This window comes from Ciconia boyciana, chromosome 8 (assembly GCF_034638445.1).
Source record: "Ciconia boyciana chromosome 8, ASM3463844v1, whole genome shotgun sequence".
Lineage (NCBI taxonomy): Eukaryota > Metazoa > Chordata > Aves > Ciconiiformes > Ciconiidae > Ciconia > Ciconia boyciana.
The window spans coordinates 57,172,056-57,459,271 of NC_132941.1; the positions used below are offsets into that span (position 1 = coordinate 57,172,056).

A 287,216-nucleotide genomic window follows, 5' to 3' on the forward strand; every position below is an offset into this window, starting at 1 on the left:
CCTAAAGTAATAAAATTTAAAATTGCTCTCTGCAAATTCTTCCAGCTTTGTCCCCCGTCTCTGCGGACCTGCTACGAACAGGATCCAGTGATTTTATTCCCTCTTGAGAGAGCACACAAAGTATCAGTGTCGAGCTGCAGCAAGGAGACTGTTTGGTGAAACCAGCCCCACAGTCTAATTTCTTCTCTCCCCTCCCTTTTGTTTGAATCCTGCTCCTGGTTGGGCTCAGTATTGCACCTCGTCGGAAGGACAAGATCCTCCTCTGCTGGCCATGAGCAAATACAGCACGGCAGGCGGGAGGCCCTGCCTTCACTGCCCCTGCCTGCACCCCCTCCTGCACCCCCTCCTGGACCCCCCACCCTGCAGCCCCCAACCTGTGCCCCCCTCCTGACAGCCTCCTTCTGCATCCCACATCCCGCATCCCACATCCCACATCCTGCATCCCACATCCCGCATCCCGCATCCTGCATCCCGCATCCTGCATCCCACATCCCGCATCCCGCATCCCGCATCCCGCATCCTGCATCCCGCATCCTGCATCCCACATCCCGCATCCCGCATCCCCTCATGGCATGGAGGAAAGGGCGAGCTCAAGCAGGCAGGAGGGAAGGAGGCGAGCGCTTCTCCCTCCTCTGCTGCACACCACCATGGAAAGCTTCATGCAGGGAGCCAAAAGGCTAAAATTTGGCCCTGTGCTGGCTAGCGGGAGGGAAAATGCTTCAAAAGCAGTGTGGTCTGGTGAGTGCTCCAGCGGACCTCAGAAGGGAGGAGAAAAGTCTCCACGCCGAGAGGTCAGCTCTGCCTGGGGTTTTGTCCCCTGTGGCTCTGCTGCTGCAGCCTGGGACAGGCGCACGATGTGGGGCAGCTCCAGGACAAAACAGGACACCGGAGCCTTACAGTAAAGATTGGGTTTAACTCTTGGACTCCGTGCCGGGTGCTCCAGGAGCTTTTGTTCCCAGTGACATTGGTACTGTGGCAGCAGATAGAGGCTTTCATCCAAAAGCAGGAATCAAAATCTGGGACTCAGCCACCCTAGAGTACAAGCCACTGCCTGCTCTGAAGGGTGTTACTGGAAACCTGCACATTTTCTAGGGCACCAGTTTATTGCAAGAGGGACCTTAGGGTATCTGCCCTTTTGCAGTCAGCTCTGCCCATGGAGAAGTGCTTGGACAGGAGGGGCAGGTGGGTAACCTGGAAAAGAAAGTAGTGTAGCAAAGTGCTAGGTCTCTCCTCTTTCTTCTTTTCCTGGTGTGCGAGCCACCCCCTTGGGCGCTGTGAGACTATCATCGCTGCTGTACAGCTGGGGGAAACTGAAGCACAGAAGAGCATGATGCAGTCACGTCCTGCACCTCGTTCAGGCCAGGCTGAACCCCTCTGGCATTCCTGTGTGGTGCCAAGGGCTGCCCCAAGTGCAGGGGCAACCTCACTGAAGTCAAACCCTTCTGCCCCTAAACCCTTTCCCACCCCATCAGGCAAACAGCACAACAGGGCACCGCAGAGAGCTGGGGAGGGAGTTGAAATGTTTCTTGCTTGCTTCATCCTGCTCCCATTGCTGCTTCCTTGTTTTTTGTTTCCTCTATTCCTCCAAAAGAAAGGAGTACGCTTGCAGGGTTTGTTTTGGTCTGGGTTTATGGATGAACACTACCACTAATTGTAAATGGAGCAATTAGACCTTTCCCTTCTACAGTCTCCATTGCATCCAGGGTCTGGCAAAGGATCTGACAGACCCAGTACCTGCACTTAGGAAACATATACACCAAGGGCAGAGCTTTTACAACCTTCTCATTTACCATCATCTCTGCTCTCATTCAGGAGGGGCAATTGTGTGAGTGTGTGTGTCCTTCCAGCTGCAAAGGATTTAGTTATGTATGTGTGTGGCTCACTTAAGTGCACCTGGAAAGGGGCTCCGCTGAGCGGTTCAGGGGACATCGCTCTCATTAAAGTCAGTGGGAAAGGGAGCGCTGGAGTGTCTGTTCTCCCTGGCTCAAACACAAGAGGGACGCAAATGTGCCTGAAGCAAAAACTCATTTATATATTCCAGATAATATTCGCAAATGTGAATTCTGAGGGTCTTTTTGTCCTGTTTCTTATTCATTGCTTCTGATTCATTCGTTCTTAGTCACAACCAGTGTTAGCTGAGAATGTCTTTCTTCTATATACCGTCTCTATATATAATGCACAACTAAACAGGGCATATATTTAGAGTTAATTGTATCTGTAGCAATGCGTAGGTGCACATAATAATCGTATGTGAGAGTGTGTGTGTATGTATACAGTCTTGATTATGAGTGTTAAATTGTTTGGAAATACGTTTTCTTCTGACAAATCATGTGCGGGATGAAGAACAGCAGCTCCAAATCTCCTTCTTTACACCCGCTGTTAGCACACGTATTCTCCTCACAGGCAGGTAATCCTGTCCGCAGCTGGGATTTAGAGCAAGAGGGAAAGCGAGCTGAAATCTTCATACAGGGGATGCGTCCCGGTGTGGAGTCGGTGCATGTCCTTTCAGACAAGCCTCACTCACACTCTTCAAAGGCTGAGAGCTGTTTTCCTTCTTCTATTCCCTTTTGTCACTTGCCCTTGATCATGAGCCAAACAGGAAAGGCTGGAGCCCCACATCAGAGGTCGGACACATGGCATTTCCTCACGGGAAGTGCCAGAAATGTTCTCCTCCATCCAAAGGTTGTTGACAGCCTTCCAGCTCAGAGGTCCAGATCCCACCGGCCGCACCAGGCGCAGGCTCCCGGGCCGTGCCGCGCTGCCTGACCTCTGCTCTGCCCTGCCCAAGCACGTCCCAGCCTCCGGCTTTGGCAGCCGGCTGGAGAGTGGCCTCTGTCCGTATCTCAGAGGAGTTAGACAAATAGTCAGTGTGCAGTCACTTAATAAGCAAAAAGGCAATTTAACTCAGGACAAGTTTTTCCCAAAGCACACCAGCCCTGCGGCTTGGGCTGGATGCTCAGAAAAGACAGAGCTCCCACACAGGTTCTTGGGAGCGATGGGCTTTTTAAGACATTTTGATAATCTTTTGAAAGAGCTCTTAAAATCCAGCACAGTTAGCTCCAAAGTGGGTAACGAGCTTATCTGGATGTTCAGCACTGGGGCAAACAGAAACTTTGTGCCATAAACCAAGCTCTGTGCTGGCTTTTTTTCCCCCCAGAAACTGACTCTCTGCCCTTTTTTATCTCATGCAGGCTTCCCATTTCTTCTTCCTGGCCAACCTGATGAATGGTAAGTGGTTTCCATTTCATTTTACCTTCTGCATGCAAAACTGAGAGGCTGGTGACCTGGTCCCTCAAGAGCCTTCACTAGTGCCCAGCACTGAGTTTTATTAACTTCATGCACAGCTTTGCTGAGCTTAAAGTAAGGCCTGTGACCAAGTAGAAAGTCTGTTTGACTTTGGGCAAGTAATATGGCGAGCACTTTCAGACCTCCACCCGTGCTCTGTGTCGGTGCAGGAGACAACGCTGCTTCGGGTCCCAGCCAGGAACGTGTCTGGCACACTGGAGCCCAAAACAGGCATAGCAGCAGTACCAATGTGCAGCTGATCATGGGGTACTCCTAGACTGCACCTGCAACTCACAGCTCTGTTCCAAGCCAGGACTTTTCTGCTACTCTGTGGCCTCATGTGCTCAACACAGTTTTGGGGACCCATGGGTGACACAGTGTGGGTCATGGGCTGGAGGAGACGTCATGGTGCTGGGCTACAAACATCACAGAAGGATAAGCAAAGAGTCTATCTGTGCATGCAAATTGAAGGTCAAATAAATGAAGGCTAACTTTCCCTTGCAGCTTACAAGGAACTTAGGCACAACTGTGGAACTTATTTCTGCAAGGTTTTGTCCAAAGTACAAGAAAGTTCAAAAAGCATTTACAAGCTCATGCAAGTAAAAATCATTGGAAGTTATGTAGCATTAAGATTTTGATAAGAAAAAGCTGTGATGAATGTTGTGTGAGGAGCTGTAGATATTGTGTGATGATTTTTACATCCTTTTGCAGCCTGCTTGGTCCACATAGAGGATTATGGTTTTATTGCTAAGTCTAGTATTTTTGCAGGTAAGCCCTGCTCTGCCTTTTCTTGATTTCAGTGGCTCTTAGATCTGAGTTTATAATTTATAGCTAATAAAGTATTAAATTAATTTTGCTCCTCTTCCTGCAGAAAAAGAGTGTGGCTTTTACTATGCATTCATTATTCAGCCACATTCCTGTTCATTCCAGTGGCATTTTGGCTTGCAGGTCAAACGTGCGAGTCCAACAGCCTCGTAGCTCGTACAGCACTGCTTCTTTCCCCAAATCAATGTTGCTCTTCTAACACGATGTGTGTGGAAAACAAATTTCCAAATCATTCATGTGTCTGAGCTCAGTATTTAGCTTCTGCAAGTATTTGACCACAGAGCTGTGCACCTGGCTTCAGGCTTTACACACAAGCCTTGTGCAAACCATCTGATTTGCTTTTCAGTGGTGGATCTGTCACAATTTCTTAATTCATTCCCTCTCCCTGTGCTTTATGGTCCTTACCTCTGTCCCTCAACTGTACCCTGCAATCTCCCCATCCTCCTGCGAATCCCCACTCCAGCCATCACTGGCCGCCTTCGCCCAGCACCCGTCCCTCTAAGGAAAAGGCACTGCAAAGCTGCTTTTAAGTAACAGCCACAAAGCTATTTGAAAGGCTTGCTGCTCTCACTTCTTTTGCAATTTATTTCTAAAGCCGTGGATACTCCCAGCCACAGCCCTTGTGGAAAGGAGGAAATACCATGAGGTCTCGTCTCTGCAGAATTAAATGGGGGACATCTCGTTGTTTAAAATACAGTCAGGATTTCAGCCTCATAAAAATAACACTACATTATTCTCAGAGCTGGAGACAAAAAGTGTTTAGAAAGGTGGCAGGAAAACTCATCCTGCTTAAATTAGGCCACATTTCAGTCAATCCCCAGAGGTTCAGAGAGCTTGAATAAATGCTGGGTACTTTCTGGCGCTCTTGATGTGTGTTGGCAATAGACTTTAACTTTGCACATCACTCATCTTGACAACTGCAGTCCAACAAAGTTACCTCGCAATTCAGGTCACTCAATGGCATCCTAATGCATCACTTTCCACTCGGAACATTAGTCATGACTCGATCCAGCGAAGGTTTTGAAAACAGTGTGACTGCCGGCGTTGGGATATCTGTTCTCTCCTTAACAGAGAGTCTGTGTAAGCTAATGAACAAGGGGATATTGATCAGAAATCCATCGCTTGATTGACAGCTCTTGGCAATGTGAAAAACTGCAGATGAAAGCTTGAGCAGTTTAAAAGATCACCCAGACCTCAAAGCTGATTTGAAGCTTTAAAAGTCAATCTCTGCCTATCAATTATGGGGGGATTTTTTTGTACTACACAGACGAAAGTTATTCTTTGAAAATTTGCATGCAGGATGTCTAATTTAATTTCATGTAATAGTCACATTTCAGTGACAAATGTCAGATCACTGCTTTTTTTAAGCATGTTAAGGTTTTCCAGCACTTACAAAGAATGAACACTCTGATTTAGTAATACGTTTAAATCAACCAGTGTATCAGACTTTGTGCGTTAATTATGTGCTCAGATAAAAAAAAGTGTTGTTTTTGCTTTACTAAACCTATGGCTTGTTATGAATAATTAAAAAAATGGAATGGGAGCACTTCTTAAATAAGAGATGTGGAAGCCAAATAGTTATTTAGTGTTGAAGCAATGATAAATAAGAAGACTTCTTTTAGTTTGATGTCATGTACCCAAGTCAGGGTTTTCTGTTCTTTGTTTTTTGCTGCTTCGTGCAGCTGAGGAGGACACGGAGTAGCTGGGAGATGGGAATCATCACTCACATGACCTGTAGAATTTATTTCTGTTTCACAGTTTCATAAAGAGGGATGACGATGGAGAAAGCAGGGACGCTGGTGATTTCTGAGATCGGCTGTACTCTCACATCACCTTGGCTGGTCTTCCGGACAGGCAGCTCGGCTCCCCGACTCCCACTGTTCACACGGGGGGCCAGGGTACCCAAAAGGGTTTGCTGATGTTTTCCGAGCCCTTTCCGCATGCGTCCTTAACTCCACAGCTTGGTCATAAAGATTCACTTAATGGTAATTGCCAGCCCATAAGGGATTGCTTGGTGCCGCCCGCTCGACCTCAGCCCTGGCCACCTGAAAGTGCTGACGGGTGCTGCCTCGGGTGTCCCAAAACTGCCCGGGGGTCATCTGCCCCGTCAGTGCAAACAGGGGTTTGTGCTCCTCCACCTCGCAGAGCCACCAGAAGCAGACGTCCTGCAAAACATGAATTGCATCTTGGCCAACTTGGGTTTTATCACAGAGATGCACTTAAAATAGTCCATAATGGGTCAACAAGTAATCTCATAAATGTTGTTAATAAACAATTAATCCATTGCTAAGAAATGATGCCAATGTAACAAAATGAAGTGACAGTATTGTCATTTCTTAACACCATACTTACACTGAGCAGTTGGTTTAAAAATCGTAGATGCTTCTACAATGGCTTAGCTATTTGTGCTCATTCGGAGCACTTGTTTTTCCTCTGTCAACTCAAGAGAGTCCTCACCAGCCTCTGTAAAGCATGCTGGGCGTGTTTGCAGTCTGCCTTTGGCAGCCGTAACTCCCCTGTTCATCCGTCATAAATTTTAACAGGTATATCTTTTCTATACAAAGAGCTACCCCATCCCTCAGAATACTTCTTTAAAGCATCTGTGGAATAAAAGCCGACGTTCCCCACTAAGATTTTGAAAATAAACAGGGGAAACAAAATCAGACTGCTTCAGACAATTCCCTCAAATTCAAGTCCGCTTGCAAAATCTCCCATCCGACAAAGTGAGCTTGCAGGCTGCATTTCAGGCAAAGCCCTCTTTTTGTTTTCCTTTCTTAACTACATCACATTACATTTAATCTTGTTCACTGTAGACAACGTCCTTATCTTCCAGCGAGATCCTTCTCTTCCTCAGCAAGGCACACACTTCTGCAACACTTGCACACTGTCGAGACTCAGCTCCTGTGGAAATAATGAGCTGAGGAAAAGGAGTCTTGACTTGACATAGCAATAAATGAGGTGAAACTTTCCTCTTTTTTTTTTTTTTTTTTGGTGAGAAACGAGAGTTGGCATGTAGGAAAAAAAAAGAAGAAAAAAAAGACGGTTCTATTTTAATATGAAATATAAAACACCCATTGTACAAAAGTAGAATTTATTTTTTTTTTCCAGAAGCAAAGAAAGAATAAAGATAAAGGCTGCAAACGAATGAATGAGGAGAGAAAACTAAGATAATGCAGTCGATAATCAGTTCAAGGCAGAGCATTATCCATGGGGCCATCAGTCCGGCCCTAGGGGAGAGCTTTTTAAAATGTCTCTGTACGTAGCTTAGCTTTGCTCATTACCATAGCTTGTCTTTGAAACACTGGAGTAGCTTCCACCGGCAGCAGCCATACCTGTGCAAGGAGCTGCCGGCCCACTTTAATCAACCGGCCCCCCCAAAGGCAGGCTGGCAAAGCTGCGGGTCCCGCCGGCGCTGGGCTCCCGGGGAGGAGGCTGGCTGCTGGCAGGCTGCAGGCTCCGCTGAGGCAAGGACGGGCTTTTCGGCACGTGTCTGCTGCGCCGGGTGCTCGCTCCTCCAAAGGGGTTTTCTGGATGGGGAGCCACATAGGTGTGCAGGTGCCTTGGGCCCTCGCTCCCCTCTGATTTCCCTCAAAATGGGTTTCTGTGTCGCGACGCGCAGCAGGCACCCGCGCACCAGTGAAGGTCTCGCCTCGCGCTGCAGGGGCGGTGATGCTGGTGATCGAAGCAGCTGGACAAAGAAAACCCCTTCTTGTAGGAATCAAAATCTCCTTTTCTCACCGTGCTGGCAACAGCCATCGGCATCTCCCCTGGCTGTGGTGCCGCAGCGGGGGCTCGTGTCCATGCCTGCAGAGCCCCCCGCCTGTGTCCCCTCCGGGGCATCCTGGCTGAGCAGCCGGGGCACCAGCACCCTCCAGGAGCAGCAGCGAGGGCAGAGCTGGGGCCAATGGTGCTCGGGGATGGCCATGCTGGGTGCTGGGTGAGCTCTGCCCACGCCAAGGAAGAGCTGAATGGCACCTTTGGTCCTCAAGATGGTGCAAGCTCTAGACCCACTGACATCCCAAACGAGCTGAAGGAAAAAAGGACTGTCCACCCCAGGGAATAACTTCTTCCATACCTTCTCTCCTTCTAGCACTTTTAATTCCTCTGTTCTTCCACCCTCTTCTCACCCCTCCCTGCAGACGAGGCTAACGGCTACAGGTACTACGATGAGTACATGCAACCGGAGCAGGACCTCCAGGAGCAGACCTCGGAGGACCCTGACTGGTTTGAGGCATTTTTTGGCTACAGTGATACCCAAAGAGGTACCTCTGAGGAGTGGGCAGGGAGGCGAGGAAGGGGTAAAAATTCCAACCCTGCGCTTGCAGCGTGAGCGTGGCAGGCCTCGGCTGCCAGCCTGCTCTCGAAACGCCTGCATCAAAGGGATGAGTTAGGAGGATTGTTTGCAGTGTTCTCCTTTGTATTTCTCTTGTAAGGAGCCTGTGTTTTATCTCCGGGTTTCACAGGATGGATTCTGATCATGCAGAACATTTCTGATTGCTACTACAAAAAAGCACAGGCTTATTTGTCTATAGACACTGTAAGATGTAATTGCTGTTTTCCTGGTATATATATGTTCTGTATTTATGCTGGGAACCAAATGTAGAGCAGGTTTCCTTTTTTTCTTTTCTTTTTTCTCAGTTGCAGGGTTTTTTCTTCTCTTTTCTTTTTCTGTTTTGCCAAACTTCTGGAGAGCAGGAAAGGATCGTTGAGATTGCTCAGGAAACACAAAAGAAGAGACAGGGAAGTTGGCTGTAACATCCCCTGGGTTATCCCCTGGTACAAAGAAAGCAGAGCTGGTATGTGGCTGTCCCCAGCACAAATTGCTCCCGGCAGCCTGTAGTGGAGAGGTTGAGCGCGGTGTAAGGAGCAGCACCCAGGTGACTCTCGGCAGGTGCCTGCTCCCGTGCAGTAATAGCCTCCCAGGGTATTATACAGTATAATGGTGGTGGATGGCTTTTCCAGGGGAGATTTAGTGCCACATTGCACCGAGGGCAATGCCAAATCCAGACCCCTCCACACCAAGTGCATGAAGGCAGGGGCCCAGGGCCAGCTCTGGCTCTTAAGGCACCTGCTTCTGCCGCTGCCATAGAGGCAAATCTGGCCCTGAGCAAAGAAAGGGACTTGCCCCATTACAGCTCCATCGTAGACATGGCAAAAGGAGCTGAGGAGCTCCAGACCCAAAGCTGCGAGCTGTTACAGCTTGCAATAGGCTCTGCAGCAATTCATAGCTGCTGCTGTGGCTGATATGCTGATGTGTAAATGCGGTACTGTTACACGGGATGCTGTGGCCAGGAAGGCAGCCTTCTGCAATCAGAAAATGCGAGAAGAAAAAGCAGGTGATGGAGGTGGAGAAGCTGAAAGTTAAACTAAAAGATCTCCATCCTTACCCTAGCAGACCCATGCTCTGCCGACCCCTGCAAGAACAACGGTAGGTGTGAAAGCAGAGGAAACAGCTTCATCTGTATATGCCCTGAGCCGTATGCTGGGACTACATGTGAGAAAGGTAATTGCTCTTTTGTTAACTTACACTCCTTATTTCGGCAACTAAAGTTACTGTAACAGCTCTGTCAATGGAAGCAATCACAGGACTTTATAAAACCACTGTTTGCCGGGGTGAGGGTTTTGACAGCCCACTGCAGTTGTGTTCATAGGTCTCACCCTTAGCTCCTTGTCCAGACCAAAGTCTGCCTAAAGTGGTATCCAGTAAAATAGACTTTAGGTGTGCAGAAAGCACTCCTATATCCCCTGCCATGTGGGTAGTGGTGAGCTGTTTGTCGGTCCTGCAGATTTTTTCCATAGATAATGTGAACAAAAAGGGAAATCGCATGTCCACACCGGACAGATGAAAGCCTCCTCAGAGCGTCAGGAGAAGGCATGTTTTCCCATGATCCCTGCGAGGGCACAGCTCTTGTGCACACACAAACACTGATGAAGTACCTCGTGTCTCTGTTTTCCACAGTGAAGGACACGTGTTTGGAAAAGAGGTGCAGCGGGGGAGACTGCCTGATTACATTAACCCCACCTTATTTTCAGTGCAGCTGCAATCACCCCTACAAGATACCTGACTGCCACCAAGGTGAGCACAGCCCCATCAGAAAAGGCTCACGCTTACAGGCACTGAGTGAATTGCGGTGGGGATGGCACAGCGAGGTTGCCTCACCAGGTCAGCGGTGGGACATCTCATGCAGCCCACCGCAGAGGGTGGTCCTGCCCTGGTCATCCAGCCTGAGCCTGCTACGGCTCCCATCTGTGGGGCTGGTCCAGTGATGAGTCATGCTTAATTTACAGGGTGGTGCTTCACTCACTGGTGAGACCCCCAGTGATAAGTGTTTTTCAAGAGTTCATAAGATCTTGAAGCCAACAGGCTAAGTGGGAGCTCTCCCCAGTTTCCATCGGGCATGAGTGGCTGTATAAGGTTCAGCAGTGAGAAGGCTGTTCTGTGTTTTCCACGTTGACAGCATCTTCACCATGCAGACCAAACCCGTGCAAAAATGGAGGTATCTGCATACGGCACAGAATCAGATCGAAATTCACCTGCAAGTGTCCCGAACCTTTCAGAGGGAGATTCTGTGAGATCGGTACGTCACAGCTCCAGGGGAGAGGGTAAGGGCAAAGCCTCCAGACAGCCAAGGGCTGGCTTCACCCTGCAGTCAGACTGATTGATGCCATCATCGCACCAAGCACCTGACTGCACTTGGGGCACCAGCATCCTCGGGAGAGTGTCGGAGGAAAAGGCTGACACCGACAGCAGCCACCATCTGCAGCCACCATCAGCAAAAGGACTCAAAACAGTTCCCATACTGATGTTTTCTAAGTGTGCTTCATCACAGTCTCATTGGCATATAATGAGCAAGCACATGTTTCCCAGAGGTTGCATGTGTCCCGTGGAGAAGGAATGTCGGGGTTTCCTTAAACACCCAAAAGCTGATGTAGTGAAGATTCATGTCCAGTTGTCTGTGACTCCCCAGGCTGGGGGGACAGCCACTGACACATGGATGGTTGGCCAAGGGCATGGGATTATTGCAGCCTGCATGAAGAGCCTTCTGCCTCTGCAGCACCACCATGGGCACCACACCACACACATGTTTCCAAGGAGAAGGATTTGTTTCCTTCTCTTTTAAAAGTTGATTGCACTTCAAACTCCAGGTACCACTACCTGCTTCACATTGCAGGTGACTTTTCCTCCACCTTGCCTGCAGGTTAGGTTCACAACCCCACAGCCTTCCTTTTGGCACATTCATTGCCCTAGCATGATAGCAGCTCTGTGCCCACTTCTGCCTCATCCTGCCAATACCATTTCTTGCCCAGGTTACTGACGGAGAGATTCTGCTTTGACATTAAAACACCTCTTAGCTGCTAGGTCTGTACCATGCGAAGATATTTCAGGCATTTGATGTCAATCAAGCTTCAAGCTGGACACATTTTGGGACATTACTCTTATTTCTGACCTATGTAGGATAAGGGATATCATTACATGACCTGGTAGGTCCTTCTGATCCTCCATAAAATGAACATAGGGCAAGGAAGGGAAGGAAAAGGAACCACTTTGGGCAAGGAAAAACACAAAAGTCATTTTCATATCAGCATTGTCTTTCTGCAGGACTGGATGATTGTTATGAAGAGGCCTCCTCTGAGTACAGAGGAAAAGTGAACCAAGCAGCTGGTGGCAAGACCTGCCTGCACTGGAATTCCCACATTCTCTTGGGCTACCCTATTAATGCCTTTATGGAGGATGCTAACTCTTATGGCATTGGTGAACATAACTTCTGCAGGTAATATTTTAAAGCAGCAACTGTAGAGGTCTATATCAAAGAGAGCACTGAGGACAAACTGTTCATGAATTTGGTGAACTGATGGTGTTAAGATCTCACATCTTTCTAGACACTGCCTGTTGACAAAATACCAGGATGTTAGAGGTGAATTCCCTAAGTCACTGTATTGATGTGAGGCTTTCAGAAGCAGCCCTTATTTCCCTGAATCAGTCTCTCATTTTTCTTAGGGTTAAGATAGGTATGGGGGTAGTAAAATGGCAGAAGCCCCACTCGCTTATCTCAGGCATCTTCTTTGTCAAATCTTATGAAAGAGTATCTTTGGAAGTTTGGCTCTCATATGGGAGCATGAGGCTGCTCCCCTAAGCATCCTCAGCTCCTTCACTGGTTTCACGGAGATTTCCCCATTCCTGTTGGCTTGTGCTTTCAACTGTTTCCTTCAGGAATCCCGATGAGGATGAAAAACCCTGGTGCTACTTTAGAAAAAATCACAAAGTGGAATGGGACTTCTGTGACATTTCGCCCTGCTCAGGAACAGGTAAAGAATTAGAAGTGAGCTGTTTGGCAGCGTGTAGGTGGTCCAGAGCAGCAGGTGATCCCCTGTTACTTAACTCCTTTAGTCCTCTAGAGTTAAGAGTTGAGAGTCCTCTCAAGAGTTAAGAGACCTTAACTCCTCTAGATATTATCTCTTCATGATACATTTTCTGTCTCTTCCAACACAGCTGAAGAGAGTCTACAGCCGAGAGGCAGCCCAGCACAGTCACCTGGCTCAAATGAAATGTTCAAAACGTGTGGACAACCAGAAATTCAAAGGCCACTCAAGAGGATCTATGGTGGAGCAAAGACTACAGCTGGCAAACATCCCTGGATGGCATCTCTGCAGATAAAGACTTCAAAAAGGAGCAGACATTTCTGTGGTGGAGTGCTAATTAAAACATGCTGGGTTCTTACTGCTGCCCACTGCATTGGGTAGGTGCATGTCCTATGCCTAGGGTAGATAAACGTATAAAAATCAGGATGGTTATTAAAGACAGTTTGGAATCCAAATTATTTGCAATCCAAACAATTTCTGGGTATCAAATTGAAAGGAAAACATATGTGAAAAAATGAATACATACATGAAAAGATACATGTACTTAAAATTGGTGCTTGCTGCAATAACAAATTAAACTTACCCCCCACTCACCTAAAATGAGCTAAAATAGTTGTGTGAGAGGAAAAGAAGAGGAATGTAACAAAGTTTTGCAATGTATGAAAGAAGGACTCCATGAAAACCTCAGGGGATATTGGGATACCATGAGCAACATCACATACTGCATCATAATTAAGATCTCCAGAACAGCCAAAATATGTTTTTCGCTTTCAATTGTTTATGTGCCAGCTAGCTTAGAATATGAAATTTCCTTCAACATTTTTGTTGGACGGGTTGGAAACCATTATCCTTGGAAATTAGTAAATTACGCACTGGAGATCATTCCAGCACAGATTATTTTAAGTATGCCCAGACAATGGCAAGCAATTGTACTCCCATGTTGTACTCTAATTGTACTGCAATTGTATTCATCATTACAGCCACAGTAACAGACTGTGTGCACACTGGTACTCTACCCCAAAATGCAAAGAAGAGTATTCATGCAGCTTTAAATCATTTTATTTCATGACTGCAACAAGTTAAGAGCACATGTATTGTCCAACACCACCGATTCCCTGACTAAGCCCTCCTATAACGATCTTAGGAAATCTGTTGGCCATGCTCTACAAGAGGAAGCAATATCTTGACTTCCAGATACTAAAGATTCAGGTTTTCACCACCACTGATAGACAATGTCTGCATGTAATTTACTTTTTTTCTTGCAGACAACCAGCAGAAACTATCCAAGTAGCCCTTGGAAAGCAAGACCTCATGAAGAGAGAGCAGCAAGAGCAAATATTTGATGTGGAGAAGATCATCGTACATTACAAATACAGAGAGAGGAACGGTGTCCCACACAATGATATTGGTAAATCCCTTTTATTGAATATTCATGTGGCTCACCTCCAACCTCAGTTGTTCGAAGCACCTCTCTCCAACTAAAGTCAATGTAAAATTCCCATTGAGATTATATTCTGGAAATAATTAGGCCAAGTTGTGGCCTAATTATATTAAAACAGGTTAGACCCATTTGAATCTTTGGGATGTGAATTGTGAGGGGCAGGCAGAAGTGACTGGTGGGGGGAGGTAGAAAAATAGGGGCAGGTCCAGCATGTAGTGCAAATAGCATGTCAGATATATGCAGCTTTGCAGAGGGTTGGGTCACAGACTTATAATGATGGCTAGGGATTAAAATTAGCTACAAATACTTTTTGTTGTTGTTTATTATCTTCTCTCCAGCACTACTTAAATTGAAGCCAGTTGATGGTCACTGTGCAGTGGAAACGAAGTATGTGAAAACAGCATGTCTGCCTACCTTCTCCTTTCCTGTTGGGACTGACTGCTTCATTTCTGGATGGGGCATGACAGAGACAGGTATTTATGGGCTAGCTGGATTTTGGTGGATACTTCCATGGCAAGGTGGGCTGGTACTTTCAGTAGCAATTGCCAGACACAAATGTGAAGCTAGGAACTTCGTGAAACCAAGACACGGAATTCAAAACTAAGGACAGCTAAACCCTGCCATGGAAATTACTCGTTAGCAGAAATCTCCAACGGCTAGACCAACCAAACCTTTCAGAGTTCTGAAAAAATCCCTGACGCATTTTTTTTGCTTGCCATCTGACACACCATGTCATGGTTTCATCTGAAGCCAGCAATAGAAGCAAGAAGGTATCAAGAGAGAGGCTATTGTACAGTTTGTGTGTTTCAAGACAGGACCAAGAAAGACAGGAACTTTCACATGGTTTTCCAGCCCATTGGGTCAGATAAAGCTTTTCAGAAGCAGCATCTGGATCTTCAGATGCACTGAAAAATAAAAAAAAAATCCAAAGCTTTTCAAGTTCAGCCAGCTCTATCCAAAACCTTTCTTGCCCGCGGTAAATCCTAAGGGGAGAAATTACTATGCTTAAAAAAGATAATGGCAATTTTCTGAAAAATGCATTTTCTCATGTTCTGATTGATGTGTTGCTGTAAAGCAGCAGAAGGAAAATGTGTCACTGAGGCTGCAGTAGGTGTCCTAGCGCTTTGTGACTGATACAGCCTGATACGATACATAGGACCAAATTCTCCCTTCTGATGTAACTGCCATTGAAGTCCACAAGAGACAAGTGTGTTCATTTGATCAGAATGCACCAACAGAATTTAATGGACATTTTTTAAAAGTTCCAAATAAAAAGTCTCTCTTAAAAAGGGTATAGGGAATTTTTTTTCCCCCAACAAAGAATATCAAGTACCCTGTATGTGTTCAAACTAGATTGGCTCCTTCTTTGAGCAGAGCTATTATTAGCATTTCAGGAAATCACTGCAGAAATGGAATATTTCCTGAAACTCAAGCAGAACCAAACTTATAAACCACCTTTAATTATCTACAGATGCAGTGCTTTGAAACTCTGGCTACTGCCTTTAGATGTTAAGTTATGTCTTTAGATTCACTATAATTAATCATTGCCCTTAAATATTGTATGATTTTCAGTTTTCATCTGTTTCATTAGCCTGCCTGTTAAAACATCTAATGGCACCAGTCTGAGAAGTGCTGAGCAGCTGGAAATCCCGTTGGAACCTGTGGGAGCTGCAGACAACCAGCACCTTTGAAAAGCAGGATTACATGGGTAGAGCTGACCAGAACCAAATTCTGAATACCTGACTTTGCTTTTGTTCAGGCAACAACTCAGTGTCCCGAGTGAAGCTTCCAGGCTCCAACTCTAACCCTTATCATTTCAGACAGATACTTCTTTTCTGCCCAGGCTAGCCCATGTCTCCCCCCTGCTTTTCCCCCTTCCCATCCAAATGGCAAGCAAGCTCCTATTTTGAACAAAGACAACATGTAACAGGATTGGGAGGAAGGTGACTCCATTTTTTTGGTGCACATTCCATAGAGGAAGTATCCCGCCAGCTGTTAGATGCCAACGTTAAGCTGATTTCGCAGAGGACATGCAATGAACCCAGAGCATACGATCACATACTGGATGAAAGCATGTTTTGTGCAGGAAATCTTCAGAGACCCCGAGCTGATTCTTGTCAGGTCTGTTGCTTTTTCTGTATTTGAACACTAATTTTTTGTGTAAATGGTCAGGCTGTGCAGCGTAATAGCTTTGGCAGTGTGCTGCATATGTGTCTGTTTCTCCCATCAGTGTATTTCAACAGCCATCGTCTTTCTTCAGCACAGTTTGAGATGTATATCCCTAGAGCTAATGTTGTCACTGTCAGCCACAGGCAGATCTATGGAAGCTAGAGACTAGCCTGGAAAGTCTGGCTTCTGAGGCAGTTTGTCATAATAACCTGAAAACTTGCCTTTTTTCTCTCAGTTTTATTATGGCCTCTGCCGTGAGCACCAATTCTAATTTGATTTTCACTATCAGAGCTAAGACTTGCAGGAAAAGACAGGAGTGATATTTCTTTTCATTACAGCTAGTGCAAACGTGAAGCACGTTCATATTTATACTGTTGTAAGATAGGGAAGAGTTTGAACAATGTTTCCTGAGGTGCAAACTACCACTGCAAGCATACTTTGCAATAGAAATCACCAATGAAACAAAAAATGAGACGAATCAGCTCAGAATAAAGTTATTTTGCTGGGTGTGGGAGAGATCCAGTGTTTTCATTTATGCCAAGGATCACATATTTATCTTTCTGAGCTCAGGTTCTGAATGCCTGGTACTTTCATGCCTGGGAAATTTCATGTGACCTTGTCAGATATACATCACAGACTTGAACAAACAAAAACTTACATCCAAAAAGTATAGTATCATTTGACCTGATTCCAGAACTGCAAGCCTACCCAGGAACTGAGCAGCATCTGATGGTAGATCCAATAGGAAAAAACATCATTACAGCTTCAAAGTCTTATGATGGGAGAGGAGTATTCTTATTTTGGTTAACATTTTGCTTCATGTTTTGAACATGTGTGCTTTTTCTCATCAGGGAGACTCCGGAGGCCCTCTAACTTGTGTAGAAAACGGCTCCTACTATGTATATGGCCTTGTGAGCTGGGGTTATGAGTGCGGGTTAAAAAACAAGCCAGGAGTTTATACCCAGTTGACAACATTTCTCAGTTGGATTAAATCCAAAATTCAGTCTGAGTCAAGGTCACTTCCTCAGGAGACAGCTTTGGAATGACAAATGGTAAGCTTCAGATATTTAATTATTTTTATAATTTCCCCAAATGCGTTTTTTGACCAAAAACGTTATTGATATTTCCTCATGGCCTACATGGGGCATCCTTCATCACCATCTTGAAAATAGCCTTAGAGCATTTTCTAGAATGTCAGTGACAGTTTTCCTGTTGGGGGCTTTGAAATAAGCCCACATTTTGTAGGCAAAACAGATCAGAAAGTAAAGCAACTCCAGTTCTTCCTCAAATCAATCATCACAGTCGCAGTTGCCAATGTTTCCAGCTTTGCTTTTCAAGCCCTGAAAATTCTGCAGGCTCAGCTGCTGCCACCCTTTCCCTCTTCCCCTCATGCCCCTGGCTAAGGTGGGTTTTTTCTGCACTCATCAGACCCTGACACCTCAAAGCTATTGGTGTGTGCTCCTAAAGCCAGTGCCATTTTTCACATACATTAAAAGCATCATGTGCCTATGTTTGCAAAACTGTGGCCATTGGAATTATCTGAGGAGGGAGGATCAGGCAGGGAAATTATTTTTAAAAGAACTTCTGTAGGGCAAATAACCACAAATTCCATCAGTGATGTGATGCTTTCCAGATTGAAAAAGCAAAAAAAAAAAATCACTGTTAGAATTATGCACTTTATTCCTGATTAGAGCATAATTACTTATTATGCTCCAGATCTACAGTGGTATATATGGGCTTAACTTCAGTTCATACCAGTGAGATGTAGGGGATACTAAATACCATTAAAAAATGGGTCTAAAGCTATTGGATAATTCTTGGGTTTTCACAAGTTTTGCAAGTCGAATTGTATATTATTTTATCAAATGATTCTGCAACCCTATACAGAAATTTGAAAAACAGGGGATTGGTATTAAATCAGGATATAAAGAATAGACATGTTTGTAAAGAGTCAATTCATCAAAACAGTAATGTCGCCTTCATCTGAATTCCAGGGTCTACAACCTTCTCTAAGCAGCTATCTGATCTATCAATAGCTACCCCTATTGCCATAATTCCTAACAAACTAATTCTGATTTTTTGCTGGAAGATTTGAAAAAGACTGAAGAACTAATTGTGATCTGAATAGATCCTGTTAATCAAGAACAAATTCTCTGATGTCCGCTAAAAGGCATGCCCTTGGATAGTGAATGATAACTTTGCTTCCACTGGCCTTTGTCTTGTTCATCTGTTAAGCCACCTGAATCATGCTTTTGTATTCTCTTGGGTCAATGGTGCCGATAATCCAGGAACATAAAAATCTCCAAAGATTACAAGTATGGAATAAGATTCATCTGATTTATTCATTACAAATTATTATATATTCTACCAATCAGGTTAATTCATCTGTAGTACAAAGCCGAGCCTGCCAGTCATCTAGTACTAATTTCATTTACAGCTTTAAATAAATATCAGATTCTGTAATACATACAATGATAAAATATCCACACAAAAATAGAAAGATGTTATAAATTGTAATGTTTAGGTTGCCTTTTAAAACAAAAAGTTCTTAGACGCCATCTATTGTGCTTCCCAGAAAACTGGAAAAGCTACAGGATTTGCAGGACAAGATGAAAATCTGTTTGTGTTATGTCATGTTTCTGTTTACTTCTGATACAGCTGCATTCTCCTTCTCTTGACTTGCAGAATTTCTGAAGCATCAGGGTTCACTGGGACCTGCTGAGATCCTTCTTTCTCCAACTGGTCCTGTTAAATCAAACACAACTAAATTGTGAGGACAGCCAGTGGACAGGACAAGGTTTTAACAATTATTCTATAAAAATATTTGTGTATTAAAACTTAGCTCAACCGGCAAACAAATGAGCAAAATCTGAATCACTACTCTGCACTGAGCAAATCTCTACAATGGAAAAGTGCAAAAAACGGAGCGATTCATGTGAGTTAGATACTACACATAGCAAAGGACTGAATGTGCTCAAGTCCTAATTTCTAATTGGAGCCCTAAGTAAAGAGCAAACCAGCAAACACCTGAGTCCCAGGTCGATTGCACACCTGTGGATTTCCCTGGGACCATCAGATCATTATCATATGTAGGACTTAAGAAGATATTGCCTGCAGGCCCCACTGCCTGCATTCCTCAACTGCAGTTATAATTTATTTCCTGAGTAACTTTTCAGATGGGAATGTAAATCATGGCTATGCCCTGTTTCTCTTGGGCTGGCTTATTGTTTGACTTGTTGCCAAAATTAAAACTTAAATGAAAAAAGTATTTAAAGTGCAGAACTTCTCTTTTATTGTAACTTAATGCTTCCTAACTGTAGGGTCTACAAAGTCCCTGTATGGACTTCTGCTCTCTTGCGCTGGGACACTGCAGATTGGGAGTCATCCCTGTGGAGGTAGGGAGAAGGAAAACCTGGAAGATCCCAGCTTGTAATTTCTTGCATCTTGGGCTGGACAGAGATGGAGGATGCTGGAGCATTCCCCCTTTGCAAAAAGCCTCCCACAGTATTGGGGAGCCTCCTACAGCACACATTATGCTGTTAGGAGTCTACACTGAGTCTGTCAAACTGCCAGTTGCCAGTGGAGATTACACGGCAACACAGATGTGTCTTGCTGAAATTAGGAAAAGAGAAGGGGAGTTGTACAGAGAGTCCCTTCCACCTCTACTTCTGCTTTTGATGGAGGTACCAGGACACTTGGAGATCTGATAACATCCACAGGTTAAGGAAACATATCCCATAGTATAAGTAAATCCTATCCCGTGGCACCACTTAGTCCCTACAGGAATTCCTCAGCCATGACAGTGCTGAATTCTCTTGAGAGGTTCCTTCAAATTAAGGTGTACACAAAGCCACAAAGCTTCGTGAGGGCAGTATATTTATTCTGTTCAAATAATGGGGAGAACTGTAGACTCCAGGGAGCATTCAAAAGCATTAAACAGGATGTGTCCCTGTCTGCCTTCTAGAGAGCAGACCTGTTGGGATTTGTGAGAACGGTTTACTCTACTTACAACTCCAGGTCCATACTGAGCAGAAGCACCCTGCAATCCCATTTCCCGAATGTACGCCAACTCAGCAGCTCTTCTTGCCATTTCGACTTTGTGAGAACCTGGGGGAGTCCAGCCAATGCCTCTGAGCCAGTTCAAGTCAGACTTGTATTTTACCTGAGAGAATGAAACATTCACCAGTGTGTATTATTTTGTTTGGCTCTAATCAAACCACGTGCCCTTTCTTGCTTATTCAAGAAAGAGCATATAAAGAGCAACAGAGTTGATAATAAACAAATTATTCATTTTCAGCAAACAGATTGTAGTTCTTTCAATAAGGTGATTTTGTTGATAGGTAAGGTCTGCGAAGCACATTGCCAGAGACAGCTCCTAGCACTTGGAATGACAGTGTCACTCAGCTATACTTACATCACTCTGCAGTTTGTAGGCCTGCTTTGCATGCTTCACATTTAGCTGCTCAGGATCACAAGTGTATTGGTGCAAAGGCTGCCTGTAGTTAACATTGCTCGCAAGCTGCTGGCTTCTCTTAGCATGGAGGAATCCTGGTTGGTTGAGGTGACTCTGGAACTGTGCTCTGTTTTGGGCATATCCACTCCTGTATTGGTTGTCACTCTGGAGTTTCCCCACTCTGAGGACATGCCTGATTTTGGGATCATCATTTGCACTGAGGAATCCAATCTGCTGGCCTCTGTCTCTCAGGAAGGCTTCTCTGTATTTGTACTGCAGGAAGTGCAGAGGAAAATCTCATTTTCACATTCAGATTACCTTCAAATTCTGTTATGAAATAACTTACCCTCCCCAGCTATCAATAATGCTTCCTGTAGTGCACAAAGACCAAGGGTTGGTTTGATATCAAACTACATCTCCTAATCTAACAAGACACTTTAGAAGTATGCCCCTTGTGCTAATTTTTAAAATGGTAGAAAGACTTAGGGAGCCCAAAATATTAATCTCTCAAAAGCAACCAGAAGTCCTCTTATTGTTGCACTCTTAGGCACACCCAATACACAGCTCAAGCAATGAAGCTCCTCCATCTTCAACTTTCTTGCCAACTGTGGTCTTCTGTGTTCAAAGGTGACCCACTTTATTCTAGACCATGCTTTAACTATTCATAGCCTAGTAGCTATTTTATTTAACTACATCATAATATGCTTCCTTCCCAAGAATAACTCTTTGAAGTGAAACAGAGCAGCCTGGTATTGGACATTATTAATGGGAGCCTTTAGTTGGAAATCTTTGCACTTAACCGGCATTTGGTTTCACTGGGTCACCAATTTTCCAAACCAGAACAACGTTCACTTATGTCAGAATTCACCTGTTTTTACAGGGTGGGTGTGGCATGGGAAGAGGGTTGAGAAGCGTTTGAAACAGAACAATTCTTACATCACTAGCAATCTCTCTTGAAGCCTTTGCTGTCTGGAATGGGATGGCGTCAATCCTAAAATCATAGCCAGATGCCCTTGTCTGTTCCCAAGATGTTTTATACAATTTCTGTGTTGAAAAGAAAAGAACAAAACAGTCATTTCCCCCTGCAGTTTCTTAAACGTAGTCCCATAACTGCAATAATAAATGTTTTATCCTACTGGGTTTATTTGTATCAAGAGTCATCAGCACCATCTCCCAGGTTTTGATCCAGTTCTATAGCACTTCAACTTCTTTTCTATTCACCATAATGATAAAATGCCTCAACTGAAAAGTGCCACCAGGGTTTCCTTTTGTACTTGAATGTGGTTGGTTTTGATGTGATTTAATTTCTATTAGAAACTGTGATGCATCAGTCACATCAATATTGCATTGATATTGCCCTTATTCTCTCTTTTGATGCATCCTCTTGCAGTGTCTTGGGTTTCGTGGCATCATAATTTCAATACCAGTTATTTCAAGCTTTTCAACTGATCCCTGTCTCTATCCCCAGCCACATGTGGCTTCATTAACTCATATGGAATAACAGCTAACATATTTAATGTGACTTTGAGGATGTGAAATACATTTACATCCTGAAGAGAAATTGCTCTAGATTTGGTTCTTCTTCCATTAGTAGCTTTCTCAAAATAGCTTCCAGTCTGCAGGTCCTGCTACAGAGCCATGGTACCTTAGCTGACACTTTTGGTTGTCCCTTTCTGATTTTATTCATTGGATTTCTGTAAGACTTTGATTCATCCTTTCTGGGGTTTGTGACCATATGAAAACAAGCACAAAATCCACTTCACATTTCAAAAGATATTCTTCTGTTTCACTGGTGAATTTAGTGCTAGGTGGTGCTTAATTTGACGGTAAACTGAGAGGCCAGAAATCCTGAAAGACAGCCTGGATAGAAGCAATGCAAGCACTACTGTTCGCCCTGCTAACAGGTCTAGGTCTGATCTTTCATTTGTGTGCAATACCCCTTTGCCTTTTTACCTTTTCCTCTATCGCTTCAAAGAATACAAATCCTATTTGTTTCTTTCACCTACAGAGCACCTATCACCAAACAAGGAACTCAAAGCTTCTTATAAACTAAGGTCACTCTGACCCTACAGTTAAGGACAACAGCTATTTAATCAGGGAACTGTAGATTAGGAACAGACTGAGTGCCTCTGTCTGGGATAATGTGGAAACAAAATCCTTTTAAACCAATTCCACTCACTGATTCAGTTGCATCCGGGTTGATGACAACTGTGCCTAAGGCATCAGTTCAACAGAGTGTTGCAGCTTCATGAAGACAGATTATATAGCCAAGGAAAGAGGATTCTCCCTCCTCCCTCATCCAAATGTAGATTTAAATTTGTAACTAACCATACCTATACTGAAGGACTGAAATCCTTAATAGCTTCCTGCCCTAGAAAGCAGAACCAATTCTCAAAAGAATAATCAACAGACTTTTCCTGATCCCTCCAGCCCAAACCTAGCAACATGTTGGCTGTCCACAGCCTCTGGCTTTTTCAGTTTTGGTCAGGCTCAGAGAACCTGGCTTCTACATATACATGAAAGTTTTTCATTCCCAAGCAAGTTTGTTTTCCTTGATGACAGTTACCAAGTCAACTCCCCAAAGTAAAAGGCTTACTTACATCACTGATGTGAAGTGCATTCTGGCGGGCTCGGATAAAATCTGGATGATCAGGAGGCAGGGTATACCTGTGCCTGGCTTCGGAGTCTCCAGCCTTGTACAGTCTCTGTGGAGTCAAAAGTCATTGAATGCAACTGATACCGGAAGCAATGTTGAGATCAATTCTTTTATGCATTATAGTACAACAAAAGTTAAGATCACTTATAGTAAAATGAAACCTACATCACTGCACTGGAGGTAGCTGTTTTTAGCATGGATCAAATCTGGAGAGTCAACCACAGCAGTGAACTTCAAACTTTCTGGCTTCTGACGGTACTTTATCTGAGAGGGGGAGGAGGCAACAAGAACAAACAAAGGAAAAAAAACACAGGATGTTTCTGTTAATGATATATCACAATTCTAAGTGTATGATAACTGGAGTAAAACAAAAAAGCCATGTTCCTGAAGCCACAGTATTAAAAACATACTGTTCTGCTTTAGTCTCAGTTGCTCTTTCAGCTAGGGAATGGGGATGCTGCTGCATCGTTGCTGTGGTGCCCAGGCACCAAAGTTCTTTTTTTGTGTGTGTGCAAGAAGGACTTCCCACTGAAAATTCACATGCAAAAAGCTTTCAAACACTATGCTTTTGACAGCTCATAATTTTTCTCCATTAATGCATGACACTGAGCAGGAAAATGCCCCTTCAGTGTGGTTGTCAATGCTGTATCTTTCTACATCACTTCCATAACCACCTGCTTAGAATTTCATAATGGAGTTTACTGCATTTGTTTATTGCTACTTGTTTTGTTTATACTCTTGTGTTTCATTCGGAATGGAAAATATTCAGCAGGTGTCACACAGTGGACTTGCATCTCCCGTACTGCTTCTTGGTAACTTACACCTTGTATAAACAGGCTTCCACATCAAAAGGAAATGATAAGCTACATTCGTAAGTGTCATGTAACAAGGAGCCTTGATGGTAAACAATTCCTACAGACGTGCTATCCCATGAAAGATTTATCAGTTACCTCGCTGATGAGCTCTCCAGCCTTCTTTACACTTTCTATCTGCGGAGATCTCAGAGCCATCCAACCAACTCCTTTCATGAAGTTCAGGTCTGATTTATAGCGGTGCTGTTAAAAATGAAAATCGTTAGCTATCAGTTTTGTATCCACAGCTATTAAGGTTTTTTAAAAAGACTCCCTGATTCATATTAACATTTTGAGGTTTTTCATTTGCCATGCACATATCACATCGTAAAGCCAAACTGTTTGCATTTGTTAATTCCACCAGGAATTAAATAATGTATCATATGCAAGTTACAAGAGAAGGCCCCACAAGTGAATTAGTATGACTCAAAGCAGTAAGTAATAACCTGCTTGTACTGGGCGTAAAAGAACCCCTTTTGAAATAATTTTCTGAGGTGAGTTCAAGTCAGGAATACTAATTATTTTATCTGGTGCATGCTTCCTCATTAACCCCATTTCTAGGAGGACACACTACTCTTTCTTTACTCACATTAAAGGCTTGCTCTACCTCCTAATCCAGCAAAGAAAACAAGGAGGACCCAATAAAAAGGGAAAGCCAGTAAAGCACCCACAATCCCAACAATTCTGACTTCTCCTTCAGAGTGACGGTGGCTCACTGTGTGGCTTTAATACAGTCATCCATTTTTTCAGGTTGTGTTTTTTTCCCTATGTGCAAAAGGACATAACAGCCAGCTAGCTCAAGCGTGTTGTACATTACTCTACTAGATAGTGAGGATACCAGGCAAAACCACCTTACATTTGTCTGGATTCCTAACCTGTGGGTCTAAAGGCAAAGAGCCAAGCGCTGAGGTTCTTACTCATCTCCTCTCCTGTCCTTGCTTTGTAGGCAAGCTCTACATGCTGTTAGGGCCTAAGGACTAAGTCCCTGGAATGCCACTTTCCTGTCACATGAGCCATCATCAAACATCAGTAAATAGTAAAAAATCCTGCCTTCCTGAATCTAACTACCTGTATGCCATCTGTTAGCCATTACAGGAGAAGGCGGGAATGGGAGTTGTAAAGGCAAAGAACTGCATCTAGCAACAGCTTCTATACCTTCCCAAGAATATCCCAAAAAAGTTCTGGCAATGAAGAGTACATTTGGGATACCAGATAGAAAGTACACTGAGTAAGAAAGAAGGATACAAGCTCTCTGGTGATTGGATTACCACTCTGACTTTCATAGCTGGAATATCTGTTAATATCTGCTCATCAGATCTGACTAAATCCAACAAATATCCCATCACTTTGTATTGCAATAAAATCCTGAGCTCAGTAAATAACCAGCTCTCTAAACACCTGTAACAGCATAACTTTCTGAACAACCTTTTTCACTTCCCTGCTGAATGATTCAGTCTCTTCTCCTACAAAACAAAAACCACCCAAGCAGAGCTTGCTGCTACAGAGCAGCTAACGACACTGGACCCTAAACTGCCAAAATACAGCTACCTGCATCCATGCAGCTTTATGCATGGACTCAACATCTACATCTGTTTGAAAGCACATACAGACAATGGCTTGTCCCTGAACAAAGGTACATGCTAAGGCAAAGTGAGCATGGATGTAGCCCATGCTGAGATTCCATCATTTCTGTCATCAAAGTTTGTCTGAACTTAGATTTGCATGAGCAATTTCTGCGAACACATCTGGGGAACTGGTTATTTGATATGACCATTTCTGCTTGCAAAATGACCTTCTAACATACCCCAAATCAACCTCTGAGCATTTAACCTTCTGCTCAAAGAATTCTGCATGTAGAGCAGTGGCTGTCAAACCACTGATTGGCTGTGATCCAAAGATCTGATGATTGTGTATACCTCTCAGCTCTAGAATAAGTGACACGGACCACAGTGATTTTCTGTCAGGTTCATAACATGAGAACCTCTGATTCATATATATTCCATATGTGAGGAGCAATTGGATATCTTGCTGCTACACATACATAAGTTTCCAAATGATCTTTCTAAAAACACTGCCCAATATCAACATACAATTTCTGCCAGTCACTCAAAGCTTTCTTACTGCTGAAGGAAAGTCTTTACCTCACTCTGTAGCATGTGGGCTCTTTTGGCCCATTTCATCTTCATGTCTTCTGGGAGTGCTGTAAATTCACGGAGCCTCTTTCTGTAATCTTGATCACTCGCTAAGGCTTGGGCTTTCCTGGCATGGACAAGATTCACCATGTCCATGGGCAGATGGTACTGAGACCACACTTCTTGGGATCCCTTCTTATACTCCTGTTCACTCTGTAATTTGGCAGCGTGCAAGCAATGCAGCAACCTGGTGTCATCCAGAACACTTTTGGCACCAATGTGCTTTCCTCTCTCCATCACAAAGTTGTGTTTATATTGGTACTAAAAATAAAAAAGGGTAAAAGTGAAAAAGTGCCAAACTTAGACTGGCTACTCTAGCTAATTAACTTGGGATAAGTCACTGAAACATCTACACTGTCTGTAAAAACAGCCAACATATGCAGCACTAGAAAGTAATTGTCTGAATCTCTCATTGCTCTCAAATTTAAATACCATAGTAGTTGCAACATTTAAGTTAAGCGCATCTCGATATATTCTCTCAATATGTCCAAAGCATTGATCATGTTTAACCTCAGATCATGTACTTTTATTATCTCTTATAGAATTTTATTCCCATTGCTAGGAATGAGAACATAAGAGAAACAAACAAAAGATAGAAGAAAAAAATCTATACAAAAGAGAAACATCATGCACTCTGTAGCCTTCAGATTTGCAAATGCCACCCAGCTATTTTAAAGAGTAAATTCAGTTTTCCTGGATCAATAACTATGTTGAGAAGCCTAAGATGGTGGTCTGAGCACAAGAATAAGCACCAGCAACCCCTCATTCTCATCTTAGCTCGGACTATGACTCTCCCTATGATCTTGCATTTATCCTCTCTGTGAAATAGTGATGATGATGATAATGATTATTTATACAGCATCAACAGGGTGCTTGGAACTTTAAAGGGAAGGCCTGGGCCCTGAAGAGTTCATAATGTAGTTGAAATGGGATAATAACACTTATCTACCACACAAGAGAGTTGTGGGGATTAAATTACACTAGCTAATGTTTATAAAGTGCTTCCAAGATGAAGGGCCAAATTCATATCTGTTGTAAGTGGATGTAATTCTATCATGGACTTGTACCCTTTAGAACAGATCTGAAGCTGTAACCAAAAGCACTCTGCAAAATATGGTTAAGTATACATTATAAATTACAGATAGAAATAGTTGCTTCATAAAACAAATACACATGAAATATATTCATATTTTATCACATTAGAGATACAATATGCAATACTAGACAAAATGAATACTTTTTTTACTAAATTTAGTTTAATTGTCAGTTTTTCTTATAATTTATTAAATTTCCTGGGTGGAAGAGATGAACGTAGGCTTTCTGACAAATGGATACCAACATGTTTGAGCGTTTTGCAAACGACTATCCAAATGAGAGGATATTTTTAAGGGCAAGAGGATTTGTTTCCTCTATTTCAGAAATTAAAGGGACAGATATTTACAGGAGGATCCACTAATTTTCACTTTCTAACCAGACAGGAAGCTCCTGATTTTCAGAGATTCAAAGAACACTCGGCTTCTTCTGACTTCATTTCAATTCAGGAGCACTAAGCACTTCCAAAAGTCATCTCAAAGCAGGGTGGACAGAATTAGTGGGCACTTTATTATATGAGGAGCTGAAAGCCTGGAAAGAAGCAGAATCCCTTGCATTTATCTGTCTGCAAATACTTTAATTCACTAGCTATTTCCCACTGGAACATGTTTAACCAAGCTTGGTTCCCGATTAACAGTGATTCTTCCTCTTCTTTTTTTTTGTTTAATTCACACAAAGAATCTCATTCATAAGTAATATATTCTGTCTCACACTTGTCTCACATGGTTATGGAGTTGCTTTAATTCAGTAAAATCTGCTTTAGACATTGTTTTACATGAAGTTAACAGAAATTAAGCAAGAAGGAAGGTTGAATCATTCAACTCACATCACTGGCAATTTCTCTGGAGGCCCTGGCAGTCTGGAACGGGAGTGCTTCCGTTGTCAGCTTGTAGCCTTGAGCACGTAGATTATGCCAAGATTCCCTGTATTTTGCCTAAAGTAGGAAAGGCACATGTAGATTGCTGTTTCACATTTAAATGCACAAAGGAACAAACAAAGGAACACTCTTTCATTTGTTATTCTGCGTTACAGTCTCATTCTTCATAATCAAAGGATTTTTTTAAATTATCTTTGGGAAATCCTACTAACTCAGACAAAACATGTCTCGTTCTTTATGTAGATTTAATTTACTCACAACCGTATACATGCTAATGGACACAAATATCATTATAATCAAATCAAGGAAAGCATAAATAGAATAGATCTAAAAAGTTCTCTACTTATCCATCTTCCTTGACACTGCACAGTTCATACTCCATCCCAAATAAGTATAATACAGAACAAATTCTTACATCGCTGAGGTTGGCTGCATTTATTTTTGCCCGTGTAAACTCAGGCAGACCCAGCGTTGGTGTATAGTGATGCTGACTGTCCTCTCCTGCTGCTTTATACATGCGCTAGGAAAGAGATCAAAAAAGACAATTGCAATTAATTTTCTCTATTGTTTCAATAACATAACAACAGTACTTAAGTTGTTTATGATTATGACAACTATAGTCAGCCAGCACAAAAACCAGCTAAGAATATACCATAGCAATTGCAATTGCATGGGGGTCTTTTTCTGGGCATAAAAAACTTTTACATTATTTTTTATAGATGTAACACGATGCCAACGCACTACATTCTTAGCCTTGCATTGATATGTTCCCAGCAGGCCAAAAGTGGACCTAAGAACATTAAGGGTGCCATGAATGTGTGTTAAATAAAAGGGCAGGCATTTCTAGTAAACTGGACATATTTTCTAGCTTGGATTTTTCCTCATGTTATTACAGATGATTTTGATAATTTGCCTGTGGGTTTTGTCTTGTTTTTCAAAAATTAGAAAAGTGATTCTTTTTTTAGGAGCCCTCTAAAGTGGACCATACTATGCAAATCAGCTCCCTCAAGAACACCCCACAGAACTGATCTTTTGAGGCTTTGTTTCATGTAAAAAAACCCTGATAATGGGACTCTTTTGTATGGGTACGATTTAAGCTTTTTAAAAGAGATTGAATTGAAAATAGTATTAAATGTTTGGAAATAATAAAATGTGATCTAACTGTGAAAAAGCACAAATCAGTGATGCTTGCTTTCTTTTTGATTCATTTTGCTTTCAGAACAGGGTTTTCTCTTTCCCACTCCTCCATCCGTAGCTTGCTGCATTTTGAAAAGCATATTTTCTGATTCACGTTAGGAGAGCTTACCTCATTAGCAATCATATTGCTGAATTTTGCATGAAGGAGGCCAGGAGAGTCTGTCACCGATGTGTACTTGAAGGAATGTGGCTGCTGACGATATTTACTCTGAGTTCACACACAAAGAAAAATGAACAGAATAACTAAATTGTCTTGTCACATAAGGGACTTTTTCCAATACCAGTGGTCTAGTATTGCTTCCTGTGCTTAAAACTCTACTTTGCAAAGGGTATGTGTCTATTAACCGTTAGACTAATTTACCTTTTGCTACTCTGAATTTGATGCATTCAAGTCTCACAGAGGAAATGAAAAGTAAATAAGGAATAAGGTGTAAAAAAAAAAGTGAAAAAAGTGCTGCTATGCTGAATACAGTAATGAGGCTATTTCACTCCTTGGTGTCATTAACCCTGGCTACTGGAATTACAGTAAAGGCAATCCAATCAAGAGAAAAGGTCTGCACAAGCCTGCTGAACTTTTTTGTGAGAAAAATGAGGTTGCACCTGGCCTGTGGTCCTGTGTCAGAATTGTGAACAAAATAACTGCAAGATCACTGCAAGCAGGGATCCATTCACTAGAACACAACTGGGAAGAGCACTCTTATTTTTCTTAATTTCACATCTATGTGAATACGGACAATAGATCCAAGATTTGAAACTAGGAGACACTGTAAGAAGGGAACACAACAGGGGACATAAAAATCCAGTTACAGAGGGGGAAAAACAATAGCACAGAAAAGCAGCAAGTGTAAAACAGACTAAGACTGTAAAGCAGGAGCAGAGCTGAGGACAGTGTAATGTATTGGGTGCTCCACAGGTCAGTCTAATTTTGGAGAAACAGTACAAGGTACTTATTGGAGATAGGCACAGCCTTACTTTTAGTTGAAAAAGCCCATTTTAAATCTGAAATAAATAACATAAAATAACAACCTCCTAGGTCTGAAATGCAGGAGAAAAGATTGGCGAAAACAGTTAGCAAAGTGTGCAAAACCTTCAACTCCATCAGGTTCATCCATCTGCAGTTAGGACACGAATGGAATGATCAAACACAAAGGGAGGGAGCCTAGCATTATCCAGTGAGTCACTTTGCCAGCCCAGTTTAATAGAAAGACATCTGGCAAACTCTTGTTTGTAGTGGAGAAATCAAACCCCTCTTTTGTTACCTCGCTGATGAGTTCAGAAGCTTTCTTCTTTCCTTCAATCTCTAGGGCCCCTGGAGTAATACATCCAACTCCTCGCATAAAGTTCATGTCAGACCGGTATAAATTCTAAGGAAAACCAAGTAGAAGTAATTACAAGTTTGCATTTGAGATGCCCTATATTTATTCATCCAAAAATACACAATAACCATATTCAAATAAATCCATTAAAATTAGTATCTACCACAGAGTTCATATACATTACCTTACATTCTTGTGTTTATGAATGTGTCTGTGTGCATACAGCACTGACAGATCTACAATACAGATGCAAGATTCTGAGGAGTACTAAGTCTCACAAACACCGAATGATACTTGGGCTCCTAACTTCCATTTGTAACCTTGAAAAAACTTTTCCTAGATACATGAATTTTCTTCGTATATAATACATAAATCACAGCTACATATTATTTATTTATAAATATATATAAAATAAGACCAGTTTAGAAAAATGTATGAAAATATTTTTAAATAAAAGCTGGTAACTTTTTATTAAGTGTTATTGCAGACAAAATAGCCTTGCTTTTAAACAGTTCTGAATGGTCATAATATAAGTAGGGAACACTAAAGAAAAATAGCACTAAGCCGCTGTACAGACTTCGTTAAAATATTTTCCAGACCACCAAACCCAGGGGTGACTCATTGTAAATATTACTTTTCCAAAAGCTACCAATACATTACTGGTAGATACATTACAACAAATATTTCATTTGATGATGAGAAGAGGGAGGAGGAGGAGGAGGAAGATCATCTTATTTTCTGCTTCAAAAGAGCTATAAAGACCAAACAACTAGTAAAGCACAGATTTGCCTACTTGATGGATATGTGGAAACTGCTCCTGCTTACTGAGGGAAGACCTAGATTTAGTTAATGAGGCATTTTGGTTCAGCCAACCACTTATAATGGAAATGGAATAGAACCGGCTCCTCTTCCATCCATGTCTGTCCAGTGCTAATCTCTAGACTCAAAGGCATCACAGTGTTGTGTACAGGGAATATCCTTCGTGAGTTGGAAGGTAAGAGAGGACAATGCTCGAGCTTGGTCCTTACCCCTTGCCAGCTATTAGCACCAGCTGGTAAGAAAGTTAAATTCTGCACTCTGAGACATGTTGCTGGCAGCCAGCATTTCACTCCCAATTCAGAAGAGAGGCATGGATGGAAATCTGCCTCAGAATCTCTGATTACATGTGTTTTCACCCGAGTTAGGGCAGCACAACTGGCACCTGATGTTTACACTCGTTTGAACACAGTCTGCCACCATTAAGACTGTTGGCTGAAAGTGTTAAACTGATACACAGTAGCCTTTTCCGGCCAGACCTGTTTTTAAGATACAGCCCCTCCTGAGGTCTCCAGAGGCAACATAATCTATAAAAAGCCTTTTGCTCAGGGCTGTGCCTGCAGACACAGCCTAACCTTGAATTTGTAAGGCATTACCCAGTTAATTTTGCTCAAGATTACGTAGGGAGCTAAACTCATCCTTCTCAGAATTTCAATGTTTTTGTCTTGGGCCAGAGTTTACAAGTCTCTTACAAATCAGATTTTTAACAATAGGCATCTTTCTTGTGGAACTACACATGAATTTCACCCAGATGCAAACCAACTCAAATACCAGCTGGTGAACAGTTTGCATGGTTAGCAAGACCTTAAAAAGAGTATTTCACCAACATTGCAATCATCCCCACTTGCGAACACTTCTCTGCCCGATCATCAAAGACTACTATACTTTATCTCTCAGTATGGTGTGATCACACATGTTGTACAACTGTCCAATAAGATAAATGTCTCATTTCTGAATGTAATCAAGGGGGAATAGCCATTGTTTATCCCTCAGCTGCTGCTCAAATATATACCGTCAGCTGTCATGATTTGGAACAGAACTATCTTGCATCTGGCCCAACAGGGAAATATCGCTGGGACGTTTTGCAATTACCTCACTCTGTAGTTTGTATGCATTCTTGGCACACCGCAATCTCACATCATCAGTCAAAGAAGTGTACTGGTGTAGCAGCTGTCTGTATTCTTGTTCACTGACCAAAGACTGGGCTTTCCTGGCATGTACCAAGTTTACCATATCCAGTGGCAGGTGGAAGTGAGTCTTTGTATCCTCAAAACCTTGCTTATATTTCACCTATGAAATTAAAAACAGATCACATAGATATCACAACATGGTACTAAGAATTCAGGTTTTGATCAGAAGAGACATTCTCCATATTTTTTCCAATTTCCAGTATAAATTATTCTTTTTAAAAGTAAGTTCCCTACCTTATTTAACTATACTGTGAATGATCAATACTTATAATTAGAATATGTGGCAGCCTATTCTTCATCAAAATAGTAGCCATCTACATTATATTCAATTAAGCTGAGATATTATTTATACTTTTTATTTTTGTTAAAACTGGATTTGTTGAATCTATAAATTTACCAAAATGACAAATTAATTCTTAATTCCCTGCATTTCTAGAAAGCATAGCAAAAAGATGAAGCTACTGCCTGAGGATAAAATGCAAACAGTTATATTTATATTAGAATTAGTACAAATCCTCACTCAAAATATTTGGTGGTCTCTATTGATTCAGCCAGTTTCATTTCATAGTTTTAAATGTTATTTTTAGTGTTGGATTTTTTTTTCACTTCTTATCTCTGTCCAGGAAAAGAAAGCCATAGAAATCTTCAAAGAATTTTTTTCACATGACACTTCCCTATCAGATTATGCAAATTTGAGACGTTCAGGCTGTTCATCCAGATAATGAACATCCAGAGTTATTGATGATCACCAAACTGACTTAGAGTAACCTGACAGATGGATGAATTCTTCAGACACTTATTGTTACCTGTACGTCTAAGGGTACCATCACACAAGAAAATCCCTGTACAAGCCCAGCACTCACTGAAATCCATGATCACTCTCTGATCTATATCCACAATCAGGTTCACTATGGACAGTTTTGGTAAGATAAATAGTTCTTAGATTATTTATGTGCTTAAAGTTAGACAAATATTTCACTGCTTTCTGGATCAAGCCACAGTGTTCAAAATGCACTGAACAGTTACAATTCTTACAGACAATGAACAAATGATGTGATTCTTAGCATATCCCAAGACCAAGTGTGAACCATTCCCCAACCAAAAAAGTCCACCTTGAAATTCCATAAACTCCTTCATCCTTTAGTCTTTCAGGAAAACAGTAAATTGAAAATAATCACTGAATAACTTTTTATCTCTACCAAATTTAATTTACTTCTGTATGAAGACCACTACTAATTCTCAATTAGACCTGCCTCTGAGTGATACTTTTACAGAGTACAATATTCTATGCTAGGCAACAGTGGTATGCAGCAGGGGATTGTGCAAGAATGCACAGTCCTCTTTTATTGTCAAATTAATGTTACTGTAAATAATGTAAAAGAATGGTAAGAATATCATGATTACATCAAAATACCTGGAAAGTGGGAGAGAAAATCCTAAGTTTTAAATAGTAAGCTATTCCACAGCTAGTCCACAGCTAAGTGCATCTTCCATGAGGAACTACTCACTGTTAGGAAACCAATTCCAAAATTCCCACATCTTCTTTCTTGTACTTACATCACTCTGTAGTGATGCTGCATGGACTGAATGAGCAATATGAATATCACCATCCAAGCCACGTGAGCCAATCATCTGTCCTTTCATTTTCTGAAATGCCTCCTTATACTTGTGCTAAAAAGGAAATAAGAATAGAAATGTGAATAGAATTGAAGTATTCATCAGATTGTTAAAACCTGAATAAAAGGGTTTTCATATTACACAAAGAGAGCTACGGACAACAAATTCTGGCTATACTCAATATGATAATAAATCTGAGTGAACCTTTAGTGGATGCTAGGAAGACTTCACCTGTGCAAACATTTTAATATTTTATCCTATTTAGAGAAAAAAAAATACACCAATGAACACTTACAAATAGCTTGCATTAGTTATCTGCTATTACACAGGTGGTGGAAGACAAGAACTTGGTGCAGGTGCTCAGAATCAACCTCTAAGGAGGCTCTCTCCATCAGCTCTCTAGCAAAGTCAGAACAACTAGTCTCTTACACTTGAAATTAATCTGTATATCTCTACAACCTGTAAAGGACACCCAAGATGAACCCTGAAGGGTAGAACTTTAATAAGCTCTCTCTTCCAAAGCTTGCCTAGCTAACAGTGGCTGACAGCTCCTGAACAATCCCTATGATTGCCCAGTCACTACAGCAGGTAAATTGGTCAACTTTGTCAATGGGTGTTTGCTTTCACAAACCTTCCTTTGCTTAGTTACCAATAACACTTCATTGTGTCTGCACCTCCAAAAGGAGAACTAACTAGACTGACACCAGATGTCTCCCAGATGTAGAGTTGGCTGGACATGCTGTTTCCATCAAAAGTCACTCAGCAGAGCAGAAACAGTCCGGAGTGACTGACATATCCTACTGGACAATATCAGCAGTAAGTCCACATACATCACTTATGATTTCACTCGAAGCCTTTGCTGCCTGGAAGGGAATGGCATCTAGTTTCAGTTGATAGCCACCGTCTTTCATCCTTCCCCAGGACTCCTTATAGCGAATCTAGGAAATACGGAACAGGAATAAAGCAGAGTTGCTGTTCAGAGGGTTGACACTGCAGCATTATTGCTATCCTAGCAATGCTACCACATTAGTTTCATTCTATTCTAACACAAAGGGCTAACATAAATGAAACTATCAATATACAACAGGAATAATCACATGACAAATGTCCATTATAAAAATGTATTTGTTTGGTCATTCATAATCTTTCTAACCTAGGAGAAGTTTGATAAGTTTGATTTCTCATATTACTTCAGAAACATTTAGACCATAGAATGATCATATACTGGGGAAAGGAAAGAAATTTAGTATGATTTCCTGTGTAGGACAAACAGCAAAGCACTATCAGCTTTTAAACTTTCCTTTAAAATATTAAAGGTCAGATTTATACCTCACTGATATTCATAGCATTTAATTTGGCCTGAAGGATTTCAGGAAGATCTGTCGTTGGTGTATACTGATGCTTTACACTCTCTCCATGCTCCTTGTACAGCCTCTGCAATTAGAGATGAATTTCAGTAGAAAGTACTCACTACACATTCAATCACTAGTTCAGACAAAAACATTAACAAATAGGTTTATGGAAAGCAAAGGCTACAGAAAAGTGCCAGCAGCATTAATAAATACAGGCAATTGTATCAGTCAAAAAGTATTCAAAAAGCTTTGGGAGTCTTATACACTCTATTGTGTATTCTTCCTTGGAGGAAGAATATAGCGTTGGCCCATAGGTAATTTTCAGATGTCTGCAGGCAGGTAAGAGGAGTTCTATGCAGTTAACTGGAACTTCCCCCACAATGGCTATGCAGAGTTCACCTCTTTCACATTATTTTTTTTCCTAGTTTAGTTTCTTCTTACATTGACACCATAAATTTCGGATGAGTACAGATAGCCACCATTTTTTTTGGCCTTAGGTATGACCCATGTCTTGACCACCTGACTTGCCTTTCCCAGACTATTATTTCTGTGTGAGGGTTTGAGACCCTCTAGATTAGAATGAACCTCTCCATTTCACCCTGCTGCCCCTTTCTTTAGCAAGTAGGCCCACTTGTATTGCAGCTCCGTAAGAGGAAAATTAATGAGAACTCCATGTGTGAAGAAATAGAGCAGCAGACTGATTTTGACTGTGGCTCAGTGGAACAAAATGACTTATATTTATCCTGCCTGAGATGTAAGCCTTTTGGATCTTATTAATTAAACCAAAGGCATAGACACTATAAGTATTACAATAGCATGTGTTTTACACAAAGTCTTTCATCTTCTTCTTCACTTTAAAAATATCTATTTTCACAATAAAACATCCTCTCATGTTTGAAACTTGTCTTTTTTGAGTGACTTTTGCTTATTATTCACTTCTGTATTATCCCAGTTAAGTCTACAATATTTTTAAATTGCTCTTCTATTAAAAATAAACATGTTTAAACACCAAACAGCCTCAATTTTTTCCTTTAAGGTTTCCCCTCCTGGATTTCTCTCTCAGCAGGATGACAGCTTGAAATAATTTATTTTTTCTTCCTTGTCATGCTGCCTTACATTTTGTTTCCAAAGAACATGCAGAAACTGAAATTTGAAAGATCTATTTGAAAAGGGGAAAGACCCCAAATGCATTCATCCTCAATGAGTCTCAAAAGGCCAAAAGTGTCTAAAGGTCAAAGGTCAGTCTTACTCCTAAATTTTACTTCTGAAAAAAAAATTGGACAGAAAGCCCTTTTTCCATGAAACTCCCATTCACTTCAGTGGGATCTCTATGACTTCTCATTCCAAGTTAGAAACAGGCTCTTTGTGAGATGCACCACACCAGAACACAGAAGTTTCATGGTTCCCAAGGATAATCTCAGAGAAAGAAAGAGAGAGAAAGCCAGTGCTTCAATCAGGTCGTTCAAAGAGGATACCACTCTTATAATCATAATGTATATACATTATAACTTACATCCACAGCCTGGTTATAACTAATTCTAGCCTGGATCATCTCAGGAGTGTCTTTAATACTGGTAAACTTCAAAGCATATGGATGCTGACGGTACTTCTTCTGTTGAGCAGAAAAAGATCAAAGCTGTGAATTTTGTGCTGCTCTTTCATGCTATTTGAAAGAGAAAAATCATAGGTTGCTGGAGATTAGAGTGAATTTGTGAACATAATTATTATTCCTCTTTCCTCATCTTTATGTCCTAGGTACTTTCAGATTAATATTTGTTTCAATTTAACAATAACCTTTTGCCGATTAATATTAAAGTATTTCTCCCTAAATATAAAGAAAACATTTCAAAATCAGATTCTGCCTACCTAAATACTCCAGAAGTCAGAATTTTAAAATCTTTTTCAGATTACTTCAAATACAGTATGACTGGTTATATCTTTTATTTATAGTTTCTTTAAGCAAGAATTTATATACAATTGTAGTATGTATGGCCAATAATGGCTACCATTTAACTTATTTTTTTAAAGGTTTAGGTTTCCTCCTAACACCTATAGCAAATCTGTGCAGCCATTAACACTGTGCCTAATAGTTATAGTATATCTTCTAGATAATGATAGTAAATCTGCTTGCTTGAAAGGACCCATAGTAGCTTCTGAGAGATCTTGTTATATATACATAATAAAGATGAAGGCTGTTTGGTGGCAAAATTTTCCTGATGCCTGTGATGAACTCCCAAGTAAACAAGCATGTTCATGGTTCTTCTGGAAATTGTTTTTATCTCTGTGTTTGAGTCTAAAGGCATGTCATTCTCCTTTAAATTGAGCTATGATCCACAGCAGTTTATATGAGGCACCATCTTGATTCTTTGGGGACTCAAAACACCAATGTAAAACACATTAACTCTTTTAAGGTATTACAAGCTTATGAGCAATGTTTTGGTTTCGGAAAGAAATCCCTTAAAAATGAGCAATCTTACTAACTTTAACTGGGGACAAAAGTGGTTTACGCTTTGTCCTGATCAGCTGTAGAGACAAATAAGAGTTGACCAGAACATCTCTACATAAAATTCCTAGAAATTATATTCTGGCAATTGCTTTTTAGCAGTATTACGAGGGCTAGTCACTGTGTGTATGTAAGAAGGGGCTCGCTCATAGCCACCTAAAATTACTTAGTATTCACAAAAAGGTTGAGATGAACAACCTAGCAGGTCAAACTTCTACTCGGCAGTTTTCACTACTATAACATCAAAATGGTATACCTGTACAGATTCACAGTTACTATTCCAGCCAGCATTGCTGTACTAGCTTTTATGAAGCTACCTTGCTTTATACTAGCTGAGGATCTAGTTTATTGTGTCTAAAAAAATCATCCTTCTTCATTGTAGATGATTACATGGGAAAAAATAGTGTTAGGAATCAGGCAGACGTGAAAGGATGACTATATTTTTCTGAGACACTACACAAGTAGTTATGCTGTTATTCTCATTGAGTGAATGGACAGATGATTCCTGCATCACCAGTGGTCATATAAAAAATCGCAGGATTCAGTCTCCTACTGCAGCAGATTTGGCCAGTAGGACTCCCTCTGGAATAACAGAAACAGAATACTATGAACCCTTTAACCATTTCCACCACAACCTCCTTTGAAGGCCTCATGGGATTGGCACAAAGGATTCTAGAGTTCGCCTTTTCCTGTAAGTGATATTGGTTATAGGAAGAAATAAGGATGAAAACTACCTGGGCCGATAGATCGCTACAGACAGAGATATCTATGTGAATTTCAATAGCTAATGTGACTATATATGAAAAAGGAGCAAGAAGGAACATGTATCTGTTACAAAAGAAAGTTCTGGGTCCAATGACTGCATCTTTTCATCATCTCTCCTGTTTTGCTTCATTAAAAAGGTAGGCTAGTGGGTAGCAATTGAGCACTGTTTGATTGCCATTATTATTCATAATATCATTTGTCACCTACTTTGTTTTTGCAAAGGCTATATGGACTCCTACTGGTGTGTGTTTGGTATCTGGTTTCCCTCTAATTACCAGTCCTATCCCTGGTTTTGAGGCCTTTCATGTGGTATGCCTTTTTCTTTCCCCTTTGAGTGGAAATTATTTTAATTTTATACAGACATTTTGCACGCATTATGCAGCAAATTCTGTTACATGCTGTCATGAAATCTCACCTCACTAATGAGTTCTCCTGCCTTCTTAGCCTGCTCCACATTTAATGACCCAGTGGCTATCCATCCAGCTCCTTTCATCCAGTTCAAATCTGCTCTGTATCGGTTCTGACAAAGGAAAAAAAAGTCCTATTGTTGGTGTTCATACACTTAAAATGCCATTAAAGGATTCAGACATCTCAGGAACAACAACCAAGTCAAATTAGTGCCTGCTTTTGTTTTAGTCACTATTGCACAGTTGCAAGGAAAGCAAAAAAATTACAGAATGAAATAAAAGTATCAGGACTCACCAGTACTTGTGCAATATGTTTTGCAAGGTAATTTTTAGAAGTGGTCTACACCTTACTGTCATTTGTAATTTTTACTCTAACGTAGCAAAAACTTCAGTTTTATTGTACATAGTGCACTGTTTAAAAGATCATTAGTGATTTGCAATGATAAGAAAATGATACTTAGCATATCCCAACCCCTATCCTTTTGTTATACTGGAGGGAAAGCATTTTGTTTTGTTTTTTCCATGTGTCTTTAAGGAGGAAGAGTACAGGAGTACTTCTCACTTTCCTCACAAAATCTCTCCTACCAACAGTCTACTGAATTCCAAAAGCTTATACAAGCACTACAGCTGGGTTTCTCAAAGAAGCCAGAAGTGTTTCAGCACCTATACCCCAACAAGACCTGTACACATATCTATCTTAGTCTCCTTGAAAAGTTGTGACTTAAAACCTCAGAATGGAAAGTCTTACTTATAGTAACCATTTACAGTATCAGACTTCATCTGATGGTTACAGCTGAGCATGTGGTCTCCACAGAGAATTTTATCACCAATTTTATCACCATAGATTATGTAATCTCCCTGCAAATTAGGTAAAAAGAATAAATGCACATCACATATGAATCCTAGTGTTTTACTAACATTTGAAGTAGGCTTTGAAGAAGCCATACTCATAAACAGGATTATAACACTCCTCAAAAATACTGCACACCTTAAATATCTCTTGAGCAAATAAGTGGTTAATATTTACTGGTTTAATATTTACTGCTTAATAGTTGAAAAATTAGGTGCATAAATATGCATTAAAAGCATAAACATCTGAAGAAACTCAGCCTTAAGTGTCTGAAGGGGTTGAACGAAAGGGTATTGAAATACATCAAGCTCTGGACTTACATCACTTTGCAATCCATAGGCCCACTTGGCCCATGCCACTTTCATGTCAGTAGGCAGGGCTGTGTAGTGATGGAGAGTTGTCTTGTATCCTCTATCTGTAGCCAAATTCTGAGCCTTTTTGGCATGGACAAGGTTAACCATATCCATGGAGACCTGGAATTGATTCTTTGTGCCCTCAAATGCCTTCTTGTACTCCAGATCACTCTGCAACTTTGACATTTGAAGGGAATGAGCCATCTGTGAATCCTCTTCCACAGCTTTTACTCCAATCAGCTTACCCTTCATCTTCTCATAACCTTCCTTATATTTAATCTGTGAAGTAAAAATACACCATGAGTAAATGATCTAAGCTGCCAAACTGACAGCTCTGCTAATAGTAAAGCAATGGTCTATCAGTATTGTGACATGCTTGGTCCTCGATACAAGCAAGCAAGAAGCCCGTTTGCAAAAGAGAACTGGAATGCCTTAGAAATTAGTAAGTGTTTATAAACAATAAACCCTTTCTCAATAATAATATGTTCACAAAAAGCTGTAAGAAATCTTTTCTTTTTTATTCTCTCTAGAAAAACAACATTCTTTAAGCACTGAGGTCAGAAGGTTCTTTCAGGAATTTTCTGGCCAGGCATAGATGTATTAAGTTACGATGTTTCACAGGAGATTTCCACTTCATTTTGAGTTCTAAAATTCACCCTCAGGTCAAAATGAGAATAGGAAAACACAGTCAGCATGTGGGGAAAAACTCTGAATTGCTCAGAGCAAACCTTCTGACTAATTACGGAATGCCAATCACCCAGACAACTCCACCATTGCTCCTTAGCACGAATCGAGTGAGGGTGGCTCAGGGCACTGAGACATATGTGACACATCCTCAACACTCTGGTAGCAATCTGGACTGTCAGCTGTCCTAAGAATAAAGAAGGCTGATGGAGTCCATACTCACATCACTTGCCAGATCCCTCTTTGCCTTAGCTGTCAAGAATGACAAAGCATCCAGACGAAGTACAAATCCTTTTTCCTTCTGCTTCTCCCAGCTGCTCTTGTACAGTTTCTAAAAAGATGACAATAACACAGTCTCTTTATTATTATCAATATATTCTATTTGTTTTATAGTCACAGTGAAAGCTCTCAAGTAACATCAGACCAGCGTACATTCCATGCCCAGCAACCACATGTCTAAGGATCAGATCCTGGTGTCTTCGCTTACATACTGTAACTGTGGATACTGTAACCCCATTATCTCACTGGTTCCAGTGAAACTGTCAATGTGCCACTCATCTGGAAGCATGTGGAAAATACACGGCTTCAAACGCTAAAAGTGACCAGTCTTCAGAACAGCAGATGTGACTAGTATTTAATTAAGAGCAAGTAATTAAATTTAGATATAAAGTTTTACATCTAAAACATTTGGACCTTCTCAGAGAAAGAACCTAACTTTTACCTACAGAACATTTCAACAGGAGCTGTAACTATTCACAGGAGTGAGGGAATCCAAACCTCTGTCTCACACAGTACCTCACTGATATTGGCAGCATTTGTTTTGGCCAGTGTGAAGACAGGATCATCTTTGCTGATGGTGTACTGATGGAGAAACTGCTCTTTTCCTGACCTGTAGGCAACCTGTCCACAGAAAGCAAAGCATGGTTAACAAGCAGTAGTCCATGTTTAATGTTGATGGAATACTGATTAAAACACCCCAAATATTCACAGATTTGTTAGGGCTAATTTATTTGGTGAGTTAGTCTTTAGCATCATGACTGTTTTTGCAAAATTTGAATTTAAAAGCTGACCCACAGAGTCAGGTCAATCAAATTACTCATGGTTAAATTTCAGGGAAGCAGTGAAACAACATACATATCAGGATACTTTAATTCTCTTTCCTGAAGTTAGCTACTTAACCAGCTATAAAGCTGACATTAATTCATATTCAGTACAAAATGTATGCAAGAATGTATTTCATCCAATATAGAACTGCAGCTACTTTTTAGGTGGAATTAGAGTCACAGTCAATAGGACACAGAAATAGTGATTTTTAGGCATGAAATGAAGAAAACTAAGCAATTGAATCTGCAGAGAAAATTTGTGACCTAAATGTAATTGCTGACATAATACACCAGTGAGGACTAACATGCCAACTTTAAATGAAAATATCAAGGACCTTTTATGATCCAAGTAGCAAACATCTCCATTTTTATATCCCAGGGCAACATCAACAGAGAAGTGAACTATTCTGTTTCAGAAGCCCATAGAGCTGTTGGAGGAGCTGTTGAAAAGCTATGAAAAGATGTCCCATTTCACAAAGTGTTACATTTCTTACATCTCACAGAAAAAGAAAAAAAAAGTCCCTACTATAAAGCTCTAAATCCATGGTTGATATTCTGACTTCAACACACATATAGAAAGGCAGCATTGTCCAGTACATAGGGGATAAGTAACAGGAGTCAGGAGACCAGCGTTCTCCTCTGTTTCAATCTGGTGTCATTTCTGAGACACACAACACTCATCCAAGTAAGTGCCAGGTGTTTGTTGATGCAGAGCAGCAAAAAAAGGAAACATGGTAGCTGCCTGAAAAAGACCAATCAAGAAGCAATAATGCTTCATTCACATAAGAACTGAGAAGCTAACAATATCTTCAGTTCAAGGCACGACATATTAAAAGTAATTAAAAAAAAAGCTTGGCAAGGCACTACTGTTCCAAAATGAGTTGGTCAGCAATTTTAACAATCGGTTCGCCTTCTTTTGGAAACTGAAAAGTGAGTTGCTGTCAGCTAAGTCCTGCCAAGGAGTTCTGAAATACCATCTGCCAGGGTTGCCCAGCCCCAGCTCCCCCACAGGGAGCATTCTGAAGGCACCCAGTTTGGGAAAATATGCCTATTTTATCATTTTGCTAAAAGTACCCTAACAGCAACAGCTGAAGAACATGTGGTCTAACAAGGCTAATATAGCTTTAAGTAATCTGACAGGGCCCTCAGTGGGGAGAAACACAGAACCTGAGGTTTATGTGTATCAGTCTCTGTGCGAATGTCTTCCTTGCTTTGAAGCACTGCCTGAGAATCAGCTGGGAATACTGTGTTTTCCCTCCAGCTTGCTTCCTCACTTTTACTACCTCATGGATAACCACTTTTCATGCAGATGACATTAATGTCTCAGGTATACTCAGGTATTCTCTCAAGACTGCATTTCAGCCATACTTGAATCCAGCCTGCACCACCCACAAGATTGTTGCCAAGACTGTCTTGCAGAGGCATCACCCTCTCTCTCTCTCTCTCTCTCTGGCCTTTGACATCATTTATGAGAAGCCTCACTTGCCTATTTCCATTTCCATTGGGGTTTGCTTTTTTGTTGTTGTTCTAGTTCAGAGAATTCAATGAGAGAATTCATCAAATAAACAAATAAAAACCCTTAGAAATAAATCTCAGAAAATTTCATATATTGAAACATTTCATGACTGGGTCCTCTTTCACCACCACCACGCCCTCCCACTGTAGATATCTCAGGAATGATCACATTATGAGTAAACTACTTGCAAAGAGACAAATTCAAACAAGGACTCACATCACTTTGCAGTTCCTGGCTTTTCTTGGCATGTTTGATCTGAGAACTGTCAGCCACACTGGTGAACTTCAGAGCATCAGCCTTCTGTCTGTACTTTTTCTAGATCAAATTACACAATTATTACACAAAAGTTGATTACACAGAAGTTGCTACAATAATAAAAGCAGATTACACAAAAGTTGCTACAATCTTTACCTTCACCAAAAATATAGTCCTTTCAAAAAGTACATAACTGGTAGAGCCAGAAGTCCCCTGTAAACTCCCAAGATGACTTTAGCACAAGTATCAGGAAAATAAGCTTCTAAATACTACCCAGTCTGAGTATTTTCTGCTGAAAGGACCCCAGTGGCGAGGAGGGTAGTGCAAGAGTATGCCAAATGCAGTGCTGCTGACACGGCAAGCAGAGATACTCTTTGATGCCAAATGTATTAGCTACATATCTCACAAGATCACACCAAGTGATGTGTGTCCTTCACAATCTGGGTATGACTTAAGTCAGGGCCCAAGATAGCTCAGGAGCTACACAGTCAATATTACTATCTCATTTTCTTACATGAGAGTTCACAAGCATATGCATGTGTTGTTCAAATCACTGAAAGTGTGTTACTGAGATATTTTTAAATTATTAAGATATTTCTAAGTTATCAATTAAATTAGATCGGGCAATTTCAGTGTCCTAAAAGCAACTTTAATTCAAAATCTTCCCCACCATCTCCCAGTTCTTTTCAAAGCAGAGCTCAGCATAGACACTGCAGTCAAGCCTTCCTGAGAGCAACAGCTGTAAGAGCCCTCCACAAGGCTCAAGTCTTGGATGTGGGAAGAAATATTGTGCTCCATTCATCCTCTGGTACCAGTACTTATATAAAATCTACTTGAATGGACAAATTTGCGTAGAGACTAACATTTCTAGGTTGGTAAATAAGTCTTCCCTTACTTTTATTCCATCTTTTTACTTTACATCTGAAACACACCAAAGTGAAGGGGAAACTTCCACTGACTTCATCAGTTTTTGAATCAGGCCTGTTTTGAATCAATGTCAATGCCTGAGCCTTTTGCATCACTCATTGGAGAGCAAGCTAAGCATCTCTTTCTATCTTTGAGACAGTACAAGGAAATGCAGCACCCTATTTCAAGACCACAGTATGATAGAGGAGACCAGGCAAACACTTCTTATATTCTTTAGAGTAATTCTTATTCTAACAGTTCAGCCATGAAGTGGGGCATTCCACCTAGAAAAGGTGTAAATGCATTTTCTCATTATCTGGCATTTCAGAAGAGAAATACTTCTGTTTGAACTGATGGGTGAACAGATCAGTTTATGCTGTGTCTCTGCTAGGGGAACACAAAACAGAAGTTAAAAAAGCATGCAGCACTTCAAAGAGGTGCTCATTGCTTTATTTTAGGAATCTGGAAGGGAGGGAGGCAGATTAAAACCAGCATGTTTTGTCACATTGCATGGAACACAATGTAGTGACATTCTGCAAAGAAATGACAAAATGCCAGGCTCTGTATGGCAATAGAGATCTCTAAAATAGTATCCACCAGTCTCCAGTTTAAGTGACTGTCAGCCATCTCTTGGCCTTACACAGCACTGGAATGAAAAGGCAGATCATTATGGATTAAATATTTGTGGAAGTGATTATTACTACAGCACACCACGGCAGCAGATGTCAGTCTATCTCTAGCAAGACAACGGATCTGAGAGTAGCTGCTCTTCTTTTGTTTCTAAGATGTATTTTTTCCCCTTGAAGGAGAGTGAGAGGATGTCAGAGACCCAAGGTATCAGAGAGTGTGATCTCCAGTAACTAACTGGCTTCTGTTCCTTCCTCCAGCACTAAGTGGGATTTTATCCTTCTTGTCAAACTTCCTCTAATTTATTCTTCTATCTGTCCTCTAGTTTTCCTAGCACTAGTGAGACAACTCAACCATAGCTAAGCAGCTGAGGAAGTGTACTTCCATAAGGTTAATGGCAGTGCAAAACCATGAATTAATCAAGTGAAAGCAATGAAAAGCAATGAAACACAACCTGAAGCTGCCAGTAAAGTCACGGCCTTTATTTGCCAAAGAGCAAGGAAATTTCCAAACATGGCTAACAAATATCTAATTTTTCAACACTGTTCCTTAAAACTCTATGTACTTCATGTAGCGTGTACCATGGGAAATTCTAATTCCCTTCAATGCTGCTCTACAAAATGGGGAGGTGAATGAAAAGACGTGGAAGCACAATTAAGGGGACTTCTGCCTCACAAACTTGACACAATAATCATATAATGGGAAAACATATTTTTAACCTCTAACACAGGATCTCCTAAACTGTAGAATAACTAAACAATGTTCATCAGTTTTTCCATTGCTCAGATTTTCTGTATTAGGAATTCCTTACCTATTCCACATAATGTAGTGGAATAAGTGTGCATAAACCTTTCAATAAACAACAGACAGAAGCCTGAGCACTTTGCTTACCTCACTGACCAAATCTCCTGCCTTTTTGGCTTGTTGTATATTAAGACTTCCTTCTGTGATACACCCAGCTCCTTTCATCCACATCAGATCTGCCCTATATCGAAGCTGTAGAGGAAAATGACATTTATTGGCATGGGGAACACAGGTACGATGTTTGCATGTGAACATGTGCACCCTTTCCAGTTTCAAAGACATTGCAAAGACATTTTAAAAAGTCATAGTGCAAATCAAACAGCATCTATGTGAAATGAGAATTAATCTCAAACTGAAAAAGTCTATAAACACTCATACTGCTTGTAACAGTTAAGCTGAGTGTACATCATCTTACATCACTCTGGAGACCATAGGCCTTCTTTGCCCATTTGGTCTTCATATCTTCTGGAACCACTGTGTATTTATGGAGTCTCTTTCTATAATCTAAGTCACTAGCAAGTGCTTGGGCCTTCTTAGCATGTCTCAGGTTTATCATATCCATAGGCAGATGGAAATGGGTCTTACTTTCCTCAAAATCTTTCTTGTAAGCAATCTAGAAAGAGAAGGAATGAAAATAAGTTGTCTGTATCAGTGTATTGCAAAGCCAAAGCTATCTTAAATGTCCACTCTTGTCTGGGTCCTTATGCAGATTAGGCAAAAAGCACAAATCAGGTCCTATGAGGGACCCACAAAACAGATGGCAGGATGAATTTTGCAGACTCTAGAGACATCTCCTCTATTACGGTACATCTTACTCTTAAACATACTTTTATGTGCTTGAAAGTTTTATGTAGAAGTGTTTATACTGGGGGTTTAGTAGGATGTTATTTTTCTGCCCCAAAATAAGGACACCGTCAACCCAAAATTCCCTATGAGAACAAAAATACTGTGTAATCATTGCAGACTAACAGACGGAGGAAGGAAACCAATTTTTGTTAAATGCTTCCAAGAATTTCTTATAGTGAAAGCAGTAACAGTGGTAGATCGCATATTGTTGCTGAAAGATTCATAATTATGAAAAACACCTTTTGAGTAAGAGAAATAAATAATTTACCTCACTACTCATCTTGGCCACCTGCAGAGAGTGCAAAAGTCTTGAATCTTTGGTTCCAATTGCTTTTCCTTTTGTTTTTTCATATTCTTCTTTATATTTAATCTGTGAAAAAAATAGTTTAAGTCAAAGAACATTTCCAATTACCCAAGAGATAAACAATATGTTTTTCACAGGCGATTTGGATGGTCAGAATTTACAAAGGCTTAGTCTGATTCTCACTTTGTCACTTCAGATTTCCCAGATTTTCTCAGAAATTCCCAAAGGTGCAAGGTTGGTCTCATTTATGTTGTCTTTAACCTCATTCTTTAGAATCATGGAATCATAGAAACATTTAGGTTGGAAAAGACCTTTAAGATCATCAAGTTCAACCATTAACCTAGCACTGCCGAAGTCACCGCTAAACCATGTCCCTAAGCACCACATCTACACGTCTTTTAAATACCTCCAGGGATGGTGACTCAACCCTGGGCAGCCTGTTCCAATGCTTGACAGCCCTTTCGGTGAAGAAATTTTTCCTAATATCCAGTCTAAACCTCCCCTGACGCAACTTGAGGACATTTCCTCTCGTCCTATCGCTTGTTACTTGGGAGAAGAGACAGACACCCACCTCACTACAACCTCCTTTCAGGTAGTTGTAGAGAGCAATAAGGTCTCCCCTCAGCCTCCTTTTCTCCAGGCTAAACAACCCCAGTTCCCTCAGCCGCTCCTCATAAGACTTGTGCTCCAGACCCTTCACCAGCTTTGTTGCCCTTCTCTGGACACACTCCAGCACCTCAATGTCTCTCTTGTAGTGAGGGGCCCAAAACTGAACACAGTATTCGAGGTGCAGCCTCACCAGTGCTGAATACAGGGGGACAATCACTTTCCTAGTCCTGCTGGCCACGCTATTTCTGACACAAGCCAGGATGCTCTTGGCCTTCTTGGCCACCTGGGCACACTGCCAGCTCATATTCAGCCGGCTGTCAACCAACACCCCCAGGTCCTTTTCCACCAGGCAGCTTTCCAGCCACTCTTCCCCAATTCTGTAGCATTACATGGGGTTGTTGTGACCCAAGTGCAGGACCTGGCATTTAGCCTTGTTGAATCTCATACAATTGGCTTTGGCCTCAGCCCATTGATCCAGCAAGGCTTACTCCTCTGAGGTAAATATGCTTATAAACTTAAAGTCTTCTGATTAGCTAAATTATCTGGTTCTTAAAGCAAAAGATAAGAAATCAATCATGTAAAAAACAAGCAAGGAATTCAAGATTTGATTTTCTTAATGAGGTGGTATTTCGGAATCACCATCATTGCTGAACACTTTCCAGCTGCAGGAAAAGTTTCTCCCTTTTCTGCCTCTCCACAGGTTAAGAATCATGAGATAAGTTGTTTAAAAAGAGTTTGTTTCGAAATTTTTTTATATACACGTGTTTACGTTAAAGAAGTAGAATAAATAAATATGCATTCCCTTTGCAGTGGATGATAACAGTATTTTTGAGGCTGTTAACAATTCAAAACACTGAATTTTACTATGGGAGGATTGAGCCATTGTTATTTTGCAAATTTTTCTTCCTTCTGTACACTTGTATTTAAAAAAAAATTTTCAGAGAGTGAAATTTCATAGCAGAGTCTGAGAAAGTTTCCAAGTGTTCATCAGCCATTGAGAAAGATGAACAGCAAAATGCAGGACTTAAAAATCCAGATGAAGTGAGCTAAGCTTTATTTCCCTGTGCTATAGCAACTTATATAAAGAATAATTCCTAGGTAATTAAATATAACGTACATCACTGGCAAGATCCCTTGAAGCTTTGGCAGCAAGTAAAGGCAGAGAATCAAGTTTCATTTCAAAGCCCTGGCCCTTACTCTTCTCCCAGCCTTCTTTGTACTTAATCTGAGAAAGGAAAGACAGCAACATGTCACTAACACATAAACACACAAGATCTTCAAACGAACATGAAAATTACTAAGAGCTAAAAAGAAGTATACATACACTCAGTCCACAAACTGGAACCTTCTTAAGTCGCAGTTCATTATCATTTTGAGCTAATTAATTAGCCAAGATTGAGTCAAGGATTTTATTCTTGGATTTACAGGCACTTTAAATCCCAGAACATGCACCAACAGCTCCCAATTTTAAACAGGCATGGGGAAGGGAATGTTTTTCAAAAGAGCCTGTGGTTATGTCTACATAGGCAAATAGTGTAGATCAATAGGAGCTGATCTACAGGGCAGAAAAACTGGTGCTCAGAATCAGACGTCACACTACTCATTTCAGGATCTTTCTTCCCCCCCGCACCAAACTAGAGCTAGTCAGGTCCCATGCACTCAATATGTATTTGTAGCTGCAGTTCTTTATGTGAGCTGCTGGAGAGCACCTTTCAGTGTGGCTTCATTCAAAAGGAATCCAGCTCATGTGCTCTGAGACCACTCCACAATGTGAAGCAAAGCTCAATGAAGCAATCCTTATGGTCAGGAGATTTGCTTCAAAAGCACACTCATGAGGCACGCTATATCACAAACGTAGATGAAATGCATGAGAATCACATGCTTAACTTCTGAAAGTTAATGGAAGTTAAAGTACTAGTTGTTTAAGCTCTTTTTCAAGGTTCCACTTGAAATTCTGTTAGAGCAGGATCAAGTATGCCTTCATGCATACTATGCATGCACCTAATGATGTATTCAGGAAGCCCTGATTTCTGGATTTGGCTTTTTGTATGGTTATATTTTACTAATATCAAACAATAGGCATGCATCCCAACACATTATAGCCACAAAGTGTTGTTCCACAACACTTCACCAATGCAACTCAAATAAAACTTAGGGGAAGCACACAAGGTATGAATATGCCAGGAAAAACTTGCAGTAATGCCAACTCAAAACCATGAAAAATTATGAAACTGGCTCAAAAATAACAGTCACACCGGTAATAAGTCTGGAGGTTTTTTCTGGTTTTGTATTTATTTATCCTGTTGTGCTTTTTTCCCTCCCAAACTATCTACAACAATGGAGGCCTGAAAAGCACTTTAAAAATTAAATAGAAGTTAAACTTTCCTGCAAGTGCTTGATTTTAACACCCAGGTCTCTAAGTAAATCACTACATTTTGTCATGAATTATGAATGGCAGCAACAGTGGGCTTGATCCAAGTTCACTGAAGCCACTGTGTTTTTTTCCATTTACTTCAGTGGGCTTTGAGTTATTAGAACTGTGCAAATGCTGGTACTTCATACAAATACCACCTCAGAATCAGTTATTTTTGTGAAGTGAACACTGATTTACTAAACAAATTCAAATCATCTGAAAAGGTCTTGAAAAAACGCCTAGCAGTTTCACTGTACTTGAGATTGTATCCCTATCTATTCTGGTTACCATACCTCATGCTGTTTAGTAAAGACCAATGATAAACGCTAAATGCTTCCAGAAACAGTGTAATCATCTCTGCATTCATTTCTGTCTATTAACAGCATCATGAATACCAGTATTTCCGCATCGCTTGGCTTACCTCACTGTATAACTCAGCATTGGCTTTTGCCTTGACTAACTGAGGTATGTCCTGAGGTAGAGTGTAATTTGTTTTTGTCTTCTCGTACTGGGCTCGGTAGTTCAACTGCCGTATATTGAAAAAGTCAACAACAAACTCAGTTATTTTTTGCTCACTAAAAATATGACTGTTACACTGATTGACTGCTGTCGAATTTCAGGCTATTAGTGCCATACGTTACAGGTACACTTATAGGTATCACTGACATAAATATGAGGGCAATAAGGCAATTATAACTTTTACCTAGGTACTAGGAAGTAGAATAATTATTCTATAAATAGAATAGTTACTGATTATCTGTAAGTAGAAATTATATTACTAAAAAACATGCATTAATAAATACATAGAAGATAAATCCCTAACAAAGCACACTAATACAAATCTTAAAAACGGAGGAAAATATTAGATCTACTGGTATGCTTGCCACATTTTTGGAAGTGATTTCATTCAATTTGTATTCTTGTTTTGGTAGTAAATCTGCTGATGAACTATCAAGAATAAAAACATTTAAGTGCTACAAATGCTATGAAATAAAATTATCTCATAAGTCTAATAAACAATGGTGGCTAATGATGACAGAACTTACATCACTGAGCTGCTGTGCATTTATTTTGGCTTGAGCAATTTGTGGAGTGCTGGCAACAGAGCTGTACTTCAGCTTGTCTATGCTTTGTCTGTAGTTTACCTAATTTAAGATAAAATAAAAAAAAGATTTAATAAAGGAAGAAATGTTCAGACTGGAAAATGAGAGATTGAGTAGACAAAGTTTTGTTAGCTAATATTCTGGATGAATCATTACTTAAAGCATAATAAATTGAGGTGAGGAAAAAATCACGATCTCTTGGATGAGATCTGGGTTAATGCTCTGAAAATTTCCTGGTCTGAGGTCACAGTTTTTACTCTACTTTGAAAATGAACTTCACTTATAACCCCTCCCCCTCAAAACCACAAATTCTTAAAAAGGTGCAGTTTCAGCTGGTACCCCAAAGCATTCCTATAAAACTGATATACTTAACCATCACTTAGACTATTTTTATCTTTATCAGACTATCTTTATAAAGGAACATTGTAACTGTCTATTAAGAGGTCTGTCCAGTGTAATGCTGCACAGAGCAGATGAACTCTCTTACACTTTGTCTTTACTGAGTTTTAATGTAATAATTAATCTCAGAATTTCCCTGTGTGGTAGGAGTTTTGTGTGGATGATGAGAGAAGAAAAATACATATTTATGGTACAAAAAAAGTCATTTTAATGTCAGCCATTGATAGGATTGGAGCCCACTAAATTCCTAACACATTAATATGGTAGCAGCAATAATAAGATATAAAATAAATATATTAAAACCCAAAATTATGCAAAATAAAAAAAAACACGGAGAAGCTTTCTTTCAAACCTGTTGCTGCCAAAGGACTCAGTGCTACACTTCAGGACACAATTATTATTCTCTGTAGGCCTTAATTAACATTCACTGTAGTTAATCACCACTTTGCAAACATTGCAAATTGCATTGCTTAAAACTAGTTTCTTAAGAACACTTTTTTCCAGTAAAGTGCAGTATATTTCTAGAGACTTTGAGTTACTGGATCTATGTTATTGCGAACCTTCTTATCTCAGGTATCCTCACGTAAACTTGTTCTTTCTGCCATAATGACAAAAACTAGGAAAAAAGGCCTGAATTATCTTACAGGTCCAAAGTGATCAAGATACTTAAAACAGTTCATTTGCTTCTTTACAGAGACAGAGAGAATTTTAATTCCACAGAAAGGGATAATTTCTGTTTAACTGAAATGGTGTATTTATTGCTACTTGTGATCACTTAGTGTGTGAGAGAGTTGTATTCTTAAAAGATTTCAAAGTAAGCATGTTGGTTATTACTGAGCAGATGAGTCCTGGGACTGTTTCAAACTGCTAGATGGTGATCATGACTAGTGCAACTGAGTCTCTGTGGCCAATTGATTTATGTGCTCCAAACCCAGATGCTGGCTATTAATTGTAGAGCCACAGGTAGTGCTGAAATGTTTAGAGTGGATAAAACTAATTTGTACATTTTGGACATTAATTCATGCTTACTTTGAACTCTTTAAGAGTACAACTCTCCCACACACTAAGCAATCAAACGCTGAACTTTACTTTTTTAAGCTTTTTCAAAGACAAAGATGAAATTACTGCTGAAGAGGCAGTAGCACATCTTACAGTTGAAGTATATCAAGTACTTCCTCAAAAATGTCAGGGTTCTCAATTCTACCTCTTCATGCTACCATCTTTTTCTTGGAAGAGGGATTTAGGCTCAGATAAATCTCATATAATGTTAATGGCCTCTGTAAGGCATCTTGCCCCTGGTTTCTTGCAATTTCAATGGAAAGACAGGTATATAAATATATATCTTAGGTAGTCAGAAATGCCCTGCAGAGGTGCTGCTCTCTTCCTGTTGATTTTGTAAGTAATACCTGGTGACTGTGCTCCTAACTAAGGCACAGGTTAAGTTCCCAATGGTAGATGAGATCAATCAAGCCTTTAATGCTTGTGAGAGGTGAAAGTATGGTATGCTCTACAGTCTGACATCTTCCATTTATCTGTAGAGCACATATAACCACAGCAGTACACAAATTTCTTCACATTGTTCCATCAGTAACTCAATCCCAAGCACAGAGGGCACCTGTCTCACACAGACCACAAGCATAAGGAAGGTTACGTGACCAATTAGTTCCCCTTCAAAGGTGAACACCTATCTTCACGGAATTCACAAAGGATGAGAAGCCTATTTAAGTCTCTCTGTCCTTTCAGTGCTTGATGCTGCTGTTGAAGCTGCCCAGGATGGTGAGACTTTTTGCAACACAGACTAGGGATAGGGCAGAACTCACTCATTTCACATGACTGTACAATCTGTGCTGAACTGAAGCCAATGACAGGAGGCTGCAGCATTTTCTATTCTTCTGAGCCCTCTTGACTCCTTACACTTTTTTGCTTTAACTTTGTTATCACTAGCTATTTGCTTCCATGATTAAATCATCATTTGACACATGCAATCTATCACAATCTCTCCTACAGAGAGATGATGAGCCATGCAAGTCATAGAAAAAAAAACCCATGAAATTATTTACATCTTTCAAAGGGACCAACTTCCTTGTTGTCTGATATGAAGGAGTGAGAGTAGCTGGGTAATTGTAGTCAACACCGTCATGTTTGTAATCAGATTTATAGGCTATCTGAAACACAGGGAGAACAACAACAACAAATCATTCTTTTTTTTACGCTGTCATTTGTTTGAATAATTATCAGTCAAGAGGAAAGGAGAAACAATAATATTAATATTAAATGCAGGAAACAAAGTAAGTTCAATGTCATGAGTGACAAAGAAAATGAAATTATTTGCATAGTTTAGCCACTAATTGATTCTTTTTCAGCTCCTCAATTAATCCAATGCCAACAGTGGGAGCATTAACTTAACTTCCACCTATGACACATCTCTTTTATCTTTCTGCTTAGTTCTCAAGCTTCTTACAGATTTGTAAATAATGTACTTGAAGGAATGGTATGTAACGAAATAGCTTCTTGACTAACCCAGTAAATTAAATTGGAATCCAGAAATCTTCATTAAAGACTGTTTTTTCAGCAAAGGTCTGACCCTGGGGGTGGTGGCAAGCAACCTTCAGCATCCTACTGATGTCAAAGAAAACTGAAGGAGCTCAGTGTGTTGCCAGATCACTGAATTTGCTTATTTTAACTTCTTCCACACAGTGAGCTATAAATCAGTACAAAAGGTTTTCCAGAATTTCCTCTCTTCTCAACATATCTATTCTTCAGATCCCCAGTACAATATGATCTAAAGTTTTCTATCAACTTAATTCTGGAAAAACTTAAAGACAAGAAAGCAACAACCATACAAGTGTGAATAAAAAAGACTTACATTGCTTGCCAAGCTGCCAACTTTCATGGCATGTAGCATTCGCTTGTCCATGCCGATACCTACATAATGGCCTTTCATCTGGTTCTGGTAGGTTTCTTTGTATTTAAGCTGTACAAAAAAAGCAAAAATACTCTGAAAAAATATTTGTAGTTTTTCTACAAGTTTCCATATGTTACAGCAGTGAGACAAATTATTACAGCAGTCTAATAGTGTTGCACCACTACAGAAACTCACAACAACCTTGGTACTTTAAAACATAAAAACTAAAACCCTCTGTGAGTTTCCTATTTTACAAGATGTCATTTACATATTCTGCAGATCACCTGGATGCCACATAAAGGAGATACTTCTGCATTCTATTGCTGCATATTATTTCATCAGAAATAAATATTAGAACGAAGTTGCAGGGAAGCATTATTTGTACATTAACAAATGAACAGATAATGATCTACCAAAACTGGACTGTTTTGGTGCAGCTTTCACCAAGCACAGAGTAGGGAATTCGACAACAAGATAAATTAACCACTCTACCATCTCATCGGTATGGCAAAAGATTTACTCCTCCTGGATTTCAGGGAATGGTAGCAAGCAGTATAAAGCAAAATTATACTTCAGTATCATGAGATACAAGCAATATAATTATTAATATTGATTACTTTCACACAGTAAACATGTTCGTCTCTGACATTAACTCTGGTAAAGTATCTTCTGCCTACCTTTCCAGTCAGGAAATGGACATACACAATGAAATAAGTAATAATTATGATAGATAACAGTAACAACCAACAGCTACTTGTCTAGATTAGCAGTCCATTGTAAGTAACCTCTCTTCCACATATCATAATAGTTCTTTTCATAACCCTGTATAAATGAGCCCCAGTTATCCATCAGGACACACTAGGATAGGTGCTGTACAGACATGGGTTAAAATAAGTTATAATCAAATTCCCAGCGCACGCTTATCTGAAACGCACACACAGATGACTTGCGATTCCAGAAGCTACCAGGTTAAGCAAGCCACACACGAGGTACTGAAAACTTACATCGCTGGTGAATTTTGAGATCTTGCTCACATTCTTGAACTGTGGAGTATCACAGTAGTTCATGCTGTAGCCTCTGTTGTTTCCAAGATCCTTCTTATATTCCACCTTAGTGACAAAAATGCACAAGGGAAAGATATTGTAAAACCTTAATCTGCTCTGTCAAATTCCTCCGCACACTTTTTATTAGCCAGACCCACTGTTCAGAGATTTTGATACAGTTTGATACATTTTGATACAGTTTGATATATTTTGATTTGGCTTTCATCAGATGGCATATGATAAAAATTAATATGAAGATGATTTTCATACACTCAGTTCTTGTTTTATAGGCAAAAGAAATGCAATCAATTTCATCCATTTGGACCTCAGCGAAGTGTATAAGACAGTGCCATGAAGAAAATTATTAACAAAAACAAGGATCTACAAAGGAATTTTAAGTTGAGTGGAGCAAATGAAAGCAGAAAAAGCAATGGGTGTTTTTCAACAGGAAGGATTTAACAGGGGGAAGTTTACTAGCAGAATTCTTCAAAGTTTAAATACAGAAGTGGTTTAATATTTTAATTGAGTACCTTTGCTCTGAAGTAGGAATGTTGGGGGTGATATTAAAAGGGGTAATAGAAATGGGACTAAATGCAGCAATGTAGAGATTAATATACATAGGGAGTAGTCATACAAATTTCAGTTATAAGAGCTCATCACCTGGAAAGGCTAAGAAAGAGAAAACTATTTGTATGTAGGCTGACCACAGAAAGATGGCGAAATGCCAAAGTAACACAGCCATGAAAAAGGCAAATGCAGTCCAAGGCAGGAGCAAGAGGAGACTTTTGAGCAGGCGTTGGGAAGTGCGCGTGCTATGTACCAGGTTCCAGCAAGACCTCATCAAGAACTTATGTACTCTTACAGTCATTCCTGTTTAAGGAACATGCACTCAGCCTGTAACAGCTGCAGTGAAAGACTGTAAGAGATGAGAAGAATTTGGCTTGCTTAGTCTAGGAAAACAAAGGCAGAGAGAAGAAAATGATATCCATTTGTAACCATCTCAGAAAGGTAATCATACAGGGAGAAGAAATTTTTAAACTAAAGGGCAATGTTGGCACAAAACACAATAGTAATAAAGTGGACATGAATAAATGTAGGTTAGAAATTAGAAGAAGAGGATTATATGATACTCTGCCGAAACAGCAGGAAGCAGGAATCATTGGCCCAGGAGGCCCCTTCCAGTCATACTTCCAGGGGTTTTTCATTATTGAAGGTTTTATACTTTGACATCTCAAGAGTATAAGCTTTTAAACTGCCATGGGGAAGCTCTAGAAACTCACATTTATTAATAGCTTTATAGCTGATATGACACTATAAATAAATTAATAATTCAGAATCTACTGAGAATTCCCTAGCAATCTTCCCTTGCCAAGCAGAAGAAGAATGCATTATCAGTAACTCACAGTTTTTCACATGATGGAAGAAAACAGAAACCTGCATTAACAGAATGGTACAAATTTTGGCTCTGTTGGTGTAATTTTTAAATTATCAGTAGAACCTTCTTTGAAACACTCTAAGGTACACACCCAAGTCATCCTAAAGCATTTATGACTATAACTTCACAGCACATTAACGGCACAATTCAGGGGTTATTTTTAGATTTCTTCATGTGGCCAGAATTAGAATTACTTTTCTGGGGTTAATTTCCCATACTTTCATACAGATCATTGGAAGCACCAGATAACAGCACCTGAAGATCTGTTCTTCCACCTTTCTCTCCAGTTACTGTGCTACACACAGATCATTTCTGTTACATATGGGGCAATAAGAACAACAGGTTTTTCTGTTTGTAGTCCTTATCCATCAGACACAAATGTTTGTATGAGCTGCTCTCAAACTTGCTAACAGATCGATTCAACCCCTTACCTCACTGACAAGCTTGTTAACACTTCGGGCTTGTTTAAGGACTAAGTTGTCTTCAGCCGTTAGGGAGTGAAAGTGAGCTGCACCTTTCATCTTGGAAAGATCTTTCTTGTATTTTATCTGAAAAGAAGTAGGAAAAATTATAAAATAGATGTCTACCTTTTCACCATTGCTATTTAGACTGGCTTCATGAGTCAGTATAAGATTTTTCCTATTCTTGCTTTGATAAGCAAATAGAACTTCCTAAGTTGAAACACTGAAAGTTGTTACTTCCTGAAATAAACCACATATGAAATCACAGCCCTAACAATCCTTGCCAAGCCACTCACTAGACAGCATTTTTTTTAATCCATTTTTTACATAGATTGAACAGCACTGGTTGTTGTTCATAGCTTGAACAGATAACTAGCAGATTCTTGGCTAGTGACTGTCTGGAGCTTGTGTGCTCTTCTGTTACTGAAGTTAATTCTCAGTACTTTAATTTTAGACTTCTAGTCAGAGAATTAAAGATAATCATCAAGTGCTCTGCAAACTCTTCCTTTTGTAGAAACCAGCTTTTTGAGAAAGCTATATCTTTTTGCACTTATAATGTTTCAAGACAATTATATTTTTCTACCAAATCAATATTGAAATAAGGGATCTGTTAATTTAATTTAGACATCAGGTTATTGACTTAAATTGAGTTAGGATGGGTGAGAAGAGAGATAATACTTATATTGGCCTTTTGCCAAACTTGGCCAGCAAAAACCCTATTGGGAATATATTTCAATATTTCTTGCATGCAAGGAGATGCTTATATTCTTCATCTTGTGTTACTGCTTTAAAAATCTGATTCATAATATTAAAAAAAATCAAATTATTTGAAATGTGCTGAAGCGCAAAGTGTTTTTCATTTTATTTTCCAAGTCTGCACACAGTTTCTCAGGCTGTAAAGATATAAAGCAGCTTGGTAAGTACTCTAGTGTGTTAAGGTTACTGCCATGACCCTACGTTTCTCCTTGCTCCAGGTATTACAAATTAATAATGAAACTGCTGACCATTAGCATTTTGAAAACCTTTGAAACTCACATCTTTATCTGTAAAGGTTAAATATTTCATGTTTAACCAGGGGATCACTGAGTTTGTCATCAAAATAGGGATTGGTCACAGAAGGTTTCCAGTTTTTTATATTCTCTCAGTCATAAGATCAGGTAACAGAATATGACTGATCCTTTCACTCTAGTTTACTGCTAGTGTCTAGTTCAGGATAGTATAAGCTGAAAGACTCAACTATCTGTTAGCTCCTCAGAAAACAGACTGAGCCCATCAGCTCAGATAGCCCCATGGGGGACAGGTGTCCACACTACAAAGGTTGTCATTCGCACGAACCCTTCGCAGCAGCCACAGGGTAGTGACTACAGATTGACCCATTTTTTGTCACTACTAGAAACGGTCTGCTCAAATAGGACTGAGGCTCTTTAATCAATGGGCTGCATGCAAGAATCACACATCACCACCCTTTTTTGCCAGTTCTTTAGCTTACCACCCAAAACTAAAAATCTCCAGCCCAGAAATAAGCTCAGTCTTGTGAAGTGACAGTGTTGTACTCTATGGTTTCTTTTCCTTCACATGACTTGCTTTGCGCTAGAGGCATGATACATCAAAATAGCAAAACCAGTTCAGCTCATTCATCCTCCATTTATTCACTACTGGGAATACCACAATAGTCCACAGGATGATTAAGGCAGTTGAAGGTTTCATTAATAATACAGGTGCAGATTTGCCAGGAGGGTTAACCTAACAGTAGGGATCCCCATTAGTTGCTACATCCATCTCCTCCCTCATGCAAGTTGAAGCTGTGTCCCCTTTTATTAATGGATATTATTAATCCCCTGAGCCATCCAGTTGCCAGCAATGCAGTGAAATGTCATTGCTGTTTACTTCTCAAGTGTAATTTTAGCATTCTCCTTCTAGGCACTGGTCTGACAAACTGCTGTTTTTAATTGTTTAATTGTATTGATTCAGGTTTCATACTTACATCACTTGCTAATTCATTTGCTTTCTTGGCATTTTGATAAGCTGGAGTGATCATAGCAGGAAAGCTGCCTTTCCCTCTGTGTTCTTCATACTCATCCATATAATCCTGAAGAAAATTCAGAGTATTTACTCATCGTACATAAGCAGGTGAGGCCTTGGGCAATTTCACAAAGCCCCATAGTCCTTGTTAGTAGGAAAGTTCATTGCTTCATTGTATTTTTTTTTTATGAAAAAGAGAATAAAATGACCAACTGTAAGAATAAAATCACTCATTAAATTAACTGTGCTTGCAAAATTACTTGTGTTTCATTGCAAGAGAAATTTAGGCAGCAATTAGCTACAGTCAAGATAGCATTCAATAATACAATGATATACATCCTTCTAATCTCACCTCAGTTCTTAACAGACGACATCTGCTAGCCCCTCTCTTTGTCAATATATGCTGCCCTGGAAAACTATAAAAATATCTAATGGTTTGGGCTATCAGGAGATTTGCTTAAACTTTCCAAGTTTAGCTTAGGGTCAACCTTCCTCTGTGATGTGATGGAAGTCTCTTATCTCTCCATGGCCATTTCTCACATCATAACTGACCAAAAATAATATTTCTCTAGTGCAGTGATATATTTTGAAGAGGGATTCATTAATGAAGCAGAAATATCTAGATATTAAGGTGGTAAACTTCTTAGGGAACAAAATCACAAAATTCCATTTGCTTGATTTAAAAAAACAATCATTGCGGAATTAATACGCTTAAATCTATCTATAGATAAGTTTATGTGTAAATGTTTGACAATTTGAAAATCTTTTTGATAATTTAATAACAAAATCCTGGAGCTGTTTTTTAAATGGTAATACACCATGACCATCCCAAAACTGTCTATGGCAAGATCTTACAAACAAGTAAGATACAGTGTAATGTGTCTTCTCTGTAATATGTTGTAAATCCTTTGTAGTAAAGAGCCAGTTTAAGTGAAAAAATAATGTGTGGCATGTCAAGAATGTCATGGAGAGTACAGATAGAAAGGACTATAAATATTTGGGGTATCTCTCTTGTGACTTCTCAATGCAAAACAATTCATTGTAGGTCATTTTGTGCACCATAAATGTCACATGATAAGGTAGGTCATATCATAAGTTTGTGAACAGTATAATTTAGTTATAGTTATTGCATCTAAATTATTCTATAAACAGGCACAGAAAATAAAAAATATCCTTGACTAATCAGCTGAGTTAGTTTTTTAAAATGCCATTCATGAGTCTGAATTCTTCCAACTTGCCATTTTCTTTCTTCTAACTTTCTCAAATACATTTTTATTTCATTTCTAATATTTCTCATATTACAAAACAGTATTTTCAAAGTTCCAGATAATTAGTTTTAGCCACTTCTAAGATTTTTAAACATGAACAAAACAGGTGTTCAGCATACAGGCATTTTACAGTAAGATTCCTTAAATTGTCTTATGTTACATATCTCTCTCTCTATATATGATGTACCCTCACGATCTTGACAGTTAGAAATCTAATCCCTTTACCCATGTTAAGTCATGCTTCACTCAGAAAGATCCATTAATTTCAGTGGCTCTATTTTATTTGAATAAAAATATCAGAATCCAATCTATGAAGATTAAAACTCAAATTAAATTTTAAGTCTGTGACTGAAGTTTCAAAGATACTTTCAAACAAAAAAACCCCTTAAATTAATTCTAAAGATAGCAGCATTCCAATGCCTGAAAATGCAATTGGCGCTTTTTCAAATTCATTTTATTTGTTTATTCTTACTAAAAAATGTGGCAGTTCAAAAGACAGAAACTAATTGAAGGCTTCATTGCTACATATTCTAAACTCATATTCTTCAAGGATGGTTTACTTTTCACACATTACAAGATGTAGGTTTGGACAGAGGTGAAGAAATGTAAAACTCCCAAATATCTTAGGATAATATATTCCCTGTTCCTTCATTTCTCCAAAGTATATGGGTCTCATGAGGAGCTAGGACGAAAAACCTAGGACTAAACCTACAGTTTTGTTTATACAAAAACACTATTCAATTCCTTTCAAATTCCCTTTAGCTGTATTCAATTCTATTTAGCTGTACTACTTCCTTAACTTAATTGGAATAGAACTTTGGATGCATTTTGGGAGACCACAAAAATAATTGCATTCCCTTAAAAATGAAATAAAAGCAAAATGAATGCCACAGACCAAAACAGAACTAAAGCCTATTAGGTTCTACAAATGCAGAACTACAACTTGTCAAGCTTACAATACCACTTTTGTGGAAGAGCTGAAATCTAAGAGATTGTGTATGATCTTCAGTGCCACTTGCACATATTTAGAGCTGCAAAGCTCCTAACTCAATTTACATTTTCTTTCTCATGGAATGGGAAAATTTCCACAAGTAAACACATTTCAGTGTGATACGTTAACAACACCACAATAGAAACGTATAGTGCATACATATACACAGATAAAATTTGCCAAGGTAATGCTTACCTTTTGGGAATGACGCTACCATAAGCATCATGCAGTGACAGTGCATGCACCTTGTAGTCTCATCTTGTAAGTGCCAATGCCAAATATATTACACATTCAGAGCATGGTGCTGTTGCACACCATCTTTTCCTTCGAGACCTTGCTTTCTCATACAGGAAAGCAAAGTGAAAATAGGTCTCACTGCAGTTTCTAAAGTCTTGATCAATCAGCCATATTAACAAACAACATCAGCATGGGTATCTCTCGGATGTTGCATACCTGGCCATATTGATCTACATGTTCTCTTGCAAAAGTAACATCTGCTCCAGCTGTATGACTGGCTTTTCCCTTGATCTCTTTTTCATATCTTTGATGATACTTTACCTAGCAGGAAAAAAAGAAAAGGAAAAGAATCATCTCGATGTGTTTAGTCTGGTACACAGATACTGCAAAACAAATAATAATCAACAACATGCACATGGTGACAATAAAAGGTTGTCAAAATTCCCATTGCCACCAATCTACAGAAGTCAAATATGCCACTTGAAGATATAAAAACAAAAATAGTGGTGTACTTTTTAATAATGCATTAGGAACATGGGACTTGCCAGTTCAACCCAGACTAGTAGTTCAGCGTGTTCAGTACCCTCTGCTTGTCAGTGGCTAATCTCTGATGCTCCAGCAGGTTGAAAAAATAGAACTGATTGTAAAGTAAATTCATGGTTACCACAGAGCACTTTTTTTACCACAGGGTCATCTGAACGCCATTAGTAAATGGGCTTGTTTCTGAAAGATGCTGATATCCCCAATGATCAAGAGAATTTAGGCAATCAGCCTTCAAGTTTAGATCAAGTTTTACACTACCTTTGCTGAAGTCTAAATAATGCCTATAACCTGATGCTGCCCTTTAATCACCATGTGTGTTTGCTGACACAAATGAAGGGTTTTCCACAGATCAAAGGCAAACAAAAACATTTAAATGTTTTAGAGTCAGTTGCTTTTGCCTTCAGAATTACAGATCTCTTCTTATTTTCCTCAATGACTCTTAATAATGTTTTAAATTCACTTCCATTGAGTTAGCACAATATGTTATCTTCTCCAACAAAAAGAGTTTTCCTTTCAGTCTCTGATGACAAAACACAATTAACTGTACATTTTGAAGAAATACTGATGTCCTGTTACTATGCTTTTTAAAGAATACAGGGGTGTTATGGTTTTGTTATGTTTGGAGAGGAAAAGAAAGCCAGTAAAGATCAGTACACCAAGGAGTTTAAAAAAAACCCAAAACATTAAGGAGAGTAAAATGAATGGAATAGAAAGTTATATTTTATAAATTTGTATCTATGTCAAATATATGCATGTGTTTGTGTGTGTGTTTATACTTCGTATATATAATTGCTATTCAGGAAGCTACTTTCATAAAAGCCTCATCCTGGAACAGCACAAAAGAAGGAATAGGAGAATGAACTGTAAGGACCCACTGGGAGCATGGAAAGTCACAGCAAAGCAGAGCTCTGCAAACACAGCCCTCCCCTGGTACAAGGTCACCCAGAATATCGTGGTTGTGTAAATTAGAGCTGCACTTCAGCCCCTCTAACTCATACTGGGTTGGGCAGAATGAAATCAAAGACCTCCAGCTTGTCCAGCTTGTCCTCCAGATGTCCTTATTGTCTTCCTTCTCAGTTATATGCAACAGGAGGTTAGATAAAGGGGACACTTTTGCCCACAAAAATCCACAGTGTTGATTCACAAATAAAACACCTAATTTTCTCTTTGTGCATAAAACTCAACTTTGTCCCTGCAAAAGACAATCACTTGAAAATCTGTGTATGAAGTGCACTGCTAGCATAACTCCACAATGCTCATGGAATTTCTGCCTGTAAACATTTTAATCCAAAATTTGTGTGAGAATTAATTCTTTTCTTCCCAAAAAGAGACTTTGCTTTGGACACTTACATCACTGGCTAATTCATTTGCTCTCTTGGCTATTTGATAAGCTGGAGTGATCATAGCAGGAAAGCTGCCTTTCCCTTTCCGTTCTTCAAAGTCTTCTGTGTATTTCAACTGTAAAAATCCAAGACAATTCAGGAGTAATTAGATCAAATGTATCTTAAGTACACACATAATCAATTCTTAAAGTTGCAAAGTCAGGCATTCAATGGCTGTCATCTGCCAAAAGGAAGACAAACCATGAAGTCTGTTTTTACCTCCTTTGTGTGTATGCTTTACAATGTAGTCTTTAACCACATGACCACCTATCTTCTGCAGGACCTCTGTGTCTCATTCAGGGTATAGGATAGATCACAGTTGTTTAAAGAAAATACTAAAGTTTTCTGCACAATGCTTGCTCTATTAATATTAGACTCAGGCAGCTTCCTTCTTTACTTTGCATGGAGGCCAGTTGGTGGGTATAGAACAGACAAGTTCTCTGCCTTCAGTTCTGACAGCCAGCTAGTCCCTAAAATGGCCTAGAACTGAATATGGTCTTTATAATTGGAAGTTTTAAATACTTAATGGTAAAATGTATCAAGAATATTTTAAGGTCATACACATTTCAAGAGTCTGCCTTTCAAATATTAATTTTTTACTTTTCTTTATGTTCATATTTTTAAGTGATTTATAAATGTCCTAAGAGCCACTTGCAGATTCAAAAACAGGTCAACCTATTTTGTTTCACTTACATCACTTGAAAGCTGTCCTCCAACCTTTGCATGAAGTATATCTGGAGTGTCCACAACAGAGGTGAACTTCGAAACTCTCTCTTCATGTCCCCGCTTATATTCTACCTGAGGAAGAAAACATATAAAATACATATTACAAACAATAAGCAGAAAATATGCATTTTCTATCAGAAGGCTTCAAAAGAAAATGAGCAACAGCAGTCATGATGCTCCCGACTCTATAGTCAAGCTATCAGTATATTTATATATTTCCTTAAAGTGAATGCCAGAAGCAGACAGAAATGGACCGTGATAATCAAATTTTCAAATTATACTACATTTACGTGAGTCATACATTTGATTAAAATATTATGAGAATAGTCAGTAATGGCCCAAAACACTAAGATCATACTGCAATGACAATGTAGGCAGTGTTTACAGAAAACAATGCAATACTTTAAAATCATTTCTACAGGATTTATTTTTACTTGATCTTTTTCAGTTTAATTGTTATTTTTATAAATAAGCAATCTTCTGTGTATATATTTAAAGTATCTTGTATATGAATTAAATTCAATATTACAGTATTTTTATTCAATATTATAATTTTTAACTTCAAATTATAAAGAAAGCAAAAATCATCAGATGTAAATAAATAGATTAATAAAGCCATAAAGTGAAAATAAAGGTAATGAATTAAATAAACATTTTAGAGTGGTTCACAATCTCTTTCAGGTTGTGATAAATTACAGCAAAAGTTGCTACATCTTTCAGGAAATATCTATATTGCCATTTATACTATATGATTGTCTTTCCAAGCCAAGTAATTTTTTAACCCTGTTTCCTGGATCATGTTAAAGTTTTCTCACTTTGTAGAATTAACACTCCAACAAATATTCATCATAGAACCTAAGGTCTAAAGTGAATGGCCTAAACCCAGAATTCTCCAAATTCAGAAGTTTAACATACAATTAAAAAAACTGCAACTTACATTACTGCTTAGTTGGGTGGCTCTCTTAGCAACCTGATAACCTGGAGTGATCATAGCGGGAAAGCTGCCTTTGCCTCTCCGTGGCTCATATTCTTCTGTATATTGAAACTAGAAAATGAACATTTTTTGTTTTGTTTTTACAGAAGAACCCACTGTAGTTTAAGGTGATTCCTCTTTTAATGCCTGCTTCCTAAAGGTATGTATCATTTTATTTAAAAGCAAATTAATTAAAGAACTTATACCTTATAAGTTTGTTAGGTAGAAACATTTCCTACATACAACAGAAAACATTCCCCATTCATATTCATTATCTAATTAATTGCCTATGTTGATTGAGTCACTAACCCATTGTATAGGCATAGACAACCGGTCAAAATTCAGAAGTTATTTTCTTCAGTCATGGAAATACAATGAAAGGTCTACTCTATGGAAAATAAGACACATTTTCCTTCATGAGTTCTGCTCTACTGAGGGAAACACCACTGCCTGCTAGATCAGAATATAATCAAGGTCACCTCAGATATCATTGGTCAGTAGTTGAAGTGCTTCTCAATTACATAAATATATAAATGTATGATTTCCAGGATGGGTAACAGCATTGTTATGTGACTCTAATCACTTATATGGTTAAATATTGTTATTGACAGAAGTAAACATGTCAGTCTCTCCTTTGGTAACATCTTACCAAAGGTTGGCTTTGATGCACTGGTAAGTCTTCAGAATACGATAGCCCATGAAAATAAAGCTGTTCCAAACATCAGCCCACTTACATCACTCAGAGTCTTCTGTGCCTGTGTTATCCTGACCATGTCAGGATCTGGAATGGTTCCTGAATACCACGATTTTCCCTCCTCATAAGCAGCATAGTAAGCATTCTACAAAATAAAAATTAAATAACTACCAATCTTCACCCGTGTTTTAATACACAAACAGTTGATCTGACAGAAAAAAAAGAAAACACACAATGCTGTGGAAGTGAAATTTACTCTCTGCAGATGTACAGCACAAGGCCTGCCTCCACATACCTTCAGAATACCAGGGCAGAGCTTGTATAACAAGAACAGGTAGCAAGGTGTCAGGATCTAAGATCCTGGAGTGAGGCTCAAATAATTCCCCTTGGGAATGAGACCACTTGTTGTGAAGCTTCAGTGTCAGCAGAAAGAAGACATGGTGAGTATGGCCGCACATGCAGCAGTCCAAACAGCTAACTGTATAGATACACTCTTCTATCCTCATCTTCTGATTCTTGCACCCTAAGATATAATCAAGCTATGCTGCCTTGAAAAGTTTAGCTAAATGAGAAGCAATGGCTTTTTTAGCATTGAAATGCTGTGAAGAAAACCCTAACAATCAGAACTGCCAATGCTGATCCTTGGTCTTCTGCAGGCTAGTGGCTTGGAGACTTGAGGGATATTGCTTACCTGGGTGGCCAGTTGTTGGGCTTTATAGGCAGCTTCAATTTCTCTGGACCTTACATCCCATTGAAAGACTGATTTGAATTGTTCACCCTCTCCTCGATATTTTATCTAAAAAAAATTGACTTGGTATTAATAGTTTGTTAGTACACACCCCCCTCTTAGGAGAAGAACAAGTAGGGAGACAAACAAGGTGAACACAGTCTCTTAGTCCACAGTGATATGGAGTCTGCATGAACTGCAGCAACAAAAGGAGATGAATGCAAGACAAAACAACAAAAACAGTACAATTCCCACCATAACAAATCTACTTCAGTGCCTGCTAGTTTTGGCTGCATCTTAAACCAGTCTAAAGGAAGGCTACTTCCAAAAACACCTCCAGCCCTACTAGGTGACCCTTCTTATCTCTCACACACTGACACCATCAGACAGGCTGCTGTTGGGGAAATTGTATCAGGGAATTGGTGTATAGGCTTTTGCTGTGGTTAGCTTTCAGCTACGTCAGCTCCTTCATCTGCCTCACTGCAAAAATCATCAATACCAACACAAGAGAAGCAGAGGAACAATGTAACTGCACAGAACTAATTCTCTGGGTGGCAGCATCAACACGACCCAGTTTAAGATGATTTACTCTAGTCATAATGTTTACCTGTGTTTGTGCATTAGATCTCCAATTGCAACAGACCAGCCTATTTTTCAGTGCCAACTAGTAATTTCACACTGAAGACAAATTTATATATGATATGAATGCAGAAACCAAGGGACTGACAAGCACACCTGATCCACCAAATCTCCACAGCCCACAAGAAAATACCAACCTCCTTCTGAGAACCTGCAAAACTCTCCATCTTTTCCTCCTCCCTCTTTAGACCAACACCACTTACAACCTGCTTATGTACAAAAAGGCCACATAGCCTGCAGCTCTATGTCATGCAAAGACTACATAAGTACTTTCTCCATGCCACCCATTCTTGGAAAAGGAGTCTCCATGAAAGAGAAGATTGGGTTAGACCTAAGGTCAAAACTCTACTCTCTAATCCACACCCAGATTCTACCTAAGATTTTTTTGCTGTTATTGTAGCTGCACATCTGTAAAGGAGCAGCATATTAGACCTGAAATCTGGCATGAAGTTGTGAAAGAATAATTTGGTCTTTAGGTAATTATTTTTGGGGAAGTAGTCTATGAGGATTGAAATCCCCAAGAATTTTTAAGCAGAACACATAAATGCAGCCTTAGATGAAAGAACTGTTACCTGGTGGGTAATATTTTACTCTTCTATTTCCCTGCACAGTGGCCATGAAGTATCATGACTGCGTAAACATAAATGACTACTATACTTAGCCTTGAGTCATCATTTTCCTACTGTTAATTTTATCATGACAGCACACAGAAATACAACTGAAATCACAGCTCTGTTATACAGCTCACTCTACAGATGCAAAAAATAACAGTCCCTGTCCTGAAAAGTGCAAAATCTAAACTGGCTGGACAGAAAATCACTGAGCATGTGTACCATTATCCCCATTTTATAAATTAAGTACAGAGATACAGAGAGAGGAATTATTTGTCTGTTCACATAGAAATTCTGTGTAATGGGAGATGAATTTTTATCTCTGCATTTGAGTCGGTGTCTCAACATAAGACTTATGTTGAGAACATTATATTAGGATTGAAGAAACATGTTACATTTTTTGCATAAGAAATAATCTTGCCTAAAAAACCCCAACAAACTACAGTAGCAATCGAAACCTTTTCTCAAGTTAGCATTATTTTATACATTTATCAATGAAAAAGTTTTCCTACACTCAAATTTTCTACAGAAGTACTCCCTTTAAGTAAGTACTGCAGAATCAGCTTCTTTACTACCCTTAGCAATTTTCTCTCTGGAGCAGAACCTCATTATGTGATTGAAAAGGACAGAAGGTGCTTTAGGTGTAAAAAAACAAGGGAAAGTGATCTTTGAGCTATAATTTGTCTGGTGTGTATATTCACATGCACTGGAAGTATCAGAGTCTCATATCACTGCCTAAAAACAGAAATAGAACCTGCAGTAATCCCAAACTCATTCCTGACCACATCTGTCATACACAGTTTAAAGTAAGTGTGATAGTCACTGCTGAAATAGTTAGTGCCTATGATATTGCAAATCCTGATGCATAAGAATACTGTACAAGAATGATAAAGAAAAGATACGGCATCTGACAAAGGCTATTAAATGTACATCAACTTTGTACAGCTAATATAGAACATCAGAATGAAAGTAGTACGCTATAATATAAGAAATGCAACTTCCTTCTTTTATTTTAGTGATGGTTAATCACATTGAAACACATTGGTCTTCTTACTAAATACAGTCATGCAATGAATAGTAGTATTTTAGAGTATCAAAAGACATGCCATTCAATAAAATAGTATTACACATAGAAGTGAGATAGCTATCAATTATTGGCTGTTTCTGTGTTTCTCATTTCATGAAACTCTTAGAAATGCAAGTTTGAAACAAATGTATCTGGAGAAAAACAATGCAAGGCAGGTAAGAATGGCATTTGAAAAGAAAGAAGACTTTGAGCACCCCTAGAGGTTTGCGGGGGCACAGCAGCCTTTTAGAAGATAGATGCAGTTAAAAGGGCATGGAAAGCTAGTCCATCCTTAAGGTCTTAGCAAAACATTTTCAGCAAAACCATGCAAAGCTCCCTGGACTTCGTGTTTTCTCACAAAAGGGAAATATCATCTCAGGTTTGCCAGAAATACTTGACAAAGCATCTATGAGAACTTTTGCCTACGTCCTACCGAGATAGAATTTATTTTTTATTTCGTGCCCTTTAGTATCAGTTTCAGAAGATATCATAAAGCAAGTAGGTCATTCTTGTTTCAAATGGCTGTGTAAACCCTCCTGATTTAGTTACTAAGTTTACATAGCTCTGGGCAGTATCTCCTGCAGTTTATGCGAACAATGCTTCCATGTAGATTATCAGATATGGCAGGTGAGAAACTGCTATTCATTTTTCTTTCTGAAAGTAGAAGCAAATTCAGATTTAACCTTTCTTTCTTATGAGTGAATGCATTTTAAAAATTATGATTCAAACCAGGGCTGAGATCTTACTGCTCTAAAAGAACACAGGAGGCTAAGTAAAGAATACGTATCGACATTATGTAAAGAATACATTTCTAAAACAAGACACGAATATGATATCAAAATGTAAAACAAAGCTAAATACATTTGGCCCTCAAGCTTCTTACCTCACTTACCACTTCCGACAGTTTTTTTGCATTTATATTTATTGGTGTCTCAAATACGCTTGTGAACGCATTGTTTTTTGGATTATGTCTAAAAAAGGAAAGTGTAAAAGGATATTAGGAATGCACCGGACAGCCCACCAGAAAGGTTCTTTCTGAGCACTCGAAAACACAATACCAGCCTCCACACCTCTATACATAACTTTTCCCCCACTCATACACAGATCTCAGATTACATTCAAGTTATTATTGTATGGAGTAGGTGCCTAGAGCAAAATTAATTTTAATGATCGTCATATCAATGCTGTGTTTCTAATAACAAAAGAGAATAATAGAATAAAAAACAACTGTCATCTCTCCTTTTTCTGCTGACAAATTTGACAGGAATTGATCATTATAAAATAAAAACTTCCTAGAACAAACCAACTCCAAAATCTGCATTTTATACATTTTCCTGATGATTAGCTCAACCTTGTTAACTCTTAACCGCTGATTTGGAAAGCACTGAATTTTATGGTTGGGTTTATTTTCTTCCCACAATACTGAAATGGAACCCAGTTCAGTATCTTTTAACACGCTGGACAAATGAGAAGCTTTATATACAGTAACAAGATTTTTCCCATCATTTCTGATTCACGTAAATCCAAAGATATGCACGAAGGCACTAACAATACATAATTTCACATCACACATGGGACCAGGCTGAGTCCAAATGGTGATCTTCTATTACATTAAAATGACTTGTCATTTTAAACCTTTGCTTTAAAAAAAAGAAAAGGAAACACACTTACGCTTGACAGTAAGGCTTCTTCTCATGGCTAACAAAGTTGTTTACTGTTAACATCATCTTGCATACTTCGCAGTGAAAACAGGCTTTATGCCATGTCTGGAAATACCACAAAAAAGAAACCAAACACACATGATTTGTATTTCATTATTATTGTCTTGAGTTTTAAATCTCAGTATAGATCCTTAACATTAATTTCATGAATTTGAAGAATTCTTCTTCAAATATATGCCTATTATTAACTCATTTCAGTTCTGAACCCAGTTATGAGTAATTTTTGGAACCGAGAGATTTGCACTGTGTTAAAAGTGCCAATCTATACATTTATTATAGTACAAAATAATAAAGAAAGACAACTGACCTGATCTATACAGTTAATCTTCTCAGCAGGGTAAACCCCATAGCCACATCTAGCACACGGCTGCACATTCATCTTGAAATCCACAGAGTGAAAAATATATAGGTTTATACAAAAGGTTCAAAGAGTATGAAAGTGACTTTTTGGCCTGTGCAAAGCACACTCTAGACACTCCAGTCAAGGCCTTTTGCTGTGGTCTATGGCTCCCATTAAAGCTCCGAATTGAAGTCTGTTGCTCCGTTTGCTGACCTTCTGTTTCAAAGTCAGCTGCAGGCTGGCTTTTAAAGCTGCCAGTTAGTAAGAGTGGTTATTTTGGCAACTGTGTCAGTGCGTAAGGGAGGGTAGCAATACCTTTCTCTAAATAGAAGAATGAACTCACAGTAAACGAATCATGTCCATGTGAACGTTAGAGTCTGATCATTTAGTATTTCAGTTTTGCTGTAAAGCCAGTTGTCATAAGCCCAGGATGAAAAGTATATACAGCAGCAGCAGCAATTTATCATAGTCTCTCCTCACCCTGATATACAGCAAGTGACCTCATGGAGGACTACTCTGTGTTTAGGAACAGCCTCACATTAGAAGGAGGTACCACCGGAGACACAGGCCAGAGGTGGGTTTGAAGCTTCCTGGCCCTCTGTTGGACCTAGAAGAGGTACACCGCCATTTTCCCAGCCAAGTCATTATTTTTTTCCCTTGGTGCCAGCTCAGTTTCACCTTGTATGTTATGGGCAGCAAAGCAGAACACACTCATTTCTCATGTCTTTTCTGTTTCATCAACCTATCACTCCATCTCCAGGTGTAGGAGGGCACATAGTGAAATGGGCAGAGCCTTTTATCTCAAAGAGTTCTAAACATGATGGGTACAAATCCAAACATCTATCCTCTACAGAAGAAACTTCAGAAAGGAACCATTTACTTTTGAATAGAATCAACAAAGCAGCTATTTAACACTGTTCACAAAGCATAGGCTGGCATAGATCAGAATATAAAAATTCCTTAGCCAAATAACGATAAGAAATTATTATGCCTGATATTAGGTTTCAAGCAAGTTATTAGGGTTGTGAAGTCTGCCCTGAACAAAAGAAGCTATTAAATTCTACCAGCTACAAATGGTCAGGATTTGAGATTTACATCTCATCTAATCATAATACCTCCAGCTGCAGGGCTCCATAACCCTGGGACACAGCTAAGGGTTATCTCAATTCAAGTAAAAGTCTACTTAGTCATCCATGCATCTGCACCACTTTGCATGCCTGCAGCAGTCTGGGATATTGCTAAGCTCTTTCTTTTTCTGTAAATTACAAACAATTCAATCAAAATCATTTCTGGCTAAACCTTCTGGGTATGCGTAGAGAGCCTCCTATTCATCTCTCTATGGAGATACGCAGTTCTGCTTAACTTATTATTACTACTTTTACTGAATGCTGACAATGTACTGGCACAAGGTACTTTCAGCAACTGGTGTGCTGAAAATAGAGTCTCTAATCTGAAGAAATATGGGTATGCCACAAAGTCCTGAAAACACTTGAGGCCTTTCAAAGTAAGTCATTAAGATCAGTATATAAACAGATGTATTTTCATTTAAAAAAAAAATGTTCACAGAACATAACTTCTTGTATGAAAATAACTGCTGAGTTATCTCATGTTATTCCTTTTGGGTTCAGAAGCGATTTTACGTTGACCAAGTTACATCACAATACTTACCATGCTCACACCTGTGAACCAAAATAATTTGGAATTCTTCCAGTTCCCTTCTCACACAGCTTTTCATCTTGTCCCAGATTGCCATTCTGTTTATGCAAGTGACCTCTATTAGGGTCACCGTCGCCAGGCTGTCCCCTCCTTATTTAGCACTGGGCACACTACCAGCTGCTGCCTCTTTGTGTCCATCTACTCCAAGAGTCACCATATTGTATATTTTCTAGATAGTCCTAGTTGTCTTCATACTATCTGAATCCATGCTAGAGCCTTTGTCTCACACTTTGCCAAGAAAAAAGATTCATGAACTGCTCCTGTCCCAGCACAGACAAAATATTGCTTAAGGCCCTCCTGAAATGAGTTCTGAGAAGTGCTGAAAGCAGGACATCCCTGAATCACACAAAAACATAAAGACTTGGCAACTACAGAACAAATCATTCATCCAGGAGTCACCTGAATACGATGATCTGGACAGGACTCCAGCCTGGAGCATCAGTGTATACAGCCCATATGCACTGTGCACCCAGAGAGCATACTAGAGGTCCCTGAGAAGAATGAGACCATGTGTTCCTTCCAAGAGGCCTGTCAGACAGCTAGAAGCCCTTTATTTCACAGATAAAACTTCCTTCATTTCAAGATATACAAAGCCTGTTTTTACCTTTTCACAGCAACACATCTTGGTTGGAAGTCAGCAAACCCATTTTTCAAGTTCTCCTGCTTCTCCCAAGTTACAGCATGTTCAAGAAGAGAAGCGTGGTAAGCCACAATGCCCTGTACAGCTACTGTCTTTCCCAGCCACGTTACTTCCCTCACATCCATTGCGCGCCAGTACTGCTGGAGTCTATTGAAGATTTCCCCATTTCTGAGCACCTCAAAACTGTCCTGTTGCATGGTTTGTTCTTCACCTCTCTGGATTAAAACTGAGTGGCTAACAGACAAGAGAGTTTATTGAAAAACAAGCATTGTATGGTCTCATTACAAAGTATGCACTGCATTGTGATCATGCAAGGAATTAAATCACAAAACCAGTGCAAGTTTGTTATCTTGACAAATCTTAGCAAGACATTTTCTCTTCAGTTAAAAGCTCATTGTGCCTTTTTTCCTCCTTTAGTAAGACCTCATAAAGGCTCTTTGATATCAATGAAAATCTTAAAAGGCTTTACTTAACAGTAGAACCTTAATCAATGTGGTTTAAAAGTACTGTAGTTACGTGTAAAGTACAAGGAGTCAGTACCTTGAAAGTGCAAATTAGTAGGAAGAAACATTGTTACCTGTCCAACCTCCTTAAATTCATTGAATTAACTGCATAGAAAACTTGGAGCATGTCTGCATCCTGAATCTGAATCTAAAAAGCACACATTAGTTATACAAAGTAACCTCCTAACAGACATTCAAGTCAGGGCCGCCTTCTCTGTCGCTCCACAATAGTGGCTATGCCCTTCCAGACACATGAATAGCGGGAAGGCAGACACCACAAATTATGGCAACGCTATCTTCCCTCTGTTTGCAAAAAAAAAGGTGCTGTTTCACCACTCAGACTGGGGGTGTTATCCACTGTTAAAAGCTGCCTGCAAAATTTCAAACACTAGCCCAGCCTCATCACAACCTTCTCTGAACCACATGGTTAACTAGTTAACCAGCTTAGGGCCTTTTTTCTCACATAGCCTCTCCATGCTAATCAAATTTAGCATAGTAGCAAATCTAGCTTGCAAAAACATCGAAAGAAAGCTGGAAAAGATTTATCAGCTCCAGGATCTCCCAAGACTTACATAAAAACCTCTAAGGGAATGCCTTCCAAACTTGTACAGTAGCTTTTTACGTTTTTGCTGTTTTGGAAACCACCCAACAACTGTTTACATTTCATGACTAAAAAGATCTGTGCTTACACTTTCTCTTTGTTGCCAGTGTTGGGAAAACTTGAGAGTGTGGGGATTTTGCAAATGCTTCTAATAGAGTAAGAGAAAGCAAGAGAGGGAGTAGAGAGAAATGGAAAAAAGAACCAACAGGCCAAGAAGGCATCATTGTGACACAGCAGAGAAAGAACTGGTGAGGATGTGCTACAATTTAAGCTGAAAGCTTGAAGAAATGTGTGCAAAGCATGCACAGCCCAGCCCATGTGCATACAATGAGACCTCCTGTGTCCAAATATTCCCATCTATCATGTATCGTAACCTAAAAATGACCCAAGTTTAAAACTCGTAAAACATGGCATGTGCAACAGATCATCCCTGCCTGATTACAGAGAAATCCCACCTAAACACATACACCAAGCTGACTGAGATGCATTGTTCTACCGAAGTTCATAAAGCTGTGGTGTGCCAAATCACACCACACAGACTCCATATTCCCTGCAGTGTATCAAAACCTTCCATCCTTTCTTGCAAAATATATAAAATCCTAACAACTGTCATTTAGGGTGGAACACCTTGCAAGTTGCTCAAATCCTCCATCCTGAAAGTATCCCCACACCTGCCTCCCAGGTCTCAGCAAAGCCCCATCCTTGTTTTCACATATGTTGTGCAGAACACAGCACACAGTTATTATTCCAGACAGGTACTATTTAGTTGCCTCAAGCCTTCTAGTTTGTACCTGCCATCTACCTTTCAATTTCCCAAAGGCATGCTCCATTGTCATCCTGCAGCTGCTTAGGTGGTAGTTAAACACTTATTTTCTACAATGCAAATATCCAGTCAAAGGCTTCATTGTTAATGTTTTTAGGGAGTAGAGTGAGTCTCCAGGGATAAGAAAAGGAATGCTGATGCTATAGGTATCACACTGCTGGCTCTTCCTCCTGCCCAGTAATGCACACGGCCAGCTGTGCAATATTATATATGAGAAATTTTTTCCTTCTGGACCCTTCCCCAGGTAGAAATCACTCCATGCCCTGAAGCAAGATACTTCCTTCTAATTCCATCTTTTTAATTTCTCCCTTATTCATTACTGAAAACAAGCGAGACTTTCTGAAAAATCTAGCACCTTATATTGCATTAAAACTGGTTAATCTAACATGTAGTTAAGAAAGGTATTGCAGCACACTGAGGAATCAACCTTTCTCTTTGTGAATGCCAGCAACTGACATGAAAAGAAAATAGAAATAGGGGTTTCATCAACAGTTTGAGTCAGAAATTCCCCATACACAAATATAGTAGTTATCTCTTGAAAACTGGGAAGCATGATCAGATACAATACCACTTTTTCAATAGCAATACAATTGCTATTGTATTGCTACAATACAACTTTTAGAAAAAAGCCATTTCTAGGTCTGCTAATTCGGCTGTGGGGACCCGATGGCAATGGATAAACTCTTTCATCAAGATATAGAAAATCACAGCTGGCAAATAGCTTCTGGATTTGCTAGGTAACCCCCATACACACCATCAGGAAAGCCCATTTGCATGTCCTGAAGTTCAGGTGCCACTGCCAGTCATTGCTGGTGATGGCACAGTCTCCCTCACCTCCTCTCCACGCATTTACTTGAAGATCTATACATTTCCAGTATCTCTGTTGTCCATAATGATCCATTATGGATTTGGAAGTGGTACTGGCTTTTTGAAAAGAAGCAGCTAACATATGGCATGAGAGGAACCATAGGATTCTGTTAGTTTGATTTTCAGGAGAAAACTTTGGCTGCGTATCCAACCAGGAGCTACAGGCGTAATCCCACAAAGCAGGGACCGGCCCCAGCAGCAGCATGCAGACACACGGCAAGAGCCACCGTGCCGTTCAGATGCTCTTCCATCACATGGAAGCAGTGACCTGTCGTGAAGCAAAAGGTTGTTTGCTACCATGCCTGTGTTTTGTGCCAATTATGAGGCAGTTACACTGAAAAAAGTCGCTTTGATGTAAATCTCTTCAGGTAGTGAATGTTAAACACCACACACTGCTGGGTAGGTGTATGATTTTGCAGGATTGGAGCCTGCATCCAGGAGTAATTAGCAAGACTGTGCCAATCTTCAGTCCATGTACTGGACTGCTGGGCCTGATGCAACGGCGACACAGTAGGATATCGTAATTAGCAGAGATGCAACACACTGAATAATTGGAAAGATAAGGAAATGCCACTGAAGCTTATATAAGGGAAAAAATTTCCTTAGATCTAGACAACCTCGTGTCACCATGAAACTTAAGGCTCTTCTTTCGCAGGGGTGTGACAGAGCACAGCTATTAAAGAGTGGTAATTTCCTTTTTGCTGTGATGAAGCCGTCATTACCAGGGCGGGCGGGCCCCTAGCTGCCCCCAACCCCAGACAACCCCGCACCCGCCCCACCGCCGCCGCGCCGGGCGAAGGCAGCGGCCAAGGCCCCACGGCCCCGGGGGACGGGCTCGCAGTCCCGCCGCAGCGGGCGGAAGGCGCGACCCCGCCGGGACGGGCCAGGGCCGGCGCCGCCCGCCCCGCCCCACTGCCGGCCGGTGCGGCACTACCCCGCCGCTTTCGCTTTCGCTTTCGCTTCTGCCTCGCCGGAGCCCAGCGCCAAGGCAAGCCCCGGCCCCGGCCCCTTCCCAGCCCCCTGCCCCTCCGCGGCGCCCCGGCCGCCCTCCCCCCTCGCCTCAGGGAGCCCACTCTGCTCTCCTGCGCCCCTGTCCCGGCCCGCCGCTTTCCCGCCTTCCCCTCAGCCGACCGCCGCCTTCCCGCTCCCCCGCGCCTTCTCCTCCTCCTGTCCCCGCTGTCCCCAGCGTGTCCCCTCCGGCCGGCAGCCCCGGGGCCCGGCCCGCTGCTCGCTACTCTTGTCTGACGCCCAGGGGCGGAGGGGTGGAAGAAAGCGGCTCTCCCTCAGCACTGGACACTTGGGCCCTTCAGGTGGCTGCACTGGCTACACAGCCATTTCCTGAGGGAGGGCAGGAGTACTTGCGGCGGGATTTGTGATGTGTGTAGTTGGTAGCTTTGGCAGTGCGGGTTTCCTCCACTCGGGGCTGTGCCTTCGTTGGTGTGGGGCTGCTTCCCTGGGGAGGCCCCCCCACGCTCCTCCTTGGTCGCCTCACTGCCCACCTGCGGCCTGCGCGCTCTTCAATTCTTATTTTTTTTAAAGATGATTTAAAAATGTATTTGTTTGTCAAAGCCCAATCTAGACCCCAGCTTTCGGGAACTGCTGTTACTCTCGGGGAGCTCAAAAACCTCAGCCAGTGTCCCAGAGCCCGGCTGGGGTGGTGCTGGCGGCCCTGTAGCCACAGGGCCCAGCCGGCTGCCTCTGAGCTGCTGCAAGGTCACCAGGTGGTTTTCAAGCTAGACGTAAACATGTACTTGTCTGAGTAAACCTAGTATAAGAGCAAGTTTAACTGCCTAAATAGGAAGAAGGTGCAGGAATCGCTGCTGCTTTTCCTCATTAAAACCTGGATCCGGAGTTGGACAAGGTGGCTCAGCACATCCCACCGCGAGTGAAGGTGGGGATCCCGCGCTGCCTTCTCCACTGCTGTTCTCGCCCCACACTGAGCTGGTGCAGATCACTGTGCTATCAGAAAAATGACTCTTTTCTTGTAATTTTCTGCCAGCTTAATGATTTAAATAAACTTCGTGAGTGGGCAACTCAGGACATGGAAGAAGAGGAGAGAGAGACTATTTTTTTGGTCAGGAAAGTCATTAGGTCAGCTCAGCCTTGTTGTCTAGTGGTGCTTTGTGTCGCATTTGAGATGAGTGAAGATGTTCCAAGCTTACACAGGAGTAACAAAAAAAAATATTGGCTGAAATACTGCAATTTGTGTAAGAATCTGCTTTATGTAATGAAAATACCTTTTAATTTCCAAGAAATACCCAAGAAGCACAACTGGTTTTTTCCCTAACAACTGTACACATCTATTAATTAATCATGAGAAGAATATAAAATTCATATTAAGTGTTGATATAGACAAAACAGAGAAATGAAAACCTAAGATCCCATCCATGGAAGATAATACAGGGTTTTTTCTCTTATGCACATTGGACTGTGTATATGCAAATGAAAACACAGGAGCTCTTTGTTTGTCTTAATACTGGATAGGATTGCAGTTACAATATTTTGATGTTAGTTGTCCTTGCTTTCTTCCCAACATACTTCTTTCCAGACCATGACAAATTTTCTGGGAATTAGTCAAAAGCTCTTTCACCATAAAAAGATTTTTACTTTTCTTATCTGCATTTTTGAGAGTGGTAGTAGACAAGTCACTTTTGGTAACTGCCACAAGATAATGCAGATGGCTGAGCATGTGCAATGTCATGTTAATTCAGGGACAGAAATCTATAGCCACTCTTACTTGATGAAGTGTTATACAGTATAACTGACTAACAACCTCACATGTATCTGGTTTAACGGTTTGGTTTATAGAAGTATTTCTAAAATGATAGTGTTCATTGAGGGACACTTACATTCTTGTACTTTTATTTGTAGAGATGTCAGGAGATCAGCAAGTTGATCTCTCTACTCAAGAGAGAGGTGCTGAAGATCGCAATGATGTATTTGATGCAAAGCCAGACAGAAGTAGCAGATTCTCACTTTTTGGAAAGTACGTTACTACTTTTCTTCCTGTTATTGTTGTATCAGCTGTCATACTACCCTTCTAATGGGATTTTGGTGTTCAGTTTGCCACGTCCACAATGTCATAGATGGTCTGGATAGGGAAATGGTTTATGTTGTATAGGTTTAATGTATCTGGTCTGTACCTTAAAGCATCTCTCTATAGTAACTCCCTATAGGGAGACCTATAGTATCTCCCATAAGCTTTATTTGGTAGTCAAGAGACCACTAAGTTCATTTAGCATCAATTATAGTCCCTCATCTTAAACATTGCCCTTTGGTGGAGCGGGGATTTAAATATGCCATTAATTATCTATTTTACTGCATTCAGCTCAGCTAATCTCCTGCATCATTGGAATCCCCTGCTGACTATTTAAGTTAGTTTAAAGCCTGGATGTGCCATGTAGGTTGTAGCACAAAGAAGCCTCAATGAGTCTAGAGATGTAACACGTTACAGAATAAATTAAAAGCCTTTCATTTTAAAACACAGTAGTCTCACTGAAGCGTAAGCTTACTTTTCTTAAATGTATAGGAAGCAAGAACTATGTACTGCTTGTCTGTACTCCTGAAAACAATAGATAAATGTGATTGAAAATGCAAAATATGAAAAATGAATATGCAAAATTTACAAATACTGTTGAGTGTCAGCAAATGGCTACTTCACATTGTGAACTTCATGGATTTAGAGAGATTTTGTTAGAGGTGTTTATTACACGGACTATTGTATTTACAGAGAGGTTTTGATTTTTTTTTACTATTGGACATTCACATTCAAGTGAACAGTATAATGCAGAGAAAGTACACGGAGATATAATGGGGTTTTTTGCTGCTTGTTATAGGAGTCTAATGGGGTGTCGTGGTTTAGCCCCAGCCGGCAACTAAGCACCACGCAGCCTCTCGCTCACTCCCCCCTGGTGGGATGGGGAAGAGAATCGGAAGAGCAAAAGTAAGAAAACTCGTGGGTTGAGATAAAGACAGTTTAATAGGTAAAGCAAAAGCCGCGCACGCAAGCAAAGCAAAGCAAGGAATTCATTCACTACTTCCCGTGGGCAGGCAGGTGTTCAGCCATCTCCAGGAAAGCAGGGCTCCATCACGCGTAATGGTTACTTGGGAAGACAAACGCCATCACTCCAAATGTCCCCCCCTTCCTTCTTCTTCCCCAGCTTTATATACTGAGCATGACGTCATGTGGTATGGAATAGCCCTTTGGATCAACTATCCTGGCTGTGTCCCCTCCCAGCTTCTTCCGCACCTGGCAGAGCATGGGAAGCTGAAAAGTCCTTGACTAGTGCAGCAACAACTAAAACATCTCTGTATTATCAACACTGTTTTCAGCACAAATCCAAAACATAGCCCCACACCAGCCACTATAAAGAAAATTAACTCTATCTCAGCTGAAACCAGGACATGGGGGTAACAAATCTGTGAGAGAAGTGAAGATGCTTTAGTCTTAGAAGACTTTTGATGTGCTGTTAAGCAAATCACTTTACTTTCTCTGTCTCATTTTATCATTCCTCAAATAAGTTTTATGATGTGTATGTATATTATTAATTTTAACAGAATCACATCATGCAAAATAGACAATGTAACATTTGTTTCTAAATCTTGCCAAACACTTTTCAAAGGTTTCTTTTAAACTTTACAAAATCTGTGTTTTAATATCTGAATTGGTCTTCTTTATAAGAGGTGATATGCTAATACTATTATTAAATTATGGAACTCAAAGTTAATCATTCCTGAAGGAAAGGCAATAATCAGCACTTCTATCACTTTTTTTCTATAAGAAATTTTTCAAATAATTTGGCTATGCATCAGTTTGAGGCATTCATCTTTTGGGAACTCCTTGAAGATACAATTTGAAACATTTTTCTTTAGAAGTAAAAAATTGCTCAGATTAAATATAGGTAATTGAGCAGATTTAACTTAGATTTTGTAGAAAAAAAATAAGTCTGAGAAATCTATCAGAGTTTCTTGAAGAATGTGATGATTGCCTAAGGAAGAATGAGCTGGTTGACCGCAAAGGTCTTAAAAATCCAAGCACAGTGACAAGGTCTTTGTCTTACAGAAGCTAAAACTCTTTGACCTGAAGGAAGATAGGAGAGGAATGTGAGAGGATAAAGGAAGATGGGATATGATCTAAAATCATGACTGTAATGGAGGAGAAAGTGAATAGAGAATGATCATTCCTTGTGCCTCACAGAAAATCTAGGGGACATCCAATGAAAAGTTCATGCAGTAGGTTTAAAACCGTTAAGATGTAATTTTCATATAGTGCAGAATGCAATTGTAGAACTTAAAGTCACAAGATATGCAGATGTCAAGATTTTAGATGAGTTCAGAAGAGATTAGATGTATTTGTGGAAGAAAAGTCCAGTGGGAATATTCATGTTAAAATCTTTGGTGCAAGATGTTCCTAAATCAGGTTTCTGTGAGAATGTATTCTGTATCCAATTACTTTTGTTTGTTTTCTTAAAACTCATTACTAGTCAGTACCAGTTACTAGGCTAGATGTACTTTTAGTTGGAACCAGCATGGCTCTGTGTCTTGATTGCCAAGGCTTCATTATGGCAACATGAAATTAATACCTGTAAAATAAGATGTCTAGAAAGCTTTAGATTGACTACAGTTTTATGGTCCCTTGTTTTGTTTTAGCAACCCAGTTTTTACCAGCTGTGCAGTGCTTTCAATGAAATTCTACATTGTATTTCATTTATTATTGCTTAAAACGTAGAAGCTCAATAGGAAAACAAGTAACTTGTATTGTTAAATAAGCACATTAATTTTAATTTAAGAGAACAGAGCAGTGAGAAACTGAATTCAAAGCTGTGCAGAAAGACCAGCTGTTTCCAGTACCTTCAGAGCTCCAATTCACCATTCTCTGGCTGTGACTGGAGATTCATCTAGCAAAATCAGTAAGTAGAAATAAGTGAAAAATCTTATTCACTACAGCATATTTCTCTTCAAGAAGTCTGTGAGCCTCCTTTACCATGGAGGCCACAAGGCTCAGAACAAGCCACGGAGTGGGCAGGTTTTTCTGGCTGCACCACGGTTTAGGGGTATTTCCTTTTCTTTGAAAAAGTGCTAGTACTTAGTTAAAGTTGGTCGGGAAAAACTGTTTGGTGGGGAAAAGGGTTGAAAGGAGTAGGTTTTGAATTGACACCTGCTGGTGGTGTTTGGTTTAGGGGTGTTTGGTTTTTTTTTTTTAGCCACTAGATGGCAGGAGGGTATCAATTTTGTTTACTGCAAAAATGTGGACAAAAATTAGGGAGAGTTGTAGTTGAGCAAAGAGTTATGTTTCAGAAAGCAAAAATAGCAGGATACACTCTGGCAAGCCTGCGCACAACAAAATTTTAAAACATGGTTAAAGAAAGATTGAGCTGAGGATTTAAAACGTGTATTTTAATTCTTTATGTGATAGTTAGAAACTAATGGAATTTTTCCCATAGAAATTTTTCTTTTCTATGCTGTATGTGCTCCTGTTACACTTTCGAGGCTTTAAAAATAGTCTCACTTCTCCACAGGATGATTTAATATCTTCATTTAGTACGTTTTGTCTTTTATTGGGGAACTCTGTTAGGGACATTGATAGCAGCAAACCCATTTTAGCACCCAGGAAACATAAAAACATCCAGGTAACATGAAACGGAATAAAATTATGGTTCCCCTGTATTAAGTGGAGCTAAGATTTTTCTTACTCTTAATGAAAGTTGGTTTTTTTTAAAAAAAAAAAGCTGCATCTGAAAATTCCCAAGGCTTGGTAGACTTGCACTTGTGCTGTCAATAGTCATGACTGTTTGTGGGCTTCAGTGAAGAAGCATAATGCAGAACAGGGTGATTGTTAGTAATATCTAGGTACCAGTTGTATTCTAATTTAATTGTATAGAACCATTTGTCCTCTGGTTACTATCTACTCCAGTCCTGCTGTCTTGTTTCACAGTGAATATTCCCCTTCTCATCTGGACACAGAAAACATAATTTAAATATATATTTAAGAATTCTTACAAGTACCTAGTTACAATTGAAACTGCGTGATTCTGTAGTACCCTTAATGCAGAAACAGGAAATATATTGTAAGAAAATCCCACCATGGAATTTGAGGGGCTTGTAGGGTACACTGACATATATAGTCACCAAGAGTACTTGTTGTGGTTTAACCCCAGCTGGCAACTAAGGACCACACAGCTGCTCGCTCACTCCCACCCCACAGGATGGAGGAGAGAATCAGAAGGGTAAAAGTGAGAAAACTCGTGGGTTCAGATAAAGACAGTTTAATAGGTAAAGCAAAAGCCGCACACGCAAGCAAAGCAAAAGAAGGAATTCATTCACCACTTCCCGTGGGTGGGCAGGTGTTCAGCCATCTCCAGGAAAGCAGGGCTCCATCATGCATAACGGTTACTTGGGAAGACAAACACCGTAACTCTGAACATCCCCCCTTCCTTCTTCTTCCCCAGCTTTATATGCTGAGCATGACATCATATGGTATAGAATATCCCGTTGGTCAGTTGGGGTCAGCTGTCCCAGCCGTGTCCCCTCCCAACTTCTTGTGCACCCCCAGCCTACTCACTGATGGGGTGGTGTGAGAAGCAGAAAAGGCCTTGACTCTGCGTAAGCACTGCTCAGCAGTAATGAAAACATTCCTGTATTACCAACACTGTTTTCAGCACAAATCCAAAACATAGCCCCCTACTAGCTACTCTGAAGAAAATTAACTCTATCCTAGCCAAAACCAGCACAGTACTTCAGCTGTGTAACATTGCAAACCCAAAATATCTGTAAGGTATTTATTTCCATGAAGTCAGGCCACTGTAAAGTTTGAGACTTTTCACTTTAATTAATTTGAAAGTTTGCTGGAAACATCAGTGTGTATCTTGCCTTCTGTAGTTCAATAGTTATGATAGTTATATAGTTCCGATATCTACCAGGTTTGTAAACTAGTATTTAGGTCAAAAAGATTCACAGATATATAGGTTTTATTTTCATTTGTACCGTGTTTATTTGGGTTACAGGGCATCAAAGTGAGGAAGCACAGATGTTACCAAAGCTGTCTGTTTTAACTTCATGACCCTTGTCTCAGTATAGCTGTATTTCTCAAAATAAATAGACTTGTCCTTCAAAGAATAAATGCTCATTTTTGAGATTCAGCCTCAGCCGAACCTCAGCTTTGGAGCTGTAACAGGTGTGGAAAGTTGTCTTTGTTTCAGCTTTGCTCTTCTGTTGTTCTTCTGTCTTTTGGGGAGCTGTTTTCCATCCACTTTTGATTACCAACAGCTTATTTTGATTTGGTTTGTAAGAAGCTGCTTTGCAGGTAGAACTTTATGAAGAACAGTTTCACAGTGATGCAGATGCATGTGTTTTCCAGAGTTGCCCATTTTGTATTTTTTGGGCCATTTGAAAACACTGGGCCTGATCTTATAAATTAATTGCTTGCTTTGTAGAAAAAGTACTACTGCTAGCACCGTATGTTTATGAAGAAACTGTATTGGCCTCCACTGCATGAATGTGAGCTGTTCCTGCCTTGAAATTAATGTGTTCAAATCCAGATGATGCCTTGAATCATACCTCATCTTTTTTCTCATAACTTTTACAGTTTTAAAATTAAACATGCAGTTCTGTTACAGGTTTTTCAGTGACAGAATATTACAGACCTTTCAAAAATAAATATTGCTAAGAAATGTATCTCTTTTATGCTTAGACAGAATAAAAATAGCAAGCTACTTTAAAACAAATAACAGCTGATGAATCATTATCTGAAGTTATGTTCTGGGCTGCAACTCAGAGATCTGAACTAAACTCTTGGTTCAGTCTCATGTTTGCTTTATGTCTCTAAGCAAATCACTGTGCACCTTAGTCTATCCTGTAAATAGGTGATGATCTTTCCTTTTACTATCCTAACTCCAAAATCTAGCAGAATATAATTTTAATTTTCTTTGGAGTTTGTGGGTTCTGCTTTGCACAAGCTAAATATCAATGTATTTTCCCCAAAGCACTGAACATAAAATTTCAGAAGCAATAGGTTCTGGCATCTATAGTCTGTTAAAGTTAGTTCCTACAAAGACAATAAAGAGGCTTTAACATAGAGCAACAGGGATGTTTCATTTTCATTACTCTCTTTTAAGCCAGAGGCTGTTTTTTTATTTTATGTTATTACAGTTTTTGTTAGATCTGGAACTCAACTTCTGGAGAACACTGCAGGAGTATTTAACAATTAGTGAAAATTGTGGTCAGTGCTTGTACTTTCCCTTGGACACTTACTGGATGTACTATATAGGAAGTGCCCAAGTATCTTGAAATAATATCTGCTCTAAAGTATAAGAACTCATTAATTCACAGTCAATATTTGCTTCCAGTATCCTTAGAGACTTTATCTTGTGAAGCACAGCAAATACTGGGTTATCCATGAACTGTATCTGTAGCAAGCATAACAGTGAGTCAAGTATCCTAATTCCTTTTTAGTGTAGTAATTTATTTCCTTCATTACAACAAACTCTGGGCTGTCATCATGCAAAATTTGGAGGAAAGCTATTATGTAGTGTCATTTTTAAGCTTTCAAAGGAATCAAAACCAAATTAAGCCAAATTTATAATAAACCATAACTGTTTAAGGATAAATATATAGGAAATAGTTCTATGAATTAGAATACAGAGGTTTTGTAAACTGTGCGTGTTGATTCACATTATTTTCTTAGAAATATTCATTGTGTAAATATTGTAGTAATGATGGATCGGGTTTTGAGAGAAGGAAGAAAGACGTATTACAAAGTGAATTCTGCTGTCCCACCTCCGTCTCAAGATCTGCTGTATTTTCCTACACTCTTACATAGGAACAGTGATAGAATCAGGGCGATGGGAGCGTGTTTTCCGCTTGTCAGCAAAGGTAGATCAGGCCTGCATGACCTCAGCTTGCAGGGTGATAGCTATGAGGGTTTGAATAGCCCCATAGAAAAGTCCAGCGTGACCCACTGCTGACACATGCGAATCTTTGGGCCTGAACACAGAGAAAATCCTGTTTCACTCTCCAATGTAACCCTGAGCATGGTGGGCTCCTAGCATTAGCAAAGAAGATTAGACTTGCTCTTGAGGACAAGCTGAAGCTGTTTTCAGATGCAGTGTGGAGTACCATTTGATGATGAGCCCAGGTACTGTAGAATGTTATTTATCTCCTTCCTTTTCTGCCACCTGTTTGGAAATCTCATGGATGAATACCCTAAAAGAGTTTAGTTTCAGTGCTCGTATCAAGCTAATTATAACTCTACTGGCATTTTGCAATTGCTAATCCTAGCCAGAATGTTCTCTGAGAAATAGTGTTGGGGGGGATTGCTTTATTTTGAGTCATTTTCCAAGCAGTCCATATAGCAATATATATACCTGTTAATTGCTCCTAGCACCTATGATAGATAAGAGAGGCTTCATCTTTTTTTTTTTCATATAATTGGCAGTTGCTTATGTACATTATACTACCTAGGATATGATCATGCAAGATTTCAATTTCCAGAACACCCATGGAAGGTATGTATGTGCAGGTTTTCTAGAAATGAGCAGAAAGCCTTTCAGAAAGCTTTATTTGTAAAATTTTACCTTTTGAATGTTATTTGAATGTTATGTTGCATACAATATTGTGAGGCCTGCACAGCAGATACCATACAGCTAATTAGGAAGCTGAAGATGAATTACAAATTGATGGTTGAGAGTTTAGAACTTACTGTTTTGGTCCTCTCTGCTGCAGGCGTTACACCACAAAATTGTCATGTAGGCTGTAGATGATACTTAAAATATTAAGTGCACACAGACTAGGATACTGCTACGTGTTCTTTTTTTTCCTCCTGTCTTTTCTTAACTGTTGCAAAATGTGGACAATATTAGACATAATAGGCTGTGTTGAAACTTTTTTTACAAAGTGTAGCTGGCTTAGCCCTAGTGCTCTTCGTCTGCTTCATTTGTATGTAATAAATAAAATTGCAGCCATGATTTTGATTTGAATTATGTTAAGGCCATCACTAACACACAGTTAAAAGGAGAGGAAGACATATTTAGATGTAACTATCAGAACTCCAAAGATATAAATAATATACAAAGTATGCCAGAAGCTGTAGTCTGAGGCTTGCTCTTCAAACAGCTCAACTTCTTTCATTACACAGTGAGTTTCCAGTTGTCCTGGACTGGGTTTCTCTGTTTTCCAAGTTCTTAGAGAAGATTCTCCCTGGAAAAGGGTCTGAAACTAAAATGGGACAAAAAAGCTACGAGAGTAGCTCCAGGTCTGAAAAATGTCTTATAATGAGGGGTTTAAAATGTATTTAGTTTTTGTAACTAAAGTTGAAAGATAATTTGCTTGTACTATACAAATATGTAGTGTACTATACAAATATATAGGTGAAGGAAGATCAGAAGATAGGAGGCACTTTTTGTAAGCAAAGAATTCATAAAGGGATCAAATGGATCCATAAATGGATCTTTTAAAAAAAAGGTTGGGTATAAATCTAAAAGATGTTCTGCAAATTAAACAGAAGCTGCAGGTTTGTAGGAACTACTGAATAAGGGTTTGGGCTTGCTTTGCAAGAGATCAAATGAAAAGTGTGCTCACACTCAGGTGAGTCAGTCCCTGCCATTAGCATGTTACAGCTCACTAGTTGATTTTGTTCATCTCTGAGACTGTTGCCGTTGTGAAGCTTTGTGGTGGGTGAGGCCTTATTGTGATTCAAGCTAATACACTTTAGATTGTGGTTTCAAAGGAACATACAAATAGCCATTGCCGTGGTTCAGCTGAGTAGCTGCAATGTGATAAGCTGTGATATCTTGACTGTTAAGCCGAGGTTCCAGAGGCCTTTAGGGCTATAATATACTTTGGGGAAATGCCATATTCCGTGAACTGCAACCCTGTCATTTTTGCAGTTGACATTAAATAACCGTGTGCAGCCACTAGCAGTTTTATCTCTTCAGGGAAGCTAACGTGCAGTAACCAAAGATAGGAATTTGTTTCTGGACTGAGATCCACTGTAAACCTCCACAGTGGGCAGTAAGAATGCCTTTGTTTCAAGCATTTTTTTCCAGGAGGCATGTGGCAGTAAGCTACCTTACACGCTCTGGACCTAAACATTGTACAGATGTACAAAATTGTGGATTTTAAATTCATTCTCTAGTTTACTGTACACTACTATACCCCTGGAAAGAAGCCATGAGATCTGCAGTTCTTTTATGAAATAAATAAGTTTGTTTAGGTTCCATTTTGTAATGGAAAAACTAAGACCAAGAGATATGGAGTTACTTTTCCAAAGTTATGCAATAGCAGAAGCAGGATTCACACTCAGTTCTCCATCCAGAGCACAATTAAGTGGCTCTTAGTGAGAGAACATATCCCCCCAATTGAGCACTTTGGTTTGTTTAATACTTTTCATCAAGTTAACTGAGCAAAGCATAGCTAGCATGTAATCTTAATAAGTATCTTTATGACTTGTGTTCTACTGTTGGAGGTGATATAGCATGCTACAGGAAACTTCAGGAAATGCCAGGATTTCTTAAAAAAAATTAAAGCATTTTATTTTGCGAATTTTCTGCAAAATCTGTAACAGTACTGCTACCTATGTCATAGTAAGAACAAAAGTAGGGTTTTAATATTATACTATTGTCTTGGATGAATGAACTCAGTCCTGTCTTGGGCAAAGAATTTGTTAATGATAGCTTAGGTCCCACACAGCCCTATTATTATCTTTATAAGTTCAAGGAAATAATCCCATTGTTTATGCAACTCCTTTCTTTCAAGACTGCTACAGCAACATTTTCCTTTCAAAATTAGTATGTTTACAGTTATAAGGAAGGCTTGGGACATGGGTTTCCAGAGAAACAAGAGGTACTGTGTCCATTAGCTTCCTAGTTTCAGGTTCATTCAAGCAAAAGGCTTTGCTTCTGGTGACTTTTAAACTGTCTTTGTTTAGTCAGCTGACAATCTAATTCCAAAGATGTCCTTTAGAAGTAATGAACTAATTGGCAGTTCAGAAAGCAGCCAGAGGCTAAGTAATTGCTATGGCCCTGATCTTGAGAACAGTGACAAACAGGCATTATTTTACTGCCTGTCTAGTCCTGTTGCTTTTAGTAAGCCTGCTCCCAGGAGGAAAGCGGGGTGCGATTATTAGGGGCTATGGTGTTCGAGTAAGCACGCTTGCCATTTCCCTTTATTGCACCCCTTCCCAAAAATGACTTTCAAGATTTACGCAGTTCAGCAGAGTAGCATATGAAGGTGCAAGGGTTGCACAGACTTTATATGTCATTGATAAATATTAACTTTACACTCCAGTATTATCAGTTTGTCATGTTTCACCATAATTTAAAGTTTCTTTAACAGACAAAACAACACCATTAGAGGGAACAGAAATCTAGGACCATTTGACTGGTTTTTGTGTTTTAATGTTCTGGGGGGGTTTTGTATTGTGTTGTTTATGTTTGCTATTCTAAATTGCAGCTGTCAGTTTTCATGCCTTTTGTGTAAGACATGTCCTTGCCGTAGTAAGCAATATAGGTGAAATAATGTTTAGATGCTTTTTGGGGAACTTTTATGTTCAGTTTTGTAGGACCACTTTTCTTCTGTCTTCTAAATGAAGACTTTCTATTATGTTGAAAAGAGTCTGACTTTAATATTAGATTTTTTTATTATTATTTTCTTTTGACATTTATCTGGAGCATATTTAAAAATAGGCATCTAAGGACTGGTTATTTTGTTGGTGCTAGTCTATCAAAGTCAGCAGTCATTGGCTTATAACTTTCAGTAGGGAAATTGAAAGTATCCAATATTTACTTGAACTTCCTCCTACATAATTAGTATTGCCCCTTTTTCCTGAGGAGATTTTTGCTTCAACTATTAAGCTGTTTTTCAGTTTATCTACTGGCACATAATTTGGAAGCCTGAGTAACCTTTGTTTAAAAAAAGATTGTGAGGGATAGTATTTATTTTCTTGGTTTACAATTATATTTAACCTCTTTCAAAAGAGTCCTTGGTAAGGTGCTATCAGTCTGAAAAGAGAGAGATGGAAATTGCACCTGCCATTGGAGTATATTCAGGAGAAAAGTTTTGTGAGACCATAGCGTGTGACAGGTTGGAAACAGAATTGAGATCTCCCAAATGCCAATGTCTTCTGCAGTGGCTCCTGTTAGTGTTTATCATAGGCTTCACTTAGTATTCTAGCATGCTGCTTTCTTAGTGTGTGACCCAGGATCACACCATCAAATGCAGTATAATACGGTTTTAGTGTTTGGTCTAACTCTTACGGTTAATGCTTAGTCCTTATCCCATATAATTTATGCTTTCTGATTTTTAACAGTAAAGGAATATTCATTTTTATAAAAGACGAGTCAAGTAGTGACACATTCTTCTTGTCCAGAAATGTTGCTGCTCTGCCAACCTGATGCAATATTAATGGGAAAAGGCAACAGGATAATCTATTATTTGCATGCAGCTCCAAATCTGCATGACACTTTAGCAAAACGGATCTGACAAAGAACAAAGAGTCTGCCTTAAAGAACTTAAGATCTAAAAAGCTCTAGTCAGGTTTAACAAGTGTCTTTTGCTTGTTATTACCAATAGGTTTCAAGAGAAAAAAAATTCAAAGAGGGGAGACTATACAGTAATTAGAGGTGTACTAAATATTGTGAAATTAGACTGGATAAAAGTATTAAAGCTGGCAGTTTGGAGAGAAGGTTATGTAGGACTAAGACATACTAATGCACGATCATTGGAAAGCATCAGACATATGAATAGACCACTAATTATTGAGACTAAGGTAGGAACATAGAACAAAATATTGAACCTTGATTTGTCTAATTTATGAATTCTGTTTCCTGTTCATTTCTTTTGGAAGAATAACTCTGAATTGGTCTCCAGCACACTCAGTTTTACTACACATAGCTTGGTGATGCTTTGTGAATTCAAACACAATCCTCTTTCCATTTTCATTGTTACCTGTCTATCCTTTAACTACCTATTTCAAAAAAATAAATCCAATCCAGGATTTTTCCCCAGGAGAGCAAACACAGGACTTGTGATGAGCAGTAGTCGGAAACATCATTTATACTGTGCATGCAATAGTGGAAGGAGTGGGGTTTTTTAGACAGAAAGAGCAGCATAGAGCCACACAAACTGCATAAAAATAAATCAGTAATATAGGCTACATAACTTTCGTCAGAGGTCTTAAAACTAATGTATTGTCCCATATACTTACTCCACAGTCTTGTAACTCAATGGGGAATTTATTCAAATGAACCCTTTAAAGAGGTCCCCAAATGTAAAAGTCATGAGGGAAACTCAGTTGTTTGTAATAGAATAAAGAGCATTGCAGTTTTAAGATACCTTGCATCCCACAACATTAAGTGTATGAAAGTTCTGGTCGATGTTGATGGATTACCTGAGAAGATTTGTATTACGGATTTTGTCACTGTACCACTTCTATAATCTTCTTGCCTGGACTCAACAGAAAGGCTGACAATGTGATGGAAACTAGAATAAAACTATTCTCTAATGCCAAAAAGCATGGGGACTCCAGAAGAGATACTGAGATGATGTGTTCTGTAAAGATAGCATGTTTTTAAAGGCAAATTTTCTTTTTAACAGAAACCTGTTATCAGTCATTCAAAAATGATAATATGATTGCACATTGTATTAAAGAAGCATGACAGAGTAAAAACTATCACAACGTTCTGTGATATTCCTTATCAAGTAAAGCCCAAATTTACTGAACTTCATAGAGCAAGGGTAAGACAAAGTTCTGTTTTGTGTGTGCACTTTGAATAGAAATGGATGTAATCAGTTTAGCCTTTTCCACCCACCTCTGAATGCCAACTTCCTTAAATTGAATAGTATCATAATTGTAGAATTTTTCTATCTGCTTACATTTTTCAGTACAGCAACAAAAGTCCCTAACTTTCCTGGGAGAGAAAGGGATTATAGCTGTTTTCAGAGCCCAGCTATCCCTCCATAATATCATTTTTAGAGTTCATTTTGATTAACATATTAATTTCCTCTTAGAAAAGCAAACAAGCAGGAAAAAAACAAACAGGAAAATCCTCCCATCCTGTGACTGGGGAATTATGATTGTGAAATTTGTCTTTATTCATTTAATTGTCTGCCTGTAAGGCTATTTAAGTGGCTGTTCTTTCTCAGGGAGATCTGTTTCTTCTGTGTGCTAAGTGACACATTGCTTTTAAGGCCAAGCAGCTCATGTTTTCAGAAGAGCTCTACTGTCTGTCAGTTACTATCATCCTCTTTTTAATCATTGTTAATGTTGAGGTTTAGTAAATGGATTGGTGTAACAGTTTCTACCCTAGAGATTGCACTTTCTTCTTAATGTTTCCCTTTCATCCACTCTTCTCTTGAGAACTTTCCCTGCATTATGCTGGTACTGTTCCAAGGGGAGTCCATATAGTTACAGCAGACCAGCTTGCTTAGAGCAGAAGGTTTTTTTACAGTCACTGGCCTTTACACCTTGCACAAAGGTAGGCAATACCAGACTATTGACATTAATTATGTAGTGTGATGGAAGGTGAAGACCCTCCCCATGGAAATATATTACACTACACTTGAAGTTAAGCAGCTGGTTCTCACTGAAATGCATGTTACTCTGGAGGGCTGGCAGACCTGAGCCCAAGAGTTTGGCTGTAGCAGGTGGGAGAGATGATGAGAGACTGCAACACTCAAGGAAGCCATTCTCCTGCACATGGATTCTTAGTATGTTGGTATGTCATACTAATATACGGTAGCAAAGAAAGTGCAGGAAGATGCCAGTAGAAAGGAAGCCAAAGGAGAGGAAATTTCAGCTGCTACGAGACACTGCTTTCAGTAAAATTGTTATTTAAAATAATCTTTAGGTATAGTTAAATGTTAACAGTGATATTTGTATCCTTAAATCTTGATATCCGTACATACTGAAATCATAATTTACCCAAAGTGTAACAGAAAAGAAAGTTTGCTGTGATAAGTAGCAGTCCTTTAGACAATCAAGTTCACTACTGGTGCAAGTGATGTATCTCCATTGACTTTGACAGAATTTTAGCCATGGTGATAAGAAATTTGGCCTTTACTATTTAAATGTTCAACAACAAAATTATAAATGGTATGGGTAACTTTAATTTTATATTTGAAGAGTGAGAAGTTAGTAATAATGGTTTTCCCAGTTCCCTTGACACTGATTGAGTCTAGACTTGATGAAATCACATTCCCAGACATACTGTTGTCAAGCCTAAGGCCTGGATTTAGAGGCACAGTAAGGGTGAAAATGTGCAAGCTATATGAAGGTGCCAGAGTGGAGTTTCAGTTTTGCTGAACTCTTGACTGAAGGGAGAGAACATGAAATATGTGAGAGCACTGATAGGAAGAATATTTCTGTATAAGGGAAAGATCAGTAACCACTGGTGGAGTGAGGAGTTATGGCACAGTTGTAATTAAAAGCCGAAGAAAGAGTAAACAGTCATAAAATTCAAGTTTCATTTTAGTCTGGGCAAGTTTGAATCCCAAAAGGTGAAAATTAAAGACACTGGATGTCAGAGAAGCAGAATGAAATAAAACTGAAGGCAAATAGTTTAAAAGGTTTTATAACAGCACATAACTAACCTGTGGAAACTCTTTCAGAAAATACGGTGATTAGAAAGCTTAGTAAGAACAACAGCAGTAAACATTTATGTTAACATGTGTCCAGTTCAAAGCTTAGAAAATAAAAATTTAGCTGGAAGGCTTTAGGCTTTCAGTTATAAGCCAGCCTGTCACTGATGGCGCACTTCCCTTAAGGACTGATTATTACACATTTATTACTTTATTAGTCATTATTACAAGGTCTGATTTAGCTTGTTGAAACTGAAGAGTTGGACCTTATACTGTCAGTTTAGTCCAGTCAGGCAATTTCCATATTGCACTATGTTGGTACAGAAAACAGAATCTTCAAAAAACAGTTTCTCTCTGGGCTGCAGGCCCAGGATATGTATACTCCACAATCTTTGCTTCCTTATTCATTCAATTTGGACAGATACCAAAAGATTTCTGGAACTTTTTGTTGTCTGCCAGTAAAGAAATGATAGGTGTAACCCTACAAAGCATGTGCTTGCTTAGTATCTCATTAGCCTGTTCAGCTTGGAAGGACTCATTAGAACAAAACCATACTATCCTCTGTAAAGGAATGGGGAAATGATAGTTATGTGTGCTACCGTGCTGACAAGGCTTGTCTGTGACATTTGACATTGACCAGCATAGAGCTTCTGGCATACTTTTGGGAATACCAGCAGTAGTAGCTACAAGTAGCAGTAGCCATATTTCTGCATGAATGAGTGCAAACTATTGAACTCGGAAGTGAAGTGGTTTCAGAGAAGTTGTGCGGCTATGTTATTACACCACTTAACCCCAGCTGCTATTTTCAGTGAGACTTTTTGTGGGGTAACGTGGCTGCATGACTTCTGGACTAGAATTAGATCACTTCCAGCATTTTAGGAGAGCAGGCAGTGCAAACATGATAGCGTACTGCTCATGTGGATCTGTCTCGAGTGTTCACAACTGTTCATGGGTTGGACATAAGCAGAAATTTGTGTACAATCCCCTTGAAAATATCCTATTGTGTGTAACAGCCACTGTTAGTCATACAGGTTTTTCAGGAAGTCAATGAAGCCAGATAAATCTGTAGAAGAAACTTGATTCCAGTGTGGAGTGAGGAAATTAGCCTCTTCATCAACCTGAGTGGTTATTTGTTGTTCTGAAATTTCTTTTTCTCTCTTTGCCAGAGAGCTGTCTAGTGATGTAGGACCAGGGGGAATTTTAGGCTAAAATAAGAATCCAAGATCTCTTTGAAATTCAAATGCAATATTAACATCGTACAGCTGTGGATAATTCTTTAAAATGGTTAAAATCTTTTCTTGAGGCAAAGCATATTTAATTATTGCTCCCAGAGCCCTCAAGAAGAATACCAATATGCAAGGAGAATACCAATACCTGCAATTTGCCAGAAAAGACTGTACTTCCAGAGTATCAGACACAATCCTCAAGTAGATAAGATTCAATATCTTGTTTTGTAGTCTCTAAGATAAGTCGAAGAGAGGAGATGATATTAGGATGGTCACATGTAAAAAGAGTGCAGAGAAAGCCTGCCAGGTGCAGCTATTTAATTTGGCGCTTTATAACAGAACATGAGGACATTCAAAGCTAAGAAGCTGTTTTAAAATTGAATTGCAGTAGCATTTAAACACGATGAATCATCTAGAGAAGGTTTAAGTTTCCAATTAGTCTTGTCCTTTAGTAATAAAAAAGAGGATGCTTAAAGTTAAAAGACAACAATTGTTAAATCAGGAGGGTAAGAAAGTAGATTACAACATTTAATCAATTCACAGCAATCTCATGTCTACAGGCTATTATTGAAGCAAACAGCTTAGTCATTCTTTAGAAAGATGTCAGAGTGAGAATAGTGAAAGTACTTAAATTAATTGAGATTATGGGAAAAATCTAATTTTGTTAAAAACAAACTGTATTATACAGTTATTTGTGCTGCAAAAATAGGTTATGTTTTCCTCTCCGACATCAGGAATAAATACTATTGAAAGCAGGATGCTGGACCAAATATGTAAGAGAGGTGCCAATAACTTCTTCAGCCCTTTTCTGAGGATTGTTTCTAACTGTGCTTGCTCCAAAACTTGTTTATAGTTCTGAGGTTGAATCAGACCCTTTATAGGCTCTCACTGGCTTCAGTTCTGCTTGAGGAGATCTTACTAACATCTGAAGCCACCTGCTTGGACCAAAAAGTCCACCTCTGAAAGCAAGTACTGCTGAGTGCCTCATGCTTATACTTCAGGTGTGCATGCTGGCTGTAACTGATTTGTTCTTAATGCTTCATTTAGAGTTAATTGGTGAGTAATTTCTGTGCTATCCCTTTGCATGTCTTTCTAATCCAGTCTAGGACTCCTGCACGTAGCAGAAAGGTCAGTACACAGTCACATTAACAGAGAACATTTATAGCTCATTTTGGTTTGGGTTGTTTTTTTTTTAAGTGAGGTTAAGGTATTGATGATTATACTAAAATGTGCTTAGCTTTTTGCATAGGTTCAGACTGCTGTTTGGCAGACCAAATTAACACATGACCTGTTCACATCTATAACCTTTATCAGTAGAAACTACCTACTGCTTGGTCTTAATCTTCAAAGAATTGAGGCATGATGGTGATTCAAGAAACAAATCCTATCACACCATTGGGTAAACTGCGTATCTTCTTGTGCTTGGAATAGTTATTAAGGGAGATCTGTCTGTCCTTCCGTGAATTATTTATAGTAAAAGCAAAATATGTCCAGAACCATAGTTTGTGAAAGGTTACTGCCAGCCTGACTTCATGTTTAGGCCATTTGTTTTATCTGTGGGTCAGGATCTGCATATACTACTGTTGGCTGCAGTTCACTCTAGAGTCATTTTACCATCATCAGAATCCAATTGCATACAGTCATCACTTCATGGAAATCACAAGATTTTTATGCCTTGATCTCAAATATGAAGGAAGAAAACAAACATTAGAGAAGAAAAAACATTGGGTAGGGCTACCCGAATGGCTTGAATTAAGATAAATAGGCACACTGCATGTGACTGGCCTCTAACAATAATTTCATTTGGTTCACCTAGAAAAAAGAAGAATGGAGAAGAAGAACAGCCAAAGTCCTCTCTCAGTAATCAGTACCGAATTGTTACACCCACATTCCAGTATAATATGGACTACAAGAAAGTTGGCAAATGTATTATTATAAACAACAAAAATTTTGAAGACAAAACAGGTAATGTTCTTCCTTTGATGATACTGATTACAGGGTTTAGAGTTTTTATACTTTCATTAATCAATAAGCATTTTATTTTTAGGACATGGAATTTTAATGAATATATTTATCTTTTTTGAGAAATAGTTGTTCCTACAATTTATTCCTGTTCTTTAACACTTATATTAGAGCAGCTCTTCGCAGCTTCCTTGCAGTATATGTTTCAAAGAGCATGTCACCTTGCTCTACCAACTTCAAACTAAACCTTTGTCCCAGAGTTTAAAGCTGTGTTATTAAAATTTGAACTTTGTCATCTGCAGCCCATGTTATAACTTCTCTGTCCCTAAGCTACAGCTATGAGCTACAAAAGCTAATAGCTGTAGCTGTGCTCTGTTCACACTCCTGCATTTAACTTTTCAGACCATGTACAGTTTCAAAGCAATCAGATGCTTGCGTTACAGTCAACTTTATAGGTCTTTTCCTATACACTTGGCAAACACACTAAATGAAGTGTTTACTCCAAAGAATTTACATCAGCTTCTTTTATGTGGGTATCATAGGGACTCTTTTCAACAGTTTTTCCTGGGGGTGCTTTATGCATAACCAAAAGGAGATAGAATCATCCATAGAGGTCCTATGTTGCAAGGTGCTGGAGGCATGCCAACCTTTTTCAGGATAAGATACGTGTTAACATGGAACCTTGCATTATTTTGCATTAAAACAAATCTCACAATTTGTTCTCAATGCTGAGAATGCTGTTAGAGGATTGTTTTAAAATCATGTCACCATGACATTGTTTAGGTTTATTAATTATAAACCTAAAAATTTACCTTTGAACACATGAATTATTTTGAATTGTGTAATGTGCAATCAACCATATTCTTTGTTTTCTGGCAGGAATGGGTACACGCAATGGCACTGATAAAGATGCTGGAGATCTAGCTAAGAGTTTTAGAAACTTAGGTTTTGAGGTTTACACATACAATGACCGAAGCCGTGATGATATGGAGAAATTACTGAAGCAAGGTAAAAATTTAGAATCATAGAATAATTTAGAGTGGAAAAGACCTCTGGAATTCACCGAATCTACCCTCTGCTCAAAGCAGGTCAAATTAGAACAGATTGCTTAGGCCACACTACATGCAATTTTCCGTATAGAAGGTTTCGGTTTCTGAATGGATTAAGCTTAATTCCCCACCTCTTCCTCCAACGTCAATTCAGAAATACACAGTTTTCTCGTCATATTAGGTGAAGCCCCTGTCCTGTGTATTAGATGAAGAGCCTTGTCATATTAGAGTCCAGCCTGTTGACTCCAGTGGGCTAGACTTGGAGTCAAGTGAAGGATGCATTCATGTATTCAAGGTACTCATCACATTATTAAAAAGTGGGTTGTGTCATTGTTATCCACTCCTTCTTATGCCTTCCAGTAGAGGCCCAATGTATATTTAGTCTCAGAAAAACGTGTTTGCTAAATATAATTTTCATTTAAAATGTTGCTTTATTTTGGCTAAGAAGTATTTGATTTCTAGCTGCTGAGGAGAATCACAGTGATGCCGCTTGTTTTGCCTGTATCCTTCTAAGCCATGGGGAAGAAGGCCTCATCTATGGCACTGATGGACCCATGGCTATCAAGAGTTTGACTGCGCTATTCAGAGGAGACAAGTGTAAAAGCCTTATAGGCAAACCCAAATTATTTTTCATTCAGGTAATAGCCCTAAGGTAAACATAGTATCCTACTGCTGCAGTGAGGAAAACATGCTATGTTGCTTGTCTGCTCTAGAAGAGCCCTGTAGGTTAATTTACTGAATTTTGCTGGAGGTTTTGTGAAAAAATGTGTTGAGATAAGTTGACTATGGGTGACTTGTATTGTTTGTTTTTAAAAGATTATTTATATACAAGATTCACAGATATGAAGAACATATTGTCATCGTAATTTTGTACCTCGTTTCTCTTTGTGCTTGGTAATACATGAACTTCAAAGCAGGAAGATAAACTCCCTCTTGTGCAGACAGAGCTGTGGACAGTATGTGATTGTCAATAGAAATAATACTGTCCAGGTCTCTTTGAATAAAAGCTCTCTCTACAAATTACTTCATTCTGCTAAAAGAAATATTTTTTCTTTCCCTCAGTAGCCTAAAAATTTATATTGCATTATTGCATTAGTATATTATTAATTGTATATTACTTAAGCTTTTAAAGACAGCTCTTTCAAACAGTATTAACTAACATACCATGGGTCTGAATTCTCGTTTTTTATCATAGTATTATGTACGTATGGGAGTTGCAGCAGATGTGGTTTTCCCTAGGCTTAATTAATCCTCAACCTCAAAGTGAAAACAGTGTCTATTTTAGACTCTTCATACTACTAAAGTGATGTTTCTTTTAATTATAAGTTTGGAATGGGTACTTTGTTGCCTTTAAAATTATCTTAATAAAGGCAACCAACTCATGTTATGTAAGCCCATCAGACTGCTATTTTTTTGCAAGAGCTGTCAGTCAAAGCTACTGATCAAGAGCTGAAACTCACCAACCTGGACTGTGGTCCCAGTGTGCCCTTTAGCTAAACCACATGATTAAGAGGAAATTAAGAATAAAAGAGAGAAATGGAAAAATGGTAAAAATGCAATATACTTGAAATGGGTGGTCAAACACTGGAACAGGTTGCCTAGATTGTAGAGCCTCCATCTGTGGAGATATTCCAAACCCAACTGGACACGGTCCTGGACATCTGCTGTAGCTGTCCCTGCTTGAGAAGGGGGATTGGACTAGATGATCTCAGGATGTGATTTTGTTGTTCTGTGAAATGTAGTGCTACAGCAGTGCGTGGCAGGAACCAAAGACAATGTGTAGTCCACTGTAAAGAAAATGTCCAGAAGTCATGCTGCACAAGACATTATGTAGTCATTGAGTGCTGAGGCTGACTCTAGACTAGTAAAATTAATTATTAGAATAAGCTAATGGTGACTTGGCACTTTGATAATCCACTGAGATCCACAGCCTGCAACACCATTACCTCCCTTTACTGTATGGGATGTATATTTTAAAATGGGTAAGCTAGTAACTTTATCACTGAACAATTAGATGTCCCCCAGAATTGCATTTCTGCTTTTAATACATGCAAAGTACTGCTTAAAACTGTATCCATTAAAAAATGTTAATGAATACTTATTTTTAGAACACCTTGTTTCTACTTATTGGACAAGTTCTCTTTGTCTTCACTGCTTTCAGGCATGCAGAGGCTCTGAATTTGATGAAGGTATACAAACTGACTCTGGACCTGCAAATGACACTCTGGAAACAGATGCCAATCCAAGATACAAAATCCCAGTAGAAGCAGATTTTCTGTTTGCATATTCCACAGTGCCAGGTAAAGAAAAGGGGGTCGGGATGGGGATAGAAGCCTAAAAACTTATCTCCCATATTGACTTGATTGTAGACTGACCCTCATTGATGATACATTGTACACTGATGGACAAAACACTAAGACCCAGCGTATGTTGGGCTACCCCTTTTACACTAGGTATAGCGGAAACAGGAGAAAGCCCAGATTTAGGAGGTGGGAAGACACAGACATTACAGATGGCAAAGGCAGTACTATTTTCTGGGAATCCTGCCCTTCCATGTCCCAGTTTAGTGAGTATGTTGAATATGTGATGAAGGCAGGAAGAGGAACAGTTACAGCATGAAACTTAGAGAGGAAAAACATGATATCTTACTTCTTGCAGTTTCCCAAATGCAAAAATATAGAGTGGTACTTTAGTAGTGTGAGGTTTGGAGAGTTAATACACATTATTCTCCACTTTAATGAAGTAGGATATGTGACACAAGTGATAGGAATTAAACTTTCTGTGTGTGCATTGTTACTCTTTGCCCAGAATCTTTTACACAAATTAGTACATATCTCTCTGCCATTCCATTCTTCAGCACAAGATAATAAGAAAACAGAGGAAAAATAACCCTATGTACTTTCTTATCTGTCTTTCCTGTAAGGTTATTACTCCTGGAGGAATCCTGGAAGAGGCTCCTGGTTTGTGCAATCTCTGTGCTCTGTGCTAAATGAGCATGGAAAACAACTTGAGATCATGCAGATCCTCACACGGGTCAACTATGTGGTTGCCACAAATTTTGAATCACAATCTGATGATCCACGCTTCAGTGAGAAGAAGCAGATTCCCTGCGTGGTCTCTATGCTCACTAAGGAACTTTACTTCTGAAAGTGTATTTTAATGCAGCCAGTGATGAAAGATCAGGATATGGTTTTGGGTAGAGATTTAATTATAAACTGGAGTAACACATTTTTAATAACAGAAATGAAATTACACTAGCTTTTTATATTGTATAAGCTGGGGTATCTGATGGATGGACAATATGCAAGATTTTAAAGAAGAAATAAATGCTGTGGGCCAACCTGACAGCTAATACTAATTACTGTATCTTGATTTCCCTTAGTGTGGCTGTCATGATTTATGGCTACTGAAGATGTTCTGAGAGTCAGCTACCTGACCCGTAAAGATTTATTCCAGAAAACAGATTGTAAATTACAAACAAAAAAATTAAATTGTGAGACTCCATCTTTTCTTTCACTGCTAGTTCATAGAACCATAACTTCCTTGGAAATTTCCAAAGACCATCATATTATGCGTATGTCCAGTGATGAAACAGTTTGTAGCTATTTAAAAGGGTTTCTTAGTCTAATATATTCATTTCCTTTTTATGAACATTATTAATGAAGACTAGTGGTTGCTCTGTGCTTAATCTGGAAGTCAATTTACTTAGTTATCACTCTAGCATAAGATGGATAAATAAAAAATCAATATTTGTAGATGATTTACCTGAATAGTATGGAAATGTAACAAATAGAAAAATCAAAATGAAAATCTTTGTAAAAGATTGGCAAACTGTAGTTGGATTATGCTTTATTAAAGCGCCATTGTAAAGATTTTTGCCTTGCAAATGACAATTAACTGACAGAACGGCCTGAAACAATGGTGTTGCAGTTTTTCTGCTTGCAGAAATAAAAATGTCTGCTTGTTGATTCAGAAGTTTTGAACCAACAGAAAGTTAATGCCAAGGCTTTGTTATAAAGCATTAAAATTTAATGTTTAAATTATAGAATTATATGTTCCAGTAACAAATGTATGTTTAGATATAGCTTCTGTTTGTGAGGAATTTTGCCAAGACTGGAAATACTTACTTGAATTAGAAACCAGAATTGCCTTTTTAGTTACTGTACAGTCTTGACTTTGTATTTTGGAGTTACGTTGGTGATGTTCATATTCCTACTTTTTATATTCTCTTTAGAGTTGGTAGCTAGCTCAAAAAGTAAGTTTAATGATTTGGTTAAACTGGTGACTGATTAGCTGTTCACCCTTTTCCCAGTTAATGTACTCTATACCCTTTTGAAATCTTCTAAGAAAATAAATGCATACTATTAAAGCCAAGTTACCAAATTATTAAGTTTATTTTCTTACAAATACTGTGGCATAGCGAGGCATATATTTTTTTCATAAGTCAAATTTACAGTCATTTGAATTAAATAAATTATTGTTTTATGGACATCTTGAGCATGAAATCAATAAAGACCTTTTTTTAAAATTTCCTATGAATATCTGCATGTTAGTCACTCAACCTAGTGAAGTGAAAACGAATCAAAATACATCCCAAAACCTCTCTCAGCCAAGAATGCAGATAGTCTTTGGCACCTTTTCAAGATGAGGTTTACAGTGTCAGTTGAAAAGTAGTTTAGAAAAGTAAGCTGGCATTGGGTGACTTGGGTTAGGCAGGCCACATCCTCTCTTAAGCCAAAATTATTGAAAATATTTTAATGGAAATATCCTGATCGACTAGCACTTAATCTTGCCCTGTCTATAAACTGTCTTTATACAGTAAACTGTACAGTGGTCTAGCAGTTCATATGAAAATGTTCTTCCTATTACTTCTGGCAAATAGCTCCATCTTAAACTATTTTCTGGCATTAGAGATATTCCTGGTTTACCACGATAAATGTGTCCAGTCAACATTTCAGTATTCGTTACTTCTCTCGAAGCTCTTTCATGTCTTTATAGTACGTTAGAGTTCATTTGCTTAAGGTTTACCCTGTTTTAAAATTTCTGTTAACAATATTCCACTGTCTCCAAAACTATCCTTTTATTCAGATACATTGTAGCTCTGAAGCCAGAGAGCCTTGGGAGCAATAAAGGAGCAAGTAGGGGCTCTGAAACAGGTCATTTAAGTTTTTAAAATAATGCCAAAGAATGTAACAGCATCACAGGTAAGGAGCACATTTCCTCTTATGTAGTACTTTTTTCTTAAAGGTTCTTTGAGAATGATATTTTATTTTTAAATATCTGTAAATATTTTTATTTTTAAAAAGCTGTAGCAAATTTATGTTAGCTCAGAAGCATTGGGAAACTACAAAAATTACTAGAAATAGTCCCTGGTCCAGCCTACAAGTGACCTGCTGAGAAAGAATCAGAGGAGTTAATATTAGTGAGTTTCCTCTATGAGTAGGAAAAGCTATTCGCCCTATTGGACATAATGTCTAAAAGCAAAAAAAAAGGTGGATGCAGCGGATCTGTATCAGATTTTGTTGTACATTTACCATGACGGACACTAAATACAGACAGCTTGGGAATTTCCAACTAATAGGTGAAATGGTAGCTCCCTGTCTAAGAAAAAAGGCAAAGTAGTAATGTTATTTGAAGCTCTTCAGTGCTCTAATGTGGCAAGCCAACGAGGCACTCTCAACATTTGCAAGAGGTCTCCTGGTAGACCAAAGGTTTCCTGGAAAAAGACGATAGGAGGACAAAGCAACAAAGGAGCACAGCAAAGCACAACAAAGGAGCACAGCAACTCTACCTGCTGACTTACAACGAAAGGAAGAAGTTGAGGCTGAATCTTAATCAATCTTCAGGCTAGTTCTAGTATATGAAATATACAACGATCAGCAGAAAATGCCTGAAGACACTGCCAGAGAGGAAAGCAACTTGGAAAGATAGCAGAGCAGTAGTGAAAGAAAGAGAGAAAAACATACCCCTGTGTCGGCACCAGTGTCTCTGCTAGATGGAGCATTAGTTTAGATCATGTCCAAAAACTATTAATATTATTTAAGAAGAAATTTTCCCACCGACAGACATCACGTCTGACTGGTGATGTTTACATGCTGAGGGCTGTGCCAGCCCAAGAGCCCGCAGGAGCCCATTCAGAATAAGGAAGCCTGACCCCTTCACTTGAGCAAGGCCAGGTAGCTGAGTAGTGATTTATAAGCTGTAGGGCATTTTAGCTTATTTCCTGATCAAATTTATAACTATTTTCTGTCTAAAAGCAATTCCCTTGCCATCTGCAGGATTAGCCAAATGGTTTAGTGTGTAAAATCATTATCATTAATGATATGCTGGATGTTTCTGCAGAGAATCCAAAAAATTCACCTATAACCAAGACAGACACTGACCCTACAATGAAAGTACGTTGTTATTACATAGGTAGCATAAGAAATCCTGCTTCACCATTGTATGTTTCAGTAAATGCTGTTGTTTGAATCTGAACTTGGCTACATTTTATGGTACTTTATGATCTTTTAGGGTTCTTAATGTTGCTTTATCTTCCAGTCATGGGTGGATATTATATTTTAGACACAGCTCAGGGTAAATGAAGGGACTGTTTAGAAAGCTGAACCAACAAAAACAAGCTGTCTCCAGGCTTTTTTCTGCATGGGAGACATTTATGGCTGCCTCAAATGTGCATATTTTTTCATTGCTTGTAAGTGAATATTCATCTTCTGGATTTCCCCTTTCAGAACAGTATTTAATTTGCTTCCCATGGCAGAAACAGGAATTTCCTTGTGGGTCATATTTCAGGATGTTTGTATTTACACATGGACTATAAGAAGGCAGTCACAACGCAGGGCAAGGACACATCGTGTTTTGCTGCAGGAGGCAATACAGGGAATCTGGAAATACTTAAAAGGTGTATTTCTCTAAAACCTTCTACACCATAAAGACATTTTGCCTGTAAGTATTAATGCAGTTTGTTTTCCTTATCTTGGTATTATATTTTTGAAGTTTTATAATAGCCTACATCTTAATAATTTGAAGCATTTTATTTGCATTTTGACTGAAGTGCCTCATTGCATTTCAAAAGGTTGAAAGCAATTAAATCTCTTAATGCCAGGCATACAAAAATCTGTGGGGATATAATCATGGAATTGGCATCGTCTATTCTGAATTAGACATAACCTGTTTAAAATGTTGCTTTCTATTGAAGAGAAAAGACAATTAAACGCAACAATTAAAAACTTTTTCCCAAAATGCAGCGTGAGATAGCACAACTGTAATCTCATGGGTTTTTGTCTTCCCACCTGCAAATCTTGACTTTTACTGAAACCTAGAAGAGGCTTTTATCCTGTCATAGGCTCTTGGAACATTGTTTTGTAAGAATTGCATCGTTTGCCAGTCGCAGTGACTCTGTCAGTCACGTTGAAAATAATATTACGTTGCCTTTCATTGCAACCCCAGGCATGTGCCCTTACTATTGACACTAACAATTTGACTTTGTGTGCAGTCATTTTTAGTTTTGGAAATTGCTTTTTTGTTCTTTTTTTTGGTAGGCAATAGATGAAAACCCTAGCAGTAAATTTTATAACAGTCTGTCACAGCATTTGTACAACAAATCTTTCTCCCAAAAAGGCAAAATCACAAAGGTTTTCCTAAAAAAAAAAAAAATACAGGCAGAAATGTTCTGCAGAGATCTCCAGTGGAGCTAAGTTTGCAGTGGGTCATTCTCATTTACAGCACGGTATTGCCTGGAACAGGAGGTGTGGAAATCTATAGCTTTAGTTGTGTGTCAGAGGTAAAATTTTGTGTGTAACCCACCCCATGCCAGGTGAGTGAGGCCAGAGAATAACCAGCCATTTCTGACCACCACTCCTGACCATACCATGTTTACTTCTGGCACCATGGACCAACTGACTGAAGAAACAGAAGCAAAGGAAACCCCTTAAATCTCTCAGTCCAGCCAGGGAGCTTAGCAAAGAACTAGAGAACAGCACTTGCTATCCTTCAAATTTTCCCAGAAGAGGCTCTGCAGCTTCAGGTGGCACACATGGAGACACTGTAAGCTCGTAGCTAACAGACAACTTCAAGCCAAGTTACTAAAAGGAAAGGATTTGATTTTGCAAGGAGTGAGAGCCTTGGGGTAAGGCAAAGGGAAACTTTTGAAAAGTTTCCTAAATGATGTTACAAACAGACGTGGTATTACCAATTGGAAATGTAAGTATATGAGAGAAACTAGATCTGATTTTAAATAAACAAGAAAGCAATTGTGAGATAGTGAAAAACTGTCCAGTGTGCAAAATGTAGTGCCGTGCATGCAATCGATTGGAAGGAGTGCAGAGCTCACATATGAATTGCAAAGAAATAGCAGTGCTTTGGAGGTCTGGCTCTGTTATTCTGACACCTAAATGGTGTTCTTCTTGAAGGAAAGCACCGAAAGGCAAATTAGCTCAAAAAAAAAAAAAAGGCAGACCATTAACCGAACTCACCTTTTACCTTCTACATGCTCCATCTCTGTGTTGCCGCACTTATCAAATCCCACAGACTGCTGCCTGCATGCTTTGTTAAAGGGTTATTTAACAAAGCTTCGGAGAAGTCCATGGAAACGCATCGGTGCATTCTGCCTCCCTGCCAGCCTCTATTCCCATCTCTGCCACAGCCTGGCTAAGCCAATGAGCAGGTTATTCAACTTCTTCTCAGGTTTGCAGTGAGATTCCAGTTTCCCTGGTAATATTGGAGGAGACATTGCAAAAATAAGTTGACGTAAATAAAAACAGATGCTCTCTGTTTACCCCTCTGAAAAATCATGATACTAATGCACCTCTTAGAAAGCTGTGAAGTTTATTTCGTCACTGTTTATAAATTTATAAAAAATGCTCTGAGGGCATCCTATTAAGAATGCTACAGACTTGCAAAGTATTACAATTACCATAGTATTATGACTAGATTTTCTAAATAGATTTTAAACTCTTTAGGCCAAGCTATGCCTATTTTATACAGGGCTGATCACACTGCTAAGGCAGTGTCAGAAACATATATGGAAAGCAATATTCCTCGGTTACAGGTGTTGTGTCTAGTGCAAAGGAAGGGGGAAAATGAAGTTCTGTTGGCAGGTCTCACCACTTCCTAGGCAAATCATCTCTTTGCCCTATGTAAATTTATAATTTTTATTATTTGCAATTTTATAATTATATTATAATAGAATAAATATATTATATTATTACAGCATATAATGTATAATTTACTTTATAAATGTATAATGTATATATAACCGTATAGTATGTTTATATAACTATATATAGTTTTATAGTATGACGCATAATAGTATGCTTAAATGATTAATATTTATTATAATTATTTATATAGTTTATTATAGATTTTTCTATGTTTATTTTACATAGTTTAATCATCACTATGAAAATAAACACTTGTGAGGTATTTGTTATTTTCTCAGGCAACCGTGCGTGCATGAAATGCTGCTCAGCAGCAAGCAAAGCAAAAGGAATTAGCTTCAAGGTTTTTGCTCTCTTTACTATCTGGGTGGAAGAAACAATCAGGATGGCTTCTAGAAGTAAAAGAAATTCTGCAGGTACAAAATTTCATTTACTAAGGTTTGTCAGTAGTAAGGTTGAATCAGGTTTCAGTCCATTCTTATCAATAAATGCTACTATTCTCTTTGCCCTCCACCTGCCAAGGATTTTGTGGTAAACAATAGGTGAAAAACAGGGGAAAATAGTATACTGAAAAATTCTGAGATCTCATCTGGACTTACACTGTGTGTTAATTCTGCTCCTCTGCTTCCTTCCTTAAAGAATCTGTCCTAAATGCAGCATTTCCCTTTATAGCAGAATTTTTCTTGTCCCTGACACAGAGGTTGAACTGACATTTGTAAAAAACATTAAAATCCTTAAAAATTAACTGGGAACTGGAAGATACGGTCAGTATCTCCAAGGCACTGATGATGAAGCCTTACCTCCACTGAAGTCAGTAGTAAATGGGATTTCAGAACCAAGCGTTTCTTGCATCACCACAAAGTTTGGTCATGTTATATTTCCCAGAACTTATGTATATTCTCTACTGTCCTATACTGGAAGATCCAAAATGAGGTTGACTGTGCTCCTTTCAGTCACTGGATTCTTAAAAAATAGTAATTTCCCATATACGGTTTATGGCTTAAAAATGGAATGAGATTGCCACTCCTTTCATTGGGTGGTAAAGCGCATTAATAAAACTGAGATTTTGATCAGAAATCCACCAGTGATTAGAAAATGTGACCCTTAAACTACAGCTGGCCACAGAGTATGCAGTCTCATGAACAAATATATTCAGGCATTTTTACCCCCAAGGTTTTAGCTCATATTTTACTCATAAGACTTCTTCCTGTTGTCACACCGTGATTCGCACTGTAAGATGATCTATCCTTAGCTGTGTTTGCAACCTATCCAGATTGAATGCCATCTACAAACTTCATTGGGGGGCTTTTTACTGTCTTTCAGATCACTAGTTGTGAAGTTAAGTAAGACCAGACTCCAGAAGTTAAATAAGACCAGTTAAATAAGACAGAGGCTCACAATATCTTCCGAGCCCCCTACATTGTCACTATCATTTGCTTACAGTTTGGGCCAGTTGTCAGCAGTAACATTGACATCAGGGAAGCATGGCCTGGTCCTGTGTTTTATAGCCTTGATTTGTGTTTGTCTTCTCTAATTGTAATGTGCTTTATGGCCATTTAAGCACAGAAACCCAGTGCTCAGCAACAATTTCCAGTTCAAGCAGGTCTTTGTAAGAGATTAATTGGCAGCAAATTAAGTAACGGTGCTGTTCATTTCTCTTTGATTAGTGAGACCTCAAAATACATTTTGCTCTGAAGGTGGAGTCTGCAAGCATGGATTCCTCATCAAATCACCACCTCTTCAGCTTTCCAGCTCACAGGTATACTAGCACAGATTAGTCATATTCCAGCAATCCTTCAACAAGCATCTGTTATTTCTGCTATCCTGAATTTTAATGAGAGACAAATTACTTTCTCTTCGGCAGAATTCCTGGAAAAGGCGTTTTTTCATCCTGTCCAAATCCAGCAAGGGCAATTACGTCCTGAAGTATCTAAAAGGCCAGAACATAAAAGGCTCCATAGCTGTTGATCAGTATGTAACTTGCATCACGTTTTTATTTTAAGTCATGTATCAACACTCTTAAATGGCCACTGATTGTACAGACACTTGTTCCTGATTGAGGTTCTTGACCCAAATCCCGCTGAAGTCCAGAAGAGAGTCTCTTGGGCTTTTGTAGGCTTTGTGTCCAACTTACAGTGTATGATATATGTAGAAGTAAAAATCCTAAATTGCTCTGATAAAATTTGGTACATATATGTGAGTGATTGTGGTGGTGTGGTATCTGCAAACCAGACATCTTGGATCCATGATCCCAAAGGCTGTATTCCTGTAGTAGAAGATATTTTATCTCCTGTGAGGACAGTGCTATGCATTCACTCACATGCGAGTAAGGATGGGCTATGCCACTCTTAACTGTGGCACACAACCTCTCCCACCTTACGGCTTTACAAAGCGCTTTACAAGTTGTGCAGAGGTCTCCTGGCTTTCATGTAGCCCTTTGGGCTGATGCTGGCTGCCCCACTGCCTCTTACTCTGCCGAGAAATTGCTCTGCTTGGCTCGTTTGGGTTGGTCCTTTCATTCCTCTCAGCACAGTGCCCACTGCAGCGAGGCCGGGGTGTCATTGGCTTTGTACTAGCGCCCTGTACCATGTCACATGTGGTATGAGAAACATAGAAGGGAAACAGTAAATGTAAAGGGAAATGTAAAGATTTTACCAGTCAGATCTGGAGCTTAATACTCCAGGCTCCTGGAATGGTTAGGCATGGAGGTCACTGGACTCACATTGCTGTTGTGCTTCTTCCATTAAAAGGATTCACATTGTAAAGCTTTTGAAAAAATTCCAGCTTGCTCAGTGGTATGTGGTTACATTATTACCATCATTATTGTGTTATTATTTTTACTAATTTAACTTCGTGGAAGTTAATGGAAGTAGTGCTTCCATTTAACTATCCATTAAGAGTACTTCTTGTCTGTTCCTCTTCCCCTCCATTAAAACACTGTTAATATACAATTAGTTTCAAATCAAATGTATTGTTCTGTTGTGGTTCAAAAACATCTGCAAGGAATTTTTCTTACTATTGTTTCTTTTCAAGATTCTATGTTAAACCAACAGCCCCTTTTTTCAGAAATGAGGATCCAAAATCTGGACACGAGTCTTTGCAAAAGTTTATTTTATTTTTTTGCTTGGAAGTTTTCTTCATTGAAAGACCATCTGTTTTGAATGTGTGAGCTTATTTTCTTGAGAATTTTTTCTGTGTAAAACTGTTTACCTTCTCCCATGCAGATCTCATCATATTATGCTGTGCTTAGAGAAAATATGCGCACACACACACACACATATGTATGTGTGTGTATGTTTGTATGTATGTATGTATAGTCATATAGGGTGTTTCATATGGTTATCTTAACAGAATCATAAATATCGAAGTTGGCATAAGCAATGCTGAAATTATGGAAATGGTGAGGAAGATGTTTAAATGCCTTCCTGAACAGGTGATGTCCATCAGTACTGGAAACAGATGTTACTACCTCATTGGGAGCAGCAGGTAGGCAGAGAAAGATGTGCAAATGCAATATGACATTAGTTAAGCTGATGTAACACTAAGCTGCTGCCCACGGGCAAGGTCCCACTTCTTCACAGCCGCTCCCATCCCTTCCTGTCTCAGCTACTGATGGCGCAGATCCAGGATGAAACGATTCAGCTGGTTGCTCCAATGGAAAATTGCTCTTTTCTATGTCATTTTTTTCCCCCTGTGGCCAGGTTAATTTTTTGCTGGTTCAGACAGGTGAGCTAACCTTCCCTGCAGCCGCACCGTTACAACGTCCAACATGTGAAAGTAGTGGTAGCATGCAGCTGGGAGCGGGGATGGCAGCGGCAGTACATCAGTATGGCGGTGCCATGTCAGACTGTACCGTTTAAGGGTCAAGGACGAGCGGAGAGCTTTGTCTTCTCACCCAGCAGCTCCTGGGAGTTAGGAAAGCTTCTGCTCCTTATGGATAAATCACAGGAAATAATCTTGCCCTGGAAAGTAGGTTGTTAATCAAGGGAAGCAGACTGAAGAGGAAAATTCCCTCAAGGGAAAACATCCCAAAAGGAATGACTGGGGCCTTTACTGCAGCAGGGGGGTGTGCTCCCTGCTCTCCCAGGCTGCAGTCCAGTCCTCAGCAAGGGCAGAAACTGCTGCTGTCGAGGTGATCAGCCAAAGCTCGGTTAGGCTCGGAGGACATTTGGCACAGTGCTCCTCTGCTGCTGCTTCCCAGCCTCTCCTCTTCAGTTTCCCAGCCACCAGCGTGTCAGGGATTTTTCTGCCTTTATGCAGAAGAGCAGCTGATGAAATGATAAGCGCAGAAGAAAAACACATACCTATGTGTTACTTGAGCATGCCACCCCACACCTTCCCCCAGGGCACTGCTCTCACAGCCCACTCTTAGTGGGAAACGTTCCAGAATTAATCCAACTAAATCCACTGCAAGCATGAAACGGCTTCAGCAGTCCTTTCATGGCATGTTTCTCGTCCTGCTCGCCCAAATGCATTCCCAAGCCTTGTTAGCTGTCTTTACGGCAGGACTTGGCAGAGCAGCATTACACACAGAAAATGAAGCAGAAAACACCATCCCACCTCTGTCTCTCTCCTTCTCCGTGTCTCTTGCACATGCACACACAGCCCCCCCGTGTACTTTTTAGCTCCTAGTCCTGGGCTGCACCTCTCTGAGGTCAAACGTTGCCATCTGGCTATGGCCACCCGAGCACTCTCTGGAAAGGAAGGTGCAGGTTTTCCCTGCTGATTTCAGGCAGCGTTATTTTGGGCCCCACAGGAAGAATTGGGTATGCAAATGGGTTTTCCTTGTGTTTTACCTGTGAGTAGGTTTTCATTTCTGTTGTTGCAACCTACAGGCAGGAAACAGAGGACTGGGTCACTGTGATATCTTCAGTCTGCAGGGAGGCCAAAAGAGGTGGATGCTGCCCTCAGGTGACACGTTACTGTACTTGATTTTAGAAAGAAAGAAGTTTGTAATTTCATTAGAAACCTGTGCAAAGGAATTTTCCTGATTTTGGCCTTGCAAGTTGGCTCTTGCCTTGGTTAATCAGAAATTCATTTTCCATATAAATCCTGTACCCTGGCTTTATGCATTAAGCAGGCATTGCACAGTCTGTCTGCGCTGGGATTGATGTTACATTGAAGGAATCTCTTTGAAGAGTAAGCCACATGGAAATTAGGAGATGATTGACATTATGCTGCAATGAATTGCACCTTTGATGCGTCAGAATGAAAACTTGTGTGTTATTCTTACCGTGAGCTTTTTGGTTATATTTACATGCTGTTTTACAAACTGATCCCCATCTAGTCTGTCAGTGTAGGAGCAGCTGGAAGCTCTGTTAGTTCAAGCTCAGGCCCAAGTTTCTGCACTTTGTCAGCCAGACAGGCCTATGAGTTCAGACTCAGCACTAAGCTACTTGCCTCCCTACAGCTTCCACTCGGCTCAAAGTGCAAGCAGGGCAAATTTATAGCTGCTTGAAAAATGCCATGTAGACACCCTCTCTGAGCCATTAGAAGTGAAATTTGGACTAGTGGGATGTGTTCATACATTGCAGTCCCTGCCCATCAGGTGCTTGTCTTCTTATGCTGCTGTCATCTAATTTCTAGAACCAAGACCTTCCAAATCCAGAAGTCAGAAGCCGGCCCTCCTCTTTGCCACTATTCTTGAATTCTGTAGATACAACCAGTTTCCCAGAAAGGCAAAGCTACCAGAAGGTAAACAGATTAGCCATCCTTAATAATGACTTTGCTCCTAGGGGTGACTGTGAAATTTGATTTGTAGAATTGCTTTTTTCCATGAAAAGTTCTTCAGAGCTTGTGCAATGGGTGCCTGGGTGGTCTGTTCTGCTCTCTGGTGGGGTTCCTGATAACATCAGAGAGGCCCCACAAAGGAGAGACTTTTGAGGAAAGTCTGCATGTAAGTAAAGGCAGGTGCTGATGGCAATGAGAATTTATATTCATTGGCTGTCTCAACTGACTGGCAAAGATTAGTGGGCATAAAATAAGCCCCTGCAGATTCGCTTTGACATGCCTTGGCAAAGCCATGTGATGATTGTTTTGTCAGCTGCCTCCCACATTCCTCCTGTTTTGTGATTGTGCTTTTGTCTCTTTCTTCAGGCTGTAAAGCCTAGAGGGGAGTCCAGGTACAGTTCCTCTGTGCCTTCCAGATCTTCCCCCTTAATATTTAAATAGAAAGGAAGGAAAGCATTGCTGCTGTCCCAGAGCAATTGCAGTCCCCATCCTCTGGTGACAGGCTGAGTAGCAGCCAAAGGAGTGTTGGGTTTCTCTGGTCACAAAGTTGTGTGCCGACGGCCCAGCTGGAGGAAGCTGAATGCAGGTGAAACATCTTTAGGAGGAGTCAACTTTTTTTCTTTTGTATACAGGAGAATGGTCCCTCAGAAGACAACAACAGGCCTAATTCAGATCCCGGCCCTCATCAGGCTCGGTGTGAGTCACCAAGAGGAGTTTTTCCAAGCCTGGTAAGCAGAACAAATCAAACAGCTCTTGACTTGTTCAGTCAGCAGAAATGACTACTGGCTCTCATCTCACCTGAGATCTGTAACTATAGATTATTCATCTACTTTCACAGTGCACTGAGTTGGTTTTCACTATGAAAGTTTCCTGAATATAGTTAGTCTGTTGTCTTGTTTAGCACTGAAAATAACCTAAGAACTTGCTTGAAATACCCTTTGTTTACTTTCTTTCTTAGAGGCAGATCCTCAGAGTTTCTGTGCAACAATTGCAACTTGTGGCAGCTCTCACAAACTTGATCAAGAAAACTCTGAAGCTGCACTGCTTGAAGATTTGCTTCTCCTATCACATTTCTCAGCTGTGCCACAGTCTTCCTAAATGGTTTCTTTCTGCAGCCTCTGCCAGTAGCAATTGAATCAATATAACTGAACTACAGAATAAGGGCTTGTTAAATTGAGGCACACCTCAGGACTGACCTTCTGTAAGCATAAATATGATTTCAAGTAATTTAGCTTCCATCTGGCAGGAATGATTTTAAAAGATGCAATGATGAATTTTATCACATATTATTGGCTAAGTGTTCTGACCTGTGTTCCCTGAACAAACACCTGCAGCAGTTTCAGATGGTTTTCACCCATCCTCTGCCGTGGATTATTGCCTTTGCAGCAGAGACAACAGAAAAGAAGGCACAACCAAGGCTCCACCACACCAGTATGCAGTTTGGCAGCTGAGTTTAAACCCATCTTTATTAGCAGTTTATGCATTGGACTATGATCTAGAGTGGCTGAGATACAGGGAAAAGAATCCGTTCTGCTACCGTAGCTGACAGGGTGGTAAATCATGTGCTGCAGTCACCATCCATGTGTACAGGCTGACAGCAAGTATAACATAACACAGCTAAATTTAGTGGAAAGTAGTGAAAATAGTTGAAACTACATTGCAATGCCATGCGCAGTTAGCACAGCTCAGCTGATGCACAGTACTTTATGAAGCTGCAATAATTCAATTGTGAGTATATGAGCTCTGAAATGCATTGAGTTAACCCTTAGTCTGATTTAACCAGTGCTGCTCTGGATGCATACCAAGGCACTCTTTCTGTCTCTTTCTTATGCCTGCCTTTTCGATCTCATTCATTAATTCTTCTCATACTTATAGTGCCTCAGAGAGCACGTATTGTATGCAACTGTTCGAACTAGGACAGACCGACCATGAGGGTTGAAAGATAAGGAATTTGGATTTTACCTTTTTAGCCTGAAGCAGAGGGAATAGCAGGAAGCTCATATTTCTCTTTCAGCATGTGTGAAAATAAATAACTTTGCCATAGAGCTAACAAGAAACAAAATTGTTTGTTCATTCGATAAAAATACTTCGCTTGCCTCATAAGTTCAGCATCTGCTAACATCTCTGGATCTAATCTCTGTTCAGTGATGTCTAGACAGCTGACTTCCAGATTAGTCCCTTGTATTTACGTCCTGTTAGAAGTATGACTCCACATTTCTAGTATCTGATTCATTTTCCTTTTTATCGGTGGTTCCCTCATCCAGGCCCAGATCTTGAAAACTCTTTGGTCAGTAGCCATTACTCATGCAAACAGGCCTATCAATGTCAGTTGAGTCCAGTCATGCAGGCAGGGACCCAGCCACCCAGGAGAGGTTTAGGGGCCTGACTCCTTTTCAATCCACATTTTGGAGCTACCAAACCACATCTGACTATCTGACTCAGCAATTCAGTATCAGCTGTTTCGACACACAGCTTTCAATACCTGAAATGCACCAAAATAAGGAGCCCTGACGTGTATCACCCTGTACTGCTCATTACTATATTGCAGGCACCTAGGCATCTTTGTCAGGAGTCTGGCTTCAATGTCTGTTAGACACACCTGATGTTTTGAAAGAGAAGTTCCTCTGTCCAAGGGCAACACATAACTTTTGACCCTTTCCCTAAGGAGCCTAAAACTAACAATTACTCAGTTGTTCTCCAGGTATCGTTTCCATCTTGTGCTACAGCCAATTTTCTCCATCATCTCTTTCTCTCTCATGTAAATCCACACCATGGTTCAACAGAGACTTAAAGAACTTGCTTAGCTGTACGTCTGAGAGTAGTTGTACACTGAGGTTAACTGCACTGCTCTGGTTGTAAAGCATCTGGAGGAACGGAGATGTTGGCAAACTGCTTTAGGGAAATGCAGTGCTGCTGCAGCTTAAGCTTCTCCTTCCTGTTGTCCCAATAATCTGCAATGGCACCAAGGGGAAACACTGCATTTGGCAAAAGGTAGGCACTGTCAGTGACTGAGGGCTCAGTTTGGGAAGCTCATGAGTGCTGTCTCCTCTCTGAAATTTCCTAGCAGCTGGAGGATCTCAAGACTTCATAAAATCACCTCCTCTTCCCCCTTTTCCCCAAGTGTTTACTCGTTTGATTGATCCAAAGCCCCTGAAAAGTCACTAGGAAACTCATTCGTGACTTTGTGTCATGACCACAGAGCCAGTCTTGTTCCTGCTGGGGTTTTGTTATGCACGTCTTGAAGGACTGTTTGTAGGTTTGTTCTGACTCCTACAGCACGTGCTTTTTATGTCATTTATACCAACAAGGAACAAAAATAAATTCATCATCTTTAATTTCTATTCAATGCCAGTTTCTTCTCTTTACATGTAAGAGAGTAATTAGTTTAATTTACTTTACCTTGAAAACAGTAATATATTCTGTGGCATGTTTAGCAATTATTAAAATGGTCACCATGGAAACCAAGGATGTAAGTGGAGAGATAAAAAACGGTTGCATCACAAACATGGCATGGGGAATTGTACTGGGAGGCAGCTAAATACTAATTACCATACTCTTCATTATAGTGAAGTCAACAAGGAGACATAAAAATAAATAATTTATCTTTGTGACTTAGAAAGGTAAACTTGGTGGAGGGATTAATTTCTCCTTGACTTACCAAATTGCTGCAAACTTAGTATTTCAGGTATTTGTGAAGGCAGAATATCACCCAACACACAAAGGATTCAATCTCAGATCTCCAGCCCTCTGGGATATGTTCTAGTTCATGGAGAAGTATGAGTTAATAGACTTCTCATTAGTCAGGGAAATCCCAAATTCATTCTTTACTTGATAGCAGTTAAAAGGGGCTTAAAAAGGACAAATATCTCCCAATCAACTTCTAGATTTCTTACAGATTTTTTTCCTAGTGTGAGGACTTTAGAACTGAATGCAAATAAAAAAATCTTTTGCACACAAGTGACCCTAAATGCATGCAGGTTCGTACATGAAGTGTTTAACCCACTTGATTTTTTTTAAAAATAACGGGTTGTGAACATGCAGTCAATTGCAACTGCCGGGTTACCACAAATCCATCTATGAGAAGTACTAATATTAGTGGCCAGTTTTGTCCGTGGACAGTGGATCGCAAAAGTATAAGTAGGAGCACAACTACAGAAACCTTGTTCCTAAAACAGACTGGCTCTGAGCATATCTCTCTCCCAGGAGAAACATGTCTTCCCCTGTTTTCTGTAGATATTTGCTGGTTCTATTACTTCTCCATGTAAATGGAAAAATACATGTTAAACAATCTCTATAACTGAACCTGTTAAATACAAAACCATTCTTTTAACAGGATAAAAATCTGGGAAAGAGTGAGGAAAATCTGCTGTCGTCGGATACAGATGAAGACATCAAAAAGGACGAAGATGACTACTACCAAACTCCCAGCAATATTTTAGCAAAGGTAGTTTATCAGTTGTGAGTTCTGCTGGTTTGTTAATAGCTCCGAGGAGACAGGAGACATTTAATGAGCCAAAGAGGAACTGGTATGAGGAACCACTAGTACCTTGCAAAAGAAATACATAGATAAAGCAGTAAGTAATAGAGCTTTCATTTGTACAAGAAAAAATACACTAGACACATTCAAAGATTCTTTCTGGTAGAAAGTGGCATTTTGACAAAAACATTGCTGATTTTGTTGAAATTCCCCAAATTGACTGTTTCATTGTAAATGGCTTTTGCCTGTTGTATCACAGGAGTTTTTTTCAAAAGTGAAAACTTCGTTTAGAAAATGTAGCTGTATATTATTTTTATATATTTTAAAACGTAATTCTGTAGAAGCATCAGTAAGCTGCATAAAATGAAGCAGTACTTTAAAAACACTGTGAAACATTTTGGTATCTACATTTCACTGTAGAACAAGGGAGCAGGAGGAATCATACTGGTAATTTTAAACAAATTTGGGCACCTGATTTGGGAGGCTAATTTCTCTGGGCTTCCCATGTAGTTAGTCATCAGGAGAAGCTAAGTAGTCAGTCTTCTGCAGAAGTCACAGCCTCTCTCCAAAGACTGTACAGCTAATTGAAGGACATTAACAATATGATTTTGTCATCTAATCGAAGTGCTTTAAGTTCAGCACACCCAAAGTACAAGACTCTTTTTTTCAGCCTGCTTAAATTAAAACATAACAAAATTTTTGTGGTAGTACTTTAGAATATAGCTGGACATGTCCCAGCCTGAAAGGAAAGCAAATGGTAGTGTCAATAGTACCAGATAACATTAACTTCTAAGTTTCAACCACCTTTCTAGCTCATGGTTTCTGGGAAGTTACTTATTTGGGGAAAGCCAAGATATATTAGCCAATGTGTTTAAACAGCATGAGCACTGAACAAAATAAGGAAAGTAAGATCTTTTCTGTAGGCAGAGCAAGGATATTTACATCTTATGTTGTTATGTCTTTCCAACAGTGCACTACTGAAGTTCCAAAGCCTGACCCTACAGCTGAGACTGATGTCCCTGTGCAAGAGACGCCAGTGCAGAAGAACCCAGTAAAGGAGAACATTTATATGTCAATGAAATCACTGTAAGTAGCAACTTCATTAAGGTTTTGAAAATTAAAAGTGACACAGTGGTAAAGATAGAGCTATCATTTGTGGTGTTTACATAACAATATCTAGGGGCTGCATCTTGTTTGAATGAGTCCTTCTTTGGTCTTGGTTCAGAAAGTTCAGAACTCGTGGGAATACCAGAGTGAAATTCAAAGTCATCAACATGAAATTTAAACTCCCATTGCAAACTCATGCATTTAGACAGCCTCTGACTATAGGATGCAGCACTTTTTGTTGATTCATACTTTTTCTAGGTTTTCATGACATAACAGCCTAGCACTTTACTCAGATACCGCAGCCAAGCTCCAGCAACCTTTCAGACAGGTACGCTCCAAAGCAGGCAGCATTAGTTAGTGGTCAAAAGAGAAAGGTAGACATGGGGCATTAGCTCCTAGCTTTTCCAGTAAGAAGTTATGTGATCCTGAGTAGGTCATCTCCTTCCTTCCATTTTCCCATCCAAAGAACGGGTCTGATGCTGTGTACTTTGAAGGTACAGTGTTTGGCATGTCACGGAGAAAGACCTGAACTTTGTGTCACAGTTGTAGTGCCACAAGGAAACTTTACAATCTCCACCATGTAGCACAGTATACTGTGTATACACTTGGAGTATACACACTATACACGGTAAAACCATACTACCTGAGCCAGAAGACTGGTCATTAGCTGTTAGCTATGGCCTGCCACCTACAGACAGTCAAGTCTCATGCTACATAGTGGGAGGCAATTGGAAATGCAGACCCACAAACCAGTTTATTCCAATAGACTTATTCAAGCTCGTCTGTGTCTTTGAGAGCCCCTGGACAGAATTACTATAGAAACCTCACAAGCCTATGCCATCTGAGTTAAAATATACCAAGAGCAGCTTTTGCTACTAACCCCAGTCTTGTTTGGAGCGTGGAGGGGAGTTGGCTCCAGGCATTATAAGGCTCATCATAAACCTAAAAAGCGTTCAAGCACATCTGAATTATTGTATCTCCCAGGGGACAGCATGACATCCCTGCAGAAGCCAGTACAGCCAAGGCCAACAATCTGTACTCAGTTTCTTTTTCAAGGCATGTTGTTAGCTGGAATGTTTTCAGGCTTAATAAACAGCCTTTAAATACTGAAAAGGTTTATTTTGGGATTTATAGTCCACTTTTAGAAGGACTTTATTTTACTTAGCTGTAATTTTGTCCACTGGATATTGTACAAGAACTTGTTATTCTTTGCTTCACTGATGGCTATTTGATCCAGCTTCAAACACAGCAAGAGTACCTGGAATGGCCAAACCAGTTCATTTTTTACCACCGTGCCTCTTCAGCAGGTTGCTGGATGAGAGTTGCCAGCTCACATGCAGACATGATGGGCTCCTGTCTTCTCCCGAATGCCAAGACAACGGTGCGTATCCAAGAGGCTTGGAAGCAAACAGAGACCTAAAACTCCCAGAAAGCAGCACCAGCCAGCAGCCAACCCTTCAGAGAAGGCAAAATTCATTACCACTTTCGGTGGTTCAGTTGTCTATACTGCTCAGGTAAGTGTCCTCTCCATTTTTGTTGCAGAAAAGACAGATATGTCTTCTCTGTGGATTTCAGTTGGGGTACTGGTAGAGCGTGCCTGGTCTCTGATGTTTTCTCTCACAGTCAAGTTACAAACGAGACCCAGCTGCAGAAGTTGGATATTTTCATGCCCCTGGCCGATATTAACAGTTACCTAAAACTTACCGAAGCAGCAGGACAAATATGGTAAGTTCTGGGTGACTTGTGATGGTGCCTGTCAGATGTGAATGAGAAACAATCAGTGTAGGTACAGAAATGTACAACCATACACATCCATGTACGGTTTTGGCAGTGCAGAACAGGGCAAGGTCAATGTATGCTGGTACTTCAGTGATTCCTTTCTGCTCTTTCTGACTCTTCATGTACTTGAGTTTCTATTTCAACTGCTGTTGAAAAGGGCTATATAGAATCAAGATCCCTTAGCATGCTGTGTAATAATTAGCAGTGAAGTCCCACCCCAAAAGCTGTTCTTCTAATGTTGGTGTGAAATCAGCTAATTACTGCTCGTCAGTTTTACCTTTGATTTGGTGAACCACAACGATGGCACGTCTCAGAGATATAGTGAGGGGATATATCTTGTGATAGGGTAAATGGGGCCTTTCAACCAAAAATCTTGCAGGCTTTAGTATCAGTGGCTAATAACCCTTTGTTATTGATGACAAAGCCAAAATGTAGGAAGCACATTGAAGTGATAGACTTCAAGTCCTATTTATTTGACTTCTGTACCCCCTTATGTATACTTAAGTCTTATGAAGAAAAAGGGGATTTGTGGAAAGAGGTGACAGTCCTTTGGAAAGCCATAAAACCTGTCTGTCACTGGAAAGGGTGACAACATGGAACCTATGGGCACAGAGGGAACCATTTCCAAACCTAGTAAATTCAGTGATTCACTCTTTTTCATCAGATCCTTTCTTACCTTTTTTTCCCTTTAACCTATTAGCCTGTGTCCCTCATATCATTGACCTATATCACATCATTTTGTAATTTAAGTAGTAGCACCTGCAAAGCATTCTGAGACTCTTTAGTTAAGTGTGAGCTGTAAGTGAAAACTTAAATTATGTTACATAAATCAAGCTGACTTAAGATGGATGCCAGCATAAAATTATCTCCAAATAAATCCCAGCACTGCTTCAGTGGTAGGAATGAGTGCTAGACAGAGATTTTTCACAAGTAGGTGTTATGGGCTAGAGCACATACGTCTTATTAATAGTCCCACTGGAAATTAGTGCTCTCCCGAGACCTTCAATATCAAGGACTAGGATAAAGAAGAGGGAGCAGAAAACATGTTCAGTGCATACTTCTGTGCTACCTGTTGGTCTTTCACTGCCACACAGCACTGAGACTGCCTTTTGCTGTTGCTCTCATATTCACACTGATCAGGGGCACTGTGTGCACAGCAAGTCACTTTGTTTCAGCCACTGTCAGCAAGAAGAAAAAATACCATTGTAAAAGGGGCTGGAAATGGGACCCCATCTCAATAACTGGATCTACATCTAAATTTACAGACCTTTCTCAGTGGAAATTCATATTGAAAGAATTTGGAACAGAGCACTAGGTCTGACTGTCAGGTCAGCTAATTCTAAATAGCTTGTCATCAAGGACAGTCTATCAGAGACCAGCAGGAAAGAGATACTGGAATTTCCATAAGGGTCCCGTCAGGACAGGAACAGATCTCTGATCCTCGCAGTTATATCATAGATAAAACATATTATAATCAGTTTTAATTCCATTCTTTTGGGATGACTTTGGAAATCATCTCAGTCAAACATAGGGCTAAACCATCTGCAGCAGTGTACATGTACCTGCAGTGAGTCTGGCCGACTGCTTTTGAACTGGAATCCCCAACTCTCACTGGTGACCTTGCTAGCACCAGTCTCACTTGTTAACAGGCTGCAATGTCGGTGTCGTGTGCTTTTAGGAGGACCCGTTGGGATGGATAAAGCAGCTTGATTTCAGCTAGAACCAGATCCAAAAGTTGCAAAGTCATTCAACCTGTGTGTTATTTCCAGAGGGCAGTGCCATAAATGCAGTCCTGTTCAGCCATTGCCATTATGTTAGCAGTAACTGGATATCCCATATGTTTCCTTTATTATCTGTCCTCCAAATACCCTAGTGTCTCACAGTGGACTGGTCCTTGCCGACTGGGATGTTTGTTTAATCACGGAGACCATATAGTGGCTGTGAATGATCTGCAACCCCAGGACGTGGAGGAGGCTTACTTCTTCATCAGCAGGTCCACGAGAAAGGAGGTAAGCTTGACTAACCTGAAGGTGATAGTCAAATGAATCAGGCCAAATGAGAAAGCAAGTTGCTTTTTGCGTTTCAAGTGGCTTCATTCAAACCAGGTTACTCTGTTTTGAGTTTGGCATGAATAACTTTAGTACCAAATAGCTCCTCAGCATCATTCTGATGTAGCATCTCTTATTCCTGGGCTATTTGGGGAATGCAAGGTCAGCACTGCTGTCTTTAAGGACTTGATCTCAAAGAGTCTGAGCAACCCCAAGAGATACTACCGGGCAACCATAAATTAGTTACTTGGTACTTTTTGGCTAAGGCCCGTGAATTGCAAACTTGGGGAAATAAACAATTGCCTCCAGTGGATATGTAGTTGCTTATAGTGGTTTTAGATATTGAGGGCAGAGCCCTAGACACATACCTCCTATTGGTTATCAAGCACTACACATCTTCTTGTGTGATACCACTTTTCTTGAAGAATGCGGGAGATTTCTAAGTGGTGCCTTAACATCACTGTGATCTTCTACATGTTGATACCTATGTTTCTCTCAGGTGGACTCATATTTCAGTATCCAGGTTCTCTGACTCATACCTGAACACATTCCTATTTGAATTTTGCCGAGAAAGTTGAGGTCATCAGATGCTGTAGCCATCTAAAGAAAAGAAAGCCAGTCTCAGCAACAAAAAAATACTGATCTCTCTTAACGGGGTATTTTTATTTAGCTAGTTAAAATACAAGTCAGATAGTAGCACAAATGTTGATCAGATATAACAAGCTATAAAAGTTTATCTTATTTTTTTCTTTTTTAAGGTGAAACTTACTGTATGTAGGATTCCACATTCAGATATCTTCCATGTTAAAGGCTGCTCATGTTCCTGAAAAAAGACCTCAATGATTAAGTAAGTGCCAAAGTTCAGGGGAAAAGATCAGGGAGAAGAATGTGATATATAGTGTATGGAGGTAATCTTTATCTTCTGGAGCTGCCAGACATCTTTTGTTGCTGAAGTACAAAGAATAGAGAACATGGATTTCATTTTCATTTTATGTCCTAATAACTTGTTTTGTTGACATGACTGGCATGTATTTGGCTTGTATTATTTCATGTTGGCATGTATTTCAGTTACACAAAAAAAACTGAGGGTCAAATCATTTATGAAACCTTTGCACTGTGTATACTTTGTACTTCAGTAGAAAGTACTAGTTCACACCTCTGCTCACCTCTTTACACTGAGTTACATTGATTTATACTGAACTCCTCATCAGTTAGGGGTGTGGAAACAACCTACATTTGGAACAAAGCCATGTTTTCCCCTGTTTCTCCTTTTCCATGGAAAGGCAAGGGCAAGCTGAGAGCTGTAGTGTTGGAAGGAAGGCTGGTACATAAAGTGTTGTGTAGTGATTCAGTGGGGTCTCCTTTTGTAGTATGCCCCTCTTATGTTACAGCCACAAAAATACATTCAAGGGATGACAGGAAAAAGAGCTGGTTGGAGAAAAGGAATGTGTCTGGAGCACATTTGGCAGCCAAAATATGCCCTAAGTGAAGAATGAATGAATGGATTTGGGAGAGAAGAGGGCTGGCCTGCTCTGTGAAAGTGTTACCGGTTAAGACAGCTGGGAAAACCAGAGAGAGAAATTATGTATACAAAGGCATGTGCACTCAGCCCAATGCACACAGAGTTCACTGAAAGAGCTTTGATGCTACCAAGTACTACCATAGGGATCTCACTGGTACCGCAGCATTTCCAGAGCAAGTGCTCATTTGTTTCCCAAACAAGGACATTTCCTGCAACTATTTATTTGTGAATATGTCTTGCTTCCATTGCTATCATAGAAACATGACTGATTTTCAGCTAACATCACACCAAAAAGGTGTTGGTGCTAGATATGGAACTGCCTGCAGGGGTGCCTTTAGTGGATGCCAAAAGGGAGCTTTGTCCTGTACTACAGTGACCTCTGTTGCTTACAGAAACATGGTGTGATATGGTGTGTATGCAGAATGCATACCTATTCTCTATATGGATAGGTAGACATTTGTATATACGTGTTTGTGTGCGGGTGTATTTACATACATATATATTGCTGTAAGACAGATTATATTAATATACAATGATGTGGCAAAAAACCAAATCACTGGTTTTGAGTACAGATAATTTTATCTTGCCAGATACAATCAAAATAACTACTGGGTTTAGCACGCATAGGATTATTGATATTAAGAGATTTATATAAGCTTTGATTAATGTGGATTTGGCCCAAAGGAGGTATTTGTCCAGCTTCCAATTGAATTAGGCAAGGTCAGCTACAACAGTAAGAAACTACACTCACTAAAATCAGCGTTGGTGCCACTTACTCCAGTAGTAAATTTGACAAATGTACTTTGTATACTTCCTTTAAAATCCAGTCTGGACTTTTTAAAAAATCATTATAAAATTTTATTTAGCCAAAGATGAAAACAGCATTGGTAACTCAAAATGAACAAACACAAATATGTATACAATCTATTCAGACTCAGCTCCTATTCAAAAGATTAAGTTCCAGACTGAATGTTTCCACAGCCTGTTTCTTCTGCTTTTGAGATAAGAGTGTTTGGGACATACTTATTTCTCAAGGTGGGAAAGGATCACTTTTTGATATTTCTGTTTCAGTGGTGTTCAAAGGTCTGTTTGTGCTGATTTCTGCGTAAAGACAGAGGGAAACCCCAGTTCTGGAACTACAGAGGCTGAAAACGGAAGAAAAGACATTCCTTGGGAGCTCTTCTCCAAAGCTGCTATGGGACTCCTTTGCTCTGCACTGCCTCTTTGAGCACGACAAATCCATTTCTGCCTAAGGAGTCCCTGAGGGATGGGATGGCCGACCATCACCATACAGGGCTTCTTCCAGCTCTGTAACTGTGTCAGCCTGCTAGGACAGTCCTCTAGGCCTGAATCCTAAAATCACAGATCATCTAGTTCAAGAGTATCCACTGAGGATGTCACCCTCAACCTTTCCTGCCCAAGGTTTGCCTAAGCACTTCTTCTGAACTTCAGAAAAGGAAAGTCCAAACCTTTCTGTGTTGTTCCAAGACTCATCTCTCTGTATCATTAGGAAGTTTTTTCTAATATTTAACCTAGATGATCTTTTTAGAAAATGAACCTGTTTTCTTGTCCTGTTTTCAGTGGGCACGGAGAATGCTTGATTTCCACTGTCTCCAGAGAAATCTTCATTCTGGAAGGTGTTTTTATTGTCTGTTCTCCCTTCTCTGTTTTTTTTAGACCAAACATCCTGCATTCTTTCAGCATTTTTTCAAACATTTCCTGAAAGTGGTCATATGTCACTGAACTGTGAGACATACCTCGTGTTTCCAGTTATGGGTGAACAAAGGAGGCGAGACAGCTGTAAAGCAATTTCCTGGGACTTTATAGGGAACCGTTTCCAAAAAGAGGTGAAGGAGCGAAGCTGTGAACTGTACGTGGTGGTGGGAGGAGAGCCACCACTGTGGAACCTGCACGTGGCGTTGCTGCTGAAGTAGACATTGCGCCATGCATGCTGCACCTCTTGGCCATGGAAGAATGTTACTTTTGGACAAAAATAGGATTTGGGTAGATATAGCATGCACAGGATAATTCCAGAATATTTCAGAAAACTGGGGGATTAATTCTCTATGTCAGTAAACAGTTACTGATGTGTTACCCTATAATTGATCATTATGTCAGTTTGCACAATGATAAATGCAGATAATTAATGTCACATATTGGCTGATTCATAACACTTAGAGACATACAATATGGAACTGACATCAGTACAGTGAATTCTGGTAGGGTGTGTGAAGTTGTCTGCCCACATACAATTAATAAATGTGTTAACACTTTACAACACATTGTATTCTGTGAATACCTCACTTTCTCCTGACACAGCCCCTCCTCATCCTCCAAAGACTACCTGTAACTTCCCAGTAACCTGCAGCTGAGTCACCAAACAGCCCTTTTAAAAAAGGCTACCCTTAAAAAACAAGATCAACCTCATTCTGTAACATTTTTCCCAATGTGAAAGTTTTACCTTTCTTCAAATGAGCAAATTCTGCTAAATCTCTGGGCTGCTTTTAGAAGCAACAGCAAAGGGAAATGCCTACATGCACGGTATTACCCAGTCCTGGAAGTCCTGGAGGGAAAGTCTTTAAGCCCATGCTGTATGAGAGGTAACTGGTAATTTTTTAGATCACCCATAGGCATTTTAAATGTGTCACATAAGCATACACTCTTAAAGAAATAGGTGATATGTTAGCTTCTTGTTCTTAGCTGGTCTCCAGGTACATTTTGGGCTATGGAGGATTCCTGACACAGATGTTCAAATTGACATGAGCTGAAATTCAGTAAATCCACAGACTACCGTATCTATGTGAAACACAGGTGGAAGAAGGCTGCAGATCCTGAAACCTTCTTGCACTACTGACCCCATGAAGTAAACTGCTTGGAAGCAGGGGCCAGTGCCAGCTGCAGCACACACCACTGTGAATCGCTCAGCATCTGCAAACTGGGTGTACAGGAGACAAAACCCAACCGACTGCAACACAGATGATGTGATTAGCTAATTATTAACGTGCTTCTCGCTAACTGTTTTATTTCCCGTCATTGAATACAGCCAGTGCCTTTAGGTTGTTTCCCTGTTAATTCATGGCACATTCCCGTGCTGCCCTCACTCATTAGTGGCTGCTAGTTTTCCCCCTGAATTCCCAAATATGAATCATACTCTTTCTACCACTCTAATACTCTTCTCCAGCAGGAAAATGGCAATTGTCCAGAAGAAAAGCAAGTTCCGGAATAGAGAGAAAGTAATGGTAAGGGAAGTCTCCAAACTGGTGTGAGATCATTGAAGTTAAGAAAAATAAAAAGCCCATTGTACAGCAAGCACAAACCAGACCACACAGCCCCCGCACTTCCTCTCGAGGGCAACGCTAGTGAGAACTGGGGTTGGAGCCATATACTGATCAGAGAGAGCACAAGTCCTGCAGGAGAACGAGTCCAGGCAGGAAAGGTTATCTGTGCTGTCCGTGCCCATCCGGAACTGAGCCAGAGACAAGCTCTGCATAGTGCAGCATCTGGCCGCAATGCACAGGACTGGATGTTATTTACCAACAGTCCTATGGATGTTGGTACCTCCAACCTGGGGTACCCAACCAGACATGCTTCAGTGTGGCTGGACTTCAGCAAATGGCATCAATGGAGGAGCAACTGCGATAAAGGAGAGCAACGTCACCTTGCACACCGAGGAGAGAGCAGATCAGTGGTGAGCTGGGGACATCCAGTGCTTAATCTATATTTTGTCCCAAATTTTCTGGTGACCTCAGGAGAGCCATCTCCTTGCACACACTCAGTAAAATTCAAGAAGTGATTTCAGACACATTTGCAGCATGCTATCTCTTACAATGAATGCAATCTCCAGCATCACATTCAACACTGTGAATTACTTTCCCTCCCAGAACACCTGCTGGAAATGCCTCCATCAGACCTGTACGCTACAGGCATGGGGGCTCAACAACGCCCCGTGCTATGGAGAGATGCTGATGTGCCCGCTCAGCGCTAAGGGAGAAGCCATCCTTGGTGCCCTGCAGAAACGTGGCTTACCCTTGGTCGCCCTTCAGGCAGCACCGTCATGAGCAAACATGAGGCGATGCTCCCACTTGCCTGCAGGGTACGGGCTCGCCCAGTTGTGTGCTGCTTATGGAGAGCTGCACCGAGCAGGGTCCATAGACCTTCTCAGTCAAATGAGTTTGTCCAGTACTCAGGCCCCATCAGGGGACATACTAATATTTACAAGGGTACTTCCTTGCTGGTGCTCCCTTTGTCAGTGCGGGGGCTAGAAAGAGAGTGTGCTGAATCCTCAGCAGAAAGCCTTAACCACAGGACCATCTACCTTCAGGTCTGGGGAGCTGGCAATGTAATCTGAGATGTGCTGAGGGCTTTTTTGGTTTGTTTCCCAGGGACGAACGGCCGTCCCACATACGTGCTTCGCCATAGCCATCCACTTCCCTCCTGCAGGCCAGCCAGCAGGTTGCTGCGAGGAACTTGGAGCGTGCCGGGCAGTTCCTAGAAATGCCACTGGAATTTCAAATGTTCCCTTTGGCCCCTTATCACTTTCTAATTTATTGCACCATTTAAAGAAAAGGAGAGGCCAGCCAAGGTTGATGCAAATCTTTCATTCAGCAGAAATACCTTAAGAGAAACCACGTCTCTGCACTGCAGCAGCGAGGATACTCAGCTGCCAGGAGCCCTTTGCTTGCTGCTAACAGCTTCTCCGTGACTCAGCCGTCCCACTTCCATCTTACAGCAGGACCAGCTCTTCAGGGGGCACCAAGCCACTGCGGTGGGAGCAGGACTGGACCTGCAGCAGCAAGCGTCTGGCCGTGTTGAATTTTTCATCCTGGGGTGCCTGGGTCACTCTGTGCCAGACAACCGGTTTCTTTTATGACCCAGCACTGGAGGGTGAAGAAGTTAAGCAGTCGGTGGGAGTGCTAAGACCACGGCTATCAGTGGTGCTAATCTTGTATTTTAAAATGTTGAATGTTTGCTATTATCATAATTCAAGAGTTGTTCCAGAGCCCTAGTCACAGGCTGCCAGACCAGGGGTGTCTTCCCCGAAGAACTCGACACCTCTGCCACCAAAGCAAGCAAACCTGCTGCATGGGACCAGAGCATCGGTCTGCAAGGCCTCCTTAGACTCCCCTTCCCAGTTCAGTTCAGTTCTACTGTCATGGCAAGGAAATGGGGTTGACAAAGCTGATTAAAGGAGATAACAGCCAAGAGCAAAGTCCAGCAAGTGGTTCCCAGGCGGCCAGAGAGCGGATGAGCCACCCACACGCCTGCTCCACCTGTGGCCCTGACACTTCCAGTGACAGAGGCCATCAACGCTGGTCCTGCCAGACAAACCGCTGCTGCATAATGCAGTTTTAAGCATACATAGTCCCGGGCAGTGCTGTAGGATGATTACATGGTTTGTAATCAAGCCTAGCTGAAAATCTGAGACAGCCGCTGCCATGAACACTAAGGATGCTGCCGCCTCTTTCAGCAGTGTTACTGTGAGCACGGATTAGCCACATTGCTAGAGATGGACACCGTCTTTGCCCTCTTCTGTTGTAGCTCCGCTCTAGACAGCATCTATCTGGAACCACCACGGTGTGGTGCAGAGCCCTGGGAACTGGAAAAACAACACACACACACACACACACAAATAAAAAATAAAAAAACAACAAAGCAAAAGGGATACTGACCTTTCTCCACATGGTGGAAGTTCCTTGTAAAAGTGAAATCCCCAAGGCCTTGCTCCAGAAGAGAAAAACAAATCAATCTAACCGTCCATCTCTTGTAATCCCAGAAGAAAAATGAGACAAGGGGAAAAAAGCTTGGAAGAGTTAGAGCATATGCCTTGTCTGCCCTTACTTTTCTGTGAAAAGCACTGAATTATTAGTCATATGCCATGAAACCCATTTGGAAAGGCCCACCGCATGTTTGCATTTCTCAGTCATCCTTTTCCACCTGGAAATGTTCTGGCAGACTGAAAGGATCTTGTACATTTGCCCAGGACTTCTGGGCACTTGAACATCCCAAATGTGTGCACCGCCCAGCTCCAGTGTTCTACAAAGCATCAGTCCCAGTGTGCCCGTGCTGCAGAGCGGGTCTGCGCAGACACGTCAACACCAGCAAAGCACAGCAGCCGCGGGGTGCGAGGGAGTCCACTCACCGTTCCCATGCAAATAGTCCTGGCTGGGGGACGCCCATCTGAAACTCTCAGCTCTTGAGTTACTGACACGAGAGGTAAATTTGGTGAAGCGACCATTTGGCGATCTGGCCAGGGGTATATCAGAAGCAGCGATGCAGGTGAAGCGTGGCAGGGATGGGGAGGAAAGCAGAGGGCATGCAGCCAGGCTGGCTGAATGCAGCTGCAAATGCCCGCTGCTGCTCTGCTCGCACCCGTGCTGCAGGACAGAGGGAGAGAGCTGTGGGGTTCGCACAGCAGAATGGAGATCAAAATGCCACAGAACATCCTCCTGAAACCCAGTCGACCACAGCGAGCCATCATCATGCCCTTCAAGAGAGCTACATCAATTTTTTTTTCTGTCTCTGTAAGCTTTCCCGTGAAATCTGTTTCTGTCTGTGTTTCTGCTAAAACACAGCTTAAAACCATGATTTATGCCCTCCAGGGGCTGTTAGAAGGATACTACCACCATCATCCATGAAGGTGGCACAATGCTTTCACCCAGAAGGAGCCCATGTTTTCAAGTACTTGCTCCTCAGCAGCCCCTGCTGATCAGTCACATATTCCACACCAGGACTCATTTTGCCAAAAATAACCTCATGTACATGCTAATGCCACTGAGCCAATTAAATACCCCCAGGAACTGTGGCCTTCTGCCCTCCGATTTGCCCCTCTCCTGTTTTATTCGATGTCCAATGCCAATGTCATTCTTCACAGTTGTCATTTTGCTTCCAAGCAAATGTTCTTGTGCTTCTATTTCTAAGAATAAAGGTGAATTCTGGCAGCATGATGTTTCTGAGAAATTCCCAGTAGTGGAAAGGTAGCTGGGGGGGAGAACAGAGAGGAAGGAAAACTGAGTCATGAGGAATAGCTATAAACAGCAAGAGGTACTGGGAGCAGGAAAATATCAAGGCAAAGACAGTAAAACTGGAGTTCTGTGCTGGAAATACATTTTTGTTATACTTGGTGATTCAAAAAAAAAAAAAAAATCAGCTTAAGGTTATTCCCTGGCATCAGACAAGTGGCAGTAGTACCTGCTCTTCAAGGTCAGCTAAAGCATTGAAATAACTCAGTAAATATCTGTCTGGTCTCTCTGGCACCATGATGAAACATCCACCGCTCCGTGGTTCTGGCACCCTGGGAGTTTCCATCCATTTGTCTTTTTCTTGTTTAAACCCTGCAAACAGCACTCGCTGCTGCTGATCGCGAGGCTGGGAATAGCGCAGGGGTGTTTTGGCATCGCAGCAAGGAGACGGGAGGACGGCTGTGCCTGCGGGAGGTCGTGGTCACCGCTCTTCTCCCCGCAGGGGACCCACGTGCTGCCTCGTCCCCAGGGCTGCGGCCCCGTGTTCTAACAGCCCAGAAGGGTAACGAAAAGAAAAGCAGCAGCTTCAAGGTGTAGCTGGGGACATGATTTGAGCCATAGCTCATCTCGGTGAGCGGCCATCCTGCATGATGGACTCCTGCTCGCCTTTGCCTCGTCGTGTTTTTCCTGGTGCTTCCTGACAAACAGGCCAGGGCTGCGGCCAACTCTGTAGCGGACACAGGCAAGATGTCTGCTGTCCCCAGCAGGCATAGGAATCAGGCTGCTTGTTTGAATGTACATCACGGGAGCAAACTGGAAGGCACCAAACAGGGATGCGAGAGCCCAAACACCTGCTGGCTTTGAAGTCACTGATCATTCACTTCTGTCGCCGTGTAACTCCCTAATTGATTAAGCATCACATTTCATGGCTGGTGCGGTGTGCAACCCTCTCAAATCTTCATTCGCTCCAGCACACTCTGCCACTATCGTATTTATTAGATGCACACAGAGTCCTTCACCGCCTTTTCTGCCCACCTTTGGCTTAGACTCCTATTTGCACATGAGGATCTCCAGCTCAAATTAGTACTCCTCCAAGGATTAACAAAGAGAGAGAAAAAAAGGAAGAAAGAAGTGAGTTGTCAACAGAAGGAAATGACTTGATTTGAATTGCTTGGTGGACGAGGTGTTTTATGAGCCTGATGGTGTCCCCCAGTTCTTTCCCAGAGCTTTTGGTTTCGTTCATGGGTGACAGCGGATCACTGGCAGCTCCTCGCAGGCTGTATTTCACCGAAGGGGTACGAATCGGCAGCGAAAGCAGCCGAGTGGATGGCAGCTGTCCCTTAGGTTGTGTTTGGTGTGGAAACCAGGTTAACGTGGGCCATTGGATTTCCTGCGCTGCCCCATCCAGGGTCCTCGCACAGCTCATGGACCCAAGAGCGGCTGCCAGATCTCCAACTGCCAGCTCTGGAGCAGGGGAAGCTCACAGCAGGTTCCTCCCCTGGTCCTCCAGGTGGGACATAGCCAGGACACTGTCAGCACGTGGTGCTCGGCCAGGAGGTTTAGAAATGCCATCAGGGCAGGTGAGACAGGACAAACATCAACCGAGTAACTCCAGCTGACACGGCCGGAGGGATCTGCAGGCGGTGCTGGTGTGGGCACTGCCACGGGGAGGCTGCGGACCCCCAGCTCCCGCTGACAGCAGCTCCACGGAGCCATGCCCTGCTCGCCTCCCACCCTGCTGTCCTCAGCTGGCCTTTTCCAGCTTTGCGAGTCATCCTTTGCCAAATGAGCACAGGGGACAGCATCCCTGCTCCCCCCGCCCCATTAATCTGTTAGGGCAGTTTGGGGGTTCGTCGTTACCTAACGAGCCATCGCTAAGCGTACCACTGTCCTGCCACGCTTGTCCCTCTCCCTTGGTCACTGCTGCTTCTTTGTCAAAAATGGAATAGCTTGGGTTTACACGGCAGTGACTTCTGGAAAGGTTCGTCAGGGCCCTGAGGGCACCAATGGTCTGTAACAGCCCTGCCCAGCCCCCCCAGAATGTCCCCCACGGCCCAGGACCCTATTTCTGCCCCCCAGGGCTGTCGGTGCCTGCCCCAGCGATGCTGTGGGACCCCGCTCTCCCCTGCCTGGCCGTGGGCCCCGCCGCCGCTCTCCCTGCAGAGGAGCTGGGAGGAAGGAGCTGTGCTGCGAGTGACCGTAGTGGCAGAGAAAAACCAGGCTCCTGCTGTGCTGCAGAGCTCAATTCCTCCGACAGTCGCTGGGTAGCAGCACAAAGAACTAACTGCAGCTTTCCCTCCCTCGTTCAGGCAATAGATGCAACCAAGAACACGGCAGAGAGCCAAGCAAATAATACAGCTTCAGTAACAAGCGAAGTCCAACCTGTCTTTCTCTGATTGAGGAAGCCCTGCCGGGATAAACGCCCCAGTCCATCTCTTCTCTAAAACAGGAGCTGAAAAGTGGGTTAGATCCTGCTGCCGGCAGTGCTGCATTGGAGAGGTCTCTGCTAGGAGCTGACAAATGACTGGAATGATCAGAAAAAACAAATTTTGCTTCTCCCAACAGAGCTCACTGAAATCACTGTCTCCCTGCATGGAGGAAGGTGGTGGGCAGCCGGGAGGGGTGGGAGGCAGCAGGAGTCGGGACCTGCAGAACCTCACGGCCAGCCCTGATCTTGCTGAACTCAGCTCCAAAGTCACCCCTGTTCGCATTTGTGTCCTTGCGTCACCTTTTCCTCGGGTGCGCTGCTGGTATCTTTTTCCCCCAAGATGGTGAATTTTTTTCTTCTTCCAACCTTACCAGCCAATACAATGTACAGAAGAAAAGGTGAATAAAGTTAAATTCAAATGCCAGATGGGAAAACTTAGAGGTTTTAAAAACTGTTTGGTTTATGTAAGTACTTATTGGAAACTGGCACAAACAAGTCGCTATCTGCTCCGAGATACCAGAGCAGATGTGACAGAGTGGAAAAGCCTCTTCCCTGCCAAAGTATTTGCTGGAGATTCGATAACAAGGTGCCATTGTACAACAGGGGGTAAAGGTTCAGAGTAGAAAGGGGAAAGAGCAGGCATCCAGGCGGTGCAGGGCTCTGCCTTTGCGGCCTACAGCTCCTCCACTGAAACTCGTGCCCGCAGCCAGCGGGTAGAGCTGGGTTAGATTCAGTGGGAAGGCAGCTAGCTCTTCTGTGCTGTTTTCCTTATCTGCAAACAGTGACAGCCCATCTTGTTCCTTCATTTCTGTTAGAGGGCTGTAAGCTCCTTCTAGCTTTTCTATGCACTTCTGGGGAGAGCATTACATTCAGCGCTCCGAATCACATTTATAATCTGAACCGACATGTGACACTTAAGTACAAGAGCTCCTTTTTCCAACATTTGTACTGACAAACTTTCAAGGATTCCTGTGAATGTCATTCATCCCTGCCATATTTCCCCCAGATACTGCATTTTACAAATACTGTTTTGCAAACACAGTTGAGTTTTGAATCAGATATCAAACACAATTTCAAATTGCATCATTTCACTATAAATCCTAAAGACATAAAGCAGCCTCTGCCCCACCCTCGAAAGATGCTGGTATTTGTTTTGATTCTGAAATGAGAAGCAGATGGTTTTCTGTAGCTAAGGCAGGATGGGGAAGTTTGGGATGCATTCTCTTGTTCTCAAAACTCACCTGCTTTTTGTCCCCTACCAAAGAAAACTCGCCAAAAATTATTTAACAGACACAGAAAACACATCAAGGCAATAACTGCATCTTTAGCCTGACATGGTAACAAGTCTCCCACGTAATCCCCCTAAGTAGTCTTCAAATTCAAAACACAGTCTCAGTAAAAATCAATCCCAAATTGCTTGCGGATGTATCTGAAGTCATGCTATCTTAAAGAACAAACAAACTTAAATGGCAATTTATCTTAATGGCCTTTACTAAGCACATATGAGTAGAAAGTTTGATCAGGTAAGAGAAATGCTCTAACTATCCCAATGACATCTCCGTTCCTTTCTCCACTCCACGTTACTATCAATCGTTATTTCACATCAAGGTTTAGAAAGATATCTGGCACCTTGAAGCTCCCTTTCATTGTCCGTATGCTTTTATTTTGCAATGTCTTCAGCCTTGCCTTCCCAGAAGCCTCCTCAGTGGCACCCACGGGCCATGGGTGCACGTAGCTGCTTTCATTTATCGCAGCTAGCCTGAAACCCATTGCCTGAGTCAGCACAGCGAGCGAGGCACCTTCCTCCACTCCCCTTTCCCTTCCCTCTAGCCTTTTCAAACAGCGTTGCTTTTAGCTCATTTATCTGCCTATGGGGTGATATGTAATCAGAGCAGGAGTCCTGATGGGAAATACAAAGTGATTCTTTAGAGCGGTTGGCTTTGAAAACCATTCTGGGCGCTGATCAAGCGAGTGTTACTGCGGCCTCTTTCGCTTGCTTTGCCTTCTGCCCTGAGTCTGTCAGCACTAGAGAAACTGGAAGAGCCTCCGGGATGTTCACAGGCACATCTTGCTTTAGTAAAATCTAGTATTATTTATGTCAGCACGTGACACTCATTTGATGTGAAGGTAAGGACACAGACTGACTCATCCACACTGCTGTCCAGGGGACTCTGGTCCAGTCTTTCTATAGCACAAAAGAGACCAAAAATCCCCGTCTATTGACTTTGAAAAAGCGGTACCTTCACTGTAGTTAGAGCCACCACCCTAAAGCAAAATAATGAATGCTTTCACTCATGTATCTATAGTGCCAAGACTGCCAAAAGACTGAAAAACCATTCACTCCTTGGTCAGGAAAAGTAGAGCCACTCCCTAAGTCCTAATTAATTACACCTGCACAATAATGCTGAAATCAGGTTTATCCTAGGTCTGTGCTCCCCACTGGACTTAACCTGCTGCGATCAGAGAGATGTCCCTTGGAACAACCTCAACAAGGGAAGAGAAAAGGCCTGCTATAAATCTTCTCACAAAACTGTTTAATTAAATGGTTTTTTGTATCTGCTTATATAACCTTCTAGGTAACCTAAGCAATCTAATCCTGTTATTAATCTTCTTCCTTTACAATAAGAAAAAAATAATTTCTTCTCAAGTTTGGATTCTGAAAAGACTTCTTTCCATATGAAGGAGGCCAAGTAAATGGATAACATGGAGATCTCCTAATGTGAAGGTGGATGAAACACTGCAGAATTCGAGTCTACCCACAAAAAACAGCTGGTAGAACTGCAAATACAAACCATAAAGAGGAAGGAATGAAAGCAACCAGAGGGCTGACGCAGGAATACCTACAGCAGAGCAGGCAACTGGAAACAGACCCCAGCACATAGAGACAAAAAAGGAACCCAGCACAAAAGCCATTCTGCTGTGCTGACTGAAGCGAGCCTATCGGCATCTGTTCCAAATCAGGACTGTATTAACTGGGTCAGCCCAGCAGATGCCGATGTCAGTGTCTTCCAAGATACATCATTTTTGTGGTTAGTTTCAGAAATAAGTTTGCTTTTAAAAGGAAAAAACCCCAACCCTTCATTCTGGGTAACAGGGTAGAAACTGATCGCACAAAGCAAAGAGCCAGAGAGGCAACAGGTGTCTTGCACCTACCAGCTGCAGTGTAACTGCGTCAGCATGGTGAGAGCCCACACACACCTTCATTCTCAGTAGGAATATTCATCCTTGAAAATGCAACTGTGGAAGCAAGAGGATGTCAGAATTGTGATTAAGATTTTTGACTCTGGGGTACTTACTCCAGCCCCTCATACTTGGTGCAAAATTAGTCAGGAACAAGACTTGGAAGGCCAAAAAATCATGCATAATTCCTTAACGATTCAACTGCTAGAAGCATTTGCCTGCCAAACAGAATCCTCAAATTTGCTCCAACTTGTACACATTAATTCAGGCTCGGTATTTGCAAGGGCTGTAAAAGATACTTTTTCACACACCTACTCCAAAACGGAGTGGAATCTTAGGAACAAGCATGCCAATCCAAGACAGTTAGCAGTTCTTGCAATAAGGAGAGCTATCATAATGCATTATGTAAAATAAAAATAATGCTGTATTTCAGTGAATGTACTGATTATGAATCACTGTAGGAACATTTTCTCCCATTGGAGTTTGACACAGTTATTTCTCTCAGAAGACGGAAATAAAACAAAGTGACTTCACATTACAGAACTTGCCATGCAAAGACAAGGATCTGTTTGTACTTACACTGATCATTAAATAAATGTTTTCCTGACAAAAAAGGGCATTGAAGGTTTCAGTTGAGCTATTCTGGGGGGTTGGGGGATGATTCTTTATGCATGATACAGCTTTTTTAAGTCCTAGAAGTTTGGAATGGTTTTTATTTTAGTGCTTATACTAGTGTGCCTGCATGCAACCACATACTTCAGTATCATAAATACCAAGCAGATATACAAAGAACAGCACTGATAATCTGGTAGGATTCAGAGGGAAAAAAATGCAAAATGCAACTTACCTTTCTGCTGCCAGTACTAATATTTGCCTTTCTTGTTCTTCCAGAATTCAAGTGACAAACCTGTACATACAACCCTGCAAACCCAAATGCATTGTAGGAGACTACACTGAGAGGAACCACTTCTGTGCTTTGACCATGCACTGAGAATTTGCACCACCAGGATGCAAGAGCAATCTTACACAAGCAACATACACAGAACGTTCACTGAAGATATTACAGACAAGTTTCTTGGATTAGCAACCATGGTACTGAAAAGAAATGCATTTTGCTCAGAAAGAACAGGCTTCATGTAGGTTCTTTATTTGAAAAAAAAAAAAAATTTAAAAAAATCAGAAAATCTTGAGCGGAATATAGGTAGCAATGTCTTTTATAAAAATCACTCTCCCAAGTACGTATGCTGCAAGAGCCCAAGCCAATCCTCTCTCACAAGGTAAATTTTGTTTACAAGATTTAAATCACAATAGCCAGCTCTGCCTCATGAAACGAGCTTCACTGAAGCCTGAATTGACAGCATGTGACATAAGCTTAGTATTGTCTCATTTATTACAACAACTTCTTTTCAGAAATGAGTAACCTGGAGGCGGTTTCTTCCCCAGCATTATACATCTGGGCATCTCCATAATCTGAAGAAAATTAAGAATGAGGAAAAAGGAGCAAGATAAAAATAACCTGAAATATGCATTGGCAAAAAAGTTAGTAAGTTACGGGAAAAATAAGTAGCAGGTACATAAGAAAGCAAGGGGCCCTTTTGTTTCCCCCCCCGCCCCAAATTCAGCTTTCTCAGGAGAATGGCAGCTTAGTCCTCCCTGAAGAAAGTTCCGTGGAAAAAGGAGTTAAATAAAACTCACAGGAACTCACAATTCCCACTCCAGCCTACGTCCTTTGAAATATACATTCTTCCTTATATTTATTTATGCCTACTGCCCTCAATCATCCAGTCTCTAAAATGCTTCTCCATCAAGCTTCTGGCCCTCCAGTCACCAATATTTACAGTGGGGATGATTTTCTGTGGCTTCAACCATTGAACAAAACGCTTCATTTCCAGGTAACTGCTGTGTTCACTGTAAGGAATCCCTGAAATGAAACAAATCACAGCGATCTGTCAGTCTACTTAGCTTCTTGCCAAAATACTTTTGCAAGCCCTCCAGCTAAGAAATACTTTAGATAATGTTTTTCTAAATTCATATTGGAGATCTAAGTTTATAGCTAAGGTAAAACAAAAACCCAGATTTGCATTAAGTTACCAAGTCATTCATCAGTGCAAACCGAGCGACACCAAGCATTGGGTTAAATGAATGCAAAAATTTTAAGAGATTCAAGTCCACCCACCAATAAGAACTGAGAGGAAGAGGAAGACCCACAGTCTTTCAAATGAGTGAAGCATGGAATGAAATCTTGGCTCTGGAACTGCACTGCCACCAGCATCAGTCAGGCCAAGATTTCACCCCTGAAGTCTCTACAGATATCAGACAAAAGCCTTTATTTGCAAGAGGCGGACAGGAGCAAAATCTGTGTAAAAATCTGCATTTACAGTGCTCTCGATTACTCAGTTCACAGATCTCTCCTGGAGAGATCCATCTGTTCACTTTCTCAACAAGTTATCAGAAAAAGCACTGGTTACAATGAATAGTAGGAGTTTCCAGAATAAAAATATGAAAACCATCCACACAAAACTAAATGCACTGAATCTTTACCACTCTTATACCATATATGGTGATCTTTCCTCTTGTCTGAGGTTTGATATCCACCAGAGAAAGGCATGAATCAGAGTAGGTCCACCCAGTAGGTTTGAAAGCCAGAACTTGATCAAAATTCTCAGAAAACTTGTTCAAGTGATCTTGCAAGCCCTGTGAAAAGAATATAGAGTATACTGAATCCTATTAAATAGCTCATTAGTCTAAAGGTTGGAGATTTCATGATGGAGAAACTTCAGACTGAATCTTAGTTTCGTGTTTTGATATGAACTTTTTTATTTTAAATACCATCTGCCTTGAAATTATTAAGTATTTACATTTGCAGAGCACCTTGTACCTTAGGATCTCAATTGCTTAATCTGAATAGGCACATATTAACGGCTACACATTACAGATCAGAACACATAAGGCATAACCACATCTTCTTATAGATCTTGCCCCCTAAGTCATTCATTTCCTCCTCTCAGCTGGAGGTCAGCACTCTTGCAAGCTGAGTGGTGATAAAAGATGGTGAAAGCCTCCTTCAGTGCAAAATCATCTGGTTAATTTAAAGTGCCACTGACATCCTGACATCTGCTTATACCCAGAAGCACTCAGAGATTAAGTGAACTACCCAAAAAATTGCCACAACCCAGTGCATGAGTTGAGTATTGCTCTGAGCACTAAACTGTGTTTTACCACATCTCCATTCATGGTAGGAAGGAAACCACCTCTCATCTCTTCACTCTAAAAAAAATTAACTTGAAAAAGTCTCCAAGTTGGCTAAGTTAGCCTTCGATGTTCTTTAAGCTAGGATCAGGAAAAGAATGAGAGGAAGTATAAGGAATGTACAATCCTATTCCTGGATAAAGTGAAGTCAGTATTATTTCAAACCAAAAACAGAAAATCAATTTCATGTGCCCTGTATAAAATCTTAAAGGCACATTCTCCATTCAAAAGCCCTACAAGATTATAGAACTCAAAATCATAAGCTTTATTTTGTATTTCTCTTCCTGCTGCAAATATAAAGACTGATTAAAAAAAGGTGGGGAGAGGAGGATAGATAGGCTGTGATAGAACACTAACCAACCTGTCAGATACTTGAAAATTATTAAGCAGGGAAGCGGAAAGCTGCCTGTAACACTGCCACATTTAATAGCACCTTCAGTACAATGTCCAGTAGCAACATACTGAATCCATCAAACTGGCACATTAAAGAACAACAAAAAAACCCTACCACAACACACATTTCATTAGCAACAGGAATTATGGCTAGCTGCCATGACTGTTAATACACTGTAAATGTTCAGTCTTCACTAGATTAACAATATAACTGTAGCAGTAATTCTCCTTCACACTTCATTTTAGGAAGATTAACATAGCTTAAGATAATAATTCACATATTTGCTCCCCTTGCTCTAATGAAATCTAAATACAGTACTTCAAATGCAATGATTATTATATTAAGCAATGCTAATCTGCTTTCAAATTTTGTTATAAATCAAGTGTGCAACATTGACATTAAGGATGCAATTTCAATCTCATAAAAAAATTATTTGTGCATTTCAATCGCAGGCACTTTTGAAAATCTCACCTCAATGCTAGTACAAGACATTACTGAGCTAAGCAACTAAGAGGTGCACAGACCTGAAGACCTCAGTTCTCTGGAAATCTTCCACTGCATATTCAAGTGGCAGAAGCCTCAATTTTTGACTGTTACAAAAAACTGTTGCAAAAGAACCATGTATGCATTTTAGAAAAGAAGGCCTCTTTCCACAAAACAAATTACTACAGTGTTTATTTATAACAAATCCACTGTAAATATACATTCCAATTCCTTCTTTTATTTCTTTAGCCAACACTGTTCTAAACCTTCATCCTTTTAAAATGCAAAATATATTTCATTGCTAAATCAACCTCCTCCAATCACCATGACAGCCTGTTATCTACAGTGTCGCTAAAGTCAGCAGTACATGCAACGGATTCCATAAGGTATGAGAAGACTCAAACATGATTAAACAGTTAATTTACAATCAGCCCTAACACCACTTAAACTCATCTGGCTTATTCAAGCACAGCTATTCATCAGCACACACAGCAATCCCTGTATTTTACTGGAGTAAAACCAAGTATTGCAGTGAAGTAGCACATCTCTTTGAGGGTTTTTTTTTAAAAATCTTTCCTTTCCATATATCAAGTCCACTTGCAATATTGCAGTAATCAGTGTTTTATTTTTACAAATATTTTAATAAAAAACCCCCACATATAAAAATCATAAATATTTTTAATTTTTTTTTTATTTATGTAAATGTTAGCCATTAAGACTATGCAGAGCATGAATCTACAGCATGTCATCTCACTTTTGACCCAGGCAGCACCTGAAGAAAGTTTGATATCAACTCCTAATAAACAAACTCAACAAAGACAGAGCTATACATAGGAAAAAAAGAAATTAACAGAAAGAACCCCATCGAATCCAACACCAATACAACACAAAAAACTTATTCCTCTGCCAATGTATTTTTGCTGCCTCTGATCCCCTATAGCTTGCTGTTTCTAGTTTTACCCTTCAGACTTCACACATCTTAGCCAAACTCTCATTTCAAGTACTGGTTCTTTTCAAGGGGGCAGTCATAAGGCCTAGATAAAATACATCAAGTCTGGTGATACCTGGCCAAGTATTCAATATTATGAATGGGACTGCTTTCATCCTACCTACAGATCGAGACTATATGAATTTATAAAGTAGAAAAGATATGCTTTCTTCTCAAATTTGAACTTGTTTCTTCAACAGATTTTTGGGACAGTGACGCAACTCCTGATGCAGTGACAGAAAATTGCCCAGAATTCAATATTCAAATAAATGTTTGAAGATAAAAAGTGATGGAAACATTCAAGCCAGGTAGCACAGTTTCCCTCACTGTGGCTGCATTTGTATAGAAACGTGCACATCTTGACACAGACAGCTCAAGTAGAAAAGGGAAATGCACCATACGTTATTGTCACCAAGTCTTTGGCCAAGTGAAAACCTAGGGTGTAGCACATATTCTGAGGACGCTGTGGGTTTACAAAAATCATCTTTCAACCTGTCAAAAAACATTCACTGATCCACCTGTTTTTCATAGTGGATTTAACACAATTATGGTCACTATTCATTTTTGTTTGCTTCAGTTCTAGGCAGAAGGTACCAACATTAGTCTTTAAACTCTGGTCACTAGGGGAAAGACAGATAGAGGTTTCCGTACTTTTCTAAGTGCCTGTGGCTTTTTAGGTGAATGACGCTCTCTGCTGAATCAATACAGTGTTTGTAAATCACACATGAACAGCTAAGCTAGTTGCTTACAAATAATAAAACAGCTGACTCCAAAATGAAAAAACATGCTTGACATTACTCCTGAAAATCAACATGGAGAAAAGCAGATTTCAGATAGCCTCAAAACTGGAATTAAACAGCTGCACAATGCCATCAAAAGAAAAGAAATATTCACAACATAGAGACTGCAAAAATACTTCTAAAATTCCTGAATATGCAGGCAAAAATATCAATTTTATAAAAAAAGTTGTCACATTTTCCAGCAATCTGGAGATTCAACGGTCAGGAAAAGAAAAAGCCCCTGATCGCAGCAGAAAGCCTGTGAACAAGGAAGTATATGCAGGAGCATCTCAAAACGATGAACTCATTTCCTTTCTGCTTGTGGTAGAAAGGAAAGCTGTGGGCATCCAGATTTAGTCTTGGGAGCAGTCAGCTATGGAAACATGGAAGCCTTCCTTGGGCACGTACAGTTTTATCAACAGTTACCACAAACTAGGCTTCAGTTGTGGTAAGCACGTGTAGCTTATGCAGCTTTTTTTTCTTTATCTAGAAACAGACCAGAGAAGTTTTTCAATAATTTAAAGGCAGAAAAATCATGCTACAGTTCTTAAAACTATCAAGCCTGGAGCACAGACAGGTTTGGTTTTTTCCTACTAGTAAAGAGCATAACAGGGCAAAAGAGGGTATAAAACTGGGGCTTCTAGGAGATACTATAATATACCATCAGGGTTTGGCTATTTGCATTCTACTAAAAAGGCAACAGATGGAGAAGATCACAGATGTACTCAATTTACTAAATCAGGACTGAATCTGAGATTTTGACTGAGAATACTCCCATAAGGATTTCATGGATTTGTAGGTTCGCAGCTGAAACTACACGAGCAGGAAATTAGCCCAAATTAAGAAATAGGATTGTGTTTTTGAGTAGGGCTAGGGATCAAATAAAACAGAAGAGGTAGGAGAGACCCAAAAGATAACAAAGGCATTGGCAATCACTAAAAAATTCTGGCTTTCCCAGTAATGAGCCAGTAATTCAGGACAAAACCTGTATAATCCAGCAAAAGACAAAAACATGCAACTGGAGATGATGACATCAACATTTACATGGTCTGTAAAAACAGGATGGTATCATTCATCATTCTTTAACTAGAATGAGATTACAAGTGATCAGATAATTTATTCTTAAAAATATTGTCTTTTCTGAGGTCATGTTTACTGATTCTGCTGGAGCAGAAATAACATAAATGGTCATATGAACTCATCTTTAAGCATTTAAGATTCTCCACATTTTAGTGGTACTACATTCCACCTGGACATTCATCTAGCTACTGGCCTCACTGGATGTTTAGCACTCTGGAAGCCTACCTACCATGCCTAACTTACATGGACACAAAATTACTAATGATAGCATGAGACCACATTCCAAGAATTTCACACATGAAGTCACAGCCCCAGTACAGAGGGCCATGGCTGTTACACTAGGAGTCTTGTCCAGTAGATCACTGTGCCTTTAATCTTTCCTGGCCCTTTCCAGGGTCCAGGCATTGCTTCTGGCACGCTGTAGATTTGTCTAGAAACTCCTGTTCTCAGAAATAAGACCCTGTGCACGACACAACTGCTTCTCTCTGAGAAGTAAGGCTGTCTAGACCTCCTTGTGGTATAATCACACCCTCTGCCTGAAAGTACAGCTACATGAGTACGCCATACATGCTGGGACATATGACAGCAGAATCACATAACAACCCAAAAATCTGCAAAAGAAACTAAAATATATTACTGTTTAAGACAACACAACACATTAAAAATAAATCCATACACGTTTCCATTACTCATTTTCTGCCCCACCATGGAAAAGATTATAGAGCAACATCAAACCGTTAAGATATTAAGTTCTATCTCCTGCAGCTCCCATCCAAATCATGTAGCCTCTTTTTTGCCTTTTTAGGTCAGCTCTGACCTTGCCTGGTCCTGCAGCTAAATACCATCTTGCTCTGAAGGATTTGCTTGAGATGGCACAGCAGGCCTGAAGCAAAGCAGGAAAATGAATCCAAGTCCGTAAGGCGTAAGTGACCATTGTTTTTCTCTTTCTTCCAAGTTACCTTTAATCTAGAGCCTGCTGCTTTGCCTTAATGCCATTCTGTATTTTGTAGCCTATTTAGAAAAATTTTCTTTTCCCCCAGGAATTAGCCACCTTGCCTAACTAAGAAATTCCCACAAAAACCCTCAACAACAAAAACCCACTGTCTCAAATCTCAACTGAAATGTGCATTTGAAGTCAACTTAAATGAAACAATGTCTTAAAATAAACTGTTTTGCTCACTTTTGCTACAAATATTAGAGAAGATGGTGTGGAAAAACTAAAGCATCTGTATATATGAGGAGTCCTTCAATTCACTCAATACGTGTATTTGTTTATGCATGAGTTTTCATTGATTTTCAAGTATCCTTATCTCCATGTCAAGGTTCAGCACGGAAGGAGAGAGACTATTACTTTAAAAGATGCAAATATGATTACAAATACATGGAAACTGAACTGAGAGGAACATGGAGAACCCTATTCCTTTTTTATCAAACACCAGACTGGAAGCCGGCCACGTTCACAGGCTGCCTCAAAACAGAGAGACTCACAGGCAGAAAATCCTTTGTCTTTTCCTACATCATACCAGGCAAAAGACAGCCTGAAAACAGGGACTCCATGTCACAATATATTAATTGCTGATAGGACAGATCCTGCAGTCATTACATAAATCTACTTCAAAAAGGCCCACAAAGAGCAAGCCTTTGAACAAACCACATCTTATCTTGTACAAGCACCGCATTGAAGTGAAATTACACTTTCTGTGCATCACGTTTGGAGACAGAGATTAATGTTTAATTGCATTTCATTTTCAATGTATTGCTACATGTCAAAACTTTACTAGATAGATATGATCTGACAAGAGCTTAAAAAGCACCAAACACAACACCGGTTGGGAAGAGCCAACAGTAAGATTAGCCAGCAGGTTAATCAGAGTATATTTTCTGAACTTACCTTAAAATTAATTTGCATCATGGGAAGAACATGAAGCAAAGTACCATCCCAGTCCAAACTGATGAGGGAATTAACAGCTGCTGATTCCAAGCACTGCAGTGTTTTGTACTTATCACGGGACATACTTGCTTTTGAGCCCAGAACTTCAGCAATTGCTTTAGGATTAATTGGGAAGAAATCAGATAAAGAAAATTATAAGAGTTCATTTTTTGCTTGTTTTGGAGATATTCCTAATTATTGCACTGGATCATTTTTACTATTGAAAAAAATCTGTATTCAACAGGATACAGTGTTTCATATTCTAAATTAAGAAGAGAAACCTGTAATGGCTGTTAAAAAACTCTGGCTCCTATGTTTTAGCACCAGAATTTTGTATGACAATTGGAAAGAGAAGAATAGCAGTACATTGGTAAGTTCCAAGTCATATTTCTTTGGTAGAATGTTACCAAGGTGAACTGGTATTTATTTCAAAGAAGCCAGAAACATGCAGTTTTTGGAATATGCGACAAACAGCCCACGTTAAAGACAGACTAAATTTCAGTGAAAGTAAATCTTGTATTGATGACTTTAAATATACTTAAAAGCACAAATGGTACACAGCTGCCTGCTCTAGAGTATCCATTTGAGCAATCATCTTGGTTCCTAATGCTGTAACTGAGTGAAGCATAGCACACAAGATTTTCATTAAGTCAGAAGAGATATGTTTTAGTTTGGGGAATGCTTTGTTAAAATTGATTTCATTAGAACTGATTACTATAAATATTTAGGGAAATACGTAATATAAACCTGGAAGGAAAAACTGTTACCAAAATAGAAGTTTAAGAATAATTATATCCCTTTGCTGCTTCTTGACAACATGAGATTATTAACACCAAAAATGTCATAAAGACCTCATTTATGTTTTTGTAATTGCCATTAGCAATTTTCTCACCACAATCAATTAAATAGGTTCATTAATTTGTACCCAAATTGGCCTTCTGTATATTGAGGGTTTGTAAACATGGCAGAAAAATATTTATTTCAGAAAGTTAAAACTTATTGATTAGAAAACTAAAAAACTAGCAGTAGGATTATTAAATATATTTAATTTCTTTACACAATATCTGACCATCAAGACTAAGTGACCCTTTACATCTTCAAGAAAAAAGTCTTTTAACACTGACTTAGATATTTATTTAGTTATTTGATCCAGTACATTTCTTTTACATACCTAAAAAAACTTTTTCTTTTCCAATGGAATAGGTGCCACAGACAACTAGAGTACGTGGGTTTAAAGTCACTGTCTCAAAGGCAGTATTGACAGCAAACTGGATAACCTCTTGTTGAGGAGGAAAAGTGTATTCAGGACTACAGTATCTGGGGCATGGAAACAAGATATACCACTTCGTTACACAAGATAGAAGACATCTGAATTTACCAAGAAGGCCCTCAAAACTGCATGCATACAATAACAAAGTAATGAAAAAGACCTTATCTTTCTATATAATTTCAGTCTACTTGCAATCTATTTATTAGAAACGGCTGAGGTGCTCAGATGAAATCGTTGCAATAAAATTTACATTGCATATATCAGTCTTTTCGCTACAACTATTCACTTGTCTGACACTGACACTCAATTCTGCAGTTTTTTTCTCTATAGATACCAAGTGCTCTTTCAAGCTAGATATTTGTATCACGTACTAATTACATCCTTATGTCTATTTTTTGTCACGCACACAAACCATAACATAAGGCATTATTCATTCACAGAAGCATATGGAACAGAAATAAAAGACTGCAGCTGGGCATTAGTCATCATACACAGAAAAACAATTTTATACACATGAGTCAGAGAAAGGTCTAATGAAAACCTGGACAACTGATTTAACCATTTGGCATTCTTTCACTCTTCGAATTCCCCCACACCTCTTTTCATAATAGAGTTGAATCCATATAAAACCAGCGTTCCATGGACCTCTTGTTTTAGAGCTGAACACTCAATGTATGAATTTTGACACCCAGAATTTAATAACACTTATAAATAATAAGGCCATCTCAGCAAATACTTTAGCACCTTTTCCACTACCCACTTGTATTCTCTCATGTAACAGCATAACAGATGAACAAGCTAGACATGCATGGACTTTCAATAAATATCTGATTTTATTCAACACTAAATAGAGCTAACAAGTGTTAAAACAGTAATGTCATTTATACTTACATTTATTTGGTTCATATAAAGTCTTACTAAACTGAAAAGAGGGTTATACTGAAAAAAAAAGAAACACAACTTACGTGGTATCAAGGTAAAGGGTATGGACTTGTTGACCAAGGAGAGCAGGATAGCGCTCCATAGAAGGATCTGCCCTGAAGTCTCCTGTGTGCAGAATAACAGTTCCACTAGGTAGACAGAAAAGGATCATTGTTGCACCTGGACAACTGAAACAAACAAAAAAACCGCATACAAATTATGTTAGTTCTCTATACTGATAAACTGCCTTAAGAGATAAACCACTCTTCAGTAGCAGGAAGTTGTGCAGAACAGCATTTTAAATCACAGCTACTACGCAGCCTAATTTAGCTAGAAATTCCTGATTTCTAAAGGAACTCTGAAGCTAACCTTATGGCCATAGACAAGCTAGACTTGAGTTCTCAGCTGAGATGGAGGGAAGAAAAAAACCACACCAACAGTAAAGTAATCAAGCATTAACTGCCTTTTTGGGATGCTCTGTCTTCTTCTAGGTACGACAAAGATGCTGCCTCAGTTGCAATCTCTGAGGTTCTATTACTTGATTTAAAGGGGAAACAGCACACCAAAGAGAAGCAGCATTCTTATTGAGGAGCAACAGAATTGTATTATTGCGGATGCATGTTCATTCCTGCAGGACTTACTGAAGCATTTCCTTTTAAATTCTATTTGCAGATTTTAAACAGTATCCTCCATCCAGAATTCCCTGGTTATAAATACAATCCTTATTGGCCACAGTGATTCCATTGCACCTTCTGCAGTTCCTCGCCAAAGCTGTCTGAAGGGCAACTGCTCAGACTGGAAAACCAGAGTGGGACTATTTCGAACATGAATCATCTGTAAAGGGTAAATGAAATCTCAAAAAAGGAAAAACTGGCATGAATCAGAGCTAAAATGACAGAATTGGTGAACTCTCCAAAAAGTTGAACTTTGTGCCCAAGGTTTATATGCCTTTTAAATTGAAGCAGGGGATCAGAGAGACAAACAGGAAAAATGAGCAGTGTCCAAATTACATAAGCAACAAGGCTTCCTTCATTCCCAGAAAGGGTTCTCAAAGGACTCCATGGAATCTTATCTCTCCAACTATAAACAAATCCTAAGATAAGTAATATTCAAACCAGCTGTGACACAGTGCTGCATTTCAATATATACTTCAGGGAAAGGACTCTTCCTCTAGCCCATAGCCAAATAAGGCACCAAGAGGCAGAACAGCAAGAGCACAGGGCTGGAAGTCAGGTGCTACTGAACTTTAAAAACAGCATTACCACACAGTGCCAGCGTAATGCTAGACAAAAATCTCACCCTTTATCACTGAATCCAGTAAAAGTCTTCAGCACATTTCAACAGGCTTTTCTTTAAAGTTCAGTTTTCAAAATGTTGGCTAGGTTTTGTCTCTCCTGGGATCCAAAGTACTACATTTTTATTTAGCTGAAGATTTCACTATCTTCAGTTGAAGCTACAGAAACCTAACATATCTGATAATCAAATCTAAGGTGTTCCCAACTAGACACCAAAACCTAGTGTCCAGACCACTAGAAAAATCATTCCACCTCTCAACAAGCTTAAAAATTGTAGAGCTATGTGTGGTTAACACTATGTACTCATTACAACAAAAAAAGAATAAAGTTAAGCTAAAATTATCAAAAAAGCCTAAGTTTCATTTTCAAAAATAATTCACCTATTTCAAAAGCTAACTACTTGCAAGAAATTTAGGCTCCTACATGCCTAATTCACTTCTGAAGTGAAAATGCATGTTACTAAGCCAACTCAGGAATGTGAAGTATTTTCACCCTTTTTTTTCAGATCCACTGAAACCTAAAAATCATGAAAACATAAACTGTATCTGTACATCTATTTATCTCTAATATTCTATACATACAAATATTCCACAACAAATGCAATGATACATACTGATTGGCATCCAGCAACAACACTTTGATCCCATTCACTATACATTCTGTGTCCATCGGCAGCACGTGGATGTACTGCTCTTTGACTCGAAGTTTGCTCTTCACCAGGTTGCCAGTTATCTGTAACAGGGAAAGGATTTAATATGGAATAGGAAAAAAATCTAAAAAAAGCCTTTGTTTATTTTAGAAACAAAGGCTCTCAAAGCCAGACTGCCTGGCTTAGAGAGAAACTATGAGATCCTGGGTATAATCAAGCCTTTCAGTAGCATTTCACCTCTCAAAAAGCAAACTGAAAAAAAGCTATCTTAAAAAAGCAAACTTTTAAAAGCCTGTCAACAGGTTATGGATTGGAATCAGAAAGGAGGCAAACAAGGGGGAATAACATCTGCTACAGATTGCCAAGTCAAGAAGAGAAGGTGGGCAAAGCCTTCTTCAAACAACTCAAGAAATTCCCAGGTCACAGGCCCTGGATCTTATCATGGGGGACTGCAGTCACCCCAACATCTACTGGAAGGGCAACACGGGACACAAGCATTCCAGGAGACTTCCAGAGTAAATCAGAAACAGATTTTTAAGATTCTGGATGGGTTGATTAGGCAAGGTCCCCTACCATGTTATGAGTAAAGAAGTGTTGTTTGGACATATATAGCTAATGGCAGTCTTGGCCATTCAGCAGCCTGAAGCACAGGACACACAGGACCAGGCTAAAACAACTCCATTTACTGAATGTGGAGAAGAGATGGCTTAAGTGGAATCTAATTTCAGACTTCCATCACTTGAACAGAGTTACAGAGAAGATGGAGCCACATTCTTCTCCATGATGCACACAAAGAGAACAAGCTAGTCTCAAGTTGCAAAAAGGGACATTTCACTTGTGTATTCAGAAAAAATTTCAGAGTGGGTAAGTACTGCAACAGGTTGTGAGGAGATGTAGTGGAATCTGTCCTATTTTCAAAATTTGACCAACAAAGGCTCTCTGCAGTCTGATCTAACTTTGAAGTTAGACCTGCACTGTGCAGGAGATTGGACTATATGACCTTTAGAGATTCTTTTAAACCTCAATTTTTTCATGGTGTCTAGACAGGGAAGTTTCACTGATCTTCATCAGTCAAATTAGGGTAAGAATTTCTTAGAAGGGAAACCCAGATTCCCCTATACATATCTACTGTGTCTAACTGACCCAACAATGGAACCTCTAATCTTCTATTTACTTTCATCAGTATAAAAGTGATTATAGTTGCATATGGATTTGATAATATCTAGTAATCTTGGAAAACCTTACCTTATTACAGTAGATTGGAAACATGAAGTTTTTTGTTAGCCCACAGTAGTGATCAGAGTGAAAATGAGTAAGGAAATAAGCTGTGCAGCCTTCAATTTCTCCATACTGGAAAGCATCAACTGTAAAACCAGTTCCTACAGCAAAAACGGAAGAGAAGCCGGCATAGTTGAACATAGAAACACGCATAGTTCAGAACTAGTTTTTGCTCAGATGTTCCTTTTGTTCTTTCTTCTTTCTTCCAAATTAAAAGGTAATACAGTTACACTGCACACAGTTGAAGGAGCCATTTAAAGATGAGCATGGTTTGCATATGAGTCAACAGTCACAAAAAAGATTTTAACTTACTAAAATAAAAATTTAACAGAGTTTCCACACACAAATACTTTCACAGGCCTCCCAAATATCTATTGCTTAGCTGCCATCCTATACAGATGGCAACTGGTTAAGCAAATAAAACACATTTATCTGCATTCAGCTGGTATTTTTGAAAGTTCATGTAGATTAAAATCTAATACCAACCAAAATAAAACAGGTAACTACAGCTTAAGAAAATGCATTTTGCAATCAAACTGCCATTTTTCAATTATTCTACATTTAATATTCCTCTTAAAACATGCTACCATATAATTATCAAGCAAGCAATCTGGGGTCTTTGAATATATCTGCTGAGATGAAACGTGACTGATTTGCCATTGTATGCTTTCAGTGAGGTGCTGTTTGTATAAAGATGTTGCATGAAGACAGCTTTATAGAAGACAGCCCTTTTCTCTGCATATGTAATTTTTTAAAAATGCAAACATACTGGTCCTTACTGGTCCATACTGGTCCAATGCCAAATGGTCCTTTCACATTGGGTTACACTTTCTTAAAACCACCAAACAGCGCACAGAACTAATTCATCTGGTGGCACTCAAATATTTTTCATTTTATGTTATGCAAATTTCCCAGATCTTCTAGGAGAACTAGAAATAGTTCTACTTACTTGAGGCTAGAACTTCAAGTATTTGCAACTCCAAAAACAATAGCAGTCTGCTAATTAAAAATCACAAACCAAAAAATCCCCAAGTGTTTGAGGTACCAGACTCAAAACGTCAGGGAGGCTGAATTATACTAGGCCATGGGGATAAACATCAAATATACAGTCAAATATGCTTCAAATGTAGTAACAAAATTCGGAACAAAGATAATAGAGATAATAACAAAGCAACTTTAAAATTGCATTGTAGGCATAGGAGTCTGCTCTTCAAATTTATTATATATAGAAAATTCTCTAAGCCCATGGAAACCATGATACTGGTATAACCCCACAAAGACTTACAGGTCAGTCTTCAAGCAGGAGCTTGGCACTTAGGATCACTAACATATTTCTATTTGGCTTCCTCAAATACCTGCCTAAGACTAAGACAGTCCTTTAGTGATAAAAAGAACTGTGAGGATTTGAAACTTTTTAAGCCACTGATCCATCATCCTGTATTTTATGTAATTGCTTGAGGAGATTCTGAGAAATTCTTGGCTGTTTCCTTAGCTAAATTCTTCTGCTTGGTTTTCATTTCTTTGTTTTCACAGTTGTACTACTTCATATTTCTAATACTTGTGAATTTCAAATACAAAATTAAACTCCATTTTTTTAACTTAGTGTAAGGAAATAATTGCTATTGACAGCCCTATTTTCAGGCACAACTGAAGCAATGAAAAGATTAAATTCAGGAATTAGGAGTGAATATTAACAAGGGCTATATTCAAAATAATTTAAGAAAGCAGATCCATCTTTCAATACTGATGATGTTTTTTACTCTGTCAAAAACATTCAAAGGTCAGTCCTTGAAATAATTTTCCTGAGACAACTATTTCACTTCATTGATGAAGCCATTACTGACTCTAGTTCTGCAATCACCTTCTTCTGGAGATCTGCACCTACAAAAGATTTTATCAACTTAGATGGAGGAAAGAAAATTCATTATGAGCTGCAGTCTAAATGGTTATTTAGAAGAGCAAAGAATACTGAAGCCTAAAATTAGGAAAAAAATTACAACACTCAAGCCAAAATTAGTTAACCTCTACAAAAAGCAAGAGTTCTCTCTCACCTGGTATTTTCTTGTAGAAAGGGCAGTGTTTTTTTCTTGTTCCTTCACCTGTCGTAGGTAATTCTTTAAATTTTTTTATCGACCATCGTTGGCCACCAGAACTTGCATCTGCAAAGGCTCCATTTTTACTTGAACTTTCTATAACTGCTTCTACATCTTCCACAGACCCTTCAGCTTTCCTTTTTTGCTGTCTGGGCCTCTTTCCATTGGGAGTTACTGTACTTGAGATCTGCTTTCCCTCACTCAAACGGGTCTCTCCTTTGTTTTCCTGTTTTACTTTGGGTTTTAACCCAAAGAAAACACCAATGTCCATTTGTTTGAGTTCTTTGGCAGAACTGGATTTGGCATTCATATTTGCTAAAGAAAGAGATGACACTGGTTTAGAGATGGGGCTGGGAAAGCACACAGCAGCTGTATTAAGATTTCCTTGTTCGTCCACTACTGACTGCAAACTCTCCTGGCAAGCTGTTTTTTCAATTGCATTGGCAGTCATTTTATCTGTATTAGTTAAAATGTTACTTGGGTCCCTCAAAACATTACTTTTCTGTGTCAGAAGAGACCCAGTACCTTCTCTGACTAGCAGTGATGATGTCTCAGTAAAACTCACGTATGCAGAATCCAAAGCACAGGCACCAGTATCTTCTGACTCTGTGTGACCTGCTTTAGCCACAGAGGAAATAAATTCTGGTTGTTCAACCTCCTCACAATTAAAAGGAAAAGAGGATCCACTGGCTAGTACTTCTTGCTGATGCTGATTATCTACATGTGCTGAATTACAGAACTTGCTGTTCATGTGACTCTGAGAAACAGTTTTTACACTATGATCTAGATGGTTCAGTGTATTTACTTCCTCACAGTGTTTTTTTTTTATTATGAAATTTCCCATTTTGGCATGCTTATACTGAGAGTTTTGCTGTGAGAAAAGTCCATCAAATGTTTTAAACACCACAGAATTAGATTCTTCATCTCCAAAGTTCTGCACTTTGAATAATTTATTTTGTGATATTTTTACTTTCTTCTCCTCTTCCTCAGTTTCCTCTTCACTTTCCTCAAAAGTACTCAGTGGAGAATAAGAAATTTCACAGTCACTGAAGTCAGCTTTTGACTGTAGTAGACTTGGCTGACTTGTATCTTTCTGACTACACAGATCTTCTGTTCCAGTTTCTTGAGAGGATGCAAAGTCATAAAATTCAAATTTACAACTATTATCTGTGGTCTGTGTAAACTGACATGTCTGTTGAGGCTTTTGAGTATCTGCAAAAGAGGAAGTACTTTCACTGATTATATTTAGAGACTTCAGTTGCAGTGAACTCTGTACCATCAATGTACAGTCATCGTGTGGGACATTTTTTACATTATCAGATGGTTTCTCATTCTGTGAAATTTCCTCTACATGACTTGGGGAACAGCTGGGCTTTGCAGCAGTAGAATATGTCACCTTCCTCTCCAAAGTGTTTCCTTCCTCCGAAGAGCTTACAAGATAATCTCCTGCCCTGCTTGCTGCAAGTAGAAAATGGCTATAGCGCTTGTAGTGGGATGGAATGGTGGAAGTGCACAGTAAACCATCAGGACACTCTATGAAAACGGTTAAACAGAGAAGCAACGTTAATATATTTGCAAATACAGTTGGCATAATTATTAAAATAAAAATCACACATGACACACAATTTAAAAGCTTTTTCTTATAAATGCAGCTATTGGAGGCCAGAACACACAAGTAAAAAGTAATTTTCAAGCTGCCAAGACCTCCTGCCCTGAGCTGGCTGGAAATAAGAATGCTTCCAACCTAAAACCAAACAGCTGCTGCTAATACAGCACTATGCCTGAATTAATACAGCTCTCTAACAACAAGAGGACTTAACCCTGTTTCAATACTGTGCTAATGTAATCATATGGCTTCCAGTTTAGAATTGTCTCACATGCAAGGAATGAGCTCAGAGCAGTAGCACCAGAAAAGGCCAGTAGACATGTTTCAAAACAAAGCAAATCTCAGTTCTCAATTAACCTGAAATTCCATTTCAAATTGTCTGCTGGGTTACACATTAAATTTAAAAAAAAAAAAAAAAAAAAAGTCATGTATTTACTTATGTGAAAAAAGTATTCAGGATTCAGATGCCAGCAAAAAAGCTGTGGCTGTTCCCTAGACTTTTTTGTTGAGAGTTTGCTAGCCTAACTTTTGAGGATTTTATGGTGAATGCATAAATCAATCAGAAGGATTTTTCATCTGTTAATTATGGGAGTAAGAGATGGAAATGAGGTGTTAACACATCTGCCTTAATTTAAACCACTGCCAAAAATCAGGATTCAAGGGGCTCACATTTCATTGTTCTGAAGAAGAAACTTCAAGGAAAGTTACAAAGATATAAAAAGAAAGTGACTGTGTTACCTGAACAGCCTTTACTCAAATTTCCTGACTGTATGCTTTCTGTTTTTCAAAAGTTATGAGGTGTATTAAGAACATAAGTTGGATACCTGGATCTGTTCAGACATGGTATTTCCATACATGAAACTAGCAATTGGAATGAGTCAGTTTTATCCCTCTCGTATGGAACTCAAAATTGTGTTGTCTTATGATACTGGAATGTTCATGTATAATTCTATATAAAATTTCTAAAGCATACTGGATCAAGGGGCTAACATTTCAAGTAAGCCTAACAGACTGATTTCAGCTTACAACCATCCATAGACAATTGGACAAGTCATATAGCAACATGGATACAGGGTAATAAAATTTATACCTAAGGAGAAAGAAATTCAGTGTCAAAACTATCAGCCTCTTAATTGAAGGAGGTTTTTTTGCTGATGCTGACTTAGTAATTGAAACAGGTTCCATTATCTTAAAATGGTAAATATGCACCTTCAATTTCTTCAATAAACTACTAAAACTGGAGCTTGATAAACAACCATGAACCTTTATCACTACTCTACAAAGTTTTGAGATTAGATTCTGATACAAGATTTTCATGTCAGATTTCCATGTTCTTCACAAAAAAACCAAAAATCTCATATGAAAACATTACTGATACATTGTCAGTAATAACATTCTAAAAATCATACCAACTACCATCTCAGATTTTGAACTAAATATGAAAACCAAGGTTTACACCAACATTATGTGAGGAGCTTTTAACTCTTCTCTGAAGGCTTTTTTCTTACTCTATTCATACCTTTTTCAATGGATCCTGGAGTATCCAAACATTCAGCAACGTGCCATCGAGGTGTCTGGACCAACAGCAAAGAGAAAGGCATCTGGCAGCTCGGACAGTATCCATCATGAACGGGCTTTGCATTTTGTGAGCTCTGCTCCGTCAGGCTACTCACGCTTTCCTGGGAGTGCACACTACTGTCATCTTTACATTGATCTACATCCTGATTTGGCCTTGATCTCTGTTCAGTTTTCTGAAGCGTATCAGGTTTTTCTATGGATTTTTTTTTATTTCTATTTCTCTTTCTTTTTGGCCTGCACTTGCCATCACTTACTTTCTGCACAGGTGTAGAGATGCTCTCTGAATTACTCTGATGCTTTTGCTTCCTAATGGATTTGTACTCCCAAATGTCCTCTTCCAATAAAGCATCTTCAGACATGGCAACACATCAAATATTCTCCTTGCTTTTAAGCAACAGTTCACAAATCTATCTTTCCTTCTGCTAATATGTTTTCTCTTCTCTCCCCCCTTCACTATCTGAAGAAAAGCACCTGAACTCCATTTTAAAAAAGCAACACTGGGCCACAAACCAAACAGCAGTCCATGATGGGACAGAAGCATGGTGGATCCGATCCTAAAGATAATTTAATGAGCGTTTCTTTTAATATTTGTAATTACTCCTGTTAAACGGGAAAACCCGAGCCTGTAAGATGCAGAACGACTTGCAGGGTCAGACATTTCCTTCAGCTGTCCCTCTCGTAAGCACCTAACCCGGCCGCGGAAGGTGAAGCCCAGCTAGCCCCGCTCCCCTGACTGCCGCCTCGCTGCCCCGAAGCAGGAAGATTTTCAAAGAAAACGAGGAAGAATTCAGCTACGGGATCGCTGCCGGGAGTCACCGCACGGCGAAGGCCGACACGGGAAGGGCCGCGCTCCCCACCGCCAGCGGCCCCGCGCCTAGGTCCCGCCGCGGGCACCGAGGGCGGCTGCCTCCCCGCAGCCTCCGCCGCTGCCCACGGTCGCGGGCGGGCGCCTCTCCTCAGCCGTTCGCCGCCACAGCGGCGCATTCGGTTCCGCAGCTTCGTCACCACGGCTGTCGCTCAACTTTCCGCTTCTCTCATAGCACCCCCCCCAAAAAATCCCACCGTTTCAATTATTGGTGCCTTGTCTGGACTTCGTCCCGGTACTGCCCGATTTTCACATCTGTTCCACTTACAAATAAAAAAGTAATTGGGCGGGAAAAGCAGGCTGTGTTGAATCTGCTGAGCTGGAATCACCACTGCGGATTCTCTTCTTCACGCATATGCTTCTGTGAATATGAAAGCTATGTAAAAACACGAAAAGAATGAGGTCCCCCTTTTAAGACAGACGAATTATTGCGTGCTTGTGCTTAGGTTTCGGTTTGTTGTGGGTTTTTTTAATTACAATTTTCCTCCCCAGCGTTGCGGGAGGTGCCGAATGTGCGGCGGTGAACCGGCAGGCCGGTAAACAGCGGCCCGTCCTGGCCGCGAGCTCGCCCAGGAGGCGTCATGGCGGCGGGGGGCCTGGCGGGGCTCCTGCCCGCCCAGACCCAGCTGGAGTACGCCCTGCTCGACGCCGATACTCCCCAGGAGAAGGAGAACTTGGTCTACCAGTACCTGAAGAAGATGGACAGCCGGGAGCGGGACCTAACGGTGCCCGAGCTCGGCGGAGGTGGGTGGCGGGGCCCGAGCGGGTCAGGGCCCGCGGCGGAGCGCGGTTCGGCGTCCCGGGCCCGCCGGGCGGGCGGCTGCAGGCTCTCCCCCGGTGGTGGTGGCTGACCTCCGACGCTCACCGTGTGGCGTTTTCCCTGAAGTCCCGCTGCCTGCGAGGGCCGTGTAATTACGGCCCCGTTAGCTGCTTTTCTGAAAGGCCCTTCTAGTTACAGGAAATGTCACTCCTGAAAGCACCAGGAGCAAAGGACAAGAAAAAAGAACCCCTTTATAAATGCTCCCCCTGCTTCTGGTTGCCATAACCTGTTCTTTAAAGCCTCTTTTCTGAATTTCTACTAGCTTTATTAATGGCCTTTTTTTTTTTTTTTAATAAAGCCTTTCCTTTTTGTACATTATATTGATCTTTCTCTCCTCTGGTCCATAGTGAGAATCTTACCGACTCTCACGGCTTCCTCCTGAGCTCCCTTGGTTTCACTGCAGCCGCTTAGGGTGTTTCCCAGCTCTCTCTCCCAATGACTTGCCTGTTCTTGTCAATTTTCATGTCCTTGATAATGCAAACTCTGCTGGAGATGTCATCCTCCTTCAGTGGTATGCCCATTTTCCTTTCACACGTTTCACATATTTCTATGTCTCTTCTTGTGTGAAGTGTGAAATCAAAGGTTAAGTCTTGTAAGATCTTGCAAGTCCTGCTCAGCGTCCTTGTAACCTTAGTGAGGCTCTCTGCAGCTGTGGGAGCTTGCATCTGACTGCAAGACAGAGACCTCAGCAGGTGAACTTCAGGGTTAAAATCACATGGGAATTAATTCTGACTTGTAACCAGTGGAGCAAAGTGAATGCTCTTTCTGTCTAGATGTGGACCCCTGAACTGAATTTTCACTTTCATCATGAGTATTGTTTCACTTTCTGTGTTCTGTCAAAGCTAATTTTTCCTCTAAAAAGAGCTTAAATAGGTAGCCAATGTTTTTCATTTCCAGTATTTTTTATGAAAGGTATTTTAATTCTAGTGAAAAGGAGAGCAATGCCATAAAATAAATAAGTTACTATTTTCTTTTAAAAAATAAACAGTAAAGCATTGCCCTTATGCAGAAATAATGCATAAACTTGATTTATTAATTTTTCTCATTATTGTCACCAAACCTGAATTTATGTTTATAAATATATGGGGGTAGAGACCAGTCCTCCTCTTAGTGAAACATAAAACAAGCCTCCTGCTGACTTCAGCAGCAGTAACTTCTCCTAGGGCAGTAAGAACTTAGTTTGCTGAAACTGCCAGGGTGGAAGTTTTGAGGATTTTTAGGTTAGTCAGTGTACATTTTTAAAAAGTAGTCCTTCAAAAATGTAGTTCGGCTTTGCATTGTATCACATCTATCTGTTTCTGCCCCCATTATTTTCAGAAATGTTGAATGACAATAACAGCAGACTATATTCTAGGATTTTTATTTCATATCTTGATACCAGTTTCTTATGGGAGCAGAGGAATATCAGTTACCAGTGAGAAAACAATGCTTTCCTGTCTCATATCAAGTAGTTAAAATAAATGACCAGAAGTACTACAGGGTGTATCTGAAAGGGTTGTATTTCTTCCCATGTAACAGGATTAATTTATACCTGTCATTTCTAACTTTGAAAATCAAGATCAAAACTATAAACACAAAAATATTTCAGTCATCTCTGAAATCAGTTCTTTACAGAACTGTTGGAAAAATCATTAAGAGTTTAACAGGTTTTTAGTTTACTAGCATTTATGTGAGTTTTAAATAAATAGTTGTTGCCCATATGACACTGTTAGAGTTTGAATAATGTAGATCATGTTTTAAAATGTATGAAAATTGTTCTGAGGCTTGCATGCTCTTTCAGTTAAAAGGTGCCTATATAAATATATAAACCACACTTTCAATAATACATCAGATCTTGTTAATAGTATTTATTTTCACTTACTAATTATGAAGAATTGTGGAACATAAGGATGAGTTGGATAAATTTAAGACTTTGGGTTTGCTTTTCTACCTGTGTAGAAAGTGATGTTGAACTTTTTTTTTAAGTGAAATGTGCTAGGAACATTGTGTGGTGTTGTGCCAATTAGGTATAAGTGTCTGCCTTTCCCTACCCTTCCCCTAACTGGGTATCTCTGTTCTCTGTATTCCAGATCTGCAGTGGTTAAACACTGAAGGTCCTCTTTCTCTTCACAAAGACCTTTGTGGAAAAGTTGTGGTGTTGGATTTCTTTACTTACTGCTGTATCAATTGCTTGCACCTGCTGCCTGATCTCCACGCGTTAGAGCACCAGTACTCTGATAAAGGTAAGAGCGCTTTGGCTTGCTTGGAATAGAATTTCCTGGCAGTGTTGCAGGCGGAGTAGCTGACTCACTTTGTTGCTGGTTACTAAACAGCTGGCAAAATTTCAGGGGTACCTAAAAATGTCATCTTATCTTTTAAGTAGCCTAAAAAAGGTGACTGTGTATACTCTCGTCACATTTTTAAATGGGGTTAAATAAGGTATCTGTTGTGTCTGTATAATTAAAGAAACAGGATATGTGCTTAAAGCCCAAATCTGATATCCTCATAAATAAGGCTATTTGCAAAAAGCTACGCAAGGATGTAAGATACAGGCTGAAAGTTAATCTACATGTGTAACCCTCTACACTTGACTGTTGAGCAGAACATAGTAAAGGTGGTAGAATGGATATAGTTAAGATTACTTGTTTTTTCCATTCTGACTGAAATAACAAAATACGTGAGCTTGGTTTAGAATTTTTTTGGTATTGGCATCACCTTATATACCATTAATAGTCCTGTATTCTGGAGAGGGAATTAAGCTCTTTAGATTACATCTCAGATGTGAATTTCTATCTCTCTCTCAGCATGAATAAAAATGCATGGTAATTACTATCTAGAATGCAGTCTCTTGTCATCATGATGATCACTGTCATGATGACGAGATAAGCTGTGGTCTTACACAGAATGTATCAGCTACTCACTTATCTTGGATAATTTAATAGTCTGAACAGTGAGATGAAGAACAGTGTTACTTTCAGCCCTAAAAATATTAAATGAAACATAATATATATATATGTAATAAAAATAACATTATCTTATAATGTTTAAGTCTCCAATTCTCCATTGGCATTTCTGATTTATTTTAATTTTGGCTGCATTTCTTTTCATGTGTTACCTACTTCCACTAGAAAAAGAAATTACAATGTCTTTGAAATTTCAAGTTCTTTAAGTAGTTTAATTATATATTGTAGGTTTACATAGCACTTTACAGAAGACTCAAATAAAGTAATTTTTCTACCTTGAAAAGCTTAGCTGTTTGCTTTGAAGAAATTTGAGATCTGGTATAATGTTTTAGATATGAAGAACTATCTAATAGGGAAAAACTGTCATGGCATTTTTTGGGGAGGGAGGCAGTTTTAAGTGGAAAGTGATTAGCAAATGATAAATGGACTGCTGTGGATATCAGGCATGCTGGGAAGGCAGTCTAGATTGAGATTTCAGAAGATTACATTGATCATATAATGAATAATATCTTTAAATGATAAACATTTTGTAGTATGGCGTTATTGTATTAATATAGCTTTCATATCCTTAATCTGTTTTTTAAGACCATCTGCTAAATCAGTTGCTAACAAAAAAAATAACTTTAACAACCTCTCCCCACAAGCTTTCTCTTTAACGTATTTGAACATCTCTATGCTGGTGCAGAAGAGGCTGCAGCACTCTCAACTGAACTGGAGGTCCACTTGGAGACACTTTTCTTTGTATTAAACTTCCTGTCATAGGAGTTATTACTTGAGGAAAGTACTATGCTGATAGGTGATAAATTCTTTTTGCATTTGAGCTATCCTAATAAGTTCTTTTTGGATTTGAGCTGTCCTGTTCCTACAGGAACCGGAGTTAGAAAAAAAGATACTTGGGATGAAAGTGGAAAAACAAGTGGAGGCAAAAGAAAAGAAGAGCAGGTGTGTGTAACATTAATCTTAAATTTAATGTGTTAGGAAACAGAGGATAGCAGTTGGATTCAGGAAGAGATTAAGGTGGTTGATGGTTCAAACAAAAAGAAGAATATGTTTGTTTTTTCACTGTAGATCTCCCTTTCGGTTGTTTTCTGTTGCTTTCATGTTTTGCTTGTCAGCCTTTTCAGGATTATTTAATCTTTCTTTGCTGTGCTAAGTGTGTAAATTTTAACATTATAGTAGTATAAGGCTATATATTGAAATATGTATGTATGAATATATCAAGGCAGTAAGGGTTGTGGGTTTTTAAGCCATAGAAAAATACTTCAGTAGATGGGTTTATATCAGTGTGCAGCTTCTTCACCAAAGGCAAACATAATTTACTAATCACTAGGAGAAAGAGGAGAGTTGTTGACTTGGGAAACTTGAGAAAGATAAAGGTTGGAAGACTAAGACTAAATTAGAAAGGATGTTGGACATATAAAAAAATGCTTTAAGAATGTCTAGATATGTTAATGCAGGTACCTTGGTATTCGGCCTTATTCTGGAGTTTCATTCTATTTTCATCTACTCTTTTCTTCAGTTAATGGAAATCCTTTCTCCCTTCAGGGGATGAGGGACAGTTCACTTTTGGTTGGACTGGTTCTGAAATCTATCAGCTCCTTATTGCAAAAACTGATTTTGGTGCAAAAGATGAGCGACATGATTTCTTTTGGCAGCAGCAAGTCAGATTAAATATATAGTGAAACTTTAAAGTAAACTTTAGATTTGTAAAGATAGCATTTATTTACACATTTCATGTATATATTTATGCTATAGAAGTGGCAGAAGGTGCTGATCTAGCAGACAGTATTAGTCAGGATGAAAACAACATCTTACTCTGACAAAGCATCTATCTCAATGCATTTGGATCTTTAATCTATTCTTTGAATATTTGAAGGAATATCGCCTATATTTTTCTGCGTAACTAAGACCAAACCTCAATATTGATATAATTCACAGCAATGTCTTGTTTGGATTGTACGTTGTGTACATATATTTTTGATACTCTGATACATATCGTTTTTTAATGTGGTTCACATGCCCTCTTACGTGGAGTATGTTGAAACTTCAGCAGGGTGATCATCAGACATGAGAAGTCTGGACACAAGAAGCTGTAGTTTTAGGGTGATCCTAAACCATTATATGTATCATTGTGCATATGCACATAGTTCTATTGTCTGGAACTTCAGATCTGTCTCAAAATGAAGACTGCTTTCCATAGGATTAAACGTCGCCTAGCATCTTTATCTGATATGTTCTCGCTGCTATCTTCAGTGGTGCTATTTCTGTTTTTCAAGTGGCATTCAGAAAGTTATTTTAAACCCCAGTGCATATTCAGTTCATGTTATCAGCAGTCCAGAAATGACTTCTATAAGAGGGAGTACTTTTTAATATTCAGAAATAGCTTGGCATAAGTCCAGTGTTGTGCTCTGGCATAATCCTTCAAATAAAGTGTTTTAAATGGTGTGCATATTCTTAGCATAGCATCCGTCAGTTTCCACAAGAGTTTTCTTCATGAGAGGATGTTATAACTTATTGTGCTGTTCAAGTGTTCAGTATAGAATTGTCTTTCTAACTTTAATGGTATTTTTGAAGGACAAATATAAGTGCTGCTACTGATCCTATTATAGTTAAAATGTTTGACCTGCTGTTTGGAGTTCAGCAGTTAATGATACTGCAACTTCAGCTGTCTGATATTGCAACATGCTGGGCCTATAGGATTGATAAAGACTGTATCAGTTAGTGATTTTTCTTAATTCTGTATCTGTGAAATTGTTATATTCAACTAAGTCTTTTATTGTGCAGCACTTTACCCTTTCCTGTTGTCACATTGAAATATTACCATTCCTGCAGATGTTGTTGTTCTCCATTAACACTGTTATGGTTGAGGAGAAGGGCTAAAAGAGAACAATAGTTTTCCATTTCTCGGTAACTGAATAAAAAGCCAACCTGAGATTAAATTAGCGTTTATTTAGGACACAAACGCATCCGACCTCAAATAATACAACTATTTAAGACCTGAAATAATTGCCTTTCTTACATTTCTATCACAAAACCAGAGGTGAGGGTAGAACAAAGATGTCCTGCTAGCTGGATTGCACCTCTACCATAAAGGTAGGAGAAAAGCATAAAAGTGAATACCACATTTCATTCCAAACCATGTTCTTGGAGGCAGTTGTTTACAGTTGTTACTTTTTGGGGCCCTGGTTCAGGCCCTCTCTGATCAGAGGGCTGGTTTCACTGTTGTTGCAGTGGTGAACTCCACTGATTGTAACTGCAGGGCTGCTGGAGGACTGTTTTACAAAAGCATTTTATTTTTACATATTTGCTTGAGGTTTTAAAAAAAGTGAACCCCTTTAATGGATTAGGTAGTAAATGCCAAATAACAGCAATGATCTGATATGTAAATTTCCAGTTTAGAATGAATTGTTGTGTGACACAACAGTTGAAGCTAAATGAAAGAAAATGTATAAGATAGGTGAGTTATTGCAGGGGAAAAAAAGTACACTTCTTGTGGATTAAAAATTAAAATGCTAGAATGCTAAATAAAATTATTTTCTTTGATAAGGAGAAAGGTGCATTATGCAAGCTGCAAAAAGTTATTTTGTGTGTGGTTTTCCTTCACAGAGAGCTAATTCTAGATTTTGCTAATTGCAGTTGCAACTGGAAGAGTGAAGAGAGAAAAACTAGGGGAAAGAGGGGTACTGTTCTAGCAACTATGAGAAGCTAGAAGATGAGAAATAAATTAGTTAGCAAGGTGATTGAAAATATTTAGGTTATGTTCTGATTAGATTTGTGATAAACTGATTAAGTCTTTTCCTGTTGTAACAAATGGTTATATTTGAATGAGAAAAGCACGCCTTCTAAAAATTAAGTATCTGGTACTGCAAGTAACTGAAACAATTCATACTTTCAAGTCGTCTTAAAACATTGCTGAGAAAACATTTATTTAAAAAGTTGTCTTTTCTAGATGGGCTATTTCTAGGGCTATTTCCATTGGCTGTTGTTTACGATAAAGCATAATAGTATTAGAGTAAGCATCAAATAACAGAACTTGCTTATTTAGAGATTCACATTGCACATCTGCCTTTATCCTTTATAACTAAATTGTATCCTACTTATCTAAATTTAATAGCTGTTCAACCAAACCTGTTTTATCTATAGTAGCACAATACAACATTTTCAATTGCAGTGAGTATTTGTATGAGCACAAATTAGTCTGATTTAAGAACCTTATGAAGTTCTTCAAGGATCTACATTCATATTTCAGAGTATAAGCATCATCAGAATTGGATTAGATTGGATAATGGCTGTTCTTCCTCCATGCCACCCTGTACAGACTCCAAGTCGTCTTTGCTTTTTAGTATTACTTGTATTACTGAAAAAATACGGTACTACAAGGGATCCACCTATAGGCATTGGTGACTGGGGAAGGAAGGAAACGCCACAGATATTTGAATGCTACTGATAAAAGGGTTTATAAATGCTAAATGTTTTTATAGACCTGACTGCGAAAAAAAATAGTACTTTTTTTTGTTGTTGTCAAAATAATTTCTAATACTGCAGTAAAATTAACTCAAGTTGGGTGTCAACTCTAAGGATATTTCCCTTTCCCATTTAATTTCACTCCTCTCCTCAAAATAACACAAAAGATCAGATGAAAATTTAAAACTTTTACTTGGACAAAGAAGTAGAAAGATCCCAGTTGTTATTTGTGGTTACAAAATGCTTGCGCTATCCAGAAACATGAGTGATTTTTGCATAAGTAGTAAGGTTAATGTCTAAGGATTTCCATTAGATTAACAGTTCTGGTTTAAAATTACTGTATTGCAGCTCTCTACAACTGCATGGTTACTGTTGTTATCTTCCTTACTTCAGTTAGAATTGACAAATTACTTCGACTATAACAAGATTATGCTTATGGCTAGCAGTATTTTTTAAGTACAGAGTGAGATGAAGTATGCTATTGATGTCATGTGCACAGTTTACTTCATTTGGTAGAGATTATGCTGGTAAAACATAATTTAAAGCCCTGGAAAAGGACGTAGTCCTTTTTTTGTCGTGTGTGTGTCGTCATCCCCCCCTCCCTTTTTTTTGCTCCTAGAAAGTACTGAAAAGTGGCTTGAATGAAGGCTCTTCATTCTTTTTCTGTTGGGTAGGAAGGGGGAGTGGAAGATTTGGGGCTGCTTACGTAAGTGTCTGCTTGGGGTGGAAGTAGATTTGTTTTGTACCACAAGGGAAAAGCAACTGAAGTCTGAGACATAGATTTAGGGTTGGTATTGTGTATGCAGTGTATATAAGCAGAATTATATTACTTTATGGTTATGCGACACCTTCATACTAGGATTTCAAGTGCAGTTATCCCTGCTATGGGAAAACTTAAACTATTCATTGTCTTTATTAACCAAATATAGAAATTATGTTAAACATTTTAAGGGGAGGGGCAAAAATCAATGATTTAATCCCTTTTCCCCTTTTTTTTCTTTAAGGAAAAGGGTTCAAGCCTGCCTGGTTTGTGACAAGTGCTATTTGTCATTTTGTCATAGCTGTCAGTGCTGCCATTTTTATTTGAAATATAGAATACTGTATTGATTTCAGAAGCCTATACTTTTTTTTTTTTTTTTTTACTGTTTATCTAGAGTTAGATATGCCAAGGTAACTGGACTTCTGGAGTTCAGTGTTACATTTGTGATTCCTAATTAACTGTGGAAAATAATTCATTTTCTAAAACACCATAGTTGTGTATAGGAATCAAAATACAAAGAGGTATCATAAACATCTGAAAAAAATGAAAGTATCAGCTGAACTGCTACAGCTTACCCAGAATTATTCTGAATGTATTTTCTACCTTAGTATGTAGAGATTCAGGAACTAAGAACAATTTATGACATATTAAATGTCAACCAGCTTGGAAAGTAATGGTCCTAAAGTTCAGTGATTTTACTGGAATGTTATTTCTGAGTTTCAGTATTTCGTATACATAGCTATCTATATTCCTACTGAGATGTAATTGCTTTTTGTTTGTTCAAATCCTCTTTCATTGTGGAAAGCAGTGAGTTACATTGTGAGATAACTGTGCTTCATTTTTACTTTTTTTTTATTCAAATACAAAGATGTTTCAATGCACGACTTTATTTTTCCTTTCAGATGGTCTTATTATTGTTGGTGTCCATTCAGCGAAATTCCCAAATGAAAGAGTTCTGGATAACATTAAAAGTGCTGTTCTGAGGTATAATATTGTCCACCCTGTAGTCAATGATGCAGATGCGACACTGTGGCACGAACTAGAAGTGTCCTGCTGGCCAACTCTGGTCATTCTTGGGCCTCGTGGAAATATGCTGTTTTCGCTTGTTGGAGAGGGGCACAGAGAGAAGTTGTTTTTATTTACTTCTATAACACTGAAATTCTACAAGGAGAGAGGACAAATCAAAGATAACAACATTGGAATAAAGCTATACAGAGACTCCCTCCCACCTTCTCCCCTGCTGTTTCCTGGCAAAGTGACCGTAGATAATTCAGGAGAAAGGCTGGTAATAGCAGACACTGGACATCATAGGATTTTGGTTACTCAAAAAAATGGACAAATTCTACACACTATTGGAGGTAAGGGTATATAAGTTTATTATAGTAATTTTAATTTAGGAGTAGAGTATGTTCGCTGGGCCTACTAGGCTGATTCTTTTCTTAGAGGACCTAGCAGTTTATAAACACTGCCAGAAATTTTTTTTCTACTAAAATCACTTTTACTGGATACAGGGGGATATAGCATAGTACCATCAATGGGAGACTCTGTTAATGCAGCTGTTTGAGATGTCTAATTTTTTTTCTCTGTTCTGTTGACTAAGTTTTATATTTTTGTGATGTCCAATATGAATTAAAAAAATACATTTTGTATTCTTCTGAAAGAATTACAAATGGGTTTAGATTTAAGTGACGTACATCCACATCCAACAGCAAGATAGAGAAAAGAAAAGAGACGATGCCTCCCTTTCCAATAGAAGAAATGAACGTTGAATTGTGGTGGTAGTGTTGTGTAGCAAGGTTTTTGGGGTGTGTTTTTTGTTTGGTTGTTGTTGTTGGTTTTTAAATCAAGAGCATTCCTCTATAGGATCTCCTTCTGGTTTTTACAGGAGGAGAGAATTATTAAGAACAGTGGCATTGCACTAGTACATAGGCACCTGAAAATGAAGTTGCCTTAGTATATATGGAAAGGCCTGTGTTCTCACCAAAATTGAGGTGTAACATATAAACAAGTTATGAAAATAGTGAAAGTTAAGTATTTTAAATTTAGTTACATTTGTTACAAAGTTTATATTAGTAACATTTTGGCTTTAAAAAACTAATGTCTTTAACTGTTTCTGTAAAATTACTATCTGCTTTACAATGCAAGTCAAGAAAATGTAGTTGAACTTGCACACTCTTTGTATGCTTTACTTTTTCATAAATGAAACAATCAGACTTGTTCTTTTTTTTTTAATCCGTTACAGTGGTCAAAGTTACATCTTAATGCACCAAGTACATAGCTGTTAGGACAGTCCATCTATGAGCAACTGTAATAGATTTAGGAAGTGATTGAATCCCCAAATCATTGAAAACAACGGTCCATTTATGTCTCAGAATCAGGACCTGTATGCTGATGTGTCCTATATTACTTAGTCTAGTATTAATTAATGCCTGTCCCATGGCAGGATCCTGCAAACCTCATAAAAGTACCAGTAGGACTGCTGTTTAAAGGAAGGAGGAAAATCTCTTGCTATTTGAAGTAACCGTGCATTGGATAGACAGACTAATTACCCAAGTTAACCTGATAAAGGCATTAGTCTTAATACCCTTGTCCTGTGGGAAGTACAAACAGGATTCTTATGACAAAAGTGAGAGAATTAGGTTTCTGTTTGATATGTGAGATGAAGTCTCTGCTGACAAGGTACCCTGTAGTGTCCTGGGATAGTCATTAAACAGCAATTCCGAGGGAAGTGTCCTAACCTCTGAACTGGTACCCCTCCTTCCTCTCGCACTCTGTGCTATTCCCTTCCCTGGGGACGTGCACCCTGACGCTTACCAAGGGGAACTACTGGAATCTGACACAGCAGCACCTCAGTGCTTCATGTCTGTTAAGGTCTAAATTGTCTTCTGACAGGAGGTTGTAAAAGTTTGTGTATTTCAGTGACTCAATTAAATGATTCAGTGGGCAGAAAATAATGTAATAAAGTTGATAATACAGTAATAAATGTGGGCATGCACAAAGGTTGAAATTACTATATTTGGATCATAAATCATGATGCACACATAACTCATATATCTAAATGTCTTCTGCTGACACATACTGCTAATGCACTTTAAATGTTACTCCCTCTGAAGTATGATGCTTACCTTCATACTGTTATATTCAGGTCACGTTCCTTTCTATTTCTTGAATGTTCTGTGCAGAAGACTGTCACTCCATAATTCTCACTGTTCTTTTGTGTAATTAGTTCCATATCATCTTTTTCCTAATTATTAATGAGAAAACGCTGCTAATCAAATATTAGTTTCATTTGTGATTACACCAAAATCTAAACCACTGAAATGGAATAGAGCTTTGGAATTCAAAATTTTTCCTGCTGGCTTGCTTTGATGTAGTCAGGAATAAAAAAAGATGGAGTTTTTTATTTCTGTCTTCTGTTGTTGCTGTTGTTCTTTAGTGCAAGGGAACAGGAGCAATTTAGACGCCTATTAAGACTTCTCTTTGGAAGATGAGCTTAAAGAAGCAGAGAACTTGTGGAGAATTAGTTCAAAACTTAATAGCACCAGGCTATTGTAATTACTTAGCACAGTGACTAAAATGAGACTACACAAAATTATTAATAATGCAAACTGTACAAGGTGCTGTGAAAGCATCTCTTAGAATATGTAATTCTTGTACAGGTTTAAATGTATGTACTTTATTTTTAAGGGGTTTCTTTATAAAATTACTTTTGAGTTTGCTTTGTTTCATTTATAGGTCCAAACAGTGGAAGGAGAGATGGAAGATTTTCAGAGGCAGCTTTCAACGCACCACAAGGGATCGCTATAAAAAATAATGTTATTTATGTAGCTGATACAGAAAATCACCTAATTAGAAAGGTAAATTTTCGATAAGGAAATTCAAAATTTAATCTCTTATAACTTATTCTACTTACACAGGTGAAAATTTACACCAGATTAATTACTGTCCAAATACCCTCAATATCAGGAAGGAAATTTGGCCCAATATCTTATAAATAAATGCTTTGTGCAGTTTGTTTTTTAAAGGGCTACATAATACTTTTGTGCTTCCTTTCAAATGAAGATATGCACTACTTGTTCTAGCATAACTGATTTGGGTTTTTTTGGTAGTGACTCTTAGTTTCCTGTTATGAGAAACATCTACTCTTAGTACTGGAAGCAAAAATTGTTTTTGTTTCACTTCCAGTAGTATCAGATTCTTAATGTAAAGTTATTGTACTACTATGATTCAGTCAATACCTAAACTTTTGTTAGCTGTTTGGGTCTCTAAAGTACAGGTAACTGCTTTAATTTCAGAATTGTTTGCATGTGGATTTTTTTTTTTTTGATTAAACGCTTGCAAGGTTTTAGCATGTAGGAGTGTTACTCTCTCTATATATAGTCATTGGATCTTACATTTGGTTAGGTCAAATTTAGAATAATCAGAAGTTAAGTTTGTTGAAGTAATATAATATTACCTTATTATTAAAAGTATTTTATGCATCTCAGAAGATCTTGTACTCAGATCCTTACCAGTATGTCTGATTCATGATCAGAGGAGGTACATCCTCATTCAGTTTGGGGTGCCTTTGTACTGTTAAGTAGATTCATTCTGTGTTTCATTTCAAAGCAGTAGTCCACAAACTCCCTGTGTTGTATTCATTGTAGTTGGATACCAGGTTTTATTCTGGAAAGGACCAAGGCTTTCTGTTGGTAAAGAAACATTGTTACTAAAAATGAGTAGATTGCTCCTTGTTCCTCATCTTACTAATATTCATCACTGTAGCCTGGTGACCACAGGAAATTAAGTGTTGCAGGTAGCAAAGACAGCACAGAAACATATGAAGATCTGGATCTTACTGCTTCAGCATTTTTCATGGTAATTAGCTGTTCCCTTTCATCTAAATGTGCCATGAGGGTATCCAAGAATTAAAGTAATACAACAACTACAGGACATGCTTTCAAATGTTTGTACAGGCCATGGGCCTTGCAAAAACAATGCATTTACTGCTACAAAAGTTAGAAGATGCTATGTATGAAAAACTCCCTTTTTACATGATCATCACAATAAATTCATGAGAGGTATTGGAAGTCACTTAGAAAATAAGCAAAAGGGGAAGGAAAACTAAAGGGATTTAGGTTGCAGAAATAAAATAAAAACATTTTTTGCTCCAGGACATGAAATAAACTGCAAAAATAATTTGCTTTGTACAGATTATTTTATATAGAGATGGGAGATACTGTTACAGTATCTGAATTTTTATGTCATATTCCTATAGAAGTTTAAAATAAAACATCCACATCCATTGTCCATCTGAGTATTTCTCTAGAAAATTTTTATGCTTTCTTCAACAACTGCTGAGCAAACCTTGGCAGAGCAGTGTTAATTTTTGTTGTGTGTGGAAGAGAATTCCAGGCACATGGTTTTCCTGCTGCCCACTGCTTCCCCCTTCTCCCCCCCCACCCCCCCCAACATCAGCAAGCATTGTGGTAAAATTAATTATTTTCTACATAAACAAATACCTGAAATTTGTTAGGATTTGGTTTTTATTTGTCAGCAAAAAATCTCTGGTTTTGACATCTAGCTCAAATTATCTGTAACTTCAGTCAAGTTAACGTTGTACATTCAGTGTGTATAATTTTGCTTCTTATAGATTGACCTGGAATTAGAGATGGTGACCACTGTAGCAGGCATTGGGATACAAGGTGTTGATAAGGAAGGTGGAGCAAAAGGAGAAGAACAGCCTATCAGCTCTCCGTGGGATGTGGTCTTTGGAAATTCAAGTATTGTATCAGTTGAGCTTTTAACATCTCATACTTACACATTCATGACTGTTTGCTAAATATTTTCCTGTTTTGGTAATAATCTGAGATGTGAAAAAGTAAATACTTACCTTACAACTGAATCTAAAAAGCAGAGGTTTCATTGGCAAGTGATAACTGCAGTTCTGCTTTGGATCCTGAAAAAATGTGAACTGTTCCTTGATGTGGAGAAAAATTCTTTTGTAGCAAGTTATACAGTTACTGGGTCCAAATACAGAGGGAAATTGTGGTTGCTTTTGTTAGGCCAGTGCTTCATGCCAGGATCACTTAAGAAGCAACTACATTTTACAGGAAGTGGGCATTGTCTAGAAGTTCCTTTCCTTGACTATACAGACATGTCTGACCACTTGTAAATATTTGAGTTTAGGAAATAAAAATCATTTTAGTTGGAGCCCTCTGTTTATTCCTGTTCAGGTGACGTAAAATCGTTAGACTCAAGATCATGATAGAGTCAATCAGATAGGAGAGGAATACTTCAGAAAAAACCTTGCAAGCATCAGGGGGTAAAAATTAAATCTTTGCGTAATAGGATGCAAGAATCAGCTTCTGAGGATTTAGGTAGCTTTCTTTCCCAATTCATTTAACACACACCTGAGCTTGACATCGCATAACTGCCATGTTTTCATCTGTTACTGTGAGTTGATACTCTATTTTTTCATGTTTCCATTTCAGTATAATTTAGAAGTTGCAGATGCCAATTTCTTAACAATGACAGAACAATGCTTTAATGTGGCGTAAAACCCTTTGGTCAGTATTTCAGGCATAAAAACTGACTTCCAATATTGGGGTTTCTTGAATCTGCAGATAAATGGGTTGGGGAAGTAGCATGATTTAAGTCTGATATCTTTAAATTAGAGGTGCTTTACAAGATTAGTAAATTAGAACATTTTACTGACCTGGAAGCATTTGTCGTAATCTTGGTCAGTTACAAGGGAGGAAAGCACACTCAAATCAAGTTTAAGGGAACATGAAGCTAGTTCATAAATGCTGATTGTGTAGAAGTCTTCTGGTACAAATACGTCGTCAGTATAGACAGTGTACCACCAGCAGCCTTGATTAGTTAAATAAGCTACCGGCATCAATTTTTAGATTTAACACATTTAGTAACATGTCTTCTACAAAAAAAAAAAAAAGGCACTTTTTTGAAAGGCTTTGCCAATGACCCTTACAATCTGTGTTAAGCATATGAAATCCTACTTTCAAGAGAAAGGAGTACCTGAAAGAGAATCTTGCTGGATGTGGGTTGCTATTAATGAAGGCATGAGTTTTGCTGAATTTTATCCAATCTGATTTCCCTTTTGTGAACCAGTAAACTGTTGTGTGACTAGATGGTATAGTTTTCAATGTGTCTTGAACCAGCTGATCTCCATGTGATGTTATTGCAGAGCTGTTTCACAGATCAGCAAAGGAAGAGACTAATAACTCATCAGTGCCTCAGAAACTTAAGCTGTTTAACAGAACTATTCAAAATATCCTATAATTTTACTTTTCATTTTTCATGATGCTTTCTTCTGCTTCTGCCAGTAGTTGAATATCTGTTGATACTTTTTATTTTTGAGAGCTCTGCTTGTTAAATGTTAATTGATATGATTGTTATCAACATGAACATAGTAATCACTGAATTAGTCACCTGTAGAGGATTAGTCATCTGCACTGTTCAACACTGACTGCTGATTTTTTATAAGCATTCACATAAACATCAGATCTTCTGAATGCACTCTGTTCAGACCAGTATGAATTTTTTCATATTCAGGTAGAACCTACCAGTCAGTTGTCTATTTACATCCCTACAAAATATAACCTGTCAGTTAAGAAGAGCTTAAATCAGTTTAAATTCCTTCTTTGAGAGGGTAATAGGTCAAATAGATTAAATGGGAGGGGGGGGAGGGTGTGCTTTCAGTTTCTTTTTAAGATTTTTTTAATATGGTTTTGTGTGAGTAAAGTAAGCTAGAAAAATGTAAATTACTATAATAGCTGTATAAAACTCTTTAGAAAATTATAACCAGAGAGAGTTGTCAAAATGAAGGGTTATACTGAGTAGAATGCTAACAGGAGTCTGTCCCAGAGCATGAGGAATCAGGACTGTGTCTTGTAGTCTGCAGTGCACTTGTCTTACAGCATAGATACTGCCATGAGCTGCAGTGACTTCTTTAAGTTTGTTGCCGGACATCAAAATAGTTTGTCAACACTGCAGCAGAGTTTGCCAAAGTTGCTTTGTTATGGCAGATTGCTTGAGCCTGGTAGGAACTTCTGTTACTATCCTGTATATTACAGGATACATTTGTTATTCAGTAAATGCATGCGAAGCACAGATTTTGTGGGAAATCTTCACTGTCCTGGGCAGAGACCCAGCCTTCTGTTGGTGATTCTCAGTGTACTGTCCTAGAAGTAGATACCTTGTTGTCAGTATATTAAAACTGGTATGCCGGTGTCTGTTTATGCATTTGGATGGATGAAGTAATTGATGAGTTTCAAAAACTACTTTTGTTCACATCCACACAGCAGTGCCTGTTTTTTACGTATGCTTATATGTATCTCTGTGCAAGTTGCAGGAGGTAATGTACACTTCAACAACTTAGGTTCATTATTATAAAATTCATAAGTTTCACTTTTGTGTTAACTGGTGTGGCATATGGGAAATAACATCATACTTTCCCATTTTCCTTAGATCTATGTAGCTTAAACTGTGTACAGGAGGCATTTTTTCTTTTCAGAAGATAGATTTATGGAATTTACAGTTTTTAAACAAGTGATGCTTCTGTGAGTTTCCTTTCAATGTCCAAAGTCATGCTATCCAGAACATGAAAGGGAGAAAAAAAATTTAAATGTTTAAGCTGTTTATGTACTACATTAGATAGTATTGAACAGCTTATGCTGACCTTTTCAAAGCCTCAAAGGGAAAGGTTATCTTTTAGGAGAAAAATTTTTTTCTGTATCATTTACATTTCTTGAGATTACTCCTACATACAGTTCAGAGTATGTATTGATCAATTAAAAGACTTCATTGTTTGTGTTTTAAAATTTTAATTTATAGTTTGTGGTGAAATTAAAAATATTGAGGGAAAAAAGTTTATGAGGACACAGATAAGTTAATATCCCGAACAGATATTACTAAGTAGCATGCTTTTAAGCATCCTCATAGTATTTCCATGAGATAATAGGCTTTTGTTTCCCCATTTTATACAGATGCTGAAGTCTGAGGCAAAGAGGTTAAGTGACTGAAATACTGTTTAAAAGAAAATTGGCACAAATGTCTCTCTTTAAAGTAGGGGAGTTAATGGAGACAAAACACATGTTAGAATTCAGGCAGACAGTATTCTTCCTTGTCATCTTTTTTATTTCTTTAGTTGTGGCCACTGAGCTTGTGTTTTACCCTCTCCCTTTAAAATTCTTGAATGAACTCCATGGATTAAATTCTGGCTTCGTTGAAGTTGGTGCTGAAATTTGCATTGACATAGATTGTGCAGGAAATAGAGGGGGAGGGCCAGCAGCTTCAAAAGACATTATTAAATTACTGTGTGCTTTTTTAGGTTTCTCTGTTGTCCCCATCTATTTTTATTCAGTGGGTGTTGAAAGCAAGTGATACTTAAATGCACAGTTGATCTGAGCGTGAAATGTTCTTGATAGCTGCATTCTTGCTGGAAGGAACAGGACAATGACCGGTGCTTGGTGACATAACTGTGTGTTTCACATTCCAAAATCTGGTCTTAAATTGTATGATTGTAATCTATTTATAGAAACTCCCAAGTACAGTATTGACCATGCTTTCAGTAAACGAGTTGGAAATTTTTACGTCAATTTAGGTTTTACATAGATATTATTTAAATGAAAGTACAGTACCTTACCATACTGGTACAATTTTTATAGCCCTTAAAAGGCAAAAGTATGTAAGATTTTTTTTTTCTCTCCGTGTTTCTGCTAGAGGATTATTTAGTACCACTGCATTCCAGAGGAAACACTTTTTTTTCTGAATTACTCCTGGCGATTCTTCCCTCGTTTTACAAAAAAATAACGTAATAATCACTTTGGCAATAAGCAATTAGCACTTCCTGGGTGAGCTCAGACCATATATGAACTGTTTGTGTCTCAACTGTCTGTGTCTTGAAAGTATGCTTTCTCCATGTCACTTTCCTTTTTCCTTCTAGTCTGGTCTTATTCTGGCATTGAGGCTCTAGCCTTCACTGTCCTGTGAAAGGAGTTTTCCTTGGTAATAGCTGAAAATGAAAGAGCTGCTTTTGTGATCATCAGGGATTAATTAGGAATAATTTTTCTGGACAACTCAAAATTTGAATTACTCTAAACATATGTTGCATATGTAATATGATTGTGTGATGTATCAATGTATATTTACTTGCAATGTAAAAGGCCTTCTCATCTCTTTATAGCAGTTCCCTATGCAGAGTACAAACTCGGAGATACCCCATTCAGCTTTGGGCTGCCATCATATAACTTCAGTTGCACAGAAAATCGTGTTAGCAACATCATTGACACGAAACAGCTTTGTCTGTCTTCTCTTCTTGAACTAGATCCTAAATGTAGTTATAAATGGTAATTATTTTTATTGAAAATATTTGAGATTTCAAAGAAAAAGTAACTTGTTCATTAAAGATAAGGCTGAAGTGGAAGACTTACAGGGTTTCACTCCTGTGTAAGACAGGAGTTTTAAGGAGAAAAAGTCTTTTGATAAATATGACATTAAGAAGTTACAGTGAAGAACTGCAGTGAAGCAGGTCGTTACCCAGTCTTGCTTTGGGAGGACTTCTGAAATGCACTGTTTTCTTGTATATATTGTCTGAGTGGGTCAACCAGCTTCATACTGTTGGCAGACTCACAGAGAGGGACAAATAGATTTAACTGAAGTTTTCACATGTCCTAACGTACTTTATGTATGAGTTCTGTCACCCCTAAGCAGCTTTCATTCCAGCTTCTAAAGCGGGATTTATTTTTTTCCTTTAAACATTTGAGAGAAAACTAAGGAGGGATAAACTTTCAGAAGTAGTAGCTCTTTGTGCGATCAGCCCAACAGACCTTATCTCTACAGGAACCTGGTTAATCTGTTGACTGAATGCTCTGATTCTGTATTCCAAACCAAAACAAAGAGATTAAGGAGTTTATGGTATTGCTGAATAATAATAGCAACAAAACTGACTAATATTTCACATGTTCACTATAGAAACAGGTCAAGAAATTAGATATTTTCATCAGTATTTTAGTATAAACGTGCCTTTGACAGAAACATACAAAGACTAAAGTCTTAACACAAGGATGTAATGGGAATTGTGACCGAATACCCAACGTTAATCCCACACAATTTAGTTTGACAGACTAATTTTCTAGTAAACTGGACTTCTGTACATCTTGACAAAATGGGTGATGATGATGACTACTTTCTGCAGTAAAAAAGCAGAAGCATTTGGATTAGCAGAGTTAACATCTTAACAGATGTTAAACTTAGTAACATTTTGAAGGCCATGATGTGAAATGCTCTCTTTAAAAAATTATTATATTTGTACCTGGAATTATGATTTCTCATTCTCTTTGTTCCACAGTCTGTAGTCTTGTTCTGTGAATTAAATGTATGTTCATGATAAAGAAGTTGAAACAACAAATCAGATTTCTAAACACTAGTTCACGTGTTAGATACTGGTTTTAATGCAAAGTTCCAGATGCAGAGCTGCTGAAAATAAACATCCTTGACAAGTCTTACATAGTCTTTGTCAGGCCTGCTGGGGTCAGAATGAGACACAGGTTTTAACTGTTCTCATTTGATGCTGAAAGTGCTTTTGAATATGGAATGTGGGTGTTAGGGGTCAGGGGAGACTGCGGTGGTGAAGTACCCTCAAGTGTGTGCGTTTATTATGCTTAAATAGGAATAAATAAAATGCATAACCAGATTTGGCTTTTTCTGTAGTTATAGTGATGTATCCCAGCACTAAATAATCTAAATTAGTTGTTTCATGTTAACAAATGCTATCACCTCTACTTTGGATTTTTTTGAAGTATTTGCTGCCATTACAGTCATAAAGCCTGAGTTAGAAAACTTGGTAAAGAAAGAGAAAATATTTCATTATAGTCATCATTTTATCTCCCTATTATCTCCCATTGTATGACATCCCCTTGGTATCTACGCCCAAGGATTTCCCTTGATGAGAGGGCAGGTATGTTAACTAAGGAGGAAAATTCCAGAAGCACTTTATTTCATAAGGGGCTATGCTGTTTGCATGATGCAACGCTATGTGAAAGAGTGCCAGGTAGCACAGGAAAAAAAGAAGAAATTTAATTTTTACTCCTCTGGAAAGGATGATGTGTACTTGTAACAGTCCGGACTTACGGTGCTAAAGCATTCGTTTGGGGCTTTGCTATCTCTGTCTCACTGAAGAAGAATGATTCTCTAGTTGTTCTGTCAGTAAGGTTTGGATTTAATTTGCTAAACTTCCACTGACTTAAGTGAAGATGAGACTTGCATTCACATGTGCACGTAGGCAGTGTGCCTATCTGTAAACCAGAGGGTGTGTTGTATAGCCCTTTTTGCCTCTTGTGTTTTTGCAGAGGGTAAGTGTACGAACAGACTTCTTCCTTGTTATTTTTTTTAAAGATAAAATTAGTAGACAAGAATAATATTTTCAAACTTCAATCTATTTAGAAAATGTCAGTGGTGCCAGCCACAAAATGTAACTTTGATTCCCAGGCTTTTAATTCCCAGACTGGAAGTAAGCATGCAGTCCCGAGACAGGGAAGCTGGAATTGCGGGTAGTCCTGGGAATGGAATCTCTTCAAACAGATATTGCTGTTGACTGGTACAAAATAAAGTCTTTTCTGTGCCTTCAGATTGACTCACAGTTAATGGTCAGCAGTATTACTGTGAAGTTGTGTATGTGTACAAACAGGACTGTGAATTTTTAAAACACAGATATATAGCAGAGGCTGAATCATCATATAATAACTGAAGCATTGTGTTATATGGAATACCAGAGCTCCAGTTCATTATTAGTGAATCTTTATAACATAAGTATATCACATTTGCAAGCCATAGTTTGCTTTGATACAGGCAGCACTAAAGATAAGAAAGCACATACCCTAATAAGGAGAAACAACACTGGATTTTTAAAACAGCTCAAGATAGGTTGGAATGTGGTGCTTAATTGATTACATGTAAAATAATTGCTTTGTTCTTTTATGTTGTTTTAGAATAAATTCTTTAAAAATAAATTCTTTCCATTCAAGGATGATAAGGAGTTATGATCATGATGGCATTACCATAATTTTAGCATGCTGGTTCTCCCTGGCCCCCTTTTCCTGCGAGAACAGTACAAGGATGACAGTGGTGACATGTCCTCAGACTGTTCTGTCCTCAAAGAAGAGGTTTTTCTGTCTTTTGTTTCAGAACATAAAGCATTAAACTCTGTAGTGTCAGGTCCATTGTGTGATAAAATACCTTAGCTGTGCAACTATAGGCATTGTTTTTACTTTTCTGGTTTTGTACAATTTTTTTTTATTGAAGTTTTGACATATTTTCCACAATTCAGTATGCTTGTGTTGTTTCCATGTGTGCATTCATTCTCTTTGTTCTAATTTCCATCCAGTAGAAAATATTTAAGTTGCATTAAAATTTATGACTGTTATGGAGCTCTTATTTATTTTTCCTGTCTTGTTCTCTAGTTGAAGAAAGGATCTTCTCTCTATTGATCTTACATATTCGGTAAAACTTGAGATTAATATTGATACTTTTTCCCTGTGTCTCATATTTGATAAGCCTTTCAGTGTGCAGAATTAGCGTAAGAAACCTTTTCAATTTTTCAACATATAGCTGTCACAAGTGAGTGGAATTAGAGCATTGGATAGATGAAGAATGGAACAGATTTTTCTAAAGTGCTCAGTTCTAGTCTTACTCCTTCATTTCATTGGTGGATGAAGTTAATTTTAAATAATTAACAAAGCACTTTTTGAGATCCCTCAGAATGAACTGCACAGCATAGCAAGATAAAAAGCTCACTTTCTGAATTGACCAGTGATTTTAGCATTGTTCATTCTGGGGTACTCAGAATAGTAGCATCTGAAAAGTACAAGATATGCCTCATGGAAACAAAGTCCTGAAGTTGAACATGTGCTATATAGGAAGTAGTGAAATGAATTCATAGGCCATTCTCAATTTAAATCTCCTAGAAACAGGCTCTAATCAAAGGTGATTCTGTAGGTGTGTGTGGGGGGCTTTATTGGGGTAGTTTTGGCATTGCCAGTACTTTGGGAACAGCTCTGGTGACTCATAAAACATGTGTTTTCCAACTTATTTTGCAAGCCTTCCTGCTCAACAAGACGCTTTTAGGTGCTTTGGAAGTTTGACTTTTATTCTTGGAGCTCTAGTTTGCTTTGAAACGTGGAGCCACGTGGAGGTGCGGGAGAGTCAGCAGAGGTCCTTTGATTGCAGTCTTGGAAACTTGTGTCTTGATCCAAGAAACAGAAAAGGCTGAAGATAAACTGCATTAAAATCTTACCAGTACTACTCTGAAGAGGGCTCACAGTATGAGGAAATTGATTCTGGAGACAGAAGGATACTTTTTTTTCCCCTCATGCAGTGTGTAATGTAGGAAAGGTTTAGGATTAGAACAACAGCAGGATCTCAGTTGGGGGAATAGTGGTAATTTCATTTTAGGAAGATTGATTTGGACTAACTTCTTGGGTTTAAAATGCTTGCAAGCATTTTGTATATAATTGCTTTCATTTTGAAACTCGAAAATGGGGGGGGAGGTATCCATTATATTGTTTGCAGAAACAGCTATGAGATGCATAGTGTTTGTAAGTTCATGTGAATAAAAAGTTTCTGTGAGCAATTTGAAGGTATTTTTCTGTTGACTGGCTAATAGTTATTCCAATACCTGATACATTCGTTTAGAAAAACATTTTAATGTTGTCTCTGACTAGACGGGATAGTTGTATACAATGTGTATAGACTAGTGCAGTGTTAGAAAGATAATAGTGTCCCCATTTTAATGCGGTTTTTAAATGTCAACTTTCTGTTCCTTAAGATTTTCAGAAAAGGCTAAGATAAGTAAATTTCTTTTGGTTTTGGGTTTGGTTTTTTTTAATGGTCTTTCACCACTTGTCTTCCTGTGTTCTTTCTTATGCTGTAATGTGATATGTTTAAAGCTACAGAGCACTTGTATGTTTTTCTCTTTCCATTTGTATCACTTTATTTGTGACTTATTATCTGGGCAAGCTTTGTGTAATTTTATAGATTTGGATTGGTGAATTGCAGCATTATACTTTGAGATTACACATTTGTGATACCACATGTACATGTGCATAGGGAGTACAACTTGGAAACTGGATGGTTAGTGCATGGGGAAATTAGTAACTGCCCACATCCCATCTAATCTTTGAATAAACAGCTGTTGTTGCCCTCCAGAGCGTAAATCTACATGACACCCAAGCATCGGTTACCCTTATCTTAAAAACATTATATACTCTGTACATAATGTAACAAAGGTACTGCCATTATTATGTCTCTCAAAACCTGTATACAATTGCCAGTAGTTTTTTGGAATATCTAGTTTTGTCACTAGCTTAGTAAAAAAACCCCACCCACCCCTACCATGCCCCCCAAAAACATGCTTAGCAAAGATATGTACGTATTTGTTGGCCAGTATGAATCAAAAAATAACAGGTGAAGCATGGACCCAATACAAAGCGTTGCAAAGAGTAAATCCCATTTGAAGTACTGCCTTTACTAGGTAGGGATATTAAAACCACAATTTTTATATCCTTGGGAACAGTACAGAATAAAAATAGTAGACTTCTTGGTAGATGAAGGACGTTCTCTCTCTCTCTTTCTCTCTGTTTTTTGGTGATGAGTTTTTTTTTTTTAACCTGTGGCAGAAGGTAAGCTGGAGTAGGGGGGATGGCAGGGTTGGTTTGTTGATTTCTTTGTTTTATAAAGCATTCCCAAATTATTTTCTTTTCATCTGTTTTTATACATCCATTTTTAAAAGTTTCAGGAACCCACGAAGACGATGTTTTATGGATAGCAATGGCAGGCACTCATCAGATATGGGCACTGATGTTGGAAGGTGGAAAACTACCAAAGGGAAGGTAAGCAGCTGTAATAAGATACATGTGAAATTGCTGTTTGTCTTGATAAACAGCTTTCAAACCCCAAAGAGAGAGATAATCAAATTACACTAAAAATAATTTTTGTGAAGCTGTACTTAGCTTGAAGCTTGCTGCTTCTGTTCAGACTTAAAAGGCGTGTGTCCTTTAAAGTCTGCCTGCTTTTTCCCACACTGTTAGATGAAATGAACTATGTTACTTTTGCTATAAAACTATGACTTGGTAGGGTACATTAGTATAATTGAGTGTTACTTTTCATTGCATTTGCTGAATTATCTAGTGATGAATGATAAACTGAGGTGAAATAAAAGTTAGCACAAAGGCATTGAATAATTCCTTGTGCTGCAGTACAGTTGGTTTTATAACTCACAAGTGCTTGTCCTGTGGCTTCTGTTTATGCATAATGTCTGAAGTATTTCAAACTCATTCTTCAGTACTATTTTCCTTTAGTGATTTAAAGAAAGGAGTCTGCCTTCGATTTGCTGGGAGTGGAAATGAAGAGAACAGAAACAACGCATACCCACATAAGGCAGGCTTTGCACAGCCTTCAGGTCTCTCTCTGGCTTCCGAGGAACCATGGAACTGCCTTTTTGTAGCGGATAGCGAGAGCAGCACTGTGCGAACCATCTCTCTGAAAGACGGAGCAGTGAAGCACCTTGTAGGAGGAGAGAGAGATCCATTGGTAATCACTTCAAACTTCCCCACACTGCCCTACTAATATTCCTCAAGCCTGACCTGGAGGAACCACTTTTGGGGTGAGAGGGTAAATCAGTTTCCATGGCCATCAATTTCTTAACTTCACTGCTTGGAATGCAAATGTGTGCCAGTTGTGACGCTCAGGTTGTAGTGCAGATTGTTGCTTCTCAGATAACAAGTTACTTCACTTATTTTTAAAATAGCCAATTTGATTCAGCATTGTGTGGTGTCATGGTTTAGCCCCAGCCCGCAACTAAGCACCATGCAGCCGCTCACTCACTCCCCCCCGGTGGGATGGGGGAGAGAATTGGAAGAGCAAAAGTAAGAAAACTCGAGGGTTGAGATAAAGACAGTTTAATAGGTAAAGCAAAAGCCGCGCACGCAAGCAAAGCAAAGCAAGGAATTCATTCACTACTTCCCATGGGCAGGCAGGTGTTCAGCCATCTCCAGGAAAGCAGGGCTCCATCACGCATAGTGGTTACTTGGGAAGACAAACGCCATCACTCCAAATGTCCCCCCCTTCCTTCTTCTTCCCCAGCTTTATATACTGAGCATGACGTCATATGGTATGGAATAGCCCTTTGGTCAGTTTGGATCAACTATCCTGGCTGTGTCCCCTCCCAGCTTCTTCTGCACCTGGCAGAGCATGGGAAGCTGAAAAGTCCTTGACTAGTGCAGCAACAACTAAAACATCTCTGTATTATCAACACTGTTTTCAGCACAAATCCAAAACATAGCCCCACACCAGCCACTGTAAAGAAAATTAACTCTATCTCGGCTGAAACCAGGACATGTGGTTATTAAAGCCAGCTGGATTCATATTGATAATGTAAATGTGAGAATTTCCATTTCCATGGTTAGCATCCACACTTCCCAGTTTTCAGTATCCTTGTTTTGAAGTTGTCTTGATTTTTTATTTTTTTTTTTAAGCCAGTGGATTTCCATTTAATTACAATCATTTAAATTCATGTCAACTTTGAATTATCAAATGTATTAATTTAATAAAATACTTTTTCAGAATTTGTTTGCCTTTGGTGATGTGGATGGAGCGGGCATAAATGCAAAGCTGCAGCATCCCTTAGGAGTAACATGGGACAAGAAAAGAAAACTACTCTATGTGGCAGACTCCTATAATCATAAGGTAAGCATATAGTAGCTTGTTATATACAGGCTTTGCAATTTTTACTACTATGAAGGATTGTTTTAGGAACAGACAATGATTGTGCTTGGTTCGGTTAAGCTGAAGAAACAAATGATACGAGTTCCTTTGTGGGTTCCTTTTCCTTCCTTCCTTCCCTTATGGGTCCTTCTCTTTACCATTGTTTTGCTGTCACATGCTGCTGTGTTGGTACGATGGTCCCTTGGGGAAGTTGAATTTAAGTGCCAAGTGACAGTTCAGACTGAGGACCCTTTCCTTATATCTTCCCAAAGATGCTGAACTAGAGCAAAAGAGCTAGGAGTGCTTAGTCAGGAATACTGAGGTTTGATAAAACTGGGAGAACAAGAGGATTTGCTTTTCCCTTAAAAAAGCCACCCAAGGTTTGAGAAGTATTGTGGGTTGCCTCCATGGAACTCTGAGATAAGAAAGATTGTTTTGCGTGATTGTTCTCATGTGATGTTGTATAAACTTTCATGTCTAGAAGGTTGTTAACTGTACATTGATTCAATGCATTAAAACAAAAGTAATTTGTTTTAATTTGAAGAATAAAGTATATAACACTAAATGCTTATTGAAATTTTTGTGGCAAATGAAATTTTGTTTCAGGTATTGTGTAAAACATAAACTTTTTTGCGATTACTTTAAGAAAAAAACCCCTCATCTGTTTTTAGAGAAAAAATGATATAGAAGTTGGCCTGCCAGTTTTGTTATGCTCTTACTATTCTGCAAATATTTCCAGAAAGGCAACAAACATTAGAAAAACAAGCCATTCAGCATACTTTTATACCAAAGCATAGGTGCCTTCAGAATTATGAAAGAGAACACTGAATGAAGACCAAAGGAAGAAGTAAAGTCCAGCAGGGAATGGCGGGGAGCGGGGAGATGGGAGATGTCATTTGGTAAAGTATGATAACTTAGCTTCTAGGACGCACACTTGGTATCTAAGGTACTCAAAGTTAGTGCTGGCTTCTGAAAACCTGGGGCATAAGATAATGCAGAACTTCTAAATCCTGGTGGGTTTTTTTCAGAGAAGTTTTTTTGTGGCTTTGTTTATCTTAGATTAAGGTTGTAGATCCCAAGATGAAGAACTGTGCTACCCTGGCAGGCACAGGAGAAGCAAGCAATGTTATTGGTTCCAGCTTTACCCAGTCAACTTTTAATGAACCGGGAGGTTTGTGTGTTGAAGAAAATGGCCGCTTGATGTATGTTGCAGACACAAATAATCATCAGATTAAAGTGCTGGATTTGGACACAAAAATTCTTTCCATGGCAAGTAATACTTATTAAACAGGCTGATAGTGGTGTTTCTTGATATAAATTACTATTACAGACTTTGGCAAGTGGTATAAAAATCATATAGCTAATAAACTTTTTTGGGTACAGTAGCTATATTCACAGAATGTTTTGTGATGATCTGGCAAATAAACATTGCCTGTTAGAACAGTTGTTGAAAGCTTTAGTCTTTGGAAAGGCAACTTTTGCATGAAAACGGAAAGTGATGATCCTCTAGAAGAGAACAATACAGAAACATGAGTTATTAAAAAATACAGCCCAGTTTTTCAGTATGAAAAGCATTTCATGAGCACTTCCCGGCTCCCTTTGTAACAAGTGGAAGTTGAAATAGTTTACCAAGTCCTGTAATTAAGCCGTAAGAGGTGATTTTGGGAGGTCAGTGACTTAAACCAGGGTACATAGTGGGCTTCCAAGTTGTCAACTCAAAACCACTGTCATCATTGAGCACTGCTGTATTTGCTTATAAACATGAAGGCAAAACAAACTTGTGCTCCTGTCCATCTTTCAATGGCACTATGTCTTAACGTTTTCATATGTATATGCATGTATATATGACATAATGGTCCAACTGTTGTCTTGTATGTTTCTTTCATTTAATAGTACACAATCTTAATGTACGTTTAAATTTCCATATCATATAACATGTTGGTGGCTTTTCTGGGAAATTATCTTTTACTTTACTGTGCAATCTGCATGGTTAAAATCTTGGATTTTATTACCAAAGCATGTGGTTTACCACAAGATTAGAAGAAAATACCTATAAATTTTAAAGTAAAAATATAATGCAACTGTTAAAATTTTAAATTAAAGGATACTCTAAGTAGTGGATACTCTAAAGTAGTTGTGGATTTTATGATTTTAATAGCAAATATTATTTTTATTTTGATTGATCAGTTTTATCTTTTTCATTTAAAAAAATAATTTTGTCCTTCCCTTTTTCTTTGTCACTGTAGTATTGTTGCACTCTCAGAAAGTTTTAGTCCAATAGCCATATTATCATGTGTTAGTTTTCCTAGTCCATATCAGCTTTGAAACTGTGATTGTATTGTGAAAGCCTATTTGCTTTCAGTACAAATGAAAATAAATACTTTGTTTTATTTCTACTGATAGTTGCCTATCCTGAATCCAGAAGCATGTGATGTTCCAGATAACCTGCCTGTGCAAAAGGATAAAATAGCAAACCTTCCAAAACTGCCTAAATCTGCACCAAACATTCAACTTCCTTTACTAACTGTAGCTCCTGGCCAGACAATTCAGTTTTTGTTAAAGTTGACTCTTCCTCCAGATTCAAAACTGAATGAAGAAGCACCCAATTCCTGGTTTATCACAGCAGAAGGTAAAGTGCCTGTGTTGTTTTATCAGTTGAACGGGAGTAGGTAAGATACAAAGTGAGTTATATCATGACATGCCTGTAATACAAGGAATCTCAGTCTGATGACTCAAAATCTCCCTCCCAGTCCTGTGTTCCCATTTGACCTTGTGATGCAATACATTTATAAACATAGAGTTGATACATTTAACATTTGGAGCGGGAAGATTAAAAAAAACCACCTGATAGGCTGCTTTTTGCTTGAATTAATACATGCTGCTTTTTTTTTTTTTTTTTTTTTTTTTTAAAACTTTCTTGGAACAAGCTGCCACTGAGGGCTTGCAGAGGTACTAATCCCAGAACTGTCAAGCTTTTTGCTCCTTAGATGCTTGCCCTCTCCACTGTCTCTATGAACAGCTTATCTCAGCCCTACCATCTGTTTCTGGGAGAAAGCTCACCATGAAGCTGAAGCATATTCCTGAAAGAGATTCCTTTTTTTTTCTTTCTTTTGTCTCTTCCAAAAAGTATTTGAGGTGCATTTATATCTAACTACTTTGAACCTACTTTGTTATAATTAATATTTGCATATTTCTGCTTGAATATTTCTATAATAAGGCACACTTTCTTATGTAAGAGGTAAATTATGGTATGGCAAGGAAGCAGAAATGATTGGCCTTTCTTGCAAGTTCTGTTGCTGACTTCCTGTGTGACCTTGAACAACTCTTTCAGTCACTGTGTACCTTGGTTACTGTGAAATGGGAATATTATTATTATATTGGAATATTGGAAATATTATTTCATGTTGTGGCAGTTTCCTGAGCCTAAATTAATCTCTCTCAACTCTCAAATATTCTAAAAGAGCACATGGAACGTGTTCACATGGTGTGTGACTGGAGTGGTTTAGTTCTAGTCATCGTTGCCATCCTTACACTGGAGATTACTATGCCCATAACATGACTGGTAGAATAGACCGTGTGAGTGTTCCCTAAAATTCTCTTCAGTACAAAAATAGCAAGGTTATCTGAAACTCTTTTTTGCACAGGACAACCATTGGTGGATGTTTGGAGACAGAGCTTTCCAGTGGTCTAGCTGTACCCAAAAGGGAGAACCTCTCCGTGGCCTTAGAAGTACTTATATGAAAGCCAGTACACAAAATAACCCATACTTTTTCACATTCTTTGTGTATTGAAACAGTTTTGCCTGGTTATTGAGTTACTCAGATGTGACTCATTTGCTTTAAGTTTAATACGTTTACGTTCTAGGAGAAAATTTTTTGTCTCACTGGAATGTCAATTCTTCTAAAAAGTATCCTATAATAGGTGCTATGTGCCTAAGTAAAACCATAAACTAGTGTCCTTGAAGGCGAAGGGAGGACACTTAGCATTCAGACTGTGTGAGAAATTTCTGAACTTTATAAAACATGCTTTCTGTTAGACTCTAGGCACCCTAAAGTAAATGATGCATGGTACAGAGAGCTGTTACCTCTTGGAGGAAATGAACAAGATACCCTCTAAACCAGTATAGAGCAGAGAAAAGCTTAACTGACTGTTTAATGAGTTGATGAACAGTTTTTTTAAAAAAAGAAGCTAGAATGTAATTTTCTTTAGTTTCTGTGTCACGTTTTGCTGTTGAAATTGCATCATTTGCACCTACAATAGATTTTCGAAAGCAACAGAGAGAGCATTTATATTTCAGTTATGTTCACTCAGTGGTTGCACTGCATTGGAAAACATTTATGTTTAGAAATGCTGCTAGATTTTAAAATTCTACTAATTTTTAGTAATTGTTCTCTGGCTGAATTTACATGCCATATTGGCTTTTACAATGATAAATACTTGTTAATAGTTATTCCTGCTTGTAGATGCAGTTAAACTGATTTGAAAGTAAACATCTCCTCATCTTTTGACTCGTCTTTTGTTGGCCAGCTTTCAAAGTGTCCATGTGGTAGCTTAATTAAATGGATTGCTTTTAAAAGCAGTCAAATACTGTACAGGCACTGCAATTTGTTTATATGCCTCATGATTTAAAGTAGTTTCTCATCCCAGTTTGTGCTTTTGGAGTACAAATAGACTATTTCCAGGAGAGCCGGCATACTTTTTGGCCTACAGAATCTCCAAATATTGTTGAAGTAAAGATATATGTGACAGCTTCATGGGTTAGTAAAATTGGAGAATGTAAGCAACCTCAACTCAACAAGTCATTTCAAGCTTATACATTCTAGAGCCAACTTTTAGGTATTTTCTGAAAAATGCCAAAAAGAGCACTTCATCCATCTCACTTACAGTAAAATACAGAGTACAGTGCAATGAGCTAGGTACATTTATTTTGTGGTTAATTTTTCAGTTCTTAAATACTTAAATAAATGTGAAACTCAAGTTCTGTTGTAACAGTCAGCCTGAACATTGCTAAATTGAAGCAACCCACTTGTAAAACCAACACTTCTCTTTGGAAATGCCATAATTTACCTGCGTTTTTATGCATTTATGGCAGATACCTTACCTGGAGTATTAGACCTCTGATACAAATATTTAGCAGCCCATTAATTTAAGGAGTTTTGCTTGCATATCTCAGAATAAATTTTAATATCCTCTTAAGAGCGTATAGGCCAAATTGCAGATCCATTGCATTTAAATAAGATGTACTGTATATATACCTATAGTTCTGAAGCAAAGCTATGGATCTCTCCATCTTTAAATGACTGCTAAAGAAGCATTTGTAAATTACTTTTCCTTTTTTTTTTTGTCCATGACTGGAAAAATCAGGAAGGAAATTTCCCCTAATGTTGCATATGGAAAGAATGTCCATGTTGTCCTATAGGTAAAATTAGTGTTTTCTGTAGGTTTCAGGCATGGTGTTAAATATCCTAAAGATAATACTTGTTCTTCTTTTACAGGTAATACCTGGTTGCTTCAAGGACAGTGTCTGTCTGGAGAAATAAAGGATGTTTCCTGTCAAACTGTCATTCCCTTTCAGTTACCCAGGAGCTGTCTGTCAGCTGAAGCTATCCTTGCTGTCAAAGCGTGCCTTTACTATTGCAGCAAAGGTAGCAGTGCCTGTATGATGAAAGGAATCTCATTCAGTCAGCCTTTACAGATAGCTAGTACAAACCAAGGCAGTTTGACTCAAGTTGAACTGATATATGTGTTTTTAACCAACTAACCCACAGCCAGCTAATTTCATACTTTATTTTACTATCCACCATTTCTGTAGGAGAACAGCTTTTCTCTGTTGTTCATTTTCCTGGAGCTTATGACAAAGCTAAGAAATAATATACTTGGTAAGCTGTAGGGAAGTCTACTTCATTTTAACATGAAAATTTGTCATCACAACCTCATGTTTTTTTATTACAGTAGCAGCAATAATACTGTAATACTGTAGACTCTGTTGCCAATTGTGAATATATTGGATGTATGCCATTCTAAGCAATGAGCAACAATTTTTAGAGTCCTTTTGAAAGAGCTGGTGTTACTTTGTGATGTTACTGTAAGAAGTTCTTTGCACTGTACATACTGTTAGAATAGCTAGATCATTTTGGACTAACAGTTACAAACTTCTTTTGTGCCCTTATTAAATTTTAATAGAATGTCAAAAAGAATAGTTTCTTTCTCTAGGCTGTAAAAGAACTATCTTGCTTATTTTTCTGTAATGACATTTATGACACATGTATTTTGAAAATACATCTTAAACTAGGTGCAGCTCTGATTTTATGCAAAGTGAGTGTTTTGCTTAACTAGATATGACCGCCTTATATGAAGAGCATAGTTTCGTGGAAAAATTTCTGTGAAAGGAAGTGTTCAAGTTCCTACAGAAGAATTTCATGCTGATTTCTTACGAAGAATGTGCCTCTCTCTAATCTGTATATATATAAAGAAAAAAAACTCAAAAACCATGCCGGAGTTTTTCTGATACATACCAATTTACATTTTATAGTAAGTGGTAGATAATGGTTGAATATCTAAATGGCAAAAATTAGATGTCAACCATTTCACGCAGGGTGAATCACTTTTCTACTTTTGTGATTTCTTTGTAAAGACAGTGGCCACTGAACCAGAACTATATATTTAGTAATGGATTATTTGCATTCATATTTAGAGGTTCTGAGCTTTTGCTAGAAAACTGGTAACCTAATCTTTGAGTAAGGTGCTTTAAAACTGTATTACAAAATCCTGCCTTTGGTGGCTGTTTTGCAAGTAAAATTCCTTCAATTTGCCATAGTAAGTAACAGGAATACAGGAGGGAGTGCAAGTTTTTTACTGGAACTGGAAGAGTTTCCACAGTGCTTAAGTGATAATTGGATTAGACTCTGTGCTCTGGTCATGAGAATCAGTTCTGAGAAGATGATTTTGTTTTAAGTTTGAAGATAGTATTTTCACCTATATTATAAAGTATAGTAGTGAAATAATTTTTATATAGTCTTTTCTAAAACAATCACCATTGTTCCTGACACCTGTCAGTAAATCCCCAGTATGATTTGTTGTTGCTCTTTCTTACTTAAAGACTGGCTGAAATGTTGGTCATGAACCCGAGAGGCTTTTGTTTCAAGGGAACCATATGGACTGGTGTGGTTTTTCCTTCCATTGAAATGCCAGTCTATCTGCAAGTTCTCTGTAGTACCAGAAATGGTTATTATCTCACCTGTCAGCAAGGCAAGGGCTGAACTATTATTTTTCTTGTGTTTGTTTTTTAAGCAACTTTTGTAATTCAGTGTTTCAACTCCTTTGGGTGAGCCTCTCAATTCTCACATGCCATTTTGAAGAAGGAGGAAGTTTTGCTACTTTGTTCACAGATTGCAAATGCTATTGGAAGGATGAAGGTAAAGAAACTGATTTGGGCATTTACCATTTTTTACACTTCAGTACAACTCACTCTTTCAGAATTTTTTGTTTGTTTAACTTTGGATAGTAGCCAGGAAACCTTAGATCAGCTTCCAGCTAGCCCACAAATTTTCTGTTGCTTACTGAAAAAACCAAGCATTAGTTTCAGAAGTTCAGAATAATGAACCAAACTGTTACAGTTATCTTGAACATACAATTCAGCAGATGGATTTTTTTTCTCTCATTTTCAACTAGAATTACATTATATTTGTCTATTTCAGTTGGATGGGATCATCAAATTCTGCCTGTATTCCAGTATTCAAAAAGAAAAAAAAAAGTCAACAAATCTGTTTTCTTATTGACACTTTTTAATTAATGCATTGCTGAAGGGGAAAGACTGTGTATTCCTAACTTTATTTTATAGTATGTAATGTTTAAATATAGTATTGTAGATATGTTTTCTATCTAAATGTATATATATAAATGTGTGTTTGAGTGTCATATCCTTTTTGTTTTCAAGTTTCAACTTTTAGTCACTGTATGTAGACACACTCAGAACCACCATAAGCTTATTGGGAAAGGGTGATAGTAGATAGTAGGAAAACTGTGGCATAAGCATCAAGCTAAGTCCAGGATCAAACTGTAAAGGACTTTTAAATATTTAGTTGCAGCCAAGTTTTAAACAATTGTATTTCAAGGAAAACAGTTTCAGCTTTACTAGTGGAGAACAGGAATATATCTGTTTGAACCAGTTTTTTCTTTGTCTTTTAAGTCCATGTCTTGTGGCAGATGACTGAATTTTATATAAACTAGGGGAGTTGGGGTGGTATACTGTATCCATGCTGCTATTACTCTTTCTACAAAGCCTCAGAGCATTCCTTGCTACTGCACTGTAATGGCTTTATGCTAAAGGAGAGGCAGAAGATGTGATACCATCTCAAAAAGACACACAACCCACTATTTACAAAGAAAATCTGTATATCCCAAACTGCCTTCCCCCTGAATCCGGTAAGTCGTAAACCCTTTTAGGCAATAACCCCTTTAGTTTGCAAGGGAGAACTGCTTTTCCTGACTCATCTTAGTGGGTTTCACAAAGGGACAGTGCTCTAATCGTTCTCCTTCATCATCTTAGGAGCAACTGATTCTCAATGCGCTCCAGTTCTCACTGATGAGGTTACTGGGGTTCTTCTGCTCCTTGCTGTGTGTTCCTGCTCCTCAGTCTGTGTGTTCACTGTGATTGGCCTTTAATCATATAGCCTAGCGCTGTGTTTTGTTTGTCCAAGGAATAGCATACACATTCCCGGAGTCACTCCTTCTGTTTCACTTGTGGTATACAGAGTTTCGAATGTTCTATAATTAGAAAAACGTGGTTTTTAAAAGCTTATGATGTTTAGGGATACTATTTCCATTGCTTCCTCTAGGGTTTACAAGATGCTCTTACAGTAAAGCAACAAGTGCCATAAAGGTAACCAGACAGGCAAACAGAATAGCACGTACAAGCTACAGAAATTTATTTCAGTTAAGTACCAGAAAGCATCTTCAAAATATGATTCAGAAAAATAGAAAATGTTACTACTCTGTCTCAATACTGAAAAATCAGATATATTGATGACTGCTATCTCTTTGTAAGGTAATTTAGTTTATTAGTGTTTCCTGATATAAAAATTCTGAGCAGATTGGTATGGCTCAGCACTCCCAGATTTGTATCTTACAGTAAAAGTATGTAATTCAAGGCCTTTTCAAAACGTGTCTTTCTACTGACTTTAACAGGTTTTGCATCAGAACTTAATAAACTAATAAATTACTACAGCAAATCTCTAAAGAATATTGGTCATGGTTGTATAGTATAATGGAAACAAGTTCAGTGGCATTTGCAGTTTAGTTCTAGTGTTTGCTTTCCTGGAACAGCTTTTGGTTTTGAATGAATTTATTAATAGTTCCATGAGATGTTTTTAGAAATTTTATTTAATTACAGTACAATATTCTTCATTAGACTAGGAAAAAGATAATGTGGTTTCTAAGAGGGAGCATAATGTATTTTAATAGCTTTTTCATGTTGTTTGAATTCAGTAGTAACTTTCTGTAGTTTGTTCCCTTTTGTTGAAGGAAGAGGAGGGATGCTGACTCTGTAAACCTATTGATGGGCACATATTTTATGCATACACCTTTAGCCGATTCCTTTTTGTGTTAGATTCTCACATGTCATTTTGGGCTTTTCTACTGGATGCACTTCTTCATAGTTTGTGTTTTTCTTCTCATGTCTTCCAGTTGTAGAGTATTATGTTCGTGTAATGGTGTGGTAATGTCGTGATACAAAGCAAGTACAGACCGGATGAGTACTATATGAGAAAGTAGTTTTATAGCATCATGTAAATGCCTTATCTTCTTAGCCAGAGAAAAGGGGCATATGGCTTCCAGTACCTTGTATATATTCTTAATGCACTTTTTTATTCCAGTGGGCAAATCTTGTAGCTCAAACCATGGGTAAAACTGTTTTTTGTGAGATCATCAAGAAAAACATATTCCTTATCTCTTGCTCAGAGGAGGGGGATGATCAGAATGAAGTGACTTTCCTTCTTGTGCAGGGGTATGTCCTTCTGTTCCTTTAATTATTGACTATTTATTTTAGCAAAGAGAGTTGTATTATCGACTACAAATTCTCTTGAATTTTTGATTCCTAACAAGTTTTTCTACATACATGGAAGCTTTAAATGTCTGACTTTGTAGAGTTATGAGTGATATATGTAGTTGAAAATGGCTTATAGTTTAGCAGACAATAGCAGAGATTTATGTACATTCTTATGATCTGTAATTTTTTAAAATCACTGTTATTCATTAAGACTTACCTCAGAGACACATTGCAGCTGAACTCCCACAGAAGTGTGTTCATAAACTGTGTATTGCAACTCAAAAGTAAGTTTTCTTGCTTGTATAATGTGCAAGAGATGCTGTGACACCTTGTGCATGTGTCCTCCAGGCTGCAGTTGTGCTACCTGAGGAGAATTTGCCATGCACAGCAGCTTATCAACCACCCACAGTAACTCTCCACTCAAATCTGCCAGCTCAGTTGTTCATATAATCAATTAAAATTACTGATTTATGTTAGCAAAGATTTAGTATTTAGAATTAATCATTATAATTTTTATTGAAATCAGTTTGTCAGGGATTAGAGGAGCTTCTCTGTCCCAAGCAGGGGAAGTATAAGAATGGTGACAATTAGTTGGAGACAGTTGCAAACGTGAGACCTGGTTATTTTTTAATTAAACCACCACATCTGCCTTTGTATTCCACAACAGATCATGAATTTCGAAATGGTATTTCTAAAATTTTACATTCCACTCTGTTCATATAACCAAATTTGACTACTGTCTTCCATCAGAAGCAGCTGTTCTTACATTTTATACATTTTTGTACTATTATATGTAAAATCACTTACTTTCGTTAAGGATTAGGATTCATTCTGGTTAAGGATTCAGCACACCTACAATTGAGTTTCCGAGTTTATCTTGGTTTCTTTGTCATAATATTATGGGGGGTTTTGGTTAGGTTTTTGGGTCTATCTTTTCCTCCTGTAGTTTCCCCAAGAATGAAATGCAGCCAGTATCTTGTTACCACGGAGGGATCCAAATAGGGTAATTCCCTCCACCAGCTCCTTGCCCCTCCCCTGCTTTAGCAAGTGCAATAGGGCTGTCCCATATAAAGGTAACATTACCTGGCAGCTCACTCCAAAAGGGTGCAAATGAGGTGAGGATTTCAGGATGAGTTCCACCATGACACTAATCCTCAGAATGGACAGACCTAGTGCATACTGGCTTCCTGGGGTTTCCTACTTCCTAGGTCTACTTCTCTTTACGGCCTATAAAATCTTGCTCCATAAAGAAGGTAAGAATTTTGCCCTTACTATTCCTGCAAAAATCTTCAGTTAATTGATTCATTAGTACTCTTTATCTTAAGATAACCTAGTAATAATTACTGGAATTTAGGACCCATCTGGACCTGCCCCCATGCTTCTAGGTAGCATTAGAGTAGGATTATGTCCTCAGGTCAACTTCATCAAGCTTTACACTGATGCAGCTACCATCAAAATTTTTACCTTTACCTCTGGCCCTGTCCACTGAGGTCCTGAAGTTGTTTCTAGCTCTCCCAGAGCATCCTGTCAAACTTGGGTAGCCTATGCAGGGATTTTGATGGCTCTTAGTTTCCAGAAACTTTGATACTATAGATTAAATACTTTGGCTATTAGGTGATTTGAAAGATAGCTCAGTTTGCTATCTTGTTGCAGATTGTGCTTAATTATTTTCAGAGGGTAACACATTTTTGTTGCAGCTGGAAAACTAGAAACCTTGGATATAAGTCAAGGAGTGTTTGTGCAGCTATAATTACTTATTGCTTACTGTACCTCTTTGTTGGTCCATTGCTTTCAAATCTACAAGAGAACTGTTCATCCAATTGCAGGCCCTAGGGCTAAGCAAAAGAATTGCAAGTATTCTTCAAGTCTTGCCTAGTTCCTTTGAAACATCAACAATTTTGAGCTAAAGAAGTCCCACTTGTAAAAATCTGTTCATAAGTCTACCTTAATTTCATGCTCTGTACTCAACATGCCTCAGAAGAACAGTATTCCACACTATATTTTCCCCCTTTTGACTAAGTATTTAGAAACTCAACCCATCTGGCCATTGTCAGACTTCATAGAAAGCAAGATAACAATTCCCAATTTGATTTTACATTCATGTTTTTTAAAAATAAGAGCTTGTTTTTCAAGCTTTTGATTAAACTGAAGTACCTGGTTTTGAACCATCCATTCAAGGAATCTGTCCTGAGAGTTGCCTATATCAGATAACTGGCTTCCAGATTTAAAAAATTTGGAATTGATAGTAAAGTGGAAGAACAGAATTGCTAAATATTTTATATTTTGAATGTTTAACTTCAAAGCTATCCAATTTCACTTTTAAAGGAGAATTAGTGCAATTGAAACTTTCTCTTCTGTAAATCATTACCATTAGTGTACCATTAGTCATTGTATCATTAAAGCCTGTGATGGGTCTGTGTGATTTTATAAAGAAATTAATAAATAAAAATAAGGTAGTTGTAAAACTGCGACTGGGTGAAATCCAGGTGCTCCAAGGTTAGCGGCAAATATCTTTAGGGGCAGTAGTTCAGCCCAGTGTGACAGAAATTCTGCATTTTCGTTACATCATGATGGCTGAAGGAAAAAATCAGTGCCTTCCATAACAATACTTGAAAGTGTATCTTTACAGAAGTGCTGGAGTACTGATTGTAGTAAGGTATTTGACCTTCATGGTCTGCAGGTTTCAGGGGTTTTTAATTCTCTGCTAATTCTGAAACTGTGAAGGGTTTTCCTTCTCCTTTATGTTTTTGAATTATGTTGAAATTAAGGTGCTTTTTGCTCAAGCTACTCTTCTTACAAAGTACTTTAAAATGTTTTTTCTCAATCTTGTGAAACTATTGTACCTCTTTTGTACACTTCAGAACAAACTTGGCAAGGAGATTTCAAACATCTTGCTGAAATTGTAATATGAGTGATTTGGAAGGCAAAACATTAATTGATCTAAAAGGGCGAGGGTGATGCTTCTTGGTATTTCAGGGGTGGGTGGTTGGTCTTTGGTTTGGTTTGGTTTGTTTTTTTTCCCTGTTCTACAGATCAGCAATGATTCTTTAAATGGCAGAAGGTTGTGTGTAGAGGCAGCTAGAAAGGGTCAGGTTCTCTCACTGTGAAATCATATAACTTCATTTAGGTTATGATGCTGGGATGTCTAAAAATCCCAGGAGTATAATACTAGTGAAGAAAGTCACATTTGAGCACTTAACACCTTAATAAATGTCTCCATATGGTTTAAGGGAAAAGACGGGGATTTTTTTTCTTCCTTAAGAACTTCAGTGTTGCTTTGTGGACATTGGAATATTTTTGTCTGCTCTTTGAGATACTAAACCTCTGTTTTTCCATTACATGCAATGCAAAGCTTTTCAAGTATCTGAACATTTAAAAGATGTGTTTTATGTTTGTTGCTACAAAATATGCGAAGAATTAAAACTGAAGGCGCTTCATCTACAGCTGATGTAGATTGTGTAAATTCTTCACATACAGCATTGCCTAATAGCGTTCTTAACAACATTCATGGATTATGATCCTTTTTAAATAAAAGGTAAATGTCCTGCAATATTATGAAGAATAAATAAATACACTGTAGAAGAAATGTCAGCCTTGGATATCAATTCAACAAATAAACAGTGATTAAAGAATGTACTCTTTCTCCTGTGAAACCTCTTTCTCCTTGTAAAGCTTTTTCATGGAAAAATAAACATTAAAAATTTTATCTTTTCTTTCAAGGCTGGGTTTGTCTGTCAGTCTTTACGTGAACATAGATGTGGAAGTTATGAAATGCATCTGCCGTGAGGGGTTACAACTTGATTAAAATCCTTTAATTAACAAGTAATATTTGTTTCACACTGCCTTTCCCACAGGGCTCTGCAGTCGTGGGTGTCAGCCAGCCATTCAGTGACCTGAGGGTTGGTAAAACTGCAGTCCCCCAGTTTCAGTGTTACGCAGTGGTCTGGAAACGAGAAATCTGGTTTTATTGCATTTCTGCACATAAGAGAGCTGAGAACTGGGGTACCGCATGAGTCATAGGCTGACTGTTTTGTAGCCTTCAGTTTATTGCAGGGATCCCAGAGCAAGCTTAGCTACTGGAACTCGCTGCATTGAGCTCTGCTTCAAAGCACTGTTTGTTAGCCATGTTACTGTGGCTAAACTGTGCCACAGTTTGCAGTATGTGGGTGCCTGTTTAATAATTATGGTTGAACCATATTTTAACAGCAGCTTCTAAAAAAAATATAATTGTTTTGTTATAATTGTTTTACTTGGATAACGGTTTTGCAGTTTTGACTAAGAACATATGGATACGGAGTACTAATATCAGCTTCTCGTGTGCACCAATACAACTGAGGACCGATACCAGCGTACCTACGAAGATAATCCCTTATTTGTGCTGCTCATCATGTTTGTATTGATACAATGATTTATCATTAATGAAGGCATTGTATGCCAAAAATTCTGGCATGTTTACTATAGGTGAGCCCCAGCAATAGTAAGTGTAACTGTTGAATTTTTTTCCCCTTGCTAAAGATTATTCCTCATGACTATTCATCTATTCAAATATTTAAAACATTTATACATACTACTTATAAAACTCAGCTAACTAACTTTGATTTCCATCCAGATTAAATATATTCAGCTTAGCCTGATGCAGTAAGTCTGAATTTGACAAACATTCAAACAAATTTATTTGCCATTTCTGTGTTTTGTTATAAAGTGCATCTAAAGCTTCTGCCAAGCCTAACTCAGCTAGCTTAGGCAGGGTCGTGTCATCTCTTAGCATCTTGGTGAGCGTTTGCCTCGGATCATAAAGCTGAAAGTTTACTTGCTTTCAGTTGTCGTCTCTGAAATGACACCTTCACCCGCAACTTTATCTGAGTATTCTTAAAACAATAAGCCTGTATGTACACAGACTTGTACATTCGATGTGCAAACAAATCTATGATGCATGTGTGTATAATGGCATTTGTGTGACTGAGCTGGACTTGTGCATTTTGCCAGAACCCAGGGAGGCACTGCCCAGTAGAGAGATCTGTGGTCACAAAGTCGCTGCTCTAGGAAACAATTAATTAGGTTGTTTCCAAAGGCGAGGGAAAGGAGCCTTTCATGTGAAATTCACTAACGGGGCCAAGATATTTTCTTGTTATTGCAAGGGATTCTGCAATCTCCTGCCAAGAGGAACTTATCCAGAGATCGGGTAGATGGGGCTTTAAAAGGCTTCTCTCCCTGCCCTGTCCTTCTCATCTGATGTAGTTTCCTTTGGCTGTTCAAAATCATGACCCTGCTGCCTCATCTGAATTTTATCTTTTCTGCCTGTCACCCTGGTATTTTGTGCACACAGTCCCACCAGAAACTGAAAATGGTACCTGATGGCTATTTTATGTGCCGCTGTGTGTAGCAAAATTCTACCCTTGCTGTAACTGGGCTTTCTGGAGCTGGTTTGTTCTCCTTTGCCCTCTTCCTTAAGCACAGAAATCAAAGCAGAGGAGAGCATTTCAGCCTCAAGTGTAAAAGAATAGCTTTCCAAAATATTGCTACAGCAGCACATGTTGTTTCTTTCACTTTTTGGAAAATCATTAGCAAGTTTTAACCCTTAGTTAAATCTCTCCATATTTTTCCTATCTCAGGTATTGCCTTAAGCAGAGTATGTGGGCTTACCAGTGCTCAGAGCTCCTAACAACAGGCTGTAAACAGTGGGTATATTTTCCAAACGCTGAACAAAGCTGCAATATTAAGGAGTAGTTAGATATTAACGAAGAGGTTGCTTCAGTAAAACCAAGTGTTTAGTCAAGTTTACCCCTGTGCTGTATGTTCACTTGTGAATTCCATGCACCATGGAACTGCAAAGTTATTTTTGATCTTTGAAGCTATCATTGCAATTGCTGTCCTTGAGAACTGAAAAGTTGTTCTAAGGCCATCTTTATTTACTAACGAGAAGGCAGGTTTAATGTCTTCTTTGTCCAGCAGGGCTCGGGAAAGCAGATCACTTCCCTCGCGAAGGTCTGAACCCTGCGTCTGAGATGACAGCACGTAAGCATGATGTGTTTTAAGCAGAGCAAAGCAGAGTCGGCAGTTTCATGGTCAGCAGCAAGCGTAAGCAGTCGTTGCATCAAGGCCTCTGCACTTTCCCTCCCTCCTTACGCACACTGACACACTCACGACTTGACTAAAGCTGTGATGTTTTCCAAGTTGTTATCTGGGGTTGATAACTAAAATACAGAGATCATTAAGAATGAGAGAACTTTTTCAGAATCTTAATATATTCAGCAAATGGAATCACAGGAGATAATATAAAATTGAAATGCACCAAGCAGTGCGTAGGAGCATCGATGCCTAAATGGCTGTTAAATCCAAGGGAAGTTTGCTGGGGGCTACTGAGAAACCTGTCATGTAAATTTTTGTCTCCTTTATGCAGCTGAGTGAAGAAGATGGATTTAATTAGCATTTTTGCCGTGCTCTTAGCAGTGGAAGTGCTATAAAGTGCTGCTGTTATTGCAGACTTGAATCAAAGGAGGTGCGTGTGGCAGAACTTCTTAGACTGTATGAGGAAGGTGCAGAGATTGTACTGGGACGCTCAGAAATGGAGTCCCTAGTAAAGAGTGACAAAATTTGCCTCACAAATTCACTGGTAAGTGTAATATGAAACATTTACTGAACCATGATGGGATTAGTTATGAATTTAAACTAGCAGGGTTTTTAATTTACTTGAGGGTGTGAACAGAACGATTCTCTTTCCAGTAAGCTTAAGTTACATGGAAATGCATGAAATACAGGAAAAATACAGAACTTTACCAAGAGAAGTGTTAATCCTTTCCTTTATCAAGCAATCCTGCTGATTACAGACAAGCATTAGAACTTCTGCATTCGTTCAGATTTCAGCATCTCACTAGGTCCTTGCATTTGGACAGTATCTGAATTTTTGCAGATTTTTTTCCATCTTTTGTCTTCTCTCTCTAGTCTGAACATTCGAGGTTTTCTACCTCATGTCTCAATTGCCACAACATGCTGTGTTAGTTAGCAGAATCTTGTCCTGCTCTTACCTATCCAAAATGCGACTTTGTCAAGTGTTGGTTTTGTAGCCCAAAGGGTGGTGACTGAAACATTACTCTCTTGAATCCAACTGCCAGCTCTCCCTATTTGCTAGTATCAAGCATATGCTGTACCTCCGCATATTTCAATATGCCATCAAAGCATAGACATATCCTATCTGTGAGGTTTTATTAATTTTCAAGACACCAACTCCTGCCTCTGATTTTTTCATCTTTCTGCACCATTATCTCTTGCAAACCTTGCAAAAAGTACCTCTGAGGCTTCCCTTAATTTTCAAAAGGATTTCCTCATCAACGCTGGCAAAGCCTTCTTACAACACGGAAATATTGTCAACATTTAAGCTCTCCTGGAGTAAGATCACTCACTCTTAAACCAACAATATCTCATTGTTCGCTGTCAGGCTCTGTCTGTTGGCTGCACTGTATCGTTCGTTGCCTGGTGTACATCGGTTGTAAGCGCTCAGTGGATACGGGACTTTCTTCTCCCTATGTGTTTACACAACACCTAATGCCATGGAGGTTTTCCTGAGGAGAACTCCTAGACACCATGGCAATATAAATGATAATAACAGTTGGTATGACAGGTTTATTTCCCTAGCAGTGCTTAATCTTAGCAAAACAGCTTTAAAAATAGATTCAGAAGCCAGAAAAATAAAATAAAAGACTTCTACAAAATTTGAAGTTCTGCTTCCATCATTCCAATGTCTTGCTCTTGCCTATCTGTTTGTGGACAAAGCTCCCATTGCTTGTCCCGCTGAAGCTTCAGCAATGTACAAGCAAATAAATTAAAAAACCTTCCTGAACTGGGGCGATTATGTCCTTAGTCCAGGAATTCTGGAAGGGCGCATGGAGTTCAGCTGAGCTGGACGTCTCTCTGGGTTCAAGTCCTAAAGGGTCCAAAGATTTTATCACACTTTTTATAGGGATGTTTGATCACATGCTGAAAAAATGTTGAGGTTGGCTAGAGATGTATCTGTCTTCACAATATTTATTGGCTTTTTTAGTTTTTTCTAGTGAATAGAGACGATTGATTGGAACAGATAAAAAACAAAAGAGCGTCAGACATAGAGTTTGATCCTGCACTGTGGTACCTCTGTCTGCCACCAAAACACAACAGATCCTACACACATGTGAGTAAAGGGATGGGCCTTCCCATCGTGGGCTGTTGCAAAAGGTGTGTTTGGAGGGTCTGTAGGAGGTGAGGTTTGTGGCTATGTTTAATTCCCATGGAAGTTCACTCCATGGCTTTGGACAAGCCACAAGGATGTCTCCCGAACTGCTGGTTGTTACCCTTATAATGGAGATCTGAGTGACTGATCAATGCTCCTTCTTAACACCTACCTGACTTTTTTTATGTTTGGCACTGAGCATCTGGAAGATTGGGAACAATTTCATGGATTTTACTTGATATTTTGAGTAGATGGATTCAATCTCCTCAGCCACAGGTCTACTCTTCTGTCTAAGCTGTTCTTTCCATACTTCTCCACACTCAGCATCAGAAACTGCTTCCCATCATTCCCGTATCCTTTGGGGGACACATGCCACTGGTGCTCCTGCAGAGTGGCACAGGATGGAGTGGATCCTCCTAAGAAGTTGTCAGCTCCCTCTGCCAGGGGGAGGCTTTTGGCTGTTTGGACTGTAAGTCATTTCTTCCGAGGGAAGGCAGTGGTCTAAGTCCTGTTAATGCTGGTTAGATGGCAGATGGCTAATGTAGATGGCACTCTTCCATGGGAAGCCTGTCTCAGTAGAGGAGGGAGACATGTAATGATCTCTCATTTGCTGTTAGGACATACTGCTGGGCCATGACTTTGCTGTAATTCATGAAACAGCGATGATTTAATCTTCAGTATTGCACAGCTACAGTCCAGGCAAGAGGTAATGAAAGGCATTTATAACCGAGGCCAGCAGTCTGCCAGGATGGACATCTCCTGGTCAGCCGGAGAAGGCAGGAAGCCTTGCCCTGAGGTGGAGTTGTGTGAGACCTCGGTGTCAGTGAGGAATCCAGGAGTACTCCAGGTGCAGTGTGAATACCAGACAGATGGATGGTCAGGAAGCCTTTTCTTGGGGAGCTTCTGCAGTGTACATAAATCTTCTGGCCTGGCCTGGTTTATTTTTACCTTTAATCCTGAAGAATTCCTGTCTGATATTCTAACCTTATTTTCTCATGTTTTATTAGAACTAACTTGCAAAGCCTCATTCCAGTATGCGTGGGATCCTGAGCTTAGCTTTTCACTAAAAGCTGCCTTTTTAACTCTTTCACACCTTCCCCTAGTTGATTTTCCTTTTAAGATAATACAGTATCTAAGGAAAATATTGGAAGGAACAATGTGCTGTTTTCCCTTTTCTGTAAAATGGAGGAACCTGAAGTGTAAAGCACCTAGTACATGACATTAACATTGGGAAATAAGTATCTAAGACCCATAAAATTCAACAAAAATTTTAAGATAGTATCTTAGGAACTTTTTTTTTCCCAGATTCCCTAACTTTGGTTTATTTATTTTACAGTCCTAAGAGAATCGCACATATATCTTTTAAGATTAAAAAAACCTATAGCTAATGCAATTAATATTTTAGTCAAGAATGTAAGGCTGCATAACCAAAACTGTCCTAAAACACAACAGAGCCCAAGTCGGGTCTTGTCCATTATGGCAGTGGGAGTTGAGAGGACTCAGTTCTCTGGGATTATATATCAGTTTTGTAATCCCCTAGACCGTAATTAAGCACTGTTCTTGTTGGTACTGGCTTACTAATATTTTTGGCAAGCTTTTCTATTTATTGTTTCATCAAATTAGAAATTTCTGTGCAAAACTGATAATGGCATTTCAATTTTTTTCCGTTAGAAGAATGTAAACAAGGTGTTTGAGCCAGCTTTCTAGTATACTTTCCCCTGCCCCTGAATATCTAGCTGTTTAACTTCAGTTGAAAATATCTTTGGGGTTTTTTGGGGGGTGTTCTCAGTTTTGACTTGTGAAATCAGTTCTAAATCAGAGTAAAATTGTTTTCGTATTATTTTTCCTACTGAGAAAGAAAACTCATTTTTAAGTGTCAGCTTTTCCCCAGAGACAAAATTGCATGTCCTGATGAACTGTGTGTGGCAGACGTAGAGGTGCTGCACCAGAGCGCAGATGCCCAGCCCAGCCATGGCAGGTGAAGGACTGTGCACAGCAGGAGCTGCCTGCCCAGAAGAACCGACAATCTGAGAATACGCTAAGAAGCAGGAGCTGGACATTACACACAGAGGGAGTGCAATAAAATAAAAGTGAGACATTTCAGATCAGCACGGTAAGCAGGAGCAAGTTGTTAAGAGTCGTTCTTGGCCTGCCTGATGCCTACAAGTACCACCGCCCTCAAAATTTCCAAGGTAGGGTTGAGTTGTTGGCTGGGCCAGGCAGCTTACAAGCAGAGAGTCTAGTAGCATCTGTGCTTTTCCATGCCAGGTCCTCTCAGTGCTAAGGAAAGGTCCTACACAGCTTTAATTTGCTAGTATAGACATAGTCTCTGTGACCGAATACCCTAGAAGACAAATTCTACAAAAGATTTGTTTTGGAAGACTGTGATCTTTGTAGAGTTTACTTGTTGGCTCCCAGTTTTTCAAAACTATGTACATGCTTCCTTGTCCAGGCACATTGCTGCTGATGGCAAAGAGCTTATTCACTGTAGTAGATGTCTGCCCATAAATAAACACATAGCTGCATAAGCACAGACTAATTTTCTCATGTGCCTAGCACAGTGGGGCTCTAGCCCTAATTTGGGATTGCTGAATGCTGCTTTAATAGAAATAAATGATGAAAATTACGGATTTTTTCTTAGATGTCCATTATAGACTTTTTAAAAACCCTACACTCTTACTTATTTAAAACCTTTGACTGCAGATCACCCCCTCTCCAGGAGAACTGACAGCCTGTTATAAGCAGGCCTGTATGATGACAGATATGTGATTATATTTAAATAGCCCTGTCATAAAAAGCATTTCCTAGATTGTTTTTTTCTTAGCCTGATATTTGAAAGGTTGCATTGCATTTTCTGCATTCTTAATGAAAACCTTCTGCAGTGTGAAAAAGGAGTTAAAAACTCTGAATTAAGCCTGTAGGTACCATTTACCGTACAAAATAAATAAGTAAAACTTAAAAAAAAAATCTGTAATGTGTCTATGAGAGTTTCTCATGGTGGCAAAAAATGCTCCAGTCTGTTCAAAGTACAGATTAATGTGAATCTCACTTCCAAAGAAAGGCTCATGTTGCTAATCTCCCATGTCCTGCTGTTTGAACTCATCAGCTTCAGAGATGATAAGAACATGTTATTATGCAAACTATCAAAGTTTATTTACACAACTTCTTAAAACAGATTCTTTCAGTGGTATGGCCAGGTGGTTAATATCTATTGTCAAATTTTTTATGCATGCCAGTTCAGTAGTACACATTCTCCATCACGTAAACAAGATATTGTCCACTGTACAGTGCTCTGGCATCCTAAATCTGAGGGGTTAACGCACTCTCATCTTTAATCTCCTGGAATCCTTCTTTTCCTTTGATTTAAAAATCTATGAACACTTTCACAGAGCACATCCTTCAGTAAACAGAATTAAAAAATCAAATAACCTAAGCAGCTTTAAGTTCAAAATTAAATTTTATATCAAGCAGGAATCTGGCAATGCAGTGCTAGTCTACCATAAAGTCTTTCATCTTTGCAAATCCTAGGAGCACTCTAGTGTTCCCAGATTGTCAGGTGAGTTCTCTGTTCTGAATATTTTTAAGTGGCTTAAGCACTTAAGCACTCAATTCTGGGACTCCCAACTTAATGCTCCCTCAAATGGATCTAATTTTCAAAGGATGGCTGTTCCACGCTTTCTGAACAGCAGGCTGTTTTTCTTCTGGTATCTATAAACTGAGGCAACAAAGATCACTCATCTCTTTTTTAAGTGTAGAACACATTTTTAATATGCTTGATTTAACTACAAACCATTTGTAACAGCTGTGCATCATGAGGCCTATATGTAAAAAGCTTTGCTTCTGTGTGGGATATAAATCACAGCATAAAATGTATCAGGAAAAATGGGAAATGGAGATACCAATTTCTATACAAAGGAAATACTGGAAGATTTATTATCAGTGATTTTCTTAAATCTGCTTAGACAGCCAGGACAACATTTTCCAGAACAGATATGGCTGCAGTTTTTCACATCCATAGGTCAGCAGTTTGTGGGGGATCCTTGGAGAGCTCAGACTTGACCTAAAGGGCACCGACAGTAATGAAATGTCTTCCAGTGGGTACCAAACTGCCAGGGCTGCTGGAAATCCCCACCCCAAATGGGGGTCTTGGCATCACACTGAAACCTCACCGAAGTGCTGGGGGTGGCAGCTGGAGCTTTCGTGCGTGTTGAGAACATCGCTGACTCAGTGTCAGGGATCAAGCTTTAAGTGGGAGCCCTTGGCACATCAGGGCACCAGGGTATTTTGAAAAAAAAAAAAAAATATTCTTACTTCTTAAGTCAAGTTACAGCAACTTAGGTAGATCAGTTGAACATTTGTGGCCTGTGTCATCAGCAGGGTTATTTGAGTGAGCCCACACTGTGAAGGCCACAGTAACTTACGTTACTTTGCAATTGCTGTGGACTAGAAGACCACAGCTTCAAGGTGGCAGCAATAACAAAAGCAAAGTCACTTGAATGTTATTGCAAATTCTAGACAAACTCACTGAGAAATGTTAAGCAACTTGACTGTTTTTCACAGAAAAAAAAAAAAGAAGTGCTAGAAGAATGCCACTTTTAAGAACCTTGCCCAATGCAAATACTTAACAAGCATGTCCACAACCTTGGAATCCAAAAATTATTTTCATTTCCCTGTCTCTTTTGACATTACTTCCCCTGACAATGATAAGTGCCTCAAAACTCCATATTGCTTTCCAGCTAAAGGTTGACCTTTGCTGCTTTTCTTCTTCAACAAGTAACACTGCTAAAATTATACATCAGACAAGAAAGCGAATGAATCATCCAGCTATGAAAGACTTATTTTGAAACTGTAGGAAAATATATACCTGGGCATATGGTTCTGGAGCTGATTAAATCACCACATTGGAAAATCTTTAGACCTTAGCTCCCTGTAAAGTTTGATTTAAAATTCTGAGAGAAAGACCACAAGCAAAGTTTGCAGAATATCATGCAGCAGATATGCAACAATATCCATGAACAGTAAAATCAAGATTTCTGATAGTTCATGTGGCGTTAAGGAGGACAGAAGCACTCATAGAATATTAGAATCATAGAATATCTTGAGTTGGAAGGGACCCATAATATTGCAGGTTTCATTCATACAGATAACATTTTCAGTTGGGTCACCTCTACCAAAATTCTGCTCATTCATGTGAGAAACCAGAACTTTTGTCGGCCAGAAGACTTCCAAGTAGGAAGTGAACAAGCACTGCCCACCTCATACCTATTTAATACCTATTATTGGTGCTTTCAGTCTACTCTCAGTGGTCATGCAGCCACCCTCCAAGAATATATCATCATAGCTAATTGGCATTAGGCTGACTTTGCAGAAAGGCGAAATACTGAGAAAAGTGGGAAAGAGAAGTGCCTTTAAGCAGGTCCTTCCAGAACTGAGCTAAAGCACAGTGCTGAAGGGACAATAACAGCCATTTTTACGCAGTACATTTCATCCCCAGATGTGGCTGATCTTGAATAGCTGCTGCCAGGACTGGGCCTGTTCTGTGGGTGAGAGGACTATACCTCTCTATCCCAAACCAGAAAGATATGCAGAAAGCAAAGATACACAGATTAAACCCAGCCAACATGTTCATGACTTTATTTATGTTGGGAAGGTGAAAGAGCAGACTTTCTAGATGATTTTGGTAATTAGAATGATTTAAAAATGTGGCTAGGCAACAGACTGTACAGACCTTAAGCTGTTCTGCCAGCTCATCTAAGTCATCATCTGCAGCATCACTTGCTATTTGGTTACTAGACATCCTTGGGGTTGAGCACTTCAGTAATGCTGCAGCATTCCAAAATGTTTCATCTGTTATTTTGTTTGTCATTTAAAAAAAGGGACATGTGCCCATGGAGAATATGATTGGATGAGCAACTTAGTTTTTCTTTGTGATCTGCTCTTGAAGTTGGACCTAGGATGCACTGACAAACCAGTGCTAGATGCACATCAGTTGCAAAGAGAAGTCATTGGGAGCTCCAAGGTTCTGCAGCTCATTATGGCTCGGGCGTGCCATTTGAAGCTGAAAATCTTGGCTACTGTGACAGGGCATGAGCAGCAGAGAGGTAACAACCTGGGCTTCTGATTTTCATTTGAGACACAGTACACAATGGGGGAAACTTTTCCAATCTACTGCAAAGTGGGACAGGAAATTTTTGTCCGTATGTCAAGTGTCTCTCCTACTGTTAGGGTCTGGAAAGTGAGGTATGACACTAATAATTGCAATTGTGAGCTAAACTTTCAAGCTAAACTTTCAACAGAGCTGACTGAGACAGTAGTGAAAGTAGCTGCCTTAGCTGGAAACTGGAGATAATACCCTTATTGTTAGGGCTTTTTAATGACTACAGAAGAGCAGAGCCTTGTATTGGAGTGTCATTTGACAAAGTAATAATTAATGTAACGGTGTTAGGTTAGATGCTAGGCATGTGCTTAAAATTGACCTCTAAGAAGACTCAATTACATGAGTTGTTCTGTCGCGCATCCCACTTTAGGGACCAATAATCCCTAAACTGTAGAGATGCCTCATCCCACAATTCCTAACTGATACCTACACCTGTAAATGATTGAGAATACCTAAACAAAATGCCAGGACTTCTCTATACAATTGTAGGAAAGGCCAATGGTACCTAAGTGGGACACTCTTCTCTCCTCACAGAGTGTACAGGAAGAATAGGTGCTTACAAACACCTTGCATGGGAAGTCTTTTTAAAATCCCTTTCTTCCCTTGTCCAGCTAGGGACATGGAACCAGTTATGAGCACCAGTCAGGACCGATCATTATCCATTTGTCCACTTGAGATTCAGAGCATAAATGGGTTTCACTCAGACGAGAGCCATCTAACGGAGCAAGGACTCAGCCAGGGCTCCCCAGCATGAGTCCTGCAACAGAGTGCTCGAGCAGGGTGGGCTTTTGGGCCACTGCTGCTGTCCCAGGGGGAAGGGAAGCACTATCACATCGGTACCATGGCCCTCCCAAACACATGTGGGTGCCTAAACTTAATGTAGAGATTTCAGCAGTCAAAAATGGAGGTGGTGGCTAGGTTCTTCTGGGGTTGGGCACTGGTGGAGTGCAAGCAATCTGATTGCCTTCCAAGACTAGACTTACACACCACCTGAGTAAGCAGTCTGAATTTCACCCTTAAGCACAAGTCCTTATTTCAGTGTTGTCTGAAGTCCTGTTTGAGCTTTTAAATCCTTGCCCTGAAAACATTTGCTCTTGATAAGATACCTGATTTAATAACCCTTTTAAAACATAGTAAGAAAGAAAATTGACAACCCAAGTTCTGCACAGTAAGGTCAAAAACTCAGTTGCTTCTCCAAGCTGAGCTCATCATGCTTGGAAAACTCAGGACATAGCTGTGTTGGTCCAGCTTTTCTTTAAAGTGTTTTAACCTGATGTCCAAAACAAAGCAGTAAATTAGATGAACCTGTCAGCTGAAATTCAATGTCCTTAGCTGAAACTTGGCATGTAGCTTTGCCAGCTCAGTTATAGATTTTTTTTTGATGACTATTTGGCTTTTCATTTCTCTCTGTGCCTTTTTTTCTACCTCCTCCTTCTTTTCTGCCTTAAAATGTACTTTCCATTACCATAGTTGAGCGCAGGAAAGCACCACCTTACTAACTTCTCTAATGTAGCCATTTTACTTAAATATTCTAGACACTAGAGACATTTTCTATTAAACTCACAGGTTTCTTTCTTTCTTTCTGCCATTGGAACATGCTTTTGAATGTAAATTATTTTGTTTCTAAGGTGTATCAAAATGAATATAATGTGGAAATTCACTTTGCTCAAATGAGGCTAAACAAAGCATTTAAAAGGTACAAGGGGATGTGATCCTGATCAATGCAGGGACATCTACTTTATTTCCATTGCTGAGTTCTGTAATTTCCACTGCTGAGTTCTGTGAAATTAGTTTTTCTCCAGGTGGATCTTAGTTCAAACACTGAATAATACAGTTTATTTCAAAGATTTAAGTTTTATCAGTACACATTTTAGGAGTCACTTCATGTCAAAGTTAATAGTGCCTTGTTTCGAATTATGAAGGAAATTTTTATACAGTCAATTTGTTCCCTTTCCTTTCTTATCTAGACCTCATAGTGATGATATCAGCACTTTAAAAAGCCCTATTAGCTGCTTGCTGTAACATTTGAAATATTACATCCTTACTTTACTTGCAGGTCATTACCATCTTGAGAGGGGCCTGAAATGCCATGGGAAAAGATAGCTTGAATTGTCACTCTATTCTCCATCCCCAGTTGATTGAGTGCAATGCTGATTGCCAGGGATAGTCAGAGCTGCTTAGAAATTTTAAAACTGCTGCCCTTTCTCTGGCTTCTGGATTTGCTGGCTTGTTGCTAGCAATTCTGAAGAAGCCGTGGTTCTCCAGCCCAGAGAGCAATATTTACCTTATTTTCTTGAACTTGCTATGATTTCTTCTCAAATTCCTTTCAATATCAGTAAGGGAAGCCAAAACAAACAAAAAAATCTAAACTTTAAAACTTTTCTTGGGAGGAAAAATAAGTTAAGGTAGCTTTCTAAAGAAGTAGAAACTGAGGTGAAGAAAGCTGGCTTTATTAAATTCTGCTTTAAGGCTTGACCTTAAGTCCTACAGGTCACATGAAGAGCAGCAACATTTCTATAGACATTTTATGTACATGTCCTGACCTGTGTTGCTGATCTATGTCCCTAATAAACCCCCAAAAGAATGACATCATACACTTTCATATGGCTACAAACGGAAGTTTGAATCTCCCAGCATCATGCACTTGAAAGGTTTCCTGCTAGTGATACTAATCTGTAGGCATAGCTTTATCTATACCCCTATACTAAGTGAACCAGAATTAGGCTGCCCAACCTTTTCATACTTACAGTCATTTCTTAATCAAGGTGGAATCTCAATCGTATTTATGACAGTGAGAATCCAGAGTAGTCCCACTAAACATAAAGGCGTTATTAGAAGTTTGTATGCAAAAAATAGTAATCAGTGCAGTAACGATGTGTATATAACTTAGTTTAAATGCAGATCTATCTTTCATATCTATTTAAATACGTCTTCAAACATCAATGTATCAAACTTCAGCTGTATCATGGGTATAGCTGTCTCAGAAGGATGTACCTCAGGTACAGAGATATGGAGAGAGAAAATAACTGGCTCACAAAAAGAAAGAATGTAATAGAATTCAGAATGGAATCCTCATCTCCTTTCAGCCCATGCTTTTATCGTAGCACCTTCTTTTCTCCTGAATCATGGAACAAAAGAAATATAGCCTAATGCAGATTTTGTCTTCTGTAGAATAGCTGTGAAATAGCAGCTCCACAAAATCCTTTACACAGTGGGAGTGACTCATTAGCAGTGTCAAGGGTTGTTTGCTCTTCTGATCTGCTCATTTACAGAGCTGCATCCAGAAGCCTGTTTACACAGGACTCCTTCCCTATGTTTATTATTTTCCGTTAATAAAAATACTTTCTCCCCCTAGCTCTTCATTGCCGGGAGCTGATACACTCCAGCGGCCGGCTGTGAGGTTGTACCCAGCCACTGGTAGTGGTCCAGCACTCGCCGAGGCTCCGACAAGAACAGGCAGATGGTTCACGTAGGTGGGATGTTAGAGTGGCATTTGAGAATATCAGCAGTTATAACAGCTAACACTGACATTCATTTTGGAAGTGGGACAGACCCACTCCATGGGTTTTCAGTCTTAAAGCCATCTGTAACTTTCCAGAGTTAGCTTATGTTTTCCTGGAAGAGCACCCAGCACATGCCCACTCCAGGGCTCCTTGGCTCTTCATCTGTGTGTTTATGTGGATGGCAGACTCCATCTAAAGACGTAATCCCTCTGTTGCCATCGTTGAATGACATGCAGTAAATAAAAGAGTTTAGGATAATCTAGTAATTAGAAACAACCTGACTCCATGTTTTTGCCGTATCAGTCTTCCTAAGAGAAATGTATGAATCCACATGAGGATTCATACATGTATGAATCCACACTATGTATGTGGATTAAATAGTGGATTAGTGGATTCATCCACACAATGTATGAATCCACACTACCCTTTGTGGCATTCATAGATGGTGATTACTCAAAATCAGATTTTATGACTAAGATGCATCTCTAAAATCAACATCAAAATGTACAAGCTAGCAACAAGTAGAGTTCGATAGGAGGAGGGAGAGCATCCTCTCTCTCCATCAGACTTCAGCTAAAGTTAGTTAAATTACATGTCACCAGTTTATCAGAATTCAGCCTAAGGCTTTAGAAGTGCAAATACTCATATGGCCTTTCTCCCTTCTTTCCGCTAAAAAGTCTGGACTAGTTATTACATGCTATTTTTATTCTGGCTACATCTTTATGGAGTTTTCAATGGAAACCTTCAGTAGCACCAAATTGATCTATTTCTCCTTTTACAGCTTTTTTGCTGTGTACATGTTTGGTTATTCCAAAGTTTGAAAATGAGAAAGCAGCTTTCCACTATGCGTCAGCATTCCCAGCTGGCAGACTATTAGAGATGAAATATCAAATCACAAGTACTGTACAGAGATTTAAAAGGGGAAAATTAAAAGCTGCATCATTTGATTAACCTCTGTGTCTCACATTTGAAAATTAATAATGAAGTTTACTTTCATGTAAACCTAGCAATACTTCTCAGAGCATTTGGGAGCCCAAAGCACTGTTGTTTACTTAGTGTTGAGATTCTCCTATTCAGTTTTTAATAGTTATACACAAACCCATGTCTTACTGGTTTTTAACATTTTTACAAAACAGTATCTGCAATATATATCCAAATTCTTACCCCTGTTCTACAACTTGAATGTCGAACAAGCACGAAATGGAAAGCTGATGTTTTAGTTCAACACTATAATTAAGTGATGGCTAAAGTCCATGATTTTCCAGAGACTCCGTCCTTTTCTTTTTGCTTTCTTTTCTATTCTTTCCATGCAATAGAAAGAATAGAAACTTTCAGGTGAACAGAATTGTCTAAAGCAAATTAATTTCATGATGATGCCTTTTCCACAAATCAATGATGCACATTAAAGATTCAGAATGCATTTTAGAGCCATGCAAAATGTGGAAAATAGCAAGGTACCAGGGCAATCCCCCTCTAAATTATAGATTGAGAATTAGATTCTGCTCTACCGTGCAGGTGCAAATCCATTAATTTCAGAGCAGCTGCTTCAGGTTGACATTGATGTGATGGACATCAGAACTCGGCTGGGGAGCTGGTTCTTTCCCATTGCTCATGGCAAGTAGTAAGTATCCGATGCCTTGAGTTGTCCTACCAGTCACCCTCTTCTCTACCATGCTGAATTATAGCATGTATACCGTGTAAACTATGGGATATTGTGGGTCCATTTCTTTACATTGTAGCAGGGTGTGTGTGGAATTGCTGAATGTATCTGTGAGCAGCATAAGGAAATATTTGGAAATCTAGTTCAATTGTTTCCACCTAATGACTCGTGGGTCCCTGTGGTTTGGTGGAACATCACACGGGGGTCTTTGAAAGTGTTAAACCTGATGTGGGTCTGCTTCAATTTGCAATAAATGGATCTGTGCATCCATTGGAAAACATTTTACAAATACACAAACAGAAAAAAGATGTGAAACTGTGGTTTAGTTCTCTTTTTCTTCACCACATATTTTATTTTATTTTATTTTATTTAGCTTTAGGTTGGAAAGTCTTCCATTTAAATATTGTATAAGCTTTGACATAGTTTTCAACCTTTCTGATGGACCCCAAAGAAACTCTAGGCAGTTTTTAAATGCATGCTAACAAATCAAATCCGTTCTTAAACCCCCCTTTCCTGCATCCTTCTGAATCAATGAAGCATAGGATTTTTGACCTTTTTAAGGGACAACAGAAGGACACACTTAAATTATGCATTGCTGGTGAAGGAAGAGCTATTATGAAAAAAATTTTATGCTTATTTGGACAGATCCTCAGCTGTGGTAAACTGAGAAAATCAGCCAGAAGTCAAGACTCACATCAAAGGGAGATCTAAGTCATACGCTCTACTGTCACATCTGAGGAGGTCAATGTACAGAGTAAAGATGCATGTTGATCCATCATTTTAGAAAAAATAAAACTGAGTTACAAAGAATTTGAAGGTTTCCACCCCCAGAATTAAAAAGTGACATTTGGGAAGAGAGAGCAGGAGTCCCTTTTTATAAGTTTAGAACACTTCCTATCATGAGAGTTAGACTGGGGTGGGGTTCATAAGCCTCATTTTGCCAGCCTTTGCCTCCGTGAGTGCAGCAAAAGGCAGTTTTCAAATGGCCTGATGAGCTTCCTGGCTTGCGGCTTCTAAGCAAATGAAAACCATTATGTTTGTATGCAGCTTATGTAGCTAGTCTCAGACTCCATCTTCAGACAGCACAGTCTGTATTTGCAAAAATTTGCAGATAGATTTAGATAAATTTGTCTGAGTAACAAAATAACATGAGGATTAAGAATTGCCTATAAAACGTGAGCTTTGGTAATAAAGCAGAATGTGTGGGAGTTCTGCTCTAAGGCAGCAGCGTGTCTTGAGGCAAGGAGACTCAGTGAATAAAACCTTCTCAGCGTGGTATTAAAAATGAAGTTCTTACTAATTTTGGCTTGGCTTCACATGTATGCGATAGATGAGAATACATTCCTTTTCCATAAGCAGGAAAGCCCTGTGTGTTTTCATGTCACTAGTAATGGAAGTGACAATACATTAGAGGGCTTTGAGAAGGCAGAGGGAGAGAGCGGCAATCTGTCAGTACTTTTTCATTTGAGCTGCTCTTTGTGCATCCATCTGAGATGATGCTGCCCCTTCTTACTCCAGGTTCCTGGTTCAGCAGTGGTAGGTGATGCACATGCTCTGAAAGCTGCCTGATTGTCTTGCGGCAGTCTGTCCGAGAAAAGGAATGAAGTTCACGGAAATTCATGGAAAAGACCATTACAGCTGTGTTGTCTTCTTGCACAAAATATTTTATGCCTCTGAGCTTCATCCTTCTGCGATCAGTCAGGGCATTCCAGATAATGTGATTTTAAAGGGGAAAAGATCTAAACAATTTGCTTCGGTATGCCAGAAACAGGCCTAATTATCTGGAGATTTGCTGGATATGTCTGCAAACCATTACAGGCTGAATTAAATCTTTTTGAAAAGCCAGGTCTTATTCCTCTTTACTGTTCCTTACATCTAAATGCCCTGATAAGCCATACATATTTGTGTTAATTAGGCGAGTGTTTGGCAATCTCTTTGTTCCTTTTTTGTTTTGAGGAAAAAAGGCCAGTCAAGAAGGAGTGTCCCAGGAGGCCAACCTGTTCACACCTCCTTCACAGTGAGCATCGCCATGGCCAATTACAGGGGCCCCAAGCCTGAACAAAAGAAATTACAGAAAAGAAGTAACGGTTCTAAAAATATCTGTTGTCTTTAATCAAGGGGAAGAGACTAAGTGACAGGCACATGGAATAGGAAGCACACACAATACTTGGGCTGTGGGCAATGAAGTGCATTTGCAAGAACTTTGTTACATGACGGTTCAATTCAGCCTGGAGCTTTGTTCAAGCTGCTGTGGAAGTCGAGACCTCTGGTGTTCCCTCTGAACTTTCTCTTAAAATGGAGCTCAAACTTCTGTTTGGCGATTTGTAGTCACAGTGTGTGTATGTTGGATCGAAGTGATACCCTACCAACGTTTCTCCAGTGACTCAATCGGTTTCCAAAGAGTCTAATTGAAGTAATTATTCACGTCCTTTTGTGTTGCAAAGAAAACCTGAATATAATGGAGAGGGTTCCTTCTCCCCAAGCTTTTAGCTAGTTAGAAACACTGAAGTGAGTGAATGCTTGATACCGCGTTTCTCCAGCTCTGCCAGGAAGAAACAGAGCTTGAGAAGCACGAACTGGCTCCGTCAGGCATGGGTTCAGAAGCCTAGCTGAAACTCATCTTTGTGCATGGGTACTGTGCTGGCCGCAGATATATGGGACCTTCTTCTCCCACGTGGTCTCTTTAGGGTGGGGGGCCTGTGCTATCAAAGCTGAAGAGCTCATCTGATCATCATCTGTGTTTTCTTCATCATTTTTGTCTGGCAAAAAATTTGTATAACCAACAATAACATTTCTAAAGCGTGAGGCTGAAAGCAAATAATACTCAAGCTCAACTTCACATAAGAAATTAATTGCTGAAGGGCTGTTTCTGTGCTGCCTCTGCCACTGCCTTTCTCCTGTCCTTTGCTCTCCACTGCTGGAATTCGTGGTGCTCCTTGCCAGTCCCATCCACCTCCCACGGCTCCCTCCACGCCAGGGAACTGCCGAGAGCCGTCGAGCAAGCTGCAGGCTCAGCGAAGCTGCTGGCCTGACTGCCTGGGCTGGAAAACGTTTTCTGTGGGTTCAGCTCTGTATCTGTGATTTAATGCTGTGCTAATATTAAACATCTAACGTAATATAATGTTGTTCTAAACCAAGAAATAGCCTAGGAACAGGTATGTGAAAAAAAGCTGGTGGGTTTTTTTTTCATTTTCAAGCTGGAGGCAGGTTATAAAGTAAGACCGGGAACAGCTGGTCTCCAGCAGTGACTTGGGAACCAGAGACAGAAGTCTCCTTTTTACAACCTTTTGATAGACTGTTTAATGAAACAGCTGGAGATCTGCAAGGAATAGTGGCTACGCTCAACCTGCTTGCTGTTTTTTTCCAGAGAGCTGGAAAGGACTGTCTATACCATCCAGTGACCACGAGATACCACTGTTGGTTTAACACAATGCCTTGCATTTCTACTGCTAAAAAGAAATTTGGGGCGTAAAGAAAACATTGTATTTCAGAAGATTTAGCATGTTGATGAGCACCTGCAGAACAGACTATTTATGTCAGAAACCAAGCTAGGATGGACCTGTGCCCATCTCCCCATTTATATCCCCATTTATGTTCCAAAGGGGTTCTCAGATCAGAAGAGGCAGGTTTTCTGTCTTTTTCTCCTCCATTACAGAAAGCAAGTTGCAAAGAAGGTCAATATAAGGATTGAGAAATCAGGATAAATCTGAGATACCTTCCTGAAATCTAAGTTTGCTGCTGCATTAGTCTGTATACATGCAGCAGTGTTTAAATTCCAGGTTCCTCTTAAGTCTTCTAGAGAAAATCATGAGATTTCACAAGCTTTGGAATTTGTGCACTCCCTAATTGCTCGAGTTTGACAAATGGCAGAAGTGGGACCTATTCCTGGATTTATAGATCTGGATTTGAGTCTGCTTTTACATCAGCCACTGGCCAAAGTTCATGCTGCTTGGTGGTCTGGTTCAGGCCTGTCTGTGATCCAAGCGTTAGGAGAGAGCACACTCTTCTCTGGAAAGAAGACATCAATTAAAAGAGACTTTTTTTGGTTTCTGCTGGAGAAAGCCACACTATCAAGTAACCACAAACTGTTCAACTCACTGTGATTTAATTCCTTTGCTTAGAAAAACAGTTTCTAACCATCTATATTCCTACAATAATGGACAATGGCCATGCTTAATTTTTCATTTCAAACACAAGCTATTAATTATAAGACCAACCCAGGTTTCCTGGTCTATCACTTACTGTTCTCGCTAAAATGTGACATGCATAGCAAGCCAGCCGTTGTGGCACAGCCAGGCTGACTGGCTCCTGAGGGTTTCCCCGGCTGTGCTCAGGTCCACTCCACTGCCTTGAACTGGTTTGTGCTCCAGCTCAAAGCCGCGTTGCAGAGCACACCCGGGCCTGGGACATCAGATTGATCTAGGGTCAAATGACAAAGCTGGCCCTACCCGCTTGCCACTGGACCCAGAAAATGGAGATAAACATCCTCCAGCTTTTATGCTAAACTAGGTGGATCAAGTGTTCATAACGACACAACACCACTGTCGGTAATCTAAATACTAATCCGCTTGAAACTTAATCAAAGTACTTGAGGGATGTGCACTGAAAGAAGAAGTATTTGGTCAAAATCAACATGTCAGGCCAATGGTGATGCTAAAAATTAAAGCCACTGATTTCCAGAATTCTACTACACTGCTTGTCTACTAGGTATATGGGGAAGAAATCAAGTGTTCACATACACACACACACAAACAATATATGCAGTCTCCTTAATTATAAACCTATAAAATACTACATGAAGTTGCTGTTAAAACCACCACTCTCCTGATATTTTTCAGTACTGCTTTAGACACCTAACAGAGATGCTTTCATGTTGGTTTAGAATTGTTTTCACATCGCTGAATAAAAATGAGATGCCATGCATTCTACACGGGCTGATTCCCCTATATTTGTATTAAATAATACCATACTGACTGATTTGCTGAGTGAGCTGTTGTGACTTCTTCACACATTGTGTTTCTCAGCTGCATAAAAAGTTACTAAGGCAAATTATAGATATCTAGTCTGTATAGGGAGGACTGATAGAACTGAGTACCATTTTTGCTTCATAACAGGTAGAAAAATACTGATTTTATAGATGCTATCATGTTGTGGTCTCTTAGCTATTGGGTAAGCAGGATGTGAAGAAACCACTCTGTGTTATACAATACAAGCCAAGACAAAGCTGGCTTTTCAAAAATCATGTCAAAACCACAAAGGAGGAAAAGGACCTTCCAATGTCTGTTTCACATTGATAAATATGCTCTCTGAATCCCCAGATAAGTTGATCTGAGTTGATTACTTTGTCCACAAAGGTCTTGGGACAGTCGTGCTCCATAAGACAGCACAAGGAGAGGTGGTGTAGGTACCTCAGCTGGTATCACAAGAGAGCTCTGTGAGACTGGGACAGCCTTCTAAGAGGTGTAAGAGCTTGTCTAGCTTAGAGATGGACACTGACACATCTTGTCACTGGGTTCCATGACACACAGAGAAGGACAAGTCAGTGACAACGCAAACTCCTTCTGGTGGTTGAATGTGGATCAGATGCCTGGTTCGTTTAGTGGCAACATGGCTTAGAGATAGAATTGTGCTAAAAGTGTAGACAAACGTAGGAGATGATACACCAGTGTAGTGTACTATGTAATGATATGTATGCTAAAAAGCAGAAAGTGTCAGTGTGGGAGCCCAGAACTGTCCTTTTACTTTCTCAAGGGAGCCACTGTGCCCCCTCCTTGCTTTATTTTTCTGCAGATTGGGAATTCATATGAAACATAGTAAGTTAGTGTGTGCTTAGTGCAGCAAGTTTGCAAGCAGTATACTATAACTTATTAGCAACTCCAGGTTTTTGTTGATATTTTTTATTGCTACCGAGAGTTAATTAAAAGACAGAATCTACTTAGGTCCAACTATCTGAATACACAGTTAAATCTGGGAGAAAGCTTCTGTTTAGTTAGTAAGTCTAAAAACAACATGCAGCTTTTTGCATTCCCCTCTTCCCCCAAGTACTGTACATCAAGAATGTATGCAGTCAAAGTCAGCTTCACAACTACAATAAGTTTTTCAACCATGTGAAACCCCAAAAAGTCAAGCCTTCACCACTGGCTCTTGATTAACACTTAGCTTGTGAGGAGAAAAGAGCCCTAGCAGATACAGCATCTTTTGGGGGAACATTTTCCATTGCTGATCTCTTCCCGCGTGCTCCTACTGCCAATGACACACAATGTATCGTCTTTCCAAGCCATTTTACTTTGATTTCCTCAAACAAAATGATCTAAGAGTGGCAAGGGTGTATTTTTGCAGTAGTCTGTGGAAAGGTTTATTGCTGCAATCTGTCTCTGCTCAACCTTTGCAGAGCTTAACCTCCACTCATGGTCTGTAACATTATTTACATGCTTTACTCTGTAGGAAAATATAGGGGTTTTTCACCTACTGTATCCCAAATCTAAAAAAAGTCAGAGGAAAGTAATTTAATTCTGGACAAAACAAAGCAGGAACATTTCAGGGACACAAACATTTTATGTTTTATTCCCCTTTAAGCTCTACTTTTTGAAGAATTCAGTTCATTTAATGCTCTTTTTTGAGACATTTAGTTTTAAATACAGTTTTAGCAAAATATGCCTTTTCAAAAGGGGAAGTTTCATTTGGAAAACATCAAAATAAAAGATATTTCACTGTTTACAAGAGGAAACATTTCATTTAAAAAAAACTGTCAAAGGAAAATGTGTTTACCTTTAAGAAAAAATCCTTGATCAGCTTTTTCAGCCATAAGATATAATAGAATTCAACGTAAGTTACAGTCCCCCTAAAAGTCATCTCATCTAGGTGCTGAGGATCTGATACCTCAATCACCATCCTCCTGAAGTTTTCCAGCTATCTTCTTTTGTATCTTTCCCAACTTTAAACCAAAAGCAAGGGCAGACCCCATCACTGCACCCAGTGCTATTTCTTCTTTTTTTCCCTCCTCAGAAGCCTTTGTAAGCGCTGCACGTGTACACTCAGAGCAAGCATCTGCCATCACTTAGCATGTCTCTTTGCCACCAGGGCTCAGACGTGCAAATTCAGCGTCTCACACCCCCAGTGGGCTGTAGCGTGAAGAAGGAAATTGGTTGGCTGCAGTTAGTGGAAGGGTGTTGTATTAACAGCCATGGAGGCACAAGTCTGTTGCTGTTAGACCTGGGTAGGACCACTTGTCCGTGCAAGCTTCACTCGTCTGTTTGTAACTCGCTCTGCCTAGGGGAGTGCTTATAGAAGGTGACAGGGCAGTTTAGTTTTCCTGTCCGTTCTTCCTTCAGCCCCTCTGCTAGAAGTACCCTGTATTTGATAAAATGTTCTGTGACACAGCCAGATGGCCATTAAGAATTAGTGTGAATTCTACAAAGTCTCAGAGGCTGGTTTGCAGCCTCAGATGAAAACAACTGTTGACCATAAGGAAGCGGGATGGCATTCAAACTGCTGCCTGACAGCACAATCTTTGGGTAATGCGTCTTGGGTAATGAGTCTTGTTTCCCATATGTAATGACTTTATGGCCACCAAATGCCATCCTTCTTAACATAACTAAAGGCACCTGCTGCTTCACTGTTGCTGGAGGGGCAGGATAAGGATAAGGATAAGTAAGTATCATGGCACAATGTACTCTGAGGAGCAGCAACACTGCTTCTTCTCCACTGAGGAACAATTTTTCAGTTAAAAAAACCCCAAACTTATTTTCTTTTTTCTTTTTTTAACTGGAAAGCATCTCAAAATGCAGATGAAAGCTGCTCACTCTGATCCCCAATGCAATCAGCAACTTGCTATGGGGGTGTGTGTAGGCAGACACAGCATCATTTCAGTAAATTTCTCATTAAGAAACAGCTAGATGCACCAGGTCAGCTTGAAATGCAAATTATGTTTGTGTGAGTCACAGACATTGGTGACAGTTTTCTCTCCGCTCAGCCTAGGTCTTCCCACTTGCTCAACTGAGATGAGTCTACTGCAAAGACACTCAAAGTGAGCTACTGCCACCTGAAAACTTCAGAGCTACATAAAGGCTTTCCAGATACATGACGCACAAAAGGAAAAGAAATGGGATTTTAGAGGAAGAAGTAGGATCTTCCTTGGATTTATACCTGATCCTACCTTCACTGTGGATCCCACCATTTGTCCACTTCTTTTCCTTTATCTGCCTGGTGTATGTAGATGCTAAGAACTCCAAGGCGAAGGGGTAGTTGAAAAGCTGCAAGTGTGGTACCCACACAGTGGGTTCTGGTCTTCATTGGTCTAGCGATAATCCTGGAGTGACTGAGGATTAAACAAGGAAAAGTGAGAGAAAAGAGACTGTGCATTTAAGAATGGTGAAGTATTGGAAAATACATGGGGAGCTGAGTTTTAGTTTTGTTAAAGTGATCAAAAAATAGTATTCAGACAGGATCATGAGAAAGACAAATAGTAGCTAGGGACTGTATGAAGGTCAGGAATGGTGAGTCTTATTGTTCCAGGCCCTTATTCTGCACAGCACCGAAAAACATGTTTTCAGAGATGTTTACCCACAAGAACTAAAGTATTTTGTTTAACGAACTGATCAGATGTTGGACAAGCATAGAAGAGCGGATGGGATTGGGAAATAAAAGAATGAAATGAAAGGCTGCAAAGAGGAGACTGTTTTTTTCCACAACACCTGATTGTGTCAACCTGGTCACAGCACATTCAGGCACTTGATATTTACTTTGCTAGAGGCAGAAGAGCAGTATCATGCCCGTTTCTGTTTGAAGTTGCTAAGTTATGAAACGGCAAGTTCTACAACAGGCTCACAGATGAGTAGGCTTTGCTACCACCTCAAAAGAGTCATGCAGTCGTCACGATGAACAGCAACGCCACAGTGGCCTTACCAGAAAAGGTAAAGGAAAAAGGAGAGCTCAACTGTACATGGCAGACATAGACAAGCCAATATAGTTATGCCTGAGCAGTGTTTCTGTCTGTAGATCTATTTGTGTAGAACAATTCAGATTGTGGGAGCATGAAGACATTAGAGATCCCTGAATGAAGATGTCTGTAAACACAGGGTCCCAGAGCAGCCTTTTTGTACTTGTCAGAGTTTTCTATCACACAAAGGTTGATTCAAAGTGAATTATTTTTCATAATAACCCACAGGAAGAAAAAATAGAAGGGCACACTGTATATTTTAAAACCACTAGAAATGTCAGCTAGATATTTTACTCTTTTCCTGGAGATTTCTGGAGGAATTAAATAGTTCTTTTTCATCTGTGGATGTCGTTCTTCTTCTAAGAGGGATCCAGGTGCTGCCTCCTTAAGAAACAACCTAAAGATAAAGCTCTGTACATATTCTTATACTCACAGATGAAATAATTTGCAACCCATTGTCTTTTTACGGGATTATTACCACCAAACTTAACTTCATTTAAAACATTTTTCAAATTAAAATTTAATAAAAGTGTCTTTGCATCTGACCAGAATATTCTCTGCAGAAGACTTGCTGTTCAGTACCAGGAACAACAGTAAACATTTGAATGGGTACCCTTGTTTCACAATTACACTATTCATAGATACTGTGTGCACAGTCTTCTCTGGAGAGTTGTAGCAACGCTCTGGTAATAAAGCTAGGATTCAGGAAAAACTCTGCTGAAACGTCTGGTGGTTCTGGGAAGATCTGAATGTGCACTGCGTAAGTTGTTTTCTCCAGACCTTTTTCAGTCTTTCCGCATTTTTGAATGACTGAAGAGATTTATCATGTAAGAAAGTTTCCTGATAATCTACTCAACAAGTTATCACCCTTCTTCAGTATGCTATTAGAAATGGATGGTTCACTTTTACAGTTCACTGGCATTTACTGCTCCCGCTGAGACATTTCTGACAGTCTTGCAATAATATAAGACCCATGTGGAAGTTCAGCTAATGTGAGATAGGGAAATAGCAACTTTTAGCTGAGACAAGCTTAATAAAGTCACAGTTTTTCAGGTTTCAGAGCACTTGGACTTTGTATGACAAGTTGCAGTTGGAGTCTTATCTAAAATTGTGAACAAGGCACCTTTCTGGCAAGTCCTGCCGTAAACACTCAAGTAATTCATTGATGCTATTCTTGTCTCTTGGTATGAGTCACCAGGCACATTGGTCATACCTCTGTACGCAGACAAAGGCGAAGGAGACAGAATACCGAACAATGTGTGTGGTTAAATTTAGTAAAAGACTTTACTTCAGGCTGTCACTCAGATTGACTCCTTTACTTTGACAGCAATGGTGGGCGGCATGTCCAGTCTTTTGTGGCATGCTTGAATATGTGCAGGTGCAAAACAAGTGACTACACCTGCCAGTGCTGATTTGCCTGTATGACTCTATATTCTTCTTTAACCAATTTAGGCATGCAAGGAAGTGCCTCATCTGCACCCATGTAGAAGAAAGACATTTTGGACACCTGCCTTTTGAGGTCTGTGGGAGACGTGGCATCCTAGATAATGCACCGTCACATGAAATGGCGCACGTTGTCACAGGACTTTGAATGATCTGGTTCGGGCTGGGTGTCAGAGACAGGCAGCTTTGTGGTCTTGGGCCTCTGACTCACTATTTTCAGACAACTGGGCGCTTCAGATGGAGTTAAGAATGTAAAGTGACTTTGACTCCCATTGTCATCTTTTAGAATAAAAAGGAAGAAGAATGGTGTATGATTCTAACAGGATTTATGAATTAAAGGTGTCTTTAATGCATTAACCACAAGATAGTTTCCTGGGGAACTGTTATGTCTCCTTCTTCACATTAAACAGTTGCTGCATTTTGCCGCACTAAGAGAACAGGTATCGCTATATTTCTTACAAGAGCACAAGGGGGTTTCAGTACTCTCTTCAGGTTTATGAATCTCTGTGTGCAATGTTTATCATTACTAAATGTAGATATGAAAAGCACCAATCCATTTCATGGTATTTAAAACACAATGGCTCTTCAGCCTCTTCAGCTTTCCTCCTGTTTCAAGTGGGGAAAAATATTCAGTCTGCTGTATGTTTGTTGCCTCAGAAAGATGTATGTGTCTGCAGTAAAATCATAAATGCTTGGTTGCCTGAACCTTTATAAATATTGTCCTTTTACCCACTGCAAAAGTGATTACTTCATTAGCCCAAGATATACAGCTAAAATAAACATGATATACAGTGAGGTTGTTCTAATTTTGGCTGGATTCTCAGTCTGTAGGGTCCCTTTTACTCTGGGAAACATAAGATATTCTTTTCTGTTTGCAGAACTAGTGATAACTTACTCCACAGAGGACAGAAGACTTACGTTGAACTTGATTTCAAAACATTGCTTAATCTTGGGGCACTATCTAGAATGGTCTCTGTTTCAGCTGAGGTTCAAGTTCACGTCCCTTTGATGCTGTAAATGGAGCATACCGGACTGACTGACGCAGTATAAAACGTACTGCGTGCTTTTATAAGAACAAATTAACAAATTATCTGAGGGTTAGCATGCACTGTTTTACATGCTGAAAATTCAGAGGTAATGACTTTAAAAGCTGATTTGTGTTTTCTTTTGTGCCCTAGAACTTAATTTACTCGTGTTGTCATTCTTGTTCCTTCTGCTGATCTAGAACATCTGGTTATCCCAGCGGACTTTATACACAAACGGACCACAAGGCTGACGTGATAAACAGGATGAAAACCCTTATCCCAGTGTTGATCCCCACTGTAGCAATTCACATGGTATTTGAAGTGGACATCATCCACTGGACATGGTCCTGGACAACCTGCTCTAGGTGAGTCTGCTTGAGCAGGGGGCTTGGACAAGATCATCTCCAGACGTCCCTTCCAACCTCAGCCATTCTGTCCACCTTCCCCCAAGAATCAAAGCCTTGAGCTTCTTCTAGTATGAGTAAAAGTAGCAAGATTGCTCTGTCAGATATATTTATGTTCTTTTTCATTAACAAATGTTGAAGATATGGGTAAATTTTTAAATTACATTTTTAAAACATAGAAGGAAAATCAGTGGTATCTCTGCAGTTCTTTACCCCTCCCAGTCATTCATTGGATCAGCCAAGGGTTGTTCTATGCTTTTTCCAATTATGGCATATTTTTAAATTTCAATAGGAAAATGTTTTTAATATTTCAGTATTTGGCTTGTTCTTTTCTGCCTACAGTCTTATTTTTTTACCATATTTTTACATGGTATCCCTTCCCAGTAAAGGAAAAGGAATGTCAAACCTTTCTCTGTTCACTGCCAGTGTCAGTGTAACTATGGCATGATTACATCCCCAGTGCCAGTCAAGCAGATAAAAGGGTTGTTCAGCATGGGACTCTGTTCCAAGGCCGGTGGCTTTGATACCTGCTTTTCTGTTCCTCCAAAGCTTTCTGCCTTGTATTTTCAGATCTCTTTTGTCTCTGTTTGTTCTCATAGATCATCTTCAGCCTTGCACATATTGTCTTCATCAAGGAAGTATAGCACTACACAAACTTAACAAGCTTCTGAAATACTTTGTATATGCCCATTTACAGTAGGTAGTGCTTCTGGAGTGACTTCTTTTCTACATCCAGAACATCCCAGCAACAGGCAAAAAATTGCATCAAATATCAAGGAGGTGTTGAATTTTCAGCAGTAAGCTAATTGCTGTGTGAACTTTTCTCTATGCTTCTAATGCTAAGAAGCTAAAGGTTTCCCAGGTACCACAGGAAAAGATTTGTCATCCTTTGGAGAATTTTCCCATGTGCAGCTGGTTATATACAATGCTGTGGGAGGACTAAATCACAAATTTGCTGTAAATTCTCTCTAAAGACAACATGTAAAATTCTCTCTTAAAGGCAAGATGTATTCTGCTGAGGGCTGAAATATTAGAACCCTAGCTGAATATCTGGTTCTCATATTAATAAAGCTATTTTGGTCATGCATCTTCTAGTTATAGGTGGCTTAGTTTTGTACAGCTTCAAAGTAATTTTTCTTTCAGGTAAGAAAATTCTTGTGGCTGAAAATAGTATCACGGGCCGAGGCACATATGTTGAAAAGATCTAGACAATAACCTAGATGCATGGCAGAGTCATAAAAGAGAAGAACCCTGTCTTTCCCTTCCAAGACAAGTCATGTAGCTGATTTGTGATGGACTGCTTTTGGATTTCATTACTGTACCATGAAAAAAAATGCTGTGACAGAAAAATCAATAATATCCAGACCACTAGACCGAATGCTGAATTGTGGGGTCCATTCCCTCCCCTACCAGGATTCCTTTGGTTATCCAGAGCTGTAACTTCATTCCACCACACTTTAATTCTCCTTGAAGGAGAAAGAGAACAATTCCCTGTGTGAGCAGGATCAGAGAATAACTATGGGAGGTATCAGATGTTTGTAACAGGAGGACTATCTAATGACACCCACACCCAAAAGAAGTGTCCGGAGAACCTTAAAGAAGGAAGTTCAGCTGCAGCCCTCCAAAAGGCCATCTACAGAGAATCCCATTATGATTCAAATGCCTGCTTAAATACCAAAGAAAACTTCAGTCTCTGGTTCTGGAGTAAAATGCAGTAGTAGAAGAATAACATCTGTAGCTTTTTATGTGTCAATGTAGGGGTTTTATGAAGAGGATTAAGGAGAACAGAGGGAGCTTCTTAAATTATAATGAGCAATCCAGGCAATATCAATTTGGGGTTCTTTTCTGTTCTTTTCTACTCCTTAATGCCTAAGCTGTACTGCTGATCTTTGCAGCAGGCAGATGCCAACATAAATTTCTATTCTCTTTTCCTTCTTTAGCTAAGTCTGGCATACCAGAAAATGTAATCAGCTCAGCAGATACAACATTACTAGTGCTGCCACAGAGCTGGGAACTTGCCCTGGTAGGATTACAGAGCTGCTTGGGTTGACTAGTCTGTCAGCCCACTTGACAAATTAATTTTCTTTTAACTGGTTAAAGGTGATTGCCTTTTAAAACCTTAGCTGCAGAAGTTTGCCCTTATTAATATTACCATACGAGGGACAGTAAGTGAGATGGTGAAGGAAGTGGGAAAGTTGTTGTTTTTAGAGTAGTTTGGGCAGCTGCTATGCTTCTCATGTTATTCAGTTTACTGTATTAAACTCCCATCAGAGATGAACCAAACAGGAGAAAGAAATAAATCTCAGACAAAAAACACAGAGCAAATCCCGCGTTGTCTAGTACAAATCCGAAGCAACCAGACTTCTGGCACTTCAGACGTTGCAAGGTTTACACTGGAGAAGAGGAGGATTTGGCTCTTCGTTCCTAGGGATTTGTGTGTATAAAACAATACAAGTGTATTTGTGCGGTTTCTTAAACTGGAGCCTTCAATCACAAAGATTAACACCTTCTCAGTCTGACTTGGTACTCATCTTTTGGTAGTACAGAAGTTGTGAGGAAGTTACTTCTGCCTCCCAGTAAGGTCTCACGGAGAGGCACGATCTGAGGTGACACTGCCTCAACGTGAGAAGTCATATTTCCTCTAGCATCTTGGGGCTGTTCAGGATTGGTATAGCCTGAGGTGGTGGTGTTTAACCATACACAGGTCCAGTCAGCCTTTGTATCCCACCCTTGGCCAAAATTATAGCTTGTGGTGATGAATTCTCACCTATTCAATGTGTCAGAAATGTGTGTGAAAATCTACATTGAAGTTGCTTCAGGACTATGTCTTTCAAGAGCAGAAGTCATCCGACATGACAGCACGACTCAGTCAGTAATAAATGTTTTTGGGGGACAAGCTGTCAAAAGCTTATGTTGACTGAAAGGATTGTGCTGTGTACCTTCACACAGTTTTACTTGAGAGAAATGGTAACTAAAAGACACCATGAAGCCAACTACAATTAAAGGAAAGAGAAGGGAGTCTCCATGTTAAGAACGGGAAATGAGTACTTTGGATGTCAGGTAACCAGGGGTGAGAGTAAATTTCTCTATTCAACACACATCATGTAAGTGGGTGACTACAAACACATTTTCCACATATATTTAATCACGCATTCACAGCCTTTTTTTTAAGCTTTAATTGGGATAGAGGCATAAGGGAATGAAGTGGCTTCATATCACCCTTCTGTGATGTTTTACTGCTGCACAGCAAGCTCTGTGTGCCTTAGCCAGCTCTAGATATTAAAAATGCTTTTGTAACCTTCGCAGCTGGCACAGCAGTTGTCAGCCTTAGATCTACAGCTGAGGTGAGTTAATAAAAAGCTTATCTGAGTGCTGGCAAGCGGGTGAGAAGAAAACAGTGGTCTAGGGATTTGGCATGAGGACTATAGAATACGGCAAGGCCACGGTGTCAGTCGGGAGAGTTTTCTCGTATTTGACTATCCTTCTAACTGCACCTCCTGACTCACTGTAGACCTGGCTAAAGTCCCGCATGAAGACATGCGTTCAAAGTTGGAAGCAAAGAGTTATGGCTCCTGGGTGGTACTCTGCCTCTCAGAACCAGTTTGAATCCCACCCTCGGATCTTCAGCTTCGCCCCATTGCAGCAGAAGAGCTGTTACCCAGCGGGCGTTGTGCCCATGTGCTGGGCTATATGACCCAGGGAGCTACAGACCGACAGCGTGCGAAGCTCCCAAGCTCTTGTTTGAATGCAGAAGTCAGCAGAAAGGGTCCCAGGTTGCAAGAAGAATCAATAGCTCCCTGCAATATCACAAGCTCTATTATATTCTGCCTGTAGGATAAAATTTTTGCCCTGTACTTCAGTGAGGCACGTGAGAATTTGACATACTCATATTAATACTTTTCAAAATTGGAGAAGGGCATCAGTTTTTTGTTCTAACTTAATGCTTGTGACTTGCAGTTTAAACATCATGATTGCAATAATATTTGCCACATAGATGTAATAGCACATTACTGTACACAGACATTCTGATTCCTGTTTGAAGGAGCATTCAGGAATCCTGTATATATTTAAAATGACACGCAGTGACATTGTAAAGCTTTACAAAATCAGTTATTAGGGAAATAAGTGTTACTTTAGCTTTGCAGAATGTAAAATCTATGCCATCAATTACAGATTAGGTGTAGTAAATAATGACTAGCTAATGAAAACTAAAACTGCAAATTAACTTTCTTTTTATGCAGTGGGAGGAGGTGAGACAAAGATCAAAGGCATCTTCCTGACACCTCACGGGCTTTCCTTTGCTCTGTGTTTCTGTGCTCTTCTAAGAATTTTGCCGATTCGAAGAAGCTGTGTGGGCAACAGCTGCTTGGGATGCTAATTAAGGCTTCTGAATTATGATCTGATTTTATTTCAGTGTTGCAAGGGTGGAAATAATTTAGCTTCCTGGACTAACTGTAGCACCATTCAAAAGACTCAATATCCTCAGCTAGAAGGTAGGGAATTGGTCCTGTCACTCTCCTACCTGCAAACTGCCCTCTTAAGTTTTAGGAAATTTGTTTTCCTCCGTCAGTCCTTTGGAACAAACAGTGAAGAGAGGGCCAGAAGAGGATTCCCACTCTCTGCCTTCATACTCATCTATTTCCCAGGGTGGAACCGAACAGATGCAGCTTCTGGCTCGCAGCATCTCCGTGGCCTGTCAGGATTGCATTTAGCTGCTGTTCGCAACTTCTGGGGCAGTGTGAGATAGACAGACTTCATTTTTCGCCAGCTGCTGGGTATTTTTATAAATAGAACTGGATAGGAGAAACACACTTGCTTCTTTTCAAAGATCCTACTGGTTGACAGGACTCAATTTCTATTGTGCAATTCACAGTCCTGCTGAAAAAAAAATCAACAGAAATCACAAAAATGTTCCAAAGTAGATTTGTACTCTCCTCTCACAAAAAAGCTTAATTTCATTTCACAATAAGTATACAGACATCATGCAGTCAAAACCTGATGCGTTCTCCCCCTCACACTTTCTCCAGGTCAAAAATTTGACTTAAAATCAAAAAGTATTTTTTAAAACTATATTTGAGAATATTTTGTTTTCATAGGTTATGTTTTCAAGTTTCTCTGCAATCATGGAAGACAGATAAATAGTCTTTTGGGGAAGGGGGCTGACTGCTTTTTTTTAAATAAGTGTTATGATCCTCGATACCAAAGGTTCCAGATATCGTGTGCCAGCTACACTTTGCTCATAGTGACAACTGAATTCAATTCATTCTCCTCCTCCTGTTTGTAAGCTGACTTAAGGCAGAAAATTCTTTGGGACAGACCTTTTCTTAATTCTTGTGCCCTAGAAGCATCTTGCATGGTCGCCACTGCACAATTAATAATAAAAATGCAGACTAAGGCTGCTAATTCTCAACCATTAGCCCCACAGCAAGTGTGATACCTGATTCCCCTCCATGGAAAACACTGACCAAAAGAATATCCTTTAAACTTTATAGGTGCCTGGATCTGGAGTTACAGTAGAAGAGTCAGGGATTATACTCTTTCTGCATAGAAACACAGACTTCAAAGTCTTACTCCTTTGCTAATCTTGCTTAATCTCTCTAGGCCTGACTGTTATTAGTTATTCTTATGATTGTTATATGAATCTAAATATATACCAGGAATCAACTCTTCATTAACAAAATGGAGTCGTGCAAAGTTTAGCATTAGATGGGAAGTGCTGTATGAATGGAAAATACATACGTGTATGAGCATATGTGCATGCATAGGACCTCTATATATGTAGACCTGGACATTATCTAACGTATCTCTCTGCTGAGTCCTGCTTTTTAAACTTTTTAAAACTCCTTTGTAAAGATCTGTGATTGCTGATGTTACATAAACATTGATTTGAATAATTCTTGTTCATGAAAGAAATTAAAGGCTTAATGTTATGTGAAAAAAACCTTTAAGATACCAGCAGAAGAAAACAAGTGTGAAAGAGCAATTTGTGATGGATGTTTGGTGCTAGTGAAAATTTTACTACCCACATAACCATTAATAAAACCACACACTTTTCTGCTTACATAAAGTGTTGGATAAATAAAGACAGTGTGACTGGAGGTGAGATAACTCATTGACAAAGAATCTTGAAACCCTGTGTTTTATTTGGTGGAAGAGTTATGTTAGCAAGGACAGTCTCCAGCTGGGGCTTGTGGTCCTCTTCTTCCCGGCTCTATGAAGACTTGTAACAGGAAGATTCTTCCAAACCTTTCTCAAAGTGCTTACCAAGACCACAGGAGGGAGGTGAAGCAAAGGCACTGGAAGATGATTTACCATTTCTGCAGTAAGAAGGCAGGCACATCCAGGCAGTCCACCTTGCCATATAACGTCTCGTGCTGTATGTACCGCAAACCATTTTACACTGAGAAGAGACCCTCTACCAAAGTCCTCACCAACACTCTCTACAAATCTCTGTTGTACCTCTTTAAATCTGTCAGCAGTTGCGTCCTATTCCAGTTCCAAATTTAACTCCTTATCTTTTCACCTTCCTAAATATTTGCTACTTTCTGGTGAGCACTCCTTTTCCTAAACCGACAGTACAGTTGTGCTCCACTAAAAGCACCTGGCACATTGATGGCTGGGTAGCTACATGGCACTTAGGGCTGACACAGTCTCAGCATCCTCTGCTCCACGTGTTACAGAGGGGAAACACCTCCACTTACTGCTGTGAGATAGCTTGAAGGAAATGTAGAGGATGCATTGCTTTAGGGAAAACAATCCATTTAATGGCACCTAAAACAGATAGTTCCTTTTGTCTGTAAACTCCCTGATACCATTTCTGCTATTCTAAGCTGAAATGGATTTTTTTTTTTAATCACGGGTCAGTTGAAAAAAAAGCTGGGAAAACACAATAGCAAGTGCCAACTCTATTTTTTTCCCCCCTTCTTCTCCACACAAGCAAGTCCAGAGGTTCAGATAAGCTGGGGAAAAAACAGGAAATCAATGATCTGTCCCCATGGGCTCCCAGCAGTTCCCTTTCTAGCTGTGTCCTGCAGCAGCAGACAGCACCATTCCCTCGGGCCCTGCAGAGACATTGCCATCCCAGAGCTCGCTGCCGCCACTGGCAGTCTTGCTGGGAGCATGGGCCTTGTGTCAGACCAACTTTTGCTGATTTTAGATATTCCAATTTCCTCTCATCCACTCACAATATGTCACAGAAGGCCCATTACTTCTCTCAGCTATGTCTCACACCCCAGGACATCTTTGAATCATCTTTACCCTAAAGGAAAGGAAAAAATAAATGTCTGGGTCCTTGTAATGCCACTGCTGCCTAGAAAGAGCAGTGCCGTTCCTGCACGGCTCTTTGATTTGAATGGCCTGAGTAGAGTGCTAACCATTACTGGTCCTATTTCCTTGGACTCAAAAGGTAGGACAAGGTTTTATGGTGGCAATTTACAGATGTTTAGTAGGCTTTAACTCCATCTGTCCTAGCTTTACTTACAATTGCAGACAGCAGGATTTGCCTGTGTTACACGTCTCAGGAGAAGTTTAGAGAGTATTTCATTATTAAGAATTATAACAATATTATCCAAGGAGTGTGTCTGGGGATAAAAATAGTTGCCCAAGTAGCTCTGAACGGTGTTCAGGAGAAAGCCAACTCCTTACCTGACTGGGCAATGAAAATAAGTTAATGTGACTGTGCCCCTTATAAAAGAAACTAACCTGGATTTTGCCCTGTTGGTAATATGTTAACAGAGCTTTTTTTCCAGCAAGTGGCAAATGACCAAGGTATTCCCCATGAAAACAGGTCTCTCAGAGTGCTCACTTATAGCACACTTCAGAGGAGAGGTAAGCTCAAGATTGCTTACTCGTTGGGTTAACCAGTCCTACAATCTTTTCCATAAAGCTGAGAACTAATGAGCCTAATTTCTTAACCAAACCCTGTGAATTTTAATAGAAATATCAATATATTTTTTAATTAGCCCAGTGAACAAGCATTAGATTTTCCTGAGCAAAGCCATGGTTTCTCACTGCTATGCACAGCCTCTCTGCAACAACACTCCAGCCTGGTGTAGGTCACTTCAGAGCAAGGATGATCTCCCAGCTGTATAGGAGTAAAAAGAGAGTTTCTATTCTATGGGAGGCTATGGGAACTATATGGCCAGTATTCCTCTGCTCTCTCATCAGCTGAATTGCTTCTGGCTTTTTATTGACATTGAAGGCTAATGTAAGATGGAGCAGCTCTGACAGTTCGAAGACAGCACAGGTGAACCAGCCTGTGCTAAGCAGGAACAAAAGCAGAGGGATATGGCAGCAATCTTCATGCAGTTTCTCTGCATGACACGCTGACTTGTGCACAAAGCATCTTGACTGTGACCAAGAATCTGGCCCTTTGTTTATGAAGCTTGATGATATAACATTGGCATCTTAGATGAAAAGCACTAAAACATCAGATCATTAATACCTTTCACTTTTTGTCAAACCAATGGTGAAAACTCCAAACAGAACTTGGGGCAAAGTTCATTAAGCTGGCAACAGTCCTGGAAACACGAGCCAGGAGCTTAAACCCAGACTCCAGTGAATCCTGTTTATCTGTGTCATTACCCAAAATGGTCAGAGATGGAAAACAACAGTGGACACCACTGCAGGTTAAATCTCTCTGTTTTGAGTTCCTTCTGCATTAAAAAAAAAATAAAAATAAAACAAAAACAAATTTTAAAAAGAACACCAAAAACCCCTGCATTAGCACTTTAAAAGCTTATGTCTGTGTTTCTCCTCTTCTTGAACAGAGAGCAGCTTGAACTTTAGAGATACAGGTTAACTCGTTTTCCCCATTTACAAGATTTTGTGTTCTCTATGCAGAAATGGAGGCTTCTGTTTCATAATTTCCTGATGTTCTTTATGACACAAATCCCAGGAGCCCAGGAGCATGTACAGAACACTGTTCAACAGTGAAGCTGTTGAAACCTTCATACAAGCTTTGATGCACCCTAGTTATATCTTCTGGCAGCTGCTGCAAGTCGTATAAGTTTCTTCGTTCCCATCTTCACCAGATATCTTGCTAGTACTTGCCTGCGGCAGCATAGCATAAATCATACAGCCCAAATTCCCTGCTAATGTAAGTGGATGCTGTTCTAGGCACACCAGGGAGCCTCATTCTTCTGTACTAGCAAGTAACTGCCACCAGAAGCGTGAGTGTGTGTGTACATGTGTGCACATGTGTGCATGTGTGTGCACGTGTGTGTCTTGCAAAATGAAAACAGTACCAAAATTCAGATCCTCATGTTCTGTTCCCTGCAAACACCATGGTAACTCCCAATGGTGCTGAAGTCCCGTGTCCCTGTAGTGCACTACATGATGCTATAAACAGCTATGAAGAGCTAACACATAATAGATAAAATGCTAATAGCTATAAATAGCTTTAAGATTTGTCTGAGTGAGAAGAGAGTTTTATGTCATTTTAATATCTGTCAAGCCACATGCATCTGCAAACAGCTGCTAAACATTTTTTTTCCACTCAAATACCCAGTTTAATAAGCTTCTGTTAGCACTGTGGTGATATTTCTGTGACAAAAAGAATCAGGTTCTCTTAAACTAACAAATCTATGAAAATGGTTTTAAAAATCAGGTCAGTATGAACGTGCTAATAAAGATACGGGCTACTGAGAGTTTAATCTCTCCTTTCCTGGGATCAGAAAGCTGAAGGTTTCTCAAATGCCTAGGAGAGATTCACTGGCTACTGAATAATTACTGCCATAGATAAACCAGTCTGCGGGTCGTCCGACTTGCAAATGCCCCTGGAATGATTCAGTCAAGCAAACTGGGGAGTTTCTTGAGTTGCAGGTTCCAGCTGGCCACAGATCAGCTTCAACTATAACAGCAACCTGACTGAGGTGCTCTAGTGGTGCACATTTTTATGCGGTAGCACCCAACATTTGTAGTACAGCTGGGATAGGTGCCTGCCGTGGGCTATACACCATAGCCCAAGCTCACACTGTGACCATACCTACTGAATATGCACAGAGAACTGGTGCCTCTTTGAGTGCCTAGAGCCCCTGGGTCTAAAAAGGTGCTGTCTTCTGCAGGTTCCTATCTTCTGCTGCTGCTATGTCAAGTGATACAGGCCACGGGTAATAATATTGGCAAGGCAGGTGACAACTGGAGAGAGGTAGATGAAGCAAATTATCCTGGCAGGCCACATGCAGGAGGAGCTCCTCATGGTGGGAGTCAGCAGAACATCAGGAGACCTGCCAGCAACGTAAACATTTTGTGAATTTGTCTCAGTTGTGCTCAACTGTCCACGAATAACAAACCACAATAAATGGTGAAAGCTGACTTTTTATGTTGGCAACTCCAGGCAGAACATTTGGTTTCCAGTTGGAAATGGCTCTTAAATTTAGAAACTTCATTCCACTTTATTCAAGAAAATAGATGTTAGAACATCCTAAAATGCTTGAATCTGAAATGAAATGTTTTCTTTACATCAAATTCCAGAAACTTGTGGGGTGGGGAGTTGGAGGGATTTTAATAATTTTTAAAAATAAACAAAACCATCAATCATTGGAAAAGTTCTCTTCCTGGCTCTGCCTCTGACTTCTGATGGGATTTGGGGTATCTCAGGACATTTACTAACCCTTTGTTTTGCCAGCTTAATTTGGAGCTATAGTTATCCCTGCCTGTGTTTGCGTTACACCAGTGGGTTTCAGACCTCGGATGGGCTCTACTCTAACAGATACTGCAACAGTTCCCCTTCCCTCATTTTGTCCTCCCAAGACCTCCTAACAGTCTCAGCTGCTCGACCTCACTAAAACCGTTGACAAACCATGGATAAGAGCCTGTCCATCTTCAGACATCATGCATCTTCTGCCTTCTCCCTTGTTCTGCTTGCTGCTGCCTTCTGCAGAAGACTGCACGAGAGAGCACAGGTAAGTTGCTCTAAAAGGGCAATGGGCTTCCTGCGCTGATCCCTCCAGTGCTGTCCCCAGAGCAGCATAATCAGGGACAAGCCAGCCCTGCCAGATGGGACTGGGTCAGCATAATTTGCCCCCATCCACAACTCTCATGATAACCAGTGCAAGATGAGCCAGAACAGATTGTTCTCAATGACAGGCTCTAACTTCTGCTACTCTCTAGTGCCAGCAATTACTTTAGCCAGAGCATGACCATATTCACACACAAGATTAGCCTTTTCCATGAATACCAGTACAGTTTTCCCTGTAATCCTCTAGTTTCTTTCCTCTTAAGAGTCCTGAGAATACTTCTGCTGGCACAAACTACACTGACTCTACAGAAATCAACAGAGCTCTGACAATTTTTATTCCAAGTCAGGTTCTTCTGCCACTTGGCAAGGAGACCCACAGTGCATTAGGGTAACCTGATAGGAGAATTCAGGTCTTTGTCCCTGCCCTTGGACCTGCCTTACTAAGAGGAAAAGTAGAGTCCAGGGAATGAGAGCAAAAGGGCAGCGCGTTGTTTAACAGAAATGAATGCCATCATAATGTCATCATCATCTGCAACTGCAACAGATCTGTCTTAACGGCAACGAGTTTGGGGTCAGGATTGCATTGACTCCGTTTGCATGACCTCAAGAAATTCTCATCTAGTTTCTGCTTATTTTGAGTAGAAACAGTCAGAAAGCGGATAGAAACCACTTTTTTTATTGGGTGTTTTGGGAAATGTGATTGATGGGCTAGATGGACTGCGTTATGGTTTGTGCTGTCACAATAACTCTTCATGCCTGATAGTGCAGGGCTGCACATCTCACAAAACCTTGTGAAAGTAATAGTAAATAGCCTTTTTGAATCAAAAAAAAGGAGTAAAATCAAGATTAGTACCAGGAAGGATAGAGATTCTTCTTGGAAGTTATTTCCTTAATATTTGGATATAATCTACCTTATCCAGAAACATCTGTCTGTGTGCATAAGAAAGAAATACGGTTTTGTCCCCTGCAGCAGTGTCCAAAAATGAGGTAGTAAGTATTGCTTCCTAATCACGCATGAATGGGGTTTTTATCTGTGCCAAGATCATAATATGAACACTGGAATAAAACTGCAAACAGAAAAGAAAAAGGGCATACACCTGAAAGCCTTTAGCTAGCCTTTCCACCCCCTGAGCTTCATTAGCCTGCTCTAATAAAGCTTCGCTGAAGCTTTGTTTTCTGAGGACATTCATATTCTATTAGGAAAGTGCAAACATCTCTAACAATAGCTTTGTGTCAGGCCACAATTGTATTCCTTGATGCTAATGCAGGCTATTAAAAGAAAAAGTTCAGCCAATGCCCCTTGGGTTCTGGGAGAGCTGGACAATTTGGATGTCATGTTCACTTCCAGTTTCAAAACTTTGCTATATAGAGGTTTTCAAACCTCGCAATTCCACCAAGAGAGACTGTACCTGCTAAATTTGCAGAGGTCACTAAACTGAGAGGGGCTGCAAGTCAATCACAGTTAAAATACCAAAATATCTTGGCAAATAGGAGAAAAAAAAGTCTGGAAAAAATATAATTCTGTAGGGACTAGAGCAGGGCAGAAATAATCAAACATAACTGCAGAAAAGGGGGCAAACTGAGTTACAAGCTGAGCTTGATGTTGTCCCTTTGCAAAAGAGGTGAGCAGCATGCTGGGCTGCCCAGGCTGGGAGCCTAGTCTGCAAAGGCAGACCCCTGCTGCACATGGGGCTGGGAACACCTGAGCTGAAGCATCAGTTGCAACATGGGAGATTCAGACAGTAGGAAAAATCTTTTAATTGAAAGCGTAGGGAAGTAGATCGCTTGAGGATGACACAGAATCTGCATTACAAGAGATTTTGAAAAACAAGTGGGGAATGGATGAGAATGGCAAAGGCAAAGCTGGTTCTGTCCTGGAGGAGGGGCAGGGGCTGGGACAGCCCTTCTCTCCTACTTCCCATGGTCATGTCTTTGGTTGCTGAGCTGGAGTTTGGGCTTGAGTTCTCAGAGCCAACTGGGGTTACAGCCCAGTGCAGTATCATGGGTTGTACAGGAGAACAGTGTGTTTTCTATGTACTTCCTCAGAGTGTCTTCATTTTAATTCATTGCCCAAAGGGCTGCGCAACATAAAGAGGAAGGCAGCACTCCAAGAAAAGCGTCCCTGACTGACCCCAGTGTTCCAGCTCACTCCAACCTAGTGCCAGAGCATTGATTACTTCACATGATCGAGGAGTTCAGGTTCAGCTACAGGACTTAAGCTACTGGTTGAATCAATAGATCGATAGATTCAACCAGTAACTCCATGTCTTCTAGGAAATATAGACATCACTTACATGTAAGTGTCCCTTATCACATCCATGAGATATGCAAGCCTATAAAGTGTGATATTGAGCCAGATCAGTAGCCCATCTAGATAATCAGGCTGTGACTGCTATTTGACTGCCCCTGTGTATTTTCCTGTAAATCAGCTCCTTCCTCCAGAAAGGCACCTTTGGAGGTAGTTCCAGACGCTGGCAACTGGCAGGAAGGCAGCAGGGCAATAGTGGTGTCTTGCAGTCATGAATGGTTTTGCCCAGGTAGAAGCATTATAACTTGTACACACAGAGTTACAGGAAACAATCAATTCCCTCCAGCCATACTGAAATGAAAATATCATATCCCTTTTTGAGACTGAATCTAAATGATATTTCACATCCTATCACTCATTATAGAGCTAGGAATTGGGGAAAACGGACTATTCCTCTGAAGAATCCTTTCTGTTTGAAAGACTGTGCTTTTGCATGCTTGCTAAGGACGTCTTCATTTTTCCTCACCATCTACAGGACAGACATGCACAGAAGGGAAGCATTTCAAGTAAATCACGCCAGCCTGACTTCAAAGGAAAGTGAGCTGGACAAGATGTGCCAAAGGGTTTAACATCTGTGCCGTTCCTATAAAGCATTGTTTTGTCCTTCATACTTAGTGAGGAGACACCCACATGTGTTTTCCACTTCCATTGTGAAAGCAGGAAATGTTTAATTAAAATCAAGCTTAACCTACTTTGTTTTCTCTTCATGCTGAAGTAACATCAGCTGCTGAGAGGGAGGATCTGCAAGTCTTGGCACCCAAATAGCCTCACCCAGCAGAGGGACAGAGCCAGAGAGATTTGGACAGATCCGCTGGGATGATATCTGTGTCCCTGGGGTATGGGAACAAATTAGGTAATGTACCAGGAAGGGCAGAACTTGCCGTGTGCTGGGGAAATGCAACAGATAGTTGTACTGGGCCAAACTCTGTTGTCATTCATACAGAATGACAGAAAGGAGGGATGGCAAGAACCTCACCAGGAGATGCGGTCTACCTGTCTTACTCCAGTCTGTCACCCTGATGAGCCACAGCGACTTGGAGTCACGAGAGTTGCAGTGAGGGCAGCTGCACATACTGTACTCCAGGATCCTCCCCGCCCAGCAGCCACGGCTTGAGGTACCGAGTTAGATTAAGAAACTCGGAGATATGACTGATTTATATCCTCACTGGATCAGGCCAAAGAAAGGACACTCCATCCAACTTAATATCCAGATCTTATTACGCAGCACCTTTCATTTGCCAAGGGCTGAAAGGCTTTTCAGTCCCCTTTCACTGGCCATACGGTAACACAAATCTTTGTGTTGTGTATTAGTAATGCAGAAAACAGTCCTATGGCCATGCATGGTTTGGGAGGAAGTTTAAGGCTGCAGATTCTCTTCCCAAAGACAACCCCACTTCCAATTACATATTATTATGTATCGAACAGAATTTCGCTTCACCAAGGGTGGTACTCTCAAGTGCTTTTTGCTATGGCACTGTAAGTGCCAGGAGAGGCACTAGTCCTCTTAGGGAAAAAAACCCTGTGTAACAGGAACTTTCCATGCAGTGATCATAAAGTCCCTGGAGGCATCCACCAGGCCACTTCAGAAAACTCTGTAGCATCAAGGTAGGCTCTGATCAATGTATTCTAAAGAACAAAATTATTTCCATTAAAACTTTCACCAATTCAGATATTCTTGAAATTGAAGTATTCTTCAAATAAATTAGTGTTTTGGGTTAAATCTCTCTGCAATTTTCTTGCAGAAGATGAGTGACCCAAGTCAAGCTAGAAGCAAATTAACATTTGCAATTTTAATAAATTTCCCAGCCAGGTGTTAACTTTCTCATTTGCAGGGAAATTTTGAGGCAGCCTTGTCAAAGCTGTGAATTGCTATTTAAAACCTGTAGGGATTGTCATATTTATTAACGTAATCACTGGCATTTTTCTATAATTTAGATGAGGTCTTTAGGGCTTAGAAGAACAGCAGCCAGAATATAGTGCTAGCCATGATCCCATTATCAGAAGACACCCCTGTCCATAGGAACATAATCCCTAGCTCATATAGCATATTAAAGTAGGCTAAAATTGCTTCCTCAGTTATAGATCGGGAAACAGAGGATAAGAAAGAAAAAAGTGACTCAGAAAGTGGGATTCCCTTCTTCCATCAAGCTGTAACATCTTGCAGCAAAGTGAAGGCTGAGAGACAACAGATTACCTAAATATATTGTCATGTTTATGCATCCAAAATGAGAAGAGGATGCGTGGATTTGTCCCGTGTATCAGTGCTATGACAGTGGAGGTTTGTCTCAATCACTTTAATGCCACTTCTTGTTTTCTCTTCATTATCACTTTGGCCCATCCTGGCATCATCCCATACTTTAACTGCTTGGCCCCTTCCTCCTGTTTTCCCCAGAGAAGGGGAAGTAAATAGAAGTAGACATGAGCTCAGGAAAGAGCTAAGGGCAGAACAAGAGTGCAAAGTACTGTGGCTCATATAGTTGAAGCACAGCAGTGTTGTTTCTTCAGCTTTAGAAGCTATAAAATGGCAAGAAGCAGAGCACAAACATGTTGTCATGACAATGAGTGTGATGAAAAATGGGGGTTTCTCTGCATGGTTAATACATTGAGAGAAAGGTAACCAGGACAGCAATAAACACTTGATAGATTTCACTGTGTTGAGGAGCAAAGCGGCACAGAGTCTGAAACGCAATTACAGTAGAGACAAATTATGTGTTATTGATGAAATGATCCAAACTTTCCTCTCTGTATTGATGGACATCACTGCTCTAGTGCCACGAGGCACAGAAAAGGGTCTGTGTAGGCTGTTTTGACGGTCCAGCCTGGGTCTCATGGACTAATCCAAAGTCCTCCTAAATTAGCAAGAACTTCTCCAGAAAATCAAAACCTATTCTACAGACTAAATGCCAGTCTGTAGAATGAAATATGAGGATTACAGTGTCGCCATGCAGATCTCCACCCGGAACGTGGACTGGATTATTGAGCTTGTAGGGAAGAAGCATCAGGACAGGTTCCTTGATGAAAACGATTACTTGGGGGAAAAGTATTACGTGGCAAACCTCAGGCTGTCTCATTACAAATGGGCTTAAGAGGGGAATTGTGATAGTAAGAGCAGCTGAACTTTCTGTTTACACTTCTGCCTGCTTATAGGCAGTAAGCAGTCTTTGCAACACCATCAGCTACAGAAAGCTCCACAATACTTCCCTCATGCTCCTCCAGCACTTTCAGGCAGAGGCGCTTTATTCAATATCAAGCAGTTATGTGTCCTCCCAGTGACAACAGACTCCCTGACACACAAGACTCTCCAGAACCTGTGCGGATCAGCACAAGGGATGGTCAGCCATGCAGTGAGCCAGCAATGCCTGCCTGGTCAAGATCCCAACTCCCTGCCCTACCTCAGCAGCCTATGGATAAACATAAATTAATTAGGAAGGGGCATGGAAGCCGAGGACCTACAGTCACATCCTGCCCCCTCTCTTCATGCACCCACCGTGTACAGGGGAAGCTATTCCAGCCTGACCTCACTCCTGCAGACTGACTCTTCTGCAAGGCTGCAATGTCACACTCAACCCATTCAACCAGGAAAGGTGCAAGAAGTACCTCTGGATCAAACATATGGTACAGTCTAATGCCTTGAGACTGTAAAAGAAGTGGGAAATGGAGAGAAGTAGGAGAAGAGAACTGAACAAAAGTGCTAATAAATACACACGCTAAGTGTGAGTCCTGGCACAGTACTCTCCACATCTCTCACAACCCCACCGCTCATCCAGGCTTTCTTTGCAGCCTGCTCTTCCCTTCAGGCTGGATGAGTTGAAATTGAAGGGACAAGTCTGACAGTCACAACATGAAGACCTGGGATGCTGACCACCGCAAGAAGCCAGTACCTATGAAAAATTCTGAGCTTATTCCTTTTTTTTACCTATTTCCCTGTTCAATCAGAGCAGGGACAATGGGAACACCATGCCATGCCCTGACAACACACTGCCTCAAAATGTACAGTTCTCTGGCTAGAGGATTCCTTTTTCCTTTTCTCTTGTGTTCGTGAACTATTTACCTTTGATCCTAAGGAAGCAGATAGTGGTTCTTTTCGAACAAAGACAAACTGATAGTAATAGACCTCTCAGTTCATAGGAGGGTTTTCTTTGTTTTCAAGTCAAAACCCACTGGCTCAGATCCAGACAGCTGTCTTGAGTTTCTGGATGTGGCTCTTGAGCAAGGTTTTAAAACTACATCCAGCATTGTTTAATTGATGAAGATTCATATTTTTGAGCTTTGCAGGGAAGACTTATCAAACAATAAGGAACGACGGAGGCCAGCCTGCCATATTTAATAAGTTGTGTGGATCAGCCTGTCCATGGGTCTTCTACAAAAATAAATCTCTAGCTAGTCTCCTCTAGTCTCAGTGTCATCTCTCTCTCTCAAAGCAGACAGCCCTTGCTATGTTGAATTCCAAAAGCAAGAATGGTCCATACCTTTCTGTTTGAGCATGACTGAACACATTTGTGTTCTGATTTGTAATGTTGGGGATCTCTGCTGCTTCTCTAAGACTACTCTATAGCCTACTAGATCACACTAGCAGGAAGTTTTGCTTGATATTCCCCCTTCTTCTTTGGCTGGCCTAGATATGTTCAGGTGTCTTATTCAAAGCCATTTTTCAGGACACCTCCCATTATGTTGCTAACCCCACTCCCTTTCACACAAGTTCTTCTCCATCCATGTTCACTGTAGTCCTCTTCAACAGTACAACAGGGCTGATATCTGTCACATAGTGTTTATTTTCTTTCCCTTCGCAGCTCACCTGAGCCCCTTTCCTTCCTGCAATCATCTTCCTGTGAAGGTAAGAACACACGTTGTCAATCAGATTTTCAAAACTAGGTCCTGTTTTGAAGGCACACCTGCTTTGAGGCCCAGCAGGGCACACCATAGCTCACTCGCTGTGGCTGTTGAGAATGGCTCCTGCTGGGCATCCAGGCACTGGAGAGGGAATCCCAGCTCTTCTGATCTCAATCAGAGGTAAGCTTTCATCTCTGATGAAACCAGAATTTCCACACTGAGAACATGTCTCACTTCCCCTTGGACAACACAAGTGAACATTGGGGTCTTACCTCTCAATTTGGCCACAAAAGCCCTACAGGTATTTTGACGCCTCCCTTTGAAGTTCCCTTTTGTTTCCCAGTTGCCATTAAGAAATGTGCCATTCTGCTGACTGCACAGGATGTCAAGGACTTGGAGGTCCAACGCAGCTGGAAGAATTTTCCTCCCTGACCACCTTTCTTCTCACCATGGTTCAAAATCAGTCACGTGCCAGATAGGTGGCCACTGTGAGCATAAAACCAGCAAGAATAAATGATCGTTACTCACCTGGCACATCAAGCTACAAATGGTCACGGTGTTTACCCAGGGAAACAAGATGGCAGTCCCTCGTTTCAAAGCAGGATCTGGGATGTGTTGTGAAGGGAGAAAGCCAGGCTGATATGTTGAGGGCAGCACCCACAGACAGACCGTCTACATTTCACTCACCAAAACGACAAATGTGGGAACTTCTCAGCTAGGAAAGTACTGATTGATTCACATTGCTTCTAGGGAAGAAAGACAGCATATATTTTTTGTAATGGAACTACACTGTGCCATAAGTAGCTCATGGCACTAGGACTAACAGTGTCCCAGTTATTAGCTTACCACTCATACTGGAAGGACAAATCTTACACTACAAAAAAATGCTCTTTCTTCCTATTCTGTCACACATATAAGGAAATCACTGGGAAGGTTTTTACTTCTCTTTCCTAAGTGGAAACTAAAGCATGTTTCCCAGTTGTCTGGCTGTTTAATATATATGTTATTTTTACAGGTATTAAAGTTCACCACCTCCAGACAACAGGCCACTGTTCTTACACAAAATTTTACTGTTCAGAGAAGAAGTCACACGAGGGTTAAATGACTTGTCCAAGGCTGGGAGCACATAACCAAGTGGGGATTGTAACTGAGGGGCAACCAGGCTCCTTTCCTGTTCAGTCACACTGCTGTCTGCACTGCGATGATTTCATTCACCAAAACACGGTCATGGACAAAGAACGGACTCTGCAAAAACAGCCCCTTATCTGCTCCTGCCTGCCTCTTGTCCAAGTCATGTGTGATTAGTTTACTGACACAAACACCCCTCTGGAGCCAAAGCAGCTGCAGGAGCAAGCTGTGCTCTGATACAGTTCATGCCTTTACAGCAGTGTAAGAGCAGTAGCCACGGTCTAGCAGAGTCCAGGAGCTTCGCTGTTTATAGAGCTGGAAGAAAAATGCAGCATGATTATAAAGTATCAAGTAGACATGGTTGAGCTGGCAATCAAAAAAAAAGTCAATTCTGATTTGTAACAATAACTGCAGTGAGTATGAAATAAAGATTAGCTGTAGGGAACAAATACAGGACAGAGAAATGTAATTCCCAGGAGATGTTTTAACTTGCCTTTTTTTTTCTTTGTCAATAGGAAACAAAGGGGTTCAAAGTACTTGGGGCTAGGGAGACTAGGAGTAGGTGGCAGCAGAGCCTCTACATGCCATGACTCCAACCAAATCTATCTTAAACAATTACTCCTGTGAAAATTAAAACTGTGGGAAGTTTCATTTCAAAAAGGTCTCTGCTGTGTGGATTCTTCAGTATCTGCTGTGAAAGGAGCTCTGCAGCTGTCTTTCCCTCAGTGAGGCACAGGTAGGCTCTCTTCACTCCACCCATCTCCTATTTCCATTAACATTTCTAGGAGCTTGTTTTACTGGAGATCTTTTGTCCTCTGTCAACCTTGGTTGAAATTAGCCAACAGGAGGAAAGGCCTGTATGTGCACACATCACCGAGAGCATGAGTTTATTAGTCTTGTTTCCTTGAGAAGACAAGCTAGAATCATCATCACACTTTGCAGTCATCCCATCAGTGTTCATTTCTGCTGCTACCAGGGACAGTGGAAGCATGGGTATAGCATATGCCTTGTTACAGACCTCCTGTCACGCTGCTGCAAAGTCCCACTGTTCAGGCAGAAGCTGCACCAGCTTTTCCAATGCAAGTGTTTTGGTTCCAGGTTTAAATCTCAAGTCCATGCTTTGCCCAGTTTCAGCTCCAGTGAGTTCATTGGAGACCCTCATCTTTTACTTCCTTATGGGCATACAATGTGAAAAACCAAGCAAGCACACCCCAAAGGCTCGGAAAAAAACCCCAAAAACCAGAGGGCATTTAAGACAGACCTCAGTTTTTCTAAATGTACAACATGAAGAGTTTTAGACCAGTAGGATCCTTCTGGGGAAGGGATCTTTGCACTGCTATAAAACAGTGTTTGGTGTTAATTAACCTAAGACAATTCCCCAGTACTGCCTTAGTCCACAGAAATGGAGTTACAGATAGACTTTTTTTAATGCTACATCTTCTGACCTGATAGGACAGTCAGATTATTGGGATGTTGCCATGGTATCTTTTTATTTTTTTACTCTACTTGCTCATATTTATAAAGAATCTTTGAAAAATGAGACTAAAATCTATTTTCCCTTTATCTGGCTTTTTAGCACTTACACTGGAATACAACTCACTAGGTAAAAAGTTATTCATTACCAATTATTTTAGAATAGAAATGGTTTAGCTGATAGAGCCTTCAGAATCATGTTTATATATTCAAAAGGCAATTCATTAAACAGTTTGGTGCAGTAAACAAATCTTTAACCTTCCTGAAGAACAGGAAATATGTATTATGCTAAGGTTGTTCAAACTTCTGTAAAGCAAAGATTGGCTGCTGAATGCAGCAAGAAAACTGAAAAGTAATGATGAAAGCAGAAACTGGAGACCATGACATAGGACCCACAGGGTCCAATGACGAGTCATAGGGTAAAGGCAAGTCACTGAGGCCCAGATCCATCCCATTTAACTGTAGGCACTTAAATGAATTGGCTAACGTAGGAAACCAGGCTCCCTCACTAGTCAATGTGGAGATAAAAGCTTCTTCAAAGAGTGTTGAAGCAGAGCCAGAATTAACATCTCTCTTTACTACATAGAGCAGAAGTCTAAACTCTGAAGTTCAACGATGCTCCTAACCTGGAGACCTGACTTAATGGCACAAAGTTACCCCCTTCCCAGGCAACCCAGACTGGAGTCCAGCTGTCTCCACTGCAGCTTAAATGTCTCTTGCTGCAATGTATGTCCTTTCCTTCTTGTCCTGTATCCAGTAGAGAACAGTTTATTCCTCTCTTCTTTGCAGGAACTTTTTACACTGTCATTGTGTCCCTTTAGTGATGTCTCTGGAGTAAACAAACCCAGTTCTTTCAGTCTTTCCACTCCAGCCACAGTGTCGAGACCTCTGGTTGTTCTCACCGCTTGCTTTTGGGATCATGCCACTAGGCTCACATATTTCTAAAAGTTGGCACCCAAATCTGGACACAGGCATTGCCAGTAGACTAATGCCAGGCATTGATTTGCTGCTCTATTTTCAATAGAGTGGAGGGATTATTTTATGTCTTGCATGTAACTCCTGCTTGTGATGCTTCTGTAAGGGCTGTCACCACTCCCCAGAGACCTTACAGCATGTCAGGAATACCAGACCTTTTCACTGAGAGAAACAAGGGCCCTACCCCCTTAGTCCTCCTCCCACAAGAATGTCTTTTCATGGTACAGTAACTGCTGCCAAGACTAATAAGAGCAGAAAATGGGTATAAAGAGAAAAAGACAAGTTTGGTGGAATCAGTAGGCAGTAGTCCCACAGACCGAACATCGATGGGGATGCTGAAGTTGCGAGTTGCAGTCTGACCTTGCAGCAGTCCTTCTGGGTGCCACTGGGAAAGTCATTTAACCTGTCTGTCCCTTTGATTTCCCTCCTAACTTTGACCTAACTAGGCTGGTTTAGGTCTGTAGGAGGGCACCTGTGTTACCACGTGCCAGATTCAGTCATTCTCCTATCTCACTCAAACCACTGACCTCCACTGTAGTACAACTGCTAGAAGCAACTGAAGTAAAAAGTTGAGCGAGCAATGCCAGCAATGCCAGCTGCTCAACCCAGTCTCCAAAAGTATGTGAGAGTTAATCTGCGGTTTCAGAAACAGTTGAATGAGAGCTGCAGAGACCTGGGAAACAGCAAGATGCCCTAATGTTCGTGTCAGAAGCCCTCCTGTGCCTTCCAGAAACATCTTTCCTGGGTTTGAGACTCATCAGTCAGAGAACAAAAGCAATGTCATATGATATGGTTTGCAGTGATCCATGAGTTCTGTAGACAGCACATGATGAAGAGCAAATACGCAAAGCAATTAGGAAGGCAAAGAGTTCATAGAGAGCCTGTGGCCTGAAATACGTTTGCATAAACAAACTCCTTGAATCCTTATGAATAATTAATGTGTAAAAAACCCCAATCTCATTCCTGGACAGACAGCAGAACAAAGGGATAAATAAATCATAAAGAACAAGGTGTTTGCTGAGTGACAATAGCTAAGCTAACTACGAGCTTAGCAGTTTCAGATTTCGAGGCTGCAGTGAGTAGCCTGTTGTTACTGTCAAGAACAGCTTGAACACAGAGGTGTCTCAATAACAGTTCTGCTATTTAAAATAGTAATATTATTCTGTCTATAGGAGACCTTTCAGATGAGGACTGCAAAGTGGTTCACAGCTATTCAGCTTCACAAAAGCCCGGTGAGGGCAGAGAGAGTATTTATTAGATGCAATTATGGCATTGTTACTAATGCATTACAAATTTATTGGCAGATGTACGTTTTTGCTACTCAGATATGAGGGAGTTATATGCATTAAGTATAATAGCTAACAGAGAAAACTTCAAAAAAAAAGGTTAATCTCCCTTTTCGTCCAAAGGCATTGTATATAGGCAGCAGGTATATAAAGAATTTCTTGCAGGTGTCATTTACGTCACTTGGTCATAAACAAGTTTAGCTTGAAGCCACAGTAAGGTATTAGTATATTATTAAATGTCTTGCTGATTGAAGAGGAGGGGGGAAAAGGGAGGTCTAGTTAAGCTGAATTCAGATTAGGCTCTTACAATGAAAATTGAGATAGAACTCAAGAATGACTTTGTTTCATCAGGCTCTGAGCAAAACTAGAGAAGCATAGGACTGGCAGAGCTGTGTTAAATGCCTCCAGCAAAGTCCAGTGAAGTCACTACAACTTTGGTGATTTATCCATGCTGATTGACTAGCCCTCTCTCTCCATCTTTTTCAATCAAAAAGATATAATTTCTAGAACTTGGGCAATTTTTCCAAGCAGAAAAATGGGTAGAACAGTTAAGGTGGCAAATACTGTGATCTGTTGTCAAAGGCAACGTCATTTCAAGAGAAATACATTTTGTTCTGCTTGGGACATCGCCATGAAGAGGTATCATGCTGAGGAGGGTACTAACAGTAGAGCTGCATGTTGTTTCCCTCCTTTTTCATAAAATAGTTTAAAATAATTACAGCTTGAGGAGTCTGACAAGAAGGCTTTGTAACTTTCAGGGAGGGCGTTCACTGATGGCCTAACCCCGCAAGGGGCTGAGTACCCTCCAATCTTCCCCTAATCCCTGGGAATCTGATCTAGCACTACCAGGCTGGATCAGAGCCTCCCCTCTGCCATCTCTTTAGTTTTAAGACCTTACGATTAACCTTATTACTTCACCACTGTTGTGGCTTCACCATCCATGAAGGAGCCCTGAAGTCTTTGGTGACTGCACCACCAGCATGGATCGTCAGGAAGGGCGTAGGGATGGACTGGAGCTGCCAAGGCTGGGCTGTCACGCAGATCATGCTCTATTGCTCGGGAGTTTATGGAGTCCATAACAGAGAGAAAATCAGATACAAATTTCTGAGCCAAGACTATAGTCAGACAAGATTATCAGACTCCAATGCCAACACAACACGGGGTTTTAAATGCAGGAGAGTAATTTAGCTCAAAAAAGACTTTGGGACAAGCTATGATGAAATGAAGACATTGAGACCAAAGCCAGACCCAGGGTCACCTCAGCTCTATTTCTAGTTACAGCTGTGCTTTAAGGCCATGATAATTTTACTGAAAGATGTAGTTATATAGCTTTACATTCTGGCCAGATTTTCACAAGTACAGAGCACATGTTTATCCACTTTACCTCCAGGAAACTGGGGAATGCTGAGCACTTCACCTTACCATACCAGGTGTCTGATGCTAAATGCAGACTGAAGAGATACTTCCCAATGGGTGGTACCTAAACAGAGAATTTGCCATCAGGAATATGCTGTTACGTGCAGAGCTGAATATCATAATTTAATTTGTTATTACAAATAGATACACAAACTAGTGAACAGTAAAGCAATTTATCACTATCTCAGCATGATTTTATGATAGATAGAAGAAAAAAGGGCATGCCCTGGTCCAAAACTATTGAAGAGCAAAACATGCACAGATGACAAATAGCTTAATCCAAACCAACAGTACCAAGGCCACCAAGAAATGGTCAGCAGGGGTGTCTCATAGCCAGTAAGAAAAGGTTAGTAGAAGCAGATGCATTACTTTAAGCATTGGCTTAAACACAGTGAATGTGTTTAGAAGAAGTAGGTATAACAGGATTCCAGCACTTCTCCTTTACTTGCCAGAGGACTCCGGTGGTCTGCAAGTCAGCCAGGGCAGTACGTTAATTGGCAGCAGGCTAGTTTACCCAAATCTGAGGTAGGTGCAAGTCAACCGTTTATTCTGTGACAACTGAACCACAGGAGTTTTCACTCAATGACATGTGGTGATGATATCTACGGTTAATGTTAAGGATGTTTAAACTTTCTCAGCAGTTTTCAGAACTAGGTATCAAAGACATTTATCAGAGATGTCCAAAGCAACAGGTTAGGGAAAAAAACCCCACAGAATTAGACCAAAGTTGTTGCAATAGACTTCCATGGACAGATTTTTTGGGGATAACTGTTAGCTTTTGCGTTTTCTTATGTTACATAATACATAATAGCAACCTCACATGGGTCTGCATTACACCCACCTAACACTGATGCATCATACTATTTATTCTTCCTTTAGCTAATCCTATGATTCTTTGCACCAAATAAAAGCAGTTGGGGTCCTCATACTTTTTGGAGGGGTACATCCCCCATTACTTTAAAGTAGCTTTGCTCTGTTTGATGCGTAGTAAGGATAGTACCTACTTGAGTGTGTGGCATGGCAGGTTAGTGTTGTGTATTTGATAGCTAGCTGAGAGGACATGCAGGGCTACAGATGGATGCTAAGAGGCAGCAATTACTGCTTATGGAATCGAAGACAAGATTTGTTTTTCCCTTTAACAACAAAAAAAAAATTGGCTTTAGTTGTCTTAAAAGATACTAATGCAACTTATGAGGACCGTTACTTAGAAAAAGCCTGTCACTAAACATTATGAACTGCCTGAAAGACAGGTTCAAAAAATAAAACTTGCAACTCAGCATCCCCCAAAAGCTTCAAAAGGCACTCTTAATGCCACCAAAAAGGAATAACCGTTCAGCTTTTTCTCATGTTGTGACATAGTCTTAGCTATTCAGAGCTCTTTCCCAGGGTACTGCCCTAAGTTAGCATGAACCGCAATTGACTTTTCTTGCTTAAAAAAATCCAGAATATATTTTGTCCCAGTGGGAGCCCTAACCCATTTCCCCACAGAATCCAAAGCCTCAGTCCTGCATCTGGAGACACTCAGCCAACAACACCGGGCTGCCCAGATGTCAAAATCAGTCTTAGCCACACACCCACCATCACAGCCAGCCAGAGCTGGACCCCCAGCCACGCTGCTCAAGTCAGTGTTTTGCCATCCAGAACATATATACAGACTTCCCAAATATCTGAAAATGCTGGTTCCACCCCAAGCCATCTGAATTAGTCTTTTTGCACATTCCAGCCACTAGCTTACATGCTATAGTCCTCCATGACATGAAGGGGAAAGAAATGGTTTCTTGACTTACACTCTTCACTAACCAGCATGTTGCTTGACACCAAGACACTGGCACTGTGCCTTTTCAGTGCACCTCATGTCCACACCTCAGGAGGTGCTTGTAAAAGATTAGCTTTTTGTTCCAATTAAAATGTGAGATGATATTTCCCAAAGTGTGCAACTTTTATCCTACAGATGGGTAAGCTTTGGGATGGAGAAATAAAGCAACTTCTTGCAGCCAGTATGCCTTGAAGCAGGAATAGACTAGACTAAAATCTCAGAGGACTCCTAGTCATCACTCCTCTGCTCTGGTCTCCGACCACAATCTCTCTGTATAAACAAAGGCTCTGGGCACCACAGTGTATTCTGGCCTGCTGTAAAATGTTTTGCCACCCCTCTCAAAGGAATCGCTGGTGCTTAAAAAAGTGGCAGCCTTAGTCAGGCTTTTCTCACAGTGCCAGTGTCTCTGTCAAGGAGTCTGGATGTCAAGAAAGTATAGGGAGGTACAGACAGTGAGACTCGGCAAATTGAGCAACTAAAGGCAACTCTTAGTTATAATCTGGATTAATGAGCGCATTATTATTGCTCCAGATTAATATTAGTCCAGATTGTAAATAAAACACTTCTGTCAAATAACTATGTCAAAATAACTTTTGTCAAAATAACTTTACGAAAATTGCATCAATAGCAAAAAGAATACTCTGCTTCCAGAAACACCAAACCTGGCTTGTTCTTTGCAAAGTTTGAACATTACTTTTGCCCAAGGAGAATTCATTCCTGCAGGGTGAATGGTAACACAATGGTAAAAGCACTCTATGGACTGGGATATCAGTCAGGGGCCCAGTCAGCAACAGCAAGTCTAGATCATGCAGATGGCAAAGTGTCATTGAGAAAAGCGAAATAAGAATTTCTCCTGGGTGCGATGCTTCAAAGTTGAACTGCAGACCTCCTCTGAGATATATGGAGTGAGGCTGGGGGAGGCAATGTCGAAAACTATCAGCTAGATAGACAAAAAGCCATCTCTTCAACTAGAATAAATTGGTGGAACTCCTTCTGTATTAGGCTTCCGTATGACAAATAAATATACCTGGCATGAGCTAGAAGTTCTACTCCTAGTCTAAACTTCTGCATGCCCAAGACCAAGCCCACCTTCTAAAAGGGACAAATTTCCCAAGTCGTAACAGCCCTTTCTTTCACTCCCCTAATGAAACCTCCGTCCAGGGCCCTACATTTCTTTAAAATTGTGGGTAGGATTACAAAACACATCACAAGTCTCATGAAGTACAGGAAAAATAGAGACCTGGTCTCAATCCTATGGAGGAAATCAGGGGATCTTCAAAATCTGGGCACTTCTAAAGGGCACTAGGCAAAAAAAGAGTCCTCAGTCTGTTCTGGGGACTCACTGGTCGAACTCAGTGTTTTCCTGAGGTTTGACTTTTTAGCAACAACACAAGACAGATTTCAAGAGGTAAGGAGGCCTTGGCTTGGCTGTTCCTCAGCATCTTTTTACTTAGTGTATGAGAAAGAGACAGAAAGACAGAGTCATTGCATCTCTTTTATCACCTGGAGGGAATTAATGAATCAGCATGCTTGTAAGAGAGTCTCCTGATGAAAAAGTGCTCTAAACAAGGGCTGGGTTACTGTGGCAGGGTCTTCCAGAGTATCAGGACTTATCTGTGTGTGTTCAGATTGGTTTATAGCTTTTTAAAATGTTGATACGCTCGACCCTGTACATGCTAACCAACACATCAACCACAGCCCTTGAGTCAAGGGGAATTAATAGGCATTCACTACTTTGGACCCCCTAAGTCAAACTCAGTGTGTGCTTACTAATGTAGCCCACACTACTACATAGCGTACCTCATGTAATTATGGTGTCACATGCACAGTATAGGGCTGGAAAGTATGGCCACTTCTGTTATTTAATACATTTGTTTTAAATTTTCATGGCATTGTTTAACTAAAAGCAACTACATGCAGTATTTGGCACACTGTCACATGTAATCAAGAGATAATGTCAATGGAATTGCATGTTGTCACAGGATAACAGCCTCCCGCTGTTGCTGAAATGCCAAATTGAAGCCGAGGCATTTATGGAAAATAAACGTCAAGTCAAAGCCAAGATGTTTATTTTAAAAACAAGAGACATGGATCTTGTGGCAATGTTCCATCATGTCTCTATTTCTCTAATAACAAATGTCCAATGTGAATAGAGCCAAATGACAGTTTCTTCCTGGGACAACACAGAGAGGGTGAAGCCTGATCACTTCACATGAAGACTTGCAGGGTTGTTTCTCATCTGCTTTCTTTCAGTTCAGGTTTTAGTCAAACTGTCCAGATAACCAACACAAAATGGTTTCTCAGATGTATGCTAAATTTCCAAAGGGATTTAGGAGGACAGCAGGAAGGAAAAGGGACAGCAAATGCATTTTTAATTTGCTTTTACATAGATCTTTTTCTCCAGAGAAAGAATGACAATAACATGAAGCTCACTGAAGTAAATGGGAGGCCTTCCAGGCATTTCAGTGCGCTTTCACTAATGCCTTAAGAGGACAAACAGTTAATATTTTAAGAGGGTATTATGTTAATGATGATGGTGGCTGAATTTGATTGCAACGAGGGCATGACTGGACCAAGGCTGAACAAGGAAGACAAGATCCTTCTGGGTCATAAGCAGCAGCATGGTCACCCCTTGCTCCTGGCAGGCAACTGCTCACCCTGGCAAACTGAATGGGGAAAACTGAAGGTTACTCGTCAAGACCGAAGTTGCTGAGATATGGTAAGAAGCCATGTTAAAGCTACAAGTAAGAGCTGGAAAAGTTCAGATCTTAGACATGATGCAATCTGATTCAAAGTTGAGAATTAGAGTTTTGTCAAACCTAACTATAAAGGCCCGAGTGATGAGACATCTACTGCTACTCCTGGCAACCTAATGGGTTTGACGTCCTAAAAGCTCTTTCAGATATTCATATCAAATTTTCCCTTTCATCACATTACCACTCATTAAATCTCCTTGTATTCTTCTAAATTATTCCTCTCCCTCCCTCACAATTTTTTCTTCCTCCAACTACATTAAGAGGTTATGTCTTCAACAAGCTAAAATCGTCTCTTCACTCTCCTCATCTGCTAACCCCACCATCCTTCTTTAAACGTTCATTACTTCTCTGCCAACATCCTCCCTCTCTAACCAACCTTGCAGGCCACGTAAGAGTGCCAAGACGTGGTACGCAGAGCTCAGAGCATCCCTAGAGATCCAGGGATGGGCTCCAGCAGTAAGTCACCTGCCTGTCCCCAGGACACAGAGCTGGCAACAGCAAATCCACTGCCCCCAGTGCCGCCCCAGCTGCTGCAACACCAAAGGAAGGGGTTAGCCCCAGTGCCCAGCCCCATTCCCCATCTCCTGCCACACTGCTGGTGCTGCTGACATTCCCCAGGGCAGCGCTGTATATGTAGATGCATACCCATGCCATAGGACCTTCATCTTGCAATCTGTTTTGCATGAAGAGAGGCAAGACGACAAGCAGGAAGCTGTGCAGAGCATCTCAAAGGTCTGTGTTTAAAAATATACCTAGATAACCCACTTCAGTTCCTGAACTGTTGAAGCTTCACAGCTCATGCCAACAAGGTTCCTCAAATGCAATACATTTTGATTTTCATCGGAACTATCCATTATCCTCTATGCAATGTAAGACTTATCTGTCCTAATAACTACTGAGCGTTTGGGCTTTTTTTTCTTTAATGACTTCCAAAGGAAAAAATAAATTAGTTGCTCATTAAAAACTGTGATCTGGAGAGCAAGTAGAAACAAACCATTTCAGTTCTGGAAGCTCTTTTCTTGACCTGACATCCTTAAACAATGTGCAAACAAAGAGCTCTATTAAAATCATGTTAAGGAGCTGTCTGAAATTCAAAAAAACAAGGAAATTTTGAGTTAAAGGAAATTTGCAAAAGGTAAAGCTCTGAAACGGGTTAAGCCTTCTGTGATTATTTGGCTGCTCTGTGCTGCAAGGGCCAGAGGGATGTTCTGTACAGAAATCGTAAATTTGCTTATTTTTTCCTTTGGAGATGCATTGTTTCCCAAAGACATTCTGGCTCCAGCTCTGATCTGGCATTCCAGATTGATGCTTGTTGAACCAACAAAGATACTGGGAAGCAATGCACGATTATGCGTCTTCTGGTTTATTGCTTACTTGCTAGTCATTTCCTTTACTTCTTCAACCTTTAAGCTTACAGTGGGATGAGGATCTCCAGCTGGAGATCTGATAGGACAGCTTGATAGGCAAAGAGCCGGCATTTGATTAGGTTACGGTGTTTATTAACTGTATAAGGATACTATATCAATAATGGATCTGAACAGATGTCAGGTGGATGATGCTCCAAGAATAGCAAGTAAAACAGCTATATGGCACACCCAACACTGCTTCCCACTGTCAGTGTCATCTTGGGAAAAGTATTTAAGATTTTATCAGATTTTAATCTGTTTGATTTTGCACTAAAATGGACTATGCACATTCACAAAATCCACCTGAGCATCTCAGCCGTGAAGGCTTTGGTGTGGTGATGCACCGCAGAGCTCGTACTTACTTTAAGTGTTCCAGCTAGATGTAGAAAATAAAAAAAGGTTTCTATCCCAAGACTCCACTGTCCTAACCTGGTCTCAGATTATTTTTTTTTTCAAATCAGAATTACAGGTACCAGTCCTGGACAAATATTCCCAGCCACAATCCTTCTGCTTTTCATTCAGCATGAGGCCTCCCTCTGTTCTTGAAGATGCCATGCCTCCCACCCTTCCCACCAAAGAGGGTTGCACTTTGGTCCAGCAGATGACGAGCAGCAAAGCAAAGTCATGGGAATGTGAAGGAATGGTTTGCCAAGCAGCAGGTCCGCGCTGGTGTGTGGCCTTTAGTCAGGGTTAAATAAACAGCGTGTAAATAAATAAATAAATCACTCCTAGGTTGCAACCTTGTAAATCAAGTCTAAGCCTGGAAGGGATTTTTATGGTCCAGCTGGAACAGTGGAGCAGTCTTAGCAGAATAAATATATATAGGGGGAAAAAAATAACTATGCCTTCCAGTTGCTCCCAGGCTGCTGTGAGGAACATTTGGTGCTGCTGTAAGTCATGCTGATGATTAAAAAAAAGGACAGAGGGGACCTCGTTCTCATTTACCTGACAGCTGTTTCACATTATTTTAAGAGGTTTAAAAGAGGAGTAAAACAGTTAAATGCACCCAAGAGTAATCTTCCAGCTTCAGAGCCAAATAGAGGGCTGAGCAAGTAAATGAAAATCCAGCGCAACTAGTTCCTAGCAGCAGGTTTCATGGAAGTGGATGGGAGCCGGGCAGGGATTTGCTTGGAGTCTGTTATCTGGACATTACAGCCCCGGGATGCTTCATGTACTTTATTGCTCATTACCAAATAACAGTACGAATACTTAGAGCAGTCCCTAGATTTAGTGTGGTTTGACTAGACTGGGTAAAAGCTACTGGCTGCATTTTAAATAGTCTAGAGAGACCTGTCTGATGCAACAGAGGAAAGCCAGAAATGGGAGCTGGGACTTCCACCTCCCAGCCCGCAGTGGCTTGGTCTGGCAGGGCCGGGGAAGACAGAGCAAACAGCACTCGCGATGGGGAGAAGCCATAGCCACAGACCCTGCACGGAGCTGGTAGCATCATCCCTTAAACCATGGGGTTTTACATGGGGTCCTGGCCAGCGGGGCTCTGGGGGTGCCTGGGCTAGGGCAGAAGGCACTGGTGACGCAGGGCTGCGAGCGTGGGGCTTGACGTCGGTGGGGACATCCCATGGGAGGGTGTCCATTGCTTTTCAATAGAGAATGATGCCGACAGTGCTGGTATTTGGTATTTTCCGCTTTCCAGGTGTAAAGAGGGAGAGCACCTGCTCCAGCAGCTCACACGGGTGTGCCCGGCAATGGAGGGCAATGGAGGCGTGCGGGCTGCCCCTGGCATGGGATGCGTCCCCCAGCACTTACGCCATCTCCCAAACGCTGTAGGGATGCAGAGCCCACCTGTCCTGGGGCTGCAGGGGAGGTGCCGAAGCCTGGCTCTGGCCCAGGGTCACAGTGAATATTTGGGGTATACCCCTGCCTTTTCCCGAGCCCCATTCTGGAGCGTGCTGTAGGTGCCGACTGACTCCCTGCTGCTGCCAGCCCGCTCCCACCAAGCAGCGGAGGGTGCACCGAGCACCGGCGGCAACGGCACGGGGGCGGGTGGTGCAGTGCCGTGGTGCACCCTGCGGGCAGGAGCCCTCCCTGCCCACATCCCCTGCCTGCCACAGCACAGACACCCCCCCCCACCCCGGGCCACCGACCCGGCAGGGTGGGTGGCCGGGGGGGGGGTGGTCTGTGCGCAGGGGCTGTGGGGCAGGGTGCAGGCAGGCTGCGGCCAGCGCAGAGACAGGGGTGCAGGCAGGGGTGCAGGCAGGGGTACCGGCGGGGCAGGGGCAGCAGCACCGGCAGCGGACACAGGCAGGGCAGGCAGCGCGCGGGCAGGGCGGGGCGGGGCGGGGCGGCTCCGCCCCGCGCTGCCGATTGGCGGAGGGCGGTGACGCGGGGCGGGCGGGGCGGGCCGGCGGCGCGGGGGGGCGCGGGGCCATGCGGCAGCCCGGGGCGGCGGCAGCGGCAGCGGCGGCGGCGGCGGCGGCAGCGGCGGCGGCGCCGCCTTCCTGCCCGCGGCGCGGCGGCCGGAGCGCCCCGCACAGCCATGGGCGATGGGTGGCTGCCGCCCGACTGCGGCCCCCACAACCGCTCCGTGGCCGGCGGCGGGGTGACGGCGGCGCCGCCCGGGAGCAGGCAGCTGCCCGCCGAGCTGCTGTCGCAGCAGTGGGCGGTGGGCATGAGCCTGCTGATGGCCCTGGTGGTGCTGCTCATCGTGGCCGGTAACGTGCTGGTGATCGCGGCCATCGGGCGGACGCAGCGGCTGCAGACCCTCACCAACCTCTTCATCACCTCGCTGGCCTGCGCCGACCTGGTGATGGGGCTGCTGGTGGTGCCCTTCGGGGCCACGCTGGTGGTGCGGGGCACCTGGCTCTGGGGATCCTTCCTCTGCGAGTGCTGGACCTCCCTGGACGTGCTCTGCGTGACGGCCAGCATCGAGACCTTGTGCGTCATCGCCATCGACCGCTACCTGGCCATCACCTCGCCTTTCCGCTACCAGAGCCTCATGACCAAGGGTCGGGCCAAGGGCATCATCTGCACCGTCTGGGCCATCTCCGCCCTGGTCTCCTTCTTGCCCATCATGATGCATTGGTGGCGGGACGAGGACCCCCAGGCGCTGGAGTGCTACCAGGACCCGGGCTGCTGCGACTTCGTCACCAACAGGGCTTACGCCATCGCCTCGTCCATCATTTCTTTCTACATCCCCCTCCTCATCATGATCTTCGTGTACCTCCGGGTGTACAGAGAGGCCAAGGAGCAGATCAGGAAGATCGATAGGTGTGAGGGCCGGTTCTACGGCAGCCATGAGCAGCCGCAGCCGCCCCCGCCCCCTCACCCTCACCACCAGCCCATCCTCGGCAACGGCCGAGCCAGCAAGCGGAAGACCTCCCGCATCATGGCCATGAAGGAGCAGAAAGCCCTCAAGACTTTGGGCATCATCATGGGGGTGTTCACCCTCTGCTGGCTCCCTTTCTTCCTGGTCAACATCGTCAACGTCTTCAACAGGGACCTGGTGCCGGACTGGCTCTTCGTTTTCTTCAACTGGCTGGGCTACGCCAACTCCGCTTTCAACCCCATCATCTACTGCCGCAGCCCCGACTTCCGCAGGGCCTTCAAGAGGCTGCTCTGCTGCCCCCGGAAAGCCAACCGGCGGCTGCATGCCCGTGGCGGGGAGCTGGCCCAGCTGCCCGGGGGCTTCATCAGCACCGTGGGCTCCCCCGAGCGCAGCCTGGCAGCGACCTGGTCCGACTGCAACGGGGGCACGCGGGGCGGCAGCGAGTCCAGCCTGGAAGAGAGAAATAGCAAAACGTCCGATTCGGAGTCCAAGGTATAGGGGGGCATGGGGGGCTGTGTCGCAGCCGGGGCAGGGGGAGAGGCAGGCAGGGAGATGCCCAGGAGCGGAGACATCCCCGGCAGCTGCCCCTTGGTAAGGCTGATGCCACGCAAAGCCGATCCCTGTCTTCGCGGGGAGAGAGCGGGTGTTTACTTAGGAATAGAAGCAGGTGAACTGGTGTACGACATACCTCATCCAAAACTACAGCAAACAGGAAACCCACTGACCAGAGAACAAAGAAAATAAACAGCCCGCCCCAAAGACAGCCAGCTTGTATTTAGGAGAAGCGCTTTCGGAAGGGGCTGCGGCAGTGCCCTTTGCTGGGGTGAGTTGGCCCGCAACCGGGCTGGTGGTTGAACCTGAGTGTGGAGGTGCTGGCGTTTGGCCGCCGGGTTGGGCTGCAGCCGGGGTCCCAGCTGTCCCCCGCCTCGCCCGCGGCTGCCGGGCACCCCGGCTTTCGTTCCCTCATGCCCAGCACCCGGCAGTTTTTGGGGAGGCGCAGGGTCCGTGCTGCAGGTGCTCCAGGCAGAGAGCACGGACCCACGGGCAAGATGGAGTTTTAAGCTTGGGGTGGCTGTGCTCCCCTCTTCCGCAGAGTTAGCGATGGAGAAAAAAATGAGTAATGAGGAGCACAGGTATATTTTGAAAGGGGGAAAAAAAAAAAACAACGCAACCCACACTTTTGTGCTTTTTCCCTCTGCATCAGCCAGCGGTGAGTTACTGTGCTTATCTCCTTCAGCCAGACAATAGCAGTCAGGCTGAGAAACTTCTACCTCAAACTGTGCATATTGTACAGGGGAATAAACGGACCGTGTTTATATTAAACAGCATATTTACATACCACTAATAGTATTTTATGAAAAGGGGGGGGGGTGGCAAGGAGCCTTCTGCAGCTTGTTCATTGTAATTACAGATGAACGGGGGGGGGGGTGGAATACTGGCAACAACAAAAATTTACTGCACATTTTTTCTAAAAATGGCGACAAAGCCATTTTTTGCACAGTGTTAAGAGTTGTAAAGTTATCTGAAGATGTTGCTTGCACACACGTACACACATGCAAATTAAAAATGAAACAGAGGTTTGAATAACACCGCCCCTGAACCTGATTTCTGGTTTGGTCTGATCTGTAATAGTTTTATTGAGAGAGTGACTTTTTTTATATTATTTTATGAAGGTACTGTAAATATATCCATATTATAAATTAAAATATCTTAAGAGACTTTATTATTTTTATTTTTATTTCCAAGTGCCCACGTGAATCTGCTGTTATTTTAGCACTTGTGTGTCATTTCCATTTTCCTCTCTGTCTGTGTTTTATAACATATTTATACTCTGGTGCAATTTACTACTGTGTAAGTAATTGGTCTATGTGCAATAAATACCATTGCAGCACAAGCAAGCGAGTCTCTATAGGTTTTGAAACAATACCTACCTATAATGGGAAGAACAGCATTTGTTTTTCTCCAAAGATGGCTCAGATTACCAATACAACTCTATCTAATGGCTTTTCCTGACACAAAAAATGTGTTTGAAACCCAATAAGGTTGTGTTCCTGTTGCACCGAGGTCTGCTGACTTCCCTTAAAATTAATGGCTAAAGACAAGGTGTTTCCAGTCTGATAATGAATACACTCATTTTCTGTAACTATTCCTTTCTGGAATAGAAAGTGGGAGTCAGGAGACCAGAATATTTAAGATTACAGAGGATGCTTAATTTGAAAGCTAAAAATGGTCTCAAGTAGAAAGAAATCTCCTTACGCGGTACATGCCACCCCACAAGTAAGTCCACCTCGTGCCGACGGTGGGCCTGATCCTGCCCAAGCGAGGTGGGCGGTGTGCGCTCGGCAGGACCAGGTCCAGGGTCCAGGTGCTGAGCGTGGGGATCGGGGGAGACCCCTTCCCGAAAAGCAGCCGGAGGAGGCTCGTGCCCTGTAAGGGGAGATAGCAGCTGGGGAGCCGGTCAGAGGAATCCAGACTTTTGTTCCCTCTTACTGTAAAAAAGGAGTTAACCTCTGAGGGAATGGCTGGGACGTTACTGGAGCAGGATCGGACTCTGGGACAGACTTAAACACTGCGGAAATCAGGGGAAACCTCTTCTGTTGTCACTGGGTGAAATAAAACCACCGAGTTTGTAGACCATAAAGCTAACGGTCATGTGCAGCGTGGCTTACTTTGCAGCAGTCTGCTGCCAATAGTCACATATTCCTCAGGGGCCAGATTATAACTGCATGGTATATTGTGGACTGATCCAAGTAAGGAGGTTCTGTGAACAGACAGGTTGCAGATTTGGGCCCTTGGTCCAAAAGGTTGTCATCCTGTATTGCTTTATGAAGGTACACTGTATCCTTGTGGTTTCATAAAGTTTTTCATTACTGCAATGAATACATGGCAGATAGAGCAACAAAAAGGCAGGGCAGAATAAAAGTGAAGCCATTTTTAGCTTTATTAAACTCAGAAGTGTAGTCAAATTAGAAATCAGCTCCCAGGAAAAGCACTTCCCAAAGTGAGTTCTTTACGGTGGTGGCCAATGATTTGTTTTGGAAACCATTTGTTCATTTTTTGTTTTAAAAATTAAGGCATTTGTCCTTTGCAATTTCTAATCATGTATTTTCAGGGAAAAAAAGTTACGCTTTTTATGCGAGGACAAAATAAAGGGACCAGGGAAATAAATAATACTTTTCCATTTACGTTACTGGGGTTCGATGTGAGCTGCAGTTAATGGTGTCTCCCTTGATAATAGTGAAATGGGCTCCTTAAAATGCCGAGGTGACGTCAGATCAGGTGCTAAGTGAAGTAGGCTCTGCCACTGAATGATTTTTTTTTTTTAACCTGGTTTTGTCTGTGATTCCAGCAAAGGCAACAGGACCAAAAGGGTGCACGGGATGGCGACGTCTGACACCGGTGACTGTGGCGAGGTGTTGGCTGTGCATGTCGGGGTCGGGACAGGATGGGGAGGCAGCACTGCCGTCCTCCTCCTGCGCACCGGGGATCGCAGCGAGCGAGGGCAGGACCGAGGCCCTGCCTGCTAGGTAGGGCAGGGCAGGATCTGGCCCCAGCACCTGGCTGGGAGCTGAAGTGGCTGTTGAGCCCTTGTCCTCGGCAGGGTGCTGGATCCTGGAGAAGAGCAGTGCCTGCCTACTGCGTGGGCATTGTGCAGGTGGCACAGGCTGGTGGACATGGGTCTTTGTCTCGTAAGTCGGTTCACATACTTAATTTTAACCATCTGAACACTCGTGTCCTTAGACTTTAAAAAGTTATGAAAGTTTTGGCTCAACAGGGTCCTTAGGTGGGAAATTTATGGCCAGAACTTGCTCAGCTTCTCCTGCCGAATAGCTGCGCTGGGGTCATGCTTCCCCTGGACAAGTGTAATGCCATGAAGAAGGTGAAAGGTACGATGAGTTTTGCCCACTGGCCTCAGTAGGGCCAGCTGTGTGAGCAAAGTGGTCAGGATTTGTCTGCTGTTAAGTTTTGGCCAGTCAAGGACCTGCTGGAATAGTCTGGCGGCTGGCACACTGACTCCCTTTGTAGACAGCTAAGATAATCCACCTGGCAGCATGGATGGCAGATGCCGGTCCGTCTTGCACAGTGTAAAAAAAGACAGTGGCACAGTAATGGTGCGGACAGAGCAGGACATATGGCACACACGTGTGCGAGGAAGAGGAGGCTGCTGGTGAGCAGTCTGCCGTGGATCACGCTTAGAACAGGCTGTTCTCCGCGGAGAAGAAGGATACTCTGAAAAGTGTTATGGGGCAGCTGAAATACTCCGGAGGCAATGAGTCAAACACTCATGATGAATATTTTTTTTCTGATGAAAACCAGACATGGATTAGCAATTGGAGCTGCAAGTCAGAAAGTACAGGTGGTAGGCATGCGGCTGCACACGTACGTGGGCAGGAAAGTAACAGCAAAGAGCCGCACGCCTGCAGGAAAGGGAGCCACAGGTAAAACAGAAATCCACTCGGAGAAAATTATTTGGCGAGGGTGCCTCAGACTTCTACATGCAAGACGCCCGATTCTCAAAGGCGCCAGCCGCACTCTAAGCAGTGTTTGCACTGCACTTCTGAAAAGCAGGCTGCATCTCTCCGTGTGCTTAGATGGGAATATATTGGGTGGAAAGCCTGGCTTCAGTTTTCCATGTGTTCAGGGAAGTTAAGGATGTTCCAGACACACAGCAGGCTATCGAAGTGCCTGCAGAAGTACAGGAGCACCGGTGAGAGCTGCACAAAAGCACTCCTGAAAATTCACTGCACTTTGAGGCTGCGACCCTCGGCATCAACTGACTGTAGCTCCAAGCAGTAACTGATGAACAAATGAAACTATGTGCAAAAAATGTGGCTTAAAATTGTGATCTGAACTATGCCCAGGGCACACGCAGCGTTTGACAGCATCAGCTGTGTGTTTGTGATACAGCATGCACCATTTCTTCTGCAAAATGCTGCTTTCCCTTTTGGGTATGCACGTGTTTTCAAGTGTAAGGACAACTTCTTTATCAGCTTTTTTTTCCCTAAACCCTATCTGCAGTCAATGTTTTATTAATAACTTTTAAGTGGCTATTTTGCAAACCTTCCTTGTGCTGCACACTTTCCTAATTTATTGTAATTTCCCGTCCGGTGGAGTGCACTGATTTCCTTTATGTAATATATCAGCTGCGGGGCTGGAAATTGTGCAGCTATGAACTGAAAGGGCAGACTTTCTTGAGGCCAAATGCGGTCAGGCATCATTGCCCCTGGGAGCAGAATTTGACCTGATAATCTAATCTTATACGAGAGAGTATCTCCAGAAAAGTATTGTTACCTGCAGTAAATGACCTCTGCTAATGAAGCTGGAGCAATTAGTCCTATGCAAAGCTGTCAAGAAAATGTTAACTGCTAAACAACAGTTAATGTTGGATAGCTCAAATGATGAGTGTTTTGTTTGCTGGTGTGTGTTAGCTGATGTGTTGGGAAATAATTATCTTTTGACTAGCAGCCAGCTTTGTACTAATCAGAAAGGAGGAGTCATGTTCCGTTTGAAGGATTATACCTAAAAATAGTTCTGTTACCGCCACATCAACGAGCAAAATAAAGCAAATTCACGGAGACGTACACACCTTCTTAACATTCACTTTTCGTCCTAAAAATTCATTGTTCAGCTGGAACTTTCTGTTTGATCGTGTCAAAAGCACTAATATGATCTCCTGCAATAGCACCAAGCACACTCCCCCCGAGGAGCATTACCCTATGCACCACTGACTCGCTTTCAGAGCCTGCCAAATTCCTGAACGCCCCAGGAGGAAGTAAGGAGTCTTTCTCTTTGTATAAACAATCGCATATAATGTAAGATCAACAATATTTGTGATAATCGTCTCACAGAAGAAATTGATATGCTTTTTATTTGAGATGTTTGTATGCCTGCCCATCCGCAAGGAGCAGCCGTGGTAACAGCAGGTGATTTATTTGTGCAATTCAGTAACTTCAGGCTGTCAAACTGTGCTCGAAAAAGGGACTGAGACGGGAAAAGGATAAAAAAGGTGATGCTGGCAAGCAAACCAGGGTTGTCATTGCAAACGGCAAAAACTGGGGCATCTTTTGCCATACTACAGGTGTTGCCTTTTGCTGGGAAAGTCTAACCGGTTTGGATAGAGATGCACCAGGCAGATGCTCTACAGAAACACAGGTTAAGAAGTGTGAGAGGTAAAGCACTTTCTGTGCCAGCAAGGGACTGGCAGCTGAAACATGCCCCAAACATCCCTAAAAGTTTTTCTTACTCTTTTGGGATAACAGCAGCAGACTAAAGCACACCTGAGCAGCTTCTCAGCTGACATACATAAAGCTGCACAGCTCCCTGGCCATCCATAGCTCCCAGGAAATGCGCATCCCTCCTGGCATCTCCCCTTCCCCTCCAAGGGGCTCTGGCTTACACCAGGTTTTGCAGGACCTGGAGCCTTCCCCCAGCCCGGAGCCTTCATCCTCTCACTTGGTGCCCCAACAGGAGGTGCCTCGTGGCACCCCGGGGGTGGCACCGCTGTGGGGCGGGTGCATGGGTGCTGCTGGGTGCTGCTGGGTGCTGCAGGGTGTGCCCGCGCTGCCTCGGCTGTGCCAGGCATGCTGGTGCAAGCTGCCGGCCGTGCCGCTCCCCTGAGTCATCGCTCCATCCTGCAAACACCAGCGACAGAATCAGGCCTGCCAAGCTGGAAATGAAAGAGTGTTTGGGTTTGTTGTGTAAACCGGCGATCAGCTTCCTGGTTCACAAAAACCGGCAGCTTGGTACGCATGTTTGCTTTGCAAACTGTCATTTTGTCTTCCTGCCCGCTCCGCTCCCGGGTTTTTCGTGGCGGTGTTTGCTTGCTCGGCCTTAGCACCCAGCAGCGTGAGTTTTTCAGCTGTGCCCCGGCAGCAGTCTGCATCCAGGCATGAACAGTACCAGATGCTGGGCAGTGTCTGGGTTTGGTCGTACCCATTCCGTCCAGGGTTGATGCTCGGAGTTATTAATACCAGCAGCACCAAGGTGCGAAAGCACCAAACAAACAGGAAATGAGTCCTGACCTCCAGGTCCACAACCTGGAGGAGAAAACAGAAGCTTACCCAGACTTTGCCACTGCCATGGTTAGCAGTGCATGTCAGACGTAATGGTGTGCCTTTCCTTTCTGATCCTGTGTAATGCACCGAATCCTGTTGGCCTTAATGAGATTAAATGAGGATTTGCTACTAGTTCAGTGCTCCAGCCATTAGCTGCTGTTGTGTGTCTCTAGGCAGTGATGTACCTTTGTATGCCTGGCCCAGTGTCTCTCTCAAAGCCATGATATTGAGACTTCTTCCTACCAAAATTACTTTGATAATTGGTCTTAAGCTCATTGGCAGAATGCTTTGAAAGGCATATTTAAGTGTATACATCAGAGGGAATCAGAGCCATTAAAGAGCTCAAAATCTCAGCAGCTGCTGGGTGTATAAATATTTCAGCTACCAACGAGTCATTTTGCAGGGCCAGGCGAGTGCTGCAGCCCCCTCAGAGGCTGTCAGCTGCCCTTCCTCGAAGTGGGACCACAGAATACTCTGCCACTGTAAGGAAAAAGTGCAGGGACAACACAACAGCTCATGACAAAAGATTTGCCAGGTGGTAAAATTAAACAGTGGTTTGTGGCCAAAATTTAAAGACCGCTTGTTAAGAAGAAGGAGTTGAGACAAGCCCCGACAGGATTTCCTAGCGGGGAAGGGAGAACAACGTTCAGGGTTGAAGTTTCCACGTACAGATGATGAGCCCCTCGTTGACTGGTCCAGCGAGAGTTACAGATGCCGCTGGCACCCTGTGCAAGCCACGGTGATGGACAAGTGCCATCCGCCCTGGCCACCCCCAGGGACAGCTCACGGTGCCCGCAGCCGCCCTCCCTCTGCTCCCATTTGGGTGTATAATGTGCCCCCCTCTCACCCGCCCAAGCATCAGAGGGGACCCCAGAGGTGCCCTGCGACACAAAGGTGTGTGCCAGCCCGTGTCCCCCCTTGAGGCTTGCCGACCCACCATTGTGCTGCGGAGGGAGGAACGTTTCCTCTTGGACTGGAGCAGGTAAACTGGGAGATGTCCCACAAAGCTCCCATTGTTTAACAGCTCGCCCGCTCACGGAGCCCGCCTTCGGCGAGGGATGTTTTGTTTGTCTGCTCTTCCCCTAAATACTCGCTTGGGAGCCGTCAAATAAAATCTCAATTAGCTTGCTTACGACATGAAGCATGGTGTGGGATGCGTTCCCTGGCAGGCGGCTACCCTCGCTGCGGTACGGCAGCAGAGGCCAGGGGGAGGCAGGAGGGGCCATGGGAGGACCTGTTGCTCGCACCCCTCCTCCTGGCTGAAGCATCGCTGGTACCCTGGCAGCTTCCCATCACCAGACTAGGACAGCCACAACAGCAGTGTGCCCAGGCTGCACCCAAAATCCTGGATCTGACACAGGAGCATCCAATCTGCTCACGAATCAGCTCGCATCAAATACTCAGGCTTTTTGGAGCTTTTATGTAATATTTGGTGCAAGGCAGCTGCTGCTGCAGTAATTGCCAGTAACAGGTATTGTATCGCTGCTCTAAACCACCTCGAGAGCATCCACGGGAGAGGTGTTGTTCCTGTTTCACTGCCAGGTGGTTCCTAGCTAGCTGGCAATGGGGTGAACGCATGTCTGCAGTTCTCAGCATCAGCCCATCCAAGCCAGCGCTGGTGCTCATGCTCTCCCCTCCATTGCATGTCCCGCTGCCTGGACTGGCTCTGCTGCCTGCGCAGCTGGGTGAGCAACAGGCTCCTCTGGCAGAAAACCAGCCCTTTCAGAAAAGGTTTGTTTCAGCTGATCTATGCAGGTTGCACAAACATGGGTAATTGCACGAGAGGCATGGGAATATGCAGAGCAAGGGGGCTGAGATCATGCTTTGGTAGCAGCCCTGATTTGGATCCATTGCTGTGATCACAAACCTCATGTCCAGCAGTGATACTGCAGAAGCTCAGACCCAGACCAGCAACCTCTAGCCTGTCATTTTGCCTGACCTGTGCTGGAAAAGCAGGACTCGCCACCTAAACCTTCCCTCCCTTCAGGGGCTGCTCTGAATATTATATTCAGAAGCTTAATGGCTAGGCTATTAAACTTCTCATTGCATATGAAAAGTGAAAAAAAAAATTAGTTTTGTACAAATATTAGTGCGATAGAAGAAAAACATCATTTAAGTCTGATTATCCGCTGTGTTATACCACAGTGAAGAGCATGGGACAGACTCCCCAACTTTTGGCAAAGATCTGGACCAGAGGAGCTGAAAGAGCAACTCCGGTACTGGGTGACAGCACTACGCTGTCCCCAGCTGCAAGAAGGTGACATGGCAACGAGCCACGGGCAGTAGAAAAATAATTCCCTGGGAAGAGCAGCTCTGTTTGCACAATGTCTTCGTGTGGATCCCAATGCTGATGGGCACCATTGAGCTGTAAGTGACTTGTGAGTAATCCCCATCGTGTGTGTCTTCTGGTGGATGATGTTTAACTGCTTTTATTCCTGTGCACTTCGCTCATGTGGGAGCAAGGAATGTGGTGATAAAAAGGCTGGAATAATTTCAGTGCTGGATAGCTTCCATTAATACATTTCTTATTATATAATGCTGCCATCACGGTACAAAATCTGCCTTTTAGGAAGGTGGAACATTTCTACATAGCCATAATTAAGAAAGTTGTGTTGTAGAGCAGGCTGGGCTTTTTAATTGCACCGGATGTGCTTGGGCTTTTGCATGGTATGGATTTCTTTGCCTTTACGTTACGAAGCACCTCATAAATTAAACGGTTGATGTTGTCAAATGCATGCCATTAGCACTTTGAGCAGATAATCCGTTCGGTGGCCTCAGCGGAGTCTATCGCAGGGCCTGTCTCCAGATAACGGCCTGGAAGAAGAACAATGGTGCTCCGAGCTCCCAGGGACCTCCGCTCTCTGGTTCTGCGCTTCAGAAGAGAAAAATTATCATTATCTGCATGGCTCAAACTCCCTTTGAAATGTGGTTATTTTTTACTCATACATTCCAAGTATTTTTTAACGTGATATCAGAGAGAAACTTGAAACCCCCTTTGAGAAGAGAAAGATTTCCTGCAGCCCTACTACTAAAGAAAATGGATAGATCAAGTAGTAAAGTTCAATGACTTACTTAGCATTAAATAAGAAAGAGAATAATGAATTGAATTTTGTGTGCCTGTTTTTCCTCTGCGGGGAACAGTCAGGCTAATGGATTTTCATTGCCTTCTGCTTCTGTTCATCAGTCTAGGTGAGTTCAAAACACTGCTGCCTTTTTGCACTCTCCTTCCCCTGCTCACTTGTCACAACTTCAAGCATTTGGAGCCTAGCAAACACATTGGTTTGCTACCACCAACGCCATCCTGACCAGTGAGGAAAACATGCGAGGTTAACCCCTACGTCCAACGATGACTTGTGGCCCACTGCGTGGACATCTGTATTTTATGCTAGGTAGCTCAAGCAGGCAATTCCTTACTTAGGGTGGACACTACTTTCCTACTATTATGAGCTCAGGCTTTAACGTTCTTCAAGAGAGACATTATTTCCCCACTGGGTTCACCAAAAACTGGTTGGGTCTCCAAACCCCTCCTTTGTTTATGGGCTTTGCCAAGCGCGCTGCAGGGCTTTTTATTGGGGAAGGAAGGGAGGTGGTGTAGGAGGAAAGCTATTTAACATAAACAACTTTCTCATGTAAACTCCAAACGCTGCTTGGCAAGGAAGAGGTTAAAGCTGGGGCGATGATGGGGGGACTCATTAGGGCAAAGATATAAATAGCAAGTCGGGAAGCCTGAGGAGGGACACGGGAGAAGAGGAAGCGATGAGTTGACCCTAGATGGGGTGGACTCCCTTGGCTTGCTGAAAGCTCTCTGCTGCTCCGCCCTCAGGGTTTGGACCTGGGTCCTCTCTATGGCATCCCAAAGTGGGGGGATGCTCAGAGAGAAACCCCGCATAACTGACCGTGAGTTGTATTTCAAAGGTGAACCTGAAAGGTGTTCAGTCACCTGAAGCCTTTCTGCAGAGCCAGAAACTGCTGCTGGTCCTGCCTGCCCCTTCCTGTCCCAAACCTTCACTAGGTCTGCCAGTGCCTGCCCAGAGCCAGGGAGCTGCTCTCTGCCCGCTCGGATGGTCGGAGCAGGATTTCCGCTTTCCTACCAGCCTTGGTGCCTCAGGCTTTCTCGTCTGTCTTATGTCCGAATGGGAAGTACATAATGAGAAATTGTTTAAACAACTTATGGTACAAGGAAACTCACTGGAGTAAAGTACAATGTTATAATTTATTTCCAAGGAAATGATGCACTCTCCAAAAGCACTCCACTCAAGCACTGCAATTTAAAGTTGCAGGATAATTGCTGGCCCTCTTCGGTGCTGCCTGCAGCCCTCATCTAGGTTTGAGCGTGGTGCACAAGGAGGGCAGGAGTCTGCCAAGCTCGTCTGTGCTGCTGTCTGGTCTTGCCACCAGCAACCGTTCATCAGCAGGTTATTGCAGATCTTTGCACGCAGTAAGATGCTCGATGTGGGTATAACTCTGCTGGTGAAGAGGCACCAGGCAACGTTATATAAACTCGGTGCCAATGGATATGTTAAGATATACACAAATGTTAGTGAGGGTGTTTCCTTAACAATGTTTTAAACTACCCATAGCAGCTGCATGGACCAAGATCACAAAGTGCAGAGGGTGACCAAGCGAAGGACCATCTCCCCATCCCCCGGGCTGTGAGCAAGGTTGGTACCTAGGCACAGTTGAATGCCTGCGGTTCAGGGAGGGTCTGGCTGTTAGAGCTGTCCTGACTGTTGGTTTGCTTGCCTGTGTAGGTCTGGACAGCCTGGTGCTGGTGAAGGGAAGTCCAGGAGCCACTGAAGCCCCAGAGGAATTCTCTTATTCTATTTCCAGCCTTGCTTTTTAAGATACAAAGGGCTTCAGATCAGATGCATTTCTGAAGCTTATCTGTGTGAATATTTGACTGCTTATCCAAACAGAACAAAAAACCTTCAAACCTTCTGAGGTCCATCCATCAAGAGCCTTATCTCTCCATGTCACCGCTTGGCTCCCGGCCGCTGCCGCTCGGAGCCTCCCGCTGCCTGGGGCTCGGCTCTGCCCACCAGCTTCCCATCTCCCCTCTCCGGGCAGCTTCACAGCATTAGCCACGGTCACCTCCTTCGCTCCCTGCCACTTCATTGCATGCAGGAGTGGCAGGCCTGGGCTGCTGCATGGTCTACAGCCAGCCAGCATCCCGACGGGCTGCATTTGTGCTGCTGTATCACAGCCCGTTTTCTCCATCCCCAATGTACGTAGCCATCTGGGCTATGGCCACAGCCATGACCAGAGCAGAGCACACTGATTCTGCTTGGTCCCAAGAAAGGAGAACATTTGTCTTTGTTTATGGGATATTAATGAAGCCCAGATAAAGGAATGCAGTCTCCTCTAGCTGAGGTTCAAAGACTGAAATATCCAAGGAGAATGTTTCTGATCCCCTCTCTAGTAAAAAGGATGTTTTGTAAGAGGTCCCCTAAATCCCAGCTGTTGGTTTGGGGAGGAGGGGATGCCAGCCCTTGCCACCTGACAGCCGCTGGTCCCCTCTGGCAGTGGCATCCTCACCACTGCAGTCAGGATGCTTGAGATCTCAGGTAACACCCCTAAAAACCCAGGTGGGCTCTGCCCCTTGGTAGCTGAGCACAGCACCTGAGCCACCAGCATGCACCGGGAGCATGGCAAGCGTGCAGGAGGGGCACACATCATTGGCCCCATGGAGGTTCCTGGCCAGGTAAAACAGCTGCATAGTTAGTCTTACGCCTAGTTTATAAAAAGCATTATTCAGCCTCGTCAGAAGAGCCTTTGCAATGCGTCGTACTTGGTACCGGGGCCACAGGACATTTCTTGCTTTGAAGCTGAGCTGGCACAAGAAGTTGTCTGCAGCCCTGCTGTCCTGTCAAAGCCGTGGCCAAAAACAACAGGGAGAAGACTTCAGAAAGAGACACCCATCCACAGCGTAACTGAGTTAAAATGGGGGCCTGGCTGGCTCAGGGCTTGAGAACAGCTTTTAAGCACATCAGAGGTTGAAATCCTGGGCACAACAGTGGGGATCAGAGGTCTCTGCTGCTTGGTACCGCATGGTCTCAACCCAGATCTAGACGAGCTTCGGCATCAGGCTGGCCTTTTCCAATGGGGACCATTTTCCTATGGTCCTTTTCACAGGAGAATCTGACCTGTGGGCTGTTGCTGCTCTCCTCCCCGTGGTTTTAATTTTTTTCTCCGTTTTGATAGTCAGAAGGGTAACACTAATTCCCATCTCATATATAACAATGAATTTGACTCAATAGCAAGAGGATAAATTTACTTTTTATACTGTGGTGTATGATAAGCTATTTATAAATATCATGCCACTTCTAGGTCATCATCAGGATTTAAAATAAAGTTTTAATTTAAACATAATTTTTCAGTGTTGACAGATATGATAAATACATTTTTGTTCCAATAAAATCTAATTTCAACAATGTTTTGCAAAATTCATTACAAGCTAAGGATTATTCCCCTGATTTTTTTTGCTTTGTTTGTCTCCATGTTCCAGTGTTTAGTTTAATGTTGCATTCCGTTATAGAAAAAACATTTGTGACTGCAGTAATTCCTTCACCAAGGCCTCTGCTTAAGGGATGGGAGGATGCTCTTGAGAAGAATCATGGAGAGAGGAGTTAGCTCGTGTCACAGAGGCCTTGGGGCAGTCGCAGTCACCCTCTGCACCATTCAGAAACTTAATGCCTTCCTTGCAGCTCCATGGGGCACTAAAAGTTACCACCACTGGGAGATACCCTTCCTTGAAGGGGCTCAGGACACTTGATCTGGTGCCGGCACAATGGGAGCAAATGCGCCTGATCACAGCCCGAGCTCCCAGGCCAGTGTGATGCCGCTGCAGCGTGATGACAGCAGCATGTTAGCATTGCTTCAGGGAATTCCGCGTTTGTCCAGTGCCCCAGGACCAGAGGGACCTGTCCCCAGGGCTCCAGTGGCACACGGGACTTCTTTTACACTCGAACTCCCTCACTTAAATCATGCCCACCGGTGTGAAGACGGTAGCCACCTCCTCCCTTCCAGAGCATCCCTCCTCTCTTCCAAAGGCTTTTTCTCAGGCTTCGAGACTGATGGCAGAACTAGCCCTTGGGGCACTGCTGCAAAGCCTGGTGGCAACTTCATGGCAATTGAGCTAACCTTGATATTTAAGGCAATCCCAAAAGAAAGCCAAGAGGGCACAGTGGGACAGATTTCATGTCTGGAAGGTGAGACTAAACAGAAGCCCTTAATCTACAGGAGGGCTGCATTCCTGTTGCTTGAGCTACCCATCCATTGCTGAGCTGAGTCCCTCCAAAATTTCTCTGGACATTCTCTGGTTTTCCTGCTTTCCCATGTGAACAGCTCTGAGGAAGACCTCTTTTTCTGAAATCAAACATTTTCATTCTGCAGTAAAATAGCTCTTACATCAGCTACCATTTTATTGTGGATGCAGCACAAAATAGCCCTTACATGTTGTGAGGTGAGGGGGGCAGATCCTGTGCTTGAACAGCAAAAGTACAAGGAATGATGAGCAGGAAAAACAACTTGTTTTAAAGTGCTTTAAAGCTGCTGTCTATCTTCTGAGCCCTGCAGCTTGCAGCCCATACTTCTCATGCCGCCTCCACATTAGACAGTCAAACAAGACATGTTGCTATTTGGAGAGCAATCTGTGTGCTGGAGACGTGCAAACGCTGATGCTTGTATCCACATGGACTGGCCTCCATCTGTGAGGAGCCTCCAGCTGCTGTGCTGAAAATACCTGGGGAAAGGGACATCCAGAAGGGAAGAGAGGTCTTCTTCTGGTGGGTTGTCACGTTGCTCAGGCTGCTTTCATGGCAATACCTAGAGGACGTCATCCCGCATGGCCAGCTATGATAATCTGGTCAGTGGGAACAGGTGCTGGAGGATAATCCTGCTGTTTTTCTTGGTTACGGTTCACTTCAGTCACTACGACTGAGCAAAGAGGACTATCACAGGAGCAATTCAGGAGGTGAAGTTACCGGTGCTGTGTGTCCGTGGCTCTGTGGACGTTTATTTCCAAGGCAGACGCCGGTTTTGCTGAGCAGCCTGCCCTGGCGAGGGCAGCGGGCGAGCTGTCAGCACCAAAGGGCTTCACTGGCTGGCTCCTGCCGGCCGTCCTCGCTCAGGTCTGCGCCGTGCCCCTCGGGGACGAGGGCTGGATCCCAGATGCAAAGCCCATGCTCTCTACAGCTCTCCTGGAAAGAGGCCTCCCCCATCCCCCAGTCGCAAGTGGGACGGAGACTGCCCAGCCGTGCAGCAGCTAGTGGCATCGCCCCGAAACCTGGGCTGGGCCAAGGCACTGGCGGGGCGAGGATGAGGGGCAGCAGCTCCAGCTCAGCTGCCAGGTCCGCGCCGGTGGGGAAGGCTTGAGGCACTGCAGACCCCCCCGGGGTTTACGGTGAACCAGCCCCTCTCTGTGAAACTTCAGAGCAAGTCTGTCCCTGTGTGAGCGCAGGCCCATGCTTCCAGCAGACTTTAATGTATCGTCAGGTTTTGTTTTAAATCCCCGGAGTGCTGCACTCATCCATTCCCTCTCAGTCCTCCTCCACCACTCTTAGAGACCAGCGTGCGCCCTGGTGACGCTCCTCGCCAGGCAAAGTCAGTGCCTCTCTGTTCCAGTTTTACCACCTTTTGCTTCTGCTGAAACAACCCCGACACCCCCCCACCCCTGGCAATTCCTTCTCCACCAGCAAAGGACACATAAGGTTTGTGGCACCAGCCTTTACGCAGTGTCTCTGCACAGACGTCTGCTCCCCTTTACTGGTTTGCTTCAGGACTTAGCTGACACCTAATTTCAGTAACAGCAAAGCAATCGAGCTTGGCTTCATGGTTTTGTGGCAGTCTTGGCCCAAAGCTGTTTTAAATAACAAACTGCAAAATAAGCATACGTGTACAGAGACAAATACCAAACTGCAGGAATAGGAACTAGAAACGTGCAGCTCAGGAAGGGTTGCTAAAGCTCCAGCTTGTAGCTGTGCTGATAAGGCAGTTTCCAAGAAGTTGCCCAGCCCTTAAATTCTAGAAACTCTCTCTTCCCAGGTCAATAACCTTTTATGGACTGAATCCTGATGTCATCCTACAAGCAAACACGATCCAGGCAGGACCTTCTGCAAGTGATACGAGAGAAAGAAGAATCCGTGTTGCTAAGATGGGGCCCAGAAACTTTCTAGCATAGAAAACAAAAACACACAGTGAAAAGCACATTTGGTAATTCAGGTAGTTTGGGAAAGCACAAGAAAATGCTTCATGCAACTTCATTCTTCTTTGGCCAGGTCTCCTCCTTGCCTGAGAGGGGATCGAGGCTGCTGCTCTCCCCTTCCTGCGCTGCGGAGGCAGCGGGCTGCAGCGCTGCGAGGCTTGGACTCCCTCCAAGGTCTCCCCTCTTCCCGGGGAGCGCTCGATCAGCCCCAGGAGCAGGGCTCTGCGCCCAGGCTGCCCGGACACCAGCTCCCTCGCAACTCCGCTCCCTACTTTTCACCAGCCTTAACTTCAGACATGAACAGAGGCTCTTTGGAGAGAAGATTTTCCATAGCATCCTGCAGCTCTGTTAGCAAAAATGTTCAATGTGGCTCTAGTGAGAGCACCAAGACGGGGACGATGAGACTAAGTTGCTTGGCTCCCTCATTTCATGGGGATTTTTTAAAATATCTTATGCAGGTGTGGGAGTTGACACAACAGAGCATGCACCGTGTTAGAGTCTGTCCAGCTTGTGTGTAAACACTGCTATTCCCTTTTTAAAACTCTTAGGAGTTGTTTGATAAACACAACATATTTTGCTTAATTTCCAAATCATGTGCCGTTTCCTTAGCAGGCCTGGTGGAGGAGGAGCCACCCATGCGGACACAGGCTGCAGCCCTGCATCCTGCAGAACAGTCCCGGGTCCCTGCCGGAGCTGGCAGCGGAGCCGGCAGCGGAGCCGGCAGCGGAGCCAGGCAGAGGCTACACCTGCTGGACCTTTCTCATTGCCTCCCTGCTCTGAACCTCTCCACAATGCCATTTACTGATGGCACTGACCGCTTTCTGGGCAACCGCAGAAATGCTGTGTGCTGAGCATCATGGCACAAACACCTCTCGCTAGCTCTTCATCAATAACAGAGCTATTGAGATGTGAGTAAGCCGTGTAAACAGTGAGGATGCTCAATGAGTAGCTTTCTGGGCCTGACCTACTTGTTGCTCATTTGGGGTCTGACTTGTGTTTTACAGAGTCTGGGTGTGCTCTCCTCCTTGCTGGCCCTGCAGAACAGGGGCAGCTTTCTGAACTGAGGCAAATTGCCAGAGTTTCGCTGAATTGGGGAACCTGACATTTCCCCATCGAAACGTGCTCCTACCACAAAAAGAAATGACTCTTCCAACAGTCCTTAAGAAGGGGGAAAAAGATTCATGCATACTGGATGGGCACCCACCTGAATTTGCGTGGGATCCCACCCTTGTGTGGGGGGTCATGGGGGTGTTCGTGGGAAGCACCCTTGCATGCTTAGGGGTCTTCACGGGAAGCGGTGCTAGAGCGTGAACCCAGCTCTGCCGTGCGATCATGCATCATCGTGCAGGCAGCACTCCTGAGCAGGCAAGCCGGGTCCACAGGACTGCTGCTTTTGTGAGGGTGCAGGACCTGGCCTCTGTAATCCAGGCAACCCAAGGTCATGTTTGTCCCACTCAAGGAGTTCAGCCAAATGAGTCCTGTACCTCACCCTGACTCCTGCAGCCTTGAGATTAAGGGACTTGGTACTTGCTTTGGATGGGCAAACTTTGGGGATCTTGCAGGGCTGAACGCCCACTGCTGCTGACGTGTCCAGGGGGGTCGTGGTGCTTGTGCATTTCTGGGGCAGAGACTTTGTTTTTGCACCAAGCACGCTGAATGCTGTCAGCGTAATTTCCTGATCTAGGCCTTTTTTGATCGACCTGCTCTTCTGAGCCGCCCTGAGCCTCGGCAGGTCATGCTAGCTCACACCTACAACATGTCAGGCCTCGGCTGCCCAGTTAGCCAGGCTCCGGGAAGGTCACTGGAAGGGCTCCAGTGGCCTCAAATAGGAGTTGACTAATGCTGCATGAGATCAAAACAAAATGTCTCTGCATATGAAAAAATATTATGGAAACTGTATCATTCATGCACAAAAGCCGCACTTCAAACTTTATCGTATAAAATACATAATATTGTAAATGGAAAGAAAAATTGCACGAGGCCTGGTGCACATTAAAATTGTTGGCCTTTGAAAACATCCCTTCCCATAAACACAGCTATTTCCTGGGGTCTGGCACACAAGTAGGCATCCGAAGGTAGAAAACTTGGACTCTTTCTGCACTCCTTCAAAGCACTCATTTCTCTGTAGCAGTAATTCATTTCTAGGCTCATCCCTAGAATGATGAGGGATTCTGGGGATCCCTCTAGATATCCCATAGCCTCATGTCTTGTCAAGAGTGACCCAGAGCCAATGCTTACAATGGAGTTGTCAATAGGAGGTGATAGGGTGGTGTGACAGGCAGGCTTCAGGACCTCATAAATACAGCAGTGGTGCCAGGGGGCAGAGGTGGGTGCTGAGAGCACCCCATGAGCAGGCTGCAGTGCTTGGCTTGGTTAGGTCTTTGTGGGAGGTCTGACTCTGTGGTCCAATCCTGCCCCACAGATGCTGGCCAGGATTTGACTGTGGTGCTCAGCAACTCAGAGTCCCTGCGGTTCCCGCAGCTGCCGTCTGCAGCTTGATCGTATTCCAGCAATAGCTGATTGCCAAGGCCCAGGGAGCAGGATTTAGCATATCACCTTGAGGAAAAGAGCAGAAGATGGCTCAGCATGCACAGCAAATGCAGTTCTTAGCGAAAAAATGAATTAATGTGAGTATTAACCAGCAATTTGTCATACAGCCTCTAAAGCCAGCTTCTGATGCTGTGAAGTGTTCAGTGAAAAGCGACGGATACTCCTCTGGCTTCTCCAGAGTTCTTCGGCGCTCGGAGCAGGTGAACACCACCAAGGCTGTTTGCTGCTCAACACATGGGAGAAGCCACGACGAATGCTTCAGCTGCTCACTGCGAGTGGCTCTTTCCTCTGCCCTGGGGCCATGGGGCAGACTGTAGCTCCCTCTGTGCCGTGTCCTCTCCTCAGGCAGGAGCATCAGGAGCTGGCTGCGGGCACTGCAGAAGCACCGTCTGTCTCCTGGTAGGCTGGACCTGAAGCACTTTCCATTTATCGCTCTGCTGTGCCTCACTACCACCACCCTGTGACACCTCTGTGGCAGGGGGGTCCCACCACACACCTTCCAGCAGCTGGGCCTGCATGCAACACATTCAAGCTTCAAGCAATACAGAGACAAGAGGAATAACCCGTCTGCACCATTTGTCCACTGTTGCAATCAAATTACCCTTTTTTTCCCCAAAACACATGCAGTTCAGGCCAACCAGTCACACTGTGCAAGCCCATCACTGATCCGCATGCCTGCAGAGCGCAAGCGCTCTGAGATGGCTGACGGGCTCTTGGGCTCTCATGCTCTCCTGCCCCAGTGTCATGGGCTGGCTGTGGAATGTGGCTCAGCTAACTGGGCTATACTGGTTTCCTGCCGGAGTGTGTTCCCCTAACTGACATCAGGAGACATCCAGCTGCAATGACTAAGCTCTTCTTACATTCCAGAAATCCAACAAATAAATGTTTCTTGAAAATAAGCTAGTGTTTTGTTTTAGGAAATGAGTGAACCATCAGCTTAGTTGCTTTTGCGTAGGGGACAAAGTTTCACAAGGACCCGCAGGACACCAGGCAGTAACACGAGCATCTCGCTTGCTCACCCTCCCAGCTCGTGGGAGGATGTGATGTGTTTGGAATGAGCTCTGGAGGTCTAACTGCAGAGAGTAATGATGTGTGAAAGCTCACTTTCATTTTTCACTCTACTTTTTTGGAAGGTGGAACATTTTACAGTTGACAGTACCATGCTAAAGCCATATGAGGCAAGCAACTATTTTTAACCAGACAGAGACTATCTGAGAGTCTACTGCTGAATCATTTTAAACAAGGAAGAAATCATGGGATCCAAAAGTGGTGCTGGGGGAGATGGGGGTGGAAAGGCTTTTATCACGCTCTTGTTCCAATAACTGTTCAACTACTTCAAGACTATGATGACAACTATCTGAAAGTGCCTGTGGGATCACTTCAAGTAGTGGCTGCATTTTACAAAACGCTTCCGCTTTGAGAGAGAGGCAGGTGCTCAGGTTAGAGCAGCTTGAGAGGCTGCCCGTGCTCGCTAACCCCCTTCGCACCCGGCACTGTGCTCTGAACCGTGCCACATGGGAGAAGGCACTTGAGCTTCTCGGTACTGCCCTTCTCTGCGCCCTCATCGCCCTGTCGCGCATTAGCTGGCTGCAGCATGCTGAATGCTTGTGGGACCACAGCTTGGGGTGAGAGGAGAAAGGGCGGCCTCAGCCCTGGTCTGCATGCCCTTCCACCTGCCAGCTAAAAGCACTGTTTCTCCCTCCTCTGCCCACGCCAGCACAGAGGTGGCACTTCAAATAACGCGAGTTTGCCGGGTGAAACCAGCCTCGTGGATAAACTGAGGGATTTTCTTCCCATTTCCTTCGTCTAACATATCTCAGACTCACAGCAACACCCCTCCTTGCTGGAGGGCTGGCAGCTATGGACTAAGGCAGCTCCTCGCACGAGGAAAGGGAGAGCTAGAAAGTAAGAGCGAGTGCCCAACAAGCCATGATCCAAACCGTGTTACAAGCCTATCAGCACGATTGTGTGAATTAATGCACAGCCTATTCATACTCACTCGGAGCACAAGGGTGGTAAACTTGTGCACTGTGTTTAGCTTTGTCTGAAGTCTGTGGCTCCATTGCATGTGCAATGGAGTATTTGGCCCTGGAGCTGAGCTGAGAGTCCATGTAGAAACACAGCGCTGCTCGGGCACACCGTGGTGCCAGACCAAGGACTGGGAGGAATATTTCTGCATTCAACCCTGCCGTGGTCTGCAAGGCTTTGTGGTCTGCAATGTTTTCCCATTTTGAAAGGGGAAATCAAGCCTCCTTCCCTGACCTAGTTTGGTACTTGGTCACTGGGTCTGTCTTCTCAATATCATTGAAACCATGCTGGAACACATGTCCTCAGCCCCCTTTAGACCAGTCTCTTGGCTCTGATTTCCCAAAAGCTGCTGCTCCCGGGTTCCTCTGTGTTGTGAACAAAAGTCAAACCCTGCCCTGGGTTTGCGCTGCAGCATGGCTGGGGCAGAGTGTGCGGAGATGACACCAAGGCATCATGGAGAGGTCCTGCGTCTGCTTGTCACACAACAAAACATAGTGTCTTACTTTTGGGGAGATGGGAAAGTTCAAATGAACTCTTTCTCTACCAAGCCATCAATGTCATCTACAGGAGGAGTGAGTGCATATCAAGAGTAGTTTTAGCTGCCAACTTGGTGGCAGCCCCAAATTAGGAGCCTATTGGCCATGGTAGGTAGGTTGCAGCCCTCTCCGGTTGTCTCTGCTGCACTGCATTTGCCTTTGCAAACATCCTAAATGTGAGCTCTAAGACCAGGTGGACTTCCTGGCTGCAAGGACCCACAAGCAAATTTAGCCAAAGGGACTGGATACATCCCCTTTAAAAAGCCGCCAGGGTCAGTGTCTGCAGCATGAGGAATGGAGCTCAAAATAAATAACCCTTGAACTCAATGTTTTTAAAAGCAATTGCAAAGTGAGGGGAACGCAGCATGGCCTGCTGCAACCTCCACCAAGCTCTGCACAAAACGCAGAGAACTGCAAAGCCCCAGCTCCCTGTGGGGCAGTTATAGCTGTCACCATAGCTGTCATCTTGTGGTTTTGCTCTCACTGTGCAGTGGAAAGAAGTAAGAAGTGGGGCTTGCCTTGCTACCCGTGACGGTAAATGCAGCGCGAGCTGTCGAGCTCACACATGTGGTCTGTGGGATCTGAAAGAGGAGACTTGCGTCTCCCGTGGGACTTTGTTGCCACGTGGGATGTCCATCCCGGGAGAGGCCCAGAACTGCCCTTCCACAGCCTCCTCTTCTCCCTTTCCCCCTGGTTATTTCTGATCTCACCCATCTTCTCCGGGTACTGCTGTGGGGAAGGGATGGCTCCCTGCCTGCCACCAGCCCACCCAGCCAGGCCACACCACAACCCGTGCAAAGCTGACCTGGGCCTTTTGCTTGAGGAAACGTGCGGTTCAGACGATCGGCATCCAGCATGCTCATGCTTGCACACCACGCGCAGCTTATCCTGTCCCTGCGCCTGCAATCTTGAGTAATGGGGCCTGACACGTGTGTTTTTCCAGAACACAACCTCTTCAGATCAAATTAATTCTGTCATTTCCATCTGCTTCCTCCTCTGCATAAACGATGAAGACTTCCTGAAGCTAATGGCCAAGCTTGCTCCAAGATGGGACATTAAAATTAATCTTTTGTTCTTGGGTACTTTCTGTAGCCTGATGACTCTGGGTGCTACTTCTCCCTTCTCGCCCACAGACCCGCAGGTCCCAAAGCTGCAGGCAAAGAGGCATTTTAGCGGGGGGAAGAGGAGGGCAGGGCAGGGTGTGAAGTGACTTGTCTGTGGGTTTGAGCCTGCCTGGAGGCTCACACTGAAAGGTCTTTGCCGAGAACCTCCCTGCTGAGTTGCTGCCTGCACATGGGGAGAGGGCAGCGCTGTGGGTCCAGCCTGGGGTCCACCACAAACAGCCTCAAACGAGCCTGCAGCTGCATCCCACTTCCCTGGTCCACGGGTGAGGCCAGCGGTCATCCAGGCATTTCTGAGGACATGGTAACTGAAGGCTGTGGTTAAAAACACCAGGCGATCTCTCCTTCAGAATTTGAAGGAATGTGCTCGCTGAATAGGATGTTTGTATTTGAGCACTAGCAGCACTGTGTCCTGTAGGTCCTCTTTGCATTAAGAAGAACTGAGATTTTGATAGGAACATCTTGTATTGTGCATGCATTTCCCCTCTCCTGCTTATCAGGTGTTGCATCGTGTTGCTTGTATTAAAGTCTAAACTACGGATGAAGCTGTGAAGCATGAATAATAAATACTGCTCATCAGTAGATACCCCAGAAGCACATCCCGTTAATAAAGGGTATTGGGTGAATAAAATGGCTTTTACTCCCTGATCAAGACATTTTTGTTCACTGCTTTTTAGCAAAATGTAGTGTTGGGTCCAAGCTGGGATGTTTATATTTTTGTGTGGATCTACATTTGCATTTTCTCATGTCTAGTTCTATAACCTGACTGCATTGCTAGTTATAAGTACTGCTGGCACCACAAAATTTTCATAGCCTATAAAAGGCATGGAGCAGAAGTCTAGAGAGCATAACCTGCATCTGTCTCCCACCTGCAGTGCAACCACCAGTACTTATCTTACAGGTAGGACCTCTCTTGATCAGAGATCTCAAAGCCCTTGGTGAAGTGTATTCCTTCTTTTTTAAAAAATGCTAATCACGTCCTTAACCAGCTCTTTGTTTGAGCAAGATGCAGTGTCCTGGTGCTGAGCTGCAGCTTTCTTGGCTTGCTCTGCTCACCAGGTGGATCTATTCTAGTGGGATTTGTAAGTGTGGTGGATTTTAAACAAATATAGTTAAAAATTTACAAACCTGAGCATGCAGTCTTCATGCTTACTTCAGTATCACCCCTCAGGGCCAGGCCTGGTTGATGCTTTCAGAAAGGTCAAGTCCCTCTTTCTAACACTGGTTTTACCTGTGTCTGCTTTTGTGTCCTTCTCTTGCCCGCCAGTTGTGAGGTCTACATCCCTGTTACACAAGCGAATGTTGTGGGTGTTTTCCTTCTTGGTTGTTCGGCGTGTAATCTAGACGCTACTAGCAGCATTTAGATTATGTCATTGCATCATTTGAACGGTGTTTTTCTTGGCTGCAGGTTTGATTTTCTTGGCATTGCAGTTAGGGCATCTTTGCAGTCGTGTACACTTGCTAGCTGCACGCTCTGTTTCCCCTTTTGTGCACCTTGCACTCGCCTCTGCAAATCCAAACTGCAAAGTACTTGTTTTGCAATTCTTTCTTTGCTTGTTCGCAACAGCTAATGCAATTTCTCTTCCCCTTTAATTTTCATACCTCAGTACTTATCTTGGATTAAAGTTGTCCTTATACTACATGAAATCTTGAAAGTTTTCTTTTTGATAGCAATGCCTAGAAGATCCAGGCAAGGATCAGGAACAATTTATGCTGGTTCTGCAGAGGCAAAACCCAACGCTCCTGGTCCCCAAGTGCTTCTGCTCTAACCTTCACACGGGACAACAGAGGGAGACGGACAGGAAAACAGGAGCATCAGGAAACGATGGTGCAGCATTACCCAGCATGATAGACGTACGTGCTTGGCACTAACATTTTCATACCTTTGTCAGCAGCCGTGCAAAGGGGTTTCAAAGGAACTGTGAAGGATAATTAGGTACTTTTGAGTGTTTTTCATCACTGCATCCACAGCTCTACTGTCACATTTTGCTTGTCCTTCTCTGGATGAGCACCTTCCCAACAGAATGGATTTAGGATTGTATTTTTCCCTGGGCTGTTTAGCAAAGCCCATTCCTTACTCCTGGCAGTTCTGCTGCCAAGGTGTCTCCAGCTTCCCACAACATCAGTGCAGGGCTCTTGGTGGATTCATTCAAATCCTCACCTTTTTCATCCCTGATACTATTATAACACAATCTGCCCTTTCTTGTAAGAGCTGACAGTCAAATCAGACATGTATAGTTTGACAGAGTCATCTGTTTTCTTATATTACCAATTATATTTCTTGCCAGTGCTTTTCGTTAAACAAAACCAAAGCAATTGCTCCCCAACAGCAATCTTTTTCTCCTTTAAATCCGTCAGAAATCCTATAAAGGCTAGAATTGAGCTAGAATCCCTATCTTCCTTTCCTCTCCCCCTGCTCATATATTGCTATTTCTGTGCTCTCTGCCCTGGCACTCCTGGCTCCCAGCTGCCATGGCCACAGCACCCAGCCCCAGCAAGCCCGATGCCAGCTCCCAGGATAGCCGGGGGGCAAGCGTGGTGTGTGCCATGCTTCCCACCACACAGAGCAAATTCACCAAACTCTAGGCCTCCAGGAACCTAATAGCAAACTAGAAATGCAAGCAATGTGCTGCTTTCCTCACTTCTTGTCATAAGATCCAGGAAGAAACAGGAAAAAAATTGTCCCAGCGATTACTCTGCGAGAAAACGGTGCTGGAAGCGTGAGGTTTAGCTCAGGGGATGGTCCCTGCGCTGCCGTCGTGTCCTGCTCCTTGGTGGAAATGCAATGTGAGTAATCACAAAGCTGAGTGAGGTCTGGCAGGGGCCGGGGTCTCTGGCTCCTGTGCAGGCAGCAAACTCCCAGAAGCACAGAGAAGAGAGAGGGGAAGGGAAAATTGATGGGCTTGGGAGCCGACACACAGCCCAGCACAGGCAGCCGCTTCCCAAAAGGAACCTCCAAAGTAAATACAATTGTGCAAGCCATTTCTGTGCCACGTTGGCAAAGACAGCCAGACTTTTCCATTTCATTTTTTACATACATTCACTCAAAAGTGCATGTTTTGGATGCCCCGGGGTTGAACATGGAGAAGTTAAGATCATGCTGTCAGCTGCGCCCCAGATCTGGGCTCGCAGCGCCCCGAGTTCGTTCTGCGGAGGAGAGGAGAGGCCGCGGTGCTCCAAAAGCAAGTGGGGTTTGCTCTTGTGCCAGGATGGCCTTTCTAAAAATATGTCCTTTTTTCCCCCCATCTCTTAGCCTTTCACCAGCTAGCCAGTTCCCAGCCCCTTCCTCTCCCCTGTACGTTGATTTTAAGCCTTTTCTGCATGCTGCGGACAGGCAGTTCCCCCCAGCCCAGAGGCGCAGCCGGCAGGGGCTGTGCTCGAGGCAGCGCTGGGCAGGGGGAAGCATGGTGGGGGGCTGCTCACACCACTTCTTCTCACCGTTTTTGCACACCTGACTGGCCTGTTTTCCAAAACCATAATTAATGGTGCCCAGCCCAAGCTTGCCTTCTTCTGAAACCCATCGAGGGAACAAAACCAAACTGAACCGGGGATTTTTTTTGTAAGCATGATGTTTTCAGAAATAAAGTCTTTGTTCAGGCCTAGCCTCAATGTGTCACGGACCAGCCCAATTCCTCAATTCACAGGCAAATTGCAGGTAGGAAAGTCCCACAAGCAAAAGGCTCGTCACAGAGTCTGCTCCACCTTCCTGGCAGCACGAGCTGGGTTTTCTGCTTCCCAAGGAGCAGATCTTCACGGCCCCAGCTAACAAAGCCAGGTCTGGTCTCTTTCTGGGGAAGACTGGCTCCTTTTCCAGTCCTGCTTTGACTACTCCGGCTGACTTTGTCCCTGCTCAAAGGTTTGCCCTAGCTGATGAGCCAGCAGGTTGGCAAGGGAACAGCAGGTCCTTCAACATCCCTGTGCAGTTGGATGTATCAGTCCCTGGTGGTCAGAAGACTGAAAAATGGAAGGAACCATCTCATGTGGGAAAACGTATGAATTTTTCATCTTAGTATATGTATGAGGGATCAGGGCCCCAGCTGACCTCCCCGGCGGCCGTGTCTGAGACGGGCTCCTCGCTAGTCACAAGGCACCTGCACAGAGGACGGTGCCTGGCCGGGAGCTGCTCCTCCGTGTCCCGGTCCAGCACGGCGGGAACGGGGTGCCAGCGCAGGAGCCTGCGAGGCTGCTCTGAGTCACCCTTTGGAAGGGCCTCGCTTCCTCGCTCTCTGCTCCAAGGCTGCTTTCTTGGCAGGAACCTCCCGCAGCAGCCGGTGGTAAACTCGCTGCTTTGGGTTGGGAGGGCTGGTTGGTTTGGGTTTTTTCCAGTGTTTGCTCTGATACACAATTAATTAAACGTAAGTGCCTCCATTTATTGCTCTCTAGAGAAACACTGCTGGCTTGCGTGCCCTCGCCTTTGGGGACATTTCTATTGTTTCAGCTACAGCCAAAGCCAAGGAAAGCTAAATCACGCTCTCCTTCAGCACGATGGGAGGGAGCTCACCCGCCACCGTGCCTCAGCGTGGCCTGTGGTTGCCTGAACATCGTCTTTAACGAGAGACATGCTGCAGTGGATTTGGCATTACAAGGTGACCACGACCAGCAAGGTCTGGGCTCTGTCACCAACCCAAGCAAGGTCAAATCAGTTTGAAATAGTTGACTGGTCTTTCGCCGTCAACAAGCAGCCTTGGAAGATTGCAAGGAAAGTCAGAGAGGGAAATGGTTTGACGTAATTCAGGTAACAAAAAAATGTAATCTGCGAGCCTTGTGCTACAGGCTTACTGCCAAATCTTTCACATCTCTCTTCCAAGGGCTTCACCTGCCTGAGGAGCTGAAGGTAAGTTGATCCAACCTGTGTTTTGTCAGGTCCTGGTTTAGAGGTACACGTACATTTTTGAAGTGCCAGCATGGTAGTCGTTCTCTGCCGGCAGCCCGTCTTGGTGCATTTGGTATCAGGGTTGCATGGCCCAAGAAAAACCACGAGGGCTTTGAAGCATGGCATCCAGGACCATGGATACCCGGATTGATGGCTGCTTGCTTCACCAGATCAGTTTATGAAGCAGAGGCTTTCCTCCGCCGGTCCTTGCCGATGGAAAACGCTTGCTTGACTCCAGCTGGATCTTTCTAGAGCCCAGAAATGTCTGATTAAAGCCAAGCGAAACAAGGGGCTGTGGATGCTGGGGGAGGGTTTACCTGGAGCCGTGCAGGGGTTTTGCTGCCAGCCATCCTGCCTTGCTCAAGGAG

The 287,216-nt window shown here is 40.9% G+C and overlaps 7 protein-coding genes and 1 long non-coding RNA gene across 22 annotated transcripts; 5 read left to right on the forward strand and 3 right to left on the reverse strand.

The window, feature by feature from the left end:
- The first annotated feature begins 2,995 nt into the window (after window positions 1-2,995).
- Window positions 2,996-17,127, forward strand: HABP2 (hyaluronan binding protein 2). The gene is made up of 13 exons (XM_072871472.1): window positions 2,996-3,068; window positions 3,997-4,053; window positions 8,250-8,372; window positions 9,503-9,613; window positions 10,070-10,186; window positions 10,569-10,688; window positions 11,711-11,882; window positions 12,323-12,417; window positions 12,602-12,848; window positions 13,737-13,879; window positions 14,251-14,385; window positions 15,888-16,033; window positions 16,933-17,127. Exons 1-13 carry the CDS (start codon window positions 2,996-2,998, stop codon window positions 17,125-17,127), a joined length of 1,734 nt encoding a protein of 577 aa, XP_072727573.1.
- A 1,331-nt stretch (window positions 17,128-18,458) lies between these two features.
- NRAP (nebulin related anchoring protein) lies at window positions 18,459-71,960 on the reverse strand. The gene is made up of 42 exons (XM_072871197.1): window positions 71,889-71,960; window positions 71,532-71,626; window positions 70,744-70,831; window positions 67,509-67,613; window positions 66,858-66,962; window positions 66,088-66,195; window positions 65,118-65,222; window positions 64,393-64,500; window positions 62,716-62,820; window positions 59,966-60,070; window positions 57,952-58,068; window positions 56,047-56,151; window positions 55,004-55,111; window positions 54,198-54,302; window positions 51,682-51,780; window positions 51,057-51,161; window positions 49,340-49,447; window positions 47,578-47,679; window positions 46,879-47,076; window positions 46,551-46,655; window positions 44,088-44,186; window positions 42,048-42,152; window positions 41,476-41,583; window positions 40,536-40,847; window positions 39,374-39,478; window positions 37,204-37,302; window positions 35,668-35,772; window positions 35,169-35,276; window positions 34,279-34,392; window positions 32,624-32,821; window positions 30,659-30,763; window positions 29,509-29,607; window positions 28,618-28,722; window positions 28,152-28,259; window positions 26,183-26,494; window positions 24,141-24,245; window positions 23,356-23,454; window positions 23,135-23,239; window positions 21,471-21,578; window positions 20,496-20,807; window positions 20,091-20,243; window positions 18,459-18,826 (listed from the first exon to the last, which is right to left on the reverse strand). Exons 1-42 carry the CDS (start codon window positions 71,958-71,960, stop codon window positions 18,725-18,727), a joined length of 5,214 nt encoding a protein of 1,737 aa, XP_072727298.1. The 3' UTR covers window positions 18,459-18,724.
- Window positions 71,961-77,846: 5,886 nt separating this feature from the next.
- Window positions 77,847-105,739, forward strand: CASP7 (caspase 7). Of its 6 annotated transcripts, none has more exons than XM_072869705.1 (8): window positions 77,847-78,059; window positions 79,943-80,057; window positions 97,685-97,833; window positions 98,710-98,838; window positions 99,342-99,517; window positions 101,041-101,179; window positions 101,803-104,083; window positions 105,608-105,739. In XM_072869705.1, exons 2-7 carry the CDS (start codon window positions 79,945-79,947, stop codon window positions 102,024-102,026), a joined length of 930 nt encoding a protein of 309 aa, XP_072725806.1. In that variant the 5' UTR covers window positions 77,847-78,059; window positions 79,943-79,944; the 3' UTR covers window positions 102,027-104,083; window positions 105,608-105,739. The 6 variants fall into 6 exon arrangements, with proteins under 6 accessions (XP_072725806.1, XP_072725809.1, XP_072725808.1 ...); XM_072869708.1 differs by lacking the exon at window positions 77,847-78,059 and adding an exon at window positions 78,137-78,381; XM_072869707.1 differs by lacking the exon at window positions 77,847-78,059 and adding an exon at window positions 78,837-78,962.
- Window positions 105,680-126,961, forward strand: PLEKHS1 (pleckstrin homology domain containing S1). Of its 3 annotated transcripts, none has more exons than XM_072869702.1 (15): window positions 105,680-105,821; window positions 108,316-108,450; window positions 109,702-109,793; window positions 109,899-110,005; window positions 111,386-111,520; window positions 112,870-112,945; window positions 113,621-113,728; window positions 114,397-114,492; window positions 118,098-118,208; window positions 119,212-119,327; window positions 120,653-120,862; window positions 120,972-121,073; window positions 123,001-123,136; window positions 123,934-124,022; window positions 125,769-126,961. In XM_072869702.1, exons 2-14 carry the CDS (start codon window positions 108,330-108,332, stop codon window positions 124,000-124,002), a joined length of 1,479 nt encoding a protein of 492 aa, XP_072725803.1. In that variant the 5' UTR covers window positions 105,680-105,821; window positions 108,316-108,329; the 3' UTR covers window positions 124,003-124,022; window positions 125,769-126,961. The 3 variants fall into 3 exon arrangements, with proteins under 3 accessions (XP_072725803.1, XP_072725804.1, XP_072725805.1); XM_072869703.1 differs by having other exon boundaries at window positions 120,656-120,862; XM_072869704.1 differs by lacking the exon at window positions 120,972-121,073.
- Window positions 120,862-123,615, reverse strand: LOC140655334 (uncharacterized). Its single transcript, XR_012043749.1, has 3 exons — window positions 123,544-123,615; window positions 122,690-123,151; window positions 120,862-121,101 (listed from the first exon to the last, which is right to left on the reverse strand). It is a non-coding gene; the product is annotated as an uncharacterized lncRNA (long non-coding RNA).
- Window positions 126,962-138,387: 11,426 nt separating the features above from the next.
- Window positions 138,388-158,113, reverse strand: DCLRE1A (DNA cross-link repair 1A). 2 transcript variants are annotated; one of them, XM_072871267.1, is made up of 9 exons: window positions 156,799-158,113; window positions 153,632-155,206; window positions 151,548-151,681; window positions 150,267-150,385; window positions 148,403-148,546; window positions 147,339-147,484; window positions 146,129-146,283; window positions 139,817-139,958; window positions 138,388-139,185 (listed from the first exon to the last, which is right to left on the reverse strand). In XM_072871267.1, exons 1-9 carry the CDS (start codon window positions 157,214-157,216, stop codon window positions 139,019-139,021), a joined length of 3,000 nt encoding a protein of 999 aa, XP_072727368.1. In that variant the 5' UTR covers window positions 157,217-158,113; the 3' UTR covers window positions 138,388-139,018. The 2 variants fall into 2 exon arrangements, with proteins under 2 accessions (XP_072727368.1, XP_072727369.1); XM_072871268.1 differs by having other exon boundaries at window positions 139,806-139,958.
- A 50-nt stretch (window positions 158,114-158,163) lies between these two features.
- Window positions 158,164-198,186, forward strand: NHLRC2 (NHL repeat containing 2). 4 transcript variants are annotated; one of them, XM_072871271.1, is made up of 12 exons: window positions 158,164-158,466; window positions 160,612-160,764; window positions 167,611-168,066; window positions 170,444-170,565; window positions 172,341-172,470; window positions 182,496-182,595; window positions 183,064-183,295; window positions 184,328-184,450; window positions 185,528-185,737; window positions 186,872-187,097; window positions 189,964-190,113; window positions 191,759-198,186. In XM_072871271.1, the coding sequence occupies exons 1-12, from the start codon at window positions 158,304-158,306 to the stop codon at window positions 191,794-191,796; spliced, it is 2,103 nt and encodes a 700-aa protein (XP_072727372.1). In that variant the 5' UTR covers window positions 158,164-158,303; the 3' UTR covers window positions 191,797-198,186. The 4 variants fall into 4 exon arrangements, with proteins under 4 accessions (XP_072727372.1, XP_072727371.1, XP_072727373.1 ...); XM_072871270.1 differs by having other exon boundaries at window positions 189,964-198,186; XM_072871272.1 differs by lacking the exon at window positions 189,964-190,113.
- A 60,418-nt stretch (window positions 198,187-258,604) lies between these two features.
- On the forward strand, window positions 258,605-272,908 carry ADRB1 (adrenoceptor beta 1). Of its 4 annotated transcripts, none has more exons than XR_012043870.1 (3): window positions 258,605-259,975; window positions 262,833-269,727; window positions 270,454-270,499. XR_012043870.1 is itself a non-coding variant. In XM_072870689.1 (3 exons), the coding sequence occupies exons 1-3, from the start codon at window positions 258,695-258,697 to the stop codon at window positions 271,311-271,313; spliced, it is 1,386 nt and encodes a 461-aa protein (XP_072726790.1). In that variant the 5' UTR covers window positions 258,605-258,694; the 3' UTR covers window positions 271,314-272,908. The 4 variants fall into 4 exon arrangements, 2 of the variants coding, with proteins under 2 accessions (XP_072726790.1, XP_072726791.1); XR_012043871.1 differs by lacking the exon at window positions 270,454-270,499 and having other exon boundaries at window positions 262,833-268,905; window positions 269,332-269,833; XM_072870689.1 differs by lacking the exons at window positions 262,833-269,727; window positions 270,454-270,499 and adding exons at window positions 271,119-271,199; window positions 271,290-272,908.
- Window positions 272,909-287,216: the final 14,308 nt, after the last annotated feature.

Excerpts from the sequence above, each read along its gene's own strand:
- NHLRC2 (XM_072871270.1), top strand. The coding sequence starts at position 158,304 with ATGGCGGCGGGGGGCCTGGCGGGGCTCCTGCCCGCCCAGACCCAGCTG. Across the intron at positions 183,296-184,327 it reads GAGGAGAGAGAGATCCATTG|AATTTGTTTGCCTTTGGTGA; the intron begins GTAATCACTTCA and ends ATACTTTTTCAG. Across the intron at positions 185,738-186,871 it reads ACACAAAAATTCTTTCCATG|TTGCCTATCCTGAATCCAGA; the intron begins GCAAGTAATACT and ends TTCTACTGATAG.
- PLEKHS1 (XM_072869702.1), top strand. The coding sequence starts at position 108,330 with ATGAAATGCTGCTCAGCAGCAAGCAAAGCAAAAGGAATTAGCTTCAAG. Across the intron at positions 111,521-112,869 it reads TACCTCATTGGGAGCAGCAG|GCAGGAAACAGAGGACTGGG; the intron begins GTAGGCAGAGAA and ends TGCAACCTACAG. Across the intron at positions 121,074-123,000 it reads GAAGCAGCAGGACAAATATG|TGTCTCACAGTGGACTGGTC; the intron begins GTAAGTTCTGGG and ends CAAATACCCTAG.
- NRAP (XM_072871197.1), bottom strand. The coding sequence starts at position 71,960 with ATGAATGTGCAGCCGTGTGCTAGATGTGGCTATGGGGTTTACCCTGCT. Across the intron at positions 34,393-35,168 it reads CGAGTGAAATCATAAGTGAT|CACAAGTATAAGGAGGCATT; the intron begins GTATGTGGACTT and ends TTTCCTTTTTAG. Across the intron at positions 32,822-34,278 it reads CAGCATCACTACAGAGTGAT|GTGAAATATAAGCAAGGTTT; the intron begins GTAAGTACAAGA and ends TTAATTTCATAG.
- HABP2 (XM_072871472.1), top strand. The coding sequence starts at position 2,996 with ATGGGCTTTTTAAGACATTTTGATAATCTTTTGAAAGAGCTCTTAAAA. Across the intron at positions 3,069-3,996 it reads CACAGTTAGCTCCAAAGTGG|CCTGCTTGGTCCACATAGAG; the intron begins GTAACGAGCTTA and ends ATCCTTTTGCAG. Across the intron at positions 10,689-11,710 it reads AGGGAGATTCTGTGAGATCG|GACTGGATGATTGTTATGAA; the intron begins GTACGTCACAGC and ends GTCTTTCTGCAG.
- CASP7 (XM_072869705.1), top strand. The coding sequence starts at position 79,945 with ATGTCAGGAGATCAGCAAGTTGATCTCTCTACTCAAGAGAGAGGTGCT. Across the intron at positions 98,839-99,341 it reads GGAGAAATTACTGAAGCAAG|CTGCTGAGGAGAATCACAGT; the intron begins GTAAAAATTTAG and ends TTTGATTTCTAG. Across the intron at positions 99,518-101,040 it reads CCAAATTATTTTTCATTCAG|GCATGCAGAGGCTCTGAATT; the intron begins GTAATAGCCCTA and ends CACTGCTTTCAG.
- ADRB1 (XM_072870689.1), top strand. The coding sequence starts at position 258,695 with ATGGGCGATGGGTGGCTGCCGCCCGACTGCGGCCCCCACAACCGCTCC. Across the intron at positions 259,976-271,118 it reads CGTCCGATTCGGAGTCCAAG|CAGCTGCATGGACCAAGATC; the intron begins GTATAGGGGGGC and ends AACTACCCATAG. Across the intron at positions 271,200-271,289 it reads TCCCCCGGGCTGTGAGCAAG|GTCTGGACAGCCTGGTGCTG; the intron begins GTTGGTACCTAG and ends TTGCCTGTGTAG.
- DCLRE1A (XM_072871267.1), bottom strand. The coding sequence starts at position 157,216 with ATGTCTGAAGATGCTTTATTGGAAGAGGACATTTGGGAGTACAAATCC. Across the intron at positions 150,386-151,547 it reads TTCCAATCTACTGTAATAAG|ATAACTGGCAACCTGGTGAA; the intron begins GTAAGGTTTTCC and ends TCCCTGTTACAG. Across the intron at positions 139,186-139,816 it reads AGGAAAGATCACCATATATG|GGATTCCTTACAGTGAACAC; the intron begins GTATAAGAGTGG and ends GTTTCATTTCAG.